The 288,358-nt window shown below is 37.4% G+C and overlaps 1 protein-coding gene across 1 annotated transcript; it reads left to right on the forward strand.

The window, feature by feature from the left end:
• Positions 1 to 8,342: 8,342 nt before the first annotated feature.
• commd10 (COMM domain containing 10) lies at positions 8,343 to 169,886 on the forward strand. Its single transcript, XM_039758964.1, has 7 exons — positions 8,343 to 8,459; positions 9,402 to 9,492; positions 14,917 to 15,027; positions 23,814 to 23,969; positions 36,380 to 36,490; positions 169,458 to 169,517; positions 169,628 to 169,886. Exons 1-7 carry the CDS (start codon positions 8,431 to 8,433, stop codon positions 169,664 to 169,666), a joined length of 597 nt encoding a protein of 198 aa, XP_039614898.1. The 5' UTR covers positions 8,343 to 8,430; the 3' UTR covers positions 169,667 to 169,886.
• The last annotated feature ends 118,472 nt before the right edge of the window (positions 169,887 to 288,358 follow it).

Consider the following 288,358-nt stretch of genomic DNA (forward strand, 5'->3'; position numbering starts at 1 on the left):
ACATTTACATTTTTTTAAACAACGTGTTATCAACCCAAGGGACAAAATGTCTGCAATGACTTCAGACGTCATCAAAGCTCTACGATTTCCTGTCTGGTAACTGATATAATAAATGTATAAACCTTTGCAGCAGCTGGGGGGACATTTGTCGTAGGCTGACAAAAATTTACATTTTTTAACTACTGAAAACTGTGGGCACTGGAGGTTTATTTTCTCTAGACTTTGCCTCCTTTGGTTTTTGTTTTTGTGTCCTCCATTGGCATTTGGCCATATCTATTGTCTATATCTATATGAAACAAACACTTTGTGTTTGGTTTTCAGTTTGCTTAAATACAGTATGTAAATACCTTCTTGCAGTGATTTTGACTATGAGTTTTGATCAGCATTTTGGGTAATTTTAGGTTGTCCAGTTACGACCTGTTATTTTCTTGAATCTTTTTTTCTTTTGTCTCATGGTACTATCATTCTCTGTCATGCAGACCTGCCATCATTTCCCTCCTCCTTGAGGAAGAGTGCCCAGTACTGCTGGGACAAGATTTAGTTCCCTGCGACCCTGAATAAGATTAAATGGGTTTGAGAATGTATGTATGCTTGCTTGCTTTGTATATATTATCAGCCCTTACATTTTTTTGTTGGTTCTTGCCCTGCACCAAATACTGCTGGGATAATCTTTACGAATAATAAATGTTTTGTTGAAGATGAAAAGTCTACGGGCATAACTTAAGAAAACTAGTGAATGCAGCATAACAATCTGATGACTGTAAAATCAAGAATAAGTTAGATCTACCAGGAAGTGTTGATAATTTAAATTTGCAAACTTTGCCATTGCTTACAGTAAAATTTAGTGTGATGGGATGGCTATAGACAGACCCTTTTTTTTCTTAGACATTATTATTATGATTGGAAGTATTATATCTGCTTAGCAAATTTATCTGTGACTGTGTGGTGTACTGTTAAAAATACCCACCAGATATGACATATTGAACTTTCGGCATTAGTGACTAGTTGAACGGCAGTAGCACAACAAAAAACAAAAGTTGAATGTGGCAGAGGTTATGGTTGTCAAAAACTGGAAAATCCTGGTATTACCTTAGATAATTGTTTCTCTATTTGTGTGACTTTAATATTTTGAAAGCCAATTTTACAAGCATCACTTTCATATGTGTGTTTATATTTAACATCTTTGTTTGAGAAACATTTTAATTTTTTTCTATATTCTTAAGTTGTCAAGCAGCTCTTTTATAATTTCAGTGGGAATTTAATGGGGTCAGTAGGAAGCATTTCTTGATTGCCAGGGACTTCATCCCAGGAGGTTCCACGATTCACAAAGACTAGCTTATAAATTACAGGACTCTCCATATATATATAAAACAAAAAAACATCTGCCATCTGTTTGCCATCCATTTGTGGCTGATGTAATGCACTAAACCATCTGCTGTCCATCCAGGCTTAGGTGTAATATAGTAATAACAATTATAAACATTAATAGATGAAATATTCTTAAAGTACCATACAGCATAACAACTGCACAGTTATATTTCTTAAAAATATAGTAACCTTACTTGTTCTTCTATTGTGTGATTTACCTTTGTGTGGATGCATGACGTCCAGCTAATGGAGAAATAAAACAATTTACCAAAAATATTGTGTATAAGAAAATCTTTAGTCTTTAGTATCTGTACTATACAACTCAAATCCATCAATAGACAAATTATTAACAATATACATAAAATATACTATTTTTGTACTATATGCATTGTAATGTGTTCTATATAAGTAATAAGGTGGAATAAATAAAGTTACATCTTAAAATTGCATGTTTCTTTAGTGCCACTGCTGCAAAAATGTCCAATTTAATGTGAAAAACATTTTTATACATTTAAAACTGATCATGGCAAGTCAGTTTCTATTTTGGAATCAAATGCTTTTCAAGGAACAGATAGACATATTTTGTGCAGTACACCTCAAGCTCGTCATGAAAGAAAAGCTTTAAATTTTGGTGTAGGTCATTCTATCATTTGTTTGTATTAGTTACAACATTTCATCTCAGTCTGCCTTTAAATTCCGAGATGTGACAAAGACCTCCCTGTTTGGGCTCTTTTTTGATTGGGTGAATGGTGTTTAGTTTCTGTGGATTGCTTGTTTTGGGCTGAAGTCAAGTATGCTTTAGTTCAAACTTACTGTATACACCAGTAGTGTCCCACCCTTGCCTGTTAAATCATGGGTAGCTTTTGCTTCTCTGTGCATGTTAAATTATAATCATGATTCTCTACAGATGTGGCTAGTCTGCATTTTTCAGAGTTAATGGTGCATTGCAAGACTATAAAAACAATTTTAGTGAATGTAAATTTTTTCTTTGTGTTTTCTTTATCCAATCTTGGTGCCAACTGCAGGCTGTTATCCAAATGGCTATGGCTATAGTTTGAAAAGATCTTGTGTGTTACTGCAGCATTTTAGAGTATGATATAGTGTTTAAAATAAGTATTACTTAATAATAATAGTAATTATTATCATCATCATCATCATCATTATCATCATCATTCCATAAGTTAAATTGTGCACATAAACCCCAAACCAAAAAAGCATTGCTTTTGTCAGTAGTAATAATAATAGTAGTAGTAGTAGTCGTATTGTCATGATTACAGAGTTCAGTGAAATTCTTACATGTTTGACCAGCATGTAAAATGTTGCCACTCTCTGGTGCTATGGTAAACAAATATTAAAAAATATAGACCTTCAGTTCAGACAATAGAAAGTAAATCAGTGTGCAGGGGGTTTTCCAGCACCCAAAACGCCAGACGCAACTGCATACACAGAGTCCTGGGTTCAAATTTAGCACTTTTATTTTTCAATAAGGTGTGCCTTTTAAATGTTCCCTTCCTGAAGTTTCATAGCAGGTTTCACATAACAACCTCTTTGCTCCTTCTCTTTTCCTCCACTTCTCCCAGGGGAATGTTGTCCAGCTCCTTTCCCAACTCTGGCTCCCTGAGCTGAGCAGAGGGCTCTCTTTTAACTTTGGACTGGGAATACTTAATCATTTGCCTCCAGGAAGTACTTCTGGGTCCGGCAAAACTTCAATGGTCCTAGTATTGTGTGGTGGACAGCCGGGACCCATGCCTGGCCAGGACGCCCCTTTGACACTGGGTCCGGGGGAGCAGCCATGGGATGGACACTAAGTCCCCCGGAACACGTGGTGGCAGCCCTCCTGGGTTATATTGGGGCCACAGGCCTGGAACTTCAGGGCTGAGCCCTTTTGGGCTCCGTGGCCATCACCGGGAGGAGCTGCATGGTTTAACGAGCCCATGTGGGCTGGAATGCAGCCAGAATTAGGTTTATCATCACCTGAAGCACTTCCGGGTGGGCTATAAGAAGAGCCTGCAGCCACTACTTGTGTCGCCAGAGTTGGAAGGAGGAGAACGACAAAGCTACCTGGGAGGGGTGGAGGAAGAAGAGAGTGATTTTTTGGGTGTTTTCTTTTCTGTATGTTTTGGGGACTGTGTAGGGCCTGTGGAACATGGGGAAGACATGCCCCACAGCTGAAGAATACAAAAATAAATATTTTTGTTCATTTTCACCTGTGCCTCCGTTGTCAGTCTGTGTCAGGTCGGTGCCAACCAAGCACATATTCCACAATTGTTACTATCTGACAGCTCCCCCTGGTGACCCCCACAGAACCTGAAAATCTCCATGAGACCACAACTCCCATGCTTCCCTGAAGGCATCCATAATGGAACTTGCTAGATGGAATGCTGCCACTCAATTGACAGGGTGGACGCTCTGCCCATAGCAGGCAGTTTGCAGGGCCAGTGCGTTTTGTGCCCATACATTAAGATGGCCCTGGGCAGTCACCCACTGTGCTGTACTTCCCAGTTCCGAAGTTCATTCCAGGTTTCACGCAGTGGTTGTTAGGTTGCCAGCCCTGCCATAGTCGTAGTTTTAACAATTTAACTTCCTTACACATCTGGGTCCATGGAGATATTGTTAATTCCTCCCTGAACTTCCATTATCAAGTCCTTCTAGCCAGGTAAGGGAGTGGGGTCCACACTGGCTGGGGCATGGGGTGTCTCTTACATCCTTACTACAGCTTCTGTGCTCCCATTGTCTGTAGTATCAGTAAACCTCATATGCACATTATTAGTGTAAAAGAAATATAAAGTAGTGGTTGAGGTAATGGATTCACAAGATTGCAGGTTCAATTCCCTTCTAAGAGTGTAACAATATTTGCTGCTTTGTTTTCTTTCGTTTGTAGTTTATGTTCTACTTGTGATCATCCACATCCTTTTATTATTTTTTATGAATAAAACAAGAATTTTGTTACCATATACCTAATAGTTGTTTGCATGGATGTGCAGGGTGATCAAAAAGGCCCCTCTTATCATTACATAGATCAGTAGGCTGAAATGACAAAAAAAGTAATTTTCCTGTTTTAATGCTCCCACTTTTATCGTACTAATATATCCTCCAATTCTGTCTTTAAAATTATTTACTGTGACCTTCATGTCTTGCCCTTTTCAAAGTTTTCATTAGTTTTACTTGAATTTATTACATTATTGCATGTATGCACATTTATGTATATAACTCATAATGTTATACAAATCCAAGAGGATTTTTAGCAATTTATTACAATAATTTCAAACGTCCACTAACATCATGAGTCAGCAAAAACCTTCATAACTGGTCCGCACAAAGAAGTAATTCCATATGATTCAGTTATAAATTATTTTGGAATAAACTAAAACAAGAGAAACATAAAGATGATTGTGATCTTGGGTGCGAAAACCTCATTTATCTCCCTCAAGCAATACTGGTACATTTCTACATAGCCATCATCAAGACCATTCTGACCTCATCTATAACAGTCCGGTTTGGTGCTGCCTCTGTTCAGGCTAAGGCCGACCTGCAGCGCATCATCAGAGTCTGGGAAAGGATCATAGGCTGTAACTTGCCTCACATTCAAGTCTTATATGAGTCTTGGGTATGGAAGCAGGCTGCAAAGATCTTTGCTGAGCCGACTCATTCAGGGCATCACCTGTTCCAAACATTTCTCTCTGCCAAACGTCTTTGTGCAATGAAAGCTAAAACAATACATCACCTAAGGTTTATTCCACATGCAGTTATTCTTACTAAACAGGTCTGAGCTTCTACTCAGTATCTATGTATACCTGTACAGTAGACTGCCTGGACATTTTAATTCTAATCTCTCTTTATTTTTTTGAATTGCCCTTTTATGCAGCATCATATTTTATTTTTTTATATGTATCTTTTGTATTCTGTGTTGTCCTTGTATGTTGCACCAATACTATCAAGATAAATTTCTAGTACACATTAGTGTACCTGGCCAATAAAGTGAATTCTGATTCTGATTTATTAGAATGCCCGGATGAAACAGTTGAAAGTATTATATGTGTTCTTGTGCACCACCAGTAATTATTATTATATAGAGTCTTAGGCTGAATAACAGACATTCCCATCTGCTCCAGGGACAGTCCTGAAGTGTTGTGGTGGTTCCTCGTGTATGTAGGCATGTGAGCTCATAGGTGGTTCCTGGTTGGGAGTCACTGCTCTTTTTTTTTGGATTTTTGAACCATTAAAAAAAGTAATACAAAAACAGAGAGGTTGCCTTTGATGAATCTCTCACCATGCCTTGCTGAGTCTCCCATAACTTTGGTCTCTCAAGTTTAGCAGAATGGTTACATTTTCTATCCATTCTGATCTGCCTGGATCACAGGTCCTTGGCTTAGCATGCCACTGCCAGACACTCTTAATATTAATCAAAAATTCTCTTTGGAATGCAGCCTCGGCGCTTTATCCGATAAGATGATCAATTCCGGAGCAAGTAATATTGCAGAGAGGTACCTGCTGGATGCCCAAATTAAAGCAAGGAACCATAATTCAAAGAGTGGCAACCTTGATAAACAGAACGTTGCACCAATTCTCAATGAAAATAATGGGATTATGTGCACCCAAGAAACCAATGGCAAGCCATTTATCCCTTCCTTGCAAAACCCATGCAAAACCCAGACCTTCTCTCTCCTCATCAAGCTCACTACTCTCAACCTTGCTGTAACTTTGGCTGTCTATAGCCATATCCCATAGCCTATAGGATGTGGTCATAACAAAGGTTGGAAAAATTCCTTTTTCACTCTGAAGTGCAACTGTGCTGAACAGGAGGGGTGGAAGAGTTGCCTGTATTGGAGTTGGACAAGGGTGCCATTAGTCCTCACCTTCACCAAATTATAAATATACCCACTTTGATACTGGGAACTAATAATTTTAACTTGATAGTTAGGACAAAGCCACCTACAGCCTTCAAAAAATGCTGTGTGGCATGCCCAATCAGTGCACCAAAGATTAGATCTCTGCAAGTGCAATGGTATACTGTGTATTTTTTTCTTATTGCTAGCTTGTGGCCATTTGTTATATTTCATTTTTGGTTATCATTATGTCTGCATCTTTTGTTGCTTGAGGCACAGTGCTGGAGTGGTTAGCACTGACTGCCTCATAGCTCAGGACACATATTTGGCCATAGTAATTATTCCTTCATAGTTGGCAGTTCTATAGTTCATAGTTGCTTTCCTAGGGCTAAGGGACACATAAAAGAACACTGCATCATTATAATCCTTTCAAAACTACTTCAGTTCCTCCTTCCCCATTGACCTAAACACATTTTGCAGAGTTTGGCAACCTCCTGAGCATTTCCTAGTTTTGATGAACTTGCAGTGAACAGAATTCCACAGGGTTCGGGCATCACTAATTATGAATAAACATTATGACTGATGCAACACATTGGTGGACTGGCCTTGACCTTAAAGTTTCATGGAAGGATTCCTGCCTTCTACATCCATAAACTAAGTTGGATGGGTTCTAACAAATAGAAAGTGGATTCAGAAAGTATTCATACCCCACCAATTTATGGTGTTGTAGTTTTAATTTAAAATTGATAAATTTTCCATTTTTGCCCATCAATCTATACTCATCAACCCATGTTTGAAACATAATGAGCATGTTTTCAGAAAGGTTACAAATGTATTGAAAATCCAAAACTAAAACCTCTCATTCATATAAGTATCCAGACTGTAGAAGCCTTTTTAGCAGCAATTATAGCTTTGAGTTTTCCTGGATTTGGTCATTTTATCATTTTCTTTCAGGGGGTATCCTCTCAAGCTCTGTTAGATTGGATGGGAAATGTTTGTAAAATGCAATCTTCAGGTCTCTCCACATATGTTCTAATAATAGTAATATATTTTATTTATTCATAGACACCATTCTAAACACTCAAGGACACCAAACAATAGATAAAAATCACATTAAAAAAAAAAAATAACTAAAAAAATTTAGATCAACCAGAGTAATTGTAATCATCAAGAGAAAGCAGTCTTAAACAAATTAGTTTTAACTTTGGATATGAAAAGTAAAAATGAATCAATATTTCTGAGCCCAGATGGTAATGAGTTCCAAAGCTGGGAAGCAGATCAACTGATTGCTCTGCTCCTCATGGTGGTAAGCTGGACGAAGGGGACAGTCAAGTGAATGGAGGAAGAGGATCTAAGGTTGCAGGAGGGAAAGACAACATGGAGGAGTACTTCTAAAATTTTTATTTGTATATTGTATTGAGGATTTGTTCTGTTCTGTGCATTGTATTGTATTGAGCCCCTTCTTTTTGACACCCACTGTATGCCCAACCTACCTGGAAAGGGGTCTCTCTCTGAACTTCCTTTCCCAAGGTTTCTTCCATTTTTTCCCTACTGGGTTTTTTTGGGAGTTTTTCCTTGTCTTCTTAGAGAGTCAAGGCTGGGGGGCTGTCAAGAGGCGGGGCCTGTTAAAGCCCATTGCGGCACTTCTTGTGTTATTTTGGGGTATACAAAAATAAACTGTATTGTATTGTATTGTATTGTATTGTATGTGCAACAGATGCAAAAAGCCCTGTCCCCTCTGTGTAACACTTAGTATAAGTGACAACCAGAGACAAGTCACTGGGAGATCTAAACTTTCTGGATGGCTGGTGTAAAACATGCAATTTGGATAAACAGACAGGAGCATATTCATGTCCATGTATTGATTTTAAAACCAGCAACAAACTTTTAAAATCAATTCCTAAACTAACAGCCAGTGTAAAGAGGCTAAAATTGGAGATACAGAATCATAATTTCTTGTCCCAAACCAAAAAATGAGCAGCAGCTTCACTACCTCTGTATTTTTTTTTTCTTCTTCATTTTTTTTTTAACTTTTTGGTATCTGGACATTTTACACATTGTACCTTTGCTTTGAATACTCTAAAAAGCAAACCTTATCGTCGATCTCCACCTAGTGGAACACTTAGGATTTCGTATTTCTGTCCTGCTCTTGACATGCGCCGCGCGAGGCACCGTCCCAGCTGACGAAGCACGTGACAGAGTCAGGAAGTGTTGTGTTAAGACTGGCAAAAAAACGATGGCTTCGATCATTAAAGAAACACAGAGGTATTTTCTTTTTATGTTAGATTGACATTAACGTGTTGCTTATGTGAGATTAATGAAACGGTTACCTTATTTAAAGAGTGTAGTCGAGAGAAATGTTCCATTTGTTGTCTTTGAATTTCATTTAACCTTGCACAGAAGATTGTAACGGTGTTTAATTTACTTCACGAACATCAAGATAATTTAATATTGATTGTACAGTTATGCTTTGGCCATTCCATTCCATTCCATCTATTCTTTGAGACTGTTTGGGGTAGTTTTAACTTGCATATATGCAATGCCAGTGTCATTGAAATGTGATTTGTTTAATAAATTAATTACTTTAGTTAGTTTTATTTAGTTTAAGTTGAATATGTTTGAAGTATGCATTCATTGTTTCATACTGAAAGAAAACTGCTGTGGCTGTAAGACCTGAGCAGTGACCGTTATACGAATGTTACACGTACCTTCATATATGTGTTCTGTTAAATATTAATACTTGAGCCTGAATGTTTGCTTACATTATTTCTGTGATGCATTAATTGCAATACGTGTCTTAAAATCTTCAGCAGTAAAAGATACGTGTTTACTGCAGACGCCTTCTGCTTCATCTCCTTTCTTTATTTGTAGTATTCGACACTTTCTTATTGTATTGAAATATTGGCACCCCGTCCACCCTTGATTGCAGCTTTGCTCCTCACGAGCCCGAAGTTTATACGCTGGATATAACATTATTAATGGGTTCCTGTGCATGCTTTTGTTAATCAACATTACTATTTTCCACTAATTACTGGCTTTGCAATGCAAACAAAAAAATGTTTAATTTTTCAAATGGGTTTTTAGTTATACTATACACATGTTTGTTAGTAATCTATGTGACTCTCTATTCTGTTAATTACTCATGATGATATAAAATATTGCTTTGAAAAGAAGCAACGTTTATTAATTGTGCGTTTCCACCCCCAGCATAAAAGAAGCAGTTGTACTGATCAATGGCATTGACTCCGGAAAATTCCCCAGACTGTTGTCTCGAATTCTTCAAAGGCTTCACTTAAAGGTATGACAGTTCTCTTGAAATGTAACATTTTTTATTTTAAAATTCTAACCAAAGAAAACCTCATTGTCTCACTAAATACATCCATCCATCCATCCATTTCTTTAAGTTGCATAATACAGCTGTATTATCACAAGTGGCTTGAGCCACATATTTTGGAGGTTTTAACCTGATGTTCAGTTGTTCTGTAGATTTAACACATTTTCTAAGAGTGAGGTTGAGGACCAGTAGGACACCAGTTATCACCTTTCATCACACTAAGTGGCATCCAACAGTTCCAACTGGAGGAGTGAAATCATGTTGCCTTCTTACAGTTGTCCATAAGGGACCCAACTCTTTAAAGGTAACATACAATCCAAGGTGCAGGCAACACAAAGAATTTCTTGTAGACGCCCAGGATTCGTTCCTGCCTTGTGCCCTGTGTTGGCTGGGATTGGCTCCAGCAGACTCCCCATGACCCTGTGTTCGGATTCAGCGGGTTGGAAAATGGATGGATGGATGGCATTCTAGACTGAGTTCTTTGTAGCCAGAAGGGATGAGCCCCAATCATGGAAGTGATACACAGGGTTGGCAGGAAGAAGATATCTCTTTTTTTATATCTTTATTAAAAACTGTTTTTAGCTGCATGGGGTTCCAAAATCCATTCATTTAAATAAAGCTCTTCAGTTTGTTTTTAGATTTTGCAGAGGGTGTTGAGAAAGGGAGAGATTTAAAAATAAATTAACTTTGCATTATTTCCCAGTATAACTGGTGAAAGACTGAACCAAGATTTAGAAAAATGTTTGCACCGTACTGTTTATGTGATTTGGTCTAATTGGGAATCATTGACTAAAGGATGATAATGAGACAATGAAATACTAACAAGCAAGGAACTTGTTTAAGTGAAATAAATGATCAGCCATTGGCTCAGAATGTGTTATACTCGTAATTCCTCTCCACAAATGTAATCTTTTAAGTGTCAGTATAGTTTGAAAATACCTGTTTTATGGTGTAGTAAGTGTCCATCTTCTGTTCCATCTCTTTCAGAATTTTTGTCATCCCTGCAAAAAACATTTTTTTTTTGTTGGATCAAATATTTATTTAAGTTTACATATCATAATTAGAAGAAGAAAGAATAACATCAACAGAGTTCGAAAACAAATCAACAGTCAAAACAAAACAATTGTAAATGGAGTATTAACAATAAAAATACAACCCCACCCACGCACAAATTTTGCCCTGTTTAAAAGATAAAGCAAGAACAGCCTAGTAGAACCAAGGAGGAAAATACAGAACATACATCGAACCCTCTGAGCCTGAATTTAAGAAGCTGGAATAGATAGATAGATACTTTATTAATCCCAAGGGGAAATTCACAGATGAGCGACATCTCCTGTAATATACAAGCAATTGTTAATGTCAAGGGACATCTATTAAAATCTTCTAAATATAGGAAGAGATGCTGCCCTCCCAGTTTTAGAGTCGGATGGAGAGTTTGGCTCACATGTTGTGATATCCAGTTGAGGCTTCCTTCCTTTAAATTTGGTCCCTAGAATGTTGGTCTTTTCTCCATATTAAGGCAAGTGAACAAAGTCACTCACAAATTGGCACTGCTAGCTTATTTCAAGACATATTGTTCTTTTCATGGCCATCCATCCATTATCCAACCCGCTATATCCTAACTATAGGGTCACAGGGGTCTGCTGGAGCCAATCCCAGCCAACACAGGTTGCAAGGCAGAAAACAAACCCCAGACAGGGCGCCAGCCCACCGCAGGGTACACACATGCACACACACGCACCAGGCACACACTAGGGACAATTTAGGATCGCCAGTCCACCTAACCTGCATGTCTTTGGACTGTGGGAGGAAACCGGAGCACCCGGAGGAAACCCACGCAGACGCGGGGAGAACATGCAAGCTCCACGCAGGGAGGACCCAGGAAGCGAACTCAGGTTTCCTTACTGCGAGGCAGCACCGCTACCACTGTGCCGCCGGTTTCTTTCATGTGTCATCCCTTAAGCCAACCATAGCTTGTCACTTCTGTGTTACATCAACTCCTCCTCCCCAGGAACGGGTTAGTGGACATGATAAATTTGAGGTCCAAAAGAGTTTGGGGACTAGAGTGGAGTATCTGGTTGATTGGCTAGGTTATTGACCAAAGGAGCTTTCTTAAGTTTCATCTTGTGATGTGCATGCCCCTCAGTTATTGACCAGATTTCATCCCTTTTTTGCCCCTTTAAATTTAAAATTATGCAATACTTGTTCTTATACATGTGTTTTGAGCTGTTTTAAGGTTTTTGGTGAAGACAGTTTTTAAGGATTTGGAATCATTGTAATTAATTTTTACAAAGTATTTTTTTAATTTTGTTCCACCAGTTATTGTTTATGCAGTGTGTTTTTTTGGCCAGGTAATTGTGGCTATTGCTTTTGTGATGTCATTAGCATTAATAGTATAAATATAGCAGTGTTTCTGAAAGAGTAGGATATGAGAAGTGTTAAACTTCAGTAAGCATAAAACACAATTGACGTTAACAACGTTTTATATCTTGATCACAAGCACTTCCACACACACACACACACCCCCAAAAAAGCCAGCTCAGTTCTTAGACATGGCTATAATACTCCCAAATGGGGATGCAGTGCTGCAGTACTACAAATACCAGCACACGTATAAGATATATATTGTAATCTGAAGAAGTTATGAAGCATCCCACCCACTCCTAGAGGACACTTGGGGTTAATAAAGTTTATTTAATCTAATCTAGTGACATGCCCAAATTGTTGCCACTGCATAGCTGCACTTTCCTGGTGGTCAAAAAATAATACTTTACCAACAATCGTGTATAAGATTTATTATGAACATTATTCAATCTCTGTCAAATTGATATCTTTTTATGAGTTCATTGTTGTCTATCATTTCCAAAACATTCCAATTTTCTCAGAATGTTTGTGCCAGTCTCTGCCTGAATGCCATCTTCTGGAAGCCCCTTGCAAGCTGGGACAGCTAACAAGCTGTCCTAAATCCTGTTGAAGTTAAGAGTTTTCTGAATTAGACAAAATGATAAATTTATGTTTGTCCTACTCCTAAAAACAGAACAAAATTTGCATCACTCTTAAGGCTTTTTTGAGTCAGGATCATTTTTCTACTCGGAGGTGCTTGATAAATATAGTCACTGTTCATGTGGACAGGTTCCTCTACATTTAGGTTAGAAGTGCTGCATCAGAGGCTCAGTGTTGTCATGATAATAACTTGCATTGAAATGAAAATTAGAACCACAGTGTTTGTTTAGACAGAACAAGTAGATTGTTTACTGAATGCACTTCTCAGTTACCACCGTTATTACTTGTGAGTGTACTAATGTTGAAACTTTTTTTTTTCTTTTTATTACTTAGGATAGCTAAATATAATAGACTAATTTGCTAAATGCCCTTGCTACCTTTATTTTCGGGCAGAGATGCATTTTCATCCTTTACCAGATATTTATGCCAGGGACAGCAACTTGTAACCCATTAACTTATTGTTAACAGTGTTGTCTTGTTTGTTTTCTTGTTGGAGTTATTCTAGTTGTGTTTTTTTTCAAATCCTGATGTTTTCAGATTCTGCATATAACCATATTTAGTAAATATTCAAATATAGCATACATTTATGTACTTATTTGAATTATTTGGCCATTACTCAATAAAGTAGTTTATAGATTTAAGCATTTAACAGAATACAAGTTTGTGGCAGCACTGATGTTCAATGTTTATTCTCTTGGTTGACTATTCATCAGCCTGACAACTTATGGAAAGAAACTGTCCCAGAATCTATTGTTGTAAATGCCAGTGGTTCTAAATAGTAGGCAGCTCAGTGCTGGTAATATTCTGTGCTGGTTTTACTATCCACTGAATTGCTTTACGATCTTGAGCCTAACATGTGCCTACCAGGGGGCTCAATACATTACCTTATGGAGTGCCTGTGTTGAGCGTTAGCTTAGAGGATGCTGCCAATCTGCTGAGGTCTGTTTGTTAAAAAGTCCAAAGTCTAGTCAGAGAGGGTAGCATTAAGTCCTAATTTGAGGAGTTTGGTAATTAGCTTTGAAGGTATGACAATGTTACAGTGCTTTGATATAATCTATAAACTGCACATTGATGTAAGTTTTTATTATCCAAATGAGGCGATTAGCAAACTGAAGGTAATTGGGACTATCCAGAATATTCTGTATAATGTATCCTAGGGCTGCTCTCTCAAAGCACATCGTCATGATTGGAGTTCTGTAATGTAACATGTGCTTTTTTAGTCCAATTCTGTGCCACTTTTCTTTCCAGCTCCTGTCTCTGAAATCTACAGTATCTGGTACAAGGGAATTGAGACCAACATTGGAAAATAATTTCAGCAAGTGACATTTAGTAGTGATCTTGTAATATGCCATACACAATCAATTAAAAACAACAAACTTTACATTAATTAAGTTGCACTTAAACAGCTATAACATCTTATTGAATACTAATATGCTGTTAGCTTCACTGATATTTTCAATATTCAAAATACTGTAAAGCCACTTGGTTGCCAGAGATGTTTTTTGGACAAACTTTATTATTAAGCCTGACTACAAACAAAAGGTTAACTCAAGCCTTTCTCACAATGCTATTAAAAGGGTTAGAAAAAAGGGTCAAAAAATCGAAAATAGTGTAGGTAGATTTACAAATGTTCCTAGTGTCTTTTTAATGGCAACATTTGCTGAAGTTACTTTAAAAAAAAAAGAAAAAGGCAAATTATTCCAGTGTTTGTGGAATATACAGTATGTATTTCCTTTTTTGAACTAACAGATTGCAGTATAATGTTAGTAAAGTGCAGCGGTTTGGTTATAAGTGCAAATCGTAATAGGTCTAAGTTTTTGTGTTCTTGAAAACTGAAACATCTGTGTCAGTTGTTTGAGTGCCCACTCACTGAAGAATAAGCAAATGTACATATTAGTGTTGTTTTGTTCTTTCTGTGTACATTTTAGAGGACAAACAGCCTGAATCCAATCTAGTTGGGGTGAGAGCTCAAGCAGCAGAATTGCCTTTAATGCTATATTCTCATCAAGAACTATTAAGTGCTATGATTATAAAATTTTGAAATCTTTTGCAGATTGTCATAAATATAACTGACCTTTGTTCTGTATTTACAAGACATTTTGAGATTGATATATTTTTCTTTTAATGACCATATACAATAAATTGGTAAGGTGAGTGCTGTTAAATGCTGCTGTCAAACATATTTGGGTACTACTGCTTTTGATGTCTGTTGGATGTTCCTACCAGTAACGATGATCAGTGATCTCTTCAGCACAGCTTTTTTCAAATTTTAATTTTCCAATGACTGTATAGATTTGTATATTTGAAAAAACTCAAAGTCACAATACAGTAAGTTAAACTGATTAATGCAATTAAATTTGTTCCAACTATCACTTTATTTTATAGGCAGAACGGTCTTTCAGTGATGAGGAAGAGGAAAAACTACAGATGGCACTGTCACTAGAGAAGTCAAATCTTCATCTTGTAATAGAAACAGTCTCCTTCATTTTAGAACAGGTAATGCATACTCTAGTTAAAAGCCCTGATTTATACCTGTTGTTTACAAGCTTACAAAATTAGTTCCTGCTCTGAAGAACCCAAAAATTAGCTCTTTTGATAAATGCCCATTCAGTTTTAAATTTTCCTGTTCTGTCCAAAACCTTGGCAATATCTATATATATATAATTCACTAAGGCAAAACAACCATGGAACAGTAAGGCAAGACAACCATTGAAAGCACGCCGGAAGGGGCGTGGATTCACTAAGCCGCCGACAAGTGAGACACCTATGGCGCACGCAGGAAGGAGCCATGCCCACCAACTCCAAGATCATTGGATACGACGACAACTCGCAGGGCCACGCTCACCAACTCGGACGCGACGACACAGAAAAAATGGCGTCATTTACATTCGTCTGTCGTAAAGGCCACATGCAGGGCATGTCATGCACCTCCGAGCTACGTTGACTGTTCATAGAGGCATGTTTCTCGCGGAGGTGAACCGCCATATGCAGCATGTGAAACGGTTTGTGAGGGGTATCCCATGGGATCCTTAAAACAAACCTTTACAACTGAGGTTAAAGCACAATGAAGTAAGCAGTCTTTAAAAACCAAGAGTTCGGTTACGACGCACGACCGCACGCACCATAGCAAACTGTTTTACACGCTACATACAGCTATTCGCATCTGCGACAAACATGCGTCTTCTTAGATGCTCCTGCAGGAACACGGAAGACATTTCCCTGCCCACCAACACTCCTTTCTTACCGGCGGCGCCTACCCTCGCTCTCTAGGCATTCACACTGCCTGCCCATTTGCCCGGACGCAAAAACTCACCGACCACCCAGTATGCACGTCTGAGCCACGCGGCGTTTGTTATGCCGTGGGTTCACTATTGTGTTGTATTTTGCTCTCTCCAGAACTCCATCTTTTCATTCACTTACTGTTGTATTCTCACACCAACCCATTTTAGACAACCGTGTCTTTCCAGAAGTGTTTAGCATTCAATAAATAATTATGCATGCGATTGAGCGTGTGTCTACCCGGCTCAGAGAGGCGTGGGTAAGCTGTTGATCCCCATTCGGGCTGCAAACCGTGGAATTCCCACTAAGTGCGACTCATTTGCTCCCACTCATTACGTTCCTACCCTTTGTACACACCCGCCCCTCCCACCTCACTACTACCGTGCGTCGGGTGTCTTGGTGGATTATATATAGAAAGGCAGCCAAAACCGCACAGAGCAATGAAAAGTCTTATGTGAGTCACAGGTGCATCTGGACTGTGCAAAGACGACAACGACTCGAGTGATGAGTTGGAGGTGGGCACATGAGCAGGCAGTGCATACTGAATGAGAAATCGGCACACTAGCATGACGGAGGAAGCGGAATGGACATCCTTCTCTCCTCCCGTTCCATGCCATATGCAGCGTATAAAACGGTTTGCGAGGGGTATCCCATGGGATCCTTAAAACATTCCTTTACAACTAAGGTTAAAACACAATGAAGTGAGCAGTCTTTAAAAACCGAGTTTTCGGTTACGACGCACGACTGAGTGCACCATAGAAAACTGTTTTACACGCTGCATACAGCAATTCGCATCCGCGACAAACATAAGTCTTCTTGGATGCTCCTGCACTTTGTACACACCCACCTCGCTACCAAAGTGGTCGAGGTTAAAACACAATGAAGTAAGCAGTCTTTAAAAACCGATTTTTCGGTTACGACGCACAACCGCGTGAACCATACCAAACTGTTTTACACGCTACATACAACAATTCGCATCCGCGACAAATATGCGCCTTCTTCACTCACGGACAATTATATGTTGCTCTCTCCAGAGTTCCATCTTTTCATTCAGTTTCTGTTGTATCCCAAAACCCTCCCTTTTTAGGCAACTGTGTCTTTCCAGAAGTGTTCAACCATCAATAAATAATTATGCGGTGTTTGTTATGCCACGGGTTCACTATTGTGTTGTATTTTGTTCTCTCCAGAGTTCCATCTTTTCATTCACTTACTGTTGTATTCTCACACCAACCCGTTTTAGACAACCGTGTCTTTCCAGAAGTGTTTAGCATTCAAATAATTATGCAAGACATTAAGCGTGTGTCTACCCGGCGCAGAGAGGTGTAGGTAAGCCGTTGAACCCCATTCGGGCTGCAAACTGTGGAATTCCCAGTAAGTGCGACTCATATGGTCCCACTGGTTGCGTCCCTACCCTTTGTACACGCCCCCCTCCCACCTCACTACTACCGTGGTCGGGTGTCTTGGTGGATTATATATAGAAAAGCAGCCTAAACCGCACAGAGCAATAAAACGTCTACGTCAGTCACAGGTGCATCTGGACTGTGTAAAGATGACGACTCAAGTGACGAGTTGGAGGTGGGCACATGAGCGGGCAGTGCATACTGAACGAGAAATCGGCAGACTAACATGACGGACGGAGCTGAATGGATGTCCTTCTCTCCTCTCTTTCCACACTCCGTGCTGTGCACCCCCATCCCTCCGTCTGGCAGGAGAAGGCACGATGCCAGTCCGCCAGTTTTCAGTCACGGACGATTGTGTGTTGGTTCGTTCCGTGCATTGTTACAATGTTGCTTTGCTTGCAGATTTATTACATTACCGATTTTTCAAATGTTAATTTTCTCCCTCTGCTTAAAAATCATTAAAAAACTGGCCTGATTATGCGGGTTGGCTAGTTCTTTATATTCATCCAACTCAGCACCTAATGGAAACTTTTATGGTTTTTAATCTTGCTTGAGCACTACAACAGTCCTTTTACATATATTGCCATTCCAATTTCACATACTGTCAGTTCATTTCAGCTTGTGTTGATTTTAGCAAAGAATGTTCTTGTATTTTGCCTTGTTATTTTGGCTTGTACTCTGTATACAGTGGTGTGAAAAACTATTTGCCCCCTTCCTGATTTCTTATTCTTTTGCATGTTTGTCACAAAAAATGTTTCTGATCATCAAACACATTTAACCATTAGTCAAATATAACACAAGTAAACACAAAATGCAGTTTTTAAATGATGCTTTTTATTATTTAGTGAAAAAAAAAATCCAAACCTACATGGCCCTGTGTGAAAAAGTAATTGCCCCCTGAACCTAATAACTGGTTGGGCCACCCTTAGCAGCAATAACTGCAATCTAGCGCTTATGATAACTTGCAATGAGTCTTTTACAGCGCTCTGGAGGAATTTTGGCCCATTCATCTTTGCAGAATTGTTGTAATTCAGCTTTATTTGAGGGTTTTCTAGCATGAACCGCCTTTTTAAGGTCATGCCATAGCATCTCAATTGGATTCAGGTCAGGACTTTGACTAGGCCACTCCAAAGTCTTCATTTTGTTTTTCTTCAGCCATTCAGAGGTGGATTTGCTGGTGTGTTTTGGGTCATTGTCCTGTTGCAGCACCCAAGATCGCTTCAGCTTGAGTTGACAAACAGATGGCCAGACATTCTCCTTCAGGATTTTTTGGTAGACAGTAGAATTCATGGTTCCATCTATCACAGCAAGCCTTCCAGGTCCTGAAACAGCAAAACAACCCCAGACCATCACACTACCACCACCATATTTTACTGTTGGTATGATGTTCTTTTTCTGAAATGCTGTGTTCCTTTTATGCCAGATGTAACGGACATTTGCCTTCCAAAAAGTTCAACTTTTGTCTCATCAGTCCACAAGGTATTTTCCCAAAAGTCTTGGCAATCATTGAGATGTTTCTTAGCAAAATTGAGACGAGCCCTAATGTTCTTTTTTCTTAACAGTGGTTTGCGTCTTGGAAATCTGCCATGCAGGCCGTTTTGCCCAGTCTCTTTCTTATGGTTGAGTCGTGAACACTGACCTTAATTGAGGCAAGTGAGGCCTGCAGTTCTTTAGACGTTGTCCTGGGGTCTTTTGTGACCTCTCGGATGAGTCGCCTCTGCTCTTGGGGTAATTTTGGTTGGTCGGCCACTCCTGGGAAGGTTCACCACTGTTCCATGTTTTTGCCATTTGTGGATAATGGCTCTCACTGTGGTTCTCTGGAGTCCCAAAGCTTTAGAAATGGCTTTATAACCTTTACCAGACTGATAGATCTCAATTACTTCTGTTCTCATTTGTTCCTGAATTTCTTTGGATCTTGGCATGATGTCTAGCTTTTGAGGTGCTTTTGGTCTACTTCTCTGTGTCAGGCAGCTCCTATTTAAGTGATTTCTTGATTGAAACAGGTGTGGCAGTAATCAGGCCTGGGGGTGGCTACGGAAATTGAACTCAGGTGTGATACACCACAGTTAGGTTATTTTTAACAAGGGGCAATTACTTTTTCACACAGGGCCATGTAGGTTTGGATTTTTTCTCCTAAATAATAAAACCATCATTTAAAAACTGCATTTTGTGTTTACTTGTGTTATATTTGACTAATGGTTAAATGTGTTTGATGATCAGAAACATTTTGTGTGACAAACATGCAAAAGAATAAGAAATCAGGAAGGGGGCAAATAGTTTTTCACACCACTGTACTTTTAAAGCACCTTATTTTTTATTTTGCTTTCTGAAAGGTACTATTAAAAATGAACATTGAATTTGATTAACTGCAGATAGTACAGTTTTAAAGAGATAATGGTCTGACTGTAGATCTCTGAGACACTATATATTAGGTGGTCATTGAAAATGATTATATGGCTAGGATAATAAATCATTTCATGATGAATTGGAATGAAACACAATTTGATAATTCTCAGTTACTTCCAGTTTAGTTCCAGATATTGAATTATAGTTGAATCCACTTCTGCAAAATATTGATCACAGGCAAAATGTATCATGGTACTAGATAGTAGCGATGTGTTGCATGTAGTTTGACATACTGTGCATCCATGAATTTCACTGTACTCTGCACCTTTGATAAAACTACTACTAATGAGAGGAAGCTGTCGTGTATACATGAGTAATTCAGAAACAACAGTTCTACTGTGGCTTCTACTATGTACATCATTGTCAGGAGTGAGCTCTTTAAAAATTCTAAATAATTCCAGATAACTAAGAATGGCAATAATGGTGTCGAAAGAGACACATTTGAAGGCAAAATTCACTTAAGGGTGAAGTTCCAGAAGGCTAAGAAGCAATGACATCAGACACTGAATTATTTGAAAAATATTGACTTGGAACAGCTAGAATATAATGAAAACCCATTGAGGAAAATGGATATGTCTGTTTCAAGAATTATTTTATAGTGTTAGTATAGTGGTAGTTGGTATGTTTTCTTGGGTCTCATCTGTTCCCTTTACAGGGAATACATTTGGTTTTTGTAATGTATCTGAGCTTCACTGCTAATAAGTTGTATTTTTTGTAGCAGTTAATCTGTTTGCATATTTGTTTTAATAGCAAAGTACTTCCTACCTTTTTAACAAAAAGAAAGTCCTTGAATGCTTCCTAGGATTTTTGATCATGATTTCAACCTAAGGCACTGACCTTGCTAGTCACCAGGTGTCAGTCCAGTCAAGCAGCTGTTAAATGAGTTAGATAAACTATTCAGAGGTGACACTCCCTTACTGACAATTTTCAAAAACTAAGAATCTCATTGGTATCAACATGGGCTCACGTCATTGTGTTATACTTTAGCCTCATTGCATCCATACTGTGAGTTCATGTTATTCAGAATGTAAATGTGTAAACATCTTGTTATTAGTTAAATTAATCTGTTTATATTACTCTTAAAGCTTATGTTTTATTATATGGTTGCCATCTACTGGATAATTCTGCCACATTACTCTTCGCCTTTAGTAGTAGCAACATGAGACCTTTTTCTGGGTTTATTTCCTATTATATGAATATTAAGGTTTAAGGTTATATCTTAGAAGAGAGTTGTTCTATAAATATGTGATAACTGTTAGTTTATCCACAGTAGTCTTCAGAATAGCATCCCCAGGGCTCTAGAGTGCGACCAATTTGGTCGCACGTGCGACCTAATTTCTTAATGGTGCGACTAAAAAAAATCAAAGGTTGCACCGGTGCGACCAGCCGTTCGAGGGGGGAAAAAAAACGAAACTCCGTGACTCTTAAAGTCTCCCTGTTGTTCAACAACAGACACACATTAGGCCCATATCGTGGTCTAAACCAATCAGAGATAGTGAAGGGCGGATCCCGCCCCCCCTCTGATTGGCCGTGGTCCAGATATTCCTGTACGTGTGTGTACGTTTGAAAATGCATGTGATGCAGTCAGACAAAGAGGTGAGTAGCCCATCAGGTAAACAGTGGATATAGCCGCGGATTATGAGAGAAGATGAAAAGAACGATTGACAGCTTTTTCGTTAAGAATGTTAAATTAGGGCCTGATCCGTCCGAAAATCATAACCAATGCTCTGACACGGAGCCATCAACCTCCCAAGTTATAGCAAGCCCTGATCCGGAGACGGCATTAGATAATGAGCCACATACGATCGAGTCCGAGCCTACTGAAATTAAAAGGGGAAAGTGTATACATTTCGAAAAGAGTGGCTTGACCAGTTTCCCTGGCTAAGATACAGTAAAACCGATAATATAATGCACTGTATTTACTGTAAAGAGTGTGGGAAGACCATGGCCGGCAGTAGTGCATTTGTGACTGGTTCTAATACATTTAGAATTGAAACGCTGAAAAAGCACAATGCATCTATAAAACACATTACATGCCGCGATAAATGCACTGCTCAAGTGTCCCTCTCCCCACTGCCTTTCAGCGCAAGGCAGCAGCAAACAGATCATCAGACAAGGCCGAGATGATAATTAAGCTTAACGTTGCCTACAATATTGCAAAAGAAGAACTTCCCTTCACTAAATTCAAGTCCGAAATAATTCTTATGAAGAAAAATGGCTTGAAAATAAACCCGACGTACAGCAATGATGTCGCGTGCGCCCAATTTATAGGAGTCATCGCAGATACATTGAAAAAAAAGACGTCTGTGCAAATTGCGAACAGTGCGTACATGGCATTCCTGATCGACGGAGACACAGATATCGCCACAAAGGAATGCGTCATTGTGTGTCGGTCAGATCTTGGAGAGGAAGACCGGTGAATATACTTATTGGACACATTGAGGTCGAGCATGCTCATGCCCAAGTCTGGAAGATTTTGATGCTAGAGAGTGTGGCCAGCTGGTTTAGTCAAGGCCAAAGATCAAGAAGGCCAAACTACAGGAGTTGGCCATCCGAGGGGCATGTGACTGCAATGGAGGATAGTCCATAAGACATTGAGCCATGAGATGTTCAGTTTAAAGCCCTTAAAACACTTAATTTTGATTTTCTTTTTAGTTAATTTATCTTGAGATTTTTTAAGTTTAAATTTCAGCTCAGTAAAGCACTTTAAGCACCAACACTTTTTCAGTCAGTTACCTTTCTTGTAGAATTGTGCTTGCCTTCAAATAAAGAACTTTATATTGACCAGATTGTTAGTTAATCATTTACAAGTCAATATTGCCAATATGGACAGCGATTTAAAAAAAAAAAAAAACAAATAAATAAATAAAGTGAACTTGTAAAACTGTGGTGTTAAATGTGATGCGGTTGAAAATTTGGGTGCACCTAACTTTTGTGCTGGTGCACCTAAGAAAAAAAGTTAGGCGCACCAGTGCAAAAAGTTAGTCTAGAGCCCTGCAGATGTTAACATTTTGAGTTTTTCAAATTTACATTTTTTATTGGTTTATAATTGTCTTTCTTTCTTGGGAAGTGCTGTTGATTTGCATGATTTATTCAAAAATTAAAATTACCCGTCAAATTGATCAAAATCTATGGTAAAGAAAATCATTCGATCATTTATGTGAACAAAAGTAGCCACTGTATGTACAGTATATGAAAGTACTGTACATTAACAGGTTAAATATTAATGTACATTTAATCTATCAAATTCTGTACTGTAGCAGTGGAGTATGTTAAGAGTATTTACTAAAGAGAAATTCAGTAGATTGGTTTATTTTGCTTTTGCATTTTAAGGCAGTTTTGATGTTTTTTGCATGTAATTACTATGCATTCTTGTCTAAATAAGTTTCATCCCACTGCAAACATGAATTTGGTTAAGAAGGTAAATTGAATGTATTGATAAATAGAACAGTATACCTTATAACTTGCATTTACAGTCATGTCCTATCTTTCTGCAGTGTAAGGTTTTATATTATATTATATATATATTATATTATTTTGATCAAAAATGTTGCACATAGTGTAACCTGTTGGCAAAAAACAATTGACCAGTTCCAGACCCTGCCTTGTACATGCTCACTTTGTAAGCCTGTACTCCAGTGATGTATACAATAAGTGTAATTTATTAATTGAACTCTGTTCATTTGAAGTAATATACGTTAATAAAAGATGCCATAAAAAAATAAAAATAATTTTGTATGGTCTTCTGTGGTATTATGTGAGAAGGTGTCTTCTGCAGGAATGTAAAATCCGGTTTTATTTTTCTAGCATCATGACTACTTTTTTTTTGTTTCAGGTTGTCTGGGGCAAGAATGATAACCATATACTGTACTTCAAAGTATCTTTATGTTAAAATGTTAAAATTCATTTAAGTCCCATGGACAATCAAACTATATCATTGATATGCAAATTTTAAATCCATTCAAACGTGTATCATAGGTTGAAAATTCAAAATCACTATCATTGAAATCTCCTGTCACAGATTATGCAGAGATAGTTCTTGAAGGCTAACTGGTATATGGTGTATACTGCATAGAGAACAAACACAGAAATAATATTTAGATTCTCACTGAAGCTCCTGAGTTATGGGTAATAACAGTATATATAACCTCAAGTGTTGGTCATTTTGTTATTTCTATTACATTTGTTTGTTTCCAGGCTGTCTATCACAATATAAAACCTGCATCACTTCAGCAGCAGCTAGAAAATATACATCTCTCTCCTGAGAAAGCAGAGGCCTTTACGCAGATATGGGCAAGTTCTGGTCAAGAAAGCATAGAGAAATTCAGGCAAAGAATGTTTGCACCTAAAAAGGTAATAATTTTTTCTTGTTATTATCAAAATTGTGGACACATGGTACATGGGTATTTGTGGACTGATAACCATTCTGAAAAGCCAGCCATAAAAGGAGTTCATGCAGAGGGTATGAGTGGGAGGGTGAGAGAGAGAAGCAGGGGGATCAGTAATTTGTAGCAAATATGAGATCTGCTTCTTTGCTTAAATCTATTGGCCTGGGTACGTGTCCACCTGGATCAACTCACAAAGTTGGGGAAAGTAAGTTCAAATGGTGTTGCCTGTGACCAAAAGTATGAGGTGGAGCCAATAGTGTAAATGTGCATGCAGGGGAAAGATCATTGGAGATACCTCAAAGGAAGATCGAAGCAAGGGCTGTGGGTTTGGAGAGCAGTCAAGAAATATGACTAGCTACAGTAAACTTTGGGTGTGAGAGTGAGGAAGTGACACTCTATATCACAATTTATTAGACTAATGCCAAAAAAATGCACACAAATTGAAGACGTATCAATATATTATTTTGTCATAATAATGCAACCACTAGAAAACAGTATTAATAGATAATCTCATAATCAACATCAAGTACCCTACCCCAGAAGCATAAATGTAAAAGAATATTTAAAAATATAGTCAGTCAGTCAGTCATTGTCCAACCCGCTATATCCTAGGATAATATATAAATGATGTTGTATAGTAGTAATGACAACACAGACAAAATAGTAAGATGTGCCATTTAAATTACACCAGAATAAAGTAGTGGATCGCCTGATAGGGCTGTAGTCAGCAAGCCCCAAGGCGAAACTGAAAAGTTCAGTCTGCACATGAACACATGTACAAAATTATGCTTAATTTTTCAGGGCCTCCCCCAGCATCTTGGAAACAGGTTGGTGGCTCCAGGTGCAAAAGGAAATATTTTACTTGATAAGTAAATATATTAAGCATATTATGAAAAATTATGTAAAATTAGATTATGACAACTAAGTTGATGTTGCTATAAACAGCTGAAATACGTTAAATTCAATATGTTAAATTACTGAGGCTTCTACTTAGTTAATTTTTGCAGAAAAACGCTGTCTATTCTAGGATTGGGGACACTGTCCCACTGCCCTTAAGGCAGAGGTGCCACTGGTAGTTTCAGTAAAGCAGCAAATTTACCATTTTAGGATGAACATTTCCTCTATTTATTTTATACTGCAGTTTGCAATACTTAAAGTGCAACAATTATGTGAATTTTTTTACATTTTCTCCAACACAACCTTTTCTCAAATACAGTGGGATGCAAAAGTTTGGGCAACCTTGTTAATAGTCATTATTTTCCTGTGTAAATCGTTGTTATGTTATGGTTATGGGGAAAGATTTTGATGTAACACACCATTTCATACAAATTAGACTGGAGGAGCTCTCAACGGACAATTACTGATGTCACAGCCTATCTTACATCTTCTGCTCCTTCCCTTTTATCTTCCTCACCTCAAGATAGCATTACCATAGGATGTTCAATGTCAGTCATAAATCGTTGGTTGTTACGATAAAAAATGTCAGTTAAATATATCATATAGGAGACACACACAGTGATATTTGAAAAGTGAAATGAAGTTTATTGGATTCACAGAAAGTGTGCAATAATTGTTCAAACAAAATCAGGCAGGTGCATAAATTTGGGCACCGTTGTCATTTTATTGGTTCTAAAACTTTTAGAACTAATTATTGGAACTCAAATTGGCTTGGTAAGCTCAGTGACCCCTGAGCTACATACACAGGTGAATCCTATAATGAGAAAGAGTATTTAAGGGGGTCAATTGTAAGTTTCCCTCCTCCTTTAATTTTCTCTGAAGAGTAGCAACATGGGGGTCACAAAACAACTCTTGACCTGAAGACAAAGATTGTTCACCATCATGGTTTAGGGGAAGGATACAGAAAGCTGTCCCAGAGATTTAAGCTGTTTGTTTCCACAGTTAGGAACATGTTGAGGAAATGGAAGACCACAGGCTCAGTTCAAGTTAAGGCTCGAAGTGGCAGACCAAGAAAGATTTTGTATAGACAGAAGCGACGAATGGTGAGAACAGTCAGAGTCAACCCACAGACCAGCACCAAAGACCTACAACATCATCTTGCAGCAGATGGAGTCACTGTGCATCATTCAACCATTCGACGCACTTTACACAAGGAGATGCTGTATGCAAGAGTGATGCAGAGGAAGCCTTTTCTCCGCCCACAGCACAAACAGAGCTTCTTGAGGTATGCTCAAGCACATTTGGACAAGCCAGCTTCATTTTGGAATAAGGTGCTGTGGACTGATGAAACTAAAATTGAGTTATTTGGGCATAACAAGGGGCGTTATGCATGGAGGAAAAAGAACACAGCATTCCAAGAAAAACACCTGCTACCTACAGTAAAATATGGTGGTGGTTCCATCATGCTGTGGGGCTGTGTGGCCAGTGCAGGGACTGGGAATCTTGTCAAAGTTGAGGCACGCATGGATTCCACTCAGTATCAGCAGATTCTGGAGACCAATGTCCAGGAATCAGTGACAAAGCTGAAGCTGCGCCGGGGCTGGATCTTTCAACAAGACAACGACCCGAAACACTACTCAAAATCCACTAAGGCATTCATGCAGAGGAAAAAGTACAACGTTCTGGAATGGCCATCTCAGTCCCCAGACCTGAATATAATTGAAAATCTGTGGTGTGAGTTAAAGAGAGCTGTCCATGCTCGGAAGCCATCAAACCTGAATGAACTAGAGATGTTTTGTAAAGAGGAATGGTCCAAAATACCTTCAACCACAATCCAGACTCTCATTGGAACCTACAGGAAGCGTTTAGAGGCTGTAATTTCTGCAAAAGCCGGATCTACTAAATATTGATTTCATTTCTTTTTTGTGGTGCCCAAATTTATGCACCTGCCTGATTTTGTTTGAACAATTATTTCACACTTTCTGTAAATCCAATAAACTTCATTTCACTTCTCAAATATCACTGTGTGTGTGTCTCCTGTATGTTATATTTAACTGACATTTTTTATCGTAACAACCAACGATTTATACAGGAAAATAATGACTATTAACAAGGTTGCCCAAACTTTTGCATCCCACTGTATGATGGCCTTTTCATTTAAAATCACAAATTATTTCGTTTTCTACTAAAATGTGTATCCTTAATTCTGTGCCCTAAAAATTATTTATGTAAGTTCTTGGTCTTTTAAAAGGAATACTCTTCCAAAAGTAATATTATTTTTTTAATGTGTTACTTACCCTATGTAGTTTTGGAGTGGTGGCTGAGAAAAAATTTTAATATCATGTTTTCATGAAGAAAGTAAATAACAAAGAGTGTAAATTGAACTGGATCTAATAGTGAGCTGCAGTGGACCAAGACAAACAATGTCAAAGATATCCATGTAAAAAACAATTTTCACGTAACTCGTGTCACATAACTGATATCTCTTTTACACATTTGTGTGCTAAAAATGTGCAAAATGCATGTATTTTTTTGCTAAAATATTAATACTTCTAGAAAACTCATCATACACTCAAATTGAAGACAAGAGTCTTGCCTACTTAATAAGGGGGAGAGTCAGACCTTTCAAAATAAATTTCCCTCAGAAAAAGGATGTTTTTGAATACCCTTCATGTATCATATGTGAATATGTTCATAAAGTGTCCTTTCTCAGTATGTACACTTTACAAACTAATGGTACAAAATTAATATATCAATTCTATTCCTACCAGGCTCATATAGTCTTAACAAATAATCGTATTAATACTAGGGCTTTGAAACGTAAACACAGATAAACAAATAAAGGGTTGGGAAACCATTGGTAATCCCATATGATTTCCAGTGTTGAAAACAGCTTGAAAACTCCTCCTTGGAGAGCTCTGCTTCAGTTACATATTTCATCATGACTGACATTGAACATCCTATGGTAATGCTATCTTGAGGTGAGGAAGATAAAAGGGAAGGAGCAGAAGATGCAAGATAGGCTGTGACGTCAGTAATTGTCCGTTGAGAGCTCCTCCAGTCTAATTTGTATGAAATGGTGTGTTACATCAAAATCTTTCCCCATAACCATTAGACACTATGTAACATGCTCCAGCTTTCTGTGTCTGACACCATGTAGGCAATGTTTTATTATTAAAAACAGTAACATAGATAATGAGGGTCACTTTTCTGAATTGATTCAAACTCTCACTTTCAGATGAGCTTATCATGTACAATGGAAGGCGTGATGACCATGGAATGCGTCCTGTTCAAGAGCTGTGTTCAAATGGTGGTAGATTTCTGTCATTGCTGCAGTTTAAATATCTGTTGCTGGAGAGATGGAGTTGAAAAGCTCCATCAGAAGCTCAGAAATTTAACAAGTAGCAGAAGTGGTCAAAGAAAGAACACGCATATGGGAGGAGTTTAGTGAACTATGGAGAATAGCGCTAAGATTGCATCATAATAGTCAATTTAGAGTAAGTGTAAGGAGTTCTTTGAAGAATCCCTAGATCTACTGTATACACTCTCTTAGAGTAAGAAGTGCTAGAATTATTAGTAAGATTGAGTCTGTTTTTGTGTCTTAACTTCAATGCATTGATTAAAACTGAACAGCAGAAAGACTACCATGGCAGATTAGATCTCGCTGGATGTTGAAGGGGAGAGATGGGGATGATGGTACCTTTTGGTTTTTTTTTGGAATTGGGGGGGAGGTGGGGGGTAATGGTAGATGTGTTCCAGTTAGTAAGATATCAAACTCCTCATCCTTCCTGGGAAAGAGTGTGCTAACCAGGTTATTAGAATCAAGATTCCCTCTGATAGTAGAATGTCAGATTCAGGAAAAAGATTCAGTTAATTAGAACAGTTAATTTTGTCCTTCACAAATATTAGGGAGATTATGTGAATTTTTCCAATCCTGCCTCGGTGTATTTTTTTCTTTGAACTTGACAGACAGTGGATCTTGATCATAAATCCTATGGTATCTTGCAGAAGATACTACAGGAATATAGAATTCCCAGCTAGCGTTCTGTTTAGTCTCTTCCGATGCGAGAGATGGACGTCTGAAGTGGAGCTCCGCTAGCAGTGGTGTTATTTTTCATATTATTTGCTTATTATCCTGAGATATCCTGTATTTATTCAACCCGAGAGGGACTGCTACAGTAGATGTAAGCACAAGTAAACATGGCCAACAAGAAGGGGGGTTCGAAAGAATCGAAAACTAAAGCTACACCCAAGCTGCGATCAGCAAGCCCCAGTTCTAGATACAGCCTTTCAGAGACAGACCTGGATCAGATGGGTGAAAGCACAGACTCTTCGGGACCACGGTCCGCTACATTGTCGCCGGCTGAGAGCAAAAAGGGGAGCGAAGGTGCGATTGTGAGTGCAAATCTGGATAGCTCGCTGATTGGAGAAGATCACATAAAACTGGAAAGGGCCTTGAAGTCCGCGGCTTCAATTACGCAATTACGCGAGCCTGAAGCAGCGTGAACACCGGCTACAGCAAAGTCTGCTGCTTCATCTATGGTACAAGAAATCACAATTGAACTATCTGAATTGAAGGTGTTGCTCGCTGAGCTCACGCAAGATATAAAGAAAAGCGAGAAGGCTAATGAGAAAGCAAGGGCAAAGGCACATGAGAGACTGAAACAGGAGATGAAACAGGCCAATGAATGGCTGCGACAGGAATTCCAACAGGCAAATGAGAGGCTGCGACAGGAATTCCAACAGGCAAATGAAAGGCTGCGTCAATAGGTGCAACTTGAGCTTCGACAGGTGCTGAGTAAAATTGAAGTGAGCATTCAGGAAAACTCGGTTAAACTGAGCACGCTTACTGATCAATTGGAGTATTTCAAGGAGACATTCACGAATCGGATTGAAATGGCCGAACATTTAGCTGCCAGTGCCGAGGAAAGAGCAGTAAACGTCAGTTCCGAATGCAAAAAACTCGGAGAAAAACTTGGAGACAGACTGGCTGCTTTAGAAGATGGGAGTAGAAGGTATAATGTCAGAATTGAAGATCTGCCGGAAAATCGAGAAAGTTCAAACCCTGTGAAATTTGCAGCTGAACTTTTTTCTAAAATAATCGGGGACGACTTTAAAGCAGAATCTGAGATAGCAATGGCTTACCGCGTACGCGGATCAAACACCGTCAGACCCCGACCAAGATCTTTTATAGTTCGTTTTGAACGATTATCATTTAAGCTAGAGGTGATGGCACTCCTCAGAAACAAGGAAGATATTATATATGAAAATAACCACATTCTTATCTTCCCTGACTTCTCTCCAGCAACAGCTACTAAACGCGCAGCCTTCTATAATATTAAACAGCGGCTACGGCAAGCCAGTGTCAAATACAGCCTCCTGTATCTGGCAAAACTTAAAGTAGAATGGCAGGGTCAATTCTATGTCTTCGCTAGCAAGGAAGCAGCAGAAAAGGAATTAAGAAAGCTGATCCCGGGACTATTCTGATACATAATAGTGAGTCATGTCGGTTAATGATAAAGCAAAGATTAATAATCTTTTGTCTGATCTATTCATTTTAAAATACGGGTTTTTATCAGCATATATTCTAATATGTTCTCATTATTACTTAGTATTATTAGGGCGCTATCTGTTTATGTTTTATTATGCTTAATTATTCTTTTTTTTTTCTCTTTTTCTTTTCTAATTATTTCATCTCTACCCTAAACAAGACTGTTCAATATCATACCCTTGGTGTACTGTTATAGCTATTACTGCATTAAGACTTGTTATGCTTCTTCTGGACACATTTTTAACACCATCCCGGGTTTATTATCTGGGTGTATCATCTTAATGCTCTAAAATTGCTGAAGACTATATATATATATATATATATATATATATATATATATATATATATATATATATATATATATATTAAGTGCAAAACTTATTTCTTTATAAAAAAAAAAAATAAATAAATCTCTATATCTCTATCTTTTAACCCTAAAGCGCGCTGCATTGGAGCTTGTTTTGCTTTGGGCGTACTCTGTCTCTGGGTATGTCAGAGGACTGGGACTGTGTGAAGTGGGTTTTAGCCTCACTTGGGGAGGCAAATTAAGGGGGGGGGAGAGAAAGAGAGCAGGCCTGATCTATACCTAATCTATCCTCTCAGTCTTTATAATTATAATAAGACTATAAAATGACATCAAAAACTCAGAATCAGTGTCTCCATGATGGGACAGTTAACTTCGTAAGCTGGAATGTTAAAGGCCTGAATCACGAATTAAAGAGAAAGAAAGTACTCTCTCACCTAACAGGTCTAAATGCTAAAATAGTATTTTTACAGGAAACCCACTTACTAAGCAAGGATCAGTTCCGGCTGCAAAAAGACTGGACTGGCCAAATGTTCCATTCTAGTTTTACAAAGAAAACTAGAGGTGTGGGAATTCTCATACATAGAACAGTACCATTTGTAGCATCAGATGTAGTATTGGATCCTGAAGGGAGATATGTAATGGTCATGGGAGACTTATCTAACTGTAAAATGATTTTGATAAATGTTTATGCACCTAATGTTGATGATAAGGAATTTATACAAAATTTATTTGCATCCATTCCCAATCTGAACACTCATAAAGTTATAATGGCTGGGGACTTTAATTGTGTTCTAAATCCACTTTTAGATAGGACTTCCTCCACAGGGGAACAGCATCTAACACTGCAAAAATAATTACAAAGTTTATAACTGATCACAACTTATCAGACCCCTGGAGGTTTTTAAACCCAAATTCAAGAACATATTCTTTCTACTCACCAGTACATCATTGCTACTCAAGGATTGATTACTTCTTTATAGACAATAACTTCTTGCCTAAGATTAAATCTTGCAAATACGATGCTATTGTTATTTCTGACCATGCACCTATGATCTTGGAGCTAAAATTACTAAGCCCCATACACTCACCCCAGATGCGCCTCAACCCGCTTCTATTAGCTGACGAGAATTGTACTGAATTTATATCCAAACAAATCAAATTCTTTCTAGAGACAAATACATCTCCCGAGATCTCTGCAGGAATACTCTGGGAAACTCTTAAGGCCTTCTTAAGAGGACAGATTATCTCATATCTTTCCCACAGAAATAAATCCGAGCCAAGAAAGTAGCAGAGATAAAAAGCGAAATTACTAAAATAGATGAAGAACATGCCAGACTACCAAGCGAGACTCTACATAGGAGGAGGCAGGCTCTACATTCAGAATTAAACCTCTTGACAACTAAAGAAACTGAACAACTAATTTACAAATCCAGACATCATTACTATGAACATGGGAGAAAGCTAATAAGCTTTTAGCTCAACAAATTCACAAGCAAGAAGTGCATAACGCAATCTCGTAATCACTAACACGAATGGAGATAAAATCATCGAACACAAAAATATAATGCACACTTTCAGAGACTACTATAAATCCCTATATACTACTGAGTTTAAAGAAGACAATACACAATCTAATGCATTTCTGGATACATTACAGATACCACAAATAGACGCTTTAGTGTGGAGGAACTTGATAAACCTCTGCATTATCAGAATTACTAGATGCTATAAAGTCACTCCAAGGTGGAAAGCAGCAGGCCCTGATGGCTACCCTGCAGAATTTTACAAGAAATTCTCCGCTCAGCTAGCTCCCCTCCAATTAGCAACATTTACAGAAGCCAGAGATAACCAATCTCTTCCACAAACCTTTCGCCAAGCACTAATCACTGTCTTTCCAAAACAAAATAAGGACTTATTACAATGTGCATCATACAGACCAATTTCACTTCTGAATAACGACGTTAAAATACTCTCTAAAATCATAGCCAGAAGGATGGAGAAAGTGCTCCCTCGGTAATATCACAAGACCAAACTGGATTTATTAGGGGGCACTTATCTTCAAATCTTCGACGCCTGTTTAATGTAATATACTCACCAACTAAATCAAACACCCCAGAAATAATAATATCATTGGATGCAGAAAAAGCATTCACATGATTGAATGGAAATACCTTTTTACTATATTGGAGAAGTTTGGGTTTGGCCCAAACATTTGTGCATGGATTAAATTACTGTATACTAACCCAGAAGCTTCAGTTTGCATCAACAACATTTGCTCAGACTACTTTAAACTAAAACGTGGCACTAGACAAGGATGCCCTTGTCACCGCTGCTGTTTGCGATTGCCATTGAACCACTGGCAATACATTGTCGAAATACTGATCAGATAAAGGGGATTAGCAGAGAAGGACTGGAACAGAAAATCTCATTATATGCAGATGACATGGTACTGTATATTTCAGACCCAGAAAATTCTGTGCCTGCAGTCTTAGCAGCACTCACAAAATTTCAAAAGGGGTAAACATTACAAGTAAACATAAAGCTCTATATCAACAAAATTTCGCCGTCTGCATGGAAAAAATTAAACAAGACTTGCATAGATGGGCAACCCTTCATCTCACACTAGCTGGAAGAATTAACACTGTTAAGATGAATATTCTTCCTAAACTCCTTTTTTTATTTCAAAACATCCCAATATACATTAATAAATCATTTTTTAGGCAATTAGATTCGACAATAACCTCATTTATTTGGAATTCAAAACATCCACGCATCAAAAGAGCGACCTTACAAAGACAAAAGGCAGAAGGCGGCATGGCTCTACCTAACTTCCAGTTTTATTACTGGGCAGCAAATATACAGGCAATAAGAACCTGGACACAAATAGAAGAACATACACAGGCTTGGTCTGCAATAGAAGTAAAATTCTGCAGTACTTCTTTGTATTCCTTGCTCTGCGCTCCAATAAACACAAGTTATCAGCAATACACTAATAACCCAATTGTGCTCCACTCACTTAGAATCTGGAACCAATGTAGAAAGCATTTTAAGACGGAGAAGCTTCTATCTGTGGCACCCCTGCAAGAGAACCACCTCTTTCAACCTTCACAAACATATGCAGTTTTAATATCTGGAAATAATTTGGAATTAACTTGCTTAGAGATCTTTATATAGACAACGTCTTTGCATCCTATGAACAGTTAAATTCCAAATTTAACATTCCAGCTACACATTTCTTTCACTATCTACAAATCAGAAACTTTGTTAAACAAAACCTTCCAGATTTTCCTCATCTTGCACCCTCATCCATGCTGGAAAAAATATTGCTCAATCTCAAGGACTTAGACTCCTTCTCTACAATACATAAAATCATTTTACAATCCCTCCCTTTCAAAGATCCAAGAGGACACTGGGAAAAAGATCTTTCAATTAATATATCAGAAAAGGAGTGGAAAGTAGCAATGCAGAGAATTCACTCAAACTCCATATGCGCAAAGCATACAATTATACAACTCAAAATTATATATCGAGCACATCTGTCTTGACTAAAACTCTCCAAAATGTTTCCAGGGCATGATCCAACCTGCGAACGTTGCAACCAAGTCCCAGCCTCACTAGGTCACATGTTCTGCTCCTACACCAAATTAACATTATTCTGGACAAACATTTTTAATTAACTTTCAGATAGCCTTGGACTCACAATCCCTCCTAACCCATTAACAGCTGTGTTTGGTGTTCTTCCAGATGGGTTTAAAGCGGAGAAAGACAAACAAATTGTGATTGCATTCACTACACTTTTGGCACGCAGACTTATTCTCATAAACTGGAAGAACCCAAACTCTACTCTTTAAGTCAGTGGGAAACCGATGTGTTATATTATTTGAAGTTGGAAAAAATCAAATACTCAGTTAGAGGATCCGTACAGTCTTTTTTCAAAACATGGCAGGATCTAATCAGTAATATTGTAAAATAAGTTCATAAAGCACAGAGAATTTATTAATTTAGGTATGTTTACAAGCCTTAAATTTAACGCTGTTTGGCTTGCTCTCTCTCTCAGGGGTGGGGATCGATCTGTTCTTAATTTTTCTCTTTGTAAAAACTTGTAATTAAATTAATAAAAAATAAATAAAAAAAAAAAAAGGAAAAAAAAAATTTTGTCCTTCACAAATATTGGGGAGATTAAGTGAATTTTTCCAATCCTGCCGCAGTGTATTTTTTTCTTTGAACTTGTCAGTGGATCTTGATCATAAATCCTATGGTATCTTGCAGAAGATACTACAGGAATATGGAATTCCCAGCTAGCGTTCTGTTCGGTCTCTGTGTTTGTTCATAGTCAACAAAGATTTGCCATCTCTCCTACTCACGATTTTCTTAAACAGTATATAAAAGTATGGTCAACATCTCTAGTGTTTCTGGCATATGCTGTCCTCTTGTTCTCATTAGACTATGGTCTCAAATGTGCAAGTGACTGTGATACGGTTCAGTTGGAAAATGGCACCTTGAACCCTGAGGTCGTGGGCCTATCCCGGGAAAGAATGGGAGTGCACCAAGTGTAGAAATTAAAGCATATTCAGGTCTCATACGTGAATGAAGATAGGGGTGATCGTGAGATTGACCAATAAACTGGTACAGTCGCTGCAGTTTCTGAACAAAACTTTTAATGTTTAATATTTGGTCCTAATCTCTGTCCTTTGATAGATATGGTCATCAACTCTCTGTAGTTGGAAAATAAACTATAGGGTAAGGAACACAGCAATACAGAAAGACATTAAAATAGATCTACTATTTCTGTGCATCAAAAAGATACCGTTACGGTGATTTAAGCATGTGGTGAAGATATCCAGTTAGCACCTCTCTCCAGTGTATGTACCAGAAAAATGAAAACATTTATATTGCACATTTCCCATAAATCCTTTCTCAAATACAGGTTCTTGCTCAATATTTAGTATCTTATGATTGTTTATGTGTTAAGTTTACATTTTAGCTAAGTCTTCGCTAAAATCTTAACATTTGCTAAACACAATGAAAGTCAAAATACGTTTAAACTTAGACATATCTAATTTTCAGTTTCTCTTGCAAACATATGCACTTACTTTATGTTTATAAGATAAAGATTGCAAGTTTGATCTAGTAGCAGTGGAAAGCATGCAGAGCTAAACCTTCAATATTGAATCTCAACTTTTCTGTTTTATTGAAATTTATTAAAATATTAATACAGTTGCTGGTTATAAACGAAACCATCAATTTTGCTAACCCACTTATCCAGGGTGTTTTGCCTACAACTTGTCAGTTGTTCATGGTTTTTTTTTTATATTTTAAATTAAGAGAACCAGTAGGTACTAAAAATACATAAGCAAAATATCAACCAGTTTTTTTTTTTTTTATTCACTTTGTATTATTAGGAGAAAAGCAGTGTGATTTATGTTTTTTTATGCATAATTGTTTTGATATTAGTTGGTTATAAAAACTTGCATGTTTATAACAAGGACAAATTATAGTAAGAACAGTTGTTTCATTTGTGGGAATTCATATGAAAGTGAATATTTTAATAACTATATGAGAATTAATTATATTTCAAATATTATTTAAGAGTTTGTCTTGTTATTTATATGGTTTTCAGCTTGAAAACATTGGATGGCAACTCAGTCTTCAAATGTCTCAGTCCTCTCAAGCTAAAGTTAAGTCACCTTGTGCTGTTTTAGAACTTGGGATCAACAGTGAAGATTCTGAGGTATGTTAAGTATAATATCATGCTATTTGCTTCAGATCCTTATAAAATAGTTGATGTGCTTTCTCAATTTTTTTATTTTTAATAAATTTGCAAAAATCTCAAGTAAACTTCTTTCACGTTGTCATTATGGTATGTTGTGTGTAGAATTCTGAGGAAAAAATGAATTTAATCCATTTTGGAATAAGGCTGTAACATAACAAAATGTGGAAAAAGTTATGCGCTGTGAATACTTTCTGGATGTACTGTAAGTATGACATGACTTGACTGTCTCCTGGGACTTGAAAGTGTCTCTCTGTCTCTTTTCAAAAGATCACGTCTCATCGCTGGAAAAAAAAGTCTTTTTTTTTTTATAATAGAGAGATGTTTTAATCATCATGTAAACATAACAAGTACTTTTTAAATACTACCATACCTAGACTTGTGTTTTTAATTAAACAAATAGAGTACTTTCTTTCATGCATGCCATTAATAAAGATTTCATACACTGATTTGGTTTATTATAATTTATTTAGTTGAACTTTTCTTAACTTATATTTTATTTTTTCTTTGAACAGTTTGAACGCATGTTCTGTTGTGTACAATGTTTTAAGAACATGATTTTTATGGTAACTAATAGTAATGTACCTGTACATGTTCACATTGTGTGGCGGTAGCTATAATCTATCCATCTTAACTTATTGTAAAATTTGCTGCGTAAAGCCTTATGTACTGTTGTCTGCATTTTGATGCATAAATGAGACCCAAACTAGCTGAAGACAGTTATAAGGAGGCCTGCAAATTGCAGATTTGTTAGCCGTGGTCTTGAAATTTTCAGTACTAACTTATAACCCTTTCTTATACTTCTTTATTGCATATGAGTAAAATGTTCTTTCGTAATACATGTGAAATAAAATCTGTAAATCTGGATGTATTATTTCACATTCCCCTGCTTCATCAGTAACATACTAAATACGTTAATTTTGTAATTTTATACATAAAAAGCTCTTGTTTAATTCTTGAAATGTATGTTTTTATTTTTTGTTTTTAAATTTCATTAAATGGTTAATTAAGTTACACAAAAGCAGGTAGGTTATCTGCATTACAGTAGAGTAGTTTGTATGTCTTTAATTTTTTTAATTCATATTTATACTGTGCTTATTAAATCTCATCTATTTGAAAGTCAAGTGCCTGTCAACCCAGAGCTGGAAAAAAATACCTTTTTTTTTTTTTTTTATAATATACATGAGACTGTATCATATTAAAAGTCAGCCTACACTGAAGAAAGGACAGATTTATGAGAAATGTTATTCCAAGTATGGTAATAAAATTAGAGGCATAGGAATAATGATTATAAAGAATTTTCCTCAGCCCAGCAGGCCACTATGCAATCAGTAAAATTGAATAAAGCTGGCTATGTTTATGTACCTAATTGAGGTAATAATGAATTTACAGATAACAGTTTCTTACAAGTTCGCAATTTGTAAACTCGTAAACTTAGATTGATTAGAGAATTTCAATGGATATTAATTCTGCTTCAGAGTACTTGTCTTTAAACCACAATTTTGTTATCTAAAACTGCCTTAAGAATTTTACATTTCTTGAAAAACTACAGCTTGTCAGACCCATGTTTTTCTGTGTACACTGAAGACTTTTTTTATTGGACTTCTTGAGTTATTTAAGGGCAAACTCTTTCTTCATTGCTAAGAGCTTGTCATCCTCTTTCAAACATTGTAGTTATGATGTGACAGTTACTTTGACTCTGTTTTATGTATCTTGGAACTCAATTTTGCAGTGTTTATTAGTGCAATAAGTAATTATTACTAGCTGTGTAAGCCCGGGCTTTTTATCCTAGAAAGTATTGAAATTGTCAGGAAAAAAAATGAAATGTAGAGATGTCAGGTAATTGAAAGGAACTACTCTGGGTATCTCTCTCCTAGGAGGATTTGTTTTGCCGATGTGCTTGCATCACTTGTGCATTAGGGGCTAAGCAAGTGACTCTTTCTTCTGTGGTTTCGTTTTGCTGACATGCTGACCTTGCTTGTATGTTAGTGGCTAAGCAAGTTTCCATTTTCTTAGAGTTGGAGCCCGACTCCACCTCTCACTTCCAGGCCAGACAGACAGACACAATTCCACACGTAGACGTTTATATAGAAAATAACTTAATTAAATGTATTTCTACATATCTCAATATTTTTGTCAAAATTAGTTTGATTACTGATGGTGCATGTAATTTCCAATGTCTTGTACAAAAAAATGTGTTTGTGTGTGTACGTATATATAATACTAGCAAAATACCAAGGCCAGAAATGAGAAGTAGTGTGTTAAAGAAGCAATGAAAAAGAAAAGGAAACATTTTGAAAATAACGTAACATGATTGTCAATGTAATTGTTTTGTCACTGTTGTGAGTGATGAGTGTTGTTGTCATATATATATATATATATATACATATATATACATATATATATATTTATACATACACATATATATATCTACATATATACACATACATATGCATACACACATACATACATACACACACACATATACATACAAATACATATATATATACATATACATACATATCTACATATATACACACACAGCTATTTCGTATCAGTGCAATACGCTGCTTGTTAAACGGATAACTCCGCTCTTACGTGCAAGTCTGCGTGGATATTATGAACTATCGTATTTGTTCAAGTTCTATTTAAATTTTAAATGGAAGGAATTTTTATTTAGTCGACAGAAATATCTTTGGTAGGAATGGTAAAAACAGACAGGAATATTATTCCTGAATAAATCAACTCAAAACTTAAACAACTTATAATATTTTGCTCTCCATAAAAATATATCCTGTCTAAATTATACAAGTTAGAAATAAAGTAAACGTTAAAAGAACAAACATTCAAATTTCTTTACTCTTATGTAATTTAATATAAAAAATAAAGTTAGATTTTAAATATCCCAAAAGATTTTGCTCTCCATAAAAATATATCCTGTCAAAATTATACAAATTCAAATATGAACATGCTGCATAACAAAACCTGGAAATATAAATAAAATGTGTTCCTTTCAGCAATAACAAATCAAATCATTAAGTTGTCTTTGCTCATATGTCATTTTAGAGCTGGACGCCTGGCATCTATTTTTGGCCACAGGTTCGTTTCTGTTTGGTGTGAGGTTCTGTGTTGTGGAGATTCTCAGGATGGACTGCAGGTGCTCATCAGTGAGGCGACTCCTGTGTGCTGTTTTGTTAGTCTTTATCACTGAGAAGAGCTTCTCACACAGATATGTGCTACCAAACATGCACAAAGTTTGAGCCGCATGTAGACGGACTTTTTTTGTTCTTCAAAGTCACCAAAGCGGCGTGCAAACTCAGTGCGCAGTGCGCTCAGTTTATCAGCAAAGTGCGTATTTGGGAACACCATAGTGACGACTTGGTTTAACATTACTTGGCAACAGGGTTGCACTGGTGCATTTGTGTCTCCCATAAAAGCAGCTTCACTTGAAATCACTTTGTGATTGTGCACGGTAAAAACGTCCGCTGAAGTGTCAGATTCTTATTTAATTCTTCTGCTTTCTGTATCTTCTGCATTGCATTCAGGTTACCCTGTATTTTGTCTCATAGTGCCGTCTTAGATTAAATTCTGTAATTACAGCCACATTAGCTCCACAAATGAGACTCACGGGTTCAGTAAACATATACTCAGCCTCCCATCGGTTTTTAAAGGCTCTATTTTCAGAATCAACTTTTCTCTTCAGCATCGTGTGAGCTAGCTTCGCAATAACTTGCAGCATCATAAGCTAGACTTGATTAACGTGGTAAGTGTTCGGCAAGGCAGCTGAAGCGTTGCATTGCATTATGGGATCTGTAGTTTATTGTGTTACCAGCGCTTCATATACCCGGGCCATTAATAACAATAATACAGTATATAAAATGATCCCTTGAGTTTGACACATATGGAGTAAATAGAACTTAAAAAGATATATTTTTTCAAATGTGATCGCACAATTCAGATAGAGTTGACGCGAACTACAGCCTGCATGCCTCAATAAGTCATCCTCCCCTCGCTCTTACTTTTTTACCGTTCATCTAATGAATACACTGAGTATGGCTTTACCAAAACAATCATTGATGGCGAATAAAGTATCCATTATTCGAGTATGTAGTTCGGGATATATATATAAATATATATATACCCGCGTATCGCAGAGAAGTAGTGTGTTAAAAAGCTAGAAAAGAAAAGGGAACATTTTAAAAATAACGTAACATGACTGTCAATATACAGTATTTGTTTTGTGAGTGTTACTGAGTGTTGCTGTCATCAAGGATTTGATTATCATTATTTCTTTCAATCAGGTTCGTATTTGTAGGATGTGTTGTGTTCAAGTTACATTCCATGTTTGTCAATCGTTGTAAAGATAACAGGTTTCTTTCATTGATTCGTTTCTTACTGCATCAATAAACAGCTCGTCTTCTTCTTTATCTGAGACCTGACACACTGCATGCACGGGTTTTTTTTACACTGTCTTCCTTTAGCGGGACATTAACTTTTTCCACCGTGTGCTTTGTTTCCGCAGTAGCTGGATTTATGAATATGCTTGTATCAGATGCTTCATATTTTTTGCTGCCTTTTCAATTGTGTAATTCGGTTTTTGTTCAGCTCTTTGGAACTGTTGCTTTTATCTGTGCACTGCGCCAGTTCACGTGAGCCTCGGTGTACATGCATCGAAGGTTCCCACCTGTGCTGGTGCCATCTCGTGCGATGTCCATGGCTGTATTTAATGTTACCTTAGTCCTTTCTCTCGCAGTTTCGCTGAGTTTGTGTCAAACACCCCCCTGACCATCTCATCTTCCTCTCCATAAGCACAGTCCTTCGCCCGTGAATATTTAGTGGGAGTTTGCTATTGGATTGCCGCTGACGGACGGCCTTATATGGGCAGGCACTAAATTACAAACGCCAGCGGAAGCCTGTCTATGAACTTAATTTAAAGTGTAGGTTTACATCGTGCTTTGTTTCCGAAGTAGCAGAAATCATGAATATGGTTGTATATGTCACTCGCTCGCTTCTTATTGTTTCGCTGCCTTCTCAATTATATAATGCATGTCTTCCTGGTTTTCTATGTACTGTGTGATTACGTGGAAGGCGTGATGATGTCACACGAAACTCCGCCCCCACGGCGTTCAAGATCATCTCCATTACAGTAAATGGAGAAAAACAGCTTCCAGTTATGACCATTACGCGTAGAATTTCGATATAAAACCTGCCCAACTTTTGTAAGGAAGCTGTAAGGAATGAACCTGCCAAATTTCAGCCTTCTACCTACACGGGAAGTTTGAGAATTAGTGATGAGTCAGTGAGCGAGTGAGTGAGTGAGTGAGTGAGTGAGGGCTTTGCCTTTTATTAGTATAGATGTATATGCATGTATGTGTGTATATGTATACGTGTGTGTGTGTGTGTGTATATATATATATATATATATATAGTGGAGGACTGCTGGCTTCCCATGCCGGTCCTCACCCCCAGGCTGCCAGGAGGAGCTCTCCCGACAGCAGGATCGTGCCCCGAGGTCCAGCAGGGACTTATGGACTTTGTAGTGTTTATACACAGCCCTGCTGGATACCATGGGGACCACCAGGAGTCGCTGTGGGGGGGCTTATGGGCTCTGTGGTGCCGTACGACCCGGGAGTGCGTCACGGTCACGTGATGGGAAGAAATGTCGTGCTCCCGGGTTGAAGTGGTGGATTAATTGCCCTGACCCGGAAGGAATAAGGAACTGTGGACTGCTGGGACAGGAACACCTCCGGGTCTGGGACTATAAAAGGACAATGCCTCAGTCCTGACACTGAGCTGTGCTGGGAGGTGGAGGAGCAAAGTGTCTGGGCGAGGAGGAGAGTTTATTAGTAGTGGATTGTTTAAAGGAGTTTATTGTATGCGTAGTGTGGAGGGTGCTTGGTGCACATTTGTGTTAAAAGAAAATAAAAGGTCTTGGACTTTTACCTGGTGTTTGGAGTCATCCCTGAGGGTTCAAGGAGCACTAGTGCCCCTACTGCCACTATATATATATATATATATATATATATATATATATATATATATATATATATATATATATATATATATATATACTGTGTCCACGTATACACACTGTATTTAAGCATGTGTTCAGCCCCTCCCTGTTCATTGTTCTCAGTCAGACATGTGTGCTTTACCCGTGAACTCTTTGTGCTCTACAGTATTTCGTGTGCTTTTGCAGTTAACCATGGCTTCTAAGCTCTGTAACCTCCTCTCCACCCAGTTCCTCCTCACTTCATGCCAAAACTCGACTCATGCAAGGTTAGTTTTCTTGGTGGTTTATGGTTAGTTTTTGTATTATGGATTTTTCAAATGTTCATTTTTCGGTTCGAGCGTGAATTGTTACAATGTTACTTTTCTTGGTTGTTTATTAAGTTACGGATTTTTCAAATGTTCATTTTTTTCCCTGTGCTTAAAACTCATTTAAAAAAAAAAAAAAAGTGTTTACAGTGGTCAGGTTGTAAGGCTATTAACGTGAACTCCTGCAATGTTACTTTCTTGGTTGCTTGTGGTTGGTTTTTATAGTTCGGATTTGTTGTAATGTTTTTTTTTCCCCTGTGCTAAAAACCTATGGGGGAAATTTCTTCGGTTTACGACCAGAATTTTGGAACGAACTAGACGGCCAGCTCTAGGAAGGGTTCATGTGCTCTTGGGAACCTTAAGTGCAGCAGAAATTTTTTTTAACCTTGGCCAGATCTGTGCCTTGCCACAATTTTGTCTCTGAGCTCTTCAGGCAGTTCCTTTGACCTCATGATTCTCATTTGCTCTGACATGCATTGTGAGCTGTAAGGTCTTATATAGACAGGTGTGTGGCTTTCCTAATCAAGTCCAATCAGTATAATCAAACACAGCTGGACTCAAATGAAGGTGATCTCAAGGATGATCAGAAGAAATGGAAAGCACCCGAGTTAAATATATGAGTGTCACAGCAAAGGGTCTGAATACTTAGGACCATGTGATATTTCAGTTTTTCTTTTTTAATAAATCTATAACAATTTCAAAAATTCTTTTTTTTTGTCTGTCAATATGGGGTGCTGTGTGTACATTAATGAGGAAAAAATTTATTTAAATGATTTTAGCAAATGGCTGCAATATAACAAAGAGTGAAAAATTGAAGGGGGTCTGAATACTTTACGTACCCACTGTATATGTATGTGTGTATATATATATATATATATATATATATATATATATATATATAAACTGCTCAAAAAAATTAAAGGAACACTTTGAAAACACATCAGATCTCAATGGGAAAAAGAAATCCTCCTGGATATCTATACTGATATAGACTGGTAATGTGTTAGGAACGAAAGGATGCCACATCGTTTGATGGAAATGAAAATGATCAACCGACAGAGCCCTGAATTCTAAGACGCCCCAAAAATCAGAGTGAAAAAATTATGTGGCAGGCTAGTCCATTTTGACAAAATTTAATTGCAGCAACTCAAAATTGTATGCAGCACTTTGTATGGCCCCTGTGTTCTTGTATATATGCCTGACAACATCGGTGCATGCTTCTAATGAGATGACAGATGGTGTTGTGGGGATCTCCTCCCAGATCTGGACCAGGGCATCACTGAGCTCCTGGACAGTCTGAGGTGCAACCTGGTGGCATTGGATGGACCAAAACATAATGTCCCAGAGGTGTTCTATTGGATTTAGGTCAGGAAAGTGTGATGGCCAGTCAATGGTATCAATTCCTTCATTCTCCAGGAACTGCCTGCATACTCTCACCACATGAGGCCAGGAATTGTCATGCACCAGGAGCCGCTGTACCAGCATAGGGTCTGACAATTGGTCCAAGGATTTCATCCTGATACCTAATGGCAGCCAAGGTGCTTTTATCAAGCCTGTAGCGGTCTGTGTGACCCTCCATGGATATGCCTCCCCAGACAATCATTAACCCACCACCAAACTGCTCATGCTGAATGATGTTACAGGCAGCATCATGTTCTCCATGGCTTCTCCAGACCCTTTCACTTCTGTCACGTGCTCAGGGTGAACCTGCTCTCATCTGCAAAAAGCATAGGGCACCAGTGGTGCATCTGCCAATTCTGGTATTCTATGGCGAATGCCAATCGAGCTGCATGCTGCTGGGCTGTGAGCTCAGGGCCCATTAGAGGACATGGGGCCCTTGGGTCACCCTCATGAAGTCTTTCTGGTTGTTTGGTCAGAGACATTCACACCAGTGGCCTGCTGGAGGTCATTTTGTAGGGCTCTGGCAGTGCTCATCCTGCTCCTCCTTGCCCAAAGGAGCAGATACTGGTCCTGCTGATGGGTTATGGACCTTCTATGGCCCTCTCCAGCTCTCCTAGAGTAAGTGCTTGTCTCCTAGAATCTCCTCCATGCCCTTGAGATTGTGCAGGGAGACACAGCAAACCTTCTGGCAATGACACGTATTGATGTCCTGGAGAAGTTGGACTACCTGTGCAACCTCTGTAGGGTCCAGGTATCGCCTCATGCTACCAGTAGTGACACTGACTGTAGCCAAATGCAAAACTAGTGAAGAAACAGTCAGAAAAGATGAGGAGGGAAAAATGTTAGTGGCCTCCACCTGTTAAACCATTCCTGTTTTGGGGGTCATCTCATTGTTGCCCCCCTAGTGCATCTGTTATTAATTTCATTAACACCACAGCAGCTGAAACTGATTAACAACCCCCTCTCGTACTTAACTGACCAGATTAATATCCCATAAGTTTCATTGACTTTATGCTATACTCTGATTAAAAAGTGTTCCTTTAATTCTTTTGAGCAGTATATATATGTATGTATGTATGTATATATATGTATATATATGTATGTATGTGTATGTATGTTTGTATATATATGTATATATATGTATGTATGTATATGTATGTATGTATATATATGTATATATGTATGTATGTATGTATATATATGTGTATATATATGTATGTATGTGTGTATATATATGTATGTATGTGTATATATGTGTATATCTATACTAATAAAAGGCAAAGCCCTCACTCACTCACTCACTCACTCATCACTAATTCTCCAACTTCCCGTGTGGGTGGAAGGCTGAAATTTGGCAGGTTCATTCCTTACAGCTTCCTTACAAAAGTTGGGCAGGTTTTATATCGAAATTCTACGCGTAATGGTCATAACTGGAAGCAGTTTTTCTCCATTTACTGTAATGGAGATGAGCTTCAACGCCGTGGGCGGAGTTTCGTGACATCATCACGCCTCCCACGTAATCACGCAGTACATAGAAAACCAGGAAGACCTCAAAAAAGCGCCGAAGAAAACATGCATTATATAATTGAGAAGGCAGCGAAACAATAAGAAGCGAGCGAGTGACATATACAACCATATTCATGAGTTCTGCTACTTCGGAAACAAAGCACGATGTAAACCTACACTTTAAATTAAGTTCATAGACAGGCTGCTGCTGGCGTATGTAATTTAGTGCCTGCCCATATAAGGCCGTCCGTCAGCGGCAATCCAATAGCAAACTGCCACGGGTAAATATTCACGGGTGAAGGACTGTGCTTATGGAGAGGAAGATGAGATGGTCAGGGTGGTGTTTGACACAAACTCAGCGAAACTGCGAGAGAAAGTTTTAAGTGCCAGTACTAAGGTAACATTAAATACAGCCACGGACATAGCACGAGATGGCACCAGCACAGCTGGGAACCTTCGATGCATGTACACCGAGCGCTCACGGAACTGACGGCGCACAGATAAAAAGCAACAGTTCCAAAGAGCTGAACAAAAATCGAATTACACAATTGAAAAGGCAGCAAAAAATATGAAGCGTCTGATAAGCATATTCATAAATCCAGCTACTGCGGAAGACAGTGTTAAAAAAAAAACCCGTGCATGCAGTGTGTCAGGTCTCAGATAAAGAAGAAGACGAGCTGTTTATTGATGCAGTAAGAAACGAATCGATGAAAGAAACCTGTCATCTTTACAACGATTGACAAACACGGAATGTAACTTGAACACAACACATCCTACAAATACGAACCTGATTGAAAGAAATAATGATAATCAAATCCTTGATGACAGCAACACTCAGTAACACTCACAAAACAAATACTGTATATTGACAGTCATGTTACGTTATTTTTAAAATTTTTCCTTTTCATTTTCGTACCTTCTTTAACACACTACTTCTCCGCTGCGAAGCGCGGGTATTCAGCTAGTATACAATATAATAATAACAATAATCAAACACTCCTCCTCGCCCAGACACTTGCTCCTCTACGTCCCAGCTCAACTCATTGTCTGGAGCAAGGCACCGCCCTTTTTTAGCCCCAGACCCAGAGGTGTTCCTGTCCCAACAGACCACAGTTCCTTATTCCTTCTGGGTCAGGGCAAACAGTCCTTTTCTTCACCCCGGGAGCACGCCGCTCCTTCCTGTCACGTGACCATGTCGTACTCCGGGTCATAAGGCACGACAGAGCCCATAAGTCCCCCCACAGCGACTCCTGGTGGCCCCCAAGGTATCCAGCAGGGCTGTGTAAAAATACTACAAAGTCCATGAGGCCCTGCTGGACCTCGGGGCATGATCCTGCTGTCGGGAGAGCTCCTCCTAGCGGCTTTGGGTGAGGACCGGCATGGAAAGCCGGTAGTCCTCCACAATATATATATATATATTTATATATATATACACTCACCTAAAGGATTATTAGGAACACCTGTTCAATTTCTCATTAATGCAATTATCTAATCAACCAATCACATGGCAGTTGCTTCAATGCATTTAGGGGTGTGGTCCTGGTCAAGACAATCTCCTGAATTCCAAACTGAATGTCAGAATGGGAAAGAAAGGTGATTTAAGCAATTTTGAGCGTGGCGTGGTTGTTGGTGCTAGACGGGCCGGTCTGAGTATTTCACAATCTGCTCAGTTACTGGGATTTTCACGCACAACCATTTCTAGAGTTTACAAAGAATGGTGTGAAAAAGGAAAAACATCCAGTATGCGGCAGTCCTTGGGCGAAAATGCCTTGTTGATGCTAGAGGTCAGAGGAGAATGGGCCGACTGATTCAAGCTGATAGAAGAGCAACTTTGACTGAAATAACCAATTGTTACAACCGAGGTATGCAGCAATGCATTTGTGAAGCCACAACACGCACAACCTTGAGGCGGATGGGCTACAACAGCAGAAGACCCCACCGGGTACCATTCATCTCCACTACAAATAGGAAAAGAGGCTACAATTTGCATGAGCTCACCAAAATTGGACAGTTGAAGACTGGAAAAATGTTGCCTGGTCTGATGAGTCTCGATTTCGGTTGAGACATTCAAATGGTAGAGTCAGAATTTGGCGTAAACCGAAGGAGAACATGGATCCATCATGCCTTGTTACCACTGTGCAGGCTGGTGGTGGTGGTGTAATGGTGTGGGGGATGTTTTCTTGGCACACTTTAGGCCCCTTAGTGCCAATTGGCCATCGTTTAAATGCCACGGGCTACCTGAGCATTGTTTCTGACCATGTCCATCCCTTCATGACCACCATGTACCCATCCTCTGATGGCTACTTCCAGCAGGATAATGCACCATGTCACAAAGCTCGAATCATTTCAAATTGGTTTCTTGAACATGACAATGAGTTCAGTGTACTAAAATGGCCCCACAGTCACCAGATCTCAACCCAATAGAGCATCTTTGGGATGTGATGGAACGGAACCGTGCCCTGGATGTGCATCCCACAAATCTCCATCAACTGCAAGATGCTATCCTATCAATATGGGCCAACATTTCTAAAGAATGCTTTCAGCACCTTGTTGAATCAATGCCACGAGAATTAAGGCAGTTCTGAAGACGAAAGGGGGTCAAACACCGTATTAGTATGGTGTTCCTAATAATCCTTTAGGTGAGTGTATATATGTGTGTGTGTATATATATATATATATATATATATATATATATCAAATGAGAAGGATAACCAAATATACTCATCATCTTGCTAAACTTGATGATGAGCATGCCACATTGTGTTCTGCTCATCTTTATATCTAATCAAAATTATTATTTAAATCACACAATTCTTGTTATGAATATGAAGGAAAGGCTACTAAGATTTTAGCACACTACATACATAAGAAAGAATTTGTTGTTGTACTGACTGTAAAAAGGGCAGTCTGAATAATTAAAGAGTAAACCCCAAAACAAAATGCACTGGAAAAAGATGTATAACTCCTCAACAAAATTCTGATTTCAGAAGTGGGTTCCTTAGATATTAAATCTCCTGAAACAACACCAAGATTAATATTTCAGCATCAGGGAAATCTAAGAAAACATAAAAAGCAGCTGCATACATAACAGGCAATTGTACCACAAATGCTATGGTCAGCATTAGAACAATTGAAGACATTAGCTGCAATTCTTCAGGGTAAAATATTCTTCCAAATTCATAAAGTTAGACAGGGTACAGTATAGCGTAAAATATAGTAGTTTTTTTTCCCTGAATGGTGTCCCATCTGATATTTCTAGGAACAAAATGTTGAGCTCAAACTCTGATTTGTGTAGCATTGTGAACAGATATCTTCATACAACTCTGTCAAGACATTTTTCTACATCCAGCACCAGCAAACCCTTGTGATGTTCAGATACTGCAGAAGTGTATCTAATCTATACTAATAAAAGGCAAAGCCCTCACTCACTCACTCACTCATTCACTCACTCACTCACTCATCACTAATTCTCCAACTTCCCGTGTAGGTAGAAGGCTGAAATTTGGCAGGCTCATTCCTTACAGCTTACTTACAAAAGTTGGACAGGTTTCATTTCGAAATTCTACGCCTAATGGTCATAACTGGAAGGTATTTTTCTCCATTAACTGTAATGGAGTAGAGCTGCAAAGACTTAGGGGGCGGAGTTTCGTGTGACATCATCACGCCTCCCACGTAATCACGTGAACTGACTGTCAACGCAGTACGTAGAAAACCAGGAAGACCTCCAAAAAGCGCTTAAGAAAACATGCATTATATAATTGAGAAGGCAGCGAAACAATAAGAAGCGAGCGAAAGTGGCATATACTACCATATTCATGAGTGCTGCTACCTCGGAAAGAAAGCAAGGTGTAAACCTAAACTTTAAATTAAGTTCATAGACAGGCTACCGCTGGCGTTTCACATGCCCACAGGTAATGCGGGATACAAGTTTAATGAGAGGACGAGGATATAAACGAGTTTTGGTCACTTTGTAACTAAGTTAAAATTGTAGGTGAAGGGGTGTGCTTATGCAAATTCCGAGAGACTGTGTTTGTGGGGGATTGACAGTTAAGGCGGGGGGGGGAGTCACGTCATCATCTCCCCTCCCATTTACCTCAAGTTAATACACACGCTATCTCTCGAGTTTCTCCACACTGAATCCTCCAGGCACTACTTACAAAAGGTCACATTGACAAGCGTGTTACGCTATTTTTAAAATCTTTCCTTTTCTTAGCACAAGCACAGCTGAGAAGCTTCGATGCATGTGCTCCATAACGCGTTGAAAAATAATGCATTTAATCACACTTTGCATTACAAGCAAAGGGGAGCTTTTGTCAATGCATGATTTCCTGGTACACCGATTACATTGATCAGCGCATCCCGATTCATTTTACCCTCTCACCACCTTAGTTTGAGAAGAAGTATGACAAAATATGAGGTTAACACAGAAAAACAGATCACCAATTCAAGCTTTATGAATAATCGATTCGCCATCAATAATTGTTTTGGTAAAGCCATCCTCCTTCCATTTTATAATTTTTCCGCCACTAGCCATGATTAAATGAGCGGTAAAAAGTAAGAGCGTAAAGCGAGGTGACTTATTTAGGCAGGAATATATATGATAGCAACACTCATGACAATGTCAATCATGTTACGTTATTATTAAAATGTTTCCTTTTCTTTTTCATTACTTCTTTAACACACTACTTCTCCGCTGTGAGGCGCGGGTATTTTGCTATATATATAATATATGAATTACCTCCAAAGAGCGCTGAGACTTTTGATATCATGAACGTGTGTACAAAAGGGGTCTCCTGCCCAGCAAAAGTCGAGCAGCCAGCGCGTGCATAGTTGTGCCGGCCTTTGAGACGCTGACTGCGCTTCTGCCTTAAGTCAAAGTGAGCACTTTTAATTTTTTTCATCCTCCCCCTGCGCTATAGCCCAGACAAGTGCAAACACGGACCCCTTTTCTACACCACGGCAAAATAATATTAAGGCGATTCACACTTTCTTTTGCACGTATCGATTATCAGGTCCTCAGCTCGGATTATGAACACACGCATACGAGTGGAGGACTCACAGTGCCATCACAGCCGATTAATGGCGGGGACGTCTCACCAGTCTACACAAGACCCACCGCGACTGTCGCCAAAAGGCGATCATAACGTCAGCGAACACATCTCTCTATACTATATAAAAGAAAAAGGCAACTTTCCTTTCTTTACACCTTTTTCCTTTTATCCCAAACCAAAGCCTTTCTCTCTTAACACGCAGAGGACACAAAAATAATTTTCTTTAATTGCCGGTAAGGCACATTACCAGAGGCACAAATTTGAACGTTCACATAGAAAATGTAATTTCTATACCACAGCCGTCGTGTAGCGCCTTTCAAAAGGGATCTACTACCGAGAGATGATCCATATACATTTTAGCTGCTGTTAGTTACTTACCTGTTTTGTTACACAGTCTTTAAAATGTAGTTTACCCAACCACTCCAGTAGTGCTCAATGTACCTGTACTTCTTAAAAGCGTTAATGTTTTACTGTTTAATAACTTATAGACTATATTTCATTATTTTTCCCTTGCACTCAGTGACCAAAGCTATACACACACATATAGACACATACAAACATACACACAAGTATATGTATGTGTATATATATGTGTATATATATATATATATATATATATATATATATATATATATATATATATATATATATATATATATATATATATATATATATATATATATATATATATATATATATATATATATACACACACACACCTATCTACATTATATATATATATATACACACACACACACACACACACACACACACATACATACATACATACATACATACACACATATATATAATTTGTGTGTGTAGATATGTATATAGATATGTAGATATGAAGATATGTATGTGTATATATATATATATGTATATTATATATATATATGTATGTATGTGTGTGTGTGTATATATATATGACAGCAGCAATCCAAGCTGTGAGAAAACAGTAAAAAGGAGGTGTGTCAGACGTCGTGGTACATTTTCTGATGCAGCTACCGAAAACAACTTTGTGACGCTGCCACCAAATACACAAAACAATTACTTTGACAATCATGTTACATTATTTTTAAAATGTTTCCTTTTCTTTCTCTTTCCTTCTTTAACACACTACTTCTCCGCTGCCAAGCGCGGGTATTTTGATATATATACACTGCTCACAAAAATTAAAGGAACACTTTAAAGAAACACATTAGATACTTCAGATCTCAATATGAAGTTGGATATCTATACAAATAACGACAGGGCAGTGTCTTAGGAACAAAAGGATGCCAAGTCTTTTAATGAAATAAAAGTTTTCTGCCTACAGAGGGCTCAATTGTGTAGACACCCTAAAATCAGAGTGAAATGAAGATGTGGCAGGCTAGTCCATTTTTTCAAATACTTAATTTCTGCTACTTAAAATGCTTTTCAGTATCTTGTGTGGCCCCCATGAGCTTGTATGCATGCTTGACAACGTCGGGGCATGCTCCTAATGAGACGACGGATGGTGTCTTGTGGCATTTCCTCCCAGATCTGTATGAGGGCATCCCTGAGCTGTTGTACAGTCTGAGGAGCAACCTGGCGGCGCCTAATGGACCGAAACATAATGTCCCACAGATGTTCTATTGGGTTTAAGTCAGGGGATCGTGAAGGCCATTCAGTTGTTTCAATTCCTTCATCCTCCAGGTACTGCCTGCATACTCTTGCCACATGAGGCCGGGCATTGTCGTGCATTAGGAGGAAACCAGGAAATACTGCACCAGCGTAGGGTCTGACAATGGGTCCAAGGATTTCATCCTGATACCTAATGGCAGTCAAGATGCCGTTGTCTAGCCTGTAGAGGTCTGTGAGTCGCTCCATGGATATGCCTCCAAGATCATCACTGACCCACCACCAAACCAGTCATGCTAAGCGATGTTACAGGCAGCATAATATTCTCCACGGCTTCTCCTGACCCTTTCACGCCTTTCACATATACTCAGGGTGAACCTGCTCTCATCTGTGAAAAGCACAGGACGCCAGTGGTGGACCTGCCAATTCTGGTATTCTATGGCAAATGCCAATTGAGCTCCCGGTGCTGTGCAGTGAGCACAGGGCAGTAGACATTTGGGCCCTCAGGCAACCCTCATTAAGTCTGTTTCTGATTGTTTGGTCAGAGACATTCACACCAGTGGCCTGCTGGAGGTCATTTTGTAGGGCTCTGGCAGTGCTCATCCTGTTCCTCCTTGCCCAAAGGAGCAGATACTGGTCCTGCTGATGGGTTATGGACCTTCTATGGCCCTCTCCAGCTCTCCTAGAGTAACTGCTTGTCTCCTAGAATCTCCTCCATGCCCTTGAGACTGTGCAGGAGACACAGCAAACCTTCTGGCAATGACACGTATTGATGTGCCATCCTGGAGAAGTTGGACTACCTGTGCAACCTCTGTAGGGTCCAGGTATCACCTCGTGCTACCAGTAGTGACACTGACTGTAGCCAAATGCAAAACTAGTGAAGAAACAGTCAGAAAAGATGAGGAGGGAAAAATGTCAGTGGCCTCCACCTGTTAAACCATTCCTGTTTTGGGGTCATCTCATTGTTGCCCCTCTAGTGCATCTGTTGTTAATTTCATTAACACCACAGCAGCTGAAACTGATTAACAACCCCTCTGCTACTTAACTGACCAGATTAATATCCCATAAGTTTCATTGACTTTATGCTATACTCTGATTAAAAGTGTTCCTTTAATTCTTTTGAGCAGTATATATATATATATATATATATATATATAGAGATATATAGATATATATATATAGATATATATATATATATATATATATATATATATATAGATATATAGATATAGATAGATAGATAGATATGAGAACAACATAGATAGATAGATATGAGAACAACACTCCTATCAATGACAAAACAATTACATTAACAATCATGTTACGTTATTTTTAAAATTTTTTCTTTTCTTTTTCGTACCTTCTTTAAAACACTACTTCTCCGCTGCGAAGCGCGGGTATTCTGCTAGTCTAATATCTATACTAATAAAAGGCAAAGCCCTCACTCACTCACTCACTCACTGACTCACTCATCACTAATTCTCCAACTTCCCGTGTAGGTAGAAGGCTGAAATTTGGCAGGCTTATTCCTTACAGCTTACTTACAAAAGTTTGGCAGGTTTCATTTCGAAATTCTACGCGTAATGGTCATAACTGGAAGCTATTTTTCTCCATATAATGTAATGGAGTTGAGCGCGATGGCCGTGGGGGGCGGATTTTCTTGTGACATCATCACGCCTCCCACGTAATCACGTGAACTGACTGTCAACACAGTACGTAGAAAACAAGGAAGAGCTCCAAAAAGCGCTGAAGAAAACATGCTTTAAATAATTGAGAAGGCAGCGAAACAATAAGAAGCGAGCAAGTGACATATACAACCATATTCATGAGTGCAGCCACGGAAACAAAGCACGGTGTAAACCTAAAGTTCAAATTAAGTTCATAGACAAGCTGCCGCTAGCGTTTGTAATGCCCACGGCTAATGCGGGATACAAGTTTAATGAGAGGACGCAGGATATAAATGAGAGTTTTGATTACTTTGTAACTAAGTTAAAATTGCAGGTGAAAGGCTGTGCTTATGCAAATTCCGAGAGACTGTGTTTGTGGGGGGATTGACAGTTAAGGTGGGGGGGGAGTCACGTCATCATCTCCCCTCCCATTCACCTCATTTCACTCAGAGCTGAGCTCCGCAGCAAACGCAGTCTTGCGGAACCAACTTTGTGACGCTGCCACCAAATACTCATAGAAAAATCCACAAGTTAATACACACGCTGTCTCTACAATTTCTCCACACTCTGAATGCTCCAGGCACTACTTACAAAAGATTACATTGACAATCGTGTTACGTTATTTTTAAAATGTTTCCTTTTCTTAGCACAAGCACAGCTGAGAAGCTTCGATGCATGTGCTCCATAACGCATTAAAAAATAACGCATTTAATCACACTTTGCATTCCCAGCAAAGGGGAACTTCTGTCAATGCATGATTTCCTAGTGTACCGATTACATTGATGCACACATCAGAGCTACAAAAATGTAACAGTCAGAAGAAAGCGCGTTACTACAACTGATTGGAGGAAAATTTCATTTCAAAAGTCTACCCGACGGAAGCCTTGATAAATTTTTTTTTTCTGCACATATATATATATGTATACTAGCAAAATACCCGCGCTTCGCAGCGGCAAACTACTGCCTTAAAATTTTTATTAAGAAGAAAATTAAACCTTTTTAAACTGAGGGTAAATATACCAATAATTATTTGTTATGGATCTCTTTGTATACCACATTGTGAGTTCGGCCCACCGGTTGTAATATGACCAAGCTGTGCGCTGAGCTTACTCTTGAGCATGCAACGTACAGTTGGCCATGTGAACAGTAATCTTGTTTCAAATCTCACAGCTTGGATTGCTGCTCTCAGAATCGGTTTGAGTTTCATGGTTTGTTTCAATTACGACAGTATTTGTAGGACTTGTGTTGAAGAGACATTCGGCATCTGTCAAGCGTTTTAAGTATACAACCGGTTTCATCGATAACTTCACATCCAGCTTTTGAGAGTTTAAACATTCATAAACATCAAAGTGTCCACTACTGAAATCGTCACCTGTGAATCTAAGATGTTTAAGAGTCATAGGCGGTTGTCGAAAGGTGTAAAATATTTGGCCATTTCGGTACACTTGAAAGCGACAACCGAACAATTCAGCGGCAGCCATCAACTCACATGCAGATCCATAGGTGAAGGGCTTAAGCATTTCACTCTTATAGTGCTCCTGTGTAGTATAATTATCTCCTGTACCGTCATCAGTCCACACCTTGAACCTGTCCCAGTCATTCACACAATGTTCCTCTGGATATCAAGAGTGAGCCTGATATGGCCGTGCAATATGTAACAAAGAGAATGGAAAAGGTAGGTGCCATCTCCGGGCATGGAAACCACTCGGTAAGTGACAGTTCTTTGATCGATGGTGATCACCTCGATAGACATGTTAATGGGGGTACGGTTGGAATGATTAAGGAAATGGGTACCTGAACAATGTAAAGTAAGTCTAAAATACCTACACAATAACTATAATCTTAATAAACGAACAATGAAACAGCGGAGAAGCCATGGATTAAATAAAAAGGCTATAGTTGTCAGCTGGGAGACGTGAATCCCGTGGCGAAGCAAGGAAGGGAATGTAGAGATCGGAGCGACGGACGGCTTTATATAGGCAGGCAGCCAGCCAACAATGTGGGAGGCGTTGGGATGGGGGCCCAACGCCGCCTCATACTGTGACCGAGCTGCAGGCTATGGACGTACATATGTACGTAAGTAGGATTCAGTTAGCATTGCGAACCCGCCTACCAAATTTCTTGAAGCTGGGCCCATAAGTAACAAAGACCATTGAAAGGTTCAATATGGCGCCGACAGTGGCATCATACCACCGAAATAAGTACGTACATTGGTCTCGGTTAGCGCAGGGAAGCCGCCTACCAAATTTCGTGAAGATGGGGCCATAAATAAGAAAGTTCATCATGGCGGACTTTGTCGACCGTTATGACCGTCACACGTAGGATTTCGAAATGAAACCTGCTCAACTTTTGTAAGAAAGCTGTAAGGAATGAGCCTGCCAAATTTCAGCCTTCTACCAACACGGGAAGTTGGAGAATTAGTGACATTGGAAACTTCAATATGCAGGCTGACAGTGGCATCATACCACCGAAATAAGTACGTACATCGGTTTCGGTTAGCGCAGGGAAGCCGCCTACCAAATTTCGTAAAGATGGGGCCATAAATAAGAGAGTTCAACATGGCGGATGTTGTTGACTGTTATCGACCGTTACGTGTATAATGTCGAAATGATACCTGCTTAACTTTTGTAAGTAAGCTGTAAGGAATAAGCCTGCCAAATTTCAGCTTTCTACCTACATGGGAAGTTGGAGAATTAGTGATGAGTCAGTGAGTGAGTGAATCAGTCAGTGAGGGCTTTGCCTTTTATTAATATAGACTAGCAGAATACCCGCGCTTCGCAACGGAGAAGTAGTGTGTTAAAGAAGGTACGAAAAAGAAAAGGAAAAATTTTTAAAGTAACGTAACATGATTGTTAATGTAATTGTTTTGTCATTGATATGAGCGTTGTTCTCATTTCTATCTATATATATATATATATATATCTATCTATCTATCTATCTATCTATCTATATATATATATATATATATATATATATATATATATATATATATATATATACCCGCGCTTGGCAGCGGAGAAGTAATGTGTTAAAGAAGGAAAGAGAAAGAAAAGGAAACATTTTGAAAATAACGTAACATGATTGTCAATGTAATTGTTTTGTCACTGTTATGAGTGTCGCTGTGATATATATATATATATATATATATATATATATATATATATATATATAGCAAAATACCGGCAAGAGTGATGTCATGTGTTAAAGAAGTTATGAAAAGAAAAGGAAACATTTTAAAAATAATGTAACATGATTGTCAAAGTAATTGTTTTGTGTATTTTGGCAGCGCCACAAAGTTTTTTCGTCTAGCTGCATCAGAAAATGTACCACGACATCTGACACGCCTCCTTTTTACTGTTTTCTCACAGCTTGGATTGCTGCTGTCATATACACACACACACACACACACACACACACACACACACACACACACACATACATATATACATATATATACACATACATATCTTCATATCTATATACATATCTACATATCTACATATACACATATATATATATACCTATCTACATCATATATACACACACACAAATTATATATATATGTGTGTGTGTGTGTATATATATATATATATATATATATATATACATATATACACACATATATACATATATATACACACATACATATACTTGTGTGTATGTTTGTATGTGTCTATATGTGTGTGTATAGCTTTGGTCACTGAGTGCAAGGGAAAAATAATAAAATATAGTCTATAAGTTATTAAACAGTAAAACATTAAGGTTTTAAGAAGTACAGGTACATTGAGCACTGCTGGAATGGTTGCCGGTAAACTACATTTTAAAGATGGTGTAACACAACAGGTAAGTAACTAACAGCAGCTAAAATGTATATGGATCATCTCTCGGTAGTAGATCCCTTTTGAAAGGCGCTACACGACGGCTGTGGTATAGAAATTTTTCTATGTGAACGTTCAAATTTGTGCCTCTGGAAAATTAGTTTTGTGTCCTCTGCAGTGTTAAGAGAGAAAGGCTTTGGTTTGGGATAAAAGGAAAAAAGGTGTAAAGAAAGGAAAGTTGCCTTTTTCTTTTATATAGTATAGAGAGATGTGTTTGCTGACATTATGATCGCCTTTTGGGGACAGTCGCGGTGGGTCTTGTGTAGACTGGTGAGACGTCCCCGCCATTAATCGGCTGTGATGGCACTATCAGTCCTCCACTCATGTGCGTGTCTTCATAATCCGAGGTGAGGACCTCATAATCGTATACGTGCAAAAGAAAGTGTGAATCGCCTTAATATTATTTTGCCGTGGTGTAGAAAAGGGGTCCCGTGTTTGCACTTGTCTGGGCTATAGCGCAGGGGGAGGATGAAAAAAATTAAAAGTGCTCACTTTGACTTAAGGCAGAAGCGCAGTCAGCGTCTCAAAGGCCGGCACAGCTATGCACGCAGCGCTGGCTGCTCGACTTTTGCTGGGCAGGAGACCCCGTTTTGCAGACACGCTCATGATATCAAAAGTCTCAGCGCTCTTTGCAGGTCATTCATATATTATATGATATATATATATATATATATATATATATATATATATATATATCAAAATACCCGTGCCTCGAGCGGAGAAGTAGTGTGTTAAAGAAGTAATGAAAAAGAAAAGGAAACATTTTAATAATAACGTAACATGATTGACATTATCATGAGTGTTGCTGTCGTATATATGCCTGCCTAAATAAGTCACCCTCGCTTTGCTCTTACTTTATTTACCGTTCATTTAATCATGGCTAATGGCGAAAAAATTATAAAATGGAAGGAGGATGGCTTTACCAAAACAATTATTGATGGCTGAATCGATTATTCATAAAGCTTGAATTGGTGATCTGTTTTTTGTGTTAACCTCATATTTTTCATACTTCTTCTCAAACTAAGGTGGTGCGAGGGTAAAATGAATCGGGATGCGCTGATCAATGTAATCGGTGTACCAGGAAATCATGCATTGACAAAAGCTCCCCTTTGCTTGTAATGCAAAGTGTGATTAAATGCATTATTTTTTAACGCGTTATAGAGCACATGCATCGAAGCTTCTCAGCTGTGCTTGTGCTAAGAAAAGGAAAGATTTTAAAAATAACGTAACACGATTGTCAATGTAACCTTTTGTAAGTAGTGCCTGGAGGATTCAGTGTGGAGAAACTCTAGAGACAGCGTGTGTATTAACTTGTAGATTTTTCTGTGAGTATTTGGTGGCAGTCTGACGGTTGCTTCGAAGACGGCGTACTGCTGAGCTCAGCTCAGAGTGAAATGAGATGAATGGGAGGGGAGATGATGACGTGACTCCCCCACCCGCCTTAACTGTCAATCCCCCACAAACACAGTCTCGGAATTTGCATAAGCACACCCCTTCACCTACAATTTTAACTTAGTTACAAAGTGATCAAAACTCTCGCTTATATCCTGTGTCCTCTCATTAAACTTGTATCCCGCATTACCTGTGGGCATGTGAAACGCCAGCGGTAGCCTGTCTATGAACTTAATTTAAAGTTTAGGTTTACACCTTGCTTTGTTTCCGAAGTAGCAGCACTCATGAATATGGTAGTATATGTCACTCGCTCGCTTCTTATTGTTTCGCTGCCTTCTCAATTATATAATGCATGTTTTCTTAAGCGCTTTTTGGAGGTCTTCCTGGTTTTCTATGCACTGCGTTGACAGTCAGTTCACGTGATTACGTGGGAGGCGTGATGATGTCACACGAAACTCCGCCCTCACGTCATTCCAGCTCAACTCCATTACAGTTAATGGAGAAAAATACCTTCCAGTTATGACCATTAGGCGTAGAATTTCGAAATGAAACCTGCCCAACTTTTGTAAGTAAGCTGTAAGGAATGAGCCTGCCAAATTTCAGCCTTCTACCTATACATGGGAAGTTGGAGAATTAGTGATGAGTGAGTGAATGAGGGCTTTGCCTTTTATTAGTATAGATATAAGTGGATGAATATGTATATATACTGTATATATGTGTGTATATGTATATATATGTTTATGTGTGTGTGTGTGTATATATATATATATATATATATATAAATATATATATATATTTATATATGACAGAAACACTCATGACAATGACAATGTCAATCATGTTACGTTATTATTAAAATGTTTCGTTTTCTTTTTCATTACTTCTTTAACACACTACTTCTCCATTGCGAAGCGCGGGTATTTTGCTAGTTAATATATAAAGCAGAGTCTATGTGTGTGTGTATGTTTGTTTGTCTGCCATACAAATCTGCACCGGGTGTCCGATCGCCACCAAACTGGGCATGGGGCTCCTTTGTGACCAGGAGAAGGTCATGGGGTATGTTTGGTTCGGAAAAATGTTCGTGGTGAACTGCAGGGCACCTTTTCAACGACACAACATTCAGTACATTTTCCCAGTACTTAAGATGGTCGCACATTGTAACAGAACTTCACCTTGGCGCCATCTAGCGTCAGCTTTGGTCTGTATGCGTCGCTCTTTACCCTTGTTTCTTTAAATTGCCAAGAGATGGCGGAATTGTCCGAGTATGAGAAGGCCGACTACTTTGATCGGGTGAAGAGGAACTGCCGAATAGATGTAAAACATGAACGACCCAGTGTGCGTGGCCGGCTGACACCCCCGTGTTTTCGCACGTCACACTCCCACACGCACTGATAGTGCTGTATTTCATTCGCCAACGTCTGTTCTATAAAAAAGCACTTTTGAACAGAGACTCGCCTTAAAAAGACAGCATCCTTCCCCCACCATTTTCCCCAAATGCAGCACCGATTGTATGTCACTTCTCTCTGTACTTACCATCGCCAACGTCCATTAGATAGCATCATGGTTCAACACAGACGCTCCTTACAAACAGACCACCCTCCCCGCCATTTTTCCCAGTACAGTTTCAGTGCTGCTCTTCCTCACTGGCTTTCCGTATTTGTGGTTCTATTTCCTCGCTTTCCGACTGACAATACGATTTCAGTGTTGCTCTATCTCACTGACTGGTGCTATTTGTTCACTTTCCGATGTATTCTAAATAACATAAATTCATCTCACTGTAGTGCTTCTTCCGTACGTGATACCATGGAACACATTATAATTGTCCTGTTTTTCACTAAATACCCATATTTTACCCATGCCACCGAAAAAAAGACGTAGAATTGGAAGGTCCACTTCAGATGCCACAAGGAAGTCTATTTCAAGGGTGTCTGAAATGCCACAGCATACAGAATCCACAGTAAAGGAACTTGCAATACAATGTCAATCAGAAAGCTGTTTCTTCTATTTCTATGTTCTGTTTCTTTCATTTGGAAATTCACCAGTTATAGATTGCCTTAAAAAGACAGCATCCTTCCCCCGCCATTTTCCACACATGCAGCAGCGGTTTTATGTCACTTCTCTTTGTGTTTACCATCACCAACGTCTGTTACATAGCAGCACGGTTCAACACAGACGCTCCTTACTGTATAATACCACTCCCCTTTGTGTCAAGACTTTCTTTCCAAATATTATTGAAGCAATTACCATGACAAGTTGCGCAAGACGTACAGATGTTTTCACACCAAGAATACCTCTAATTCCGAATGATTTACCCTTTGATTTCAAACTGCTCCAAATTACTGTTCATTTGGCTTTTGCTATGTCAATTAATGAGCTCAAGAGCAATCACTACAACTTGCAGGCATCAATTTCGAAAATCCATGCTTTTCACACTGACAACTCTACGTTGCATGTTCTAGAGTGTGCAATCCTCAGAATTTGTTCCTTTTCTCACCACAAGGGAAAACAAAAAATATAGTGTATCCAAAGGCTCTGGAATGAGCACTTATATTACCTATTACAATAAAATGTGAATCAGAAAACTGTTTGTTTTATTTCTATATTCTGTTTCTCTCATTTCGGAAATTCACCGGTCATAGATTCCTGGGCAATGCCAGGTGCTCCTGCTAGTATCTAATAATAAGCAGTTGTTGACGGTTTAATAGTAGATGTTTCTATTTAATAACAAATCTGTTTTATTCTTGTCATATTGTAGTTTTAAGTTTTTGTAAAATCTTTCACCAGAATCTGACATCATTATTTAGTATGTACACTGGTCTAAAAGATGCACAACATACAGAGGTTTTTACCCTTATTTGGAAAAACGATAGCTGATGCCTGGCATAATGATTTTGGTAATGTCCTAGAGCCAGACTTATAGTATATACATCAGGAGACAGCCATGAATGACTTGTTTGGCAGAGAGCAAGCTTCTGAATACAATAAACTATCTGATTGAAAAGTCACCTAAAAATCCTTTAAACATATAAATGTGTTTCGTGTGTGTGTTAAAGCTAAACATAACCTGTAGCAAGGGAAAATCTTTCTTTAAAATGAGATTATATGCTAGTATTTGAAGAAATTCATGGACTTCTGTTAAACGTGATACATTTTTTCAGGTGCTGCGCATTCTCTCTGTTGTTCACAGATATGATGATAGTGTCAAGAGTTTATGAAATGTTGAAAGAATTGAAAGTACGTTTGTGAAAATGTGAATTGCAAAGTGTTTATTCATAGTAAATGGTGTGTCACACCCAGTCAAAAGGATGAGAAAAGAACTGTGGTTAAGAACGTGGATAATGAAGAACCACAGGAGATGCAGATTTCAGTACTAAAAGCACCCAAAGCAATAAATGTACCTAATGAAACACATACCATTCTAGCAGTACAGATGGACAAGTCTGTAAACTGGAAATGCAAACGTGCCATGCCAGTATATAGCTGCAGTGTTTTAACACACAGTATATGCATTGACCACAACGCTTATTTAAGCTCTATTTGCTGTTAACAGTGCCATATAGTGTTGCAAAAGTCAAAATGGCAAAAAATATTGCAACAGACAGATGCACTTCTCAAACTAGTGGGGTCAAGTGCATGCAGAGGTCTACATACATGTGAGTGTGTTTGTGTGTCTGTCACTTTTGTCAGTGTGGTCATTACAATACACAAATTAACCATTAAGCTTCGGTTACTGAGATTCTGAATTGATTACTTGAATTTTTGCTTTTTATTTTCTCTGAAAGTCAAGTCTTTTGTTCAGGTTGTTTTTCTTTCCCCCTGTTTTTATATTGCTGTTTTATTTATTTGTCTAATACATGAGTAGAAATGGGACACTGTAACCTTTAATGTTTAAAGTGCACCCTTTGAGCATAGCCTTTTCAGTGGCAATACTCACTGCATATTTTTAGTGAGTTGTCCCCAGAAGTTTATTCTTGTTTGAGAATCATGTCTTGCCCAGCGAGACTGTTCTTGGTAATATGTTTTCTCCTCTAGCTTCCTTAAACAGAGCTCTATTAACAGATTGCTTTTTATAAATTGCAATGCAATGAACATAATAGATGGAGTTTTCTGAATGCAGGAAAAGAGCTCAGAGAAATATTTCTGGGTCGTCATAACTGGAGAGGACAAAGAAAGATGGCTAGTATTTGGGGCTAGTATCTGGAGTTCACCAGACATCATCTTCTGCTGTTCACTTGAAAATTGGCCCCTGTTAAGCTCATGACATTATTTTGTAATTAATAAGTGTAGCACTCTGCCACCTTGCATATACTCATTTTTAGGGAATGGAGTAATTAATTCTGAAAAAAACTGTCATATAATTGCAATATTATTTCTGTTACTGATTTGTAATGCCTGAATTTTCATAAAACTTTGAATGTAGTTTTAAAAAAAATTAAAAATGAGAACAAATATTACATTGTTCATGCCATTTATGCATTTAATGCATATTTTGTTTTGTTAAACTTAAATTAATTATATATATTATTTTGGTCAAATTGTTTACTCAAATATTGTATTAACACAATTGACTTTAACTTGCAGTGAATGCAGTTCTGCTTGATGGTGATGTGAAGCGTGTTGTTCCTAAGAAGTACACGTGATGGCAGTGCTGCAACATTTGAGCAGCAATACTACAGCTGTCACTTTATATTTTCCATGCTCTTAGGCTGACAACAAAAAATGCTGTTAAAGCTTCCCTATTTAAATTATTAAGCCAGGTGTAGACAGTCTTTACTCAGTAAAAATGAAAATTTTAATAGCAAACATATTTAATAAAGCATTTTTCTGAAAAAGAAAAAATTAAAATATGTAATTACATACCAATTTATGATTTATTTAGTCAGTTTTGAGAAGCAGTCACACTATAAATTAAACCTTTACTCACTGAGACTGTATTTCAGGCACATCATTTTAAGTAAACAGTAATTGATTTGTGTTTTTTTTCCCATTCTGTTGATTACTGGTAGTGACTGATTTTAAAAAAGGAATCATGAAAAATTTTTCTATTCAATTCCTTCTAAATTTGTATCATATTTTCCTTATATCTCTTCTTAATTAAATTTGTGTTAAATAAGGTTTGTATTATGTTTTATAAAATTAAAAGATGTTTCAGCATTGCAATTAAATTCATGAGAGTACATATCATTTGGCAGGGGTCCTCAGACATGTTAACCATAGGGCTAATTTACTGCCATTCAAACTTTCAGGGAGCTAGACTATGTGTTAAGAGAAAACTGTATTGTACGATATATATTACATTTCTCATACTATGTACAAAAGGCCTATATTTTTCTGTTAGTTAATGATTATGATACCTTTATTTGTCGGATATCCTGAGGTACCTGATCAAAAGAATGTTGAGCATGGAACTGTCAAGCAAGAGGAAAAGAGAAAGGTTAAAGAGGTGATTTATGGATTTGGTGAGAGAAGGACATGAAGGCAGTCGACGTGGCAGAAAATAATGTAAAAGACAGGGATAGATGGAGACCGATAATCCACCGTGGAGACCCCTAAATGGAAATAGCCATAAGAACTTAATGACTATAATGCATAATATACACATTTATTATTTTAATCAAATAATACAAAACTAAGTAAAGTCTTATTTAAAATAAATATTTTCACCAATATTAACATGAACTCATCTGCCATTATTTCAGTGTGAAATATGGGCTTACTTTTGGTTGACAAGATGTTCAATGTCAGGTTCCAAGTTTGTCACTGCCTATAGTTATAAGGGATATATATATATATATATATATAAGTGTGCATCAGTGAATGTGGATTTGGTTCGAGATTTTAGATGTTTCAGTCTTGAAAAGGTTTTCTCACAGGTATCAGTTGTTTAGAAAATACTTGTAATTTTTCAGTGCACGTTGTTTGAGATTCGGGTAAGCCTTAGAGGGGAGAGAAGCATAAAAATCGATCGTGGGCTAAATTTGAATGCATCTTCCAGAGCATTACAGTTTTATATTTCAGCCAGTTCCATCTGGTAAATTGGGTCAGCACTTTTAATGTCGGCATCAAAGGGTTCTGAAAAAGCTGAATGCTTATGAAGCTCTTGAAATCTCACTTAAAACCTTTGCACCATTTCCAGTGCCTGCATACAATTTTTGTCTGGGAATGCAACTATTGGTTTCCCCTGCTGATAGCTTCTGAGTAATGGGAAGATGACAAACGTTTTCCTTCTTCACTTTTTTAATTAGGATGTTCAGTTTTACTTTAAATGATTTCATGTGTGAATGCATATCATAGATGAGCTTCATCATCCCTTGAAGTCACACATTGAGCTTATTGAGTAGCTCTGTTACATCCATTAGGAAGACAAAGAACCATTACATTTTGAGTAGCTGTGGTACTTCTTTGTTTTTTCAAGAGCAGAAATTTATTGATTTCAGGAAGTAAATCATAAAATCTCTTCAAAACTTACCTCCAACTCAGCCAGAGGATGTCAGTGTGGTACAAAACATCTCTGTATGCAGCATTCAGCTCAGACAAATACTTCTGGAACTGTGATAAAGTGTGTTCGCTCTTTTAAAGAACACAATACATCACAGCATTCAGGATATTGTCCCACTTATTTACAACACAGTGCTTGCTGGTGAATAAGAGTGTTCGCATTCGTCCATCTTTCTGTTGATGCGTGCAGCCGCTCTTTTCCCGCTATGCTCAGAGCCCCATTGGTTGTCACAATGATTAGCTTAGCCTAGTCAAGCACCAAATCATTCACAGTATGGCAACTTTTTCGTTGAACTCCTCCTCTGTTCACTTCATTTGAGGCTTTGTAGTGCAGCAAGCTCTTCTGTGATTTCAAACTCATCATTTGTTTCCCTGAATAAAAATCATAAGTTGTGTTGTGTCACAAACGTTGCTTTTGTCAAGTGCCAACAAAAATGAGCAAAGGTGTTTTAACTTATTCTGCAAATGCAAATTGTCCCCATTTCCTAAATCTTTTGCTGGTCCTGAAAGACTGACAGCAGTAAAGATTCTGCCTTCTCTGGGCAATGCAGATGAGGCATTCTTTAACATCTTTTCCCTCTGTAAATTGCTTACCTCTTCTTCTTCTTTCAGCTGCTCCCGTTAGGGGTTGCCACAGCGGATCATCTTCTTCCATATCTTTCTGTCCTCTGCATCTTGTTCTGTTACACCCATCACCTGCATGTCCTCTCTCGCCACATCGATAAACCTTTGCTTAGGTCTTTCTCTTTTCCTCTTCCCTGGCAGCTCTATCCTTAGCATCCTTCTCCCAATATACCCAGCATCTCTCCTCTGCACATGTTCAAACCAACGCAATCTCGCCTCTCTGACTTTGTCTCCCAACTGTCCAACTTGAGCTGACCCTCTAATGTACTCATTTCTAATCCTATCCATCCTCGTCACACCCAGTGCAAATCTTAGCATCTTTCACTCTGCTACCTCCAGCTCTGTCTCCTGCTTTCTGGTCAGTGCCACTGTCTCTAACCCATATAACATAGCTGGTCTCACTACCGTCCTGTAGACCTTCCCTTTCACTCTTGTTGATAACCGTCTGTCACAAATTACTCCTGACACTCTTCTCCACCCATTCCACCCTGCATGCACTCTCTTTTTCACCTCTCTTGCATGATCCCCATTACTCTGTACTGTTGATCCCAAGTATTTAAACTCATCCCCCTTCGCCAAGTCTACTCCCTGCATCCTCACCATTCCACTGACCTCCCTTTCATTTACACACATGTATTCTGTCTTGTTTCTACTAACCTTCATTCCTCTCCTCTCTAGAGCATATCTCCACCTCTTCAGGGTCTCCTCAGCCTGCTCCCTACTATCGCTAAAATTGCTTACCACTTACCACTACTCACAAATAATTTGACAATTTGAAAACTGGCTCAAGCTGAAAAAATGTTTAGCTGTTTCTGCTATAAAAAAAACAATTTGCTGAATTGACAATAAATTTTGATGTTTTGTCTAACCTCTCCAGCCCTACTAGACAAATCCTATTTATCCTTTATGTCTAGATATGTAGTGTTGACTGAAATTGTATTCCTTAAAGAAAGCCACAGATTCATGGCATGTAAGACAAGCAGCTATCTCCTTCCACTGCAGAGAAAAGTAATAGGTCCAGTTTTGATCGAGTATGCATTTTAAATTTGTTTTCTCTTCTTTTACATGTTTAGTGAAACTAAGCTAAGCAGTATGGTGCAATTAATGGGATTTGTGTAGCGCTTGTGGCAGGAGGCAGACACTGGGCATGCATTTTGTTGGGTGGCACTCAGTGGGATGCGAGTAGTTGCTTGCAGGCTTTCGGTACAGATACATACATATATGCTCCCTGCTTAGGGCCAAAGTGTCACAAACCTAATGTTATTAACTGGAGGCTTACCTACATTGTTACAATTTGCTGTGCACTGGAAGGAGCTGGATATACTGAATAAAAACTTTGACCTGGAATCTGTTCTTGCGTGAATGTGTCACCCACATTGATATGGAGGTAGCACACAACAGTATGGCAATGAGATCTGTGAAGTAATACACAACCAAGTGTATGCATTTACGTGGTTATATAGTGATTAAAGCTTTTTTTCTTTTCTTTTCTTTGAATGTTACAACTGAGATTGGCACTGGCCACATTTGCTTTGCTATGTTTTCCATAACTTTCCTGTGGCTGTTATTTACAAAGACTAGTAGGCTCTGCTGCCTGCTCTGGGCACACACTACCTCGTGGCTGAGCCACTCGAAGGGAAGCAGGGCACTCCTCCATTAGAGAAAGCAATTGCGTTTAAAGTGATGGTGTATACAGTATATAAGAATGGGTGGGGTGCCAGAGGAAGACAGTTTGGTCCTTGGTTATTATAGATAGAAAATAAGTTACTTGAGTATTTCACAACTGTCTATGTTAAATACCAATTACTAATAAAACATAGTAAAAACTAAAAGAAGTAAAAAATTAAAATGTAATAAAAAGTAAATAAAAAATTAAATTACATTAATGCCTCATCAGAAACAATATAATGAATTACTTTACCCTCTAACTTACATTCTATAAACATTTGTTTTTTTTGTTCTTGATTTTTATTATATGTAGCTCTTTTTATTCACTTTATTTTTCTTGACGTTCATTATCTGCTCTTGCTGCTCTTCTTTGATTTGCGATGTAAAATTCGACATTTTTGAATAGATAATTTGCTTTTATTCCATGCCATTATAACCGACTATGTTGAAGAACAAGTTACCACCGAGAGTGTCACAGTGTGGTATGGAGAGAGAATGTGTGCATTCAGAGTAATAATTTGGTGAGGCTGAATAACGTGGACACAACAAAAACTTTTTTAATATTATAGGGAGAGTTAATGCAGGCTGTGCTACATGCACTGCTGATACTAGTAAAAGTTCCCATCAAATGAAACAGCTGTAGTTTGAGGAACTCTGCCATATGGTATATGCTAACTTTTACTTTCTGTGGCACTCTTGTTAGCAATAAAAGTATATATAATTTGTGTAAGTTAAAATACAGCGATACAGATGTACAGTAAAGGCCAAAATTATTGGCACCCCTGGAATTTTCCCAGAAAATGCACCATTTCTCCCAGAAAATTGTTGCAGGTATACATATGTTTAGGTATACACATGTTTATTTCCTTTTATGTGCTTTGGAACAACACATAAAACAGAGAAAAAAGCCAAATCTGACGACATTTGACACAAAACTCACAAACCAGGCTGGACAAAATTATTGGCACCCTCAACTTAATATTTGGTTGCACGCCCTTTGGAAAAAATCACTAAAATCAAGAGCTTCCTATAACCATCAACAAGTTTGTTATACCTTTCAACTGGAATTTCCGACCACTCTTCTTTTGCAAACTGCTCAAGGTCTCTCAGATTTGAAGGGCACCTTCTCCCAACAGCAATTTTGAGATCTCTCCGTAAGTGTTTAATGAGATTTAGATCCGGACTCATTGCCGGCCACTTCAGAACTCTCCAGCCCTTTGTCTTCAACCATTTCTGGGTGCTTTTAGAGGTATGTATGGGGTCATTGTCCTGCTGGAACACCCATGACCTCTGACGCAGACCCAGCTTTCTGACACTGGGCCCTACATTGCGCCCCAGTATCTTTTGGTAGTCTTCAGATTTCATGATGCCTTACAGTCAAGGTATCCAGTGCCAAAGGCAGCAAAACATCCCCAAAACATCTTAGAACCTCCACCATGTTTGACTGTAGGTACTGTATTCTTTTTTTCGTAGGCCTCATTTCATTTTTCTATAAACAGTAGAATGAGGAGCTTTATCAAAAAGCTCTATCTTGGTCTCATCTGTCCACAAGATGTTCGCCCAGAAGGATTTTGGCTTCCTCAAGTACATTTTGGCAAACTCCAGTCTGGCTTTTTTATGTTTCTGTGTCAGCAGTGGGGTCCTCCTGGCTCTCCTGCCATAGCGTTTCATTTTGTTCAGATGTCGACGGATAGTTCGAGCTGACACCGTTGCACCCTGAGTCTGCAGAACAGCTTGAATATGTTTTGAAGTTGATTGAGGCTGTTTATCCACCATTCGGACTATCCTTTTTTGCAGTCTTTTATCAATTTTTCTCTTCCGTCCACGTCCGGGGAGATTAGCTATAGTGCCATGTGTTGTGAACTTCTTGATTATGTTGCGCACAGTTAACAAAGGAACATGAAGATCTCTGGAGATGGACTTGTAGCCTTGAGATTGTTTATATTTTTACACAATTTTTGTTCTCAAGTCCTCAGACAATTCTCTGCTCTTCTTTCTGTTCTCTATGCTTAGTGTGGCACACTCAGACACACAACAGAAAAGCTGAGTCAACTTTTCTCCATTTTAACTGGCTTCAGATGTGATTGCTATACTGCCAGTACCTGTTTCTTGCCACAGGTGAGTTCAAACGAGCATCATATGCTTGAAATAAAATGATTTACCCACAATTTTGAAAAGGTGCCAATAATTTTGTCCGGCCCATTTTTGGAGTTCTGTGTGACATGATGCCAGATTTGTTTTTTTTTTCTCTTTTTTTTTGTGTTGTTCCAATGCACATAAAGGAAATAAACATGTGTATAACAAAACATCTGTAATTGCAACAATTTTCTGGGAGAAATTGTGAATTTTCTGGGAAAATTCCATGGGTGGCGATAATTTCGGCCATGACTGTATTTTTATATAATCTACTTGATCTTCAGTATGATGCAATTAAAAGACACCATATATGTAAATATGCAAAATGTTAGTGGTTCTAACTTTCCATGTCATGTGCAACAGGACTTTTTGTTTAAACTTTGGGGAAAAACTGTCCCATAATACACCATGTCTTGTATAGGTGTCACATTTAAAGTCACAGGTTCTCAATCTGCAGATTTCGCTTCTTCCTCTGTGCATTTTGAGCCCTGATAGATGTTATCGATGATCTGTTGTCGGGATGCTTAGATCTCATGAATGTGTGCATAATCATGGATCACCAAAGCGCATCTTGAGTCAATGTGAAATATTTTGTGATTGTGGAACTGATAAAGCCTCATTTGCAAAATGAGGTTTATTCTAGCAAATTACTGAGCCAAGTCTCAATTTCATAAGTGGTCTTGTGGAATACCCTTCAGTACTGAAAATAAAACAATGTTTTAGAGACATTGCTATGTGCATAGGTGGCCCAAACTATACTTGGTATTTTTCAACCTCCTGAATAAGCTTCACCTAATTTCTCATCTGGTAAGTTACTTCACACTTTACCCAGAACCAGTTTCCATTGGCAAAATCTAGTATGTCTGGGTTTTTTCCACATTTGCCTGTCACGGGACTTGGTTTGGACGCAACCCTCATCCTTCAAATTGTGTGCTGGCTGATGTGTAGTTAATGTCTGTACTAGTGGGCGTTTTATTTGATTTGGAGTTTTAAAACATAAAAGCATTTTGTATACTAACAAATTTTTTGAGTATTTAGTTGTTTTACAGAAACTGGATTTGGTTATTTGAAGAATATTATGTAGAAACACTGTAGTTCTGCTTGGTACCTTTAAACTCTAATGTGGGGAATAAGAGACACCTTGTAGGATGAGTTTAATAAGCAGCATAACTGAACACCAGCAACATATTGTCACTGGTTTTCAGCACTAGTCATGGCAAATACAAGGTGGTTCATCAGTGTGCCAGATGTTAGTGTACTTTAGGTTGAAGGCTGATAATAAACTTTGTTGTCATCTGATCTGAGGTTGTATGTTCTGGACAATAATTTGAAGGGAGATGTGGAACTGTGAACTAATTGCCTCCTGATGGTCAGCTGACTTAGACAAAGAGAGCATCCAGTGGATAGACCTAGAAGTGCTGAAGAGGTGGTGAAGGTCCCTTGGTAGAGTTTAGGCACATGGAATCTATGTAGACACTTTTAAAAACTTCATTAACGAAATAACAGAAGGACCCTGTGGCCACAGTTTTCTTATTGTCTGTCATAGTGGCATGCCTCAAGCAAATTGTTGGATAACAACAATAAAGGAAGTAATTGAATTGAATAAAGAGGGTAAGCAGGCTGCTGCCCAGTTTGTTCAAAACAAGAATGGAGAAATGTTAACCTCCTCCAGCAAAATCACTGAAATCTAGAATAATCACTTTTAGCAAATCTTAAGCTCACTGTATACACTTTGTAAGAAGATGTAGCACTAGGTAGTCATTCCCATGACCAGCATAACTATTGTTGAAAAACTTTGTAGAAGGTTGATCCACTTCAAACCAGTCAGGGAAACTTTGCATGCACCTTGCACTGTTATGCATATAGGGCTGTGTGTGATGACTGTTTGAATAGCTGTAGCAAGTAAAGGTTGAGGAAAGTTTCAGATGAACAGGCTATTTCGCATGCCTAAGCTGGTGATAAAATGAACTACTCTATTTGTTAATGCAAAAGAAAATTTATTCAGTGCTTTGAAGCACAAACTACTGTGATTATGACTGTCAGCAGGATGGGCAAAACAGCACACTTCATTACTAAACATGGATATGCAAACACTTAATTTGTGTCATTCATTTGCTTTTTTTGAAGCCAAACTAATGTTGTTTTGTATAATCTCTAGAATGTGACAAATGTAGTGAAAACACACATGTCCTATACTTGAAAGTTACACTGGTGAGTTTAATGCAGTTTACCAGTTAAACTTCAGGTTCAGTTAGTGTTCTAGACTAGTACACAGGCTAAGAAATAACAAAATCTGATCAGTCATATAAGATAATTTGAAAACGGCTCAACAAAGAGTGTTTTACATGAGTTCTGAAATAATGGATTAATGTAAAGTTGACAAGTTGATTCCAAACAAAAAATTAAAAGTTCAGACAAATACTGGGAGGAAAAAAGGAGGAACACATTTGGAAAATAAAAGCTCCAAGATTTTGTGACATTTGAAAATTGAATCAGTTTGAGTCATCCATTACTGTTTAGTAAGTTTTTAACTAGCTAATGATGTTAAAATAAATCTTATAATAACAAATATTACAAACCTAACAGATTGCTTCTCTGACAAAACCAATTTTAAAAGCATGTTACAAAAAAATATTTAAAGAGTTTAAAGTGAAATATCCACAATGATATTGGAATTCACTCATTTGACAATACAGATACTGTATAACGTTTACATTTTTATTTTTAGTATTGATTTTAAGCTGTATTTTTCAGTTTTTGAAGAGAAAATGTCAGAATAAATTTAGAATGTTTACATGGTAAGATAAATCATGGAGTCCATGATAGTATCATCCTTTATAAACATTTTGCTGAAATCCCCTCAAGATTACATTTCCTTAATTTGTTGTTACACTGAGGGATCCCCATGTCCATCACACATTAAAGTTCAAGCCCTGCATTGTAATTTGATATTTATGAGTGCCTGTACTCATTTATTTAAATGATAGTTGCATAGATTCTTGGTGGGTATATCAGTATTTTAAAGCTGGTGTTACTAGTGTGGTTCAGTGGTTAAGACTTTGGAATTCAAACTCTGTGGTTGTGGGTTCAAATCCCACTACTATCACTGAGTGACCATGAGCAAGAAACTTCACCTGTCTGTGATACAGTTGGAAGAATGAAAATAATGTTGTTAGTCACATATAATAAAGGCATCATCCAAGCAAATAATTCTATTAGTATTTATGTATTTTATATTCTGAATTATATTTATGTATTTTATATACAGAAACATGTACAATATAACTTTAATAACAGAGGTTCTCTTTTTTTTTAAAAAAAGCAGTTAAATGAGATTTCTGATTTTTTTCATGGTAATGAATAGGTGTTGTGTATTGTGAAATTTCATTGGTATTGGTATTGAATGCTAAAATTCTGGTATTATGACATCCCTAATGACTGAAAGTGAGACAAAAGTAATTTAAAGTCAGTGTGTTACTTCACAATGTTTATTTTTTGTTTTGTATGTTTTTGTAGATATTATATGTTGCTTTGCTTGCTAATGTTCTAAAATATACTGTATTTATTAAGGGTAAGAGATTTTATGTAGTTGATTGAATAACAAGTATTAACTGTGCTATCTTTATTTTTTAAAAAGTACCGAGATCCAGGAGGGAGCGGTACGCCAGTTTTCTTTTTCTAAGCTAACAGCAATCAGTTACCACTGGTACTCACCCATGGGTAGTAACTCTACTTACACAACTATTGGCTACTCTGAGTGAGTGAGAATATAACCAAGGTGAATTCAAATTCCATTTTTCCAATTTCTTAAATTAATTTCATCTGGAATACAGATGGAACTTATTTGGAAACGGGAGTTAAAGGTTTCTTGCATGTCATCCACTAAAAACTTACAGCTTTACCTTCCTATGTGTTTGACCTAGGTTTGCTCTGCTTCATTCCCTGACATTAGCAGTGAACATTCTGAACCACTTCACCCAAGTGTGTAAAAGACAGAGCCTTAAATCTTAAGACACGAAGTTGATAATTTAACTTACCCTGATACCAGATATTCTGATACCTCATTTGTTTCTTTCAGTTTACACATGATGTTTATAGTGATTCAGCTGAGACTGTGAATTATTATTGGAATTGTGTACTATTTGTTTAATTCAATTCAGTTACATTTATTTTTATTATGCACACTTCCACTTTTGAATTAAGCACAGTACAGTGTGTAGAACATATAGTAATTACAAATATACAGGTACTATGCATAAAGAAGGATATATACAAAAAGTAAGGTTGGAACATCATGCACTGTATTACAAAAACACATATTGGGACATCACAATACCAGGATTTTTGTATTCAGTACCAATACCAGTGAAATTTTATGATACTTGATCCCATTTAATACCATGGCAAAAGCAGAAGTCCCATCTCACTGTTTTTTTTTTTCTTATTAAAAATACCTCCATTATTCAAGTGAACAATATTAGGTATTTTTCTGAATAAAAATATGTAAGTGGTATCATCCATCCATTTTCCAACCCGCTATTTCCGAACACAGGGTCACGGGGGTCTGCTGGAGCCAATCCCAGCCAACACAGGGCAGGAACCAATCCTGGGCAGGGTGCCAACCCCCATCGCAGGACACACACAAACATCAAGCACACACTAGGGCCAATTTAGAAGTGCCAATCCACCTAACCTGCATGTCTTTGGACTGTGGGAGGAAACCGGAGCACCCCGAGGAAACCCACGCAGACACGGGGAGAACATGCAAACTCCACGCAGGAAGGACCCGGGTCTCCTAACTGCGAGGCAGCAGCGCTACCACTGCGCCACCGTGCTGCGTAAATATTATCATTAGTACATAAATACTAACAGTAACAACAGCTTTAACATGCTAGTGTATCCGTCACACACTTACCTAACTATCATTTAGGTAAATTAGTATTAGCTTTTGTGGCAGATGGCCGGTGCCCTTACCCGGCCAGGATGACCTGATTATGGAAGGACCGAGGGAGAGAGTATTTTCAAGACCGTTTCTCCTCCAGACCAACAGAGAGCAGCCCCATAGAAGCCCATGGCTGTTTTCAGGGCCCTATATGGCTGCACTTCCACTACACCCGAAGTGCTCCTGGAAGAAGCTTGTTGGACACCTGGAGCCCTTCCGGGTGCCTTATAAAAAGGGGTCAGTTACCAGCATCCAATGGCTCGAGTCAGGATAAAGAGGACAAAGCCTGTGTGGAGGATTGAAGGCAGAGACAAAGGGAATGTGTTGGTGATATGTGCACTGCATAAATAAACAAGGTGTTGTGTGCTTAAGCTGTGTCCTGCCTTTCTGTTTTGGCATTAGGGCAGCTGTTTGTGCCTGGGCATCACACTTTCATAAATTTTAAAATACAATTCATGGCTTTAATTTTAATGTGTGATGAACATAAGAATCCCCAAATGTAGCATGAAGAGCTTGGGGCAGTTATAAAGAATGATATCATCATGAACTACCTGATGTTAATGTATTCATCATTAGCTGGTGCAAACTTACTAATCTATACTAATAAAAGGCAAAGCCCTCACTGACTGACTGACTCACTGACTCATCACTAATTCTCCAACTTCCCGTGTAGGTAGAAGGCTGAAATTTGGCAGGCTCAATCCTTACAGCTTACTTACAAAAGTTAAGCAGGTTTCATTTCGAAATTCTACACGTAACGGTCATAACTGAATCCTACTTGCGTACATATATACGGCCATAGCCTGCAGCTCGGTCGCCGTGTGAGGCGGAGTTGCGTCACCCATCACCACGCCTCCCACGTAGTTGGCTGTCTGCCTATATTGCGTCCACCATACCCACACTTCCCACGTAATTGAGTGCCTGCCCATATAAGGCCGTCCATCAGCAGCAATCCAATAGACACGCTGCTGCTACGAGACGTTTGTCATGCCTAAGATGAATACGATTTTCGCGAGATACAAGTTTAGTGAGAAGACGCAAGGTATAAACGAGACTTTTTGATCACTTTGTAACAGAGTTAAAATTGCTGGTAAAGGACTGTGCTTATGCAAACGCAGATGAGATGGTCAGGGATAGAATAGTGTTTGGCACAAACTCAGCAAAAGTGCGAGAGAAACTTTTAAGTGCCGGGTCTGAGCTAACATTAAATAAAGCTGTGGACATCGCAAGATCGCACGAGATAGCAAACCTTAGATGCATGTACTCTGAGCAGCTCATGTGAACTGACTGTGAATGCAGTACGCAGACAACAAGCAAAAGCTCCAAAGAGCGCTGAACAAAAAACGCATTACACGATTGAGAAGGCAGCAAAACAATATGAAGCGAGTGACTCATACAAGCATATTCATAATTACAGCTACTGCGGAAACAAAGCACATGGTGGAAAAAGTCAATGCCCAGCTAAAGGAAGACAGTGTAAAAAATATAAATTGAACCACTTCGCTAAAGTTTGCAGGACTGGGAAAGGTAAACCTGTGCATGCAGTGTGTAATGTCTCAGATAAAGAGGAAGACAAGCTGTTTATTGATGCAGTAAGAAAGGAACAACCCCCTGAATCTGAACAAGCCTTTGTAGACATATCAATAGGAAAGCGGGTGTAAAGCTTAAGTTTAAATTAAGTTCATAGACACACTGCCACTATATATTCACAGGCAAATCCACAACTTAATACCGGGAATGCCTGTTAAACATCTTAGATTCACGAGTACCGATTTGGGTAGTGAACACTTCGATGAATGAAACCTGTTATCTTTACAACGGTTGACAAACACGGAATATAACTTGAACACAACACATCCTCCAAATACGAACCTGATTGAAAGAAATAATGATAATCAAATCCTTGATGACAGCAACACTCATAACAGTCAAAAAACAATTACATTAACAATTATGTTACGTTATTTTTAAAATGTTTCCTTTTCTTTTTCATAACTTCTTTAACACAATACTTCTCCGCTGCAAAGTGCGGGTATTTTGCTAGTGAGTAATATTTATCAAATATGTCAAATCAATTCAAATTTGAAATGTCACAAACTCCTGGTGCATCAATTGTTCAGATATGTACCTCTTTTTTTACACTAGTCTAAACTTGAAGGCTTCCTGTGTGAAATCATGCTTGTCATTACTACATTAATCCATATTTCATAACTTTTGTAAAACAGTTTTTGTTGTACTGTTTTCCGTGTATGCATTAACATGTTGTATTAATAGGGAAATGTGCTTTGAAGCATTAAAATACTAAATGTTTATTTTGTTTTGGTATTAACAAATGGAGAGGCTTATTTCATCGCTTGTGTAGACAAGCCAAATTGTCACTTCAGTTGAAACTTAACTGGATTTTTACTTGCTAGAGCTGTTGTCAGCATTGCCAGAGTACAATCCCACAGTGCTATAATATATGTAATTGTGGATGTTTGTGAGGTTTCCTTCATGACTTCGAACTGTGTTCGCCCGTTTAAAAAATGAATGAATACTTGGACATCTGTAGATGGGCTATCAGAGAATGAATGCAAAGTCTCTTTTCGTTTAGTGCACTCTTTTAAAAAGTGATTTCTCTAACTATCATTTCATCTCCTTTTACAAGTTCATGACAATACAAGTTGCACTCTCAAGCATGCATTCATAAATTTCTTAACTAACTCATAGGATATACAGTGGTGTGAAAAACTATTTGCCCCCTTCCTGATTTCTTATTCTTTTGCATGTTTGTCACACAAAATGTTTCTGATCATCAAACACATTTAACCATTAGTCAAATATAACACAAGTAAACACAAAATGCAGTTTTTAAATGATGGTTTTATTATTTAGGAGAAAAAATCCAAACCTACATGGCCCTGTGTGAAAAAGTAATTGCCCCCTTGTTAAAAAAATAACCTAACTGTGGTGTATCACACCTGAGTTCAATTTCCGTAGCCACCCCCAGGCCTGATTACTGCCACACCTGTTTCAATCAAGAAATCACTTAAATAGGAGCTGCCTGACACAGAGAAGTAGACCAAAAGCACCTCAAAAGCTAGACATCATGCCAAGATCCAAAGAAATTCAGGAACAAATGAGAACAGAAGTAATTGAGATCTATCAGTCTGGTAAAGGTTATAAAGCCATTTCTAAAGCTTTGGGACTCCAGCGAACCACAGCGAGAGCCATTATCCACAAATGGCAAAAACATGGAACAGTGGTGAACCTTCCCAGGAGTGGCCGGCCGACCAAAATTACCCCAAGAACACAGAGACGACTCATCCGAGAAGTCACAAAAGACCCCAGGACAACGTCTAAAGAACTGCAGGCCTCACTTGCCTCAATTAAGGTCAGTGTTCACGACTCCACCATAAGAAAGAGACTGGGCAAAAACGGCCTGCATGGCAAATTCCAAGACGCAAACCACTGTTAAGCAAAAAGAACATTAGGGCTCGTCTCAATTTTGCTAAGAAACATCTCAAGGATTCCCAAGACTTTTGGGAAAATACCTTGTGGACTGATGAGACAAAAGTTGAACTTTTTGGAAGGCAAATGTCCCGTTACATCTGTCGTAAAAGGAACACAGCATTTCAGAAAAAGAACATCATACCAACAGTAAAATATGGTGGTGGTAGTGTGATGGTCTGGGGTTGTTTTGCTGCTTCAGGACCTGGAAGGCTTGCTGTGATAGATGGAACCATGAATTCTACTGTCTACCAAAAAATCCTGAAGGAGAATGTCCGGCCATCTGTTCGTCAACTCAAAGTGAAGCGATCTTGGGTGCTGCAACAGGACAATGACCCAAAACACACCAGCAAATCCACCTCTGAATGGCTGAAGAAAAACAAAATGAAGACTTTGGAGTGGCCTAGTCAAAGTCCTGACTTGAATCCAATTGAGATGCTATGGCATGACCTTAAAAAGGCGGTTCATGCTAGAAAGCCCTCAAATAAAGCTGAATTACAACAATTCTGCAAAGATGAGTGGGCCAAAATTCCTCCAGAGCGCTGTAAAAGACTCATTGCAAGTTATCGCAAATGCTTGATTGCACTTATTGCTGCTAAGGGTGGCCCAACCAGTTATTAGGTTCAGGGGGCAATTACTTTTTCACACAGGGCCATGTAGGTTTGGGTTTTTTTTCTCCCTAAATAATAATAAACCATCATTTAAAAACTGCATTTTGTGTTTACTTGTGTTATATTTGACTAATGGTTAAATGTGTTTGATGATCAGAAACATTTTGTGTGACAAACATGCAAAAGAATAAGAAATCAGGAAGGGGGCAAATAGTTTTTCACACCACTGTAAGTAGCAATAACAAAAAGCCTATGTGGGTGTGTGTTTTAGCATTTTTTGTACACCTTCCTTCAATCGCACACTTGAATTCTCCTGCCTTAAATAAAAATCATTTTCAGACATGACTTCTGCTGTTTTTCTTTTTGTCATTCATTGACGTGGGGTGATTTTATATGTAGTTTTTACTCATGTTTTTCTGAGGTATTATTGTGCCTCTCAAAGTATTTGTCTACTTGCAGTCACGCCTGAGTGAAGTACCGACTTTCACTCAGTACTAATAATACCTTAAAAAGCTAGTATCCTTGTGTTTTTGGAATTGTGGTCATCAATTATCTGAAGAATCAGTTCTTGTAAAGTCCCTATGTATGTATGTGTGTGTGTGTGTGTGTGTGTGTGTGTGTGTGTGTGTGTATACACACACACACACGCATGCAGTACTGTGCCAAAGTCATATGCAAATGTACAGAAGTTCAGTAAAACAGATGCTTTAAAAAAAAAAAAAAAAATGAAAGCTTTCAATTTATCAAAAACCATCCTTTGTCTTTAAAACTAATCCCAGACATGTAGAGATCAAAGGTCCATGAATGCTGTATCATTGGTTGCAGAACTCTGATTCACTGCTGGTTGCAGCCACTCTTCCATGTACCATTCTCCAGTCCTTTGGACAAACTATGTCCTGTTGGAGCCAAAAATTCCAGAGTTTGACTTGTCAGTCCAGAGCACTTGTTGCCATTTTTTAACATATCATCATTGTGTTTTTGTGTATAGGTGAGTCTCTTTTTCTTGTTTCCTGTTTGTGGGAATTGCTACTTCACAGCAACATTTCCAGAAAGGCCAAATCTGACAAGTCTTCTCCAGACTGATTAGTGTTCTTGGGTTCCTAAGGTTTCTGCGAATTCAGAGCTGATAGAAGTGCGGGGTGTCTTCGATTTTGAAGGAATTTTCAAATTGATGTACTGTATTTCATGTCTGATTCACCCAGATTCTGTAGCCAATCATTGCATTTGTGGACCTCCGTCTTGTGTGTCTTTAGAAGAGCTTCGACAGCACATATTGAAACTCCTACTGAAAAATATCTGCATGGGAGAGGCCTGAATATAGTATGACCACTTGTGTCTTGTTAATTTGCTCCCTCTTGCCTGTAAAAAATTATTTGAAAGTTAAGCTTCCACACCCTCATCTTTTAATTTGCTGTCCTTTACCTAGTTTGATTCCTTCTACACCTGATTCTTTTTAAATCGGTTACTTTGGTTCAATTGGCTTGTGTCATTCATCATTAGCATCTATTGCTTATCTTTGTTTAATCTTGCACTAGGCAATAACCTATTATGTAATACAGATTTTGTCTGAAAAGTAGTCTGTTACTTATTATGGTACCTTATTTAACTTAATATCAAAATTTGTAACATTTAATTTATTGAAAAATAAATGCTTGGAAATTTGTAATTTTCTAAAACATACTGTTTTTTTAAACTTTAGCCCAGTACTCTGTACACATTCCCACACACACACACCCACACACACATATGGTATGTACAGTATATATGCACAATATATATTCAATCCATAAATGCTCAACACTGCTTATGTCCTTGAATGAAACAAGATCCAAACCTTTAACTATCACTGTTTATTGCAAAATGGATCACATCAGACTGCAGACCTCTAAAACTAACTGAAGATACAGGGCTGAGAGACATCATTTAGCAAGGTCTGACAATTCTTTCACGATACCTTCACATGGGAAAATTGTGTCACGTATCAAGGATTTATATGAAAGACACAAATCTTTGCAGTTTGAGCAGCTCAGAAGTTTTACAGCAGTCACATTGCTGAACTACCTTAAATATGTGTTTAATTGAGATGAAGGATGAATCAAGTAACTATTTTAATTGTGAATTATTTTAGAGCATATATATATATATATATATATATATATATATATATATATATATATATATATATATATGTGTGTGTGTGTGTGTGTGTATTCCATTTTTTTTTTTTTTGTACTTAGTAATCCGCAAAGGGATCATCAGAGGAACCAACACCCTCTGAACCCCACCTTATTGATACACCCCAACCCACCCATTTGCAATATATTGCATTTGATTTCTGTAAAAGGCAAAGCCCTCACTGACTCATCACTAATTCTCCAACTTCCCGTGTAGGTAGAAGGCTGAAATTTGGCAGGCTTATTCCTTACAGCTTACTTACAAAATTTAAGAAGGTTTCATTTCGAAATTCTACACGTAACGGTCAAAGCAGGTTTTATTTTGAAATTCTACACGTAAGGCCGGAGTTATACTTCACGCGACGCGACGCATGCTGCAGCGGACGCTCCTGCTACGCAAGCGTTGTAGTGTTTATACTTGCACACGTACTTTACGTAAATCTGGAGGAGTCCACCAGGTGGCAGTGCGAGATATTATCGCGGTGAGAACATGTTCGGCTTCTCTGTGTTGTGAATTGCCTAAAACACCTATTAAATTCCGATAACACCTTACCGCAATATCTCTGAAAAGGATGTTTATTGATTAAATCCATAAATCCAGGGATGTATGTGTCCATTCCAGGAAGCATTGGGCACGAGTGAGAAACAGTCCCTTGACGAGGCCTCAGCTCATCGCAAGGTGAATACAAGCACACACATACACTAGCGTCATTTTAGCGACACCAAATCCCCAAATCTGCATATCTTTGGAAGGAAATCGGAGCACAGTGTGGAATACCAGCAACATAACTCCCTGCGAGACAGCAGTGCTATCGCTCCGCCACCGTGACACACCCATGTGTGTAATTATTCCCCCATGTGTGTATTTATTAACAGTATTCATTATTTAAACGAAATTATATGTAAAATGTAACATACACATTTTAATGCATTTCATCATGAAAGTGATATCAAGTATAAATCTAAAGATTCTAAATGTGCAGAGAGTTGGAATATCATACATTTAATTTGTTCTGTTTGGCGATCTATTGCTGCTTTCCGCTGCTGAAGCAAAATGCCGACATACAGATGCATTCATGGTGCTTTTATATTCAAGCATCACATATTCCCGATCGTAAGACACGATACATTTTAAAAGTCTCACATACCATCTTTTGTGCCATCTATTTTTATTGTTTTACTTTACCTGCTGTCAGGTCCAAGAAGCTCGTAGCGATTAAAAACTGGGTTGATGTTTACGACCGTCTGCTTTAATGATAAAGTAAATAAACTACGAGGTTAAAGTGGACATTTCGAGATTAAAGCCGAAATTTCCACTTTAATCACAAAATACACGTTTTCACCGTGTCCTTTATTTTTTTTCTCAGTGGCTCAAATATAACGCTATACATTATGTTGATGTTGTTAAGTTGCAAAAATTAAAACATAAAAAAGACATATATAAATGACACGATACATTTTAAAAGTCTCACATACCATCTTTTGTGCAGACTATTTTTTTTTTTGCAACTTCACATCGGCTACATAATGTATAGCGCTGTATTTGAGCCATTCCTCAAACAGCAAAGTGCGCACATCAATCCCCGAAGGATCTCCATAGAGGCTTGCTGTCACGTAGATAGTAAACAGAGACTCTGACGTCACGTCCCGACTTTTAGCACACTGCGGCCCCCGACTTTTTGCTGGTACTGCAACTCGCGCATGCGTCGCGTTAATTTCTGAGGACCTGCTCAGAGGACGCGTGAAATGAACGCTGGGAACGCGTGGCAGCCATGATGCGGGCGCGTATGCGTTCTGAACGTGAAGTATAAATGAGCCCTAACAGTCATAACGGTCGACAACATTCGCCATGTTGAACTTTCTTATTTATGGCCCCATCTTTACGAAATTTGGTAGGCAGCTTCCCTGCGCTAACTGAAACCGATGTTCGTACTTATTTCGTTGGTATGACGCCACTGTCAACCGCCATATTGAACTTTCCAATGGTCTTTGTTACTTATGGGCCCATCTTCAAGAAATTTGGTACGCAGGTTCCCAACGCTAACTGAATCCTACTTATGTACATATATACGTCCATAGCCTGCAGCTCGGTCACCGTGTAAGGCGGCGTTGGCTCCCCCATCCCAACGCCTCTCACGTTGTTGGCTTCCTGCCTATATAAGGCCGTCCGTCGCTCCGGTCTCTACATTCCCTTCCTTGCTTCACTACGGGATTCACGTCTCCCTGCTGATAACTACAGCCTTTTTATTTTTATTTATATTTGCGATTTTATAGTTATTGTGTGGGCATTTTAGACTTGTTCAGGTACTCATTTCCTTTATCGTTCCAACCGTACCCCCATTAACATGTCTATCGAGGTGATCACCATCGATCAAAGAACTGTCACTTAACGAGTGGTTTCCATGCCTGGAGATGGCAGCTGCCTTTTCCATTCTGTTTGTTACATATTGCACAGCCATATCAGGCTCACTCTTGATATCCGGAGGAACATTGCGTCTTATGTATTGAATGACTGGGACAGGTTCAAGGTGTGGACTGATGATGGTACAGGAGATAATTATACTACACAGGAGTACTATAAGAGTGAAATGCTTAAGCTCTTCACCTATGGTTCTGCATGTGAGGTGATGGCTGCCGCTGAATTGTTCGGTTGTCGCTTTCATGTTTCCCGAAATGGCCAAATATTTTACACCTTTCAACAACCACCAATGCCTCTTAAACATCTTAGATTTACAGGTGACAATTCCAGTAGTGGACACTTTGATGTTTATGAAAGTTTAAACTCTCAAAAGCTGGATGCGAAGTTATCGATGAAACCGGTTGTATGCTTACAACGCTTGACAGATGCCGAATGTCACTTCAGCACAAGTCCTGCAAATACTGTCGTAATTGAAACAAACCATAAAACTCAAGCCAGTTTAAAAAGGTTTAATTTTCTTCTTAATAAAAATCTTAAGGCAGTACTTTGCTGCTGCTGCGAAGTGCGGGTATTTTGCTAGTGTCTTATAATTTTTCCACAGATTCATTTTTGGATTACTAGCTACAAATTATATATATGCACATGAGAGGGAGTCAAGCTAAAGTTAGAAAATGGGATTTATCAGAAAATGGAACGAACCTTAACAAAGCTGATACTGTAATTTCTCAATGTAGTCTCCACCCTTTTCAATGCATTTTTGCCACCTGTCTGAAAGTGCTTGGATTCCAGCAGTATAAATGTGGTTGTGACGACAAGACAAAACCTTTTATTCTGTTGAAATTTTGAGATGCCAACCAGGTCGTCTTGTTTATTTGCTGCCAAATGAACTTAAAGTTTAAAAAAAAAAAATGAGAAGAAAATGCGTGGCGTTGCACTGTTCCCCATACTAGGATTTCTAATTAAACAAAAAAAAAATATTTTATTTGTGCTTTGCTAAGGCAGTGCTCCGTCCTGCGGTAGGCTCTGGTCTTCATCTGATACCTTCCCCTAGGACTTGTGGATTTTATGACAATTGGACCAGAAGGGGCAGGAACTTGGTGCACTTACTGGGTGGCTTCTCAACACTGTAAAGGAAGAAGAATAAGAAAATATGGTTAATATTTCTTGTTATGGTTTACTGTTCAGCAGCCTTATTATCTGTGGGTAGAAATTGTACCTGAATCTAAAGGTTTGAGTTGTACAGGATGGATGAAGTCTTTAAAAATACTGTTTTTCTTTTTAAGGCAGTGAGTGTTATACTTTATATTTTCAGAATAGAAGGCAGCTCGGTGCCAATAATATTCTGTACAACTTTCATCATCCACTGCAGTGCTTTATATTCCTGAACAAAGTATAAGCTGTACCAGGATATGATGCAGCCTGTGAGGACGAACTTCACTGCCCATGGAAGTTCATGAAAGCAAATAGAGAAATGCAAGCTGCCCTAAGACATCTGTGGAAGTAGAGACACTGGGGAGCCTTTTTGACAGGAGATGAACTGTGTAATGCCCACTTCAGTTTTTCATTAATGGTCATTCCAGGAAATTTAAAGCTGCTTATTCTTTAAACAGCATCCCCTCTGATGTAGATGTCAGTGTGGTCTACCTCTTTTCTGAAGTCTATGACCTAATCCTTGGTTTTACTGACGTTAATTGTGAGATTGTAGAACTGGGACCACTGAGTCAGCTGACAGGCCTCTTCTCTGTATGTTCTCCTATGATTTTTGATTATAAGGCCTATGATAGTTGTGTCATCAGCAATTTAATTGGTTACTTGGAGTTGTGTCTGACCAAGCAATCATATGAGAAGACAGAGAACAGAAGTGGGCTCAGCACACTTACCTGTCTAGTATCTGTGTTAAGGGTCAGCATGGAGGATGTGATGCTGCTAGTGTGCACATGCACTTATCAACAGAAAGAAAACACTTTAATATCCAAGTGAAAACAGATCTCTGCAAAGTGGTGTAAATTATTTACAAATATAAAACACAAAAATGGTGTGATGCCATAAAACCATATGATATTCCACTCTTCCGAAAAAACCTTATATCTATACATAAATAAAAGTATATCTGGTCACTTAAAAACTGCAATGAATATATATTCGACATGAGTCATCAAAAGTTATACAATTGATGTATATCTTAAAGAATCTTGTATTATGGATAATAGAGGCACAATTTAGATGATCTTTGCTGTTCTTTTTTTGGTATTTGGTACACTGCATTAATCCCCAATGGGAAACTGTAACATGCTGTAATTTCTAGCCTATCTATTTGGAAGATTCTGTGGTTATTTTCCAGTTTGTTTTTGCACTTACAGGTCTGTACTTTGAATGCAGTTTTGTTGCATTCAGTTGTAATTCATTTTTCGCTAAATGTTTAGAATTCACAGGTTTATTGTGGAAATGGAAAGTTTACACTTATACTGTAAGTAATGTGCAGATATAGAATCATGTCACTTTACACACAAAAGAACAATCACAATCATTTTCATAGTGAATTTAACAGATTTTAAATTAAAGAAGAAAAATAAATGGAACTAGGTATTATACTCCGAGTTCAGGAAAAGGGTTTGAGGATGGAAGAGAAGAGAAAAAGCAAGCTATAATTTCTGTATTTCTTTTACGCCACAGTTATAATTGTAAATTTATGTGCTTGATTATTAACTACCACATCTGGCAGTAAACATTGGAATTAGTAAATCTCAAATCTGAAATGACTCACAGCTCATAGTTTAGATCACAAAATGTCCCATAACTCCCAAAAGCATTATATTGAATTTTGTAAGCTGGAATGACCAAGGTTTCAATCACGACCTAAAGAGAAAAAAAATATATCCCATCTGACAGGCTTAAAAGCCAAGATTGTGTTTTCATAGGAGACTTGCTTAACAAGTAGGGATGATTTTTGCCCAAACATTTCATTCCAGCTATTATTAGAAGGTGTTCATTTTAATTCATTAAATAATCCCACTTTTTGCAGCAGGTGTAGTATCTGATCTGGAATGGTTCTATGTCATAGCTGTGTGTAATTTATTCAACACTAAAGAAATTCTGGTAAATAAATATGCTCTTAATGATGATAACAGAGAATTTATGCAAAATGTATTTATACCGGTTCTTAATATAAGCACTCATAAAATTATATCGGCTGGAGATTTTAATTGTATTTTAAATCCAGCTGTGGATAGGTCCTTAACAACTGAAACTATAGATCTAAAACTGCAAAGATAATTTCACAATTCTTTGCGGATTACAGTCTGTGAAAACCATGAAGGTTTTTATATCCAAATTGATGAGAATATTTATCCTCCTTGCCTATACACATAGTTACTCAAGAATTAATTTTTTCTTTATTGATAATAATTTCTTGCCCACTACCCATTCTTGTAAATACAGCACTGTTTTCATCTCTGGCCACCCTCTTATTTTGGAGTTTTCATCCCTATTCCCTGTTTACTCATCTTAGCCTCCTGTGATTAGCAGAAAAAAGCTTCAATCAAATTAATTTATTTTAGAGACCAATTCATCCTCAGAGGTGTCTGCAGGAACATTCTTGGAAACAATGAAGGCTGTTTTAAGAGGACAAATTATTTCATATCTCTCTAAAGACTATAACTATGAGATTTCCAGAATAGATTATGAATATGCCAGATTTCTCTTCATAGTCCGAATTTAATCTGACAGCAAGAGGAAATTAACATCTTATTTTTAAATTGCGGTATTATGTACATGGAGGGAAGGCTAATAAGCTTCTACAAGCAGGAAGTGTACAATGCAATGATAGAAATTGCCAGCGAAACTGGAAATAAAATCTGGTAGAATAAAGGGATACCTGATATATTTAAGCAATGCTATTAAACCTTTATATTCCTCTCAGCGTTAAGCAGATGAAATACAAGCTAAGGAATTTTTCGATAAAATACAAATGTAACATCATGATATTCTTGAGTGCAGATGAAAAAATCCACTGACAATTTTAGAAATACAGGATGTAAACTCTGTTCCAAAGTGAGAAACCTACAGGCCCAGATGAGATTTATTTAAAAAAAAAAAATCAACTAAATTGGCTTTATTACTATTAAAAAGTAAATTTTTTAAAGAAACTAAAGAATACAAAACTCCAAAATATTCTGCCAAGCATTATTAACTATATTTGCAAAGAAAAATAAAGACTTACTACAATGTGCATTATATAAGCCAATTTCAATCTAGAATAATAAAGTTAAGATGCTAGTCTTAAGTAGAAGGATTGAGAACGAGCTTCCCTCAGTTAAATAACAAGACCAAACTAGATATATTAAAGCCAGATACTTAAACTCAAACCTTCGGCACCTGTTTAATGTAGTATACTCGCCCACAAATTCTGATTCACCAGAAGTCTTACTGGTATTGGATGTAGAAAAAGCCTTTGATAGAGTCACATGGGTTTTCCGATAACTGCACTGCATAGATTTGGATTTGGCCCCAATGTATCTCTGTATGGATTAAATTACTTTATACTAGTCCAGAAGCCTCTGTCCATATTAATTAATAATACAAACTCAGATTAAGTAAGAACAAGGTACTCAACAAGTGTGCACAATATTACCAGTGCTTTTTTCATTGTAAGATTTCTGGATTCAAAAATAGTCAGAATGAAAGTGTTCGTTTTCCAGTGAATTCTCTAGCACATCATGCTAGATTGGGTGGCTATTTGGTCATAAAATCAACACAGTTTAAATATCTGGGAATAGCCATTACAAGTGAATACAAAGATCTTTTCCTAGGCAATTTTGGAAGTACTATAGATAAAATCAACATGTTAATAAATGGTCCAACCTCCATATCACATTAGCTGGAAGACTTAATACCGTCAAAATGGACATCCTCCCTAAGCTGCTATATCTATTCTAGTTTAAGAAACAAAACTCAGTTATAACATCATTCATCTGAAATTTGAAAGGGCCATGCATTAAAAAGTTAATTCTACAAATATGTAAAGAATAAGGTGGAATGGTACTACCTAACTTTCAGTTTACTTCTAGGCATCAAGTATAAGCACAATAAAATCTTGGAAATCAGCAGAAATTCATGAATTCACACTGGCCTGGCTTACAATAGAAAACAAATCCTGTTCTAAGTCTTCCTTGCAAGCCCTGCTATTTGCTCCATTCAATACTAACTACCATCCTTTACTGGAAATCCAGTTGTCTGACTGTTTTATTGAAATATGGAACTAATGCAGAATACATTTTAAAGTGTAAAAGCTTTTATTTGTTGCTTCTTTAAACATTAGTCACAACCTACCCCGAGTAGTTCAACCTACTCGGACCTACTCAGTGTGAAAAATGCTAGAGATTAAAACACATACAGGTCTTTATATTTTTATATATATATATATATATATATATATATATATATATATATATATACATACACATACAGTGGGGGTGCAAAAGTTTGGGCAACCTTGTTAATAGTCATTTTCCTGTATAAATCATTGATTGTTATGATAAAAAATGTCAGTTAAATATAACATATAGGAGACACACACACGCAGTGATATTTGAGAAGTGAAATGAAATTTATTGGATTTACAGAAAGTGTGAAATAATTGTTCAAACAAAATCAGGCAGGTGCATAAATTTGGGCACCACAAAAAAGAAATGAAATCAATATTTAGTAGATCCGCCTTTTGCAGAAATTACAGCCTCTAAACGCTTCCTGTAGGTTCCAATGAGAGTCTGGATTGTGGTTGAAGGTATTTTGGACCATTCCTCTTTACAAAACATCTCTAGTTCATTCAGGTTTGATGGCTTCTGAGCATGGACAGCTCTCTTTAACTCACACCACAGATTTTCAATTATATTCAGGTCTGGGGACTGAGATGGCCATTCCAGAACGTTGTACTCGTTCCTCTGCATGAATGCCTTAGTGGATTTTGAACAGTGTTTCGGGTCATTGTCTTGTTGAAAGATCCAGCCCCGGCGCAGCTTCAGCTTTGTCACTGATACCTGGACATTGGTCTCCAGAATCTGCTGATACTGAGTGGAATCCATGCGTCCCTCAACTTTGACAAGATTCCCAGTCCCTGCACTGGCCACACAGCCCCACAGCATGATGGAACCACCACCATATTTTACTGTAGGTAGCAGGTGTTTTTCTTGGAATGATGTGTTCTTTTTCCTCCATGCATAACACCCTTTGTCATCAGTCCACAGCACCTTATTCCAAAATGAAGTTGGCTTGTCCAAATGTGCTTGAGCATACCTCAAGCGGCTCTATTTGCGCTGTGGGCGGAGAAAAGGCTTCCTCTGCATCACTCTCGCATACAGCATCTCCTTGTGTAAAGTACGCAGAATGGTTGAACGATGCACAGTGACTCCATCTACTGCAAGATGATGTTGTAGGTCTTTGGTGCTGGTCTGTGGGTTGACTCTGACTGTTCTCACCATTCGTCGCTTCTGTCTGTCCAAAATCTTTCTTGGACTGCCACTTCGAGCCTTAACTTGAACTGAGCCTGTGGTCTTCCATTACCTCAATATGTTCCTAACTGTAGAAACAAACAGCTTAAATCTCTGGGACAGCTTTCTGTATCCTTCCCCTAAACCATGATGGTGAACAATCTTTGTCTTCAGGTCATTTGAGAGTTGTTTTGTGACCCCCATGTTGCTACTCTTCAGAGAAAATTAAAGGAGGAGGGAAACTTACAATTGACCCCCTTAAATACTCTTTCTCATTATAGGATTCACCTGGGTATGTAGGTCAGGGGTCACTGAGCTTACCAAGCCAATTTGAGTTCCAATAATTAGTTCTAAAAGTTTTGGAATCAATAAAATGACAACGGTGCCCAAATTTATGCACCTGCCTGATTTTGTTTGAACAATTATTGCACACTGTCTGTAAATCCAATAAACTTCATTTCACTTCTCAAATATCACTGTGTGTGTCTCCTATATGATATATTTAACTGACATTTTTTATCGTAACAACCAATCATTTATACAGGAAAATAATGACTATTAATAAGGTTGCCCAAACTTTTGTATCCCACTGTGTATGTGTGTGTATATATATATATATATATATATATATATATATATATATATATATATATACAGTGGTGTGAAAACTATTTGCCCCTTCCTGATTTCTTATTCTTTTGCATGTTTGTCACACAAAATGTTTCTGATCATCAAACACCTTTAACCATTAGTGAAATATAACACAAGTAAACACAAAATACAGTTTTTAAATGATGGTTTTATTATTTAGGAGAAAAAATCCAAACCAACATGGCCCTGTGTGAAAAACTAATTGCCCCTTGTTAAAAATAACCTAACTGTGGTGTATCACACCTGAGTTCAATTTCGTAGCCACCCCAGGCCTGATTACTGCCACACCTGTTTCAATCAAGAAATCACTTAAATAGGAGCTGCCTGACACAGAGAAGTAGACCAAAAGCACCTCAAAAGCTAGACATCATGCCAAGATCCAAAGAAATTCAGGAACAAATGAGAAGAGAAGTAATTGAGATCTATCAGTCTGGTAAAGGTTATAAAGCCATTTCTAAAGCTTTGGGACTCCAGCGAACCACAGTGAGAGCCATTATCCACAAATGGCAAAAACATGGAACAGTGGTGAACCTTCCCAGGAGTGGCGGCCGACCAAAATTACCCCAAGAGCGCAGCGACGACTCATCCGAGAGGTCACAAAAGACCCCAGGACAACGTCTAAAGAACTGCAGGCCTCACTTGCCTCAATTAAGGTCAGTGTTCACGACTCCACCATAAGAAAGAGACTGGGCAAAAATGGCCTGCATGGCAGATTTCCAAGACGCAAACCACTGTTAAGCAAAAAGAACATTAGGGCTCGTCTCAATTTTGCTAAGAAACATCTCAATGATTGCCAAGACTTTTGGGAAAATACCTTGTAGACTGATGAGACAAAAGTTGAACTTTTGGAAGGCAAATGTCCCGTTACATCTGGCGAAAAGGAACACAGCATTTCAGAAAAGAACATCATACCAACAGTAAAATATGGTGGTGGTAGTGTGATGGTCTGGGGTTGTTTTGCTGCATCAGGACCTAGAAGGCTTGCTGTAATAGATGGAACCATGCATTCTACTGTCTACCAAAAAATCCTGAAGGAGAATGTCCGGCCATCTGTTCGTCAACTCAAGCTGAAGCGATCTTGGGTGCTGCAACACGATAATGACCCAAAACACACGAGCAAATCCACCTGTGAATGGCTGAAGAAAAACAAAATGAAGACTTTGGAGTGGCCTAGTCAAAGTCCTGACCTGAATCCAATTAAGATGCTATGGCATGACCTTAAAAAGGCGGTTCATGCTAGAAAACCCTCAAATAAAGCTGAATTACAACAACTCTGCAAAGATGAGTGGGCCAAAATTTCTCCAGAGCTGTAAAAGACTCATTGCAAGTTATCGCAAACGCTTGATTGCAGTTATTGCTGCTAAGGGTGGCCCAACCAGTTATTAGGTTCAGGGGGCAATTACTTTTCACACAGGGCCATGTAGGTTTGGATTTTTTCTCCCTAAATAATAAAAACCATCATTTAAAAACTGCATTTTGTGTTTACTTGTGTTATATTTGACTAATGGTTAAATGTGTTTGATGATCAGAAACATTTTGTGTGACAAACATGCAAAAGAATAAGAAATCAGGAAGGGGGCCAATAGTTTTTCACACCACTAATATATATATATATATATATATATATATATACATATATAAACATATTTGCATTTTATTAACAATTATCCCTGAAATGTAACTTTCTAGCTAAACACTTTTTCCCTATATCCAAATTATTGCAGGAGGCTAGTGCTGGATGGTATGACCAAAATTGTATATCACTATTTTTCCAAATGAAACCCGTTACACAGTATTTGACGGTAGTTTTTTTCCCCATGCATGAGTGGATGTTAACCACATTTTCCACTACAGTAGACTTACTGCGGTAGACTGGCTAAGAATAACCGATCCAACTGTCTTTAGAATTGTACATTGTACAAAAAACATTTTAATGTGCACACAAGTATTAATACAGGTTTGCATGGCCCCATAAAGTCATCGTTTTCCAGGGGGTGGCACTAATGAAGAGAAGGAATCACATTGCCTGACAGTTGCAGTCAAAATATAGAACCTTTTTATTGAACACATTTTGCAAACAACTTAAACTATAATTTTAACAATATACTGTATTTTCAACCATCCAAAGAGGCATTTAGACTTAGTAAAATATCCAGAGGTGGTCGTCAAGTTGTATTGCACTGAACATGTCTTAGGAAAGGAATAAATAATAAAGATTTTTTGTAAACCAACTACATTTTCTGTTAATGTTAACAATCTCTGCCCACTGAGACATTAGCTATATGAATTGTAATGGCATTGGTTATCTCAATCCACTGCTTGCTTTTTTTGTCGTAGGCAGTACCTCCAGCAAACGCATCTACAAGTGACCTCTAGCTTGTTTGCGGCTAAGGTGGTGCAGCAAATTGCTCGTGTTGCTGCCTCTGGCGACAACTTTAGCTCAACAGCATTTGCAGTAAATAGTTGTTTGGTCTACATCTGACCTTTTAAAACCAAAGTATCTCTAGACAACAGACAAAGCTCCTCTTTTAAGCAAACGTTCTTCAGTGTCATCTTGTTCAACTTTATCGTCTGCTACAGTTTTGGAACGTTCTCTGTCCATTTTCACCGCTCACTACCTCCACTAACGCATGTACTCCGTTGCATGCGTGTTTAACAGTGTAGCAGTGAAAAAGGTCCCCCCCTTAAACAATTTCCCGCTGCGCCACGTTCTGAATGTTGTTTAGGCTATTTAAACCGGTGTTGTGGTATAAGAAAAATCGCTATAACAAAAATAAAAAACGGTTTTCGGTATGAACTGGTATACCTCCCAGCTCTACAAGAAGCCATACTGCTTAATCTTGATGAATAGTCAGAGAGCACTTTAATACTTTTCAAAGATCTCAGAAAAGGAGTGGAACTCAGACATGCATAAAATACTGTACACTCTACTTCCATGTGTTCCATAATTCAACTAAACGTCTTTCATCAATTGAATTAATCTAAAATTGTCTAAAATGTACTCAGGGCAAGATCCAACCTGTGAGTGCTGCAGTCTATCTCCAGCACACTGGGGCATTTGTTTTGGAATACACTAAATTAACATCATTTTGGACAAAAAGCCTTTATATATTTCACAAATAACCTTGGTGCTACGGTCACTCGTAATCGAAACAGTGTTTGGTGCACTCCTGGACAGCTTTAAAGTGCCAAGAAGTAAGTTGATTGTAGTAGCCTATACCACACAACTAGCACATAAACCTATTGGGAAGAATCCCAGCCCACATTCTAATCAAAAAGGATATCTCCAAAACCTTTCCAAAACATGGCAAGAATTATATGTTTGATTGAGTAGCATGCCATTATAATGTTCTGTTTTTCAAAAAATAAAATAGCTTGTAGATATGTTAAAAATATTTTAAGTTCAGTATGTTGGGAGAGAAAGTATGGTGTCAGTGTATCCTGAATGTCTAGGGTTTGTTCATGCCTTGCAACCAGTGCTGGCAGGATAGGCTGTGGTTCCCCCCATAATCATTAAGTTAATTAAACTTTTTTTTTAACTTTTATTTTGTTAGATTTTGAGTTTATCCACTGAGAAAATGCAAATGTAACAATTAAGGTCCTATTTGGCAATATGAATACTATTTAGGAACATGGTATCCCCTAGCAAGCAAAAGATGAATTATTGCTTGTTGTATTGATTTAAAACAAGTCTACATATTGACTGATTGTTACTATTCTCCCACCTTTATAAACATTTCTACTTCTGGTGTACTTCTACCAGCATAGTAGTTCTATTTATAGAAATAATGAATCAGTTCCTGTTTCTGTGACAGTTTGCCAGCTTTGCATCACAGTAATACAGCTAAAGTTGTACTAAATGTGCTAGACTGTCTAGTTTTATTTTTTCTAGTGATAATAAAATTCATATATTTTGTGATAAAAGCCTAATTAGGTATTAAGTTTAATTTTATATCATCCTTTTAAATTTTTGTGAATAATTAATGAAACACTGTATATATAAGGCTTGGAATTAAGTACATTATTACTGAGTTTTTCTTAAATTATATTGAACATTAAACATATTGCAGATGAAAAAATCACTGCTCATCCACCATTATGTCATATAATAAAGACAGAGTATTGTACTGTTATTTCTGTATTTAAGAAACAAATGTAGAGCAAATAACCAAGCAGTCTTAAATTAGCAAATTCTTGTGTGTGTCAGGTACTCTGCAACAATTTCACTTCCTGTGTAGATTTGTTTCTTGCTTTTTTCCCCCAATTGCTTCTGGAGTAGCTTTAAGTGCCATGTAACCCTGTAAAACGTACATACATAAACTGTCTAAAAAAAGAGAATATTTACACAAGAACATGACTGATCATTCTCTCTTTAGTATTGTCCAAAATATGGCCAAAGGAGGAGGTTACAAAATGAGTGGATGTATGGATCCAAGTTGTTACTTTCAACGTCACTACATAGTAAGTTTGATTGACAATTGCAAAAATAGACTCAGAAATTGAATGAGTAGATGGAAGTATACTATATTAACCAACCGAAACATGTTTGGAAATCTTTTTATTTTGAAATATTTGAAAACTTTTAATTAGCTAGAATATATTTGTAGGCACTGTATCTGTGTAATTTGCGTCTTTGTAGGTTCTACAGAAAAGCTAGACAGCTTAACTCAAAGCTTGTTGAAACCTCAGATATGGGAATATATTCCACCATGGTAGAAAAGATGTTGAAAGTACCTTAACTTTTTTCCTTTATGGTAACTTACTTGCTGAATGAGGATGTCTTGTTTATATTTTTAGTTAAAATTTGTATTTTAAGCAACTTAACAAAAGTTTAATTTTACTATTTATTTCTATCTTGTAAATTACTTGATTGCAATCATTTAATTAGTCAAAGCTGAGTAGTAGAATGGCAGCTTTGTTGTTTGTAGTTCAACACCTTTTCCACTTAGCTACATCTCCAATACAGATCACTCAGGGTATCAAAATATGCACTGCCCTGACTTTCAGAGCCTTTCATTTTTCTTGCAATTCAGTGCAAGCAATCGCACTAAATACTTTTTGTTGCCAATGATTTGTTATCAGTTGTTACTGTTATAAAATATATCTCCAACAGTTGTTGCAGTAAATAATGTAATGTACAAAAACAGTAATAAAAAATTGTCATTGATTTGTCAACAGTACTGTACTTGTCTACCACATTTTAAAATAAAAGACTGCACACCTTACAGGTAAAGATGTGGAATTGTGCTTTAAAATGTAGTCCTGTCCTTGTGCAGTCCATGTTGAGACTTCATTCTTGGTAGGTCCATGTTTGCCAAGCTCTTCTCACCAAGGAAATTAGTTCAATAACAAGTAGAATCCCAACAAAATGCTATCGCCATATGATCTAAAACAACTTGACTACATGAACCTGGATTAAATGCTTGTCTGTATACAAACCTATTTTGTGTTCCAATTCTGAAAATTTTTATAGGTGTTTTTGTTTACGATATAATCGCACCGACTTGTACTTTCCTTTCTGCCCTCAGTTCCGTGACATGTGTCTTTAACTTCATACTGTATATGCATATAATTCATTTTAAATTCATTATCTATTATGTGCTCTGTTTTAATGATAAATGTTTTGGAGGCCACTACTTAATCAAATGTTTTTTGTTAATTTTCTTTTAAGCCTTGTTTTACCTGTAAATCAAATATTATTAAACAATGTAGTTTCTAAGGTAAAATAAACATTTAACACACATTATTACAGTAGAATGTAAATCAATTTAAATAAGCTGACATATTATAGCTGCATTTAATTTTGAAAAGTCTATGTTTGTATTTGAGAAGGCAATTATGTAATGCATGACTGCAAAGAAGGGTAAGGACACATGAAAATCTGTATAACTGTGATGGGCTACAAATGCATGCATCAGCAAAAGAAAAGAAGTAAAGGTATTTCAAATAGTGGGCATTTCGGTGGTGTAGACTTAATCAGACTTGTGTCCCTTACCTTTTATTCTGTTCAGCTAGGAATAAAGTTTCATTTGTTTCTACTCCAACCAATATTTTATCCAGTTTATATTACAGCTTTCCAGAGTGTGCATCTTGATTATATGTTAAATTTATTATCAAATAAAAAACCTCATTATAGAATTTTGCTGATATTATAGTTATCGACAGTTACTAAGAGCTGTAAACCCTGGATTAATTGCTGATCTCCAAAAATAACAAATGAGTTTCTCAAATGTAAGAAACCAAATGGATTTCTTGAAATATTTAGACATGATTTTTTTTTGTTGTGAATAGATTTGAAATTTTTTAGCAAAGCTCTGGCAATTGATTAGGGGAGATGTCATTTTAATTACTGTTTGATTAAACTAAAATATTAATCTTTAGTCAGTCAAGTGCACTTGCAAAATACCATTAAAAGGTATATTTCAGTTATTTAAACAAAGTTTACAATATATAGCACATTTAATTTAGAGGATAGCACGATGGCACAATGGTAGCACTACTCTTTTTCAAGAAGGTGTTTAGGATTCCATGTGTAGGTGTGATACCTCTCACAGTCTAAAATATCCAGGTTGGGTGGTTGGTGATGCTGTGTGTTTACCTTGCAAATAGCTGGTGTTTATCAAGGTACTGTTCCTGCTTTGTGCCTAATGCTTACTGGAAAAGGCTCCAGCTTTCAGGCAAGCCTGCTCTGGATAACTGGTGTTAGAAAATGTATGGATGGATTTAACTTGGGGTATTGCTGCCATCTTACCAAAGAGTCATCCAACACCAAGCTGGCTGGCCTGTGGTGCGAAAATTAGTAGGTTCCCTGAGGTTTCTCATCATCTTTATCTTTATGACCTCCCCTGTCATAAAAATAGTCAGGGCACCCTACACTGTATCCCTACTGATTGTAGTTATAACCTGCAGCCACAAATAATGTCGCCAGCAAGTAACTCCCTACCAGGGTGCCTTTCAGCTAATCTTTTCTTTGTAATTGTATTATTATTTTTAGTTCCCATCCTGATTGATTGATTGATTGATTGATTGATTGATACTTTATTAATCCCAAGGGGAAATTCACATACTTCAGCAGCAGCATACTGATAAAACACAATATTAAATTAAAGAGTGATACAAATGCAGGTAAAACAGGCAATAACTTTGTATAATGTTAACGTTTACCCCCCGGGTGAAATTGAAGAGTCACATAGTGTGGGGGAGGAATGATTTCCTCAGTCTGTCAGTGGAGCAGGACAGTGACAGCAGTCTGTCACTGAAGCTGCTCCTCTTGTCTGGAGATGATACTGTTCAGTGGATGCAGTGGATTCTCCATGATTGACAGGAGCCTGCTCAGCGCCTGTTGCTCTGCCACAGATGTCAAACTATCCAGCTCCCCGCCTACAATAGAGCCTGCCTTCCTCACTAGTTTGTCCAGGCGTGAGGTGTCCTTCTTCTTTATGCTGCCTCCCCAGCACACCACCGTGTAGAAGAGGGCACTCGCCACAACCGTCTGATAGAACATCTGCAGCATCTTATTCCGATGTTGGACGCCAGTCTTCTAAGGAAGTATAGTCGGTTCTGTCCTCTCTTGCACAGAGCATCAGTATTGGCAGTCCAGTCCAATTTATCATCCAGCTGCACTCCCAGGTATTTATAGGTCTGCACCCTCTGCACACAGTCACCTCTGATGATCACGGGGTCCAGGAGGGGCCTGGGTCTCCTAAAATCCACCACTAAAGCCTTGGTTTTGCTGGTGTTCAGGTGTAAGTGGTTTGAGTCGCACCATTTAACAAAGTCCTTGATTAGGTTCCTATAATCCTCCTCCTGCCCACTGATGCAGCCCATGATAGCAGTGTCGTCAGCAAACTTTTACATGTGGCAGGAGTTGTATTGGAAGTCCGATGTATATAGGCTGAACAGAACCGGAGAAAGTAGAGTCCCTTGCGGCGCTCCTGTGTTCCTGACTACAATGTCAAACCTGCAGTTCCCGAGACGCGCATGCTGAGGTCTGTCTGTAAGATAGTCCACGATCCATGCCACCAGGTATGAATCTACTGCCATTTCTGTCAGCTTGTCCCTAAGGAGCAGAGGTTGGATGGTGTTGAAGGTGCTAGAGAAGTCCAGAAACATAATTCTTACAACACCACTGACCCTGTCCAAGTGGGAGAGGGATCGGTGTAGCATATAGATGATGACATCCTCCGCTCCCACCTTCTCCTGGTATGCGAACTGCAGAGGGTCAAGGGCATGGTGGACCTATGGCCTCAGGTGGTGAAGCAGCAGCCGCTCCATGGTCTTCATCACATGTGACGTCAGGGCAACAGGCCGGAATGTCATTCAGCTCACTAGGACGTGATACCTTTGGGACTGGGGTGATGCAAGATGTTTTCCAAAGCCTCGGGACACTCCCCTGTTCCAGACTCAGGTTGAAGATGCACGTTGTAGAGGACTCCCCAACTCCAGCGCACAGGCCTTCAGCAGTCGTGGTGATACTCCATCTGGACCCACTGCTTTGCTGGCACAAAGTCTTCTCAGCGCTCTGCTTACTTGGGCTGCTGTAATTGTGGTTGGGGATGTCTCTCCTATGCTGGTATCAGCAGAAGGTTGGGTGGAGGGTGCAGTACTCCAAGGTGAGAGTAGGTTAGGGTGGTCAGACCTCTCGATTGTGGCACCCCGCTTCAAGCTGCAGCCAGTGATGATCTTCATCCCATCCCACACTTCCTTCATGCTGTTTTTCTGCAACTTCTGCTCCAGCTTTCTCCTGTACTGCTTTTTCACCGCCCTGAGCTGGACTCAGAGTTTCTTCTGCATGCGCTTGAGGTCATGCTGATCACCGGCTTTAAAAGCCCTTTTCTTCTGGTTCAAAAGGCCCTTGATGTCACTAGTAATCCATGGCTTGTTGTTAGCAAAGCAGCGTACTGTTCTTACTGGAACTACAATGTCCATACAGAGGTTGATGTAGGCAATAGTGCAGTTAACAACCTCCTCAATGTTCTCACTATGTGACCCCTGCAGGATTTCCCAGTCCGTAGTTCCAAAGCAGTCTCTCGGATATATGTAAAATATATATTTAATTCTATATATACAGTACAGTGCCCTTCATAATGTTTGGGACAAAGGCACATTTTTCTTTGCTTTACCCCTTTACTCCAAAATTTAATAACATGGGATATGTAATTCTAAAGTTCATTGTCGCTTAAGGGTATTTACATATATTACGGTCACACCATGTAGAAATGACAACACTTTTTATACATGGTCTTTTTTATTTCAGGGCACCATAATGTTTGGGACACAGCAATGGTGGGTATATTAAAGCAGTCACATTCAGTACTTTGTTACATATCCCTTGCATGCAATCATGACTGTTTGAAGTCTGTGATGCATAAACATCACTAAGTATCTTCCACTACTACTTGTTTTAGGACTTGTCCCCTTAAGTTTTCTCTTCAGCATATAGAATACATACTCAAACTTAGCCATTCAAGAATTTTCTATTTTTTATCTTTGAAGAACTGTGTTGCTTTAACAGTATATTTGGGATTATTGTCCAGTTGTAGGACGAAACGCCATCTGATGAGTTTGGAGGCGTTTACTGGAACTTGAGCAGATAAGATGTTTCTGCATACCTCAGAATTCATTGTTCAGTTGCCATCAGCAGTTACATAATCCATGAAGATAAGTGTGCCAGTACTTGCGGCAGCCATACATATCCATGCCATAAGACCTCCCACTACTATGATAAGCAGATAAAGTTGTGTGCTTTGGATCTTGGGCAGTTCCTTTTTGTCTGTACACTTTGCTCTTGCCATCACTCTGATACAGGTTCATCTTTGTCTCGTCTGTCCACAAAACCTTTTTCCAGCATTCTGCAGGCTCTTTTATGTATTTTTTTTGCAAGCCATAATCCAGACATCCTAGTTTTATGGCTAACTAGTGGTTTGCATCTTGCAGTTAGGCCTCTATAGTAGTCTCTGTCTCATGTACAGTACATCTGCCTCCTGAGGAGTGTTTCTGATCTGTTGGACAGGCATTTGGGGCTTCTTCTTTACCATGGTAAGAATTCTTCTGTCATCAGCATTGGAGGTCTTCCCTGGCCTACCAGTTTCTTTAGGAACTCACCAGTGTATTCTGAATGATATTCCAGACAGTTGATTTTGGTAATGGTTTTATTCTTGTTTTTCTGCCTCATAATGGTATATATGGTATCATTGGGATAGCTCTTGTCTTCTTGTTGAACAATGGCAACTACAATCTCCAGAGGAAGTCTGTAGGTAGACGCAAGCCCAGGTATCTTATGCCTGATCTAATGAAACAGTAAAACACACCTGAGTAATCACAAACACCTGTGATGCCAGTTGTCCGAAACATTATGGTGCCCTAAAGCAGGGAGAACAATGTAGAAAACGTGTTGTAATTTCTAGATGGGTTGACCAAAATGTATGCAAAAGCCTTTAAATAAAAGTCTACAATGTGCACTTAAATTACAAATCAAACAATTCAGATATGATTAATTTTAAATGTGTCTTGGTCCCAAATATTACAGATGGTACTATCTATTTGTCTGTCTTTGATGCAACTCTGCTTTTCCTTCTACTTTGTCTCTTAAATATCAGCGTGTATGTATGCATGGGAGTAAATGGGAGAATAAGCAAATCTAATACTTTGTATTATAATCACAAGAAAAAGATAATGATGGCAGCTCCCAGGTCTCCATGTAAAGAATAACAAAACACTACAAGTGAGATTTATCATACTATATCACTATATTCTTTAGTACCTTCAGCAGTGATCTGCTCAGGCTAATATCTTAAATAAAATTCCATACCTTCAAGTGTAAAATAGTCATTAACAAGATAATTGGGTATTGAATTGGCTTTTTACTGGCAATATATTAACAACAAAAGTGATAAAAATCAAGAGTGAAAAACTGGTATAATTTGCCAATGCACCCCTTAAAATGTTGTTTATTAATTGTGCATTATAAGTAAAAAATACTACGGGTATTCATGACTTTTTAAGGCATATGAGAAAAAAAGTCTAAAACATGCTCTAGTCTTGTGGTAATATACTGTTTTATAGATAAAAATTCCAGATTTAGTTTGGATTTAAGGTATGGCTCCGTTAATGGACCCTAATTTGGATGTGTTTTCTTTACAGAAGATAGAAATCTGTAAAATGTTGCATTTTAACAACACTTCTGAAATAAAACAAATAAAATGTAACACAGTGCCAAAAGTCATGACAGGCCCTATTATTATTTGAAAAACTTAATAATGAAGGCATTATACTGTATACTGTATGAACCTACAAACGTGAACAATTTAACAAAACATTAAAAAACAATTTTAATTTTAGAGTTTAAAAAAATGAATTAATAAAAACATTAGTAAGCAAAATTAAATTCCAAACTGAATCTGGTGATCTAAGCAGGTGGGCTCTCTTTCCTAAGAGGACAATGACTTCCATGACACAGTGTTACGACAGTCTTGGATCTTTGGCACAATGAATAATTGCCAGTCAATCAAAGCACATGAAAAATAATGAAAACAAGCAATAAAATGCACCAGTCAGTATGAAAATGTGCTTAGCAAAAAAATTTTTGTAAAATGTAGAGCAGGCCTGAGTCATCTAAACTATAGCAGTTACAGTATTCTGTTCCTCTGACAAACACTACTCTTTTGTGTTTTAGTAGGATAACGCCTGGGTCAGATTATGTACAAATATCTTATACAGATACTTTTTAATTAAAAGTTGTCAAGTTTTGTGTGTCCCCTACCAAATTCAGTAGTTTATTACAGAGTGTTACAATCCTATTTTGGATGAAGGTCTTTTGGCTTCAGTCTTAAAAACACTTTTTCTTAATTTCCAGTGTCCTCAGTTATGTGATTTGCTGTTCAATGCAGCAATTCAAATTGATTGATGTTATCAATGCCTTTGGGAATTTTGAAGATATGGATTAAGTCCCTATGCTGTCTTCTGTATTCAAGATTAAACAGTTTTAATTCCCATAGCCTGTCAGAGTAAGACAAAACTTTTAATTCTGAGTTGTACTTGACTGTGCTTCTTTTCACAGCTTCTAGAGCTATTGCATATTTTTTGTTGAGTTGTGACCAGAAGTGCAGATGCAGTCTCAGTAGTACATTATAGACTCTGAATAACATTTTTATTGTTATGCAAAAGCCTTTACAGTATATTCTAACATTTTATTTACCTTTTTATGCACTTGTGCACATGGCCTCAGGGGTGGGCAGTGTCGGTCCTGGAGAGCCTCAGTGGCTACAGGTTTTCATTCCAACCCACTTGCTCAATTAGAAACCAATCCTTGCCAATCTCAGCCCATATTTAATTTTATGGCTTGTTAGCTTGCAATGTTAGGTTCTTATATCGTCGATTTTTTTTTTCCTTTCCAAGGATATCCTTCAAATGATTTGAAGCCTAAAACGGATAATCTTCAGTCTGTTACATTTTTCTTTTAAGTTTTTTATTAAATGAAACAGTGCATGATGAACACACATGGATGTAAATGGGGAAAAAAAGAAAGGATAACTGCTGGCTGCTTTGTCATTTACATCTTATTGCTAACAAGGAGCCATGAAAAACAGTGAATGCAGTGGTTTAAGATTGAAATAAGCACTTAAGGGTCGGGAACCTTAACAAGCGAGACCACTAAAATGAAGCATCAAAATGTCACTTGAGTAGTAAGTGCTTCTTCATCAGCAATAATTGACTTCTCATTAAGAAACTGGGTTGGAACAAATACCTGCAGCCACTGCGGCTCTCCAGGACCGATATTGCCCACCCCTGGCCTAGACAATGAAACCTTTGTGTCAGTCTGTACTCCAAAATCCTTACCAGAAGTGACTTCCAGGAAGCTAGCATTATCTATGTTGTATTCATAATTAGTGCTGCTTTTATCTTTTCTCCTTTTCCTCCTTTGTACATTTTTTCACAGTTTGGAGATTGTCCAAGTTTTTTTAAATTGCTTTTGGTGCTTGTGCTGAATTTTGACTTTTCTTAATATTCTTGTGTTTTATCTTTTTTAGCAAATGTCTTGTTTGTGTTTTAATTTTTAAATTTAAAATTTTAATTCTATTTTTAATTTATTACGAGGTATTTGCACATCATGTTGTTACACTGTGGACCCTGAACTTCGCAATTCCGTCTATCTGTATAGTTGTATATAGTTGAGATGACAATAAAGTTCACTTTGACTTTGAATTATTCTGTGTTACATTTCTTTAGCATTATTTACATACAATAAAGCTTTTCTGCTGATTGAACAGTTAGGCAACCCTTAACTATATCTAATATGCTTACCTCTAATAAATTTACCTGAAATACTGTAAATCTAGTAATACAGGCTTACTTTGAAATCAGGGGCATAGCACCTTATGTTTTGCACTGATGTCAGCTTTGTGTCTAACACATAATGTCAGTGTAAGGGAATATTCTTGTGTCTGAGCAAACAACTCCTCTGCCATTTTTGTTTATTTCTAATTGCCAGCTATTTGGGATGCTAAAATAAAAATGTAATCATGCTTAAGTTTTAAGTGGTATAGAAAACCTTGCAGTCACCCACATATGCATTATATTGTAACAGCCCTATCATTGGTATTATTTTTCAATTTTAGCTACATACTACAGTTGTAGTGTTTACAAAAAATATAAATTGTTGCTTTGTTAGTTTCTGTTGCTGTTTGTTTGAAAAAGATGTTTTCATTATGCAAACAGCAGTTGCTTAAATCAATTTGGAATTACTTTTGAATCTAATTCATGTCCTTGTAAAATTATATTTAAATATAATTATATTTAAATCATGGGAACCTCTGTTTTCTCCTGTTCATCTTCCCTCATTTGAATAACAAATTAATTTTTTTCAATTAAAACAATTGAAGTGATTTTCATGTGTGCTTGAAAGGTTTATTAATTTACTACATATACAAGTAATAATCTTTACTGTTCATTTTAGAAAAAGTAATATTTTGTTATCAAGCAAGGGATTTTTCTAATACAGTTATTTTTCTGTTTCATAGTGTATGAAAATATACATTAATGTATGTATAGACAGTCAGATACAATCACTGTTGTTTTTGATTTACCCACAAATGGCTCTCAAATATTGTTGTCTTTACACAGTGCAGTAAATAACAACACTGTACAAAAATGTAAGAGAAAAAAAACTTAATTAAAAAATATTGAAATACTGACTTAACAAATGTACTGTAAGTGAAAAAGCATGTATGAAGTGTTTTTTTTTTCTTCTTGCTTCTTCTCTGTTTTTGATACAGCTGACTTTAGGTGCAACCATAACTATATACTATTCTGATATGTGGGTATATACCTTATACTTGCTAGTGATGTACCAGTGAGCTGACCTGTGATCAGAAGCAACTGTTCTTTTGCTTTTCATATGCAATAGGCAATTGAATTCACAAGTTATACTTTTCAGATTCTATTAGAAAAGGATGCAAATCTTTTGCAAGCACAGGAGTGCACTGTTTAGATTTGGTAGTATTGTACTTGTACATCTGGATTGGCTCCACCCTCCCTGTGATACTACTAGGAGCCTTTCCCTGTCGCCATTCTGTCTGCTTCTGATGGAGACACCGCCTGATGGGCCGCTTCTACTTCCCTATAGCTATAGTCAGCTATAGCACCCTTCTTCTCTTCTTCTTTTATTGTTCCTCCTGGTATCTTGGCTTTTTTTAAACTACCATTGGATGCAGGTGCAACAATCATGCCTCTGGCGCTAACAAGGGAAGAGTTCAGTCCCACACGTGCGCACTTGGATGTGGGATTGTCTGCTCCCACATTTGCTTCCAGAGCTTTTTTGTCATGCTACCTATGACACATCCAAACACTTGAGTGTACTATTTATTCATTTAAAATGGACCTGCCACAAACTTGCTACAAACATTTTTTTTTTAAATACTTTTTTATTAACTTTACAAATGTAAATTAAAAAGCATGTATGTATCTCAATTGTTCTTTTGCTGTTGCAGTGGGCAATTGAATCCACAAGTTATACTTGTCAGGTTATATTAGACAATAATGCATGTTTCCTGCATGCACGGGAGTGCTCTGTTTAGATTTGGTGGTTTGCATCTTTAGGGAAGTGGTTCAGCATTATTTCCTTGGCCAAATGGAATAATGCTGCTCATAATCATCAAGCAAATTTGGACATAATTTACATGAAAAAATTGCATGTGACTGATAAGCATAGTAAATTCAATGATGAGTAAAGTTTCTGATATATCAACTATATTCCATTTTCATTTACACATTTTAAAATGATATCTGTAACTGTTTAAACATGAAAAGCAGGAAATGGATTTTCAAACCATGCCTCAAGATTTATAAAATAAATTAATCAAAATAAGTGCCCTTTTCAGAATAATCAGGTTATTACCCGTTTCTTCATAAACCCAGAACCTAATCTGGGATCCTGAGGAGGTTTCCCCGTGTGGTGGGTGTGGCAGCATGCTGCATCAGCGCATGCTCCCAACCTCCTCCTCCTCCATAAATCTCTCAGCAATAGACTGTGAGATAAATGGCAATATTACAAATGTTATTCAAGGAATTTTTAGTCATTTTTTAAAGTGCATCTGTAATGTCACTTGGCTGTCAAAATAAATTCATCTTAGTGTTAACGTGAACCATATGATTTTAAATAAACCCTGTCTTTGAACAATTTAATTTAAAGAAGTTGTGTTGCATCCATGATCTTAGTTTTCAGAATCAGGTGGTAGGGGTTTTAGTGATAGAAATACAGTATTTACAGTTTTATACATATGTAAATTTGAGGATCATCTGAATAACAATAGTAACCCAAAACTATATTTTGTTATAATATGCGCTATGGGCAACATGTAAATACTAAACCAAGTAGGTCCCAGAACTAATCCTTGAGGAATGCCATAGAGTATTGGAACAGAGTGAGATTTATTATTAATTTTGTATTGTCATGAAGTTTAGTAAACAAAACTATTTGGATTGAAATCAGGGAACTGTGCAGTAAGGTTTTTATAGTATCATTCTGTCATTGCTCAGTAGCTCAGTATTTTGCCTGCTGTGCTTGCAGTACTATACAGGTTACTTGTGCTAAATTAAAAAATTCACCAGTTAAAATCTAGGATATAGCCATCCATTGCCAATTGCAATACTGCAAAACGAAAGATGTACTTTTGTTCTGAAAGTCTACCAAGTCTGCATTCTAGAATGATGAAGTAGGGTGTCTAGGCAGTAATTAAAGTTACTATACTAAAACCATTTTACCCAGCTATAAAATGAGCAAACTGTAAGATATTCTATGGGTCAAATTCTAAGTGTCAGTAATGAGTGGTGTTTAAAAATAGTTTCTTTGGAAATTATAATCATCCGGGACTGTGAAACCATACTGAAAGTTGTTATTCACCAAGCTGATTTTGCCTTTATTTTATGGATGATTTGCAGAATTTTAAGTTGGTTGGTTTGTTAAGTGTAGATTGGACAAAGAAGTGAAATCACCAAAATATTGCACTGAACTTCATTTACTTAAAAAAAACAAATTAAAGACTTTCAGTTCAGTTTACAGTTTGTTTAACTTACTTTATACATGAAAGCAATCTTTTTCATTCAGAGAAAGCAGTTAACCTGTATCTACAAGTTTTACCTCACTCATACTTAACAAGGTTAAAAATTTATCTCAGAAGTGTTGTAATTGTTTTTAAGCTCACACACCATGTTCCTTCTTTTTCTCCACTGCTTTTTCATATTCTTTCATTTATCAAAAAAACATTTCCACTTGTGACTGTTGTGGAAAATTAGAGATGCACTTAACTTTGTAGGAATGGTTTCCAGGTGTCTTCAGTCTTTGTATGAAGCAGATCAACCTGAAAGCTTGTTCACCAAAAATATTCTTGTCATATTTAAGTTACATACATGTATAGAATGTTCCCTATACTGTTGCTTTATGTTTGCAGAGGACTCGAAAGCTTTATATATTTGGTGTTTTTCTTCTCAAACAAGGTGTATATTAACTTCACAAATGAAAATTGTGTTCTAAAGTGAAGCATTTTAATAATAAAAAATATACAGTATGTACGATATAATATATATCTTTGTGTGTGCATATATATCCTCTTTAATAAAACCCCTGTGTGCGTCCAGGTGTCCGTGTGTGTGTCTTCTGGTGAAGTGCGCATGCATGGGGCCACACGGCACGTGTTCAGTCTCTTCCTGTGCATTCCCTGTGTGTGCAGAGAGAGAGAGACACACACAGATGCGTGCGCACGAGAGACAGACAGACACGCAGGCCCGCCCGAGAGACAAACACGCACACACACACACACACACACACACACACACACACACGCACGCACGCAGGCAGGCGCGAGAGACAGTCACGCAAGCACGCACGCAGGCAGGCAGGCGCAAGAGACTCACACACACACACACACACAGAGACAGGTCCGCATGGGGGACAAACATGCATGCACACACACGCACGCAGGCATGCCCGCAACAGAGACAGACAAGCTCACACACACACACACACCTGCCACAGAGACAGACATGCACGCACGCACACCTGCCCACACACACACGGGATAGAGTCAGACACACCGGCGCACACGTGCATTGTTGCAATGTTACTTTTCTTGGTTGTTTATTAGATTACGGATTTTTCAAATGTTCATTTTTTTCCCTGTGCTTAAAACTCATTAAAAAAGGTGTTTTTAGCGAGTGGGTCGTAAGGCTATAGCGCGAACTCTTGCAGTGTTAGTTTTCTTAGTGTTATTCAATGTTTTTACATTTAGTTTACTATTACTATGTGCATTCAATGGTATAATTAACTATATTTGTGCTTAAAATCTTAAAAAATATATATATATTTATATATATATATATATATATATATATATATATATATATATATACGTGTGTAGCCCACTCTTGTGTTCTATAATAGAGGTGAGGGGTACCAGGATCCCATTGTGAAAACAAAAGCATTAAAACTGAAAACATAAGTGTTATCATTTATTAATTCATGTCTTTAAATTGCACACATATTGCTAAACAGTGTGTCCATGTTGTTTTAGGAAGGGGAAAAAGCAAACCATTGTTTTGAGGTTCCATTTTTGTGAGATTCAGCCATTTTAAAAAGTGAACGGCTATGAACTTAATTTCACAGCATCTCTCCTTTGCACATGTCCAAACCAACACAATCTCGCCTCTCTGATTTTTGTTTCCCAACTGTCCAACTTGAGCTGACCCTCTAATGTACTCCTTTCTAATCCTGTCCATCCTTGTCACACCCAATGCAAATCTTATCTTTAACTCTGCTACGTCCAGTTCTGTCTCCTGCTTTCTGGTCAGTGCCACCGTCTCCAACCCAAGTAGCATAGCTGGTCTCACTACCGTCCTGTAGACCTTTCCTTTCACTCTTGCTGATATCCGTCTGTCACAAATCACTCTTCTCCACCCATTCCACCCTGCCTGCACAATCCCCATTACTCTGTACTGTTGATCCCAAGTATTTAAACTCCTCTACCTTCACCAACTCTACTCCTTGCATCCTCGCCATTCCACTGACCTCCCTCTCATTTGCACACATGCATTCTGTCTTGTTCCTACTGACCTTCATTCCCCTCCTCTCTAGAGCATATCTCCACCTCTCCAGGGTCTCCTCAACCTGCTCCCTACTATCGCTACATATCACAATGTCATCAGCAAACATCATAGTCCACGGGGACTCCTGCCTAATCTCTTTTGTCAACTAGACAATAATCCATGAAAAAAGTCACACAATCACTCATGCTTTCACTATGAGGAAGCTTATTTTGTTATATCGTGAAGGAATTGCCTGCTTTATTATCATCATGGACATTTGGACTTTGGTGGAAAAGCAAGAGAAAGACCGAATGCATGTGTAGTGTAAAACCAAGTGACAAGAACTGAGCAGACATCATAGGCATACATTTGGTTTTAATCACCTTGATGTTTATTAAGTTTAGTACAAATATTTTAACATAGGCAGAGTGGTGGCACTGGGCTGTCATTACAGTCCAACAGTGCTAGAGTATGCATGGCATTTGCATGTTCTTCCCATGTATTTATGAATTGACTTATATCAGTGAATTTATTCAATCAAAACCATTGTCCCCAGTTATTACTTTTAAGTGTATAATGAGCAATGCACCATACACTATAAAATTTGATAATTGGTCTGTGGAGCTTCCATATGTATCATATGTAACCTTCTGCCTTTTTCATGTTCAGTATTTTTTTAATCACATGTGTGCATGACATGCTGCACTAATTGCATAATGGTGAGTGTTGATTGGCCCTATGATCTTAATATTGATGTGCACGTTACTTGGCTAATTCAACAGTCTAAGGGTTTTATAAAAATGCAATGTAATGTAATCATTTCAGTTCAGATTTATTGTTACAATGTACAAAGAGGCAAAAAGTAGGCGCCATATTGAAGAAAATAATCATGTGATTTGAGCAGACGTCTGTCTGATGCTACATGCCGTGGCAGAATACATCTGTTTAAAAAACAGAAATACAGAGACAAAGTTTTGGAAATTTGCTGAGTGGAGATGGATGTGTTTGTCAAAATTCCATCCATGACACCTGTGTCAGACTTACAAGCGAACAGGAAATGTATCCTTACCTCAAGAAAATAGAACCTAGAATATGTAATTTCCAGTTTACTGTATTGTCACAATAACAACTCAGTTAGGCAGAAGGCACATTTTCTTAAATTAAATCCAGTGTTTCTTCCAAGATGGTTCTGTTTTAAGTACGTTTTCAGGCTTTTTTTTTTGCTTTGAGACGTTGGTACCCTTGACCTCTTTTATAACCGGCTAGAGAAGGCAAGGAATTGATAAAATTGTAAAAAAAAAAATGCTTCACTTTATACCACAATTTCATGTGGCAAATACCATGATTATGAAGAAATAACTTTTACTTGAAAAACACCAAACTTATCTTTTAAGTAATTTCTTAAAAATTACTGAAATTTTCAGTGTTATAGCAGTAGTAAAGCAAGACAAACACACATTATTGTGACTGGCAATTCTGGTTGTTAATAAAACAAAATTAAATATGAATTGGCTGTTGTTATTATAGACTAGTAAATACTATATGTATTTGAATTTCTTTGATTTCCACTGCTAACACAATCTTTTACAATTTATTTAAAGTCAATTCCACAATTATTAAGTAACAGTGTTAACTGCATATAGTGATATTATTTTTTCAAATATATATATTTTAAGAATGTGATTTCAGTCTAGACATGATTATTAATTGGTTATTAGTATTTTGATGTACAGTATTAAAACAAAATAAATTGTAGGTGTGATATCTTTAGCAAAATTAATGATATCTACATTGTAGTCGATCTATTTTCTTGACCCCATTTCTATTTCAGTTGCTATTTAATTAATGGTGTACTACGGGAATCTTTTAATATGATTCATTTTTTTGTCACAAACATGTTCCTATTTTTGTTTTAGGTGCATCTCAATACTTGTTTACACTAGTTTCTGATAACTATCATTTCATTGTGATCTTTAAATTATCAGTTCTATTACTCGAAATTCTAAAGACTGTATGGTGTCATTTTTGTATTTTGTATTAATTAGGTTTTAAGTACATTGTGAAAAGACTACAGATAAGCATGTATACACATAGATATATCTCAGCCATGCTGATACAGTATTTTGTGATAGTGACAGGTGGATAAAGTACCTTGTGTTTCAGATTTCCAGAGTACCACAATAGAGTTTTTGCAGAGCAATTCTAGATTATCTTAGTTCATTACTACTGCATTTAAAAACCTTTTCTGGTTGTCTTCTGCTCTGTAGTTTGTGTAACTAGCATTATTTCTATCTGTATAACAGACATACAAAAGTAATTTCTTTGTGTACAAGTGGTTCAGGTTACTGACAGCCTTGTAATGGAATAAGCCTGTTAGAAATGAATAGTTCTTTTATTTGTCTTTTCTCACTTTGAATATTCAGATGTTTCTCCATTGAAAATTAAATGTTAGCAATACCTCAGACAACTGTCCTTGCACGTAATTATTATATGCCAGTCTTATGTTAGGATTAGGGGTCATACTTTTTTTTAGTCTGTTCCAAATCCCTCAGCCCATGCTTTTTCATAAATAACCTTATTGTAGTATTTATTTAAATATGTTTTGTGCTGGCAGTTAAGTGCATAAAAGTATGAGGAAAATACAATATATAGTATATACCTCTAACTCAAATATTCATTATGCCACGGAGATAGTTTACATCATCAATTTGCAAGTATGTATTAATGTCAATATACTTTTATACATTTTAGAGTAAAGTTATCTAGTTAAAGTGATAATCAATGTTCATATTTCCTTAAATCTAAAAATAATAAACTGGATAAATCACTCTGAGAAAATGTGCCCAGGTTCCCCAACTCCATACTGCCTCTGCCACATAACACCTCAGTATCCCTAACATTGAGCTCATCTTGCATTAATAGCCCTAAAATGCATTACTTTCTTTTTGAAAACAGAAAGATCAATTAACTTTTTATATGCCAGTGTGTTTATTGTGTATGGCATATCCATAAAGTTTTTAATTTAGTTTTTATGATTTATTTGTTGTTTTTTGAATGTATCCTATTGCTGTTATACTTATCAAATAGTTCATATGCCTTCTTTTTTTAATAAATTAAGTTTGCTTTGGTTAGCTTTGTATCCTGCATCTCCTGATTTCCAGGGTTAAATCATGGTCCGATCGCTGTCTTTAAAACCAAAACAATCACAGAAAAGCAAAACAGTGCTGTTAAGTACTCAACTAGAATGTAGGCTCTTTCTGCTGACATGTCTGTGTGATGCCTCTGATCCACAGCCTTCGCATGTTCCTTCAGTTCCAGGACATGGATAGTCATGACTGAGATGGACGGTGGAGAATGAGGCAGACAAGCAAGACTTTATGATCAGAAGATTGATAGTTTATTTCACAATAGATAAAACAGTGTTCCCAGACATGTACAAAACAGTGCATTCAAATAAATAAGTTCAATAAACAAGTCTATAAAATCATGCCTTAAAACAAACTAAAGTCTTTGGGTGTTTAAAAAAGAAGAGAATACAAATAAATATGTTAACATTTCAAAATAGTGAAGTGTAATTTTTTTTTTTTTCCATCTTGTGCTCTCTCTCTCTGTCTTTTCTCTTCAGCACCGCGGATCTGAACTGCTACCTCCTCCGCTGCTCTCAGTTCAAGTTTTGTCAGTTACTACAGCTACCAGGGTGCCAAGCCCTTACCCAGATTCTGCTGCATTTGAACTTTTCTCTCTTCCCTCAGCTCCTTTAACCCCTCCTTCCCTTGCCAGCTCCACGTTTCAGTTTATCTGCTTTTGAGAGCACATCCACCTAGTGTAGTTAACTCAGCTGTCTGTCTTGCTCTCCACAAACTAGTCAGCCTGACAGATGCTTTCCGACTCATCCTAAAAAGGTAACAGAACCTTTTTAAAGCTAGAGATCACTTTCACTACCCCAAACAACACAATGTCTCAACAGAAACTTTATCCTTTTCATGCCTGTGGTAACCAACACCCTTTTATCCAAGTTGACCCACAGCCAGTGCCTGCTGATTAGCACACTTTGCAGCAATCATAGCATTATGCTAGTGCATACTTTGACGTGTCATCTGCACTCTGGCACAAGCCAAATGTGTTACACTAAAATCATTACATACATTAATCAATTAAAACACACCTACCTTCATCTCACAACTTTCTGCTGTGGCTTATTTCCACAGGCCAAAAAGTTTGTTTTATTAGCCATTTTAAATTGTCCCAGTAAGTCTGAGGAGTGTATGTGTCAGTGTTTTTAGAAATAAATCAGCATTCTAACTAGGCTATCATATCCATCCATCTACTGAAGAAAAACATCCAATCAAGTTGTTTCTTAATTAAAGTCTTACCATATAGTCTATTCATGTTAAGGTATTTTTGAATAATATACAGAAGCAGTGCCACTTACAGTATATCTTTTTACTATTTGGTGATGCTCCTAATTTTCATAAGAAGTTTCAATATTTATCATTTATTTTTCCTGAAAGTCACTATCATATATTCCATTCCTTACCTTCATTCAAGTTTTAGCCAAGCATGCAAAACATCTGTCAATGCTGCTATTCAGTGCCTTGAAATGTAACGTGACATTTCATTTAAGCTAAATAATTGGAGCACCATACCTATAGAGTTATAGATTATATTTATTTGACATTACCTTTCATCATACACATTATTATTTCGTAACATATTTGTATAAAAGTGCTTGGTGCTCCAAATTTAACGATTCTTTTTATCATGTTTCTAAAAATACATAGAAATAAAGTTTGTCTGGATATTCCTCATAAATGGTACAAAGTAAAGCAATCCAGTGAAAAATTCATTGGCCCTAGACAACTCACAAACTGCCCTAGTTTAATCACACTTAAATGTGCTAACTTGCTGCAAATAAATATTAACTTCACAAAATTTCACCTTAAACTAACTGAAACATGGTACATCTTGCTTAATTCTGATTTGTTGAATTTTAACTCTTGCTTATCACATTATCCTGTGTCACTAGCGCTGAAGCATATATTTTTAATCGCACGTATTTATTATCTTTCATACCTAATTGACATCCAGTCCTTTTTTCTGCATGCAAGGTGCAAAATTATAGCATTACACCTTTATTACTTCAAGGTTCAAATAGCGCATTTCTTATAATGGCTTCTCGAGCACAATACATCATAGGTTTCAGAATATTGCTGCCTATGTCTTACCTCTAAGATGAAAGGCTGCTTTAACTCAAGGTTAATTATACTACACTGGCTTTTACGGCATTACAAAATTACAAAAAGTGTATCAAATCATGCTGTTCATTGCACCATTTTGTTCTTTTGGACAAATGTAAAGCTATTTTACAGGTTTTCATTTGTTTTTCTCCATTTTTTTTTATTTTGTCATGTTTAAAGATTAACAATATCAGAATGCAAGAATCTTTTTTTTTTGTTGTAGCATAACATTTTCAAATATGCTAAATCTAATTTAGGATCACATGAGGCAGGGACCTATCCTAACAAAATCAGGTATAAGACTGGAAACAACTCTTGAGAGCACACCAGTCCATTTTAGAGTGCACTCATGCACAAATCCCTACTCTTACTTACTTTATCTTCTCCCACTATGCCCTACAGTGTTGGGGGCTTGGGCCATTGATTGTATTTCTTCCTGCCTTCTGCCAGGATTTACACTTGTTCTATGGTCATCACTATTGTTCTGGCTACTTCTTTTACATTTTCTACCTATGCCACCCATATTCAAATAGAGCTAAATTGAAATTGTCTGTAATACAAACTGAATATGCTTGTCCAATGGGAGAAAAACCAGGATACCTAAAGAAAATATCGTGCAGACAGGGCAAGAACATTCACATTCTACACAAACAACAAATACCATACATTGCATCAATGTTCATATTGCTAACTACACGTCAATATTGATGCTACTTCTTTGTCTTGTCTCTTCACAATGTCTTGTCTTGTTTGTGTTTTAATTTTAAATTTACATTTAAATTCTTTTTTTAATTTATTATTTGCACGTCATGTTGTTACTCTGTGGACCCTGAGCTTCGTAATTTTGTCTATCTGTATACTTGCATATGGTTGAAATGACAATAAAGTTCACTTTGACTTGACTTTGATTTAAAAAACAATATTCTGGATTTATGGTTCTGTATTTTATTTTCATCTTCTGTGATACCTATACTAAATTATTCACCAGACAATAAACAATTAAAATCTGTCTACTGGGATTACCAGAGGCCTGAATTGCCTGGAAAGCTTGCATATTGTAATCTTTTTAGTTATTCAATAAAAGGTGTCATTTTGCTTAACTTTATTAAAATCTGTAAGTCAACTTTTAAACCGCTCTGTTTAAACAAGTTTCTTAATTTCATGATGTACAATCTGTATCCCTTACTCAGAGCTAAAAAGTTGATGACTCTGAATGAAAAACATTTTTTAAAAGTTGCAAAAAGCAACTTGGGAATTAAGCAATAGGGTAGCTTATTATGATGACTGTAGATGGTGCTTTCTTTTTATCTGTCACTTATAATACTGTTTGCTTCAGTATTTGCAGTTAAAAGAATCAAAAAGCTGAAGAAAGTGAACAAAATAGGGGACAGTATATGTACTGTAAGTGCACCAGACCAATATTGGAAATAAAATTGTATCCAATTCATAGATAATCTACTTTTTAATTAAATGGATGATGCTGTAACAAATATTCTAATTTTTCTTGGCTGATCCACTTTGAATCCAGAGACACTAACATATGTATAATTTAAAAAAAATGTAATACAATTAGCAAATGCCATTTATAATTTTATTAGTTCATAAAAATTGCTTTTTAAACAGTGTATTTGAAGCTGTTCTTAAACATGGTGCAGTACTTGTTTAGAGCAATATACCATTTAGATATTGATCTTGGTGTTGTAATCTTAATTTTTCAAAATTAATTTCAAATAAAATAAAGATAAATTGTAATTAAAATGTGATATTTGTAATGTCTAATATACTCCACTGGTTTCTATTAAATGTAGAATATTTTTCTGCTTCCTTTGCTTTTTCTACCACCTTGAAGAGCTTGAATTAGAACCTTTGTTAGTTTGCTTTTGTTTCAGGGTATGGGATTTTAACTTATATAATATTTAGACGTTGTAATGATGTCTTCTTGAGTCAGATATTAATCATCAAGAATAGCTGGAAGTTCATGTTACATTTTAAGCTTTATTAGAGAATGGTCATTATCTGCACTGGCAATCAGAAGGTTGCCGGTTCGAATCCCATAAATGCCAAAAGGGACTCTGCTCTGTTGGGCCATTGAGCAAGGCCCTTAACCTGCAATTGCTGAGCACTTTGAGTAGTGAGAAAAGTGCTATATAAATGCAAAGACTTATTAAAGACTTTGTTGTTGAATTCTACCTGATTATAAACAGTAAGATATATAAAATAAATTACTAGGAATACTCTGAAAAGCCATCTGGCATCTAAAAAATTAATTACACCCACATGAAAGCTTGGTGGAATTTTCTTTTCTTTAAGTTTTATTGTTTCTAACTATTCCCAGAGTTTATTTTTGAAAGAAAGAACTCAATGGTATTCCTTGTCAGAAACTCTTTCTTTGAAGTTATTTTAATTTAAAATTTCAGATCCAGGTTTCAAACTCCCCTTCTGTCATTGGTCTGTTAAATGTTATATTTTTCTCCTATTTTACCTGCCTTTTTGATCATATCTCCTATTGACTTTTCTTTATTTTTGTAATAATTTTAATCAAGTTTTAATATTATTTTATTAAATGGACATTATAAACTATTATTCCACAGGTCTAGGTTTTTACTTCATTATTATGTTGTGGATTTACACAAAATCTAGGGTCCATCTCAAAAAAATTAGCATCAAGTAGAAACCTTTTCTGGACAGTATACCAGTCCTTGTATGACACACTTGTGTATAAACCCACAGTCACAAATATCAGACCTTTTAAGAGTTACCATTGAGCCTAATGTGCACTTCTATGGGATTTGGATGTACCCAGAGGCACCCTTCAGGGCATATGGATAGGGGTGCAAATTGAGTAATACGGTGAATTGAGAATTAAACCTTCTGTTCACTTCTGTACAAAACTGTTTAACACTTAGCTACTGCTTTGCTTTCTATAATATTTTACTCTTTTTTCACTTTCTTGCACAAATGTCACCTCCTACACTCTGATTATATTCCACTGTTAATGTGTGCTTTGCTTTTGATCCTTTCTTAACACAAACACTCACCAGCTGGAGCATGATGTAACTGATTTAATCAAGCATTCTATTTTTTTTCTGCTGTCTTTTTTTCTTTTTCTGGATTCTGTGGATTTTCGTTTTACAGTAAATGAAGCAGAGAGGATATTGGTAGATTAAGTAACTTTTTCCTGTTTTAAGTTCTTTCTCCATCACCTTCTACACATGCTGTTACATGAATGCAAACCCCTTAATTGTAGTCCTAGGGCACCACTTTCACTTTACCAGTGAGTCGACATCTCCATCCCTATCCATGGTCACAATTGCCGGGTATTGACTAAAAAAGAAACTGTGTAGCAGAAATGAGCTTCCATCTGTAAAATGAACCAGGAAATTATTTAATACTAATCAAACCACTGACTGATTAAATGAATTGATAAAAATGTGTTATTTGCATTAAATGCTAGCACTGAAAATAAGTAAACTATAGAGGCAGTCAATAAACACCATGCCACCAGGAAACCAATATTCATCATATGTGATTACATTCAATTTTTAAAAAATTGCCTGTCAATTTTACTAAAATCTTTTGAAGGAAAAAAGAAGAGTACACAATTGCAGTTTCTGAAAACAGTACTATATGTACGATTTAAACATTCAGAAAGTGTATCCTTATTCACTATATATTTCTGAGTCAGTCTGTTTTCATGTGACACATTTATGAATTTATCTATTTGTGTTCACTCATGCAACATACAGTTAGGTCCATAAATATTTGGACAGAGATAACTTTTACTTTTTTCTAATTTAGGTTCTGTACATTACCACAATGAATTTTAAATGAACTCGGATGCAGTTGAAGTGCAGACTTTCAGCTTTAATTCAGTGGGTTGAACAAAAAGATTGCATAAAAATGTGAGGCAACTAAAGCATTTTTAACACAATCCCTTTATTTCAGGGGCTCAAAAGTAATTGGACAATTGACTCAAAGGCTATTTCATGGGCAGGTATTGGCAAGTCCATCGTTAAGTCATTATCAATTAAGCAGATAAAAGGCCTGGAGTTGATTTGAGGTGTGGTGCTTGCATGTGAAAGATTTTGCTGTGAACAGACAACATGCGGTCAAAGGAGCTCTCCATGCAGGTGAAAGAAGCCATCCTTAAGCTGCGAAAACAGAAAAAACTCATCCGACAAATTGCTACAATATTACGAGTGGCAAAATCTACAGTTTGGTACATCCTGAGAAAGAAAGCAAGCACTGATGAATTCAGCAACGCAAAAAGACCTGGACATCCACGGAAGACTACAGTGGTGGATGATCGCAGAATCATTTCCATGGTGAAGAGAAACCCCTTCACAACAGCCAACCACGTGAACAACACTCTCCAGGGGATAGGCCTATTGTTATCCAAGTCTACCATAAAGAGAAGACTGCATGAAAGTAAATACAGAGGGTGCACTGCAAGGTGCAAGCCACTCGTAAGCCTCAAGAATAGAAAGGCTAGATTGGACTTTGCTAAAAAACATCTAAAAAAGCCAGCACAGTTCTGGAAAAACATTCTTTGGACAGATGAAACCAAGATCAACCTCTACTAGAATGATGGCAAGAAAAAAGTATGAAGAAGGCGTGGAACAGCTCATTATCCAAAGCATACCCATCATCTGTAAAACACGGTGGAGGCAGTGTGATGGCTTGGGCGTGCATGGCTGCCAGTGGCACTGGGACACTAGTGTTTATTGATGATGTGACACAGGACAGAAGCAGCCGAATGAATTCTGAGGTGTTCAGAGACATACTGTCTGCTCAAATCCAGCTAAATGCAGTCAAATTGATTGGGCGGCGTTTCATGATACAGGTGGACAGTGACCCAAAACATACAGCCAAAGCAACCCAGGAGTTTATTAAAGCAAGGAAGTGGAAAATTCTTGAATGGCCAAGTCCATCACCTGATCTTAACCCAAAAGAGCATGCATTTCACTTGTTGAAGACTAAACTTCGGCAGAAAGACCCACAAACAAACAGCAATTCAAAGCCGGTGCAGTAAAGGCCAGACAGAGCATTGAAAAGGAAGAAACCCAGCATCTGGTGATGTCCATGAGTTCAAGACTTCAGGTTGTCATTGCCAGCAAAGGGTTTTCAACCAAGTATTAAAAATGAACATTTTATTTCCAGTTATTTAATTTGTCCAATTACTTTTGAGCCCCTGAAATATAGGGATTGTGTTAAAAAAATGCTTTAGTTGCCTCACATTTTTATGCAATCTTTTTGTTCAACCCACTTAATTAAAGCTGAAAGGCTGCACTTCAACTGCATCTGAGTTATTTCATTTAAAATTCATTGTGGTAATGTACAGAACAAAAATTAGAAAAAAGTTGGACCTAACTGTATTATTCTTTATATTTGAACATTTTTTTCTTCTCTTCCAGAAGCAAGGCAGAAGCCCTTCCCATACTCAAACATACCCACACTCACTTACACAGGGCCAAATTATAGAGTCACCAATTAGTAACACACATGCCATTAGGATAAAGTAGGAAAACCCACATAAGATGTAAAATATAGTTGGGCTGAATTTGAACCCATGACTCTGAAGGTGGGATTTAGAAGTGGTGATCACTCACATAGCATTCACTATAATTATTTAATAAAACAGGTATAACAATTAAATAAGATAATTATAAATGTCAGTTTCAATATTATTGTTTCAGTGATATTCATGGGCAATTTGACTCTCAGGGTTGTGCAGTTGCCTATCTCAAAGTGTATTTAGCAAAGATAGCTTTTACATTTTTGTTAATCTGTTAGTACTTTCATATATCGATCAACCGAAAAAGAAAAAAGCAATTTCATGAGGTTTACTGTCATTAATGCTTGCCTTCTTCTTTATGTGTATTGTTTATAAAATCATTAAACCACTGAACATATAAAAATTAATGATAAAATGCAAATTATTGCACTCCAATAATGCATTTTCAGTAAGGCTAGATTCACACATTTTTGTGTTTTCACAATGTGTTTTTAATGCACATGAACAAGACATATGTTTATGCATATTCAGACATCATTCGATATGTTTTAGCCATTAGTTTTCTGTAAGTAATCTGTTCACAAATAAAAACAATAAAAAGCACTCAAATCATTTCCTATCATGTGCAGACTTTTTTTGAGTTATGTGAAGTATTTTATGGCATTCTGGTATGATGATGCCTGCTTTGCCAGTTATGATCGCAGATACCACTAAAACTGACACACAGACATTTAATGATAATAACATGAACAGTCCCTTTAGTGTAACTGTATATATTAATGGCATTGTTTGCATGCTCTGTCTTCTGTTAGTTTTTTAAATCCTGCCTGTGGCAATGGAGCAAACAGGGCTTCAGTTTGGCTTTTAATTCATTGAAGGTTTCCCAGCAGTGTAGTTATGCAAAAGTACGGTATACTACATGTAAAATATACATCATCAGAGAACTTGTGACCATATATGTTTAAATAAGTAATTTTCCATTGCTGGTTTACAAAAGCCTTGCTTTTTCATTTAGGGGAAAAGACTCAGAGTAGAGAACTAGAATCTCAGCAGAAAGCACAAATTCACAGCATACAGAACTGGAACATCCCTCAGGTGGTTAGGATTGGGCATGGGTTGCTAGGGAATGTCAAGGGTCTAGCTGCTCTTGATGTGTGGTTTAATGCTGAAAAAAGGTGTTAAAACATAGTGTGCCCCTTCTGTGTGTAGGTGTGCTGCATTAAATCTGCAGCATGTTTTTTTTTTAAACACACTGAACTTCTCCACAGTGATATGATCAAGACAACAGAATACAACTCATTTTATTGGTGTGCTGCAGATTACCTGTGGCATGCAGGTGCTGACAGTAATGCTTGAAACTGCAAAACTCGTAATATAGCCTAACACAGTAAACGCAATTATTGATTTTCACTAGTGTAAGACAAACATATTTGCCCAGAACTTTGGAAGAATTTAGATTGTCATATTATAAATTGTTTTGTCTTTTTTTTTTCATCAGTACGTTGTGTTATTGATCAGAGAAAAATGTTTATTTTGTCACATACCCATTTAGTAACTTTTAAAGCAGGTAGTCCATGACAGTCTAAATATGCAGTTTTTGAAGGCCCATAGGACAAGTTGATACTCTAAAGGTCACTTTGTGTCTTGTTTTTTTATCATAATACATATGACAATAAAAGGAACTTCATATAACATTATTTATAATAATAATTTTGATACTTCCACTAGTTATAACTGTCAGTATATCCCAGAAGTAATGGTTAAACCAGGTAGCTTGTGTAAAGCAATGTTAGTAAAATCAAAAAGACCACGGTATACATTTTCATAATCTTCAGATGTTTCTCCCTGACAGCCTAGAGGTCCTATGTGCTGTTGAAGCCATTTCAGACCTCGGAGGTGGCACATGGCCATAGCTGACTAGGAATGGTTTGTTATGCCCACTTTACCCTTTGACATGATCGTACTTTAATAATTCCATAAGAATCTAACATGCATAAATCATATTTTAATAAATATTTTGGACAAAAGTAGTTCTTGAAAAGCACAGTAAAATAGCCTGGCTTTATAATTTTTTGTTTAACTTCGAAGTTTTCCAAAAGGAAATGTACATGGTTTTGTGGCTTAAATTGTGTTTAATATTCTCCTTCCTGCTTTGTCAAAACCACTAAGTGCTAACAGTTGTCCCCATGAGGAATGGCAAACTGATCACTAGCTAACACTAAGCTAGGTTTTTTAGGGGTAAAATTTACAACAGCTTGTAAGCCTGCAGTATATTTTAGCTGGTCTCGAGGTTTCTCAGTCATACTCCTTTGGCAGAAACTTCTTAAAATGACTCAGTGTGTTATAAATAGAAATAAAGAAGAACACATTATGAAACACTTAAAAGAGCCCTACCATATGGTTCATTTTGAGATTCATGATCTCAAATGTCAATAAAAGGCATTCATGATAGCTCAACTTTGAACTTTTTCAGTAAATGATTGAAGTGGGCATAGAGCAGAGATTTAAAAAAAAATTAATAAGAAAACCCCCATTATTATGAAATTTATACAATTGTCCAGTATGCTTTGCTTTTGCTGCTGTTATTACTATGCTTTTGAATACTTTTAAACATTTAAATTACAGAAACTGTAAATCATGTCTGGTTTTACATTTGTTAAAACAGTTTCAAATGCGTTTCTTATCAGTAAATAATTTGTGTGACTTCAACATATGTTAAACCATCAGCAGGCTTTTCTTTGTTGACTTCTTGCTTGTTGATTTATTTTTGCTTCACTTTGTGCTTACTTATGTGTAGTATCACAGATACAGAAATGTTCCGGGTTATTCATCCATCCATCCATATTCAATGATACATAATTTTTTCTAGAAAAGAGTTAAACATATTTTGTTTTTTAAATACTCCTAAGGTTTTATAACAGCATAGTGGAAAACTGGATATGGATGTTGGTTCCATGGTTCATGTTTAATTCTTGGCCTAAAAATTACACTATTCTAAAACCCATGTTCTTTCAACTGCAAAATATAGTAGTCCGTATTTGCTATTGTTAACCATGAAGTTGTGAAAAATGTTAGGGGAAAAAAAAAGAAAACAACACGGTTGTTTTCTAACAACATTCACTGATCTTTGTCCTACCCAACACTTGCCTTTTATGCAGTTTTATTCCAAATTTGATGACCCCTCTCTATATTCTACCAGATGCAGTAGTGTGCTATGAACAGACCGGAGTTAATTTAGTCATCAGACTATAAAAAGAAGTTAATATTTTACAATCATACTGGGCACCCTTGTATTTCTATGCAACCTGAAGTATTTTTACAAAATCTTCTCCTATCTGTCAAAGCTATGCACTACTTCATGTTTCATCAGCAGTAGTTCATTCCTGCAATTGTTTCATATTGGTTATGTTTTTTAAGTTGATACTCAACACTTGTTTCAATGTTTTTACACTAATTAATCTTATGGCTTGTAGTGCTTTTTCCTCAACATTCTTTGAAATACAGCCATTAATGTTTAATGTTCTTTGTCTTGGAGGAGCCATAATGTCTCCACTTAATCAGACTGCAACCCAAGAGAGATTTAAAGAACTGAACTTTTTAAGACATTTTTATTTAGTATTCTTTAAACTTTCAGTCTTACAGGACATTTTACTTTTTTAACACTATGTTAGTCTAAAAGCAGTTTTAATAAATAAAATAGTTTGGTTTTGCTGATATAGTTGTGCAGATTATTTCAGTTGTTCAAAAACTATTTTTTAGTAGTTTAGTAACCAATCTAAAGGCATTTGTTTAATGCTAATTTCCCACTTCAATCAAACCTTTTTACAATGTGAAAAATGTTTGTCTATGGAGGCTTTTTAAAGGCAGTGTGCACCATTTAACAAAGAGGCTAGTATATTACTTGACTTAAAAATGAATGTTTATTGTGGTTTAAAGGAACTTTGTAGTTTGTATTGTATTTGTTTGGTATTTGTATATTCAGTTATTCAGACAGTGTTAAAGTCTGCTATGTTTCAATTTCATAATGTATATATCATAAACCACCTACTAAAGCAATAAGAGTAACAATTCTTGTTATTGCGTCTTTAAAAATCTGTAAAAGCCTAATCTAAGGCAGGTTCTTAACAAAAGAATTATTAACTTCTTTACAGCTTCTTTAATCCACTGCACTTAAAGATTGACTATGTTTTTTCTCAGGATAATATAAAGACTATTTTCTTAATATTTTTGAATTTCTTTTTCATGAATGCAATTTCACCCTTCAGATATTTAACACTTGATAATTCCTTAAAAGAAAATATATTTTTATGTCCCTAAGACATCCCTTATGTATTTACCATGAAAGTACGGTAATTCTTTTTAGGTTTCTGAAACAAAAGCATATATCAGTGTCTGTTCAGAAACAATAAAATTGCATGTATAATGAATAGTTGGAATCTGGAAAAAGAACAAATACAGAATTTCCTTAAAATAATAACAACATATAGTATGAACTGGGATTCTTTTCTGAAGTAGTTTGTAATCTGCAAATCTTTTTATAGTAATTTCCATTTTATACTTAAGTATGTATCAAAGTCATTTTTTGTTAACAACAGCTTGGCTCTTTGTTCAGTCTAAATGGCCAGTCTTAGAGTACAACTCAATTTGGTTAATTTCCATTCCCATTTTAATAGTCATCTTTGCTTCCAGCTGAGTACCAATACATTAGCCTTCCTGTCTTTGCAAATCGTGATCCTTATGTTAATCATGATCTTCAAAGTGGAGTGGCAACAATTTAAGTAGCAAGTAATGAGTTTAAAGTGGAATATTGATTATTTCTCAGCCAACATTTAAGAATTTTTTTCATAGTATTTAAAGGAGAAATATAATTATTTTAATGTAACACTGCTTATCATGAAATTCCAGTTTTTAAAAAAATGCAGTATTTGTTTGAGCTTCTCCGTCATCATGGAATTTTTTTCCCCCTCATATTCACAGAGGGATGCTCAGATGATAGTAATTGCTAGACAGAGCTTCCCACAGTGCATTTGCCTTTCATCATCAAATAAAGGTCTGGTTGATTACTCAAAGTATAAAAAAGAAAGATACAACTAATTTACTGCATCAGTTGTTTATTTCAAAGTAATTTGAATATCATACAGCAGAATATGGAAGCCATTATCTCTGTAGTGGAGCCTAAATTTTTCTGTAACTCAACACTAACTGTGTTTTTTGAATTAAGCAGTTTAGATATTAAAACAGTGTAGTCTAAAAAGCATTGCAATATTTACTTGATTTTCAGTGTTGTTTTCAATCTTTTAGTGGTACTTTCTTCATTATTATGGTAAAAGCATAATGTATTTAGTCCTAACACTAAATCTGTTCAATGAGCAAATACTTATGAGATATAGTAATGATGATGTTTATTACAGTTCAGTCTGTGTTATTTTATTCCAGTAAATCAAAAATGCAATTTCAGTCACTGTCTTCATTCAAGTGTACTGAATCATGCCAATTACACAAGGTTGTAATTGTCAGATAGTGGTCTTCACTTCTGATTTTTATATGATGAACATGTTTTGCTTTAGCTAAAAAGAAGATTTACGACAATTTTATGATATTCACACTTTTGCTGTTACCTTTAACTTTTACAACTGTTTCTTTCTGATGATCATTGAGACCTATGAAAATAAATCTGCTTTTTGACAATCCTTCATGTCTGTTTGCAAAGAAGTTTTTTTTTCTTTTCTTGCTTTTTAAATAAGGAGTTGTATTTCTCTGTTTACTGTTGCGTTAACATTTACTGAGTCACAGAACTGTTCTTCATGTGAGCTGAACTAAATTAAAACTCAGTTTATTTATGTTACTTTCAGTACAGTTTACCCTTTCTTAATTAAGTAAATTCAATCATGGCACCAGTTTTTTCACCACTAAGTGTAAGAAAATGGTTAGTTGCAGAGTAAATTGTGAGAGAGGTTGTGTTTTGAGTGGAGGAACTATTGTGAGGTGTGATATGAGTGAGATTTCTCCTAGAGTTGAAGATCAAAAACGTTATGAGAGACAAATTAAGAAAGCTAGTGCTGTTTGTAAATTACTTTGTCAAGGAACATCACAGTAGCTGTGGAAAGTTATTTGCAATGGAATGTCTTGTTTACTGTCACTATACTCCTCTAAAAGTATGGAACACAGAATAGGTTCTGCAGGATCATCCTTTTTTTTTTTTTTTTAAAGTATAAATCTTTTAAACAGTATTTTGTAAAATTAGTTTCTGACATTTAGTTGAAATACAACTACTGTACATACTGTACAATTTTTTTTAATCTTAGATGTGCCATTTAAATACTATTTCATATCCTACATGATGATTCCCAGTTTTCTCTTAAGTCCACAATAAACAAACAGTGAAATGATCTTATTCCTGCAATTATAAAGTAGAAGCACGAGACTCAAGCCCTGTCAGACTTACATAAGCATGTAGCTCCCATATTATGTATAATTGAAAAATTATCATTACATCATCAACGTTTTTAGGGTTGTGATGGAAACAAACTGAACTAAAGTAACAAGGTATTCCTATTCCCAGCAACATTCTCTAGACCTTCCTGAGAAATACCAAAACACTACTAGGGCAACAGAGAGAAATATTATATTTGCCACATATCGTGGATCTTGGTTACATTGTTTTTATTTCTCCAACTAGAGCACAGGCACGTGAAGTGAACTTGCTCATGGTTTCATAGTATTAATAGTGGAATGGTTACAGTATCACTGTTGTTGCTTCTGCCATTTTTTTCCTCATCCATGTGTTTCGTCACTTTATTTCTGGAATCTACTGCATTGTCATCATTGACTCTGCTGATCTGAAATGCAAATGATGGTGGAGACACTCTTCTGTATACAGTATGTATAGAATTGTTAATTTTGAAACAAGTATTGCCTTTTGGTTATAGTTCCTACTGGAGTCTTCTAACTGTTGAACATTAAAATTGATAAATTTTGATTCTTCATACTGTGATTGGGTTTCCCACACTGAGCACATGACAGAAACCAAAAGACTGAGTTTGCAGTTCCAAGACAAAAGCTACACTGTGGTGTTAACTGTTGCTTAATGGCCACAGGAGTCTGAGAGGGAGCTCTGCCCCATGAAGTGATTGTAGGATTAGAATGGCCATCTATGCTATAATTTTCTTATCTAGTAGGTGATGAGGGTAATAAGTATTTATTATTTTTAATTCCAGTTCTAGTTTCAGCCAGTGGTTAATGTTTAAGATTGGTTAACAGATATATCAGGGCTCAGTTTTGTGGTTTCATGCAGGATGTTTGATAATAACGAGAAAAACAAAAACAAAAAAAATTGTTCTTATAGCACAGAATAAAGTTTCCAGAGACAGAAAGCCAGGAAACCAATGACAGCAATATTAGCACCACTTTTTTAAATTATGTCCTGGGTTTGATGTTAAACTGCATCCGGCCCGGCAAGCAGTCCTCCAACTAGCAGGGAAATCAAAGGGGTTGGTGGCAGGATTGGCACTCCAGCCACCGTAAAAAAAAACTTCACAAAGCTCTGAGACTACAGAAAGGACTCCTTTTTGCTCTCCACAGGATTAGCTCTGCTGCAGCCGCCCATAAGAAGGCTGCTCGCATCTTGAAGGGGATGGGGGAAAGCCCTCAGGAGCCCCATCCCCGGAAGAGTTGAAACCGTTGGAGAGCCAATAGGTTGTTTTGCCATGTAGTGGGTTCGGCAACGCACTGTACCAGTGCATGCTCCCTAACTTAACTTGACTTTTTTAATTGTTACAGTACATACCTTTTTATAGCAAACAAGAACACATCCATAGGTAAAGCATTTTTTTTGCAGATTTGTAGCACACACTACCTCGTTACGATACCTGCTCAGAGAACATCTTCTGTTATCGCTACGTATATTATATAATTTACTGTGTGCTTTATTAATAGTAATATACAATCATATTGTCATCCACATTTTCTCAAGTATCTGTAAGTTTTAATAAACACAATAACATCGAGTGAACCAGTTTAAGATTAGCAAACACAGTAACACTGACTGAACCAGTAAACTTTCAGCTCCAGGATGATGCTTAGCATATACTAAGGTTTATTAGGTTGAAATATTTAAAAAGCCAAATTTGCCCCTGGGGACAAATAAAGGTCTATCTGTCTATCAATATCAATTATATTATCATTATTTAAAAAAGGGGGAGGACATACATGTCCAGTTTGGAGATACTGTGGCCTCTAGCCCACAGTTACATTTCCAGACTTCAAAATGTCCTCACTTAACATACAAGTTGGATTATTTGGCCATAGCTACTCTGGCCCCTTACATTCTCTAGAAATATTCTAGCGTTTCTCATCCAGTTAAAATGTAGGAACTTAATACCTTTATTACTTGTAGAGAATGGAAAATGCTGTTATCTTTTTATTCTGTATACACTAATTTATCCAACCTATGGTTTTATGGCCCGATTTTATATATTGTAAGGGAATTTCATGTAAGAATTGAAAATGTTGCTGTTGTGTTCAACATGCATACTCTTCTGTAAATGAAAAGCAAAGTTTAGCTTTATTCTGTTCATTTAGCTTTCTAGTGAAATAACATTTACATGAGATACAGTGATGCTTGTGAAGTTAAAATAAAATACTGTTTTCCATTTTATGGTCTTTATTCTCTTCAGTCACTATAGTGTAATCAGAATGGTAGCTGCAGTTCTTCATTTTATTAAAATGAAAATATTAAATGCAATAGACATGTAAATATCATCCTAGTTTAAATTAAATATTTGTTAGTATAATTTATACATGATTATGCACTTTGGCCACAGGCTTTGTTTAGTGTAGATTTTCCCTTTTGTAAGCTGTATATGGGTTGGAGCAAGTAACTGAAGATGTCTACTTGCTTTCCGGATTATCGCATTAGAAATACAGACCTCTGTAGATTGGTTTACATATTTTGGAAACTTTGCGGTGGCAGGTGTTATAATTTAGAATTATTTACCTTGAAGTTCACTGTTAACAAACTTTGTGCAACTTTGTGTTACATTATTAAAATGGAATGTTAAAGCATGAATGAATGCATATGTACTTAATTAAAGTGTGTCACTTTTTTCTAACTAGAATTATATCCTATGGTGGGTAATGTATTGGTAATTATTTTTACATTAAAATTGTTCTCTCTTTGATTTATAATACCTATAAATTACCTTTAATATTTAAAATAAAGGTTGTTTACCAGAATAATATAACTATATTTTTGCTAAGCAATAAGTAAACACAATTTCATATATGTGTAACATGACATTCTAATGTCCATTTAATCCAAATTCAGGTCACCAGGCTGGTAAAAGCCCTAAACAAAGCAGCAATCCTTCGTAGAGCCCATCCACACACATTCCATATATGACCTTAACCCAGCATCATTTAGGAATCACTGGGAAATCAATCCATCATGTCTTTGGGGATTTGAGGGGAAAAAAACAGAATACCCAGATGAAAATCCACATAGATATGGGGGATAATGCAGACTAATATTTTTTATTAAAAATAGCAGTTAGGTTTGTCTTCCAAAGATGTATTGTTTCTCTGTATTTATTGTATCTTACTAGCATATAGATAGCATATAGATTAATTCTGTTGGCTTCCCATCCAGGAAAGGTACCGCCAACCACCCCAGCAAGGTTGTCTATCCATCAGTACATTCCTTTATAACAAACACTATGTGGCCAAATGTATGTGGACATCCCTCAAAATTATTGACTATAGAAATAAGCTGTGCCCATTTTTATCTGGTGCCATCAAGTACATAGCCATACAGTCTCCATTGACAAACATTAGCAGTAAAATATTTTGTGTTAAAGAGGTCAGTTATTTTAAAAATGGCACTGTCATAGGATGCCACCTTTGTCACAAGTTAGTTTGTTAAACTTCTGCTCTGCTAGATCTATTCTAGTCAACTACAAGTGCTATTATTGTGAAATGGCAGGCTTTAGGAGTAACAACAGCTCAGCCATGAGGTGATAGACCTGCAAAGTCACAAAGTGCGGCCACCATTTCCTGAAGCACATGGTGCATGAAAATCATTTATCTTCTTTTTCATCACTTACAGTAGAGTTCCAAACTGTTTATGGAAACTTCATCAGCACAAGAACTGTGCATCTGAATCTTCATGAGTTTTCCTAGCCAAACAGCTGCGCACAAGTGAAAGATCACTATGCACAATGCCAAACTTTGACTGGAATTGTGTAAAGCACACCACCATTTGATTCTGAAACAAAGGATATATCTTCTCATTATTAATGAATCCTTCTTCATTATCTAGCAGTCCGATGGACAAATATGGGTTTGGCCACCTTCTGTTTGACCTCAAACATATTGAATTCTTTTAGAGTGAATTGGAAAATTGATTGAAGGCCAAGTCAAGTCAATTTTATTTATAGAGCATATTTAGAACAAACCTATTCCAATAAATACACCAAATATGTAAATAATTTAAAAAACAGTACTCTCATGCAAGTTTATAGGGCTAAGGCAAAAAGATTTTAGACTAGATTAAAAGGGAGTGAGTCACTTTATAAAACTTTATGAAACGGTAGACAGTTACAAAGCATAGGGACATCTACTGCAAAGCCACAGTCACTCTAAACTTACAGTAAGTCTAGATCTTGGCATGTGCAGTAACTTATCATCAGAGGACTTAAGTGATTGTGTTGGAGAGTAAGGATGTAAGAGGTCAGAAAAGTAAGAGGGGACTAAACCATTAATAAACTTAAAAAACAAACAAAACATTTTAAACTCAATCATGTAGTGAGCTGGAATCCACTGAAGAAAAGCTAAAATTGGTGTGATGTGATTATGTTTCTTTGTGCCTGTTAGTAACCTGACCACAGCATTCTGGACTAGTTGAAGACAAACAAGGGATGACTGGTCAACTCCAGTGTACTGTATAATGTGTTGCAGTAGTCATGCTGAGAAAAGAAAATAGCATGACTTAGTTTTTGAAAATCATGTGCCGAAAGAAAAGGCTTGAATTTAGCTAACAACATCAGTACCTCACAAATGTTTATTTTTCTGAATGTCCAATAACTTCCACAAACATGCTCCAGAATCTTAAGGAAAGCTTTAGCGAAAGAATGGATGCTGTTTCAGCTATAAAGGGGGATGTAGGCAGCTCCACAATAATACCCATGGTTTTGGGATGGAATGTCAGACAAGCTCATATAGGTGTGATGGCCAAGTGTCCACAAACGTTTACCAATATAATGTCTGTCTGTCTGTGTATGTGTACACACACAAAGTATTTGAATGGTGAACCACCTGTCAGTTCATAAAGGCTATTTGTTAATTAGGTTTTTGTTTTGTTTAAAACTTTGTTTTTATATTGTTTTATGTACCAATTTCTCTGTATTTCTCTATTAGATAACATTTTTCTCTATTTAGTTACACTTCAAGTGCTCTGGTAATTTTGCTGAGACAGATATTAACACAGATGTTTAAGTGCTCTTGGTTTTTGTGTTGAAAAGCCTTTTCAGGAAACATTTTATTGATTTTCATTGTCCAAAGGAACTACTTATAGTTATGTTGTATGGTAAAGGAAGTGGTGAATGATAATATTTATAAGATTTGTGTGTGTTTGCAAGTTATTTCCATCAACGTTTTCAGGGTCAGGAAGTTCAAGAAAGATACATCCTGCAGGTGTGTTGGTTGTTCCTTTTTCCACAGTTGATGTAATTTGTGGTTTACTTTTGCAGTATTTAAGTCTCACAAATGAAATTAAGCAGATGATTTGTTTGTGGGTTTCCGAATACCTATACAAAATGTTTGAATATGGCAACCTCAAAATTAAAACTTTGGTTCCTTTTACAAATAAGTATGCAAAGAGTTTATGGCTTGACTGTTTATTTTTTGTGTGTTTGCTCAAGCGCTTTTAGTAGTGAAAAAATGCTATAAATGTAAAGATTATTATTATTAATGATAATATATGTATAATATAGCTTGTAACAGATACAGATCTTGAAGTTAAATCATTATTTCTAATGCTCGTCCATTATTTTTTCTTTTTTATTTATTCCACCATTTATTCCACTTTCTCTTTCACAGTAAGGGTGGAAGAGTATGTGTGATAGTTGTTTGAAACAATATATCACTGATGATTTTTTTTCTTCTTTTTTCTGTGAGCTCTTTGGGTAAAAACATCTAGTTAATGAGAGACCAGGAATCCTCAAATATTATGTTTCTTCATCATTGTTGCACAGAAAGGCACCATATCAGACCCTGAACCAGAATGGCTAAGGCACTAAGTGGCCACTCTGATTTTCACTCAAGAACAGGAACATAAGGGGACAGAATATGTGATTAACAAAACCAAAAAATCTTAACTGATTCAATGAACCTCAATTACTGCAATGACATTCAGATGATAGGATCAGAATTTGCTATAAACAGCAACATTTCATGGGTCCATTAAAACCTTTGCATGTAGTATAGGATGATGGTGATAAGGTTAAGGCATGGGAATGTTTCCTTGTCAAATTGTAGACCATGTAATGTCAATTGCCATAGAATATCTATTTTTTGTTCCGTAAAATGTGTATCCCTTTCAAAGAATACTCCACTCAAAAATGTTATATTTTTTCATATGTTACCTACTCCATATGGTTTGTAGTGATTGCTGATAAAAAAATCTCATGTTTTCATGCAGGTCGCAGATAACGAAGTTTCTGATATAATAGGTGTCTGTAACCATCTACTCATATATTCTCAAGTCCCAAACACATTTATTTTTACTACAATGTTGTTAAAATTATTTGACTTCAATCTGTAAATCTGTAGAGGTGAATTGATCTTCTGCTTGTTGCAGCATCTCAGATATTTGCTGTTGTCCAGCCTTGGTCATCATAGATTACTTTGTATCTCTGTTTTACGTGAAAGCATGAGATTAACATTGTTTTTTACCCATCACTACAAACACCATGCAATAATTGACATTCAGTATAAAAAAATACCTTTTGAGTGTAGTATTCCTTAAAGGATACAATGTACCCATTTTCAAATGGATACATACAGCTAGATAATGAGTCCTGTTACAAAGTTTATATTACATCATGCCAGTTCAACAAACACAACAGCTACCTTAGTCCCCACTTTTTAATCAAATGTGCATCTGTATGAATAAGTGTAACATAATAGTGCATTCAGTAAATCTGCAGGAGGTGGATGAAGCTGTTTTGGGCAACCAGTTGAATATGTGCATTGAAAAATCAAGGCTGTTCCTTAGGAAAAAGGGTTTACTACCTGATACTGATGAGGAAAAAGGGTTTACTACCTGATACTGAATTGGTGTGACTAATAAAATGGCCATTTAGTATGAATGATAATCAGAAGACTTTCCTTGCTGCTCGAACTCTCGCATGTGCAATACATATCAAGCATTGTGATGCTAAATCAGGAAACCTGCAATGGTAGTTTTGTTTGGTTTGGATTTGATTTGTAAGTTTGACAAGTGGGGTTAAATGGAATATAAGGAAACATAGAGGGAAATGCAAGTTAGAGAGAATGGCACAATTCTTGATATGCACCTACTCAATATGCTGGATTGCATCCTGTGATCTACAGGAATATTGGCATTGGTGAGCCTGCAATGCTTTATTATTGTTCTTATGGAGTGACCCATTAGAAGCTGGTAATCATACCCCTAACAGAGCACATTTCTAGTCTAGAGGAGGAAGGGGATGCGCAGAAGGGTAGACAAAGAAAAATTATGTAATTTTTTGCAATAATAATAGAACATAACACTGATGAAAAATGCAGTTCAGATATATGCATACAATTAACTGAAAGTGCATAATTGTATCCATCCATCCATCCATTTTCCAACCCACCTATCCCTGTCAGAGTCGTAGGAGGCCATTGCCTATCTTGGAAGCATCAGATAGTATGTAAGAACAACTGATGGAAAGAGCGCAAATCTGGCACAGAGCATGCTTACCCAAATACTGACATTCAGTTATTTAGAGCCAAGCAGAGGGTTAATCATAGCACTGGCTTTAATTCCATCCAGAGCACACCTTCCTGTATTAAAATACCCAGATATGGCTATACTATAGTTATTAGTGCATACATACTTTTCTTTTAGCATTTAAACACATCAAAACTTTTTTTTTTTTAATTCTCTGCATTTAAAAAAAATCTTTACTGAAAAGCCACACGTACAGTAGCTGATTGATTTTTTTCATTGTATCTATCTTAGCTTTATCTTGGAAATAGTGTTCGTTTGCTGTAAATTAAAAGTACACATAAATTATAATTCTAGACATTTGGTATATTTTTTACATGTATATTTATAGTGGATAATCATTTTCACTTGGAGATCACACACAGTGCAGATTATGTTATCTACAGTAAATATCTCATCCAAAAGTTTTCACATTTGTCAGACTTCATTCCAGTAACATGGTGCTTCATCTCCACAAGGTCTGTTTATACAATGAATTGGGTATTATCTTCTCACTTTGCTTGTTTAAATAAATAAAAATCAGTTAATTGGAAAGATCTTATTTTTGCTGTTTTTAAAACCATCTTTCCTGTTTCTTTTAAGTGTGGCATAAAACTGAATTTATGAATCCTAAATTATATATATATATATATATATATATATATATATATATATATATATATATATATATATATATATATATATATATATATATATATATATATTTATGGATTGACAAGAAAGAGAACTGGGTATAATATTTTTTTAGATGGCCAGTCATCTGAGACAATCTTCTTATCATGACCTGTCTGCCAGTGTAGTTTTTTTTTTTTTTAGCTTACAAAACCAATATCCCAGCATTGGTTCGGTGACTGAGATATTTTCACATTGCCTTTTCATTTGCTTGTTTATCTTCTGAATTTGACAGGACTATCAGCCCAGTGTATACCATTCTGAAAATTAGTTCTCACCTCACACATCTATAAATGACATATATCTTGCCCTATTTTTTGACGACATAAATTCATACCTTACTGGCCTGTCCTTGTTACATAGAGAGATATAGAGAATGTAAGCTTGTCAGTGTTTTTTCAGGCATTAACAAAAAAGTTTGTGACAGGCAGAAAGGAAACAAGTCATCTTAATGTAAAAATGACAACTACTGTTATGGACCACTAAAAAGAAATCCCATTAATTTGTCAACATAATTTGTTTACACAGTTTTTTGAGATATATAGAGCCAGTCAATTGATTTGTGGTTGAGATGTTTTAAATGCATCTTAAATAGTTTAAGTAATTGAAATTGTCTGCATTAATAAGAATTGTTATTCCAAGATTTGTTTAGTTCTAGCTGTAATTTTGTCAACAGTTTTCAGTTATTTCCCAGGGAAAAAGCATCCATTTGTTTTATCTTTACATATTTTTAAGTATTTCATATCCAGACTTAAAAGATGACTTCCTTGGCTGATTTCTTTTAAAGATCATATTTGTCACCCTTTGATATTTACAAAATTAGCTGTGCTTAATTTATAGTTTCCTAACCATTTACACCGATTTACATTTAATAATTATTTACTGTGTGCAGTACAAGCATTGTTGGAATAATCAGTTTTTACTATTTTTGTAAAGCTTTCCAAAAAGCATTTTATTAAATGAAGATAGAGAAAACAATTTGATTAGTTTTATACAATTTGGAACTAGAAATTAACAGTTGCAGAAGAAAGTATCTTCATGAATATAGCAGCTCATTTAATATGATATGTGCATTATAGGAGCAAACCCTTCTGAACTGCCATGCTATAGTTGGTACTAACCCAGATCAGATATATTTTAGAAAAGTGGCTACCCCTATTTCACACTACTAAGAACACTCTGTGTTGATTGTAAAAATATGTAGTGTTTCCATCATAATTTTGAGCAGTAACACATGGAAGCCACTATTTCCACTCATGGAGCCACTGTCAATCACAAGAGAATTTTCCAGAATCATATTCCTCTGTTAGTATGAAAGAATGAAAAGCACAGTTGCCTATTTACTTGCTAGAAATGAAAAAAACTGTCCAGAACCGTAATTCTGTTTAAAATAATTATATTATCTATCTGTCCATTAACAAATCTGCTTAATTGACTTTAGAATCACATCAAGTATACCACTAATCATTGCAAAATAACAACAGTTTTACAGAAAGATGAAGCCTTAATAGCAGTGATAAAAATGCATTTAGCCACCTTGGCAGAAGCTATGCAAAGCTTAAGGACTAATACAGCATGACTTTCTGCAAACCAGTAGGGTGATAACACCTGTATGTTTATTGTCTACCAATTTTATGTTCAATTTATTAAATTCAGAGTTTGTGGAGGAATGAGCTTCACATATCTGGGCATTCACATCACAGAGGATTTGACATGGACTGAATATATTCAAGCCCAGTTCAAAAAGGCAAGCCAGCATCTTTTCTATCTGAGACAGTTAAGAAACATCACCACCTGGTTTGGGAACAGCTGTGCATGAGACATTAAGGAACTACAGAGAGTGGACCAGGTAGCAGAACGCTGCACCAGATCTGAACTATCGTCTTTGCAGGATATCTGTCCCAGGAGATGTAGGACCAGAACAATTAGGATTATCAAAAACTGTTCTCACCCCAGCAACTATTTGTTCAACCTGCTGAAACCAGGCAAATGCTTTAAGATTATTATGGTCAAAATAGAGAGGCTCAGGAGGAGCTTATATCCACATGCCAAATGACTTTATAACCTGGACATCCCACCAAAAATATTTTCCACTGTTCATTATAAAATAAACTGAAATCTTTGCTTCACTGCATCTCAGCTGCTATTAAGTCTGTTTACATTATCCAGCAGACTACCACACGGCACTTTACAGTACATAAATATTTTATTCTATTACATTTGCACATTGTTCAGATCTTGTTTATAATTGTAATGCTTATTTAGAATATATATTTTTCCTTTTTTATATTGTATTGTAGAACCTGTTGCACAAGGAGGCACCAATTCTTTGCAAGGCGCACACACATATGAGGGGGAGGCAGGTCTTCAATTCAAAAGCTCAGTCTCATTTGAGTATGCACCACTGTCATGAGTTACAGGATTTAACAAAATATTAGCAAAAGCATCATTGTTTGGGGCGTTGTGAGCATATGTTTAGATACCTGACTTTTAGATTATGCAACACAAATAATTTGAGATAGTTTCATGAATGTTTTGGTTTTGTTTGCTTTTGTACAATTTGGGTGCCTATTAAAGCCAATTGTATCAGGAATTATGTTACATCTCCATGAAAATATAAAATTAAGTAATCTTTTCAGCTTTCATTGCAAACCATGTGGTGTGAGTAACAAACACGAAACTGCTTATTTTTGTGTGGAATATTCAACCTGTATCAATGCAATGGTTAGACACAGAGGGGAAATCAAGTTGCAAGCACTATATGTGGCCAGTGGCCTGGTCACTGCCATTATGGACATAAATGCGAATATTTGTCAAATGTTAGGATCATTTGTTGCAAGTGATAATAGTCTCTCCATTGATAAATGTTTTTCTTTAATTTTGTATTTATACATACAGACTAATTTCTTGTCAATCTATACATTACAGCTGGAATGCCCTGAATTTTGTGGATGGCCCTAAAATGAAGTCAATACAGAGTACAAGTACTTACATTGAGATATCAGCTAATTATGAGTACCCACAAGTATTATCACTGCTATCTAAATTGCTAAAATATGCTAGATGTTCATAGGTCTTCAAATGGATAGTTTGTTTTTGTTGAAAAAATATATAATAGTTTAATATTTTTGCAAAAAAAAGATATTTTAAAATACCACTGCAATTTTACACAACACATTTCATATTACTTATTATTAATTTAATGTGATTTATTAATATAGTTTAAACCATCTTGCCTTGTTTTTAGTTCAAGTTGATTATGTAAAACTGAAGGTGCAGAATTGTCATTTAAATAGTGTATTATCTCAGCAGCTCAAACAATGTATTTTACATGATATTTGTGTCATTATTATAATTTGAATGCTATATGGAGAACTGGATTTGAAAGCTGATATAATTAATGTATATTATTATTAAAGGAATTCTGCACTGTCGAGATGGATAATAAAATGAGCCACTGTTTGACCATGGGATTTATTTTAAACAGGTGTTTGCCCTTAAGCTTGAAATATTAATTTAAATGATAAGGTGACTTGCATACTGTAATAAGAATCATTTCTTTCATTTCTCATACAATACTGGTAGTTATATCCTCTTCTTTTTGTTTTAAAATATGCAAAAAAGTATTAAATGTTTTCCGTAGTTCAAGATAATGTTTCTCCACAATAGTGAGTAATTTAAAAAATGATAAAATTCTGTTTAGTAGTTGCTAAGATAAACAATGGAAATAACTAATTATAAACCTATTTTGATTATTCGTGTTGTAATTTTGGCAAAATAAATTGCTAAGAAAAAGTTAAAATGTTATTTATTAGCAGAAATAATTATAATATGAATTTTCCTTTTGTCAGCAGCACCAACCTTGATTCTAATGCAGTTTAGATGTTATCAGTGTTCTGGTTTAGATGATAGGTGCCTTACTACTACACACATGCTGAAACCTTTCTCTATGTATCCCCACAGGGTAGAGGTACACATATACACACTGATGCCACTGGTAAATATGCAGAGATTATATCTGCAGCATTGGGTCAAGAGCAGGAATCAGACATGATAGGTTCACCAATTCCTCACTAGGCACAGCCATACACAGTCACTCAAAGCAATCAAACATGCAAACTGTTAATACTACAAATTACATCTATCTCTGTGTCAAATTATTATCTGCATAAATAAAGTGATAATTTATATGTCGATTTCTGTCTTTATATTGGCTATAGTTGCTTTGGCGATGTTAGTGGTTGAAATGTAGTAATACATTTGCAAAGTAATGCAATCATAAGTGCCTGTTCCATAAAGGAAAAAACATCAATCTCTTTAAAAGTAGAAAGGTAAGATTTTTCACACTTAGCCCATGAAAGTTACCATGCTGGTTTTTTGCAGAAAATTTTCACCAACTGATGGTTGTTTTTGGAACTGCAAGGACTATGAAAAATAACATTTAACCAAAGAAAACTTTGATGGCACTGAGTTGGCATGTGGCATGGGGCAGTCAAATTGTTGCAAGGATGTGAAGTCCTTTCAATCATGCATGCATAGTTCAACTTATGATTTAAAAGTAGTATGCTTATTCTGTTTTTATGTGCTGACAAAAAAGTAATATTAAAAAAGCAGTGACATATAAATAATTCTCAGAGCATTATTTGAATTGTTAAATTGTCATATGGCTTTTAGTTTTGTTTATTATAATCAGTTTTTGTTTTTTATGAAGTAAATGAGTACACATGATGAAGTAAAGCATATACGGTAGATACTGTATCAATAATATCAGAATCAAATGTTGCAAAAATAATTTCATACTGTCAGGTAACAAGCAAAGAAATAAAAAAAAGAGACGCTGACATACCTGAACTTGAACTGATCAATAGAAGCACTGTAGATTTCAGATGTGGCAACAAAACAAGCTATAATGTGTTAGGCTATTTTGGGTCACATCTTTGATGTTGATATTATTAGCTCTGTGCAATCATGCTGAGACACAGGCTGAAAACTGGAGATCTAATACTTGCAGTAAATGTCTGGTTACATAAACAGGTACATTGATCATATGCTTTAAGTCTTAAGTAGATCAGCTCCTTGGCTATTGTGTAATGTCTTCTTCAATTAATATTTATGTATTTTAGAAATTTTTTTTATCCCATTATTTTCAGAAGTTGGCCATTTTTCTGCATTATAACATAAGTTTTAAAAATCTGGTATGCCATAGTTTTAATATCCGAAGATGATTTGTAAACATAATTGTTCTCTGTTATTTAATATTTATTTTTCTGTGAATTTCTTTGTTTTACTATGATAGTAAAGATTTTATTTTTTATGTGTAGGTCAGATAACACATTAGAAAATGGACAAAGTTAAAATTCTTTAGTCATTGTCATAATCTGATAATATATCCTTAAGTACAGTAGGTAAAAGTGCCCTACCCTTTTTTAGTGTGTTGAGTTGGCCCCCATTGATGTGCATTTCATGGAAGTTTTGATTTAGTTTTCCTACTGTAGCATGTAGGTAGTTATATATCTCTGTGTTTCATGGTCATAGTTTTTTTTGTTCTGATAAGAAGTGCACCATCTTGACACTTTGTTTTCACTTATAAACTGATGCTGCATTGAAGTATTAAAATTAATATAACTGTACTATTAGAACTTGTATGAAAATATAACATTCAGTGTCAGAAATTATGAATATGTTTTAGAAGGATTTTATTTTTACTTAAATGTATAAGTATTACAAAAACAAATAATGTAGTTTTTGTTTCTAACTTACCACATTTCTAAGTGTCCTATAATTTGAACCCTAATTATTTTCTAGTTTCATCTCATAAGGCCATAAGTGAGACTGAGAAGTGAAGTGCAACCCAGATATTTTGTATAGTATATAAAAGTTACGGTCATATTTTTCTCACAAGAAAATAATTTCATTTTTATTTTTAATTTTGAAACATTTTTTCAACAGAGTTGTGTATCTTAGTTATATTTTACTGTTTTTAATATGCAAGGTAGTCTTTTTCCTAGGTTTATTCTCTTGTATAGACTCTTGTTAAGTACAGTGTTGTGAAAAACTATTTGCCCCCTTCCTGATTTCTTATTCTTTTGCATGTTTGTCATACAAAATGTTTCTGATCATCAAACACATTTAACCATTAGTCAAAGATAACACAAGTAAACACAAAATGCAGTTTTTAAATGATGGTTTTTATTATTTAGGGAGAAAAAAAATCCAAACCTACATGGCCCTGTGTGAAAAAGTAATTGCCCCCTGAACCTAATAACTGGTTGGGCCACCCTTAGCAGCAATAACTGCAATCAAGCGTTTGTGATAACTTGTAATGAGTCTTTTACAGCGCTCTGGGGGAATTTTGGCCCACTCATCTTTGCAGAATTGTTGTAATTCAGCTTTATTTGAGGGTTTTCTAGCATGAACCGCCTTTTTAAGGTCATGCCATAGCATCTCAATTGGATTCAGGTCAGGACTTTGACTAGGTCACTCCAAAGTCTTCATTTTGTTTTTCTTCAGCCATTCAGAGGTGGATTTGCTGGTGTGTTTTGGGTCATTGTCCTGTTGCAGCACCCAAGATTACTTTAGCTTGAGTTGACGAACAGATGGCCGGACATTCTCCTTCAGGATTTTTTGGTAGACAGTAGAATTCATGGTTCCATCTATCACAGCAAGCCTTCCAGGTCCTGAAGCAGCAAAACAACCCCAGACCATCACACTACCACCACCATATTTTACTGTTGGTATGATGTTCTTTTTCTGAAATACTGTGTTCCCTTTACAACAGATTTAATGGGACATTTGCCTTCCAAAAAGTTCAACTTTTGTCTCATCAGTCCACAAGGTATTTTCCCAAAAGTCTTGGCAATCATTGAGATGTTTCTTAGCAAAATTGAGACGAGCCCTAATGTTCTTTTTGCTTAACAGTGGTTTGTGTCTTGTAAATCTGCCATGCAGGCCGTTTTTGCCCAGTCTCTTTCTTATGGTGGAGTCGTGAACACTGACCTTAATTGAGGCAAGTGAGGCCTGCAGTTCTTTAGACGTTGTCCTGGGGTCTTTTGTGACCTCTCGGATGAGTCGTCTCTGCGCTCTTGGGGTAATTTTGGTCGGCCGGCCACTCCTGGGAAGGTTCACCACTGTTCCATGTTTTTGCCATTTGTGGATAATGGCTCTCACTGTGGTTCGCTGGAGTCCCAAAGCTTTAGAAATGGCTTTATAACCTTTACCAGACTGATAGATCTCAATTACTTCTGTTCTCATTTGTTCCTGAATTTCTTTAGATCTTGGCATGATGTCTAGCTTTTGAGATGTTTTTGGTCTACTTCTCTGGGTCAGGCAGCTCCTATTTAAGTGATTTCTTGATTGAAACAGGTGTGGCAGTAATCAGGCCTGGGGGTGGCTACGGAAATTGAACTCAGGTGTGATACACCACAGTTAGGTTATTTTTTAACAAGGGGGCAATTACTTTTTCACACAGGGCCATGTAGGTTTGGATTTTTTTTTCTCCCTCCATTTTATAATTTTTCCGCCACTAGCCATGATTAAATGAACGGTAAAAAAGTAAGAGCAAAGCGAGGGTGACTTATTTAGGCAGGCATATATATGACAGCAACACTCATGACAATGTCAATCATGTTACATTATTATTAAAATGTTTCCTTTTCTTTTTCATTACTTCTTTAACACACTACTTCTCCGCTGCGAGGCGGGTATTTTGCTATATATATATATATGAATGACCTCCAAAGAGTGCTGAGACTTCTGATATATCGTGAACGTGTCTGCAAAAACTGGGGTCTCCTGCCCAGCAAAAGTCGAGCAGCCAGCGCGCGTGCATAGCTGTGCCAGGCTTTTAGATGCTGACTGCGCTTCTGCCTTAAGTCAAAGTGAGCACTTTTAATTTTTTTCATCCTCCCCCTGCGCTATAGCCCAGACAAGTGCAAACACGGGACCCCTTTTCTACACCACGGCAAAATAATATTAAGGCGATTCACACTTTCTTTTGCACGTATACGATTATGAGGTCCTCAGCTCGGATTATGAAGACACGCACAAGAGTGGAGGACTGACAGTGCCATCACAGCCGATTAATGGCAGGGACGTCTCACCAGTCTACACAAGACCCACCGCGACTGTCCCCAAAAGGCGATCATAACGTCAGCGAACACATCTCTCATACTATATAAAAGAAAAGGCAACTTTCCTTTCTTTACACCTTTTTCCTTTTATCCCAAACCAAAGCCTTTCTCTCTTAACACTGCAGAGGACACAAAACTAATTTTCTTTAAATGCCGGTAAGGCACATTACCAGAGGCACAAATTTGAACATTCACATAGAAAATGTAATTTCAATGTACCTGTACTTCTTAAAACGTTAATGTTTTACTGTTTAATAACTTATAGACTATAATTTATTATTTTTCCCTTGCACTCAGTGACCAAACCTATACACACACATATAGACACATACAAACATACACACAAGTATATGTATGTGTATATATATACACACACACACATACATTACATACATTCACACATATATATAATTTGTGTGTGTGTATGTATGTATGTGTGTGTATATATGATGTAGATAGGTATGTATATATATATATATATATATATATATGTGTGTGTGTGTGTGTGTGTGTGTGTGTGTATATATATATATATATATGTGTGTATATTTGTGTGTGTATATATACAGTATATACAGTGGAACCTCAGTTCACGACCATAATTCGTTCCAGAACTTTGGTCGTGAACCGAAGCAGTTTCCCCCATAGGATTGTATGTAAATACAATTAATCCGTTCCAGACCATACAAACTGTATGTAAATATGTAAAAATATGTACAGATTAAGCCCAAATATAGTTAATTACACCATAGAATCCACAGTGTAATAGTAAACTAATGTAAAAACATTGAATAACACTGACACAAAACACCCAGGCTCCCTGATCAGCTACAGGAGCTGGCTCGCTCACGAGCTCTCTTCTCTGTGTAGCGCGAGCGCACAAACACACACACCTATCTGTCCCCCCAATCCCTTCCCTGTCAGCTGCCCGGCTCTCTAATCTTTCTGTAGCACGTGCTCGCAGCATTTTTTAAAATGACTTTTAAGCACAGCAGAAAAAATTCCAAAGCGCTTGCAAAACCAACTCACAAGCAAACAAAAAGTGAGATTGCAGGAGATCACGCTATTAAACCTAAAGCCTGATCGCTGTAAACAATGTTTTTAAAATGAGTTTTAAGCACAGCAGAAAAAAACATCGCACAAATCCGAACTTCATTTAAAACCCAACTCGCAAGCAACCAAAAAGTAACATTGCAACAAATCACACGATGAAGTCCTCCATGTAAACAATTTTAATGAGTTTTAAGCACAAGGAAAAAGCGAACATTTGAAAAAGAGAAATGTAACATCGCACCTAATCGCGCTATGAAAAACTTCATCTGTAAACCTTTCATGAGTTTTAAGCACAAGGAAAAAAGCGAACATTTGAAAAAAGAGAAAAATAACATTGCAACAAATCGCATTATGAACTTCTTTAACACATGACATCGCTGCGAAGCGCGGGTATTTTGCTATATATATATATCACAGCGACACTCATAACAGTGACAAAACAATTACATTGACAATCATGTTACGTTATTTTCAAAATGTTTCCTTTTCTTTCTCTTTCCTTCTTTAACACACTACTTCTCCGCTGCCAAGCGTGGGTATATATATATATAGATAGATAGATATATATATATATGGATAGATATGAGAACAACATATATATATAGATAGATAGATCATATATATATGATTTTGTAAGTTTGTCCAATGACAAAGAAATGAAAAGTCTCAGAACAGTATCATTTCAATTGTAGGTTTATTTCAACAGTGGCAGATTGCACATCAAAAGGAAAATCGAAAAAATAACTTTAAATAAAAGATAGAAATTGATTTGCATTTCATTGAGGGAAATAAGTTTTGAACCCCTACCAACCATTAAGAGTTCTGGCTCCCACAGAGTGGTTAGACACTTCTACTCAATTAGTCACCCTCATTAAGGACACCTGTCTTAACTAGTCACCTGTATAAAAGACACCTGTCCACAGAATCAATCAATCAAGCAGACTCCACACTCTACAACATGGGAAAGACCAAAGAGCTGTCCAAGGATGTCAGAGACAAAATTGTAGACCTGCACAAGGCTGGAATGGGCTACAAAACCATTAGCAAGAAGCTGGGAGAGAAGGTGACAACTGTTGGTGCGATTGTTCGAAAATGGAAGGAGCACAAAATGACCATCAATCGACCTCGCTCTGGGGCTCCACGCAAGATCTCACCTCGTGGGGTGTCAATGGTTCTGAGAAAGGTGAAAAAGAATCCTAGAACTACACGGGAGGAGTTAGTTAATGACCTCAAATTAGCAGGGACCACAGTCACCAAGAAAACCATTGGAAACACATTACACCGCAATGGATTAAAATCCTGCAGGGCTGCAAGGTCCCCTGCTCAAGAAGGCACATGTGCAGGCCCGTCTGAAGTTTGCCAATGAACACCTGAATGATTCAGAGAGTAACTGGGAGAAGGTGCTGTGGTCTGATGAGACCAAAATAGAGCTCTTTGGCATTAACTCAACTAGCTGTGTTTGGAGGAAGAAAAATGCTGCCTATGACCCCCAAAACACCGTCCCCACCGTCAAGCATGGGGGTGGAAACATTTTGCTTTGGGGTGTTTTTCTGCTAAGGGCACAGGACAACTTAATCGCATTAACGGAAAATGGACAGAGCCATGTATCGTGAAATCCTGAGCGACAATCTCCTTCCCTCTGCCAGGAAACTGAAAATGGGTCGTGGATGGGTGTTCCAGCACGACAATGACCCAAAACATACAGCAAAGGCAACAAAGGAGTGGCTCAAGAAGAAGCACATTAAGGTCATGGAGTGGCCTAGTCAGTCTCCGGACCTTAATCCAATAGAAAACCTATGGAGGGAGCTCAAGCTCAGAGTAGCACAGAGACAGCCTTGAAACCTTAGGGATTTAGAGATGATCTGCAAAGAGGAGTGGACCAACATTCCTCCTAAAATGTGCAAACTTGGTCATCAATTACAAGAAGCGTTTGACCTCTGTGCTTGCAAACAAGGGTTTTTCCACTAAGTATTAAGTCTTTTTGTTAGAGGGTTCAAAACTTATTTCCCTCAATGAAATGCAAATCAATTTCTATCTTTTATTTAAAGTTATTTTTCGATTTTCCTTTTGATGTGCAATCTGCCACTGTTGAAATAAACCTACCATTGAAATGATACTGTTCTGAGACTTTTCATTTCTTTGTCATTGGACAAACTTACAAAATCAGTGAGGGGTCAAATAATTATTTCCTCCACTGTATATATATATATATATATATATATATATATATATATATATATATATATATATATATATATAGATATATATATATATATATATATATAGATATATATATATGTATATATATAGATATATATATATGTATATATATAGATATATATATATATAGAGAGATAGAGATATATATATATAGATATATAGATAGATAGATATGAGAACAACACTCATATCAATGACAAAACAATTACATTAACAACTATGTTACGTTACTTTTAAAATTTTTCTTTTTCGTACCTTCTTTAACACACTACTTCTCCGCTGCGAAGCGCGGGTATTCTGCTAGTAGTAGTATAAATTTAAGTAAATTTGTGTATTCATTCATTTGTACACTATATTGTAATCATTTATATGTGCAATATGTGCATGAAAAACACCCTTCTTGAGTTTTACTATGTGAGTTTATGAGACATTAGTGCTTTTTTGCAACAATTGCCTTTACGTTTTTTTGTGTTGTAAACTGAGTGACAATAGAACTGAAGCAGAAGTAACATAATTCAACATAATTGGAGCTCAAATGTGGAAATAGTTTTTACTTTTATCATTAAAGTGACAATGTGCACTGTAGATTTATTAGAAAATTGTATTACTAGGTGTTTTAATTGGGAAAATGGTTCGAGGGGTTAAAGAGTAAGTAGGCAAGAATCAGAGAGAGAAGGTCCGATATTTTAGTAAAATTTACTTATTCAATTATAGCAACATTTAAATACATATAATGCAGTGACAATAGACATACAGAAACAAGATTATGCTTGCAGTAATATCAAAAGACCCAGAGCCATCATCCTAGACCAGTAGACTGAGGGAGCCCACTTGTCAGTCTCGTCAGAGGATCAACTCGTGAGCCTGGTCCAATACCGGGTGGTGTGCACGTTCCCCACGGTTGAGCTTCCAGAGAAACTGAGAGCGAAACCTTCCCTTATATACTAATTGAGTGTCCTTGCCCAAAGCGGCTTACTTGCAAGCAGTGTATACAGAAGTGATCAGTTTCAGCACACACCCTTCCACGGGACGCGGTGTTGTTTTTCCCTTACTTGGTCCTGACTGAGACGGCGCCTAGTACCAGAAGACACACAATAATAAGAGTTGCGTACAATGAAGCCCCTTGAAGTGAAAAACAAGTTCTTGTATAACCCTTTGGCCATCTTCCCAGTACATTCCTTCTTGAAGCTGGTTTTGCACTGAAGCGACCAACACCCATCTGCACTCTTTACTCCCTCCTCCAATCATAGAGAAAATTACCTTTCATTACACTAGGAGAAGCAAGCCATTTCACCATTTAAAAATCTCCATATGTATTATTCATACTATGTGAATATCTTGGGCAAGATAAAGTTGATTAATGAGTATAGATAAATCACCACAAAATGTCTATCTTCCTTACCTGAAAACTCCATCCATCATTTCAGATCTGCTTATCCTGAGCAGAGTCACGGGGAAGATGGTGACTATCCCAGCAAGCTTTGGGTACAAGGCAAAAACAGTCCCACGAGACATTCACACACACACACACACACACACACACACCCCAAATGCACCAGGGCCAATTTAGCTGCACCAATTCACCTAACTGGCATGTCTTTGAAAACTCCAAATAAAAAACAGTTGTCAGTAACAGACAGAATAGGAATGTTAATATTATAGTTCTAGTACTTCTAGTACAGCCCTTCCTGGTAAGGTTGGAACCTGACAAAGTGGGTCCGCTAGTCCCTTCTGAGCTCCATGGCAGCACCCATGGACCCCAGTGCTGAGCCTATGAACTCAAAATTACCAATTCGTGGTAATAACCACAACCTAATGTTCCGGCAGAGACAATTCCCTGTGTAAACTGTCTACCCTGTCCTTTCACATACCATTTTTCATATAGAATACAAAATGACCATGTACAAAAAGGACAATTTTGCAATGACTTAAAATATAACATTACCTAATTTCCAATTTTATTGCAGGGTCAAAAATATACTTACTTTAAGACATTGGAAGGAAACAAAAATCTGATAAACTGTACCTCCTTGGTTAGATAAGGAAATTAATTTAAATTCAAACTCCACTATTGTAAATAAGCAAGATAAACATATTTTAAAAAAATTAAAAGGAAGCAAAAGGCTGTAGATACAGCATTAGCTGACATCTGTTTGATATGTTCTAAAACACTGTCATGGAACAGTTATTTCAGTAAAAAGTATTTGGCTTTTCAACATAATGCTATGGTGAGCTAACAAGTGTTTTACTGATAAGCTCAATTTCTTCAGAGATCTTGAATACATACATTTTATACTGGAGAGTAAGCTTTAGTCAAGAAAAGGTACATTATTGGATTCTGGATATTAAAGCTCTGCAGTTATTTCTTTAGACAAATAATGAAAAGGTACCTGGAATCTGAAATCAGCATTAGAGTTCTATTGTTATCATATGCTGTTGTCAAAGTAAAGAACTTTCTCTGTATCATATGAGCAAAGGACCTAATTAGCCCCAACCAGAATTTTTCAGAAAGAATACAGACACAAATACAGTTATTTTGTTTGGAACTACTTTTGTGTAATTTGGCTGGTTTGGACCATAAGGTTTGCAATACAGAAATCTTGTAATCACCATCCAAAAAAAATAATTTAAGTTGTGTGGTATGCTATTTTATTGTTTCTCTCAAGAATGAATTTTGCCTTCAATTTCCTATTTGAATTTTCATGAGAATTTATTTTTGATAAACAACCAATCATTCACATACAACACGCCTCATTCTTCTCATACTCTCCAAGATAGTCATTGCTGACAGATGCCTAATCACTGCAAATAAAACATATCTCACTGTGGGCAGGTAAGAAATTTCATACTTTCATCTATGTAATGGGTCTCCTTGACTTGATTTTAAAGGCTTCCTTTTGTTGCTTTATGTCATGTTATGTGTCCTTCATTTGCCTTTCCACTACACTGAAATTAGTCTTTACTGAACTTTAGGACTGACCTTGTAGTTTTTGAGTCTGGACTTGGAAAAAAATGCCAGTGTCTAAATCATTTATAATCACCTGTGTCAACCTGATTGATATTTTCAATAGTCAAGGAAGAAAGGTTGATATTTTTTTTGGACATATTACTCAATGCCACCTAAACTCGAAACCAGGATAGTGAGCTTTTATGACCAAGCAGTTTCCTTGTGAGTATATGTATTCACTGGTATTGTGCAGGGACCACACACTGCGCCTGACAGAGATCATCTGTAGGTAACAATTTCAGTAGCACAATAAACAAACTCCAAAATAAATAATAACAAATTATAAAATGAATATAAACACACATATTCAAAAGGAACTAGTTCCCAATAGTGGTTTAGAATTTACAAGGCTGAAAACTAGTTTAGAGTGAAAATTTATTAATGAAGAGAACAACAAAAACGTTAACAGTATGCACCAAATCTTTATTTTTATTTGCTCAGTATGCTGTAAATTCCCATTTCTCCCACAGTTGCAGTTTCTAATTAAACCGCTCAAAATAAATAGCTCTACATGACCCTGTGGTACAGCTCAGATCAAAGGCCAATTTTTAAATAAATAATCGCCGTACTCACGGCTTAGAGAGGGGGCATGGTAGGTTGGCCGGAGTGGTTCCCGGGTGAATACATGATGCAGACTGTCCTCGCTTAAGTGCATAGGCGAGGAGTTGTCCGCATCTGTAATTGTTGCTGCTGATTGCCACATCTGATCCAAGTTCCCGGAGCATATAATAGAAGTGTAAGGCGGTCAGGTGGAGGAGAAAAAAAGGAAGGAAAGAAGAGAGATAAAAGGGAAGGTAAAGAAAAAAGAGGGAGAAACAACTGAGGTTAATAGAGAAGAAGGCGTCAGGTAGGAGAAAGCTGTTGCAGGAGAGCGAGAGCAAGAACAGGCTCTATTAAGGTGGAAGGCAGCTGGTAGGAGGACTCCAGAGGATTGTTTGGCCAACTCTCGCAGGGCAAAGATTGTAGCGGTCACACCAGCTGAGCAATTTTGAGGAGCTGGAGTGACTGGGAGAGGGGTCAACTGGCCGTTGAAAGAAGCAGAGTCGAAGAGGCTTTGGGTGTGTTGAGCCCCAGCGTGAGCACCCTGGCCGTGGGGAAGGAACCCAAGTCTCGGTCTGGCTGGAGCCCGATGTAGCCGGGGATCGGAGGGCTACCAAACCAGAAATGAAGGAGCTGCATTTGCTGGTAGGGTGACTAACCTGTTGCGGGGCCCATTAGGGGAGAAGCAAGGGAGCCGCCAGTAAGGAATAAGTAAGCACCGGATGTTTAAAGAATGACTGCTTCCAGCCGTTATTTTAACCTCGGTTTTTAAAGGTTTTTTTTTTCTATTTTTATTGGATTATTTATTTATTACCTTTGAGAGTTACTGCACTTATTTATTTGAACACTTTGATTTTGTTGATTTTAATAAAAGCACTTTTTGCACCATCCCCTTGCTTCATGGTTGATGTCTTCACTGCCTAGCTCATCTGTGACATTAGTGACGGTGCCAGGTTCTACGGCTTCCAGAAGTAAAATGGGAGCATGAAGCAGAACCTGCATCGTCACAGACCCTTTTTACTTTATCTGCAAATATTCTGTCTCTGACATTTTTTGTTCTTTTCTCTTTTTTAATTGTCCTAAATCATCTTTTTTTAAGCCCTCAGTCAAAATGAGTGGTTCTTTTGTAGGGCTCACATGTAGTCACACAGGGGCAACTTACAATTGCCATGTTACTGTCATAGGGAAACAAAGTCCCCACTGCGAACCTCCCAAAACAAGTGGGAAACATGTAAAATGAACACAGATGGTAGACTAACTCAGAAGTGAGCCTGTGAAGTGGAATTGATAGCCTTTCTGCCTCATTGAAGCTTTTAACAAAAAGTATTTTTTAAATCATCAGGTCTCTTATCACATGTTTATCTGATGTATAAATGATTAAAGAGCCAAAGTTGGAAATCAATTAATAATAGATATTGTTATAGTAAGAATATAACATGCTTAGACATTAATACTTTTGGCAAACTGCATGTATTCAAATTTTATGTATTTCAAGAAAATTGATTTTTATGTGGTTTGCCACTTCAAATATCTATCATTTTACACCACAAAAAACAATACAGGTCTTTATTGAAACTCAAGCATATCATGCTTGAGCTGAGTTCTTCAGACACTGAACTATAGTCAATCATTTACGGAAATCAGTAAGATGTAAACAACAGGTTTCTTATCTTACAAGCTAGTAGGAACTAAACCTCACATGTATAAGTATGTCTTATACTGTAGATGAAGTGGTACCGTTCACTAGTCAAACTAGGAGAAACAAGAAGCTGCAAAAATAGATGAAAATGGAGGCCAGAATTACACTTATATATTATTAAAATTATATCATTTTTAATTTTATCATAAAATCATAATGTATATATACATCACTAAATAAAACAATAGAAGTGTATCATTAAACCAATAGACAATGCTTATTTAGAGAATTGTATAGACTTTTATGTATTAAACACCATTCCACAGAATTTTTTAGGCACAGAGATGGAATTACAATGGTGGGTGCTGAAAATAAACACAAACAGATAAGTCAGTCTTTTAAACTGTATCCTATGCAAATATGTCCACTTTAAGGCTTTATAAAATTGCATTTTAATATCTGTCATTTTCATATTTTTATGTTAAGATCTGTAGCTAACTACATTGCAAAAGCATAAGAGCGACAATTGCACAGAAAGGCATATTTTGCAGACAGAACAGAATAATCTGACAATACTTTGAAAATACAACAGGAAATGAGAAAAGTTGGTTTGAAATTAAACTTTGAAAGCAAATATGTGTCACAAGTAACAAATTTAACTATTCTGTGACAGTTTCAGAGTCTAGTAGTTTATAATAGTCTAGTATAGTCTAAATGTCTGGAGGAATTACAACCCTTTTTTTTGCTTTGTTAGAAAAATGAGTATGTTTAATATAATGTGCTTGGAGAATTTCTGTAGTAAGCCATTAACTGGTTACAAACCACAGAAATAAAAAGTCATTTAGTCTGATGACACATGTGTAGAGTACTTTTAAAAAGTAATTTCATTAAGCTAGTTTACTCACAGAAGAACAGACAAGAAGAAGGGATGACTCATGGTAAGCCTAGATGTTCTGTTCAGTGTGACGTTCTTTGCTCGTATTACATGGTACGTTCATTGTTTTCCTTTTTAATTGGAGTTTCTGTACTTAAATTACAGAGCTTGCCTTGCTCATCCTTTCTACAATATTGATGATGTTTACTCAATACCTTATTAAAGCCTATGAGTTTGTTTTATTTAAGATTCATAGTCCCTGAGTGCTGATTGTGTTTCTGAGAGGAGCACCCGTAATAACAGTAATGGTCTGTTTAAATTGCTATCCAGAAAGTTTTTATTTTTTTCAAATTTTTTTTTAAATATCAAAGAGTACTTTCGGCTCTCTTCTTTGAATCATTTCATTAGGTTTTTATAAAAAAAAATTTTAAGCGGAAGAGTTCGAGCAGATTTTCATATACTGCATTGAATTCTGTATTAAGAATAAAGACTGAAGAATACTAGGCCAGCACCAGCTAAGATTTGATTTCTGAATTCTCATTACCCATTGAAAATTCTTTGTCTTGTTGATGATAGCTTTATTGAACTGCAAAATCTAAATGCATAACCTTTTCAACAGCCCTGCACAGTGTCAAATTTTATATTACTATTCAACAAAAGTATAATTTTTTTTTGTATAATTTTTTATAATGTATAAGCTTGTAATATTGAGTTAATTTTGTAAGTCTAGACATTGGTTCAAAAATGTATAAATAAAATGTGTGTGTTAGACAATAATATTTTTTCTGTTAAATGTAGGCATTAGATCACAGTTTTTTGTTTTTTTTTTTTAAATGTTTTGCTGTCTGACATTTTCTACTAGCCTGTAAGTGTCTGTCTATGATAGGGTGCTCCATACTGAGTCCTAGAATACCATTTTTCCTTCTGATTTTAATTCCAGCCTGCGTTATTAGTCAAAGGCCATTTTGCACTTTTAATTCAGTTCTAATTTTAAATGAACATGTTGTTATTTTCTTGGTAGTATATTTAATGTTTCAACACAGAAATGCCCAAATTGAATTGAATTTGGCAAACATCTTTGTCGTAAAAAGCAATTCAGCAGGAAATTCTGCCATGGCATAAATATTTCTATTAAGTGTTAATTATTTTTCTGGTAGTGTATTATAAATTCATTTTTTGTTGACACGTTTTAACTGATTTGAAATACTCCCCATTATAAATCAAAATTTATAGACAACTAGCTGAAATACCCACCATTGCCCAGGAGGAAAATAAAATGTTTTTTTTTAATTGTTTGAGAAAAATATATTTAAAAAAAACCCACAACTTTAAAAATAAAAAAACAAACAATGAAGACTCATTAATGTGACTGTCTTACGGCCTTGTGTGTATGTTATTATCCAGTTGATGTTCATAACCAGCCAACTCTTATTAATTTCAAAAGCAACAGCGGCACAGTGGTGCTCAAACATAAACAATGCTGCCAGTCACCTCCAGTTCGCCATCTGGTGGTCGTTCCGAGTGTCAACTGGATGATAACATGCATATAAGATTGCAGGATCAGGCCCCACCATACCCAGAAGGGGAGGGTTAGGGTTGATTTCACCCAAGTATTTTTAGTCTTCCAATGAGAAATGTGTACAAAGTTTCATGAAAATTGCTCTAGCCATTAGGAGGTGATGCTGATACTTACATACATACGTACATACACACATTGACTATAACATTTTCAGTTGAACTAGGTATACGATTGTAGGGTGTCCCCCCTATTTATAAATTTGTTGCAAGAAAAAACAGAAAATATAGTGGTACTGAAACAGTGATCTATGGTTTGAAAATGTTGGTTACAATTGCTTTCAGAATAGGTTTTAGGGTATCATATCTACAAGCAACATAAGTAATGTGCAGTCCCGTTGCATTTGGTTATAGGAAGGTAAAAAATGTTTTGCATTAAACTGGTACTAGCTGAAGACTGCCGTAGCATACAGAGGTGTAAGAATAGGAACGGAAAACAGTGAGAAAGGAATTCAGAAATCAAGAAGAAATAAATACTTCTTGAAAGACGCAGTTGTGAATAAGTGTTTTGGTGGTGACGACAGATAATGAGTTGAAAGATCTAACCCTAGAAAAAGCCACGTACAACTGACTGTGGCTGAAGACTGGTTATTAGAATTATTGTGAAGAGTAAACAACATGTGGGTATGAGGAAGGCCACGCTTCTGAAATTGACACGTAAATATAATCAATAACAACCTCAAAAAGATGTTGTTGTAGAATGTCTCCAAGTAATTCCTGCAGCTTAATCCAAAAGACTCGTACTACAATATCAGGTCTGTACTCCGGTCTTTGGGTATCTAACAGTGCATGTAGAATTTCCGGCCAAGCAGGATTACATGTGAAAGTGATAAATAAATGAGGCTGTCCAAATTTACGTACTATGGCCATGGCATCCTGAATGTTTTGTTGCCTGTATCTTGGACTTCCTGGAAATGTGGACGATAATATGATCATTTTGTCTACACGTACGTTGTTATTTTCAGCGTTTGCTTGCAGTGCGTCTGACCATCCTTTGTATTGTTCCACGCGCAAATCTTGTTGATGTAATCTGAGATAGCTGAGACGCGCGCCCTCTGTTTTAACATACGCATCTACGATGTACTGTTGGAACACTTCACCGCTGGAGTGCAAAATACTACATGTATTCCTCATTGCTAATCTGTACTCGTAAAATTGGCATTGAGTAAGCCTTCTTCGCTTGGCGGTTCTTTTATTGGGAACATGTTGTAAATCTTTGTGCCAGCCAATGTCTCCGTAAGGGAATAAAAGTGGGTAAACCATAGGATCGCAATTCATATTGAGCGTGGAAATCTGTTTACAGGAGTTGCCTATGGGACAGATGCAAATGTCCCTTTCGGTATGCGGTTCGCCATCTTCTCCGATGAAAATCTTTGCAACATCAGTGTGACATGTCGGGGCATTGTATCTTCATAAATCCTGCCTAGGGTTTTCCTCGAAAAGCATTCGTACAGATGCTGTTGGATTGGACTGAGCGATTTCATGCATGTGTTTGTATGATTTAGCGAAGGGTTTGATGGTTCTGAGTGTGGAATCTAGCTGGAGAAGTACATTTTCGCTGCATGTAGAGTTTGCTTTATTTTGTAAGCATACTTGATAAGATTGGCGAGAAATGCCGTGTCGGCTGCGTCTGGGCGGGACCGGTTTTGAGGTGGAAGCAGGACGATGGTCCTAGCTTCCTAGCTCTGATGGTATGAATCAGGGTTTTGTAGACAAAGGTTTTCCCTGTTCCTGCAGGACCATCTAAGAAGAAGCATGTTTGTCGCGGATGGGAATCGCTGTATGCAGCGTGTAAACATGTGTTTGGTGAGGTGTTGGGGGCAGGCACATGAGCAGGCATGCCTGGAGAGCGAAGGTGGACGCGGGAGGAGGGTTAGAGTTGGTGGGCGAGGCTCTGTCGTGCGTACACAATGACGCGGGAGGAGGGTTAGAGTTGGCAGGCGGGGCTCTGTCGTACGCACGTACCCCATGGTCGGGCAACTTGGTCGATTATATATATATATATATATATATATATATATATATATATATATATATATATATATATATATAGAAAAGCAGCCGGAACCGAAAAGATCAATGAAATGTCAACGTGGCTCAGAGGTGCATGTGGACTGTAGCAGAGACGAAAGCGACTTAGTCAATTATATATATATATAGATTATTTGGCAATTATTTATTATAATAAAGCAACATTTTAGAGTAGTGGAGATTTGGTTAAACTAGAGACTGGTGGATTTCTTTTTGACAATGGCATTAAACTGGTACTAGCTGAAGACCGCCGTAGCATACAGCGGTGTAAGAATAGGAACGGAAAACAGTGAGAAAGGAATTCAGAAATCAAGAAGAAATAAATACTTCTTGAAAGACGCAGTTGTGAATAAGTGTTTTGGTGGTGACGACAGATAATGAGTTGAAAGATCTAACCCTAGAAAAAGCCACGTACAACTGACTGTGGCTGAAGACTGGTTATTAGAATTATTGTGATTTCTGACAATGGCAAAAATAAAAATATGCCATAGAGTACAGTCTGCTCATTTTGAAAAACAATTAAAAGCCTAACTTGCTCTGCCAATAGGGAGAATACAACTCTGTCTATCAGTCTTTTTGTACTGTCATAAATCATAATGTTTTGTTGGTTCCTGCCTTTCACCTAAAGCAGCAAGAATAGGCTCTGGCACTGGCTAAGCCTGAAATTTATTAAATAAGTTTGAGAATCCTATGTTATATAAAAGTATTAAGAAAAAAAAAAAAGCCAACCTGCTATTAAGTTGTATGTTTGCATGCTTTTAACATATAATCAGAAATAGGTTGTAAATCAAGATTTCAATTAAAGATTAATAATTTTGTACATGAAAATTATCAAAGTGTTCATATAAAGGATTCCTGATTAAAGAAAACATATATAGTATAGATTTGTGTTGGATAAAAATAATTACAAGTAGATTTATTTTGTGGTAAGTGACAAAAAAGTTTGTTTTAAAAGGGCAGATGAAAAAGATGAACCAAATATAGTATCAAGATTTTGTCTTTAATATTTGCATACTTTTTATGATAGGATACAAATACAGTCATATGAAAAGTTTGGGAACCCCTCTTAATTCTTTGGATTTTTGTTTATCATTGGCTGAGTTTTCAAAGTAGCAACTTCCTTTTAATATATGACATGCCTTATGGAAACAGTAGTATTTCAGCAGTGACATTATGTTTATTGGACAGAACAGAAAGCAAAAAATATGCAATATGCATCATAACAAAATTAGACAGGTGCATAAATTCGGGCACCCCAACAGAGATATTACAGCAATACTTAGTTGAGCTTCCTTTTGCAAATATAACAACCTCTAGACGCCTCCTATAGCCTTTGATGAGTGTCTGGATTTTTGGATTTTGGATGGAGGTATTTTTGACCATTCTTCTATACAAAATCTCTCCAGTTCAGTTAAATTTGATCGCTGCTAAGCATGGACAGCCTGCTTCAAATCATCGCATAGATTTTAGATGATATTCAAGTCGGGACAGTGACGGCAATGTTCTAGAACATTGTACTTCTCCCTCAGCATGAATGTCTTTGTAGATTTTGAACTGTGTTTTGGGCCATTGTCTTGTTGGAATATCGAACCCCTGCATAACTTCAACTTTGTGAATGATGCTTGAACATTATCCTGAAGAATTTGTTGATATTGGTTTGAATTCATCCAACCCTTGACTTTAACAAGAGCCCCAGTCCCTGAACTAGCCATACAGCCCTACAGCATGATGGAACCTCCAGCAAATTTGACAGTAGGTAGCAGGTGTTTTTCTTGGAATGCAGTGTTCTTCTTCCACCATGGAAGCGCTTTTTGTTATGACCAAATAACTCAATTTTTGTCTTGTCAGTCCAAAGCACTTTGTTCCAAAATTAATCTGGCTTATCTAAATGAAAACTTGCATATAACAAGTGACTCTGTTTGTGGCGTGAGTGCACAAAGGGCTTCTTTCTCATCACCCTGCCATACAGATGTTCTTTGTGCAAATTGCACTGAATTATAGAACGATGTACAGATACACCATCTGCAGCAAGATGTTCTTCCAGGTCTTTGGAGGTGATCTGTGGGTTGTCAGTAACCATTCTCACAATCCTGAGCATATGCCACTCCTGTATTTTTCTTGGCCTGCCAGATCTGGGTTTAACAGCAACTGTGCCTGTGGCCTTCCATTTCCTGATTACATTCCTTACAGTTGAAACTGACCGTTTGAACCTCTGAGATAGCTTTTTGTAGCCTTCCCCTAAACCATGATACTGAACAGTCTTTGTTTTCAGATCTTTTGAGAGTTGCTTTGAGGATCCCATGCTGTCACTCTTCAGAGGAGAGTCAAAGGGAAGCACAACTTGCAATTGACCACCTTAAATACCTTTTCTCATGATTGGACACGCCTGTCAATTGACCACCTTAAATACCTTTTCTCATGATTGGACACACCTGTCAAAGAAGTTCAAGGCTTAACGAGCTAATCCAACTAATTTGGTGTTGCAAGTAATCAGTATTGAGCAGTTACATGCATTCAGATCAGCAAAATTACAAGGGTACCCAAATTTTTGCACGGCCAGTTTTTCACTTTTGATTTAATTTCATACTCCTACATACTGCTTCACTAAAAGTCTTTGTTCAGAAAACACCCCAGTACTCAGATGTTCCTAGGAAATTAAAGACATACCACTGTTATCTTTTATGTTGAAAGTAGAGTAAATTATTATGCAGGCTGAGGGGGGCTCCCAAACTTTTTCATATGTCTCCAATACCCAGGCTAACAATAAAGAGAAAGGAGATTATAAATGTAGTGAAAGACAATTTGAACTGTGAAACTATCTGGAAGCCAGCAAAGATAAAGTCTAAGACAAAAGAACTGAAGTTAATCCCTAGTAAAATTACAACCTCCTTGGTCTTGCTGTACACAAAGCTGTCCTAATTTATTAATTGAAATTTTGACAACACAAAATATGATAACAGTAATGTCAACTGGGACTGCACTGTACCGTCAAAAGAGAAGAAGTTAATCTTGTTAGGTAATATATACAGCACCTGTATACGGTAATGAATTTATCTTATCAGTGGCATAAAAAAGTATTAATAGAAATATCACATCCAGAAATCCATCAATTCATCCAATTATTTAATAAACCTGTTTTATGTAATGTTATGATGTTATAGGGACCAAAGTGTGTTTCAGGACAATTGGGTGCTAAGACAAGATGGCAGTCCATTGCAGGACACACTCAAGTACGCAGCCAGTCTTCTTCACATCTTGCTAATTTGGAGCTGCCATGTAACTGTAATCTCCTCCATGATATTTTATAATGGCTTACTTTGCTTACTAGCTTGTTCAGATCTTCTCAGCCATGTTAGACAGCAGTCAATTCATTGCTTTAGCAACACAAGGCAAAAGCTTTAGTCTGAAAGTTTCCAATCTTAATCCTGAGGGAAAACTTGGACCACAGGGTTTTTTGTTTCAAGATTGATTTCTGAGAAAATTGCTTGTTTAATCAAATAGCCTTTTTTCTGCTCCCATTTTACTTAACAGTCAGAGAAGCACTTAATTTTGTTGTTTTCATATTCATGTTATATTTATTTAGCTGCCTAACATTTTAATTTAATTGATCAGCTATTTGTGTATTTTATGTTTAAACACTGGCAGGTTAAACACACTTCCGTAGGGTCACAAAGTGTGTCAGATTCAGTGGTGAGCTGAATGTGCAGTATTGTGTTTTACAATCACCAATATGTTAGCAACTAGGGGCACAGTGTGTGTGATTAACTTTTAGTAAGCTGTTTAGAAAGATGTTTACTTTTTTCTTAGTTGTAATATCTATTTTCTTACTTTACTCATTTTTTATCCACATTTTACACAAGTTTTTGTTATCTGGGATGTTTATAGTTTTCTTTAAAATTAACAAATAACCATGTAGAAAATAGGTGCAAATGATAAGAAACATAAACATATCCTTTGGTGCATTATCTTCCTTAGCAACAGATTTATAATAATAATAATAGTAACAACAACAAATAATAATTATAAAAAAATTGAACTGAACTCTTACATGAAAATTGAAGAAAATATTTAGTTTAATTAGTCATTTTCAAATTCCCTTTGAAAAGCTATAAACTTTGTTGAACATTTGTGGATGATCACTATAGATTTTAAAACAGACAAACAAGAAGACATTTTATCAATATTAATGTCCTGTTAAAAGCAGGGTTGGCCTCAAATTATTTTAAATGCATATAAAAATGTGCAACATGCTTTCCAAGGAGTACGAGTGTTAACCAGTACTCTAGTATGTATATACAATCAATAGATTAGTAACAGTAATACAGTATGTTCAGCTTTGTTAGTGATCTGTTTTCTAGGTGTAAATGGCATACAAAGTGTACATTCTCACTTGTTTCACTGAAATAGTAATATTTTTGAAATGTAAGTAGTTTCCTTCATGTCTAAGCTGTATGAGAATAACACTTTGAAATGTTGGCTTTGTTTTACATTAAAATGCTTGATAGAGCACCAGAGTTTCATACCAAATGTGAAAATGTACTAAGACAAAGGACAGCAACAAATGATTAGTTTGCCAGTTCATCTCTCTGTGCGCCATTATTCCAGAAGGTACATTTGCAGACAAACAAATTAAATGCTTCCAGGAGATTTAAAAATATGCATTTCCAGAAGTAGTCCATACTCAGTTATGAGCAGATCCTATGAAGTTTGCTTCACTGTGAGTTCTGCAAAATTGCGGAAATGTTCAGAAGCTTTGCCGAAGTCTATAAAAAGCATTGGAAGACAAGTGAGAAGGAGGAATGGAACTTGTTCCCAACCATACTAGACTTATTAATGTGGTCAAAGATGTGATCAGAGCTGTGAGACAGCAGTTCTCATCACTGTGCCACCGTGCCTTAAGCAGCAACAGATGCTGATGTAATGATAACCAGAAAAAAAATACAACAAATGGCCATAAAATAGCAATAAGTACTATATATATATATATATATATGATTGCGCTCGATAGAGTGCACAGGGATCAGTTTTATATATCTGCTGGCATTGCTCATAATAATCTCATTATGTTCAGTGAATGTTCCCCTCAAATGAAAATACTGCAGGTTTTTTGTTGTTTTCTTTAATGTATAGAAGGTAAAAAAACCGACTCGATCAAATTAAGCATGTACAGTCAGATCAGGCAGCAACCTTGCTGTAGGCATGCTTGAAAATTCAGTGTATAGCTGCTACAGTTCTGTGATGTCATGCTGGCCTCAGAAAGCATCATTGGGTGCTGCAAAAAATGTTTGTTTAAGCCGGCTGCAAGGTGAATTTCTAGGAGGATGTTCAGCAGACAAGGTCAGTGGTGAACACAACATATTTCCTGCGAAAAATGCTTTGGAAAATTTCACAGATCAACAGTAGTCCTTATTTTTGAGTTGTCTATAACAAATGGGTAGCAAATGTTATTTTATAAAAATACCTAGTTTACCTTTTTCGGTCAATTCATTTTTTTATTTTTTTCTCTGATTTTCTATTAGAAGTTTTACAAGAGTAGAAACATGCAATCTTGTTAACTTTATTTTGGATCCCAAGTACAACTCTCAGAATGTCTTGTTTAATACTGATGAAAGAGGTATTGCTCAGTTTTACTCACTGCTTATGTTGCTTAAGAGAAATAGTCCCCATATAAAATTTTAGCTGAGGTCAAGAAGCAAAAACTACTGTACTGCACAAGGATTAACAATCTTTAGTATGATTCTTTTTATTTATTTGGAATAATGTTATGCAGTAAGCGGCAAGAGTAATTTAAGTAAAAAAAAATAAAAAATTGGATGATTTTTTACCAAATCTATAGCCATAAAAGTTTTCTTGTAACGGAAGTATAACATCAGTCATCAGGTAACACATGGTGATGCAATATTTTTTCTCCATTAAAATGGAGGAAGGCAATAAGTGACCAGTTAAGTCAGACAAATTGTTGTTGATCATTACAATATATGTAATATGTGCAAAAATGCTTTAAAAAAATGGGATCTTTTCGGATCCTTAAATAATAAGTAAGTAAGTAGGGAGAAGGTTGAGGAGACCCTGGATAGGTGGAGATATGTCCTAGAGAGGAGAGGAATGAAGGTCAGTAGGAACAAGACAGAATACATGTGTGTGAATGAGAGGGAGTTCAGTGAAAGGGTGAGGATGCAGGGAGTAGAGTTGGCGAAGGTGGATGAGTTTAAATACTTGGGATCAACAGTACAGAGTAATGGAGATTGTGGAACAGCGGTGAAAAAGAGAGTGCAGGCAGGATGGAATGGATGGACAAGAGTGTCGGGAGTAATTTGTGACAGACGGTTATCGGCAAGAGTGAAAGGGAAGGTTTATAGAATGGTAGTGAGGCCAGCTATGTTATATGGGTTAGAGATGGTGGCACTGACCAGAAAGCAGGAGACAGAGCTGGAGGTGTAGTTAAAGATGCTAAGATTTGCATTATGTGTGACGAGGATGTATAGGATTAGAAACGAGTACATTAGATGGTCAGCTCAGGTGACAAAGTCAGAGAGGCGGGATTACATTGGTTTGGACATGTGCAGAGGAGAGATGCTGGGTATATTGGGAAAAAAATGCTAAGGATAGAGCTGCCAGGCAAGAAGAAAAGAGGAAGGCCTAAGCAAAGGTTTATGGATGTGGTGAAATACATGCATGTGATGAGTGTAACAGAGCAACATGCAGAGAATAGGAAAATATGGAAACAGATGATTCGCTGTGGCAACCCCTAACGAGAGCAGCCGAAAGAATAAGAACGCAATAAGTAAGAACGTGTGAATCCCTAAGTGCTAGTGTATCTTCACCTCACACGAAATAAGTAAGTTGTTGAGGGATTTATGAACAAATCCAAGAGTCAGAGCTGGGAAGCTGCTGTGTCAGTTTGCATCTTGAGATCATCGCATCTCTGACAGGCTGTTTGGAAGGTTTGCCAGAAATAAGTGCTTACTGGCATCAAGAAACAAATTGAGCCAACTGAAGTTTACACGATCCAACTGACACATTGAGTATAACCTTATCTTTTGGTCAAATAAGAGCAAAATCGATCATACTTGCTCTTGGTACATTTCATGTCACAAGGAGAATGCACACAAACAGTGGCTTTAGGGGCCCTTTTTAGTCTGTGATCCTAATTAAATCAGAGACCTAAGGATATGAAAAGTGTAGAAAATACCTGTAAAGAGCAATGGTCTTGCTTTTATCAATCATAAGTAAAAAGCTTTGTGTCACTGTCTACTCAAGAAGAGGGCGCACCAGGTCCTGCGCAAAGGGATCCAATGTTGTATCTTTACAAAAAAAATGTATTACACATTGTTTTTAAATAATACTGTACAAGATTTAAAGCGCTTGGTTTTCTCATTATTGAGTCACCCTTGGTTCATTGTTTGTACTATTTAATTTATATGATGTTTTGTATCTTCACTAAAAATACAACAGTGATACCAATAAAAGTTGAGCCCATCCTATTTAACAACAAAGGTTCCCAAGATTCTTGTATAAATGTACTGTAAAAGTGTCAGTAGCCCCTAAGTACTGTAAATACTAGTTTACTTTACATATAGTACTATATTAATATTTGTCTCCAAGGAAACAATTCTTTGTGCTTTCCCCTCTTATAAGTAAACACACATATATATAATAGTTTCATTGACTTACATTTCACAATAAAAATACAACTTTAATGACTAAGCAAAGCAATTCACAAAATATATGTAATCCTTTTAGAATCGACTAGGATCTTATTCTTAGGCTAGATTGTGAAACTGAAGGAAGGCTCACATGTGACAGCTCAGTTTGCACAACTCATCTAATAAAGAGTCTAAAAGCAGTCAACTGTGTCTGCAGGTAAAGACTGTCACATTATTCAAAAGTATCTGAGAGAAATTATGCAGCTGCCAAAATGAGGTGGCCTGTAGGGCAATAAAAGCAGGCAAAGCCAGGCAGGCGCTGCAGCTGGGGCAATTCACAGGAAAACTGCTGCATGTCACTATTATATGTCATTCATCCCAACAGCAGGCAGCAGCAAAAACTAAGTGGCCAAAGAAAATCTTATCTGACCCATCCAAGTGTTTCAGTAAATGCCTGGAAATCCAAAGAAACATGTCCTTACCTGTTTTATATTGTGGGGCATCTGTCTCTTCTAGTGTTTAAAAGGAGCTCTTTATCTCATGATGTCTAGGTAAGTGGTAGACAGAAACTCTCAATTAGGTAAAGCACAAGCAAGCCTGCTTTCTTTCTCATTACCCATAAGCATTGCTAGGCGATCATCACCTGCTGCTGCTGAGTAGAATATGTTTTAGTCACCAAAAATTAAACCTAGCATTAAGAACAATGAACATTGCTGAGGAAGCAAAATGTTAAGTTTTATTATCATAGATTATTTATATGTAACATATTTTCTTGACTATTCTAATGAGTACACTTGGATCAAAAGCCATAAATATGACATCCACATATATAAAATATATTATTTTTGACATTCACTTAAGCTGTAGTGCCTAATAATCTTCTAATAGCACTGAATATAAGCACACACACTTAAAATGTCAGATTGTTATATTTGTGTTGTGTCTGGACATCTGTAACTTAATATATCTTTTCAGTTTTATTCATATTTTTAAAAATAAGTAAAATAAAAGTACAAATGAAAAGGCATAAACATTTGTGCGTCTCTCTCTACATTTTGAAATAACTGGCTTAAAGATTTCAAATGCAAATTTTCTAAACAGTGTAAAGAAAATTATATATAAAATGAATTATTTTTTATTCAAAGTCTATTTCTATTTCATGACAGCCAAAAATCTGTTATGCTTTGTATGCACTTTGTCTGTTTATTTTCTGATACAGGCATGTGGGCAGAGAATTAATCTGCCTGAAATGAATTCTCTGTACTATAAAGAATAAGAAATGAAAATCAATTCTCTTGGTACACATGCAATTGCGTGATATAATTAAGATTTATTCATGCTGTAATTGTTGTGTTTCCTTGGTTGACTTTGCTTTTAAGTGTCTCTTTTTAACAAAATCAAGTTAATCCTTGCTGCATTTAGAAAACAATGATTCCAGAACCTTGCCTACCTAGTCTCCAAAGCTATTGATTTACTTAGCAGCACGCTTTTGATTTTGCTTGAAGATTTTATTGCTGATTATTGAACTGGGGTTTAAGACACATCACAACGCATCTGTTTGACCATGACATATTCAATGACAGAGAAAAGGAAAAAGGAACTCTGAAACTCACATAATCAGATTTTGTGCATGGATTTAAAACAAAATATGTGACAACTTTATAAGTTTCATATGACCTTTTTGAAGTTTCTGTTTTATTGACTTTAACACAATAACTATAATGAGATTTAGATATTCAGGCTTATTGAATTAAATATTGTAAATATTATATTGTAAGTAGCTAGTATATAAACACATTTTTTTGGATCATGTGACATATTAACATTCTTTTTCTGTATGAATACTATGTTGACAGACAAACATGTCACTCTTCTCTGATATCTGTGAAAGACAGTGCATTATAGTTTAATAGTAGATGTTCTTAAATCATAGTTAACTGTTTTTAAACAGCTGGGTGATCTAACTCAGTGGTCAAGGTTGAGTTTAGATGGGAAGAGAAGAATGTTGGATAAGTTTGTCAAGTTCAGCTGGTCGCACACACACAGCTTTCCTTTGTCATCTTACAGATCTAGTCTTTATCGAGAGCTTGAAGATTTGACTTGGCAAATTTATTGCCTTACTGTAAAATTCTACAGTCTGTTCACTCTTGAAACATGCTTCATACATGAAAGTAGATCAGAGTGCTTTACAATAGTAAGTAGGTAAACAGTATTAATTGAGAAAGTAATAACTAGTTATTTCAAACAGTAAAGAATCATAATATCCAGCTTAACTACAGACTTTGTTCAGTTGGTCAAGGAGAACAGGCAATTAAAAACTCTGGCTGGTGGAATGTTGGATAAATGAAACCTGTGTGGTGCCAAGGCCAAACAACCACCCAGCCCTCTCTGGGCATTCTACAGTCCATTAACATCATTGGTTTTAACCCTAAGCGTAACCAGGTGTTTTTTGGAAAACTGGTAAATATTGATAGTCTTTGATGAAAATCGCTGTTGTAATGCAGTATAGCAGATTAATCTGGAAAAATCAAGTGGTCTGTGTGGTCTGATGTAAATAAATATCTGAGTCCAAATAATTAACTTATATGCATTGATTTTTTTGATTTTTTTCTCATTCAGTTTTATTTTATTTTATTTTATTTTATTTGGTTTGGTTTTAGGAATTAATATTGGTCAGAATTCAGGTTCAGAATAATTACAGTTAACCTAGAGTCAGACTCAGGGTGATGTGTAGTGATCTGCTTTACAATGTTAAACCCGAATAACTCTCCAGACAGAATTCTTTTGCCATCTACTGGATTAAATAACATTATGCTCCTAAAAATCATAAATATGTATGTGTTTTTGCCACTGTAAGGTGAACCTGTCAGTATTCATGAGTGAGGCAGAGCCTTCAACCTAAACACAATGACTTGTAAACGAGAAGTTGTAAAGCCAGTTTTATTACAAATTAAAATTGAATCATTAGTTCAATCAAGCAATAGTGATGACAATGTGAAATGGTCATCAAAAGTTGATACAATAGTGAAACTGAGGCATATAGCACTGTACAACTGATCCACCATGATATGCCTGGTGAATTTGGTTGCCTGAAGGTTCACTGTGGTACAAGTAGTTGCATGGCAAAAAGGTAAAATGATTGCGTTCAAGTAGACAGACAAGAAAGATGTTGGCCCTCTAAACAGTGTTCACGTCAAAAAAAATATACAGTAGACCACTGCGAAGTTGTGATTCAGAGTTTGTGGCCTCAGTCATTTGCGGATTTTTCCTTAGAACCTATCTAATAATTGTTACCGGAAACCGCAAATATCTTCCGCAATTTGTATGGCTTTTATCGTGGCAATACTGCACTGTAGAGAGAACAGGAAGCAACTTTAATGGAAAACACGGCTTGAGATGGTGAAAGTAGCCAATAGAAGTTGAGATTGCAACTCCCAGCAGTCCTTGCAGTGGATCTGATTGGTCTTCTGCAGAGGATGCTGGGGTTGCTTGAGTCAATGGATGTCAGCGCGGCTTTTAAAAAAGGGGCCGGTGACCAAAAGCAAAAAAAAAGTTTTGGTAATTTGTGTTAGAAGTTCCTGTCTGTCTTCCTTCTGTTGGGTTACCTGTACTTATTCATTTTGTCCTGGATCGTTTTGTGCGTCTGGATTGTCTGCCGTGTGGGCTTTACCAGATATACAGCTCAGACTTCCATCCCTCTCTGTGAATTTGAATCTCGTCTGCAAAACTTTAGTGTTGCGAGACAGATTTTTCAGTTTTTGCATCTTCTTTTGTGTTAATGTGGACAATTTTCCAGAAGTCTTTTAGCTGTAAGTTTTTGAGGCTTAGTGCAATAGTGTTCTTAATAAGTTTATAAAAGTTTCTTCACGTGATTTATACAAATTGCACATTACTCAGGAGTTGTTTGTAAGGCTTTACAAATATGATGTACATGTGGCATCATTATGTGGAGGACATACAGTTGGAAGCACATATTTTCACAAATTAAAATTACTAAAATCAAGTACCATATGAATTAACAGATACATCTTTGTAGTGCATAGCTTTTAAAGCTTTTAATAAGATGTTTTATAATTTAACCATTTTTGTGGCACAAATATTTTTAAAGTTAGTGCTTGTGTTCATAGGTTTATCAAGATTTTATATGGCCCATTGTATAAGTTATTGTTGAAAATTCGGCAGTCTGTCTTAAACTTTCACATAAAATATTTTTGTTAGTTGAATATTTTTATCTTTGTTATGTTATTTCAAAAGTATTAGACTGCAATCAGAAGTGTTTGTTGTTGAAGCACAGTCAATTAAAAGCATTAAATAAAATTCAAAATCTTAATTATTTGTCTAAATGAACTATAGTAAGGAGGGACAAATGTCCATAAAAAGGAAATGCGTACAAAATGCTTCAGGATTTGAACCTTAATTAGGGTGTACCCTTTTCAGGCGATTTATGGTGCAGCAGGGTTTAAGAGAAGGAAGGCCTTGCTTTAACAAACCCATTTTTCATAAATCAGTGCTGGAAAAGAAGCCATTTTGTTTTTCAATCAGGAGTGAGAACAATGCAATTTTTTAGGTCAGGTGTTTTGTAAAATAAGGTACTGCAAAAATATATAGTAATGTGGAGAATTATCATTTACTGTATTTTAACTGTCACAATTGACTACGTATTTTTTACTATTTTGTTTTTCATTCATGATTAACACATCATTTTTATTTTTGATTCAACATAATAATAATAATAATAATAATAGATTTTATTTATAACGCACTTTTCATTGATAAGATCTCAAAGTGCTACAACAAAAGCAATAACCACAAAATTTTAAAGTTTAAAAGACTAGATTAAATCAACAATCACAGCAATTATATGCTTTCCTAAATGATGATCTTATTATTTTCCTGATTCAGTTCAGTTTTACATTTTGTGGTTGTTGCTGTGTGATTTGTAACCATGATTTAACACATCAAAAGATTAAAAGTTAAATAAAAAGCCCTTAAATGAAACATGAAAAATGCCATAAATTAACATATTCAAGATATCCCTATATCCTTCTATCAAAAATATCCTGGGCACTTTTTTTTTTTTACTTGCATATGTATTTTTTAAATACATCATAACAATAAGTAACACAACAGCTTCCCTTAGCTTTCCTTATATATATTGTGCAGTACGAGCTGCAGAGTATTCAGTTTTAATTAGATTGTGGTCTATCTAGATGTCATATATGGATAGGAAAATGTTAGTTGTACTTGGACTTCTTTCAGAACTCACTGGTAACTTAAACAGGTCAGAAGGATTTTTTCTTCATCAATTTAATAGATGGATGTTTTTTGGAAACTGACAAATATTGTTAGTCTTTGATGAAAATCACTGCTGTAATGTAGTTTAGCAGATTCAGCTGGAAAAATCAAGTGGTCTCTGAGGTCTAATGTAAATAAATATCTGAGTCCTAATAATTAACCTCTGTGTATTTATGTTTTGATTTTTTTTTTCTTATTCAGTATTCAGCAGGTTTGGTTTTAGGACTTAATATTGGTTGGTAATACTCTATTTTTGGAATGTTTTTCTTTAATGATGTATTTGCATCATTGAAGATTATTTTGCTCCAGAATGTAGAAATGTAATGGCCCTACTATTTCTGGAGCTGTTATGATATTTTTTTAAACCTAATGATTTCCCTTTCTTCTTTTTCTTTGCAGGACTCTGAAAAGATGTTCTTAGAGTTTAATCACAACAACCTTCTTCATTTTTACAATAAGGTTGGATTATAATTTTTCAGTTTTATTTTTACATCAGTCAGTATCATGTACTGACATTTTCTAATGTAAATGGTTAATTACAAAATATGTTATTTGATTTTATCTTCCAGCTTGAAACTATTCAATCACAGCTAGACTCCCTAACATGATGTCATTAAACTTGATATCAGCAGGCTGTGTGATGTTATTAACTGAAGACTCCATGGATCTAGAAGAACAGATGCTGAATGTAACCTTCTAATATCTAATTAATGTAGTAACCTTCCTGATGTTGAGCATTAAAATATTCTTTTCCTTTTCAAAGAGGGTTGTGTAAAACTAATTCACATTGTTATCATTTTTTACATAAATTAATTTTTTTTTAATAAATATTGTGTCTCTTATTTATTTTATCTGCATTTCTGCTTTACATGTTTTGAAAACAGGCAACAAAAAAAAAGTTGGTCATGATACAGAATGACTTTTTTTTTTTAGTGGCAAAGTGAGAGAGAGTAATATGGGACAGAAAGAGGGTCTTGAAGATGAGTTCACTCAAACGAAATAATACATTCTTCACTGAACTAAACCTTAATATTTCTTTAATATACAATATTTTATTTTAGATTATGACTATTGCATTTTTTATTTAGCATGTCACCATGTTTTATAATGATAATTTCCTAATTATGACTTAGACATCTTGTGTCACATTTGCCTTGACTCACAGGATCAACAACAGATATTACATACAATGACTGTGCCCGCTGAAAAAATTTAAATAAAGGGCAGTACAATGAAGTTATGAAAATTGCAAAAACATTTATAACATCTAATAAATGTTAGATAAATGTTAAATAAATAATAATAGAAAAGTAAATAAAATGATACAATACAAAATATTAAAGCACTCCTGAACATTTGGTAGTACATTTCTAGCTGAAAAGCAGTTCTTAGATAATATATGTTTTTCATGAAGCTTGTGCATTGTTTATGCTGTCCAGTGTGGTGGAATAATATGTTACATATAAGTTGATAAATATTTTTATGTCTTTATTTGTATAATTAACATTTTACTTGTTGTAATTTTTAAATAGTAAGGAAAATGGATAAACCTTTTTTTCTCTACCTCCAATATTTATCAATGCTTTTTTTATGACTGTATTGCTGGCATGTGTAACAGAGAGGGCTAGATTTATTGCTTACTGACATCTAATTTTCTTTCTTGGATATTTGTTTGAAGAAATGTGGTACAGGAAAGTGTGTTTGTCAGGAGCTACACAGGGACAATAAAGAGAGAGGCCAGTAAAGGCATGCTATCTCCGCAGTGTTGCATCCTCACAAAAGCAGACCAGAGGATGACCTGAAGAAAGCAGGCTGCCATGGCCTGTGCAGGTGATGAGTTGACCAGGAAGAATTGAATGCTACTATAGTTATTGTGTAACCTGAAATTGCACATCTAGCATTATCAGGTTGTATGGTCTTGGTTTAAAAGCTATATTCTATTTGTTTGTATGGAACTAGTTATAATAATATGTATTACCTGTAATCCATGGTTAAACGTGTAGCTCTTTCTCCTGCCTTTTTTTCATTCTGCCTAATTGCAGGAGGTTATAGATAAAGCAGGGAGAGGGGGAGTAAGAGCTGACCTGAAGTGGTGTGTCTAGCAACATAGTAGAAGGTATTTGGGATTTGATTTATTTTGGTTGTCTACACAATAAAGAGTATAAAATGGAAAACAGGGTTACTATCAGACCCTTCGGGACAAAACATACAGAATTCAATAGTGCAGCGATAACAAAGGCCCACTGAATATGTAAACTTAAGTAACATACATAGAATACTGTAAGACACTCAACACTTCAAAAATTCATAAATAGACTAAAGGTGACAACTTTTTATCTAAAACTTCTGTTCTCCAAATAAAAATAATGTAAAACAAATTACAATGCCTATGTTACAGGTCAGTTTCTTTTTTTTTTTTTTTTTGTATACTGATATCAATATCCCGGCCAAAGCACTAGTGAATAGAACAGAGAAAGCCCTTTCTTCTGTAATTTTTCAATGATCATTCTAGGTTTTTGAAAAATATGTTTACTGTCTTTCAGTGTAATATACAGTATACTGCAGCTGCAAACAGAACTCCTTTTGTTCTTGTTATCAATTAGACAATTAATGGAGTCGAACAGGATTATTTTTTCAGAGCATTAAACTGATTTGAGTTTATACGCAGTGTATGTGCAAGGATTAAATTATCTCACCTAGAAGTTTCAGTTCATGTAAAATAAAATTCTGATTATTTCTCCTTTAAAAATGGGGGGTTGTTCTTCATCAGTAATTTTAATTGCCATCACCATCTACTGTATTCCCAAAGGTTCAAGGAATTCTAAGTGAAGTACTAGACCAAAAAGTATCTTGGCAAATGATGTGATACTTTAAATTAGTTATCCACACCCATCACTTCTTCAGGATGCAGTGTGTATTTAAAGACAACTTCAGGTTTAAAGATTAATTTGAGTTCAAGTATATTATTTCCTGTAAATGTCCTTGCACAAAATCTTTCATTCAGTCTGATCACTTTAACTGCACCTCAACTGTTAACATACATAGAAATCACAATTACACAATGACTACAAACCATATTCAAATTTTAATTTAGCAACCCAAGGAAAAGAATTAAATGAGACATTATCAGATAGCCCAGTCTTCATTTCACATTAGTTATGTTTAGTTTATTGAGTACCCATATGTACAGTATATTAACAAATTCTTATAAAAATAGACACCTGTGTGACTTTGCTTATTTGTAACATAAGTTTTAAAAAAAATCTTCAGAAATCAAAAGCAGAGAAGTTTATGGCACTAGTTAACTTTTGACTGCAACGTTTTGTGCTGTTTTGTACCCACTGGGTTTTTTTTAACACAAGGAATCTCAATTTAGCATTAGTTTTTGAATTCAGTATGTATTTTAAGTGTTGAAAATTATTTTGTATCATTATAAAAGCCATTTTGTTTTTTCTAAGACATAGCAATTTTTGTGAGTCCTGTCATTAGGATGTGACTCTCGGTTGCCAGGTTTGTGGCCTTAGACGTTTTGACTTATGAGGTTGTTTATGCAACAGGCTAAAAGGTCATCTGTGCTTCCATTTCCTATCTGAAAATTGTGGATAGAAACTACTCTTTGTTAGCAGCTCTCTTTTTAAAAGTTTCCATGGTTGCTGATCTTTTGACTCCAGAATTATGACAATGACAGTATCTTTCATCTTTCTTGTCACAACTTTGTTTTTCAACTATATTTAAACTTCTTTTCCAGCACGTTTCTAAACCTGCTAGCTCTCCAACTTTAGCAGAACAGGTATTTATGTACTGTGTGACTACGGAAGGAATCAAAAAGACGAGACCAAATAGTGTAATTCTGGCTAGTCACAGAGAGCAAAATACTGCATAACTCATCTCTGTATACTTTTCTGTCTATCTAGTCACCAATAATTACCATTTTTATTATGCTGAAACCCAGAGGTTCAGCAATTATTCATTACCTGGTACCAATGAAGGAGACATTTTAAGGGTGAATGCTATTATCAGCACATGAAAGACACCTTTCATTAAGGTCTTTATAGATTTTTATACTGATAATATGCTTATGTGTACAATTGTGCCTCCAACATAGTCTTTAATCAAAAATATTTCTTTTACCATATGTAAATTTGAGACTTTTCTAAAAGAAATTTGTCTGGAGTGATTAAGATAAACATATCTAAACCTTATCTGCATTTATGCACCCCTAGATAATAAGTCAGCAATGGGAACAGGAGCTTTCAATCAGGATGTCGCATGATAAATGGGAGTCACCAGTGAATGGGGGACAAATCATCAATAAAATACATTTCTCATCAATATTTCATATGAAATCCTGCAATTTAGTGATCTCTAGGTGGTATAGTAGAAGGAATGTTGGATTTGATTTGAGTAAGATGTAGTATTGAACTGTATATCTGACAGACTCGTATTTCATTCCTTGTAATGTAATTTGAAAAAACTACTACATAAATAAACTGACCCCAGTGTGAATGATTGGAATTGTGTGTCCAAGAGTGGGCTGGTGCTCCTGCCCAAGGTTTGGCTGCAGCCCTCTCTGACCCTGTATTGGATTAAGTGACAGAACTGAAGTATATATGTATGTATGTATGTATATACAGTTAGGTTCATAAATATTTGGACAGAGACAACTTTTTTCTAATTTTGGTTCTGTACATTACCAAAATGAATTTTATATGAAACAACTCAGATACAGTTGAAGTGCAGACTTTCAGCTTTAATTCAGTGGGTTGAACAAAAAGATTGCATAAAAATGTGAGGCAACTAAAACATTTTTTAACACAATCCCTTTATTTCAGAGGCTGAAAAGTAATTGGACAAATTAAATAACTGGAAATAAAATGTTCATTTCTAATACTTTGTTAAAAACCCTTTGCTGGCAATGACAGCCTGAAGTCTTGAACTCATGGACATCACCAGATGCTGGGTTTCCTCCTTTTTAATGCTCTGCTAGGCCTTTAATGTAGCGGCTTTCAGTTGCTGTTTTTTTGTGGGCCTTTCTGTCCGAAGTTTAGTCTTCAACAAGTGAAATTCATGCTCAATTGGGTTAAGATCAGGTGACTGACTTGGCCATTCAAGAATTTTCCACTTCTTTGCTTTCATAAACTCCTGGGTTGCTTTGGCTGTATGTTTTGGGTCATTGTCCAACTGTATCATGAAACGACGCCCAATCAATTTGACTGCATTTAGCCAGATTTGAGCAGACAGTATGTCTCTGAACACCTCAGAATTCATTCGGCTGCTTCTGTTCTGTGTCACATCATCAATAAGCACTAGTGTCCCAGTGCCACTGGCAGCCATGCACACCCAAGCCATCACACTGCCTACACCGTGTTTTACAGATGATGCGATATGCTTTGGATAATGAGCTGTTCCACGCCTTCTCCATACTTTTTTCTTGCCATCATTCTGGTAGAGGTTGATCTTGGTTTCATCTGTCCAAAGAATGTTTTTCCAGAACTGTGCTGGCTTTTTTAGATGTTCTTTAGCAAAGTCCAATCTAGCCTTTCTATTCTTGAGGCTTATGAGTGGCTTGCACCTTGCAGTGCACCCTCTGTATTTACTTTCATGCAGTTTTTCTCTTTATGGTAGACTTGGATATCGATACGCCTACCCCCTGGAGAGTGTTTTTCACTTGGTTGGCTGTTGTGAAGGTGTTTCTCTTCACCATGGAAGGGATTCTGTGATCATCCACCACTGTTGTCTTCCGTGGACGTCCAGGTCTTTTTGTGTTGATGAGTTCACCAATGCTTTCTTTCTTTCTCAGGATGTACCAAACTGTAGATTTTGCTACTCGTAATATTGTAGCAATTTCTCGGATGGGTTTTTCTGTTTTTGCAGCTTAAGGATGGCTTCTTTCACCTGCATGGAGAGCTCCTTTGACCGCATGTTGTCTGTTCACAGCAAAATCTTCCACATGCAAACACCACACCTCAAATCAACTCCAGGCCTTTTATCTGCTTAATTGATAATGACATAACGACGGACTTGCAAATACCTGCTCATGAAATACCTTTGAGTCAATTTTCCAATTACTTTTGAGCCCCTGAAATGAAGGGATTGTGTTAAAAAAATGCTTTAGTTGCCTCACATTTTTATGCAATCTTTTTGTTCATCCCAATGAATTAAAGCTGAAAGTCTGCACTTTAACTGCACCTACGTTGTTTCATTTAAAATTCATTGTGGTAATGTACAGAACCAAAATTAGAAAAAAAGTTGTCTCTGTCCAAATATTTATGGACCTAACTGTATGTATAATATACTGGACAAATACCAAGAAATTTGGGTTGGAATGTCTTCTGTGCAGAGTTTACGTGTCTTTCCCATTTTCAGGACTCCAGACTTGCAAACTGTTTGTCTGGTAGTACATGATTAAAACAGTGGACGTGTTTTTTTATATGCTTTGTACCTTTTATTTCTAGTATGAACTCCTGCCATTCTTGTTAACCAGAGAGAACAATAATTAAGGAAGAACAGAAGATAGATTGAACAGATGTGTAAGTGCCGCTTTTTAAAACAGAGGTGGCCCAGCTGTTATGCCAGCCCTAGTATCATTTCAGCTGAGCACACTTATGAGTAGATGTTTATTTTATGCAGCTGTGCTATTATTCCAATATACTTAATAGAGATAAAAGGTAATCTGTTTGTTTAGCTATATTTTGGAAAATGAATATATATGTAAGCTACTTCAATATGACACATAGTGGGAAATTGTTTGAAAGTTACATTTATACAATACCACAGTAAATTGGATTATCACTCTGACCTCTGGAGTTGTTTAACCAGAAAGTTCAAGATTCTTTGGCTTCACATTCTGCCATAAAACTACTCAAAGATGAATGAGAATAATCTGCTCCCCTTTGAAAGATCAGTGAAAGAGTTCCAAAACACATAAAAGTCAAGTTGAGGGATACGGAACTTCATGTCAATCAATGGGTCTAGTCAGAGGGATACATAAACCAAGTCAAACATTTGTGTCATGACTTTAGAGATTTCTGTTAACCAGTACTCCCCAAGCAACTTGAATCAGTGTAAAAAGTCTTACAAATTGCAGTATTTGAATATTGCCATATCTTAGTATTCTCAGTTCACAAAAACCTAGCCATGAAAATTTGAGGCTGAGAACAAATGTAAATAAGAATGCCAATGTACTAGTGACACTTGCCAAAAAACCGTAAACCTTTGTTATGATTTTTTTTGTATGTCTGCCAATAAGTAGCAACTGCTTTATTGTTAACAGTTGCTGTGCCTGTTACTGGTCATGTGACTCAGAGGTAAAATGACATATTTCCTCATCAGACATGCCAGTGAAAGATAGCAGCATTGCAAGTTCAAAATCCTCACTTTAGGAAAATTTTCAAATACCTCTCACTCGTTGTTTAAAAAAAAAAAAAAAATTCAGCTACAGCACTCAGATTTTTGGCAATATTTAAGGTTGGTTGCAGTCTACCTGAGAGAATATCTATGGTAGCAATGGATCAAGACTACACTACATAGTATGGTACTAAGAAGAGACAATCTTCACGTCTAAGTGCTGTCTCAGCAGAATAAGATTAGTACCAAGCTTAACTAATCTACAGCAAGTCTTCTTTTGGCTTCATGTTTCTCCTTGGTTTGCTCAACTGGCCATTTTATTTTCCATTAACGGCAGATCGCTGGCAATTAACATCTTGTATTCACTCAATAGGTGTCAGTTAAAGACATTTAAAGAGAGGCAAGCAAAAAGTACATCCTTATGTAAACTTGATAAAAATTGTTAAAGCTACATTATATCGAAATGAGTGTTATTGTGTTATTTGCTTTAAGCATATGAAGAGGCCCAGAAATGCCTATACGAATCGCAATACAGTAATCCCTCGCTATATCGCACTTCGACTTTTGCGGTTTCACTCTATCGCGGATTTTAAATGTAAGCATATCTAAATATATATCACAGATTTTTCGCTGGTTCGCGGATTTCTGCGGACAATGGGTCTTTTAATTTATGGTACATGCTTCCTCAGTTTGTTTGCCCAGTTGATTTCATACAAGGGACGCTATTGACGGATGGCTTAGAAGCTACCCAATCAGAGCATGTATTACATATTAACTAAAACTCCTCAACGATATGCTTCCTGCGCGGTGCTCGATTGTTTGCTTTTCTCTCTCTCACCCTCTCTGACATTCTCTGTACCTGACGGAGGGGGTGTGAGCAGAGTGGCTGTTTGCACAGAGGCTGTTTGCCTAGAGGATACCGACGCTCCTCTACAAAATGCCGCTTTATCGCGGTGCTTTGGCATACTTAAAAGCATGTATTGATTTTTTGATTGTTTGCTTTTCTTAGCGAGCTCTCTCTCTCTCTCTGACATTCTCTGCTCCTGACGGTGCTCCTTTGAAGAGAAGATATGTTTGCATTCTTTTAATTGTGAGAAAGAACTGCCATCTCTGTCATCATGGAGCACAGTTTAAACTTTTGACTAAAGGGTGTTATTTCATGTCTAGAGGGCTCTAATAATGTTAACAGTGTGGGAGAGTTTATAAGGGCTTAAAATATATAAAAATAACCATACAAATATATGGTTTCTACTTCGTGGATTTTCACCTTTCACAGGGGGGTCTGGAACGCAACCCCCTCGCTCGAGGAGGGATTACTGTAATGATAAGTGGTACACATTAGAATTCTATCTAAAGAATAGTTGTTAATCTGACCTTGTTAGATTTAATTTCCAAATTACATAGATAATATAGAAGAGTTGATATTCGCTGTTGATTATGCGCCCAGCTTTTCCTAATAGCCAAATAATCCAACAGTCACCAAAATGTATAAAATACCTAGTCAGAGGCAGTCGAGCATAAGCCTTATTTAATACATATTGCAAGAGATCTCCTATCATATCTGGAGAACACCCGCAAAGTTATCTTCACAGTACTCTATATAGAAGAAACTGGCAACATCTTTCAAGGTGCACTTTATAAACCAGCAGCCGAGCAAGATCTTAATCTGTATCTTTGTACTGAAGATGAATGGTTAAATGTATGTTAACTTGTTTTTTTGTGTTTCCTATATTATGTAATATAAATACTTCCATGCATCCCTTGTCTTTTTCAATGCATTGAGCTAAGTATATTTCATTCAATATCATGATTATACACCAGTCAAAATGTAATTATTAAATATGATTTCCATATTTTTAATGGTATATTTTTACATTCTCGTGTTCATAACAGCTGTGGACAGTTTTGATGCATTTGGAATTCATTTTCTAACATTACCCTGTGTACTTAGTCTGTTAAACCAGCTCACAAGATGGTTCATGGTAGCATGCAACTTTGTTCCCCATCTTAGACTCCAAGAAATACACTGCAACTGCACTTATTTTTTTGCTCACATCTAGTTTGCAGCTCAGGGGCACACTGCAACAACACTAAATCTAAGACCAAACCAGCACAGGATCATCCTGGGCTGATAGCAGATTGCATCTGGCCCTTTGTGACTACCCTTTGTGGTTTTGTTTCGGTTCTGACACTGGTCTTTCTATTTTCATGTTCATTTTCTCTCTCTCTCTCTCTTTCCATCTTGTTTCTTTTTCAGTGTTTCAGAGTAGTGATCTCCTCTTAAACACTTTTCTTATAAGGGAAATGTCTGGAAGAATCCTTGCACTGCTCATCACCTTTGTAGTACCATTTGAACAGTGAAACATGTTGGTGTCAGCATCGTGCTTGGGGAAGTATTTCAGTGGCAGGGGGCTGGGTGACTAGACTGGTTTGATGGAAAGTTGAATGTAGCAAAGTACAGAGATATTACAAAATTTTAATCATATTTTAAACAACGCATGATCATTTTTGCAATTTAATGCAAGCATATACTTGACTAAAGTTGTATCAATGTATTATTAAAAGGATAAGGAAAATGACTGAAGGTAACTAAAGGGTTAACTAAATGCAGCTTAAAGCTTGGGCATGTCAGGTTTTTTACTTCTGTAGAGGAGCCACCAAGATGCTTGCTAAGGTTAAAATGAAGAAGATGTGTGATGAACACCTCTTTAAAAAGCGAGGACATACTAATCAGAAAGCCCAAACACCCTTATTATTAAGGAGTGATAAGATCAACGGGAAGACCCTTAGGACGCCAGTATTAATGAAGTGATGTTTAGATTATTGAAAGAACATGTATATGAAGTTACTGGTGGCTGTAGTCGATTGGCTAAGATGGTGGAATTTGGCATATTATGAATCAGATGACATGATGTATTAGATAAATTAATAGCAATAGGAAAGTATAAAAGGGAATTTATTGTTTTCTTAATTGCTCACTGTATGGACTGAAAAACTTGTGCATATCTATTTGCAAATAAAAAATTGTTCTGCATTTTCATCTGGTCTCCAAAAATGATTTATTTGGACATTGAGGATAAATTTTATCCACAACAATATGCCTTAATGAAAATCTCCAAATCACTCTGGACATAAAATTGAGCTAAAGTCACCTTCCAACAGGACAATAACCATAAGCGCAAAGCAAAGACAATACAGGAGTGGCTTAAGGGACAACTTTCACAATGTCCATGAGCTGCCCAGCCAGAAGTCAGACTTGAACCCAGTTGAATATCACTGGAGACACCTGAAAATAGCTGTCCAGTCATGTCCTCCATTCAACATGACAGAGCTGTCATGTCCTCCATTCAACATGACAGAGTTTGAGTGAATCTGCAGAGAAGAATGGATGAAAATCCCCAAATCCAGGTGTGCAAAGCTTATAACGTCATACCCGCGAAGTCTACAGACTTTAATTTCTTCCCCAAGGGACTTCAAGTACTGGGTGAACGATATGAACACTTGTCTCAATTGGATTTTTTTTTTTTTTTTCATTTTTAATAAATTTTCAAACATTTCTAAAATTCATTTTCTAAAATTCTAGGATATTGAGTGCTGCTTGATGTGGGAAATAAATTCATTTGAAATATTTAAGCACTCAGATTCATTATAGCAAAATTTGAAAAAAGTGAAGGGGTCTGAATACTTTCGAAATCCACTGTAGGTTTGCCTTTTGTCTTCTTTTCCAAGTTAGTGTTAAGTTTGGTTAGAGCATTACACCTTGTTGCTTTTAGTAAATTGCTCTGTCACAAATTAATTCAAGCAACTTTGTGGCATGTGTCGTGTGACTCGCCATAGTCTACACCCACAGAGACGTGAGTCTGGTAGCATTTGCAGTAACTATTGTAACCTCAGGTCTTACCCTTGTTCTAATTTGCCTATTAATTTCAAGTATAAATCCCATCACATATACTACAGATTTGTTTAAAATGATTTGTATTCGCCTGTGTGCCATTTGTGGGCTCAGTTTTGAATTAGACTCCCATTTATTCCCTTCTGAAATTGCACCCTCTTATAAATAACAATGCTGGAGTGTTTATAAGTCCCTTTAACATTGAGTGAGATTATACCAGTTTAGGAATTACAAGTGGAGTCCATTGGTTTAGTCCACTGTGTGTGTGTGTGTGAGTGTTTTAATACTCCTATTTCCTTCTTTCCTTGAAAAACACCATGTAAACCATGTCATTAAAGAAAACAGCCCCTTTTGTGAAAATAAGCCTGTTTCTATAGGCAAAAAATCATTCTGCCCATTTTTAACATATGATCAAGCAGACCATTGTTAGAAAGCAGGTGGTGTATGGCTGGAGGTACAGAAATGGTTTCTCCTAATAATTTAAGAAGCCTGACTGAAGCCATTACTAAATGGCCTGTAGCTCACATTTCACATCTTATAACTACCTGATGTACTAAGCCAGCAGTTACCGAACTAATAAACTGCAGCTCGGTGTAATTCCTGAAATGGGATACTTAGGAAATGAGTCATTACCCTTTAATACTCTTATTACGTTAATAACTCTCGACCAAACTGCAGTGGTCTTCTGTTGTTCAGTGACTGAAATAATGTTAACGTTTTTTCAAGGTTTGTGGCCTGGATGACGATAAGCATGGCTCTTCCATCTAAAAATAATTGATTGGTTTTCAGGAAAAAAATCCCACACAAGTGTAAAGATGATGAATAAAGTGAATGTATGTGGTATTACAAGTTTTTCAGTCCTTTAGCAATGAAAAGCTACCTAACAGGTCCCAGAGATGACTCAGGAGTAGGTAAGATGGCCATTTGCACAAGCACCTCTTCATTCATTCGCTCACATTATTTTGTTAGTGGGCTGCTTGTGCCAAAATCCAAAATCAAGATCCTTCTTTAACGTCCTGAGGTTGTCACCATCTAACAAAGCCTACCCCAGTCTTGCCTAAACTTATACTTCACTCTGCATCAACAGTAAAATAACTAGCAGTACAAGTGGGTAACACTGTGCCCTACCAAGGTTAAAAACTGTTATTTATTTTAATTGCTTTTATAAATGGCTCAAGGAGAACCAACTCATCATATACAGTGTGACTCCAGATCAAAATGTTTTTTTCTTTAGTCAGAGCAGCAAAAAATGCAGCAAAAATGAAAACATTTGTTTTAAAGTAAATGTAGTATAATGTAAATGGAAGCCAGACAATAGTTGGTGCTACTGCCACTTCATTTTGTGATTAATGATAATTGTCTTGTCTATTATGACAGTGGAGAGTGGGAACATGTTGCATGTTATTTGGAAATGCACTGTACACTATGTAAACCTGTATATCTGGGCAGTCCAAAATTCACAAAACCACCAAAAGGTGACAGCAGTTATTCATTTTTGTCAGGTTTACATACCATGTCCCCAAATTCCATCTAACTATTCACTCACCCGGACATTAACTTCATGCTAATTGATTCATAATAAAAATGTTCTGAGTTATTGTGCATACATTAACAAACTCCAGAAAGATATTCAAACATACAAGAGCCACAGTGCCCCAACTAGATACATACAGAATTAAACATATAATGCAGACACTAACAAAAAGCAAAGATACTTTGCAGTCCAGATTTAAAACAGCTTGGATGATGTATTTCGGAAGAAAAGTATGAATGTTCTGAGAGATATAGAAACTGAGCCAACTTGAAATGCCCTTTAGGCCAAAAATCCATGTCACAATATAAATAACATACTGGTATAATGTATTTATACTTTTTAGAGTGTAGCATGTTTTTTATATTTTATATGCTACTAATAAATTGTGTACACTGTGCATCTCATCCTTCAGAACACTTGTTAATACCATAGATAGATAGATACTAAAGCACTCTATACAAATTGATACATACATACATAGATAGATATTTATCCCCTTGGGAGAAATTTGGCTTTTTGCAGAAGCTCTTTAAATATATAAATACATACATAATAAATAAATAAATGTGTGTGTGTGTATATATATATATATATATATATATATATATATATATATATATATACATATACACAGTGACAGATTTAGGGTTTGCTCGCACCCTTGTACCCTCAGACCACACGTCAGACTCCAGGTAAAAGTCCAAATAATTATTATTTATTATAATAATAAGTGCACAAAGCACACTCCTCTCCACAATTCCCAATAACAATAAACAATCACAAATAACAATCCTCCTCTCCCAGATGCTTAGCCACCCTGCCTCCCAACTCAGCTCGCCGTCTGGGAGCTCCCACAGTCTTTTTATATCTCCTGACCCGGAAGTGTTCCTAATCCCCAGTCCATTTGGCTCTCAATCACTTCCGGGTCAGGTACAAGTTTTTTTCTTCACCCCGGAAGCACATCATTCCTCTTGTCCACGTGTGCTTCCGTGGCGTAGGGAAAATATCCATTACTCCTCCCTTCAGCGTCCCCTAGTGGCCCCCATGGCATCCCGCAGGGCTGTGCATAAAAACTCCATTGTCCATGATGCCCTGCTGGTCTTCTGGAAACCTCCATGCTGCTCCACCTGGCGGCTTGGGGGTATTGGCCTGGATAAACAGCTGGCCATTCTCCACAATATATATATATCTATACTAATAAAAGGCAAAGCCCTCACTCACTCACTCACTCACTCACTCACTCACTGACTCATCACTAATTCTCCAACTTCCCGTGTAGGTAGAAGGCTGAAATTTGGCAGGCTCATTCCTTACAGCTTACTTACAAAAGTTGGGCAGGTTTCATTTCGAAATTCTACGCCTAATGGTCATAACTGGAAGGTATTTTTCTCCATTAACTGTAATGGAGTTGAGCTGGAAAGACATGGGGGGGCGGAGTTTTGTGTGACATCATCACGCCTCCCACATAATCACGTGAACTGACTGTCAACGCAGTACGTAGAAAACCAGGAAGACCTCCAAAAAGCACTTAAGAAAACATGCATTATATAATTGAGAAGGCAGCGAAACAATAAGAAGCGAGCGAGTGACATATACTACCATATTCATGAGTGCTGCTACCTCGGAAAAAAAGCAAGGTGTAAACCTAAACTTTAAATTAAGTTCATAGACAGGCTACCGCTGGCGTTTCACATGCCCACGGGAATGCGGGATACAAGTTTAATGAGAGGACGCAGGATATAAACGAGAGCTTTGATCACTTTGTAACTAAGTTAAAATTGTAGGTGAAGGGGTGTGCTTATGCAAATTCCGAGACTGTGTTTGTGGGGGATTGACGGTTAAGGCGGGTGGGGGAGTCACGTCATCATCTCCCCTCCCATTCCTCTCATTTCCTTCTGAGCTGAGCTCCGCGGCTAACGCCGTCTTCCGAAGCAACTTCGTCAGACTGCCACCAAATACTCACAGAAAAATCCACAACTTAATACACACACTGTCTCTAAACTTTCTCCACACTGAATCCTCCAGGCACTACTTACAAAAGGTTACATTGACAATCATGTTACGTTATTTTTAAAATCTTTCCTTTTCTTAGCACAAGCACAGCTGAGAAGCTTCGATGCATGTGCTCCATAATGCGTTAAAAATAATGCATTTAATCACACTTTGCATTACAAGCAAAGGGAGCTTTTGTCAATGCATGATTTCCTGGTACACCGATTACATTGATCAGCGCATCCCGATTCATTTTACCCTCGCACCACCTTAGTTTGAGAAGAAGTATGAAAAAATATGAGGTTAACACAGAAAAACAGATCACCTATCAAGCTTTATGAATAATCGATTCGCCATCAATAATTGTTTTGGTAAAGCCATCCTCCTTCCATTTTATAATTTTTCCGCCACTAGCCATGATTAAATGAACGGTAACAAAGTAAGAGCAAAGCAAGGGTGACTTATTTAGGCAGGAATATATATGACAGCAACACTCATGACAATGTCAATCATGTTACGTTATTATTAAAATGTTTCCTTTTCTTTTTCATTACTTCTTTAACACACTACTTCTCCGCTCGTAGCGGTATTTTGCTATATATATAATATATGAATTACCTCCAAAGAGCGCTGAGACTTTTGATATCATGAACGTGTGTACACCTTTTTTCCTTTTATGCCAAATCAAAGCCTTTCTCTCTTAACACTGCAGAGGACACAAAACTAATTTTCTTTAAATACCGGTAAGGCACATTACCAGAGGCACAAATTTGAACGTTCACATAGAAAATGTAATTTCTATACCACAGCTGTCGTGTAGCGCCTTTCAAAAGGGATCTACTACCGAGAGATGATCCATATACATTTTAGCTGCTGTTAGTTACGTACCTGTTGTGTTACACAGTCTTATATATATATATATATATATACACACACACACCCCTATCTAGATTATATACATACATATATATATATATATATATATATATATACACACACACACACACACACACACACACACACATACATACATACATACATACACACATATATATAATTTGTGTCTGTGTGTATGTATGTATGTGTGTGTATATATGATGTAGATACGTATGTATATAATGTATGTATATGTAGATATGTATATAGATATGTAGATATGAAGATATATATGTGTATATATATATGTATGTAATTATGTATGTATGTATGTATGTATGTATGTATGTATGTGTGTGTGTATATATATGACAGCAGCAATCCAAGCGGTGAGAAAACAGTAAAAAGGAGGTGTGTCAGACGTTGTGGTACATTTTCTGATGCAGCTAGACGAAAATAACAGTCACGCTGCCACCAAATACACAAAACAATTACTTTGACAATCATGTTACATTATTTTTAAAATGTTTCCTTTTCTTTTTCATAACTTCTTTAACACATGACATCGCTAAGCCGGGTATTTTGCTATATATATATATATCACAGCGACACTCATAACAGTGACAAAACAATTACATTGACAATCATGTTATGTTATTTTCAAAATGTTTCCTTTTCTTTCTCTTTCCTTCTTTAACACACTACTTCTCCGCTGTCAAGCCGGGTATTTTTATATATATATATATATATATATATATATATATATATATATAAATATATATATATATAGATATATAGATATGAGAACAACACTCATATCAATGACAAAACAATTACATTAACAATCATGTTACGTTATTTTTATAATTTTTCCTTTTCTTTTTCGTACCTTCTTTAACACACTACTTCTCCGCTGCGAAGCGCGGGTATTCTGCTATTCTATACTAATAAAAGGCAAAGCCTTCACTCACTCACTCATTATATATATATATATATATACATACAGTGTATGATCTGAACTCACACCAGAAGAAAATGGGAAGAAAATTAAAAAAAAATTAAAACTGTCACAGTCCAAGTGAGACATTATGCAGACATAGAGGGTGCACAGCATTATTTTTAATGGCATTCAGTTTTGTTTTAATTCTCTCCTTCTCTGTGACCTACAGGTGGCCCAGAATTCATTCCATAACTGAGCTTGACTCTTTTATTTAGCTTGTTCACTCAGTGTTGATACTTTGTTGCATAAAATACTCAGTTAATAAAGAAGAGTTATCATTATAAATGATCTTCTACATGGACACCCTTTATTTTACACCATCAGGTGGAGTCCCACATTGCTTTATTCAATGCAACACAACAGACTGAAGAAATCTAACAGAGCAGTGTCTTTACATTTACATATTTTAATCTGAACCAATCAGCAGATACAATATATACATAGTATATTCTAGTAACTTATTTCACTTATTTCATTAAGTATTATGTAAAGTCCAGACTTAGTCAATCATATTAAAAGTCCTAAGTAAATACAGTACCTGGTTTGAAGATATAAGACTTCTTATATGTTAACTGTTTTTTGAGAAGAAAATATAGAGTTAAAAGTTATAGATGACCTCATTTTCTAATTTAAATGTGCTGATAGAAATCAAGTCAGGATGTCTAAGTTAAGCAGACAGGCATTTTCCAGTAGTTTTTTTTTTTTATTTTCTCTTTTCCCTGACTTATCAAATAATTTCAATAGCAGATATTCACCTCTCTTGAACCAATAAAAGTTTTATTGTAGTTTATTCTAGCTTGCTCATGTTGCTGCCATCAATCAAACACAGCACAAGACTTGCTTCTTCCTTTCCTCCCTTCCTGTGTGCATCGATCCACCAATTAGGTTCAACCATGCAGAATTCTGGGTAATATTCTTAAAGGGAATAGGCTCACTTATTGCATACAGCTTGTATACAAGTCCATACAAAAAGACATTACCTTAAAGACACCAATAGTAAAGTCATATCTCCTGTTTCCTTTTGCACGTACAGATTTGTATATTTTTGTTGGACATTTAAATTAATCTGCAAGTTTTTCAGTATTTTTTATCATACCAGTAAAACATTTTTTATTGAATCTTTACCAGAAGAAGAGTTTTACCTGTAATATCAGATCAACCCATATATTACCCATTCCTAATGCCACTGACAGTTCAGAATTCAAAAGTAAATAATTTAGTCTTTTTAGGTATTCCAGATTAAGCAACAATTGAAGAAAAGGGCTTCTGAATAAGATTTACTGTATATGTGGTGAAAAACAGTTGTTCCATCCCAGTGACCAGAGCAGGTGTTCACTTTCTGGATTAATTGAGTATAAATATAGAATATATTGAATATAGTGACGACATGCCAGTTTCACACTCATGGTGAAAAGGCTTCTCAAGACAAGACACAACTTTTCCTGCTGCCAGCTTCTGTTCCCAATGTAAGCAACCACCTACCCTTCACAATTAATTTAAGACCTGCAAGGAGGAAGGTCCTCTTCTTCATTGCAGTCAACCTGCACATCTGTTTACAGAGGAGTCACTTTTAAGGTAGTAGTTCATCAATAAAAACTCATACACAATATAATGAGACCATTGCATCTGTACCCAGGATAATACTACTAACCATTATTTCTGCTTTTCTAGGGATCCATGTTTGATTGCAGGTCTAATATGTCCTCCCACTTCAAAAAGATGTGTTGTTAGGTTAAATGGTGGATCTAAATTGTCTTAGTATAAATATGTGCTGGTAGCCTGCAATGAACTGGTGTGCCATTATGGGAGGTCCCTGCCTTGCATCTGATTCTTCTACTAAAGGCTTCACCTCCTTGACATTCTACATTACAATACATGAATGTGGTGCGGTGTATTTCTATAAGAATGTCCTGCGATCTGCTCTAGCTCCACATGACTTAACCTACCTGTATTCCCATCATTTATAACATCATAAAATTGATTTCTCCATGTATTTGTTTCTCCATACCTGCCTGAATTGTATCCATTTCCAGTATTTCTGGGGCTCCCATCCCTTTTCACTGGTCTTTTCAGTGTGGGTAAGGGGCTCCCACTCTTTGTGGACCCCAAGCAGTTATTCAGTATAGTTTGCTTATACCAGTAAACACCTGTGATGGCATTTAAAGAGCTTTTGCATTGTCTTCAACATTAGATCATATCAAATAAAATAAATGAGGGATTGATCAGCACCTCCCTACCTTTAACATCCAAGCTTAATAAGGCCTAATTACTACAATGTCTCCTGTATGTAAAACACCTATAGTAAAAATAGAGACCTGTAGAGACAATATTTGAAATTTAAAATAATGAGGAGAAGATTTTTACCGTTGGTACCTTACAGCATTTCCATTAATTCTAGTAATAGGTGAGCAGATGGTAATCTGTAAATTGACAAGGCATGCGGGTGATATCCTTATAGCACAGAGTACCTGAAATATTCATTATCTTGCCTGCAAAAAGAAAAAACATCTCTAATTGCCTGGCATACCTGTTTTATTGTGCCAACTGGGTCACATGTGGTTGAATTTAATTTATTAAGTGACATATCCATAGAGCCTGACACATTCACTCGTTACGCCGGCTTCAAGCATGTTAGGTCTGACTCTGGGCCAGACTGTTAAGTGCTTAAGAAGTAAAGTGTAATATGTCTGGACCATGCAGTTCAACTCTGAAATAAACATTATGATGGTATTGATGAGTCGGCAAGCTCCGAGGCGGTCCAGCAATTTATTCTAAAAGCCAGCAAGAGCACCTCTCCAGTAATTCAGATGACTTTTACCACCAAGAAAATGCAGTAGAAAAAGTCTCCTTCTGCTATCCTTGGGGAATACATCTTGCATCATTAGCTGCTTATCAGCAGTAAATTGCCAGGCAGCTATGAAGAAATAAATTGTCCAGGAAGCACCTGAGTATGGAAAAGAAATCTGAGACACAGATTCAACAATGATGCTCTGTGCTGTGGGCATCAGTGACTGACTGGCACTACAGAAGAACCTCTATTTAAGAAGTGACCTATGTTTTCCGAAAATAATGATGCAAAGTCAACAGATTAGCTCTGCTTGTAAGGCTTCTGAATGCAGGTAAAACCAGCCCCAAATTGTGTAACTAATTTTACCTAATTATCGATTGGTGGAAATCAAAACTAAGGTGTCATGTTCAAGAAATAAGAAAAAGCATCAGTCTATCATAGGACACTTTCTCTCACAAACTCCCATGCATCGTCACAAGGCCATTTTACCACCTCCGATTAGCTACCATAAGAGCATGAAGACCATAGAGAGTTGGCCCAGTTTCCTGGAGATGTGAAACAGCATTACTTTTCACCCCACCCTCCGTAAATAGTCAAACCTGGTGGGATTGATTGAGCATCTTCAGAACTGTCTTGTTTGCCATAGTTTTGACTCGATGGATTGAAAATTATGAAGTGGACTCTTCTCTTAGTTTTAAATGGTTTGAGGAACAGTACATTTGCTAAAGGATGGTGATTGATATTTTACGTGAAGCATTCTAAAAGGTGGACTTCATATTTTAACATGGGGGGGGGTGCAAAGAAATGACACTGGTATGCAGGTTGAAAGTTCATTTTTTTATTTCCAGCTCATATAAGAGGCTTTTTCCTTCATGTTCACTGAAACATTTTATTAAGTTATCTCCATTCATCTTCCCAGCTTACTCTTTATCATTACAGGAATACATGGAGGCAGTGGCATCACTTGGGGGGTGCGGGAGATGTTAGCAAAACCAGGTGACACCATCAGAAAGGTTGACACCCAAACTGACTATATATATAAGTTCTGCAAAAATGCATTTAATATCAATTTATTATTATGCAATGAGAACTTAACATACACTTTTTTGGGTCTTCATAACATTTACAAAGCAGTGTTTAGTCGTCTCTGCAATGTGACCTACTAACAAAACTTCACTTTAGGGTGGTCTGAGGTGGCTTAACTGAGACACATTTCTCTTGATATTACATATTTAGTATAAGGCCTGTGAATCCTTCATATTAACAAGTCATTTAACCATAATGACAATACACCACACTGCACAGAGATGAATAACCAATCTACTGATGTTTTATAAGTGTTATGAAGACCAAAAGAAGACTTTGTTAAGGTCTTGTTACATAAGAGTAAATGAGTAATAGATACATTTTTGCAGTACCAGAACTAAAGTGTTACCAATTTTTGCATTATTTCAGGCTGAAATCACCAAAGGGGACCATTCAATGAAATGATCGTGTGCCCTTGCGCCATTAATAGTGTGAATTACCATGCTGCATTAAATGGCCAGGTATCTGCATGCTGCATTATTAGTATAATCAACTCTCAGTAAAGGAGCTCTATTCAAGGCACCCGGGGGCATGTGGGGATCCACCTCTGTGGTTAACACAATGAGTGACACCAACAGTAATTACCAACTGCGTGGTGGCAGAATCTAACCCAGCATTGGAAGAAAACCCAGGATAGAACACCAGCCCACTCATGCACACATTTGCTACATCATTCTAAAATTAGAGTACCAGGGAACAAAAAAAAAATTAAGCTCATGTCATATTACATACCTGTTTCAGTGATGTTTTATTCATAGCCTTAATTTATACAATCTTAGCAAGTCAGAGGCAGTTGGCAATGCATTCCCGTGAAGACAGTCTAATGTGACATACCCAGTGACTTACTCCAATTAGTTTGCAACTTGCTCTGATGAAATATAACAGGTTTGGGTTTGCCTTTAGTTGTAGAGGTGGGATCTGTGTGCATGACCACCAAAAACCAATGAATGCTCATCCAGATGTACAGTTTATATAATGCGGCCATGGCAAATAAGAAATTTTGAACCTCAAAAACAGAAGACGAGCCTGTCTGTCTGATGTCTCATGTTTTACATAACGTAACAGAATGGAAAAACAAAAAAAGGCTATGAGTGCGGCTGAATTCACTGTACCTGTCAACCCTTTCCATGCTCCATCTGGCAGCATGCTATTGACTGTCACAAAAAGGGGAGAGCATGACTGTGCTGGAAGGTAAATTAAACATGTCCAGTGATTTTCAATCGTTTAAATTGATATGGTCCAGACATGAGATCAGCAACTGCAAGTCTGACATGCCTTATGACGAGAAGTCCCGTAATGTGACATCAGCTTTAAGGGATAAAGCGAGAATGGGCAAACTCTACAAAAAATGTGAGTAGACTAGAAACTGAACAGTAATTTACTGAATTGATATAATTTACAAAACAAAGGATTACAAGTAGAGTTGTCAAAATGTAGATATATCTTGAATTACAGTGGTGCCTCGGTTTGTGAGCATAATTCGTTTCAGAAATGTGCTTTTAGCCCAAAGCACTCGTATATCAAAGCAAATTTCCCCATAAGAAATAATTGACACTCAGATGATTTGTTTCACAACCCAAAAATATTCACATAAAAATGATTAATAAAAAATATAATGTGAAAATAAATAAAACAAATTAACCTTTACCTATGAAAAGAATCATTACCCACACATACATGGTCACAATGCTTCAGTATACAGTACACACTCGTACGGATGTTGACTATTTGAGTGAGGCACGCCGACTGAGACAGAGCATGGGAGACAATTACTGTACCCACAATCCCGCAGCGAGAAAGAGAGAAGAAACATTCAGGTGTGATCACATAACACTCGGCAGACAAAGTGCATACTGTCAGGCTTGGGTCACAAAGTTGCACAGGTTCACTCAGGGTTTTCAAGAGACAGAAACTTTATTCGAATACAGGCGGAACAAACACAAGTCCCTTTCATGAGTGATCCGGGTGCACTGTCAAAACCGGTTGGTGCAGCTCCACCTCTTGATCAAAAGAACACAATATCTTCCTCCTCAAAGGGGTGTGGCACTTCAGGAGCCCCAACCGGAGCAGAAGATGTCTGGGGGAAAAAGAGAGACAAGGCAGTGAGACACTAGGACAGGCACAGTACAGTCTTTTAAATGTTCGAAGCCCCGCGTGAGATGCAGATCATGCGGCACGGTGATCCCGCAAAGAGGAGATGAAAAGCTGTGTTTGTTTCTCATTGTATCACTGTTTAAGAGGGGGTTACGAGGAGCGGCCACGTCCCCTTGGGGCCGCGTTCACGATATGTACTACTCGTATTGCAAGACCTCGCTCGTTTATCAAGGTAAAATTTATTAAAAACTTTTCCTCTTCTTGCAAAACACTTGTAGACCAAGTTACTCACAATCTAAGGTTTTACTGTAATTTTTTGCAAGTGAAGTAGCAAACATACTAAAATAACAAGTAACTAATTTCGCACTGTAAAAAATGTATGTCTTGCTTATTTCATGAGTCAGGAAATATAAAACGTTGGCTAATATAAAAATCTCTGTTTCAAAGGTCTTTATGCTACCTGCCCTTTAATGATATTTCTTAACCAATGCATATCTTCTAAATAATTCATTCTTTTTGCAGTTTTGAGCAAATCAATGGCATGTCCTTGCAGCATGTAGATGTTACGACATTCCCAATAGCCTAGCTTTGCATTATTTATCAATGTCCAGTGTTCTGGATTTTTTTTTTTTTATTGTAGGCATCTTCATTTCTATCATTCAGAGTTTCCCCTTGGTGACCACCCAGAGACAAGACATCAGATTAAACTTGCATGTGTGCATTTTGAAAAGATGTTTACCTTTGGTTGTTTTCCCAGCAAAGTTTGTATTTACAGATATCCATTGGGAAAACGTTCTGTCGATAAATAAGGATCTGTTTAAGTAGACAATATCAGTCAGTCGTCAATATCAGATTTTTCATTTTACCGAATAAAGACATCAATCAAAGTGATGAGCTCCTCCATTGCCTCGGAGTCTTTTTTAAAGCCTATGAAGGAGAGAACTTCCTTTGGGAAGGAACACCCAATTTGTCGTCCATTGGTGTCTAATGTTTGGGATGCAATAAGGTGGGAGAATCATAGCAACTACAGTAATTGTTATTTGTTTCAGTTAATTTTAGTACTATTACTACTATTAGGCCATAGGATCCTAGGATTCGTTGAAAGAAGACTTTGAGCAAAAAAGCTGTATGAAGTTTATGCAGTCTCCTTGTGTCTACATGACTATTCTTTTGTGTTTCACTGTTCTGCTGCATCCCAAAGGCATGTGTGTGTGCATGCGTTAGGTTAAAATGCCCAGCGAGTGCAGTTTGATGGATTGACATCCTGACAAGAGCTGCCTCTTGACTTGTGCCTGACCCCAACAACCCTGTAATTGCATTTAACGGGTTCAGGATGAAGGCAGGTGGATTTTATTTTTGATCGGACCCTCAGTAGCCAACACTGTGCTCTGGCTAAACAGTTAAACAGCTTCAACCATGCACTTCTTAATCACATTCAATAGACCAGACACCGCTTTTCCACCTACTTTATAACACGTTAAAAACAAAAAATGCATTGTATGCCCCATCCACCCCCAATGTGATATACAGCAGTGGAAACTATTCTCATTTACTAACTGAATGGTTTCTTTTTACCTCCATTTCCACATTTAAAGACAGGTCAAATCCTCATAATGCAGACCAGATGGTGACCTCCTTTCGTGGTTTTATTTTCTAAGAAAACAGGAACACAACATTCATTGCAGACCTGCCTTTCTACATTTTTTTTTTCTGAGCTTGAAATGGCATCTATGTTTAAGGTCTATTCACACCAAGGTCAGTCAAGTTGCTTTTGGTTCCCACCTCTTGTCACTAAAACATTTCAGTTTGACAATTGTTAAACAACAACAGGCTCCCAAGATCAGCTTTCCCCTCTCAAGAGGAATATGAGAAAGAACAAATAAAATAAAGACATTGCTAAAAGCATACTCCTGATTCTGTGCAGGATAACAGCACGGCCACTTTCTCTCTCAACTAGTGCTGTTTTCATTGTAATGATTCACAGAATCGGCAGTCATAAATCAGCCAGGGATACCTTGCCATCATTTAAGAAACTATTACTAAATGTTCTGCTCCTTTACAGATGGCTACAATGGTCACCCGTCCTTTATAAAATTTCTTCATCTAGGTTGTAGCCTGCTTAGTTCCTTTTTGGGTCTTGAGGTCCGGTAACTTCATTGCTGTGCTAGAAACCAGTTTCCCAGGATGGGCTGCAAGGCCAGTGCAAAACACACTCACATTAAGCCGATTTTCAGGACGCAGGATTAAATCATAGAGGAAAACCTCTCATGACATGTGGACAACAGGCAAACTCTATGCAGGCAGTGTCCCAGTCTATTGATGCACTGTGCTAACCTAGTGAAATTCTTTATGTTTTTATTACAGTGAGTAGTACAACTGTCAAATCAGTAATTCCCACTAAATAATCCAAAAAGAAACTGATTACAATTAGGGGATGTATAAACTGCATTCATTATGTTTGTTAAGGAAAGCCAATTGAAAAAGGAAAATAGTAACCGAAGCATCCAATAAATAAATGCAACCATGAAACCTTAGTGTGTGAGTTTCAGTCGGTTGGGATGATACGGTACTGATCTGGTCTTAGTATGTGACAAGACTAACTTTTGGGTTTCAAAACTAACTAGTAACGGATCAAGAGTAACTGTTGTTGCAGTGGGCTTCATGGAGTTGCAGAAGAGAAACAAAATAGAATACCTCATGAGCAGGTTTAACTGGCTTAGTACAATGGATAATGTTATAAAATTAATTTCGCCCACATCAAGACAGACTGTTATGGACATGGAACAGCACTAATTCACCATGAAAAACCATATTTTATAATTAAACATCTACGCGTGGAAGTGTGTGTGTCTGTCTGTCCTACCTGGAATTGAGAGGTGGAGTAGGGGTAAGGGCTCCACCTTTGAGGAAACAGAAAACTCGCTTAGCCGCTAATAACACAAGTGAGGCCAGCACCTCAGCAAAATGAAACCTCAGAAGAAAGACAAAGTCACTTAGCCGCTAATACACAATGGATGCAAGCACGTCGGCAAAATGATACCTACAAAAAAAGAGACACTCGCTTAGCCGCTAATGCACAAGCGAGGCCAATACATCGGTAAAACAAAACTTCCGGAGAAAGAGACACTTGCTTAGCTGCTAATGCACAAGCGAGTCCAGTACATCGGTAAAACGAAACTTCTGGAGAAAGAGACACTTGCTTAGCCGCTAATGCACAAGCGATGTGAGCACATTGGCAAAACAAATCCTCCTAGGAGAGAGATGCCCAGAGTAGTTCCTTTCAATAACCTGACATGTCTACATTTCATTTTTTTTCTGCCGATTTCAATAGTTTCTAGGACCCCAGGCTTTTTACAGCACGGGTTTACACAGCTAGTATTTTATAATTATATTTGGACTGGAGTATAGAGTGGTGTTGATTCAAATATATTTAACTCAATGCCACAGAAAAAATCAATCAAATCAATTTAATTTTGTCACTTACAATTATTCACATATTGCAAATTATTGTGAAATGCTTAATTACAGAATCTTAAGAAAATATGAACATAATTAAAAACAGCAACCTCCCTGCTGGCTTTGCAGTTGTCCCCCATATCTGATATAAAATCTCTCACAATATGTGTTTTATAGAGCTTGTGCTTTGCTGTGAATGTTTGTGTTACAATGCGACATTCTCTACGAATATTGGCCCACTTCTGATCTGACTAGGTATTTTATGCTCTTTGATGACTGTTGTAATTAGTTTAGTTATTAGGAAAAAGTGGGTGCATAAGAATGGCAAGTATCAACTCTTCTGTCACTGTGTTATCTATTGTGATGGATGGCTGGGGCCCTTCCCCGGTTGAGAGGCCATCTTAATGGAAGGACTAGGGGAGCAGATGTACACTGGTTACTGCCTCCACCAGAGCACTAGATGACAACCCCCTTGGGTTGGAGTGGCACCTTCTGCAGGGCTCCATTGGAGTTGGGGTCTGGCATAGCCCTGTTGGGTTCAACAGAGCTGCCAGGGGGAGCTACAGAGGCCTAACCTTTGTGCTCTCACCACACCTCTGTAACAAGCCACCTGAGGTACTACCAGGTGCAGCATAAAAAGAGCAGCCTTCCTTCATTTGGGAAGCCAGAGTTGGTTGGAAGAGGGACAAAGCTTGCTGAAGGAGGAGTGGAGGCAGAGAAGGAAGAAAGACAAAGACAGAGGGAGAAAAGCAAGAAGTGCTGTTTTGTTGCTCTGCTTTGTACTGTGCTTGGTGCTGGTGGGAAATGAATGGAAAAGCATTTCCCACTGAAATAAAGACGTGTGTGTTGCTGGACTTGTGCCTGGTGTCTGCCTGTGTTGGTTTTGGGGAGCTGGTATGCCCCATGCTGGCTCCACTACGTTACTAGGAAATAATTTACAGAGAGACCATTATGCTTCAGATATTATGCTCCTAATGTGCAATTGCCGTTACATGTCTGTATCTATATATCTGTATACTTTCTATATAGATTTCATGGCCTTTTCACACGCTCAAAGTGAATAATATTTATAATAACAACAGTAACAGTCATTTTGATCTAATGTAGCTGAACAACTGAAATGTTTATAAAGTTTATGTGAGGATTTACATTTTCCCTGTGCTGTGTCCCTTTTTATCGAAAAGAATGTGGAGCTCTTCATTGCTAATTAAGAGAGGACAAGACATTAATTGAAGCCGAGCTGCTGTTAATAATGGGCGACCAAATGGCCAACTGAATAAACTGAGGAGAAACACAAAGTCAAAACAAGTCTGTGAATTATTTAAGGCTAGTATTGATCTTGTTCCACTGTTCACTGAAACTGAACTTACATCCAAGGATCATCTCCTCTTACTACCGTACTATGCAATCTGATCTTGAACCCTCTGCTAGTATACTCCTATCTGAGGCACATTATTACTAAACCAAAGGTCCACCAAAATATTAGTTTAACAAATCAATTTGAATGCAAAAAAGCAGATAAAAGGTTCAATCAACCAATCTGGGACAGAAGGCAATAAACACTGATGACGGGATGTAATTGAATAACCAGGGGCCTCATGTATAAACTGTTCATACACACAAAACTGTTGCGTAAGAACGTTTCCACGTTAAAATCGTGATGTATAAAACCTAAACTTGGCGTAAAGCCACACGCATTTCCACGGTAGCTCATACCCTGTCATACGCAACTTCTGCACTTGGCTTTGCAGACTGGCGGCACCCAGCATCAAAGCAGTGCTACTGTTCCTGTGTGGTTTATCGTTCTTTTACAGATCCACATCCCTGACGCGGCTTTATAAATACACTGAAATTGCTTATTAGTTTAATGCATCTGATTGTAATTAAACTGTAGCAATATAATGGTCCAAAGAATAGTCAAACTATTCCAAATACCATAACTGCTTTAGTGTTGTTACTCTCATTGCACCTTCTTCTTCTTCTTTCAGCTGCTCCCGTTAGGGGTTGCCACATCGGATCATCTTTTTCCATATTACTCTCACTGTACCACTCAGAGTATTTATATCACTGTATCTGAGTGTGAATCACAGCTGTACAGCAGCTGATTGGAAAGAGAATTATCGGTATACAGCGTCAAGCACATGCTGTCTCAGCCATTCGCTATTTGAATTGCTCTTATCCGACAAACGAGTCTTTCCTGTACGGACCTCGCGGTTCAGAAACAGTTTCATCACAAGAACTCTAAATGCACTCCATCAGTCCATCAAGTGCTCCTTGTAGAACTGTCTGTACTTATAAATACAATCACCTCACTGTAAACTTGCGATACAGTTATAATATTGCACAACCTGAGCCACTTTATAAAGCACGTATTTACTTATGATGACGATATCATTTTTAAGATGAAATGCAGCAAAATATGTTTATTATATTATACAGATAAAACTTTAACTTTAACTACAAGGTGCCGCAACACTAGCCGGGAGTTGGAACTTCATTCACAGATTGTTTCTGTCTCGTGCAATACTCTTGCTGTGGCTGGCGCAATACTGGAAGGATAGATGGATAGAATAATTAAATATTACGAAGATATTTCAATGTTCCTTAAAACTTTTGGAGAATTGGTGTTTTAAGCTTACAAATAGCATAACATCTATTACAGAGCTGATTGTGTGGCAATTGGGTATTTGGAGAAAGAAAAGTAAGGACAGGAATTGGGGGTTAGTACGTTTGAAAGAGACAGTACTTCTGTAATAAATTATTTAACCGAAGGTCGCGCATGGCGCAGCAAGCATCTTGCGTGAGACATTAAAAATCACTGTGCCACTATGTTCCTATGTTTAATAACATGCTTTACCTCTTATCATCATGAAAATATCACGTATACTTCTCAGTATTTTAATTATTCAGAGAGTTGTAATATTACGGATGTAATGGATTCTGTGTCCTGTCGGAGGAAGAGAAAGCCCGGAAGCACGTAGTGATTCACACACATAGAGCACATAAAAGATCAAATACAAAACAAAGCATTTAACATGCTACTTTAGTTACGATGGGATTTGAGAAACTAGTAAATTAAACGATTTTAAGATGAAGTTTATGATATTCTACTTTAATGACAAAATAAACTATGTGATTAAAGTGGAAATTTCGAGATTAAAGTTGACATTTTGTGCTTTTTCCCCCACTGTCTACCTTTGTTTTTCTCTGTACCTTTATAAGCTTTCATATAACACTCAGACAGTGGGCTACGACTCGCATTTTCACGGCGACTTTGATATGTGACAATTTCTTTTTTTATTTCAGGCACTGTGCAACTTTGTGAACTTGAGCTTTCGAGTTTCTCTGACACACTATGTCACTCGATCAACTTCCTTTTGTTGTTTGTACCACTGTTTAAACCAACAAATAGTAAGTTTTTCCTTGCTTCCACTTGGTGGAATTCTTCTATTTTCCCTCGTACTTTTGCCATTGTCTTTTCACAGAAGGCTGATCTAAAGAGCTATTTATATTAACTTGCACAGTCAATGAGGCGTAATTCTGGGAGGAGACGGGGCAGGACAGCAGGTGTGTGCACGTGCATTACTTTTCACGCTGACCGGGATTTATGTAGCGGAAGAACGTGGAAGTTGGCGAACGCACACATTTATGCATCTGGATTTTTTTGTGCATGAGCATATTTTACGTTTTTGTGCTTACATCATGTTATAGTGCGAATTCTTTGCACGCCGTTATGCATGAGGCCTCAGAGCACAGTCACTGGTCTCTGTTTTGTTTTTTATTGCTATTTTTGCATTTCAATGTTAGCATTGAGTTCTGTTATTTAAAATTGATTTTCTTATTGTATTTTCTGTTTTTGATTTGTTATTTGTCTTGTTTTATCTTTGTTCTTTATACAGTATGTTGAACTCAAAGCTTTAGGGACTGCCTTTGGCTTATGTAAAGGCCTGAAATATCTCAGCCTAGTGGTGAGAAATCAGCATCTGCTTGTGATGTTCAACTCCCTGTCTGTGCTCCCAGTTCCAGGTTTGTGATTTGGAGATTTTAACATTTGCCTTCATATTTTAGAATTTTGAAATGATTTTGTTTAAAATATATACATTCTTTTGATATTTTTGCTTCTGTAGTTTAGCAAATTAAATTTAGAATTCAGTTTTTTTGGGGAAGCCTTGGTATTTTTAATGGTTCCTACTTCCCATTGTTACTGAATTTATAGGTCTGCGCCACTTTGTGAGTTTCAGAACCAAACTTACTTTGAGTTTTCATACTTGGTTTGTGCTTTCAGGAACTTTTGAAATTTATGGAGCCAAAAATGTGAACACGAGAAACCTTCAATCCTGAAGAGCCTCCAAGCCTCTAAAAGGAAGCAATCAAGATACTGTAAGACGAAGAGTTTAATTTGATTTAGTTTCAGTTGATTTAATTTCAGTGAGGTCTTGGTTGTCACCTCTGCACTTCACAAACATTCACTCATCTAGACAAGCTTGAGATGACAGTGAGAACTTTTATCAATTCACCGAATCAGTAGAGATAATGTTAACTAATGTCTGTATTCCTCCTCCTCCTTCTCCTCCTATTAAGAATTCTGACATGTCTTTTTATTAGGGAAAGTCTAATTAGTAAAAATATATCAGAATTCTTAACTGTAAAGAGATAAAATCCATGTCATGTTCCTGATTGCGATTGTCAGCAGCACAGTGGTTAATGCCGCTGCCTCACAGCTCCAAGAACTTGGGTTTGATTTCTCGCAGGGTCACTGCTTGTGTGGATTATGCACATTTTGCCCATGTTTTTGTGGTTTTTCACCAGGCACTGTCTTTCTCTGACACTCCAAATATATTGCTTTATATTGACTGAAAAATCTAAATTGTTCTGCTGTAAATAGGTATGGGTCTGTGCAGGAGTGTGCCTGGTGACAGAGGGGTATTACACTCAGTGAGATTTAACATATCTCCATACAATCCTTCATTAGATTGAGCAAATTTGGACAATGGCTACAGGAGGTATGGCAGACTCATTTGCATATGGGGGCTGCACTGTTTATATCGAGGGGCCTGATCAACACCTTGCAAAACGTCTATTGTCTTACTTAATATATGTCTATATCTCTATTATAATAAAAAAATCTTGGGATGAGACAAAACTAATCCTGCGAGGAGACATGACTTTTTAAAGGAAGGAAGGAAGGAAGTTCCACGAGACGGAGACTTTTAACATGAGATTCTTTCAAGTCAAGCCCTACTTACAACTATTTTCAAACAAGACCACGGTCATCAGGTATATTCTGGCACTTAACCTGGACAGACACCAATCCATTAAAGGGCTTACTTATGAACACACTCACACACTCTTATGAAGATCCAGTTTAGAATCACCCATTCATCTATATATGGCAGCGAGAAATGATGAAGTCAAACGAATTAAAGCGAAAATTGTCGATTGGTTACATGGCAAATTAATTAAATGCGTATCAATAGACTATGCTGAAGCAGTTGGTGCAGAAGATGAAAATATTAATTTACAATATCCCATATAATATCTACAAGCGTTAACACCATTTGGTCTTCCACCGGCCGAATTACTGTTGAAAGAAGGATGTATCGTAATGTTATTGCATAATTTATATATGAGTGATGGACTATGCAATGGAACAAGATAAGTCGTATTAAAAATTGGTCAAACAATTCTAACATGTAAAATTTTAACAGACAACAAGAAAGGTAATGTAGTAGTACATATTCTGCGAATAACATTAGACAAAAAGGAGATTTTGATATGCCATTCGTATTAAAACGTTTAAAGTTTCCTGTAAAAATATCTTTTCTTATGACAATTAACAAATCACAGGGATAAACATTCAAAAAAAGTCAGTTTATTTATTAGAGAGAAAGAAACGATATTTACTCACAGACAGAGATATATGTTGCGTTGTCACAATGTACATCCAAACACTGCATCAAAATTCAATGCAATCTTGAAGAAAAGTGAATTCCATATATTGTTTTAAATGAAGTTTTAAAGTAAAAGTGAAAATAATGCATATATAACAATTCCCATGAAAATAACAATCTCTTTAAATTGTATATCTGGTTAACCAAACCTGGGGGTTTGGCCCCCTAGTATAAATTAATTATGATGTTTATTTAAATCACCTTTGTTGGACCAGTAGTAAGAATATATTAAATGATGTAATTATCACTTTAATTTGCTAAACTTTACTATTTCTCTAAGCATTGTGTAAATACACATATTGCTAAGGCCCATTCCGTGGCTGTGCTCGTCATTAATGGGCTACTAACTGAATAACAGTATTTTATAGGTTACCATATATTCACTCCTAGAGGACAAAAGAAATGTTAAGTTCAGTAAAACACAAATAAATCAGTGAAAGCTACTTATTAGAACCCCCACGATATATCTGGGCTCTTTTAGGTTTAAACCAAATCATTTAAATTTGGAGTGAGCATCTGAGCAACAGCAATATTCATTATTTTGTTCAAGAGTCATGTGAGACCGCAGCTTTGATTTATTTATGTCCATAACAGAAAATGCCTGCTCACATATGTAGGTGCTCTTGAATATCAAAGAGCTCAAAATCTTTAGGTTTTGGATATTTTAGTTCAAGATAATTATAAAATCTGTCCAGACATGGTTAATTTGTCTTTCAACACAGTTCTGGCACACCAGTTGGGTTGATTATGATCATAAAGGTAAACACGCTAATTTTCAGCTCCAGTTGGTTCAGGACTTGAAAATGTTGTTGAAACTTGGCCTTTAGTAGTGTTATTTAAATTTAGTATCAATCTGTGTTTCAACCCTTAATGTCTCAAATAAGGGAATGCGTAGGAATGTTTTTGCTTGTCGCACCTACTGTACCACTGCTTTAATTTCCACTGAAGCACACAGATGCTATCATAGTAGCATTTCTTTTTCATTATATATACTACAGTTAGCCAATATTATCAATTATTTTAAGGGTATTTCTGATCATTTCTATGCCGATGACATCGTTATTTTATGAGCCAACAACTATATAAGTTTGCTTTTCTAGTTGATTGTCTCACAGAGATTAATGAATGGCTTTTAGCCAATAACTTAAAGCTAAACTCTCGGAAAACAGAGCTTTTAATTTTTGCTCCTCCTGGTCTATATATGGCAATTAGCCAAAACTTTTCATCATTTTCTAGCTTCTCTCTGGTCTATCTATGCAACTTAGGTTTTTCTTTTGATCAATCCCTGAGTTTTGATGCTCATATGAGGTCTCTTAGTTGCTTCTACTTTTTTCATATGAGAATCTTATCCAAATTACGGACTGCTGTTTTTAAGGCCGAGATGGAAATGCTTATTCATTCTTTTATCTCATCACACATTGATTTTTGGAACTCTCTTTCAATCTGTCACAGCAAATCTGGTTTAACTCACCTTCATACCATTCAAAACGCAGCTGCCAGACCTTTACCGTGCTCCTTAAGTGGACTCATATTACTCCTATCATATTCTCTTTGCATTGGCTTCCAGTAGAATTCAGGATACGAAATAAAATCCTCATATTCCCTTATAGAGCCCTGCATGGTCAGGATCCTAAATACATCATGGATCTCCTGCTCCATTAGATCACTAGTCGAGCCCTGTGATCCAACCAACGGGGCCTTTTTTCTGTCCCCCGCTCCAGGCTGAAGATGTGTGGGGATCGAGAATTTCAATCTCTTGCTCCCAGACTGTGGAATAGTCTTCTCTTTCTGTGAGATCGGTGCAATCAGCTGAACAGTTTCAAGTCCAGCTTAAGTTTTTTAGGTTTTGTTATATTTTTACTTTATTTTATTTTTATTACAACGTCTCTGTTTTTTTATTTTATTGTACAGCACATTGTGATGTCTGTCTAAGAGAAGCACTTAAATACATTTTACTTACTAGTTTTCTATTAAAAGTTAATTTCCGTCGTTGCAGATTTGTATAGAGAACAGTCAAGTGCTCAGAGATATCCACTTTTAATGTAAGATCGCAGATTCATTTGCAATCAATCAGTTCCATCCCCATTTTCTACTTTTTATCCATGAAAAGTCACATTTTATAAAAACGCTCGAGTACAACTCTCAGGCTTAACCATCTTGCCGCTGTGGGGTATGGAAGGCAATGGCTAACATTGTGCTCCCTTAGCAAAGCATCAAACTGGTGGTGGTGGCTGAGTCTTTTTGTATACATGGAATTCACTGTTTTGATACTGTAACAGCACTCATGCCATGGTTCATTTTAAGTGACTCTTGATGTACAATCAGTGGCATAGAACTGTGCGGAATGGGTAGGAAATCTCACAGGCCCTTAAATTCCCACCATTTCATGTCTACCAATCCATCCATGTAATTAGAATTACACCCAGCAAGTTCTAACAGCAGCTGTCATTGGTCATACAGTTTGAAATTTTTTGCTTCCGAGTCAAAGATCACAATCCTGTCCTAGAAATGATGGAAGGTAGCTGGGTAACAAGTAGAAGTGGCTGAGCAGTGAGCCGAATAGCAACACACTGTGATATAATGTGAAAAATCAATTAGCAATTCTGACATTTGCCTAAAGTAATGCAATGGTGAACTTTCTCTTGTACTGAGAGCAATCTTCTGCTAAATTGTATGACTATTATTGTATTTGATAGCTACTACACACAAAAAAAGTGTAATCGGGAGTGCTTTCATGGAGCAAAAGAGTAGTGATGAACAGTAGAAAGTAATGTCCTGAGCAAGGTGAATCCATGTGTGTTGTTCATGGAAGGCAGTGAAGCTTCGAACAAGGTGGATCTATGGGTAAGTCTGTATGTATCCCTTCTACTAACTGAAACTTTGTGTACAAGGTACAACAAATTCTGTTCAGGCATCTGTGTCAGCTTTAAGCTTGTCTGATATTTGCACTGCATGCATTTTGTTTTTGATAATTCCTGTAACAGTAGCAACAGCTGAAAAATCTTTCAGCAAACTGAGCTTGAAGAACAATTTGAGATGTCACAAATGAGACTATCAAGTCTGGCAATTCTCTCTGCTGAAAAACAGAGAATGAAAAAAATAAACATAGGAAGTATCATAAAGGAATTTACCGAAAAGAAATCTAGAAAGGAAAAGCTTATCTAATGTCATTGTATAATTAGTTTTCCTATATTTATAAGAACGCTTTTCTAGTTTTGACTGTGAAATTCGAATGATCAGTTGTGAACATTTACATGAGCTTATGATCAACGCCGAATTTCAACAAGTACTACATTTGTGTGATATTTCAGTATCATTTTTATAAATTGCGACTCATACCAGGTGAAACAGAAAATAATAAATTGACATTATATAATGCAATTCAATGAATGCTTTCTGTCATTAATAATACCATACACATTAATGAAAATAGCCTATAAAGCAAAGTGTCCACTTCTCCCGAGCTGCCCACTCAATAAAAAATCCATGCAGGAGTAATAGTTTTAAATTACTTTGCATTAAATATGTATTCAAATAATTAAATAAATAACCTACAAATATTTTACCCAATATTTAAATTTTAAGTGGCCTATTCGTGTTTCTGAAATGCTGTATTTTCAGGGTCATCCTCTTACAGAAAAAAACTAATAATTGACATTTATTACTCGATTTTAAAGACATTTCACTGCTCTATAGATTTAATTGATTATTTGTTAAGATTTTGAACTGTACTTTTGGACACTTTACTGTTTTTAATAAATTGCTACAATGCACTGTTTGTACTACTCTTGCTGTGATAGTGGTCCTCCTTACCGAGTCCATCATAGTTTAGGAGGTAATGCCAGCTGCAGGTAACCCGGGCACCACAGATACAACCAAACAATTGAAAATGTCACTAACTGCAGTTGTGTCCTTCATAGGAATCAGTTCAAACAAACTCTTCCGTGACATTCAAAGACTCAGAAACACCTCTGATGAAAACAGCAAGTCGAGGCACATCAGTAACATCGTTGCTCTCATCTACTGAAATGGAAAAGAAAAACAAAACGCCTTTACTTTTTCTTTAAATTGCGTTAAGTCCATAGTTCTGTCAGCTACCATTTGTCTCAACAAATTTATATTAGTAAAAGCCTGTTGCTTGTCAGAACACACCAGTTCATCTGTCCTGAACATATATGTTTTAATGAAGCCCCCTTCAGAATATCGCTTTGATGCTGATGCAGTTTAATTGGCAATAATATAACTTGCCTTCACAGTTGCATTATTCATCTCACAACCATCAGAGAAAGCAGACTGTTGCTTTTTAAGATCTGCAAACAACTGATTTAACTTGTCTGTTCATAGCTGTCATGTATACTTGTCATGTTTGTTTTTTTTACCATGATTTGTTTGTTTGTGCCTTGAAATATTGAATTCTTTGTGAACAGCCACCTGCTGTGTGAAAATTAAGCAAATAGGTTTGTGGTATATTCCCCAAAAAATATGCTGTTATCAATTTCTCCTGGAACACTTGACATTCAGAATGCACCTTATATTTCTTTGATAAAGACATTTTTTCTAGTAAATTTCACGTAACAGTGTTATTGAAGCCCCCTAACACTGTTGCTATGAGCTACTAGAAATAGGCGCCAAATAAGACTGGAAAGGACATCTACTGGATAAACAGAAACTCCATCTTACAAGTTGATTTTCTTTTTCAATCATCAGACTCTCTCTCATTTTCTTTGGTCAATATGTTAGAGGATTTCCTCATCCTTGCCTCATAATAGCAGCTGTGAAGAGAGTATCATGGCAGGTCGGACTGTTTTGTGTCAAATTCTGGAGGTAGCTGAGAACACCTTCTTCTGGACTGGATGGCAAACAAATAAATGAGTACTGCAAAAAAAGTTGGGTAGAAGCTCAGTCTTCTGGCTTTAGAGTTGGCAGCAGCATGAGACTGCATCTGTGTTCCAGGTACCTTCCAATGGTGGCTGCTTATATATTAGGAGAGCGTCTAGTATATAGCCATACTTCTCATATAGTAACCTTAATTTGGAATAAAGAGACCAGGAGAGATTATAAATGAAGGAAACATTGTTATGACCCAAGTCTCCAAAGACTGATTAAGATGGTATTGCTTGTGGTGTTAAAGGTCCTGGGCAGGAAGAGGCAGGTCCAGGCAGGTGGAAACCGGAAGTGATGTCAGAGGTGTCATGGTTGTCAGGAAGAGAAAAGGCATTAGTTGACAGCACCCTCTGGCTTTGCAGAGGAATATTACAATTATAAGAAACCCTTAAACTGTCCCCTAAGCACACACGTGTGACACCAGATTCATGTAACCTCCTTTACTGAGGCAAGCAATGCTTTATTGTATTGAAGTTACTTTCAAAAATCCAAAGTCAAGCCCTCTTCAACCTTTCAAATTCCACTCACCCACAACTTTAGCGCTCTTTACTGAGTGCAGGTGTGAAGCGTGGTGAACAATTCTCAGTAAAAATACAAGTATAGACCATACTAATTACTAAATACAGGACTAGTACACACATAAAAAAAGATTTGTTAAAACACATGGACACCAAGATCTGATTAAACATAAATGGAAATCAACAATATCTGTCCATTAATTAATTAATTGATGCACTAAGGCCAGTTGACAGTGGAGGAGATCTATCTATCTATCTATCTAGAGGAGTCTGTGCTGACTGTCCAATCTGATGAGAGAATCTTTCCATCTTATGATTCCAACTCTCCTTTATCTGGGGTGACTTTTCCCATATGTAGGAGAGCAGCCTGGCAGTAGAGCAATGGCACCCAAGTGCCACATCCATTCACCCGTATACTACAATGTATACTACTATGCTACAACAACAACATTTATTTATATAGCACATTTTCATACAAAAAGTAGCTCAAAGTGCTTTACATAATGAAGAATAGAAAAATAAAAGACACAGTAAGAAAATAAAATAAGTCAACATTAATTAACATAGAATAAGAGTAAGGTCCAATGACCAGGGTGGACAGAAAAAAAAAACTCCAGACGGCTGGAGAAAAAAATAAAATCTGTTGGGATTCTAGACCATTAGACTGCCCAGTCCCCTCTGGGCATTCTACTTAACATAAATGAAACAGTCCTATTTGGATTTAGGGTTCTCACTTGATGGACTTGATGATGATGGTCACGTAGACTTCTGGCTTTTAATCCATCCATCATTGTTGGAGCATCATGATGCTTTGAGTAGACCACCACAAAGAAACTGGAAAAAGAAACAGAAGAGAGAGTAGGGGTCAGTACGGAATACTGCTAGTAGAGAAGTGTACAGGTTTGAGTCCAAAACAGAACTGAGGAATGCAGGAGGTTGACTGGCTTTTACGGTAGGTTGGCCGAAGTGATGTCATGGGGTGCAGAACCAGAAGTGGCATCTTCAGAACTGCAACCGGATGTGCTGTCTTCAGGACCGGAGCCTGAAGTGACATCTTCGGGCACAGAACCGGAAGTGATATCATCAGATCCAGGCATAATTTCTCGTGTTTGATCTGTAGAGATTACAGAGAAAGGGTTAGTGCACCCTGTCACCCCCTGGCCTGATGTGGAATTATCTTTTTTTGGTCCTTTTAGTTGCCTCCCATGCACATGTGTGTGACAATAAGTACAAAAGCCATTAAAGTGACCCTGATCATTTACATGACCAATCACCAAAATTCATAAAAAACATTACAAGTACTGCATCAGGTTTGGGCTGACCCTAATACTTCTCACTAGGGAAGATATGACACTAGAATTACTCCTGGGTCAGCCCCTTGTAATAACGAGACAAAACAAAGGAAAAGGTTTGGGGTAGCCACCCCATATACTTTAAGAATATGTGTAAGAAAACAAGACAACAAGTAGTCTTAATATACAACTAGACTGAATTGTATTACACAGTGTGCCAATTGTATAGAGGAATGACAGGAAGGGCGTGTTTTTAGTTTAGGAGATGGAAGTGAGGTCATCTTCTGGGCTGGAAGTAGGGTCAGTACTGGAGGCTGGAGTGAGGGTATCACAGGCATTAATGCTCATCGTCAACCCCCATTCTGGCTTATCATTCTCTTTAGTTAAGCCCATTGACTGCCACCCATACACACGTATGCGACACTCTCTACAAAAACAGCCCAATGTCAGGAGAAGAGTAAAGTCAAGGGCTCATCTGGCAAACAGAAGAAGGACAAGAAAGAAAGGTCAGAGAAATGGAGTAAGGATCTAATTAGGAAGTAGAGGAATGACTGTGCTTAGCTAGACCTGTTGAAGGGGACAATTTTTGTTTATTCTCATCCTAGGGACCTTACCTTCTCCAACAAATCCCTATTTCTTGAACTATGGAAGAGTTTGAGTTTTATTCAGTCTAAGAGACCTGCTCCAAAGCAGTCACACAATATATTAATGATTATCATTACATTTAATTACTATCCCAGTTCCTTTCTATTTTCCTGTAATAAAGAAACTGTCAATTCTGGCATCTCTGGTGGTGACTTCACAGTCTATGTTACAGTAAACTGTTTGATGGAATAGCCTAGTGAAGCAGAGATCACATTTAATAGGGAGATAGTTATAATCACATTTGGACTTGATATTGACTTGGTTTGTTAATTGACAAGTGCTAAGGCCCCATGAGTAGACAAGTTCAATGAGGTTCTTAATGACCAAAAACTGGACAAACTACTCCGGGACTGGAAGAAAGAGTCAAGTCAACTTAAGAGATACATAAGACGAGTTCAACAAAATGAAACAACAGCACTTAGCTGGTTGGATACACCAGTAGGCTTTGCTCTGCTTAGAACTCCAGTTAACCAAAAAGAGCCCATTCCAAATAGGGTGGGATGGAACAATTAGAATAGACATCTGTCGTATGTGTGGTTTGATTTTCTTTTTGTAAAATCCCCCTTGGCTGGCTAAATAAAATGTGCAAGTTGGACTCTGACCTATTAATGTCCTCTTCTAGCTTTCAAATTGTTGAAATGATGACTGACGTTTCAGTTACCTCAGTTTCACCTCTAACCCATTATCTCCGGCAAATCTCGTAATGCAAAAAGCTGTCTTCTGTTTCTCGTTAAGGTGTCGGCTCATTGCATTAAAGAAACAGTAAGGTTACTCCCAACTCTGTTTTACCAAGGTCAAAACCACAGTCAATAACCACCATTACTGTCAGTTGCTCAGGGGGAAATAAAAACATCAGACTTTGGGCTATGCCACCACTAATAAAGCTGAAAAGCAGAGAGCTAAATGACTTCTCATCATTCTTGTTGTTTTTGACTAGACTCCAGTCAAGCATACCTGCGAAAATTAAGGAAACAAAGCCAGGTGGCAGAGATTTTTTTAACTTTGTAATTTAAGAACAAGTGGCATAGTGGTGTAATGGTAGGCATGGCTAACTTACAGCTTCCAGTCATATAGCCTCCTGTGTGCAGTTTGCATATTCTCCCCTTGTTTGCCTAAGTTCTTCTTCGGGTTTTCTTCTACTTGCTAAAGGCAAACGTATTAGGGCAGTTAGTAACATTTGCCCAAGTGTGTCTTTCAATGGTGTACTATCTAAGGGCAGTTGTGGATGAGATGTTAGCTCCATGTGATCATAGAGTGAAACAGGCAAGCTTAGAAAACTGGAGTTTTCTTTTAAGTTGTAATGAATGACTTATGATGGACATGCTATAAAAAGGCAGGCTTGCGGCTTATTTAAACACCAGTCATTTCCATCACTGTTAAAATAAGAGAGTGTTTAGTGTGAAATTTTGAACTCACTGCACTAGAAACATTGTGGCCTTTCGTTGAAGAACACCAAAAGAAGCTGAATGTTAAAAAGAAGCATTTATGATAGAGACAGACACATAAAGCTGAATTTCATTGTTTATAACTAGGAATGCCTATTTAATGTAAGGACCAGGGAAGAGTACACATACAGATTATTATCTCCTCCAAAGCACTAGATGGCAGCCCCCTGGGCTGCAGCAGTGCCACGATTTCCCACAGTGCATCATGCAAACTGGAGTTCTGTAAGTCATTCATGTTGGGTTCTGTGGGTGCCACCAGGGGGTGCTGAAGTAACAGTGGAACTCTACTTTGTTGGGCTTCTGCCTCACCTGGAAGTGCTTCCCGATCACTCTAATGGGCCACTCCTGGGTGCTGGATAAAATGAGCCCACTGGCACTACTCCAGGAGCCAAAGTTGGGAGGGAGGGGGCAACGCTGGCTGGAGGAGGAGTGGAGGCAGAAGAAGATGAAGAGAGAGAGAGAGAGAGAGAGAAAAGAAGAAAAGACAAAGTGCTTTATTGTAAATAGTGTGCTTTGCAACCCTGCTGAGAAGGTAGGAAATAAGGGAAGTGTTTCCCACAGCCAAAATAAAAAAGGGTGTTGTGCTGAACTTGTGTCCTGCATCTGTCTGTGTTGGCTTTGGGGAGCTGAAAGCCATACTATTTTGCCTCTTTCTTGTCAAGTTGCTTTGGTGACAATACTAAAAAATATTTTAATCTAAGTAATCAATATAAATGTTTTCAGTTCACCATCTACTAGAATGTATTTTGTAATGCATGTAGTCATAAAATGCCTTGCATTTGTCATTTCAACACAAGGAGCATCACAAACAATTTTGGTAATAAAATGCATTACTACAAATTATTGTGATGCGCCATCTGATGGAATGATAGGTGCAATGTATATGTCTGTGTTATAAGCCATTTGGCATGAGATTCGTAAAAGCAAAGTTGATTTTTGTGATGCTGCATCTGTTGGAATGACAAATGCAATGCATTTTATTACTACAAATGTTTGTGATGTGCCATCTGTTGGAATGACAGAGACATTGCAATCAAATTACCTTTTCCATTCCAACAAATGGTGCATCACAAACATTAACTGCTTTTACGAGTCCCATACGAATATGGCATACAGCATATCACAGAAACATAAGCATTGCAATTGTCATTGGTGTATTACAAACTTTTATAGTAATGTATATTATTATTATAAATGCTTGTGATGTACCATCTTTTGGAATAACAGAGACATAGCAACCAGACACACACACAGCCACCTATCCTTTTATTAAGGAGGATTGTTATACATATTACAATATATTGTGATGAGCAGCATGATACAGTGGTGTGAAAAACTATTTGCCCCCTTCCTGATTTCTTATTCTTTTGCATGTTTGTCACACAAAATGTTTCTGATCATCAAACACATTTAACCATTAGTCAAATATAACACAAGTAAACACAAAATGCAGTTTTTAAATGATGGTTTTATTATTTAGGGAGAAAAAATCCAAACCTACATGGCCCTGTGTGAAAATGTAATTGCCCCCTGAACCTAATAACTGGTTGGGCCACCCTTAGCAGCAATAACTGCAATCAAGCGTTTGATAACTTGCAATGAGTCTTTTACAGCTCTGGAGGAATTTTGGCCCACTCATCTTTGCAGAATTGTTGTAATTCAGCTTTATTTGAGGGTTTTCTAGCATGAACCGCCTTTTTAAGGTCATGCCATAGCATCTCAATTGGATTCAGGTCAGGACTTTGACTAGGCCACTCCAAAGTCTTCATTTTGTTTTTCTTCAGCCATTCAGAGGTGGATTTGCTGGTGTGTTTTGGGTCATTGTCCTGTTGCAGCACCCAAGATCGCTTCAGCTTGAGTTGACGAACAGATGGCCGGACATTCTCCTTCAGGATTTTTTGGTAGACAGTAGAATTCATGGTTCCATCTATCACAGCAAGCCTTCCAGGTCCTGAAGCAGCAAAACAACCCCAGACCATCACACTACCACCACCATATTTTACTGTTGGTATGATGTTCTTTTTCTGAAATGCTGTGTTCCTTTTACGCCAGATGTAACGGGACATTTGCCTTCCAAAAAGTTCAACTTTTGTCTCATCAGTCCACAAGGTATTTTCCCAAAAGTCTTGGCAATCATTGAGATGTTTCTTAGCAAAATTGAGACGAGCCCTAATGTTCTTTTGCTTAACAGTGGTTTGCGTCTTGAAATCTGCCATGCAGGCCGTTTTGCCCAGTCTCTTTCTTATGGTGGAGTCGTGAACACTGACCTTAATTGAGGCAAGTGAGGCCTGCAGTTCTTTAGACGTTGTCCTGGGGTCTTTGTGACCTCTCGGATGAGTCGCCTCTGCGCCTTGGGGTAATTTTGGTCGGCCGCCACTCCTGGGAAGGTTCACCACTGTTCCATGTTTTTGCCATTTGTGGATAATGGCTCTCACTGTGGTTCGCTGGAGTCCCAAAGCTTTAGAAATTGCTTTATAACCTTTACCAGACTGATAGATCTCAATTGCTTCTGTTCTCATTTGCTCCTGAATTTCTTTGGATCTTGGCATGATGTCTAGCTTTTGAGGTGCTTTTCGTCTATTTCTCTGTGTCAGGCAGCTCCTATTTAAGTGATTTCTTGATTGAAACAGGTGTGGCAGTAATCAGGCCTGGGGGGTGGCTACGGAAATTGAACTCAGGTGTGATACACCACAGTTAGGTTATTTTTAACAAGGGGCAATTACTTTTTCACACAGGGCCATGTAGGTTTGGATTTTTTTCTCCCTAAATAATAAAAACCATCATTTAAAAACTGCATTTTGTGTTTACTTGTGTTATATTTGACTAATGGTTAAATGTGTTTGATGATCAGAAACATTTTGTGTGACAAACATGCAAAAGAATAAGAAATCAGGAAGGGGGCAAATAGTTTTTCACACCACTGTATGTTTAAAGAAACAGTACCATAATGCAGCTGGCACACTTTGATGATCTGGACAATGACTCTAATCACATACTCATACAAAGTTACACTAGAAAACAATACCTTAATATCACAACAGCACGATTTGAACTCTGTGCCGACAACAGTAATAATAGGATCTTCATCATGATCATAAGTCACATTGCTATTCATGGAGTATGGGCAATGAGCATGATAGTAGGAAGAGGAGGAGGAGTGAAGTACGGGGATGATAGGCATACATTTGACTACAACTTTTCCTTGTAAAAGTTGGGGCATTTATTGACTTTCTTCACCATGTGTACATCTTACATGGTGGTGCTGTGCCACATTTCAAGTAGCACCCAACATTTCCATAGTTCAACAATGAATTAATGGACAGATATTCCTGGACTCCATTTTTGTTAGTCACTTTCACACTATGTCTGTTTAGGCAAATCTGTGTTTTTATGTGTGCTCATTGTGTAATTAGTAATTTGTAAAATAAGAATGTTTCTATTTTACTAAGAACTTTGTTACAGTGCTCTGAACCTGAGCTCAGTGAAGAGTGCTAAACAAAAGTAAACTTAAATTGAACTGAATTCCACCTTCACTGAGTTACAGCATAAGGAAAGGTATGGCTTGTCAAGGTAAATAGATGATATAAGAAGAAATGATAGTATTGTATTAAATTAAAGGTACTGTGTGATATTCATCCTATTGATATTCTAAAGAGTATTTAAAATTATTATTTTGTTCAGTATTTCAAAAGATTTAAAATCATTTAAGTGTTTTCAGTTGCACTGTATAGGCACATTTTTACTCTCCCTGTTATACCATAGGCGGGTGTGTGTATCACATTCTGGGCTCTGCATTGCACATATAATCTGGAGATTCAATTTCCTTCCAAAACATTCTTTATTCCACGTTTGTGAGAAGAACTGCAGAGTTCTCTAAAATAACTTAAAAGTATAAAAGAAAGCTTTGTAAATCTTCTGGGACAAGTTTGACTCCACACTTGTTTTATAAGATTTCGTAAAATTCAAAGACATCAGAGCTGCTGATCTGTGATCTGAAAGACCAAAAAAAAAAATATGTGGAGAAACACATCTTATACTAGAGAAAAAGGCTTATATTAAAAATAAGATTATAAGACTTTATGTTTCTGGAGCTGAACTATTACTTTGGTTTAAGTTCATGACAAAATGAGAAAGTGTGTTTTCTTAAAGTAAACGTATCCTGTGAAAGTGAAATTGCTGCCCATCCTGGCACTGTATATATAATGACACATAGTTTAAGAAGTGGCCACACCACCTCCCAGCCAGGCTCAGCCCTTGCCACTGATGTACCTCTAAACACCAGGGATTTATAAAAGAAAACTTGACAGGAGATCTTGTATAAATGTACTGTGTTACGCATGTGCATCAGAGTGTCACCTTTCAGGCCTGTCACAGGTAAGCAATGCCATCCTAGGACATCAGGACGAATGATCATTGATTCTTCTTTCTGTCTTTCACACCCTCAGCTCCAAGAGGACACCCACTGAGGGAAAATTAGTCTGCCCCTTCTGGTTCATGAGTTATAAAAGCAGGGCACCCCTATAAAGATGCATCTCATTTGGGAAATGAACCACCTCCTTGAAAAAGCTCTGACCGTGAAGCTCGACCATTCTCTTGAGCTTCTTAAACTGTAGCCAGTGGCTGAGCATAGCTTCTTGTTCTTTATTTGTGCCATCATGCACCTGTCATGTTGTCTCATCTTATTAATTCAAGTAAACAGGGTGGCCTGGCTGGCACCTCAACATTTCATTTGGATTCCTTCATTTATCACAGTCAACGGAAACAGCAAGTTTGACCCATGTGTAAGCAACATTTCGGAGAAAATAGGAGATGATAACACCTTTGATAAAGTAGAGAAACCACCTAAATGGCAAATCACATGTCTAATAATTAATATCACTGAGCCATTATTATATTGTGGGTTGAAATGACAAATATACCTCAAAAGTGATGACACTGACAAATGAACTGTAGTGCAGATGCAATTTAAGAAGGCCAAGGCTGCATATTTGCACTGAAGAACTTCTTGTTTTTTTGTAAATGCATTTGGCTAATTGTTATCACTTCTCAGTACTAGAAACCATTGCACTCAGTTATGGTGAATAATTGCGTTAAGTAAAAACACAGATGTGATTCGCTCCCTGGATACAGAAAAGCTTGCATGCCTTCAGCTTATTGGAAGCTTAAAGGTGTGACACAACATGGCTTATCTGGCGCTTCTTGAAGCTTCCAGGAACCAATAGGATATTTCTGCCTATAATGATGACTGGCTTATGAGTCGATTTAGGCTCCCAAGAGCCATTCTCTTGGAATATGTACTGAGTTGCCCCCAGCATTAGAAATAAATACTGCCTGAAATCAGGCTATACCTATTCATATTCAAGTTTTAAGAACGGTTGACTTTCTCATAACACGTACATGCCAGATGGAACTTGTTGACAGGTCAGGAATATCTTTGCCAGGCTTCAGCTCTATCATAACCACTGTGCTGAAAGTTATAAACTGACCCATTAGGCATTACATTCAGTTTCCATATGGTGTGGCCAACATAAAGTGGCATTTTGATGCCATGATGAGACTGACAAATGCCAGGACTATTGTGCCATAATGCTGCATAATAGGGCATCTCCAATTAGAGATGCCATTCACAGATCGAAATCAGTGAGCGTAGATGTGCTTTCTCCTCAAACCATTGCACTCACACTCTGCCGGTAATGAGTGATCTGCTCCTTTAACTGAGATTGGACTTTTATTTGTGACATTTCAGGCATGGTGCGGCTGGTAGAGCTCACTGCATTCACAGCAGCAGTAACAGTGTGCCATTCAACATATTTGCGCTTGTCAGTAACATCCACAACTAGGCCACCTAATAAATGTTTTTTGCGTGCCTCTTCTTTAGAGATGAGAACTTCTATCATGCACTCTTCACAGTTTTTGCTTTCTGCCTTTCCTCTCTGTTGTCACTATAGTCTCACCTTACCAGTAAATCTATTCATTACTTATTTATGAGTCTGATAAGCATGGTCCATGTATTGTTTTTTCAGGTCGGCAACCGAGTGGGGTTCGAAGTCACTCACATATGAACATTTCTAAGATGATTGTGAGTTAAGGGTAAATTGCATACAAATAACCATACACCAGGTTTTATAAATAATTTTTTTGGCTTACATATTTTCACACTCAAAACCATTCAACATTTTATAAATGAGACCCCTGGTGTTTTTAAGGGCCCAATTCTTTAAGGGATTTTCCCAGTCTTGCCACCCTGCCAGTCCTCTCTAACTTTCCTAATGAACTAATGTCCATCCATCCAGTGGCCTAGCTAGAGTTTGTGCCGCTTGGGGCAGGGCAGTGCTTCAATTTGCTGCCCTCCAATGTATCTGAATATGTAAATTTAAATTTATTTAATTTGTTTAAATAGAAAATTAAAATAACGTATAGAGAAAAATAAAGATACATTTTGCATGGATTTATTCATATATAGAGGTACAGCAATAATTTTTCACATATAATTATTTATAAGCATCAACTAGACAAGAATATAGTATAGACTGTAAGCCACTAGGGGGCGCACCGCCCCATTAACCCAGACGCAGGCAGGCAGCAGACAAGTTTGCCACACAACACACGTTTATTTACAGTTTCTCCGACTATCCATAGACATAGGCACAATGCAGCACCACTAACACCCTTTTGCTGCCAGTCCTTCTCCCTCCACTCCTCTTCAGGCTTTGTCCTCTCCTCCCCACTCTCGCCTTCATGGAGTGAGGCAGCTCCTTTTTATATGGCACCTGGATCGATCCCAGGTGCCTAACGAGCTTCTTCTGACCACACTTCTGGGTGTGGTGGAAGCGTGACCAAATAAGGCCCTGGGAAAGTCCATGCGCCACCTGGCGGTGGCCATGGATTCCATCAGGGTTAAGCCTCCACGCTCATAACACGTGGCCACACTGAAAACCAAGAGGGCTGCTCTTTATCGGCCAGGAGACGGAACTGTCCCGGCAATTCTCTTTCCCCAGGTCCTTCCACAGTTTGGGCGTTCTGGCCAGGCAAGGGCCTCGGCCATACGCAATAAGACGCACTGATAAGCCGTGTTCTAATTATTAGTTTAAGTGTAGTGTACAAGTGATAGGTGGGGATGTTTTCTGCACAGAGTAAGAACACATTCTGATTGATAACAAAACAAAATTATAAATTGTAAATTAGTTGTTTATCTTCCTAGAAATTATCAATGTATTGTGTGGCAGGCGGCTGGGGCCTGTGCCCAGCCAGGATGCCCAGAAGGACAGAGAGAGTGACTATGCCTCCCCTGGACTACGAGAGGGCAGCCGTCCTGGTTTGTATGGCGGCCACGGAAAAGGAGCATGGAAGCTCAACCCTATAGAGGCCCGTGGTCACCACCAGGGGGCGCCCGGATGGGTAAGGAGCCCTGGACATCAGCACAGCCGCCACAACCGGAGGTGCTGGCAGAAGAAATACCAGGGACACCTGGAGCACTTCCATGTCCAGGTGGAAATAAAAGGGGCCGCCTTCTTCCAGTCGTCAGCTGGAGTCTAGTGGAAGTGGACAAAGCTCATTCATGATTGATATTTTTCCAAACCCTGCTGCTTACACATAAATTGTACTGAGTCTTTAGGCCAATAATGCTGCCCTAAAAAAATGTGACGCCAAGGGAGGACCACCCCTAGCTAGAGTAGTCATTTCTGGGGCACTTAAGAAGTATGGTGTCATCTAATGGGTGCCATATACTTTAACATGTATAACACGTGTTAGCTCTGACACCTCGTCTTCAAATTTGGGCAATACTCTAACAGGATCCTGTGGTCTTGGTGTGGTGCTTAATGTCCAGCTACCTTTGAAGTGAAAACAACTGAAACGTTTGGTCACATCAAGGTGTCTCATTTTTTCCAATGGTTAAAGTAAGAGTGAATTTTTGTGCCAAGGTGTTAATAAATATAGGAAACCAGAAGAAGCAGAGAGGAAAGCAGGACTTGAGGTAATGTCTTCTGAGGACTTGGCTCTTCCAAGCTGTGGATGGTGTAAGCTGGGGCGGTTGGGTTGTTTTTGTTCGCAGCCCAAGATTATGAGTTCCTGAAAGAAAAAGTTGTGTTACGTAATGCTGTGACTTTTTAGGCTAAAGGTTTCGCACTAAATGAGTGGAAACTAAACATGGATGGCCCAATCCGTGAGCAAATTCAAGATTTGATACATAAAGTACACTGCTGGTTTGAAGGAGACGTGATGGAATGAGTTGTAGAAAAGGTTGTCATGAATATATTACTGGCTGGGATACCTGCAGCTCTTCGAGATAAATTTCTGCATCATGACATTGAATTATTAACGATTATGACCAGACGATTGGAGGGTTCACAGTCAACTTGGAGAAAGAGCGGTGGATCTGGTACTGCTTCGCAACCAGTGAATGAACGTCCAGGACATTCTCGTCACTTCGATCGACGGCTACAACATCGACAAGTTTGCTGGACCTGAAAATTGAATGGGTTCAGGTAGGCCTCCGGGGAATCCATTCGTAGATGAGTTGCCTATTTCTGGGGAGGCAGCAGCAGGCCGAGGAAGCTATGGACGTCGCAGAGGATATTTTGGCAGCGGAGCTGACCGTAGATGTTTCCAGTGTCATCAACCCGGCCATTTGGCAAGAGAATGTCACTTGTCTCCAGCTCAATCCATGGAAATTGGAGTGGCCGAGGTTTGTTGCTCAAATATTACATATTCTTCAGATGGAAAAGATTGCTTGTTGATCCCGGTAAAATTGAGGGGCCGAGAAATCTCAGCATTGTTGGACTCGGGAAGTGACCTTTGTGTTGTCAGACAAGACTGTCTTGAAGAAAATTGCCTTAGTGACTTAGTGACTGTGAGACTGCAAAAATACGCTGTGTACATGGTGATGTTAAAGATTATCAGACATTACTTCTTCCTTTAACTTATAAGGGTCGCCACTTTAAAGTTTGGTCTGCCATTTCAGACTCCTGCCCCTGGCCATTACTTATAGGACAGAGAAATGCCTTTTTTCCTAAACTAATTAATAAATGTCGGGCACCAGTTGGTCCAATCGACTATTGAACTTAGTGGGGGTTTGAGAAGAAAACCAGGACGAAGAACTGGTAGTAGCTGGGGAAAATCTAAAGCCCCAAATAGATATTGAACCCGATCTTTCCAGTGAGACGGAGGACACCCCCGATAATTTTCCAGAGTGGCAGGCTGGTCCTTCTACATCTTCTCAGATTGCAAACGCCTCCGAACACAAACCGAGCATAAATGAACAATCAGATTTTGTGCGTTGGCAGGATATACTGATGGCTCATTAGAATATGCATTTAAACAAGCCCACTCTGCCAATGACTCTTATTACCAAAAGTGTGATTCTGGGGGCTTGAAAACCCTGCACTTTATAGAAAAAGCCGGTTTCCTTTTCAGAGTGATCATTTAATGGGGGAATTTATTGAACAACTGGTTGTATCTGAAGTACATAGGGAAACTCTTTTGCATCTGACCCACTCTCACATCTTGGGAGGGCACCTGGGTGCTGACAAAACCAGACAGCGGTTATCAAAACGATTTTATTGGTTGAATATGGGAAAAGATGCTGAACGATTTTGTACTTCATGTCCTGACTGCCATATCGTTTCCACTTATAAGCCTCCTTGTGCTCCTCTTTGTCCTATGCCCATTTTAGAAGTTCCTTTTTAGTGGGTGGGATTAGATATCGTAGGCCCTTTACCTAAGACTAAGAATGGGTACCAATATTTACTGGTGTTGGTTGACTATGCAACACAATATCCGGAGATGATTGCCCTGAAAAAGGCCAACTAATCTGCTGTAGCCAAAACTCTGTGTGATATTTTTACTCACGTTGCAATCCCTAGAGTAATTTTAACTGATCAAGGCACACCTTGTACTTCTCGCATGATGAAACAATTGTGCGACAGCTTTGCTATTAAGAAATTGAGTACCACTGTTTACCATCCACAAATGAATGGTTTGACTGAGCGATTTCACAAAACTTTAAAACAGATTATCAGACGAGTCGCTCATAATGATCCCACAACCTGGGACTCTGTCCTTCCTTTTGTTATGTACGCGGTGCGAGAATCACCACAGGTGTCCACTGGCTTGAGTCCATTCGAGCTGTTATTCGGCAGACGGCTGCGGGGCATCCTGGATGTGGTACGAGAGGTATGGATAGGAAACGAAATATCAGCCCAAGGACCAAGCTTTGCAGATCAGGTAATTTCATTGCAAGACAGAATTTCTATGCTTTCCTCTATTGCTGTGGAGCATCAACAATGAGAACAGGAAACTCAGAAGCGTCTATACGATAGATGCAGTAAGCTCTGTGAATTCAAACTTGGCAATCGTGTTTTGGTTTTGGTTCCGTCCGACCCACACAAATTCTTAGCTAAATGGCAGGGCCCTGCCATTATTGAAGAGCGTATTAGTCCTGTAAATTACAAGGTTAGAATACCAGGCTGGCGCAAACCATTCCAGATTTTACACATTAATCTCTTGAAGGAATGGCAAGAGATTAACACTTCATTGGCTGGTGTTTCTGAGACCGATGTTGCCATTGGCAACAATTTTACTTTTACTCGCAAAAGACAGAACTGTTATCTTTGATCGAACAGAACACTGATGTCTTTTCAGACTTACCAGGCAAGTCTAACATTACAAAACATAAAATCACTACTGAACCTGATGTTTGCGTTCAGATGCGGCCGTTCTGGATTCCGGAAGCATAACGAAATATGGTGTGTGAAGAGTTAAAGAAGATGCAGACATTACGTGTAATTTGTGAAAGTAAAAGTGACTGGTGCAGCCCGGTCGTATTAGTCCCAAAGCAAGATGGTTCGGTTCGCTTTTGTATCGATTTCAGACGATTGAATAAATTCCCTAAATTCGATGCTTATCCAATGCCCCGTGTCGACGAACTGTTGGAAAAACTGGGTCAGGCAAGCTATATCTCCACAAAATGATCTCACAAAAGGTTATTGGCAGGTACCTTTAGAGCCTAGCAGTTGTGAGAAAACAACATTTGCGACTCCTGACAGACTTTATGAATTTACAAGACTCCTGTTTGGTCTTCATTGGGCACCTCTAACTTTTCAGCGTATGATGGACCAAATCCTGCGTCCTCATTCTGAATATTCCGTGGCATACCTTGACGATGTTGTGATTTTCAGCAATGATTGGCAAACACATTTAGAGTGACTTCAAGCTGTTCTCGAAAGCTTTAGACAAGCTGGCCACACTGCTAACCCTAAGAAATGTAAACTGGGCATGTCCGAGACTCATTACTTAGGTTATTCTATGGGCAAGGGATTGCTTAGGCCACAATTAAGGAAAGTAGAAGAAATGCTTGCTTATCCGAGGGCAAAAACACAAAACCAGGTACGCACTTTTCTGGGGCTTGCAGGTTACTACAGAAGGTTCATCCCAAACTTTTCACACAGAGCTGCTCCTCTTACAGAACTTACTAGAGGTAGGAGAAACCGACCTATATTATGGTCAGAAATGTGCGAATGTTCCTTCAGCGATTTGAAAACTGCTTTATCTTCCCTATCCAGTTCTAAGGAACCCGGATTCAACAAAGGATTTCGTCCTACAAACAGACGCAAGCGCATTTGGTGTAGGCACAGTCCTGTCACAGATTTTTGATGGAGAAGAACATCCAATCACATATTTGAGTAGGAAATTACTTCCTAGGGAAGGTAATTATTCTACAATTGAGAAAGAATGTTTCGCGATTAGGTGGGCTGTGGAAGCACTTCGTTATTACTTGTGGGGTCGAAATTTCACTTTGGTAACTGATCATGCTCCACTTCAATGGTTATACAAAGATACAAACTCTTGCCTAATGAGATGGTTTCTAGGCTTACAACCTTACAGTTTTACGGTAGAACATCGGCCAGGCTCTGAACACGTCAATGCAGACACATTTTCACGGCTGCATGAACCTGAACCTGGTACAGAGAGTCGCTTGATTCACGAGAATGTGAATAAAGCTGAGGGGGTGTTCGCAGCCCAAGAAGACACAGACACCCCAGGGAAAACCCCTGAAACACAGTCTACCTTCACATTGCTCCTTACCCTTCTCACTTGCGCTATAACCCCTCGTGCAGTACTCTGCTTACTTAAATGCCTTGTGCAGTGCCTGTTTTGGAATTGATTTGTTTTGCTTTCTCTCTCTCTCCCAGACTGTCCCTGCTCCTGACGCATACTCCTTTGAAGAAGAAGATGCGTACGCTTACCTTTAATTGATAGACAGAACTGTCATCTCTGTCAAGGAGCAAGTTTTAAAAATCTTTTGAAGAGACAAATTTTTGTTTGCAGTGTTTAAATAAAATTCTTCTTGTTTCTATGACCTCCTGTGTCTCTGTGCAAATCTGTGACCCAAGCATGACAATGGTAAAAGAGAAGATGTAAGCTGCTGTGCAACTTCAAAATCCTTTCTCCTTGCACCTTTCAAATTGGACCCCATAAGAGACACAAGTACAATACTGTGGTCAAAATTTCAACTTTAATTTTTCAATGGACTTTTATTCATCTCCAAAATGATTTGACCACTTTTGAAATGACAACTGTATATCTGTCACGTGTTTATAAAATGCAAAATTGATTTTGAGCAAAATTGTTCAAGTAGATTTTGATCTGCATAGGCGATTTTGCATGTTTGTGCATATTTGTGCCTCAGCTGCAGCTAAATTGTGGAACATAATATTTTTAACAACAAGATATGATTCTTCCACATTATAAATGATGCCCTGCAATATTTCATTGTAAAAAAAAAATTAGAGATTTGTTAGGAAAAGTTGTGCAGTACTAGCTGTTGTAATAATAGGATTATCATGTGTAAAGAGTACAATGTACTAGACACTTTTGCTACATTCTTACAGTATTTGTAATATTATTCTTTCCATCACAATCACGAGACAAAGAAAATAATAATATAATATAATTGTTCAGTAAACATGAAAAGAAATCAGAAACACTGAATTAAGGCCAACATGGACTTACAATACATGCACTACCATTACTAGTCTGCAAAGAGGAAATGTCAAAATCATCGCTTCCACTAGACTGTCAGTCAAAGCGGAGTATCGTTAAGTCGAGCAAGGAAGCTGCAGCCTGATGTGTCATGTCAGCCAAGTGTCTGATTGTCAGGCATGCTGCTGGCACGTTACCCCTAAGGCCACAATGGCAACACTTCACTAATTCATGTCTGTCAGGCCACATTCTCTTTAGCTTTCCAATTTAGCCCCAAGTAAATGAGCCACTATGTTATTCTTTTTAAAATTTGAATCGCTTCCTAGTTCTAAAATAGGTTTAAGCCTAAAGAGCTAGTGTGATTTATGTGTCTCTGTGCAATCAGCAAAGAAACACTAAAATGTCATTATTCTTCGGAAAGCAGGGTCTTTAATCATTTGGGTTAACATTTCAGTAATGCATTTATTTATTTATTTTCTGTCAAAGGATCAGAGAATAAAAGTGTCAAGTATTTTTATCTGACATGTATGTCACATTATGGTATAACTTGTATTCTTACGCAAGCGTGCAGTCAACACATTTTCTGTTTCCCCATCTGTGCATTTTGTTTTGTAGTAAAATTTTAAACCTTACATTAACGATTTAAATCTTCTGGCTGACCTGGCATGTAACTCTAAGAAAGCTTCTTAACCTCCTCTGAATTCTCTGCATTGGCATTGGTGTCTTCACATGCACAGGAATTCCTGCCTGATGGTATCTGTCATAAAATGTGCTTCATTGATTACAAACCTTTCTGTAGACGGATACCCTCAGGAAATTCAACAAGGACATCAAGGCAAAATATTTGTAAGCAGCAGCCTGTCCATTTTCTGACCCTGCTAGTTTCAGGTTGGAGGAGTAAGAGCAATGGGTGTGGGTAAAGAATTAAGGTTGGTTGAGCACCAATTCTTCATTGCTGACCAAAGGAGAGGCTCCAATCCACAGAATGTCTAGAGGAGACTAAGAGCCGGGTTATACATGATGTTCAGAATGCTTACTCACATGCATCATGGCTGCCACGTGTCCCTACTGCCCTGTTGATGTGTCTTCTAAGCACGTTGTCAGAAATGAATGCAACGTGTGTATGAGTTGCAGTACCAGCAAAAATGTGGGTGGCATGTCTGTTCAGGTTTAGGTACGTGATGTCAGCATCTTTGTTTACTATCAACATCTCTATAGTGACAAACATGCCTGTCAGAACAACTGGCATCAAATCGCCAGCTCTTTGAAAGTGGACAAAATGGAAGCACATTAGAGACAGATACGCCTGTGCAAAGCAGAAAACGTCAGAGAAAAGAAATGGGAATTTGACTGTTGCAAGATAACATAGTGTGTCAGCAAGCCAGATTGCAGCTCAAACAGGATCAATGTGTGTGCTTCTATGTTTGAAAATTTTGATGGGGTGAAGCAAATCATCAAACTTAAATGCTGACATAGAAAAGTATTCATGTTGTTTTTCTTCATCCATTTCTCACATATTACATTTAAAGGTCTCACATACCATCTTCTGTATCACTGTTTTGCACCTTCGCAACAGCATTTCGCACTGCCACCCGGTGGAATCCTCCAGATTTACATAAAGTACGGACGATAGTATAGTCAGTACACTCTTCCGGAACAGCACCATCCAGAAGCGTACATGTCATGTAGCATTAAGTATATCCTGGCCCTTACGCACCTGTAGCAAGTCCACATAGAATGGGAAAGAGCATGCAAACCACCCACAGAGGGCACAGTAGCTAGCAATGAAACCGGCATCTAAGGGCAACACAATCATGCATGTACATAAGAATGACTAGCCTGACCCATTCCAATGCTGGACTGTGGGACTCAAATGCTACTGCGTTTGCACTTCTGGGAAATCTCAGCCAATAAGGTATTGATAATAGGTTGATCATTACTAATTATAGTACATACAGGTCAGGTGCAAGCACAGATGTTTTGTGAAAAACGTATATAACAGGAACAGCAAAAGTTTTAAATTTGAGGAAAAAGAACTACCCAAACTTTTCCCATACCATCCCTCAAGACATGTCTGTTAGTATATTTGGCAAATGGAAAGTAAAACTATATGAGTATTTATGCAAAGTTGGACTGGCACCCTGCTGTTACCTGGCTTGTGGCCAATGCTGCTGAGATAGTTCTCCCCTGCAACCAGGAATTTGATAAATTGGATTTGAAAATGTTATACTATTCTCAAAGGATTCCTATTTTTCTTGAACATATGTAGCTAAATAGCACCATTGCATGTTTCATACTGTAGTGAGTGCCAAATATATAATCGACACTGTCAGATTTTGCACTCCCTAATGTATACAATATAATATAGGTTTGTGTGGTTTTGACTTTTAGTGGGAAAAAAAATGGATCTACAAATTTAAGAAGAAGATGCAGCACAGAAAAGACAGGTTACAAAAGCGGATTTAACCTGGAAATATAAAAACTGAGGAGGGAGAGTGAGAGAGAGAGACATCTGATGGAGAAGCAGAGAGCAACCAAAAAGTGTAGGAAATACAAAACAGAAGCTGAGCTTGGATGTGCGAGGTGGCCGTGTCTCTAAAGAAGGATTCTTTCTTTTGTATTGGCTTGTAGTGCCAAAGCATTTACAGGTTGAATAGGACATTTTTCTTATGTTTATAACAGCTCGCTGGTGATATATTCATGGTACCTTTTGTACTTACTTTGTACTATCAGACTTTAAATGTAGGCTGATTTTTTCAAATTTTACATCTGGCTGATATTGAGTCTTTAATTTTTGTTATTTCTTCATATAATATAATTTCTCATTTTTGCGCTTTATTTTGGGAATGCATCTGTTGTTTGGTGGTGTGATTCATTCATTCATTCTTTCTCCACCGCTTATCTGAAATCAGGTCATGGGGGCAACAGTGTTAGCAGTGTGGCAGTAGGGGGCGCTAGAGCTCCCTTGAACCCTCAGGGATGACTCCAAACACCAGGTAAAAGTCCAAGACCTTTTATTTTTCTTTAACACAAATGTGCACCAAGCACCCTCCACACTACTCATACAATAAACTAACACAAAAACCACTACTAATAAACTCTCCTCCTCGCCCAGACACTTTGCTCCTCCACCTCCCAGCACAGCTCAGTGTCTGGACTGAGGCACCGTCCTTTTATAGCCCCTGACCCGGAGGTGTTCCTTTCCCAACAGTCCACAGTTCCTTATTCCTTCCGGGTCAGGGCAAACAGTCCTTTTCTTCAACCCGGGAGCACGTCGTTCCTTCCTGTCACATGACCGTGACGTACTCCCGGGTTATAGGGCACACAAGAGCCCATGAGCCCCCCTACAGCGACTCCCGGTGGTCCCCAAGGTATCCAGCAGGGCTGTGTAAAAGGGCACGATCCTGCTGTCGGGAGAGCTCCTCCTGGCGGCCTGGGGGTGCGGACCGGCATGGGAAGCTGGCAGTCCTCCACAGCAGTGAGACCCATACATCCCTTTCCCCAGCCACACTTGCCCAATCATAGTGTGGGATCCCAAGGTGTTCCCTGGCCATCTGGGAGATATAATCCTCCCAGAGAGCTTTGGATCTTTTCTATCATCTCCTCCTAGCTAGTCATGTAAGGAACATAGAGACAGGCATTCTGAGTTGAACAACAAACCTTTGATCCTACTTTGTTTTGTGTCACTCTTTCACTCTTGATCAACCTTCACCCAACAGCCTCCTGCAAAAGCACATGATACTCCTTTTTATATTACAGTAGACAGGAGCCGCACCTGGTGTTGCCTGGGTAAGGAATGTTAGGCTCTGTTCATTTTGTCTGCTTTTCTGTCTTCAATCTGTCCAGAGGTTTCACTTGTTCTGAGACAGCAGGTGGCACTGGTGTGAAAACTGTGGCACACAGGGGAAAAAACCCACAGGGACCTCCAGGGTCAAAATTGCTGGTTCCAAACTAATCTATCTTATCCATATGGTCCTAGAGCCAGGGGTGGGCAACGTCAACGTATTTGTAGGTTTTCATTCTAACCCAGTTACTTAATTTGAAACCAATCCTTGCTAATCTCAGAAGTTATTTAATTTTATCGCTTCTTAGTTTGCAGATTGAAGATTTTTTTGCTTTCCAAGAATATCATCTAAATGATTTGAAGCCTAAAATGGATAATTTTCAGTCTGTCACATTTTTCTCTTAAGTGTTTTATTAAACCAAATAATGCATGATGGATCCACACAGGTGTAAATGGAAACAAGTTAGATAGAGAACTGCTGGCTCATTTGACATTTGCATCTTATTGCTAATAAGGAGCCATTAAAAACAGTGAATGCAGCTGTTTAAGACTGAAATAAGCAATTATGGGTGGAGAACCTTAACAATCAAGACCACTAAAATGAAGCTTCAGAATGTCACTTGAGTATTAAGTACTTCCTCAGCAATAATTAACTTCTCATTAAGAAACAGTGCTGGAACAAAAACCTGCAACCACTGTGTTCCTCCAGGACTGACATTGCCCACCCCGTCCTACTTAGTAACATTTGGTCCAGAACGGTCAAAGGGTATAGGATTGTATAGGGAACATATCGATAGATAGACAGACATTCTATTTTATACAGAGGGATTTTTAAAAGTAATTTAGACTTATATACATTACAAATATAATTGTTTTAAATATAATTATCAGTTACAAAAAGTAGTCACTTGCTAATAATTTTCTCTTGGTGTCCTCTGCAGGTTTTTCATGGTGGAATGACTAGCAGATATCTGCTAACGTAGACTCACTCCACTTTCCACTGTAGCGTATCTCCATCTGAGTGATGTCCTGTTGGAAACTCTCCTCGTGTTCATCAGAGACTGCTAATGTTCTCAGGGAAAAAAAATCTAAATGACTGGGTAGGAAATGGATTTTTAAAGACCTGTTACACATAAGTGCATTTAAATAACTTTTTTTCGTCTGGACAAAAAAAAGCATTTTTCTAACTTTCCAAATATAAATTACTGGCTATTTTGAAAGAATAAAAAGAGAAAAACATACTGATTTAGTACAAAAAAATGTGTAGAAATAATTTATTTTAGTTTGTTTCCATCTAAATTTATGTTAAAAATTGTAAATTTTCAGCTCAAACTATACTTCAGATAATATTCTGGGTTTAAAAATACTAATGTTATTAAACAAATGTAACTTGTTTCTTAAAAAAAACTTTTTTTTTCCACTGAATCCTATACCTTATAGAAACAGCTTGTAGTGGAGAAAGTCCTAATTCAGAATTGGATTCAGCTTACCTCCATTTTCGTATAAACTGCAGCCATTTTTTGCTAAGAGGGAATTTGGTGCAGGCCAATGTTGTTAGCACGATAAAATGACTTTTGATTTCTAGCAAAACAGATTTTGTTCTAACAACTTAATGATTTTTAATTTTTTGCAACGGGTTGATTGAATTATTTTAGTGCTAAAATCACATCTTCATGCATAGTGTGGAGATTTCAGATCTGGACAGAGATAAGCAGACACATCCATCCATCCATCCATCCATTATCCAACCCGCTACATCTTAACTACAGGGTCACAGGGGTCTGCTGGAGCCAATCCCAGCCAACACAGGGCGCAAGGCAGGAAACAAACCCTGGGTAGGGCGCCAGCCCACTGCAGGGCACACATACACACACACACACCAAGCACAAACAAAGGGACAATTAAGGATTGCCAATGCACCTAACCTGCATGTCTTTGGACTGAGGGAGGAAACCGGAGCACCCGGAGGAAACCCACACAGACACAGGGAGAACATGCAAACTCCACACAGGTAGGACCCAGGAAGTGAACTCGAGTCTCCCACCGCGCTACCGCGCTGCCCTAGGCAGACACAGAATGTCCCAAAACACACATGTTTAATCTCTGATCTTCTGCACAACACAAACCCAGTGTATCAATCCTCAATAACACAGTCCTTTAGACTTACTTCTCTCTGCTGCCTCCAACTCGCAAGCTCCGTCCTCTTCTGCCCGACTCTGGCTCCCGATTGGAGTGGGGCGGCCTCTTTTATACGTCACCAGGATATGCTCCAGGTGCTTCCTGATCTTCCTCTGGCAGCACTTCCTGGTGTGGCGGAAGTGCTGCCTTCCAGGGCTCCATAATTGTCTGGGCGCCCCCCAGGGCAGCTGCCCTCTCGTGGCCCAGGGAAGGTATTGCTTATCTCCCGATTCCTGCAGGCATTCCGGCTGAACAGGACCCCCAGCCGTCCGCCACAATAGTAAGTTACTGTATGTACTATGACAAACATTCAAAAACTTTCCACACTTTTGGATATTTGTTAAAAACAGTTAAGGCGAGAGGAGCAGTAATTAGGCATTAAAAAGTTGGTATGACACTGGGAAAATTGCATCACAAAAGAAGGTGACTATATAGGAAAGTGATGTCATTTGTTTTTGAAATTCTTAATAAACAGAGTTACAAAAAGTGTGGAATCTTTTTGAATGACCCTCGTAGTAGAAGTACCCTCTGCTCTTGCCCCTCAATCCTTCCACATGTTCATCTTGCTATGACATTTATTTCATCTATAGTCAACCTTAGTCTTCTTCTAAGCACTCCACCAGAGGCTGAGAGCATCAGGAGTAAAGCCAATCCAAGGACCTCATCAATCGGTAGTAGCGACAGGAAGTGTGTGCAAATGGCAGGGACTTAATTATTGCGTGCTTTTGATCCACATTTACCTGGAATTTCTAGTTCATGGGGAAAAATTGTAAGCCAGCACGAATGGGGCTCAATGGCTTACCCATGCCTCTTGGCACCAGATATATGTCAATCTGTTGAGTGTAGGATGCGTGCAGCATCAGACATCTAAGGGCATGTTATTGCTCAATTTCATGTGTCGCTCATGTGAGACAGGCCTCTCAAAATATTTTTTCTGTGATACATGGGTGCAAATGTGACCCCCTGATGTCTATCCCAGCCCATCTCATGGCCCACAGCAAGGCACGTATCCACAAATAGGCACAATTAGACCATGACTGACGCAAAATGAATTATACTTTTATAATAGCGGAGAAGCAAATCTGCAGGAATGAGATCGGCGGATAGCAAGGATTTATTGTATTGTGACATGCATGAAATGTATTGAAACTGTGCCGAACACGTCCAATATTTATTTTTACAAAATCTGCTTAATATCCATCCATTGTCTAACCCGCTGAATCCGAATACAGGGTCACGGGGGTCCGCTGGAGCCAATCCCAGCCAACACAGGGCACAAGGCAGGAACCGATCCTGGGCAGGGTGCCAACCCACCACAGGACACACACAAACACACCCACACACCAAACACACACTAGGGCCAATTTAGAATCGCCAATCCACCTAACCTGCATGTCTTTGGATTGTGGGAGGAAACCGGAGCGCCCGGAGGAAACCCACGCAGACACACGGAGAACATGCAAACTCCACGCAGGGAGGACCCGGGATGCGAACCCGGGTCTCCTAACTGCGAGGCAGCAGTGCTACCACTGCGCCACCGTGCTGCCCAATCTGCTTAATATATGTTGCAATTACCAAACCCACTTATTCTAATCAGGGTTATTGAAAGCCCAGGTCAGCGATGCTGGACATCCAACAGGAACGTTCAGTTCATCACAGGGCACCATTACAGATAAACTCTCAATCACTCTCTCCAGAGTAGTTTATAGTTGCAAATCCACCTGACCAAGAGATGTGGGAAATAAAAATGGACTGGAAAAAACAGAAGAATATACTAAACTCAACACATTTTGTCTTTCCATCAGGATTTGAACCCAGTTAACTAGACCTTTTATGCAGTACTGTGCCTTCTTAAAATGTTACAATTACAGATTTCTTTGTAACATAATATAACATTCCTAAACCTGCTTAATATAATTCAGAGGTTTTAGGAAGCTGGAACCCGTTACCTGATAATTTCTGTAATGCCTTAAAGGAGGCACTTTGCATTGATTCCTCCATGATCAAAATGGCCTCAAGACGATATCGCAAATAAAACAGAGACAATTTGTCACATACTAAAGAATCGTCACTTTATTCCTACAATAATTTTGTGGCTTTTTTAGGTTTTCCCAGCTAAATTTCATTCAATTCAATGATCACCAATATAATACACTGTAAAAATGAAAGCAAGAGAACAGAATTATGAATTATTTATTATTGATAAGGGTGCAAAAATAATGAAACAGAAGAGGACACAATCACAATCTGCAGAGTGCAAGTAATATTTATACCTACTGTATAATGTAACAATGCTGGAGAAAGGAAGGCTGGCATAGTGGTGTAGAGTCTGAAGGATTTTCATGCCCAGTTGTTGTCTGTGTGGAATTTGCATGTTGTTTTCCTTTGGGTAGTCTCATTTTCATCCAACGTCCCCAAAGACTTGTGTGTTAGGATAGTTTTAGGCACTGAACCTGCCGCAGTGTGCATGAGAGGACCCTGCGATGGAGTGACACCCTCTCTTGAGCTGTTCTCTACTCTGCACTCAGTCTTGCTTTGCTGGGACAGCCATCACAAAAGCCTGAACTGGATTGTAAATTTGATAGTGTCATAAATAAAAGGAGAAAGTTATAATAAAAAGTAGCTTTTATTAGAGCAAATTCAGGGTACTACTGAATCATCTGTTTTATCGTCCCTATGTAACACTAAAATCTCTTTTCTGTCTACTACTTACTATACAGCACTGCAGGTAATATAGTCCCAAAGCTGCCACCGTTCTTGACATGTGAAGATGAAATGAATGGGCTAAAGTGGTAAATGCCTCTGTGAAATAGTTCAGCGGACAGAGCTGGGAGATGACGACAAAACGGCGTGTAAGCATATCCATCTGTGTAAGCAAAAAAATATGCCAGTGAATTGATTCTCAGAAGTAACGTCTTTCATCTCACTTATGATTTATGATTTAAAAGTGTTACAAAGTGTCTTGGTGTCAAAGGTCAGCGTGGCTTTGTACTCCGTGGTGGCCAGAACAGGGGCTCATTGTCACCTATATAGTAAGCTATTATAACAGCTCTGTTTGAGAATACTGATGCTATTATGTCCTACTTTTATCTTCAAAATGTAAAGAAATTAAACCATCTGGTGGTGTTTATATATATATTTTTTCTTACCACAGATTTTACTTTGAGTTAAGGTGAAAAATGCAGACAGCCTACCACACCTTTGCATAAAAGGAAGCAATTCAAATATTTCCAGCTTTTTGCTTCTGGTATTTTAGCTCATGGGAAACAGCTACAGATGGCAGCAATAAGAGTCAAATTCAGAGTAAACAGAAGGTGCAGCTTTTTTGTTCATCTTGAACATATTGCACCAGATTTTTAGATCATGATCCTGAAGGTGTTTAGCTAATAATATTCTAAAAAAAGCAAGAAATTGAAATCAGCTTCCTTACAGCCCCAGGGCTCAGAGTTCAGCTCCCAGCCCAGCTACTGCTTGTCTGGAATTTGCACATTTTCTGTATGTTCACAAGGTGGCTAAGGACTACAAAGAGACACTGTCATAGAATGGTTAGTCACAGAGAAGATATAGGGGTGTAACCCTTCCAGATATCGCTTTTTTTAGATGATATCCTCTACCTCAGACACAGTCTGTGTGTAAATTGCATGTTCTCCTTGGGTCTCCTCCACATTGCACTCCAAAAGACCTCCCTTCTCATCAAAAACTTTTGATTTTCTTATGGATTGAACTGAGAGATCCTGATTACACCATCTTGCTATGTCATGCTATACTGGCCTCAATGAATACAAACCAGTTTGCCAGTCGACTAAATACTCATTCAAACAAATCTCTAGAAGCAATGGAGTTATTTCATTAAGAACATTTGCTTAAACAGAAAGTGTGAAACCTTGGAATTAATTATATGAAGAGATATTTAATATAAATTTGATACAGCTATTTCCACAGATTCTATAAAAGTAAACATACTGTATATAATGTCAATGTGGTATTTCTCTTGGTCAAAAAAATGTTCATGAGAAAAATATAACACTATACAAAATTAAAACAGAAACAAAGCTGGATTAAGACCTCCACGGTGACCTTGGACATCAAAGCTCAAAAGGCAACCTTCATTTTACCTCACCTCATTATCCTCACCAGGCACTCGCATTTACTCACATATTATGAACATCACACATGTAAAAAATAAAGTAGGTACTTATTGAAGAAGAAAAACAAATCCACAACTTAATATCGGATTAACTTCACTTTTTCCTTTTGTGCATCACATTGTGGTAGTAGAGTGAGGTGCCATGTTTGTGAAAGTGAAACGAATTGATGAGTGCAACATCTCATCTACAGGAAATCAACTTTCTTCTGAAGGTGCAGTTAATGTAATATGTCATTTTTAAAACACAGTTCTTTCAGGTTTGGCACTGTTTGGTGCATGTTATTTCTAATAGTGGCCTCATTGTTCTCCACATAGTTGGGCAAGTCTATGTCAATGTAGGATACCGCAGAATCGGACTGAACATTGCTGCCAGAAGCAGTGATTTCAGCCTTTTTACTACCTGTCTTGTAAAGTCTTTCTCATTAGTCTTAACTGCAGTATTTAGGGCTTATAATTACTTTGGTTTATTTTAGGAAAATGTCTGGTATAGTTTTCCCCAGGGTATTTTGCTTCTATTTCTTAATTTAATTTAAATTTACTTTTTTTCTGCACCACAGGGCTGTTGTTTTGAATGACCATTCATGTGGACATTTTCTCTTTTGTAGCATGGTAAAACATCAAATGTACGAGTATGATCATATAAAACTGACCTATGAGACACCTGCTCTGATCGTGCCCCAACAATATCAACAATCCAGGACTCATATTTTTAAAAAAGCCTTTTCCTAAGGTGCGATTACAAAGGGTTTATGACCATGTGGATTGAAATATGGGTGTATACTGAATAGTGGATTACTCCTGCATTTGTACTGTCAATGAAAAACCTTAACTTTTCCTGTTATTAGGCTTTTTTTTTGGTAATGCTAAGGCCCTCTGCGAGCAGGACTCTTTGGTGTGCACTCAATTCACCCTGATGGTTATTATAAGTAATGATTTGTTAAGTGCTAGAAAGGAACATCATCTTGGATTACCTGGAGTACTTTCACTTGCAATGAAAACATCACATTCAACTATCTCCTGTAGAGGAGGTGTAAGGTCATGTTCAGAATTGTTATGTTATTCTTGGTTGACTGTGCCACACGGATGCACATTAGGGTAGCTTAAAGGCTCTAATAGCAATTTCCCACAAGATTGAACCGTTGACTAACACTTTAAATCTTCCTCCCTCTGCAGACCAGGGGCCTCATGTATAAACGGTGCGTACACACAGAAATGTTGCGTAAGAACGTTTCCACGTTCAAATCACGATGTATAAAACCTAAACTTGGTGTAAAGCCACGCACATTTCTACGGTACCTCATACTCTGTCGTACGCAAGTTCTCTGCTTGGTTTTGCAGACTGCTGGGACCCAGCGTCAAAGCAGTGCTACTGTTCCTGTGAGGTTATCCTTTCTTTTCCTGACGCAGCTTCATAAATACACTGAAATTAACCGCATATTGTTTATTAATTTAATGCATCTGATTGTAATTAACCTGTAACAATATAATGGTCCACAGAATGGTCAAACTATTCTAAATACCATAGCTGCTTTAACGTTATTACTCTCACTGCACCTTCTTCTTCTTTCAGCTGCTCCTGTTAGGGTTTGCCACATCGGATCATCTTTTTCCATAGTAATCTCACTACACCACTCGGAGCAACTGATCGGAAAGAGAATTATCGGTATACAACATCAAGCACAAGCTGCCTCAGCCATGCTTCCTATTTGAACTGCTTCTCATATGACAAATGCTTCCAACCTTTCCTGTACGGACCTCGCGGTTCAGAAACAGTTTCATCCAAAGAACTCTAAACACACTCAATCAGTCCATCAACTGCTCCTTGTAGAACTGTTAGTACTTATTAGTACAGTTACCTCACTGTAAACTTGCAGTACAGTTATAATATTGCACAACCTGAGCCACTTTATAAAAAGTATATTTACATATGACGACGATATCATTTTTAAGATGAAATGCAGCAAAATATGTTTATTATATTATACAGATAAAACTTTAACTTCATTTAAATAATCTATATTGTTAATTAAAGGACACGGTGTCGCTACGCTAACAAGGATCTGGCGCTCCGCTCGCACTGTATGCTTCACTGGGACTGGCGTGAAGGATAGAATAATTAAACATGTACTATGAAGATATTTCAATGTTCCTTAAAAGTTTTGAAGAATTGACGTTATAAGCTTACAGATGGCTTAACGTCTATTACAGAGCTGATTGTGTGGTGATCGGTTACTTGGAGAAAGAAAAGGAAGGACATGAATTGGAGGTTAGTACGTTTGAAAGAGACAGTACTGCAGGGGCGGCCTTTGGCATGTGCAAACTGTGCACCTGCACAGGGCCACCAACTCCCAGGGGCCGCCACACCAATATACAGTAATCCCCTGCTATATCGCGCTTCGACTTTCGCGGCTTCACTCTATCGCGGATTTTAAATGTAAGCATATCTAAATATATATCACGGATCTTTTAATTGATGGTACCTGCTTCCTCAGTTTGTTTACCCAGTTGATTTCATACAAGGGACGCTATTGGCGGATGGCTTAGAAGCTACCCAATCAGAGCATGTATTACATATTAACTAAAACTCCTCAATGCTAAAAGATATGCTTCCCGCGCGGTGCTTGATTGTTTGCTTGTCTCTGCCTCTCTCTCACCCTCTCTGACATTCTCTCGCCTGACGGAGGGGGTGTGAGCAGAGGTGCTGTTTGCACAGAGGCTGTTTGCTTAGAAGATACTGACGCTCCTCTGAAAAATGCGGCTTTATTGCTGTGCTTCGGCAAACTTAAAAGCACACGTATTGATTTTTTGATTGTTTGCTTTTCTTTGCGAGCGCTCGCTCTCTCTCTTAAATTCTCTACTCCTGATGCAGACACTCCTTTGAAGAAAAGATATATTTGCATTCTTTTAATTGTGAGAAAGTACTATCATCTCTGTCTTGTAATGAAGCACAGTTTAAACTTTTGACTAAAGGGTGTTATTTCATGTCTAGAGGGCTCTAATAATGTTAACAGTGTGGGAGAGTTTCTAAGGGCTTAAAATATATAAAAATAACCATACAAATATATGGTTTCTACTTCGCGGATTTTCATCTATCGCGGGGGGTCCTGGAACGCAAGCCCCGTGATCGAGGAGGGATTACTGTATATTGAATATAAAACAGAAAGAGAAAATAACAACACAGCTGAAAACGCAGCAGCAAATTTCAGCAAAAGTTAAATGCTTGTGTCATGAGCACGAGGTGGCTATGCAGTGTCCACAATTGACGTGGCCATCCGTCATGCATAAGATACCATATTAACATTGGCAGGTGAAGGAGCCACTGATTCTTCCTCTGCCCAGGGCCGCCACGAGCCTAGAGCCGCCCCTGAGTACTGCTGCAATAAATGATTTCATTGAAGGTCGCGCACAATCACTGCACCACCATGTTCCAATGTTTAATAACATGCTTTAACTCCTATCATCATGAAAATTATATCGCATATACATCTCAGTATTTTAGTTATTCAGAGAGCTGTAATACCACAAATATAATGGATTCAGAGTCCTGTCGGAGGTAAAAAAAGTTTAAGGAGCACTAGTGATTCACACACATAAAGCACATAGAAGAACACATACAAAACAAAGCATTTAACGTGCCACTTTACTTACGATGTGATTTGAGAAACTAGTTAATTAAAAGATTTTAAGATGAAGTTTATGATGTTCTACTTTAATGACAAAATAAACTACGTGATTAAAGTGGACATTTCGAGATTGAAGTTGACATTTTGTGCTTTTTTCCCACTGTGTGCCTTTTTTTTTTCTCTGTGCCCTAATAAGCTTTCATATGATACTCAGATGGTGGACTACGACTCACCTTTTCACAGTGACTTTGATATCTGACAACTTCTTTTTTATTTAGGGCACTGTGTGACTTTGTGAACTTGAGCTTTCGAGTTTCTCCGACAGGCTATGTCAGTCAATCAACTTCCTTTTGTTTTACCACTGTTTAAACCAACAAATAGTATGTTTTTCCTTGCCTCCACTTAGTATTCACTGAAATTCTTCCATTTTCCCTATTGCTTTTCCCATTGTCTTTTCACAGAACGCTGAGCTTAAGGGCTATTTATATTAATTTGCATATTCAAAGAGGCGTAATTCTGGCCTTGGTATTGGCCTTGGTCTCTGTGATATTGTAGATTGTGATGGTGGAGAGCAGAAAGTGGCAAAGACTGCCGATAGTGACATCAGCCATGTTCATGTTTCAGTGGAACAATGCTGTACATCTCAAAATGGTGTTTTTCAGTGCTCTTTTCTAACTAAAGCTGCACAGCTTGTCTGTAGCAGGGTGCTACATTGGTTTACAACTCCCTTAATCTATAAGATACAATAGCCATTTAGCATTGCACACATGCAGTGTCTAAGAGTATATAAGAGAAGTGGCTCTTCTGCTTGAGGTTGTTCAGAAGTGTAAGGTTTGATAATTGTATAACAGCATTCTTCATTGCTAATTATTGTATATTCAATAGTACCAGAACAAGATTGTAGCGTTCAGCAGCTACAGGACACTCAGTTACGAAGATGTATTTTTCACAATGGTTGGATGTTAGTGGCCTGTAGGAAAGATGTGTGGTTCATCCGTTTCTCTTGTTATTTCAGCTACATCTCTGGGAGAGAGTGGTTCAAAATTATATCACCTTCACGTTTGGGTATTCTTCAGGATGCAGTACAATCTTACCTGAGGTAGTTGGTTAATAAACAAAATTATGGCAAAATGCTTAGCAGTGCAGACCCTGAATCATGCTTGACTGAACAAGCATGAGCAAGTGGAGCTGTGTCCTGTGACACGCTGGCATCCCATCTAGGATTGGTTTGTCTCCTGCAACTAAGGCCACTAGGATAAACTCCAGGTGGCAATTGAAAAAGCAGTTTCAGAAAATAATTGAACAAAAAGATGAAAGTTCTTTGAACATCAGCTGGTTATTTGATGTCTGCACAGCACAACTACAGTATAATTGACATGAAACACATAGAATTTGTTTTGTTTGTATTTTAAGCTCTTGCCTATATTTTGTTGGGTTTTTTTTTTATGTCACATGCTTCTTCAAATGCTGACAAGTTTTGATTCGTATATTATGTTGGGCAGAAAAAATGAAAAATTCAAAGGGGCATGTAATCATTTTTCTGCAATTCAAAGAAAATTGCACTCCAGTATTAAACTCTTATTAAACTCATTATGATCAAAGCTCAGCCTTATTCTTTACAGAGATAAAAAATAATGATCTTTGTGCACGTGATATCTTTTTCTTTTGAGAAAAATGTGACTCGGTTTACACCTATAAAGAATAAAATGTCCTTACCTTATTAGAAGCAGACGTCTAACAATGCTGAAATTATATATTTGTAAAGTAGTAGGAAGTGGCTGCAGGATTAAATTTACAAACGTAAGAGAACAATGCTTTTTATAATCTATTACACTGAGGTGCTCAGAGAAGTTCAGGCTCTTTTGGTTCAAAGCCCATCTGACAGTGTTTCCTCCAAACATCCTACAACTCCTATGTGGTTTATGTCTACATCTGAGAAATTTGAAAAATCCTGACATCATCGATATGTAGAACACAATTAATCCCACACATCTGCTCTAATATCGTCCTTTCAGACCAGCAATCACAAAGCGCAAAGAAAAAGAAATAAGCCTGCAAGACTCATTCTCCTTCAAATTCTACTTGCAAGGTTATGCAGATCTCACACCAATATTGAATTGAAAGACTTGGCAAAAACTAGCTGAATTAATTTAAGCAACTGATAAATACCTGTTTCTAGACAGCTGAGATGTTTTCCTGAAGTAAGATTATTCTAAGCATATAAAAGATTTTCCTTTTTAAGGCTGTATTGGAGAATAAATGCATTATGTAGTTGATATTCATTGTCACAAATTTAGAACTAGGTGGCTATAAAAAAAAAACTTACCAACCAATTACTTCTGTCTTTTTTGATGAGGCTTTTAATTCATAAGCTGCCAAGGCTGGAAACGTGGTTTTAAGCAATTAATTTAGCAATCGTCTCAGTTTCAGGCAAGCTTCCTTATAAAGTTTTGAACGGGTTTTCTGCGGGTGCTCAGATTTCCTCCTTTACTCAAAAAGCATTCTAATAGGATTATCCATTATCTAATAGGATTAAATTGCCCCAGTGTATTTGTGTGGGAACGCGCTTTTGTGCAAGTAACCAGTGACTGACTGGCATCTCATTCAAGAGTGTAACCCAGTTTTGTGCCCACTCCCACTGCGGGAGACTCTGGAGTCCTATGACCCTTAGTATTTACAGGCCAGTTTGAAGATTGCTATCATCTCATTTTCTCATTTTTTTCTATGTTTGAATGGCCAAAACATCAAAGATGGAGTCAAAAATGTGTACAGCATGAATTCCGATACAAACAGTGAATTCAGCTGTGAATTGGAATGTGTTCTCAAAGAACTACGCCAACATGTTGCATTTTCCTGACTAAAGAAGAGTTGTGCTCCAATAAAGTGGTTTTCAGTCTGTCTGAACAATGACCACGCCAGTTCTGAGTAAGTCGTTAATGGTTTATAAAGACAAAGTTACTATTGTTATTTAAGTGTTGACGTTAGTACTGGGGCGCAAACACAAAGATGCTAAGTCTGTCTGCACCCTGCTACTGACTCACATTTACTGAGCGACCTTGATCTAAACCGCAATATAGTCACTCGACTGTGCGCAACTGACTCACTCTGAGATATCGATCTAAGTCATGAAGTAGCTGCTCCACTGCCCGTTACTGTGTGACCTCGATTTAAACCGTGCGGTAGCCACTTTGCTCGCTCTACTGAGGTACACATTCTGTGTGTGACCATGGCCTAAACCACAAGGTAGCCATTCAGCTGATGTGCGATTGACTCACTATTTGACCCTGACCTACACCATGAGGGATCCGGCCCAATCCCCCCCACTGACTCATAAATATGAACAAAATTAACCATCCAATTATCCAAATATAGAAATTTATCATTGAAATGTGTAATTTCTTATATAATGTGAATGTATTTCTTAAAAACACAGATTATTTAAAAAATTTTGTTGATGATATACTGCAATTCTCTGTGCTGCGTAGTGAGTGAGTACTTGGGGAACGTCTAAACGGCTCAACTGAGATAAGAACAAAAACAGCAGGGCGGTGGCAAAAGTGATTGTCCACCAATTCTTCGTTCATCCCCACAGAACAGTAACATCACTTACAGAGTACATCTGGAAGACCAATTCCATTCATCTCAGGAGTTAGTTAAACAACCACTGTACCGAAAGTCAGCCCCTATTTAGAGATGAGAACTCTGCAAATAGAGAAGCCTCTTACAAAACAGACTATTAGATCCCGAGGCATTCTGCTATTTTGTTTCCCTTTCAATCTTACTTTCATTATTAAATGAGTTACCCGGCTGGTCCTCAACTGTATATGGTATTCTGACTGTTTAATTTTCAATTTCACATATTATTGCTGCATTTGAGATCTTGAGCTTAGGGCTGTTAGTGCTGAGTTGCCACTAAGCTTGTCTCTTTCTTCTTTCATTAAAACATCTGGTTTTGCTAAGAGTGACCTTTGACTCTGAATCAATAATAACAGCCATGAAGGAATCACATAGGACATCGAGTAAGCATTTCAAGGATGCTGGAGCGGCTTATTTTATTAATGCAACGCAGTCCCTATTACGGTTTCCCTCTTGCCAGCCAGATGTTAATGTCCCAGCCATACCATCAACACAAGAAAATGATAAACGCGGATGGCCTTGCTCACAGCACTAGCTAGCACTGTTTTCCTCTCTGTCTCTCACTATTCTGCCTCTGCTATTCTCCTAAATCTCCCATGTTCCTCAGCTACTCGTTCTTTTTGTTCCTCAGGGTTTGCCTCTTGTTTTGTCCTGTCTGTCTCTGACACACTGCAGTTCAGATGCTTCTTTTCTGCTCCTGCTGTGGGTGTGCAGGGTGGGGTTACAATATCAAGAACACAAAATAGACCCTACAGGTATTTAGGAGAACAATTGTGCTCACTGAATAAACAAGGAAAACAAATTCTCAGGTGAGGGAGTGTCTAAAACTCACTGGATATGTAGCGCTGGGTTAAGAAGGTTTCTGTTTATTGGAGGAATCATTTTAGCAATATTTTAGCAAAAAAAATGCATGCATTTTGCACATTTTGAGCATACAACTGGAGGGCTTGACATGGATTATGCGACACGAGTAATGTGAGATTTTTTTCTTCAACATTTTAATGTTGTTTGCTGTTGTGCAGCATTGGTCACCACTCACTTCCATTAAAGCATAAACTTTTTTAGCTTTGTAATGCATGAAAACATTAAGATTAATTTTTTTTCTCGTCCATCACTACACACCCATGGGGCGAGAAGCATTTAAAAAAATATACATTTTTTAGATTGCATATTCTAAGTCCTGTTTTGTTTTCTGCTCCTAACATGTTTAATTATAAACTTATGGAGCGCCCCAATTATTAAATTGCATTCTTAACTCTGCCATAGATCACATATCCACAGCTTTAGTAATTCAAGACTTTTTTGAAAGCTTATAAGGTGTCTCATACATTGTGATTTTTGTGTGAACTGTATCTTCAAGGGCAGCATACATTGCCTCACAATTAGTCATTCGAAGCAGTCGACTGCTTCTTTTTTGATATGAATATGCTTTCTACTGTATGCTTATGCAATAATGAATCTAAGGCAACTACAGCTCATACAGCACTTGCTATATAAAGTAGGGAGTTAAAAGCCCTTGATGTTTTAATCTATTCCAGATCCCTGGCCATAACTTTTGTGTCCATATATACTACTTCAAAATGACTAACGTTACTCCAAATATTTCAAGTGCATCACTGTCAGAATCTTCCTCTGCATCCTGGAGAAGTCAAATAATATTCTACTCCACATATAAGAGGAAGGAACACAAAGAGAGAACATTTCAAGACTTACCAAGTCCAATTTGCAGTTACACATCTCAGATTTTTATAAGAAGTGACTTGATCTCCAGTGTGAATTTGGATTTTAGTCTACAAAAAGTATTGAGCAATAAATTGCATCATTAGCATTGTAAATATGTTGATAAGAAAGACACTGTTTTAGCATATCAACTTTATAAGAGGAGGATATCTAACATTAATATTGAAACAAATAAAATGGATTCATCAAAAAGTGTTAAAAGAAATTCAACAAAAAAAACTATGTAAGGATAATTATCTAACATGACATTCATCAATATCAAATAATAATTAAGTGTATATTAGCATTTTCTTCAAAAGACCCCCAAGACTAAATTAAAGCTGCACCAGGCCATCCACTTCATTTTCTGAAACTGTTCTGAAATTGTGATGCCCAAACTGATAACTAACTCAGCAGTATAAAAAAATCTTTAATGTTATTAATCTTTCCATAATCTATGAGGAACACAACATTTTGGAAACTATTGCACTATAGCTTGCTTTTGATGATAATATAGTCTAAAAAAATACAAATTAAGTTAAAATTTGATAAAAGTACACAAAATAAAAATAGCATATAGTGGTCACCCATTACTAGTTAACATACTCATTAAATGCAAACACATTTGCCAATTTCTGCCTCAAAACATTTTACTATAGTCTATCACATTCTTGTGAAGGACATTTTGAATATCACTGATGGTGGATCACTTAATATAAATAAAAAAATCTAAAATAAATAATTTGTGACTGGGATTTATGGCATGGAGAAAAAATGAGTATTCTCTAGCAGATGGATTAAAAAGATAAAAGCTATCTGTCAGACTGAAGTATTCACAGAATTTACAAATGGACCAACTTGAGTGAGGCTAGGCTGGAGAAGGGGACTTAAAAAGTGGCTCCATAACCGTCTTTACCAAGACAAAGTCCTGAAAACCGAGCAGCTGGAAGCATAGACTAGGCAGAAAAGGCACTTGATGTGGAGTGGGTGTCTAAATGCTTATAAACATAATTTTCTGCCCTCAGAGCTCTATGCATAAATAACAAAGACAACCCTTATCCTTACTACCCACAGCATTTTTTCGTAGAAGCTGATGGGGAGGCAGTGATCCGGTAAAACCTATTTTAACAGTGTCTAACATCAGTCACCCTTAAGTGAGTTTCCAGCAATAATGAAATGTAAGTATGGCAATTGTGTAAAAGATCAAGGCAGCACCAATAGTGATTTGGGCAATTCAGGCCACGAGTAATCCATGAGGTGATAGAAAAATTATTCATATTTGAAGAAGAAAATCTAGAGTTGTAAACTGGCTGCAACAGAGCAACAGCGTGTTGGTCAGTAATCACTTAGCAGGACCTGGAAACACGGCACAGGACTCACTATCCCTCACACCCCTCTCATATACCCCATAAATCCTGTGGAGGAAAAAAGTCAAAGAGAGAGTAATCAGCAAAGAGAACAATCAAAATATAACCCATCCCTCCCCTGCATTCGACTGATTAATAAAAGTTAGACGCATCTAGAAAGTACTGCAGAGATATAAAAAGCAGACCACAGAGGAGGAACCTGACGTTGACACTTGACGCCATGAATGCAAAGGAAATCATAGCGCTCAAGATGAAGTTTATTCCACTGATGCTGCCCCACTGACCAAAACTACGATAAATATGCGTTGCAAGCGCCTATCAAGTAAACAACAGGTAACCAAAAAAGAACATATCATAAAAAAAATGATGGTTTACAGTGCATAAAAATACATAAAAAAGGTCCACCACCAGACCAATACCATTATACTATTAAGTTAAAAACAAAAAGCAAGATTTCATCAAAAGACAGTCAGTGTTAAAATTTTTAATGATCAATGTAATCTTTGGATATTAAACTAAAAGGTTCTTACATTGGAAAGCAGCCTGTGAACGCATCAATGGCCTGTACAGCATCTTTGAGAGAATCAAAAAGTCGATGAGAATTGCCCAAGCTGAGCTTTAGTGATGCTGAGTATATAAGGAAAGACTGAAGACCAAGTTCCTTTGCTTATCTCATTACCAAGTTTATCACTCACCACTTCTGAGAGGTTACCAAGAAGAAATCAGAGACCCACTTAATGGAGGCTCCTTGTGGACAATCTGTGGCACTTAATGGGATTTTAAAAATCTCACATGGTAGTATCCGATCATTTAGAGTAGATCCTATAAGCCATTTCAGTCGCTATATAAGTGACTCTTAAAACTGGAAACCACTGAGGCCAGGTTTTGGAGAGAAAAGTAAGCATGTTGTCCTTTTCCAAGTTTTCAATGAGGCTCACAATTCGTACATTTTGTCTCCAGTCATGGTCTTCTTGGTCTGTCATTATTAATTTGGGAGCTGCAATTTCTCTGCGTAAGTATCCCATTTCCTTGCCATGTTGTGAGATGATGGAGTGTACAGCTTGCATTTTTTTTAATGTGGCATTGCTCAGACGAGTGCGATTGCATTTTAGCATTTAAGGCACTTGTTTGTTCCTAGGAAAGACTTTTCATAACCTCCCAAAAAGACAAGTCAGATTCTGCCACATCCACCACAGGCCTAGATGACATCTTTAGTGATTCAAAGGCTCCAAATGAGTTTTCCAGGTAGAATAATTCATCTTGTAACTCAGTCAGGTAAGCAAACTCTTTTTATTTTTAAGAAGCCTATTTAAGAGAATAGGGGTATGAATCAAGACAGGTCAAAAGGTGTGGGGCGGCTGGACCGCAGGCATTAAGCTGCCATTATGAACTGGATACCATGTGACTTCTATTAAATATATTTTTAATGAAATTCTTTTAAAGTGGCAAATATTTAGCCTGATAATTTCCCACTAGGTTTTGGTATTTTGGTGGGAAAACATAACAAGTCCACATTTTCATGTTGGTAGCACAATCCACAACAGAAAAAAGCAGATCAAAAATGTGGCAGGATTGAGCGGAATTGTTGTATCAAAAGTTTGATACCAATTATATAAAAAAAACTATATAAATAAACAAAACTCTCTTAAACTAATAATGTTAAATCCCCATTTCTCTTTTAAATATTGACGCCTAAGTCTTATTAAAAACACTCACTATCTAACTGCACTTCCTTTACCTTGTCAATTGCATTTATTTAATATACCAAAATATATACTCCTACATTGTCATCTGCAGGTACTAATACCTATGGACATAGAAAAGACATTCAGAAGAATTGTTCACTACATAGTACAGGTTTAGGTTTGTCCTAGCAGTCATGACTTGAATAAAACACAAAAAAGTCGGACATTTTTGCTTTTTATCATTGTTGACTCACATTAAATTTATTTTGATCTTTTTATCATTGTTGACTCACATGAAATTTATTTTTATCTTTTTATCATTGCTGACTCACATTAAATCTATTTTTATAACAGTGCAGAATTTCAGGTAATTTAGAGGGGTAGTTCAGGACAAATTAATTTCTTACTGGTAATATCTACATTTTTGTTTATTCACTTTTACATTTACTTTTATCCAAAATGACTTTTCAAAGAGGTTAACTCTATCAAGTGAGCATCAGGGTTGCGGACTGTTTTGAAACAAGAATATTGAACATTACAAGGGAACAGCTTTAAACCAAACAAAATAATGCAAGCATTTTTTATCTTTACTGTGTTACAAGAGTCTATTGTGGAGCCAACCTGGACACAGACAGGCGGACATGTTGTTTCTCAACCACCACACGTATATTTACAATATTTACAAGTATTATTTATAAATATAATGTCACTACGACACAGTCCAATGGTCACTAAGACCTCAGTCACGTGCACAAACCCCAAAACACACAGTCCTGGCCACAATGCCTTTTCTTCGGGCCGCCTCCACAGCTCTCCTGAGCTTTGTCCTTCCGCCTCGCGACTCCAGCCTCGAATGATGGGAGACGGCCCCTTTTATAGAGTCCCTGGATGAGCCCCAGGTGTTCCCGGCATTCCTCCTCTAGCCACGTCCCAGCGTGGCGGAAGTGCTGGCTGTCCTCCCGGAAGCTCTCCGGGCGCCGTCCTAATTCTTCCCCCCAAGGCATTGGGGCACCTCCTGGCGGTGACCACGGGCCCCTACAGGGTGGAGCTTCCATGCCCTGTACCCGTGGCCCCCAAAGCAACCAGGAAGGCGACCCCCACGTGATCCAGGGTGGGCACAGACCCACATCCGGTCCCTCATGGCGTCCCGGCCAGGTTATGGCCCCTGGCATCCCTGACACTATCAATTCCTTTATCAATTAGATATTCACAGAAGAGAACTGAAAGAGCATCTGACCCCAATGAATTTTAGTAAATATCTGTTATTTCCAAAGAAAACCCCATGCTCATTGCTGTAAATGTACTCATTTAAATATTTAAATTGCACAAACCTTTAAACAATTCTTCAAATAATGTACTTAACCTAAACTTCTAATTATTAAATGGTTTACAAACATGTTAATTCATCTTTGTCTTTACAGCCTGCAGAACCTTCTCATGCTTATCCAACCACTACATAGAGCAGGACCTGGTTGTTTTCCATCCTTTTGTCTTCTCAGCCGGCAATCTCATTCTGAGTATCGGCTTCCCTGTGTCTTTCCAGCCAGTCATACAGAAAATAAAGAGTGTCTTTATTGTAAATTGTCAGTCTAGTGGGCCAAATGAAGAAACAGATGTCTTGCTTCCATCTACCCAACTAACTCATAACCTACTTGATGTCTATCCTGGTGACGTTCTAATAACAAGGACCTTCTGTCTTGTCTTTTTCAAGTTGCCTGTCTAGCAAATGTCAGTTACTTCTGTAATCTTTACAGCCAGCTCTCCTGTGAAGTTAGCAGCTCTTTGTGTTTTGATTCTGTCTAGTTTTCAGTTCTTCTAAGGCAGCAGTTGTCTGCTTTCATTCTTTGTTCAGTTCACCTGCTGACCCTCATATTCCACAAACTTTTAGAGCAGCTAGAAAACAACTGCACCGAAACTTTCCAGAATGATTGATTCTAACATTGGTTGTAAGATTCTGCTGTAAATTATATATTTCTCAGCTTCTGCTAGCATGAGTTACTATGGCAATGAGACCTGGTGTTTATCAGTTGGTATGGTCTTGTCTGTATCCACTAACTAAAATTACCGTACAGCAAAAATTTTGTAGCTCAAAAGAGAATTGTGTATAAACTTCAGTCTCATTATTGTCTTTTGCATCCTTAAGAGTTAATTCTATGTTTCCCTCTTCCTGGATTACATCACACTTAATTTCTAACACAAGCATAGTATTCAGATGATTTGGTACTTATATAGAAGATGCTTTTTCATCTTTTAAAAATCTCCTTGACAAATTTTACTAGTTTATCACATGAGGATAAAACATTTTGGTCAGTGTAATGTGCTGTCGGTTCCCTAAAGTATCTCCTATGCCTAGGGTGGAGATATTCTCACAAAGCTAAAGAATGAATTTTAGTATTGCAGAACAGGCGCTTTCATGATTTTTTATTGTTAATCTACTGTATTAGTTACTTCATTGCTACAGTTTATAAAACAAAGCCTTTGTTCTGGTGTTTTGTTTTCATTGGATGAAATGATCTGAAGATAATCTATATGTACCCCCTATTCTGAAGTGTTACCATTGGTGATTTATAAGCTTTATTAAGAAAATTTCATATTACTTGTTTGTCAGGCATGGGTGCTTTTGTGGGATTTGCATTTTAATAACTTTGGAAAACATACCCATGGTATAGAGTAAATGTTGTCTCCTAAAACATCTCCACTGCAATAGACACAAAAAGAACCAAAATCCAAAAAGAGCGATACCCTACAGCCTGTCATATGCAGACGTGGAGATCTGGGATGCCGATACAGACCCTGGAGGTACTTGGGGCAACTAGTCCTGCCAAACATGAGAACTGTACATGTTCACTATCCTCAAAAAAACTGTTTTTATAATATATGTTCCCCTTCTCCTTCTCCAGTAATATTAAGCAGTTGAAGCACACCACTGAAGCTTAGTTGAAATATTTGAAAGATTTGACTACTAGACTGGAAGTGTCTAATAGTCAAATACATATTATTATTATTATAGGATTTATAATAGATAAATGATTTGAAGAGCCTAAGTACACACAGAAGGTGCAAAATAACCATGATAGGAGTCTAACACTAAGTCTAAATTGAACATCATCACCACCTATCTCAATGATGTTGATTCATAGTGACATCCCACATTTAACAACAGGAACAAACAACAGAGTTACTTCTCCAGAAACCAAATTCAAAATGTTGTGGGAATAACTAACCAATACACAAGTTTGGATTAGGTTAAAAACTTTGAGAATTTTTAGGGTCCCTGAGAGGGCCAAGTTTGAAAACCCCACTAAATTCCTGGCAGAGTTTTTCACTCAGGTTTTAGTAGGTGCCTTTAAGAAAAAATAAATAAATTTAAAGAGTTCATCCCTAACCTGATAAAATTCTGAGAAATATCAGGACATCATCCTGAAATATTAGGATATCATGTAGCGCCAAGCAGAACAGAGAAATTACGTATGAGAATAATGAGATCCAGTTAGACTGAAAATGGTAGTCTGAGGTTCCTTATACACATATGACGTGCCTGACGATGTACTAAAGGCCTTGAAAGAATATCTTCCAGTTGTGACAGGCGCCTGGCGTCCATGCCCAGCCGAGACGCCCCTGCACACTGTATTTAGGGGGAGCAGCCCTGGACAGTGCAATACTTCCCCCTGGACTTATGCTTATGGTTTATAAAGCCTTAAATAATCTCGCTCCATCTTATATATCGGAATGTCTGACACCCTATATCCCAAATCGTAACCTTAGATCCTCAAATGAGTGTCTCCTTCGAATTCCAAAAGCTAAACTTAAAAGAAGTGGTGAGGCGGCCTTCTGCTGCTATGCACCCAAAGTCTGGAATAGACTGCCTATAAGAATTTGGCAGGCTAATACAGTGGAGCACTTTAAAACACTGCTGAAAACACATTACTTTAACAATGGCTTCTCCTAACTTCACTTTAACTTAATCCGGATACTCTGCATGTTCAATTCATGATAATGACTATTCATAGTGGTTCTAAAAACTGTACTAACCCCTACTCTCTCTTCTGTTTCTTTTTCCGGTTTTTCTGTGGTGGCCTGCGCCACCACCACCTACTCAAAGCATCATGATGCTCCAACATTGATGGACTGAAGCCAGAAGTCTACGTGACCATCATCATCAAATCCATCCAGCCATCCATCCATTTGCCAACCCGCTGAATCCGAACACAGGGTCACGGGAGTCTGCCGGAGCCAATCCCAGCCAACACAGGGCACAAGGCAGGAACCAATCCCGGGCAGGGCGCCAACCCACCGCAGGACACACACAAACACACACTAGGGCCAATGTAGAATCGCCAATCCACCTAACCGGCATGTCTGTGGGCGGTCTAATGGTCTGGAATCCCTGCAGATTTAATTTTTTTTCTCCAGCCGTCTGGAGTTTTTTTTTTGTTTTTTCTTTCCACCCTGGCCATTGGACCTTACTTTTTCTATGTTAATTAATGTTGACTTATTTTATTTCTTTACTGTGTCTTTTATTTTTTTATTTTTCATTATATAAAGCACTTTGAGCTACATTTTTTGTATAAAAATGTGCTATATAAATAAATGTTGTTGTTGTTGGACGCCAGATGGCCGCCCCCCTGGGCTGGTGTAGTACCTCGGTTTTCCATAGGGCTCTCTGGGAATTGGAGTTGGGGGGCAGCCCTGTTGGGTCCCGCAGGTACCGCCAGGGGGTTCTGTGTTTGGGACTCCTGAGTCCGTGTGGGCAACGGCTTCATCACACCTGGAAGTGCCGTCGGATCTTGGTGATCAAACACCTGGGGCACTTCCAGGTGACCTATAAAAGGGAGCCAGCAACCACCACTCATCGGCCAGAGTCGGGTGGAGGAGGACAAGGTTGCGAGGGAGGAGTGGCAGTGCCAAGGAAGAGAAGATTAGAGTGCTTGTGCTGTACTGGTGTTTGGGACTGTGTTGTGACTGGTGGGAGTACGGGGAAGACATGCCCCCCAGCTGAAGAGTAATAAAAATCTTTTTATTTTACACATGCCTCCCGTGTCCAATCTGTGTTGGTTCAGGCGCTATATAGTGCCTTTCACACAGTTTTATTTTAACCTGAATACCTTGAGACAAGAAAAATTCATATGTAAAAAAGCCTGAACAGACATGTATTAGTAAATAGGTGACATAGTACTTTAAATTCGAAGGGAAAGGGCAAAAAAGGAAGTGGGTCGGAGTTTACATTTTAATATTATTAATTATTTGCATTGATTAGTAAAGGTTTCCTTTACTTTTCCTTTAAATATTTTATTCATTTTATTTTTGATATCTTAATTAGTAACTGGTAATGGTACTTATTAGTATTTAATATCTAGTATATTTTAATAATCTGATTATGTCAGCATTTCTTAACTGTTGAAAAATTGTGATTACATTATTTATATTTTGTTTTATTCTACACCAAGGCTGTGACATTAAAGCATAACGGAATATTAGGCTTGGCATCTGAAATTTCTCATCATTTGAAAAATAAAAGGATCTTAAAAAGATGACATTCCTTTCTTCTGTCAAGGAATATGAATTCTAAAATACAAAAACTTTATAACATGACTTGACATAGTTTCATATCTTAGAATACTAAAGTCAAAAACAGTCTTTCTGCAGGGAACCAATTTAAAAATTATTAAAGATCAGGAGCCTCATGCATAACACCATGCGTAGAATTTACACTAAAACATTGCGTATGGACAAAAGCGGAAATGTGCATACGCACAAAAAAATCCAAATGCATAAATCTGTGTGTATGCCAACTTCCACGTTTTTCATAAATCACAGCTAGCGTGAAAAGTAATGCACGTCCACGTGCCTGCTGCCCCACCCCAGACTCCTCCCACAATTACTCCTCTTTGAATATGCAAATCAATATAAATAGCCAAGCTTAGTGTTCTGTGAAAAGACAATGGCAAAAGCACGGGGGAAAATAGAAGAATTTCAGCAAATACCAAGTGGAGGCAAGGAAAAAAGTACTTTGTTCAGTTTAAACAGTGATATAAACAACAAAAGGAAGATGATCGAGTGACATAGAGTGGAGAAACTCGAAAGCTCAGGTTCACAAAGTCGCACAGTGCCCAAAATAAAAAAGAAGTTGTCAGATATCAAAGTCACCGTGAAAAGGCAAGTCGTGGCCCACTGTCTGAGTGTCATATGGAAGCTTATTAGTGTACAGAGAAAAAAAAAAAAACAGGGACACAGTGGGGAAAAAAGCTCGAAATGGCAATTTTAATCTCGAAATTTCCACTTTAATCACATAGTTTATTTTGTCATTAAAGTAGAACACCATAAACTTAATCTTAAAATCATTTAATTTACTAGTTTCTCAATCCCATCGTAACTAAAGTAGCATGTTAAATGCTTTGTATGGTATGTGTTCTTCTATGTGCTCTATGTGTGTGAATCACTACGTTCTTCTTACACAGACTTTCTCTGCCTCCGACAGGACACAGAATCCATTACATTCATGATATTACAGCTCTCTGAATAATTTAAATACCAAGATGTATACTTGATATTTTCATGATGAGAGGAGTTAAAACATGTTATTAAACATGGGAACACAGTGGCGCAGTCCAGAGATTGTTCCAGCCTCACGCAAGATGATTGCTGTGCCGTGCGCGACCCTCTCTAAAACTCCAATTCCTGTCCTTCCTTTTCTTTCTCTAAGTACCCAATCGCCACACATTCAGCTCTGTAATAGATGTTAAGCCATCTGTAAGCTTAGAACGCCGATTCTCCAAAACTTTTAAGGAACATTGAAATATCTTCGTAGTACATGTTTAATTATTCTATCCATCTATCCTTCCAGGGTTGCGCCAGCCCCAGCAAGAATACAGCGCGAGGCAGGAACAATCCCTGAATGGGACGCCAGCTCGTTGTTGGCGACACCGTGTCCTCACATGTTTAATCATTAAAAATATAGATTACTAGCAGAATACTCGCGTTTCGCAGCGGAGAAGTAGTGTGTTAAAGAAGGTATGAAAAAGAAAAGGAAAAATTTTAAAAATAACATAACATGATTGTTAATGTAATTGTTTTGTCATTGATATGATTGTTGTTCTCATATCTATATATATATCTATCTATCTATATCTATACATATATATACACATACATATCTTCATATCTATATACATATCTACATATACACATATATATATATACATACCTATCTACATCATATATTCACACACATACATACATACATACATACACACACACACACAAATTATATATATGTGTGTGTATGTATGTATGTATGTGTGTGTGTGTGGGTGTGTGTGTGTGTGTTTGTGTGTGTATATATATAATGTAGATAGGGGTGTGTGTGTCTATATATATATATACACATACATAAAAACATACACACAGATATATATATGTGTCTATATGTGTGTGTATAGCTTTGGTCACTGAGTGCAAGGGAAAAATAATAAAATATAGTTTATAAGTTATTAAACAGTAAAACATTAACGTTTTAAGAAGTACAGGTACATTGAGCACTACTGGAGTGGTTGTGGGTAAACTACATTTTAGACTGTGTAACACAACAGGTAAGTAGAACTAACAGCAGCTAAAATGTATATGGATCATCTCTCGGTAGTAGATCTCTTTTGAAAGGCGCTACACGACGGCTGTGGTATAGAAATTACATTTTCTATGTGAACGTTCAAATTTCTGCCTCTGGTAATGTGCCTTACCGGCATTAGCAGCAATTAAAGAAAATTAGTTTTGTGTCCTCTGCATTGTTAAGAGAGAAAGGCTTTGGTTTGGGATAAAAGGAAAAAAGGTCTACAAAAAGGAAAGTTGCCTTTTTCTTTTATATAGTATAGAGAGATGTGTTTGCTGACGATATGATCGCCTTTTGGGGACAGTCGCGGTGGGTCTTGTGTAGACTGGTGAGACATCCCTGCCATTAATCTGCTGTGATGGCACTGTCAGTCCTCCACTCCTGTGCGTGTCTTCATAATCCGAGCTGACAACCTCATAATTGTATACGTGCAAAAGAAAGTGTGAATCGCCTTAATATTACTTTGCCGCGGTATAGAAAAGGGGTCCCGTGTTTGCACTTGTCTGGGCTGTAGCGCAGGGGGAGGATGAAAAAAATTAAAAGTGCTCACTTTGACTAAAGCAGAAGCGCAGTCAGCGTCTCAAAGGCCGGCACAGCTATGCGAGCGTGCCGGCTGCTCGACTTTTGCTGGGCAGGAGACCCCAGTTTTTGCAGACACGTTTACAATATCAAAAGTCTCAGCGCTTTTTGGAGGTCATTCATATATATATATATATTTATATAAATATATAGCAAAATACCCGCGCCTCGCAGCGGAGAAGTAGTGTGTTAAAGAAGTAATGAAAAAGAAAAGGAAACATTTTAATAATAACGTAACATGATTGACATTGTCATGAGTGTTGCTGCCATATATATGCCTGCCTAAATAAGTCACCCTCGCTTCGCTCCTACTTTTTTACCGTTCATTTAATCATGGATAGTGGCGGAAAAATTATTAAATGGAAGGAGGATTACACTGAGTATGGCTTTACCAAAACAATTATTGATGGCGAATCGATTATTCATAAAGCTTGAATTGGTGATCTGTTTTTCTGTGTTAACCTCATATTTTTTCAGACTTCTTCTCAAACCAAGGTGGTGAGAGGGTAAAATGAATCGGGATGCGCTGATCAATGTAATCTGTGTACCAGGAAATCATGCATTGACAAAAGTTCCCCTTTGCTTGTAATGCAAAGTGTGATTAAATGCATTATTTTTTAACGCGTTATAGAGCACATGCATCGAAGCTTCTCAGCTGTGCTTGTGCTAAGAAAAGGAAAGATTTTAAAAATAACGTAACACGATTGTCAATGTAACCTTTTGTAAGTAGTGCCTGGAGGATTCAGTGTGGAGAAACTCTAGAGACAGCGTGTGTATTAACTTGTGGATTTTTCTGGGAGTATTTGGTGGCAGTGTGACGAAGTTGCTTCGAAAGACGGCGTTAGCTGCGGAGCTCAGCTCAGACCGAAATGAGGTAAATGGTAGGGGAGATGATGACGTGACTCCCCCACCTGTCTTAAGTGTCAATCCCCCCACAAACACAGTCTCTCGGAATTTGCATAAGCACACCCCTTCATCTGCAATTTTAACTTAGTTACAAAGTGATCAAGACTCTCGTTTATATCCTGTGTCCTCTCATTAAACTTGTATCCTGCATTACCCGTGGGCATGAGAAATGCCAGCGGCAGCCTGTCTATGAACTTAATTTAAAGTTTAGGTTTACACCTTGCTTTGTTTCCGAAGTAGCAGCACTCATGAATATGGTAGTATATGTCACTCGCTCGCTTCTTATTGTTTTGCTGCCTTCTCAATTATATAATGCATGTTTTCTTCAGCGCTTTTTGGAGGTCTTCCTGGTTTTCTACGCACTGCGTTGACTGTTAGTTCACGTGATTACGTGGAGGTTTGATGATGTCACACGAAACTCCGCCCCCCACGGCTTTCGAGCTCAACTCCATTACAGTAAATGGAGAAAAATACCTTCCAGTTATGACCGTTACGCGTAGAATTTCGAAATGAAAACTGCCCAACTTTTGTAAGTAAGCTGTAAGGAATGAGCCTGCCAAATTTCAGCCTTCTATCTACACGGGAAGTTGGATAATTAGTGATGAGTCAGTGAGTGAGTGAGTGAGTGAGTCAGTGAGGGCTTTGCCTTTTATTAGTATAGATTTAAATGATGCTAACATTTTATCTGTATAATGTAATAAACATACTGTATTTTGTTGCATTTCATCTTATAAATGACATCGTCATCATATGTAAATACACACTTTATAAAGTCGCTCAGGTTGTGCAATATTATAACTATCGCATATTTTCAGTGTGGTAATTGTATTTATAAGTACAAACAGTTCTACAAGGAGCACTTGAACTGATATGAGTACGTTTATAGTTCTTGGGATGGAACTATTTCTGAACCTTGAGGTTCGTACAAGAAAGGCTCTGAAGCGTTTGTCGTATGAGAACAGTTCAATAGCCTGTGTGCATGGCTAAGGCAGTGTGTGCTTGATGCTGTATACCGATAATTCTCTTTCCAATCAGTTGCTGTGGAGCTGTGATTCAACACTCAGATACAGTGATATAAATACTCCAAGTGGTGCAGGGAGAGTAACAGCACTAAAGCACCTATGATATTTGGAATATTTTGGCCATTCTGTGGACCATTATATTGTTAAAGGTTAATTACAATCAGATGCTTTAAACTAATAAACAATATGCAGTTAATTTCAGTGTATATGATAAAGCCACGTCAGGGATGTGGATCTAAAAAAGAAAGGGAAACCACACTGGAACAAAAGCACTGCTTTGATGCTGGGTGTCGCTAGTTTGCAAAACTGAGCAGAGAACTTGCATATGCCAGAGATTCAGCTGACATGAAAATGTACGTGGCTTTATGCCAAGTTTAGTTTTTATACATCGCAATGTGAGCATGGAAACGGGCATACTCAACATTTTTGTGCGTATGCACTGTTTATACATGAGGCCCCAGATATTTTATCTGAATTATGACTAGAAGACTAGAGGACTGGAAATATTGATCCATAAAGCAACTATGTTTTCAACTGTTGAGGTAATGCTTGATTCAAATGGAAAATAAAGTAAACCAAATTTAGCTTTGTATGCTGTATATGCACTTACTTAGCATGATACAGAATTTAGAGTGTAATTTCTCTCTTTTTAGTGAAAGCAAGCAAAACTTTATAATGAAATGAGTGTTTTTAATGGTGTATTTAAACCTATTTTAGTTCATCCCCAACTGCAACTCTAATGTCTAAGACATTTTATCAAGGTCCATAACTTCTTTGGCCCATAGAGGTTTTTCTACCCATATCTTAGACAATATTCTTTTTTTTCTTCAGGGCACCACGCATATTCATGAATTGACTATTTTCTTATACATAACTGCCTTGTTCAGTCTATTTAAGCTTGCCATTATGATTGCATTGTTATTTCTGAACACTCGCCTTTATACCTGGTACTTAAAATATTAAATATCCCTAATCCAACTTTCAACTGGTGATTCACTCCATTATTAATAGCAGCTGAAGAATTCATTAAATTTATTTTTATACATATTGATTTTTTTTTTGTTAGAAAATTCCTTCTGCTGAGACATGCAAACACTGTGGGGAACCCCCAAAGCATATTTAAGGTGAAGAAAATTATCATATGCTTCAAAGAAATTAATAAGAACAATGTATTGCACAAAAGTCTAATGCAAAGTGGGCATGGCACAACCTACCTTCTTGTTTTATTGTTGTTGTTAGTACAGTGATCCCTCGCTATATCGCGCTTCGACTTTCGCTGCTTCACTCCATCACGGATTTTATATGTAAGCATATCTAAATATATATCACAGATTTTTTGCTGGTTCGTGGATTTCTGCGGGCAATGGGTCTTTTAATTTATGGTACATGCTTCCTCAGTTGGTTTGCCCACTTGATTTCATACAAGAGACGCTATTGGCGGATGGCTGAGAAGCTACCCAATCAGAGCACGTATTATGTATTAAATAAAACTCCTCAATGATATACGATATGGTTCCCGTGCGGTGCTTCACGTACTTGAAAGCCTGAACAGCTCTATTGATTTTTGATTGTTTGCTTTTCTCTCTCTTTGTCTCTCTCTCTCTCTGACATTCTCTGCTCCTGACGGAGGGTGTGTGAGCAGAGGGTCTATTTGCACAGAGGCTGTTTGCCTAGAGGATACGGCGGCTCCTCTAAAAAATGCTGAAAGACTACTTTCACATTGCTCTCTTCCTTGTGGCCGCTTTATCGCGGTGCTTCGCATGCTTAAAAGCCCAGCAGCACGTATTGATTTTTTATTGTTTGCTTTTCTCTTTCTCGGTCTCTCTCTCTCTCTGACATTCTCTGCTCCTGACGCGCACTCCTTTGAAGAGGAAGATATGTTTGCATTCTTTTAATTGTGAGACAGAACTGTCATCTCTGTCTTGTCATGGAGCACAGTTTAAACTTTTGAAAAAGAGACAAATGTTTGTTTGCAGTGTTTTAAAGTCCCTGTCTCTACGACCTCCTATGTTTCTGTGCAAATCTGTGACCCAAGCATGACAATATAAAAATAACAATATATACGTATGCTTTTTACTTCGTGGATTTTCACCTTTCACGGGGGGTTCTGGAACGCAACCCCTGCAATCAAGGAGGGATTACTGTATACATATTCTGAAACGTTGGAAGAATGCAGAAATAAAATAAGCTGCATTGACTTGGTTAGCTATAGAAAGAAAATTCTGTTCAAATTTGTCTTTATGTGCCTTGCTCTGCCCCCCCACCCCCTGCTACTACTAATTACTGTCAATTAAGTGAGAATCTGATGGTTCAATGCTTCCTAAGAATATTATATCAGTATAGAATATGCTTTAAGTATAAGATGGTATGGCTAGTTGCAGATAATCACCACTGTCAACCATTCTTAACTTAACAAAGCATTTAACATGTGGAAGATTCTTGGCATTTGGAGTTTTTGGACTTTGTAAACTGATGATATGTTTGCATCCTTAGAACACTTACATCTCAATTTAAGCCATCCAGTTAGCCAATTTTGCTACAGTAGTTAGAAATTTTGTTAAAAACTACCTGACAGATTTTCTTTAGATTTCTCCAATGTCAGTTGTAGAAACTGTACTATCTTTCAATATTGAAACTATGGGAAGTATTAATACGTTTTATCATTTTATTTAAAAAAATAACCCCAGTGATTCAACAGAGAATTGGAAATGGGACCTTTCCATCAAAATATCAAATAAAGAATGTAATTTGGCCATTGACAAGATATCAGTTTGTGAATTGCATAGCACCATTCCACCAAAAATGATATGCCGCTCCCACTTATCTTGACCAAAAACAAATTTGCTCCTGATAGTAAGTGTAAGCAATGTCGCCAGGAACCATTCAATGTTCTTTGGCATTGCCTTATACTTAGACCATACTGGAAAAATTCTTTGCTTACCTGTCAGACAACATTGGACCCAAAATAACTCCTAATCTTCTTATGGCAGTATACAAAGTGGGATTATCACTGTAATAAAAATCTGTTGTGATATCTTAAACCACATTGCTCACTTGTCACCTAACCTTATTAAACTGAAAGAACTGTAATCTTCCCACTATAACAAAGAAGCAAAATCATACCCCTTTCTATTAAAATTAGAGAAAAAAAAAACAATTTTTCATGCAAGGAATTCTCCAAAGCTTGTATAGAGTTTGCCAAGAATTGAATAATGTTGTCTTCAAGTAACCATGCTGGGTTTCTGCCAACCTTTTAGATGCTTCAATATGTTTCAAAGACAACTGCATAATGGGTTATCTGAATTCGCAGCTCTCCAGATGGACTGGGAATGGCCCTGTAGTTTAATATGAAACATGGAATTACTCACTGGAAACTGAATTATTCTGTATCATAATTTTGGAAATGTAATTCTATAACATAAATAAATAAAAAAGTGTTTGTTACGGTCTTGTTACACAGCAGTAGCTGAATAATGGACACCCTTAAATTGTCTGTATTCTAGAGAATGACCAAAGTAACCTCTGGGTTAACCTAACTTACCCAATGCACTTTGTAAAGTAACTTTAGAAGGAAGTCCTAACATTTTCCTTTGCAAACTTTAATTCAAAGTTAAAATTATCAGTGGAAGGATTTGTTGACACCACTTTATAACAGGCACACATGCTGAACGCTCTTATAATAGCATTTAGTTTATTCTTAAGTTCAAGAGCTCAATGATGTGCAGCTTTCAAAGAACCATTCTAGTATCCAAGATAAAATTAAAGGCAAGTGAAGGATGTTAAACCAGGTAATTCTCAAAAAAGAAGTTTAACTAAATTAAATATTAAAGTGACAGACGATCCAGGTGGTGCAGAGTTATAATCTGATGAGACCAAATCTAATTATACTGACAAACCACCCCAGTCTATTGTAGCATACCCCTCAGGACCTCCTGCATGACCACTACTGATCCATGAGATGTATTGGCTCTAATCATTATTATCGGGCAGAAAAGGACATTTTCATGTTATGGAAATTTCACATTACAGCATGCAGGATGCCACATACCTGAAGAACACCTTCTCAAGCAAAAATAAGTAAAGAGGAAAAATATATTGGTGTGGCAAAGAAATAGGACATCTATTAGATTCAATTAGAAATAACCCTACCCCTAACCCTAAGTGAAATTAATATTAATATCATCATCATAAGCATAAGAATTATGACAGTGTAATAAATAAGTAGGTATAAGTGTTTTTTTTTACAAAGTGGAAAGAAGTTGATATGTTAAATATACTTTTGCTTCTTTGAGTATTTCATACTTGCTCCCTTAGTAGAGGTCAAGGTCCAAAAAATCTATGCATAATTTATGATCAGTACGTTAATAGCCTAAAAAACAGGAGATTAGCTTAAAATATATGAGTTTAGCGATATTATTAAAGAGCTTAGAAAGAAAGAATGATACAAAGTTACAAGAATAGACACAAATGACAGTCAACTATACAATAAGCTATTGACCCTTTTTTTTTTAAGCAGGGTGGCTGGCGTATCTTAAAATGTACTAAAATTCCACACAAAAGCACTCTGTCTTTTGTCTTTGGTTTATTCTCTCCAAATATCTGGCCCTACTAGCTCACTAATTCAAAGTGTTGCTTCAGCTGTCCTAGCAAGAAGAGGTCATTTATCCTCTAGTCTGAAGTCCATTTCTGGGATGAATTTGCAGTCAGCTTTTGAATTATTGGCTTTATTTGCAAGCCTTCAAATTCCTTGGAGCAAAAACAGTAGGGCCGCTCATGTTAGGAATTAACTCCAAACTGGATGGTCAAAACAGTGAAAACCACCCCTACAAGACAAAAAAAGAAATCACTTAGGTGATGTTTTGTCATTAGTTTTTTGTCTAGTAAATTTAGCAACTGTTTAAACTAAATAATTGGGAAGCTTAACTCTGAAATTAAAGAAAATAATAACCATAGCAAAAAAAAAAAAATCTTCAGAAATACAACATATAAATCTAAGAATTTAATTAAACTCAAAATTAATTAACTCTTTAAAAAATATGTAAGAAATTAAAATAATAATAATAATAATAATAAAGCACAGTTAAAAAAACAGATAAGCCATCCAGAAGAGGAAGGAAATAATATGGAGGGTTCAAAACAAGTTTCCAAAGACATAGGCTAAACTTCCACAAAAACACCTGAAATAATGTACTGCCGGTGAAGGAAAAATGACAGGCCAGATGAAGACAGTCTTGAGGCTGAAAGAGGAGATGAGAGTGAAAAACAAATCTAAAATGTGCTGCCAAAATTACAGAAAAGCTAAAACAAATAAAAAAAGGTAAAAAAAACAGAACTGAGCTAAAAATCAAAGTCAAAATAATAAGCAAAAATCCAAACTCCCAAATAAGATTTATACCAAGTAATCACTGTTCAAAGATTTGAGATTTATCCAGAATCTTGGGCACTACTGGTAGCATCAAAACCAGTCAATCCATTTGGGCACCATTTATGAAAATTATGGGGTGTGCACTCCAGCGACAGAGGAGCACCATTTATGGAACTACAGAAGTGTATACTCTTGAACTAACTGTGCTATAGACACCAAGGGACGCTGTTTTGTGTGCTCGGGATACCATGGAAGGCCCTTACCGTCTTCAAAGTTTAATAATACTGAACACACGCTATGGACCCCGTGGGGCTTCGTTTGTGTGACTCAAGCGGCTCACACTTTGGACCTTGTTGCACTCCCACAGCCCACCACATTGAGGAGCACCATTTTGGTAACTCAAGGGGCATGTACTCCAGACACCAAGGGTGACCATCCACCTAGGACTTCATATGGGCTTCGACTGATACTGGGTAGCATGCCACTGTGTTAAATCTGGAGATCATATGGTAGCAACCAGATGTCATTGTTAACGATAAAATGGTCACAGCCAAAATAGTGATGCAGTGATGTCATGGAAATGATGATTAAAATATATCACCACCATTAAAAACAATATTAATAACACAAACAACAGCAGAAATGAAAACAAGACAGTAGAAGTAGTATTTACAACAAATACCAATGGAAGTTACCAAGACAACCAAAAATGCAAGCCAAAAAGTACAAAACAGTGCAAAAACTTTAAAGTGATGTGCTAAACTAAGCAGAACAAAAATATTAGTGAAGGCTAGCCAGGAACAGAGAGAGCAAAAAGGAGCTGAAAACTCAGCTGCCAACGCCTGGTAATGGCACTGCAATACGTCTGTGGCCAATGCAGTCTTTTATAATCCTGTCAGATGATGACAGGGCTAATTCTGGTGGCGGCCTTTACCATATAAACTCAGAATAATGTTGAACATAAGGGATCAGGGTGAAAATACAGATACACAACAAAACATAAACAGAACAACATTGAGGGATCAGGGAAAAATTGTTCACAAGTGAGGGAAGAATGGAGCGTGAGATCGACAGGCGGATCGGTGTGGCATCTGAAGTGATGCGGGCTCTGCACCGGTCTCTCATGGTGAAAAAGGAGCTGAGCCGTAAGGCAAAGCTCTCAATTTACCAGTCAATCTACGTTCCTACCCTCACCTATGGTCATGAGCTGTGGGTAGTGACCGAAAGAATGAGATTGCGAATACAAGCGGCTGAAATGAGTTTCCTCCGCAGGGTGTCTGGGCTTTCCCTTAAAGATAGGGTGAGAAGCTCAGTCATCCGGGAGGGGCTCAGAGTAGAGCCGCTGCTCCTCCGCATCGAGAGGAGTCAGATGAGGTGGCTCGGGCACCTGATCAGGATGCCTCCTGGATGCCTCCCTGGTGAGGTGTTCCGGGCATGTCTAACCGGAAGGAGGCCCCGGGGAAGACCCAGGACACGCTGGGGGGACTATGTCTCCCGGCTGGCCTGGGAACGCCTTGGGATTCTCCCGGAAGAGCTAGAAGAAGTGGCCGGGGAGAGGGAAGTCTGGGCATCTCTGCTCAAGCTGCTGCCCGAGCCCGGATAAGTGTAAGAGGATGGATGAATGTAAAAATGAAAAATTCTAAGGAAAAACATGAACAGGGATGGAATGCTAATGCAGTCCTGACAGCTGACTATAAAAAACATGTTTTACAAAACAAATACATGGATTCTGTCATACACAACAATGTATGGCTGTAGGGGTGACCTTTGTTGAACTGCCGGCCAGGTTATTCCAGTTTATATGGGCTTGGCATATTCTCACCATGTTTGTGTTTATTTTCCCAGCTATACTTTACAATAAGGGCTTTAAAGCTTTACTATGTTGTACATATTATACACTTATTACTATGGAGCACAAACATCCATCCATCCATCCACCTTCTAAACCCATATCATCCCGAGAAGGTTCGTGGGGTAGTCTTAACCAATCCCAGCAAGGAAAATACTCCTTTTTTATGAACAAAATATTCAGATAGAATACAGATGAGTCAAACAAATAAGAGCATTGACTTTAAATTAATTCAAAGAAGATAGTTTTAGATTTAGCCTTTGTTGTGGTCTTGTTATGTAGCAACAAATGCCTAACAGATGCACTGTAGGTAGCCCCTGTTTTGATGTTGTCTTTTTTTGTTCAGACAGAATAAAAACCCACATGATTTATTTGATAACTGACTGGGAGAGGTGGATTAGCTTTTTGGGAAAATATCTAAAGAGTAGTCTTCCACAAAGCCACAAATCAGCACACAAGAAGAGACATCAGTTGTTAGCATTGAAAGGATCTAAAAAAGGCAAAGTGAGATTGAAGCCAAGATCAGAACCAGTAACTCTCCCCTTAATTTTTTGTAGCAAACCATTTTAGTGTTTTTTTTACCTTTAAATATGTAAGTTTAAATTTCAGAAACATTCCACTGCATTCACCCATCTTTCACATCATGACCCAAATGACATCATGGGTGCATCATTTGTGTAGTAATCATGCAGCATCATAATATCCAAAAAATCCCAAATAGTGATGCCGATGAAAGCAGTCATAAAAAACAAAGCCACAAAATGACAATGCCATGATATCACCAAAGCAACATCAACACAAAATATATAAATAATGAATAATAATATTAATAAAGTAAAAATAAAATGCAAATAACAAGCATACATTAGAAACACAGTCCTGACAGATGTGTTGCAAGTCTTCTTAATACCAAACAATCACTTTGTCATGGCCTTCTTATATATTGCAGTAATCAGCTAATAAATGTACGCCTACATAGCCCCTAATTGAAAGTGTTATGATTTTGTCTGTGTTGTGTCGTGCAACATTCTACCATATATAAAACTGAGAAACTCTGTACGATAACCACTTTCCATGTTTTTCTTTTTATTCACTTGTTGTATTACCCAGAAAACTTATATCAATGTGCATACGCACACATAATGGTTAACAGTATACATACACACAAAAGGTAGATCCACTAACACAATATACATAACAGTCTGGATATTCTGAATTTCTCCCTCATAGCAAACACATAGAAGATTAATTGCCCATATATGGTCAAAAACTAAACATTTTCTTTATATACAGTAGCTTATACAGTAGAAAAACAAATCACAAAAAACAAGGGTTTGGATACTACAAGGATATTCACTGTATGATAAGGATGAAAAAAAATCCCAACAGGTTATTTTCAAAGCAACAAACAATAACCATATAGGTCGCTGTGATCACAGATCTGTAAACAGACGTGGGTGAAGTGTTGAAACACACACTCACATGCAGGTTCCGTAAATGAATGCAAAACTTAGAGCTTCGTCCTTCTTTATATCCCATTTGATTTGGAGGGGACCTGACTTTTTAGCAGTAGAAGATGTGACATCAGAACTCCTTAAGCTGGTCTGTCAGGGAAGCAGAACAGGTGAAGGTGTTATCAACAGCACCCTCTTGAGTTTGGCGGTGGTTTTACCTTGTGGTTACCCCAACTTGCGTGTGTCTGACAAGCTTTATACACTAAAATCAGCCCGGTGGTAATATGGGCTTTACTAAGAGAGTGGCCTTCAATGGACTGGTGTCGTGTACCTGTGTTGTGAGAACAAACCTACAAAAATATTAGAAAAAAAAAAATAAGTATGAAAAACAGGTGGATGGCAAGCTCTTTATATTATTCCAGACAATTTGCTTTCCTGTTCAGGTTTTATTGTAGAAGCCAAACTTCATGAATGAAGGCTGGAACGGAAGTAGTGAGCACATTTACTGAAAAAGTAAATTGGAAAATCATTCATTCAGATGTCAGTCCTGCAATTACTCATTTAACATTTTCTTTATATCCATTAGAGTGATTAAATGCTTTTAAGAACAAGTGTTTAATTTTAGATTATGTTAAGAGCCCTGACCTCACATAAGGAAGGTAAGAGCTAATGAGCTCAGTGATATTTCATGCTTCACAGTTGCCTTGAGTTGGAGTCTTTCATAGGTACAGAATCTGCGGTTAAACACTCCGACATTTCTTCATGGTAGGATAATAACAGCTGTAATCAGCAATTAAAGATTGTACCTGCATTACGCTTGCTGGTCATTGATTACTGTGAAGGGTTTCAGAAATTCTTATATTTCATTATGGAAATGTATCTTCCATATTTTATTTAATTCTTCAAGCTTTTTGTGTCTCACTTTATTACAATCACACATTATGCTATAAATGACTTAACACTGTGACACCTACACAAATGACTTGTAATGACTTAACTATTGTTCTAATTTATGCTCTCTTTAATTTTTTGTCAGCTATTATGACAAGACCCCTTCCTGTTTTTTCTCTTTTTTTTTTCTTCTTTCACTTTTCCTTGCCAGAATGCAGACGGCAGTGTTTTGATTCCAATGCCGCCCACCACCTGGCCTCTTTTCTTCAGGTTACAGCCAAATCACAGTCTGCGCTATTGTCACTAATCTGCTGCTCAGGCAAAGTGATTGGAAAAAACTGACATCTTTGGAAGGGTTCGGGAAATTAGTCTTGATGGGGAGAAAAAAGAAGAAAGAAGGAAAATTAGTTGCACCTGAAATCTTCTATTATGTCAAGAAAATGTGTTCTTTTTTGGCCAAACACCTGCTATTTGAGAAACTCTATTTTTTAGATAATTATCGTGTTGTTGCAGCCCAGGATACTTTAAAAGCCTCCAGAACTTTGCAACTCCACTTGGCTCTGCTTTAGTCTGCAACTTTATACACACATTTTCAACAATCAAATGAGATCAATGAGAACTATTTTAAGAGATCATGACAACATAAAGAAGGTATGAAGTGGATTGTTTGTTCTATGAAATTACTTATTTGCCCCTTTTTACGCATATTGGCTATTCCAGGAATTCACAAGTAAAATAACATGTTGAGTGCACACAAGAACCAAACCCATAGTCAATATACTGGGCAATTGAGCTCAGCAATTTCAAGACTTTGCTTAGACTTATGTGAGAACAGAGCTATGAAATTATCATTGTAAGAAAACAAGCCGCAAGAATCTACTTTGAGGTATTTCACAAACAAAACCTGGACTTATTCTTTGCTGTTTGATTTGTAAGCTTTAGAGTGAACATAAAAGTATAAGGAGCAAAGAATCCTAGGATACAGCATACATTATTCAGGTTGGTTGAACTGAACACCCTACCATTGATAAAGCCTATTGCTTGAGTTTGGAGTTTGGATTCGTCTTTGGTATCAAAAGATCTTAGTATTGCTTTCATTTAAAAAGTAAGGCACATTTGAACAGACTGCATAATATTATTCTAAGTGCCCTGTTGAAATCAAGACTTAGTAGGTTAAGTTTCTCATGAATTAGCCTAATCTTATAATCGAGTCTCGATCGGTTCCACTAACATGCAGTGTTTTTCATTATCTCAGGAAGGGTTTAGGTAGTCCACGATTTTGTGTGCACTCATGATAGAAACGATCATGAAGAGCATCCATCATGGCTGAAAGTGACACTTGGGAGAGTGTAACGTCTACAGGTTGAGTGACTGTGAATTTATGTCTGAAACTGATAGAATGTATAGAGCGTTACAGAATAGCTTGTAAAAGTGCACAACATGAGTTAAAGACCATACTTTCTGGAGTTGTTTTGTTGTTTTTTATGTAAAAATGAAGAATATATAACAGAGAGAGTGGTGGCCTTTTCAGCTGCTTAACAGGTCATACTTGAGTTATACAAATCATACAAATCTGTAATTACACAAAAAGAAAATGCATCTGCTATTAAGAAAGTAAGAGGAGGATATGTGGTAATCTACAGTAGAGCAGAAAAAATGTCTTAAGTGCAATATGATTCTGAATTTGTGCATTAAATATTTAAGTGCTAATGGCATTATTCAAATTATGACATTTGTTTCAAATTGCCCAGTTTGATTGTAAACGTACTAGTTTGTGAATGTCATACTTAATGCAGTGCTGAAATTATGTATTTAGTAGCCATATGGGTAATGTGAGGTGTACTTCGGAGCAAGTGAAAATTCATTGCAAGAGTTTACTTTGGAATTACTAGAATATACATTTATATGCGAGCCTACATTGGCTTTAAGAGAACAAGAAGAAACCTACAGCTTCTGCCACTAGTGGAACAACCCCAACTTCATGCCTCGGTCTTGTTTTGGAATTTTCCCTGACCAGAATGACTAATGAAACAATTAAACTGGACTTTCATATTACTGTTGTTTCAAAAAGGGCTTAACTGTGCATTAAAGCAATAAATGATGAGTGGTTTACATAGACAGCCTCTAATTCCGTTATTCATATGTATGTACTCTATTGCATCAATGATGTTTGGAGATTGAGATACTTATCAGAAAATGTCAAGAATCTTGACCTGTCCTTTACCAGTCTTGGTACTTGTGATGTAAAAGCCCAATGTGCCCAACGTGCAATATGAGGTTCTTCAATTGTCTCTTTTCTTACTGTATTTGTACCTTACTTTACAATGAAAATCTAGGTGCTAATAACTATAAGAAGTATGCAAAAATGAAATAATATTAGTAATGCTAAAGAAGATGAAACCTTTCTTTGATGTTTCCTCTTATCAAACTGGAGTTCCATAACCTCTCAACCCACAAGACTGGGCTAAGCATCATCTTTGTCCTGGTATCTAGTGTCATGGACACCAAGAATGAGCTGATATTCCGGGCTGGATGGATCACATATGTTTACTCGGCCAGGAGGCCAGTATAAAGGAGAGACAAGGAGACCAACCACATGGGATATTTGCTCCACCAATATAATAGGTGGTAGGCTCCCTGGGCTGTGGTGCCTGCATGGATCCACACAGGGCAGGTTGTGAGACAGCCCTGCTGGAAGCCATGGTGCCACCAGAGGGAGCTGCAGCGACAAACCACCCTTACATTAAAGTACTTCCGCCTGACCAGGAAGTGCTTCCGACATGCAGCGCTATAACACAGTAAGCAATGTTGGGTCTGGCTTAAAAGTAATCTGACACCTCACATCAAGGAGTCAGAGTCAGAAGATGGAGGACGAAGCTCACCTGGAAGAGTGGAAGGTGATGAAGAAAGAGAGAGAAAGAAGTTAATTGTGTTTGGGTGCTTCTGTAAGATATACAAAAAAGTCTCTGGTGAAGGTATTTGCTAAAATAAATTATTATTATTTAAACCAGGGACTTGTGTTGGTATGCTTGGGTCTCAGTAGTGTCCTCTTCTGGTCACACCAGACAGAGAGGTTGCACTTAGTTACCTTGGTTACCAACTGCGACTTGCCCTAATCCTCTTTGGTGGAACCAAAAATGGCTTGGATAAGCCTGATTGATCAAATTAAGTGAGGCTTTCTTGCTTAGCTTGCTTTATTGAATAATCTCATGGCCTTTGAAACACAATGGAGTGGATATTTTGAGTAGCTGAAGAAAAGGTATTGTATGCTTCTTTAGAGTTTTTCCCCCATTTTTGATTTATAAGAAGTATTCATGTCATTTGGGATAACAAGATTCTTTGCTTGAAATGTGTATTTGTTGTGGGTACACTATTCACTCGACTCAAGACCCCCACTTAGGATGCCTACTCAGTCAGCGCCGTTGATTAGAACACACAGATGTATCAGGAAAGTTTGCTTTGCACCATCACAAAGGGAATGAGGGCCAGCAGGCGTGTAATCTTCTATATTAAAGGATCATGCTGCATTCAAATAACAACTTCAACAGTGTAGTAATTAGCGTCTTGCCTTTATCCTTTCAGTTATATGTATAAAACCAGGAACAAGTGTAACTTTGACATGAACAAACATAGCTTTTATATTTCTTCTTTAAATATAATGTTGAATAGCAAGCTCTGCCTCAATGGAATCGCAAGTAACTCTGCCTTAATGTGTTGCAGCATGCTGCCCACTGCACACCAGCCATATTTTTTTAATCATCATTACTCCTGCTGCATCCGCTTTTGCTGTATTCAAATTTGAATGGCTCTGCATTTCTTATATTTGTAGTGAATCATTATCAACAATAATAATAATAAAAAGATAATAATATCAGTATTAATAATCCTCCATCTTGAATGTCATAGGTGACCCAGGCAAAGCAAAATAAACAAGATGGTAAACATTACGCCATGACTGTAACTCTAGGCTTTGCATGTACTGATGTACAATTTAAAAGTCTCACCAATGGGCTTGTGTTAAAAGTTGGAAAATGTCATCCTGCCTTTTCACTATTCTTTGTGAACTGGTTACTTGGACTCCTCAAAACGTTCTCTGTAGTCGAGTTCTTGTTTGTCAAACTTCCTGACACCATTCTTTAAGCAGGTGATGATATCTGCTTTCTTTGCAGTTGTGCATACACAGTAAACAGGAGTCATGTGTCAGTGTTTAAAATATATTCTCATTTCATCTAACTTTGCGACTATTTTGAGCTAGTCATTTTGTTTCAGTGACCTAAATTAAATATTTTTGTAGACTTTCTGACACCTTGTGACTTGCCCTAATCCTATTTGGTGGAAACAAAAGTGGCTGGAATAAGCCTGGCCCTCATGGCCTGAGTGACAGTGACCTATTTTGCAGAGTTTGAAGTGCTGCATTGCACAAGTTTCTGGAAAGTTTGTCCTACATTCTACAAACCCAGGAAGATTCAAGATTGCAGATGGTAACTTTCATAGGAGGGAACAAATGAGAACCTAGTGCAGAAAATTGAAAATGATTTGGAGTTCCAAACATGGTACAAACATGTATGCCACCTCCAAAAGACCCATATGGTTGGCCAGGACCTTCACTTGTCTCTCCATCAGGGTCTTATCCTGGCCTACCAAGGGCCCAAATACTATGTTTTGGCTTCAGTCAGAGCAGGCCCAAAAATTGGGAAATGACAAAATAACCATAAATATAAGGTGGTCCAGATCTAATTATGCAACTTTTAATGCAATGCAGGAAATCAATACAAGACAAAAGAATTGCTGTTCGACTGACAACCATCTCCCCGCCATTTTGGAATGCAGGGCAGGAGCTGCCATCTATTGGCAACAAAAATCATTTTTTGTGAATTCTCTATGTAATAAACTTAATAAGTTATAGCGTAATGAAAACTGCATATTTAGACCTGGACCACCCTGTATAACAACACACAATAAAAGTCCTATAAGAGGAGGAGTATCCATAAACCCCCGCCTTGTTTAAGAAAAGGGCAAAGAGGAATCTTTGTAAATAGAAAATGGTAAAATACAAGGAAAAGCGCTACAAATCAAAAAAGATGCACACACAGTTGTCATTCCTAACTAAGCAAGTCACAAAACTGCGGAGCCTCTGACGTGACTTAAGTAAAAAAAAAATCACAGTCTCATGAGATATTTTTTCTTGCGAATGGAAAACTTTACTTTGCTCACCAAATTTTACACTATTTGTTACACAAGAAAGATTTTTTTTGGCTCATTTCCCTTTACTGGCTCCATATAGAACAATATCCTATCAATACAATACCTGCCACAGAGTGTAAATAATTAGAAAACCAGAAATTCCAATAATAAATAGCAATATTCACAGACTCCACAATTAATGAAATTCTCAACTGCAAAACCCTGCTTCTGGCTGGAATATAAAGCTAGAGGGAGGAGCCAACAGCTGTGATGTCAGAGCCACCGCCCAGGGCTCCACCCACAAAGTACAACGAACATGGGTACATTTAAAAGGACGGTGCATAATAATAGACATAATAAAAAAATACATAAAAATATAACACGTAATAAAAACAAAAAAATAAAAATAACATACATAAATTTAGTCTGACACATAACAATGATAGTACCTGGTCTTTGGTGGATTACACAAAGAGAGCACTTGACACTGGGAAGTCAGACACACTGGCTGTGTTATATGATTGGGGAACAGTTCAGTAGTAGCCATGTCTATTTTCCTGTAACAACATAAACACTCAAACACATTTGATATGGACTTTTCAACTCAATTTTACAAGTGTGGCAGTTCTGTAGCATTGCTTCAAGATTGGAGTTGCATAAAAGGTTATTTAGCACAACAGAAAATAAAAAGATCCTGAATACACTTGACATAATAAGGCACACATCTCAGGCTATAAAACTCTTTGACTGTCTGCCTCTACATACCTTTTTCACAACTATTCATGACACATTGCCCTTAAAACCAGTCCCAGTATGGAAATGTCTCTTATGAACACTATCAAGCAGAGAAAATAAAACGTCATGTTTGTAGAACAAAGCAAGCAAACCTCAGCAAATGTTTCAAATTATTAAGTCAATTACAGCAGTACATTAAGTTTTAATTTAACACTTTAGATCTGCTGTGATGTGTTGTTTTCTTCAGATCAGCTAAGTGTTCAAAGCAGCAAAAGAAATAAATCAGTAAAAACAGTCTCTGTTTGTCTTTGTGACAGAGAAGCATTAAGCTAATGGATCAATGAAGTGCTTGACTGGAACCCCAAAGATTTAGTAAACAGGGAAGTTGGAGGTCAAGAGACACCTGGTGACAAACCACTGATAGAGATGTACAAAAAATAAACCTGAAGGAAGTGAAGACTTGTCCAGAGAACAGAGTGCAGTGGAGAGGCTTTGTAGCTATGCTCCACAATAGGAAGTAAGTCGAGACATGTCACATGACATGATTTTTCCAGAGATTTTCAGTTGCAAACTTTATTCACACAATCTTAGTAAGTTAGGATCAGTCACAGTGCACTACCGTGACCAACAGTCATGTGTTATACACCCCTACAAAATCAAACAGGGAGTCGCAGTGATGGGCTTATGTGCATGTGAGAGCTGACAATCAGTAAGCACTCAGCATAAAGTACAATACTTATAAGGCAACCACAATGAACAATTAACACAGATTGTCACTGCATCTTTTCCAGTATCCCAAAATCGAGCAGCTGTGGAGTTTGCCAGGTAGATTCCTGCATGAGTCAAAAGCATAACAAAAGAAATTTCACAGTCTTTTTAAAAAGAACAAATCACAAAAATTGAGAAAATTAAACATTTAGAGTTAAAGGACAAACAGGGAAAAAATGTTTCTCCTCTGTTTCAATAGGCGGAGTGGTGGCTCTGAAGCTAGGGATCTGCACTGGCAATCAGAAGGTTGCCGGTTTGAATCCCATAAACACGAAAAGTGACTTTACTTCTGTCACACATGTCATACCTACTCCTGGGTATGACGTTAATCTGCATCCAGCTCTGCATGCAGGCCCTCCAACCTGCAGGGGAAAACCTGGGGGTTGGTGGCAGAATTGGTACTCCAGCCACCATAAAAAAAACTCACACTTGTTTCATTCCATCTGAACTAGTGTGGTGCTGAGGTGTCACCCGTTGCAAGGCTGCATTTGGGTCCTAATGTGGGGGTCCTGAGTTGGTTTGTCATGTGGTGGGTGCAGCAGTACATTGTTTTAGTGCGTGCTCCTAACCTATCTCTCTGTTTCAATACAATCTTAGATTTCTCATGTTACATTCTGTATGTTTAGTACAGTTTGAAACTGTTTGCCTTCCATGCCTTACTAACTGCAAAGCAGATCATAGATTGAACTAGTCTTTGTTATAATGAGATGAAATAATTAGAATATGCAATTTACAAGTAAGCCCTCAAGGGTTATCATAGAACCTTGCATTAACTGTGCACTAATATATAGGCAAACATTTTGACATAACTAGGAAAATACGTACATGAATTTAACCTAACCGAAATAACTGACAAAAGGCTCTTCAACAGATGTTATGGATCTCACAAACAGAAGAGAGGTTTGTCTGTTTGATGTCTATTTTACATATGATGACAGAATGAACGAAAGACAGAGATTACTGCTGAACACACTGTACCTATAAAGCATTCGTACAAAACCAGCTCCAACAGGCTGTCAAAAAAAGGAGCGTGCTGGTGATAAGAAACGTGCAACTGTACTGGAAAGTCATCACAGAGTCATCTGATTTGTCTTCTGCAACTTCTAGTCATGTAATGTGATACAGTACAGGCCAAAAGTTTGGACACACCTCCTCATTCAATGTGTTTTCTTTATTTTCATGACCATTTACATTGGTAGATTCTCACTGAAGGCATCAAAACTATGAATGAACACATGTGGAGTTTTGTACTTAACAAAAAAAGGTGAAATAACTGAAAACATGTTTTATATTCTAGTTTCTTCAAAATAGCCACCCTTTGCTCTGATTACTGCCATTTCAGGTGACTACCTGTTGAAGCTCATCGAGAGAATGCCAAGAGTGTGCAAAGCAGTAATCAGAGCAAAGGGTGGCTATTTTGAAGAAACTAGAATATAAAACATGTTTTCAGTTATTTCACCTTTTTTTGTTAAGTACAAAACTCCACATGTGTTCATTCATAGTTTTGATGCCTTCAGTGAGAATCTACCAATGTAAATGGTCATGAAAATAAAGAAAACACATTGAATGAGGAGGTGTGTCCAAACTTTTGCCCTGTACTGCATACTCAGGAAACAAGATCTGCAACTGCAATTGTCATGTTTGACATTCCCACTACCTAGAAGACGTGTAATATGGCTCTGGCATAAGTCAATTGGCTATTTAGTAAGTTCATAGTTCAGTTTTGAAGATGTGTTTACATGAAGACTGAAGCTAACAGATAACCAGCTGAACCCAAGAAGTTGCTGTTTGTGATGAGATAACCTTTTCATATGTCATAAGATACGAGTGGCACTCATAAAGTTTATGGTTTGGGCGCACTCCTGACTGATTTTAGGCCGTTCTCCATCTAAAATCAACCTTAATCGAGTTCCAGTTATTAACAAGCAGAAACCAGCAACAAACTGAATAACAACATCTGGTGTATGTAGTTGTACACCTCTAAGTAAATTAAATAATACCAGTTCACACTAGGTTATGCGCATATTTTAATTGATGTGTATTGTCTGTAATTGTGTCATGGTGATGCAGTGGTCAGCACTTCTACATCAAATATCCAGGGAACTGGGTTTGAATCCTGCACTTGCACTATTTTTTGTGGAAGTTTGATATTCTCATCGGGTCCATTAGAGTTTTCGCTGGTTATTCCTGTGTAAAAGGGTGTCCATCAGGAATAGAAGCTGCAATGGTGTTTCTGTAGTGCAGGAAAGAGTTGGGTTGTAGGGGCCCAGTGAAATTTGGTCACTGTTGATAAAGAACAATATGCCCCAATATTAAGTATGGCACCACAGAGTAAGTGACCCCTGGGGCACCAATGTAAGTACAAGGCACTGGCGAACAATGGGTGGTGTTTGTAAATACACAGCAAGACTTGTTATCTAATACTTGTCTGTCTCCCTGCTCCACAGTATGGTTGACAAATGTCCACAGGATGCCTCATTTATTAAAATGGTTTACCTCTCCCCATAATAAAAAAACAGGTTTGTAGTGTCCTGGATTTTAAAATTGTATAGTTTATTTTATTTTTTGCCCACACAAACAAAAATTAACTTAATCTTATAAGGACAGTTAAAATCAAAGTGCCTTCTCTTCCTGAATTGTATCACAAATATTTTACTCAAGATGGACAGTATGAACTTAACACTTATGGAGGTAATTAACATCAAAGCATCTCCTCTTCCTGATGTGTACCTCGGTTTTAAAACATCTGTGCAAACAAATTAGAAGACTAGGATGATGTCGCAGGCTGTATTGATTACTTTATAACCTGTGAATAGATGAGCACCCCTATGACTAGGATTCTCCAAATTGGATAACAACTTAGGATAAAAAGAATTTGGACATACTTAAAAGATCAAAGACTGTAAGCGAAGTCATTTATCATATGCAGAGCCAGCTAATCAAATGTGTGTAACATCACATGTAACGGAATCCCACATGGAATTTTTAAATAAATATGCCTTGTCTGAGAGTAATGTCAGAAGAAGAAACAGCGACGACGAAAAGGTGAAAGAAGAGACCAAGACATGTGTGACCATTTTATCTTAACATCGGAAGACGTAACACATGCATTTTTCCAATTGCTGAATCAAAAGAGCTGCCCTGGAATATTCAATTTTGACGTCTCTAGTTTCTGTCAGTAAGCTTTTAAAGACTATATCTATCCAGACTTTACTATCTGTATTTTCTTTTATACTATATCCTACTGGTATTATTGTTCTTTATTAAAAACCACATTGGTTTTTAAATTTCTATAATTTGTCTTTATATCTAGAGTGACTGAATTAATAAGGTAAGTATTTAGAGAACCTGGAGCAGAAAGGAAGTGCCATGTGATCTATGATTTTACTGTTTAGTGAACAGTACATAAAGTAAGACATTCATTGGTTGATAAATAGCCTGTAGCCAAAGGCGTTGAGCCTTTGTATTTTTTAATATTTTCTTGGAGACCAAAAATAATATTTAGATCTGAGATATATCTGACATTCAATGTTGTTCATGCTGAAGATAAGTAAGTCTTTTTAAGTGCTAGAGAGTGGCATGTCATTCACACGGTACTTATGTGTTTAAAGTACTAAGAGCAGTGTATATGTCTTTTTTACAGCCCTCTTGTGGTTAGGAATCTATGTGTGTGTGTATTAATCTTAAGGTGTCAGAGTAGACCAATCTGTTAACAAACCTGGTAAGTTCACGTATAACCGAAAAAAGTAAGTAAGGGTAATTCAAGTCGAATACCATGATAATAAATTTCTTGGTAAAGTTCTATGTTACTCTGGTTTCCCCTTTTGTACTCTTCATTGTGTAGACTTTATCAGAATACTTCAAATCCCATAGACTTACCACTGTTTTTAAGGTTTTGTACTTTATAACTTCACCCCACCTTCTAAATTAGTAACCTCAGGCAATTACATAGAATAGAAGCACAAGCAGGAGTAAAGTTACAACTTTAAATAATGTATCATTGATCATTTTCATAAAATAATAGCAATAAACAAAGTATGTGTGAATATTGGCAACAATACATCCTGATAAATGGCAGATATGTAGTTTAAGGTGGCACACAGCCTTCTATTTACTTAAATGTCTCTGGTCAAGTCATCATTTCTAGTCTTCTTTCTTCAGGGTAGGCCACATGTCTGTCTCAATATGGCTGCCAATATGGTTGTGCTCCTCAGTGTGTGCTCTTTATGGCCATGGAGTGAGAGAGAGAGGGGGGATTGGTAAAGTGTCCACATTTATAGATCCTCTGAAAACCAGTCCCAAACAACCATACTTCATACCAAAGGGTGCACACACTGCATTTTCACACCTGCCCCAAGCCCATTTGTTGAGCTGAAGCTTGCCAGTGACTGTAGGTTTATGGCCTTCATGCGTTTGGGTGGCTGTCGGTTGTCTTTGTAAAAATGTCCTGCAGAGAATCCCCCTTGCCAAACTGGTTTTTAGGCACCTACCCCAACCCTGCCTGAGCCAGTCCTAAAGTCTTGGGAGTTTGGTTAGACACAAAAGCATTGCTGTTCTCATCAATGAAATACAACTTGCCTTTTGAAACACTAATATCATTATATTTTCTTACAAACAAAGACATACAAAATATTTATCAACTTATATACAAAATATCACTCCACAACAAGGTTAGTCTACTCAGTAGCAAAAAAAAATAAAGTTTTTTTTTTATTTTAATTGTAATGATCCAGCCAACATACACAAAACGTGCGTAGTCCTTGCAGAAAGCTTCTTCATCTTTCTCAAAGCTTTCTTCCTTCTTGTGAAAGATTGCCAAAAAAACAGCATATGAAGCGAGATATTTATTGCTCAAATGAAAGGCGAATTAGCAAATCAATATGTAATTTAATTAAAAGCCAAAAGAAAATCAGACATCGGAACATTCTACTTTGTTTAGGCGAAGTTCTAAATTAATCGTATTATTACAGGTCTACCTGACACATCCATGAACTTAAAGAGTAGGCGGTCTTGTTATTGACTTTGTGTGCATGGGGGACAGATTGAACTCAGAGATTTCTAGAGTGAGCATGCTGCTAATTTGTAGTGTTCTGCTAGTGCGCTGGGAGCTACATGTCAGTGTAGTTGAGTGTACTGGCAGCAGAAGAGCCACGTATTCACTTAAATCATCTGTATTCAAGTTCTTTCCTCAGATCAGTCTTGGACACATCGTTACCGCTTCTTGTTTCACATTTATGTATGGATATGTGAATGGAAACATTGAGTTTACATTGCTGTCATGTTGTTGCAAGTGATAGTTTTTAAAATGTTATACATAGTATGGGCTTCTTGAAATTATACTATAAAGCAGTTGATCTAATATTGTAATGGCATTCAGCTACACAGCTATCCCCAGAACTATGACTTGCCGTTTTCATCTAATTTAAAGTCTGAATCATCTACGATGACTAAAAATATATCTAACTCTATAATATACAATAATATTAAATGCTGATTAATCAAATTCAGGATAAGAAGGGCAAGAGTCTACCTCACATAACTGGGTTCAGGACCATCTCCGCATAGAAACATAGTCTTGTAAAATATAGTCATGTGAAGTTTATCATTTATACTAAAAATTACTTTATTTTGCTACTAAAGACATTTAAAGTGAGAATTAAAAATTTAAGTATTTTGTAAATAGTCAATGTCTTTGAAAATTCATTTCTTTCAAGTCTTGTTAATCTCCCAGCTGCTTTTGTACATGATAAAGCATGCATATTGTGTCTGAAGATAAAAAAAAAAAAATGGCATTTTTTTCTTTTTTTGCTTTTATTTTGTTCTATTTACGCTTTCGTCTTCCTGAGAGACATCTTGCTAATTGAGCTGTATAAAAACTCTTTCATCACAACCATGCAAGAAATGTTTTCAAAATCAAATATCAAAAGTAACCAACTTGGCAAAGAGAGAAAGATTATCGAGCGCTCTTTGCTGTGGCTTGTTTTGACTATATCATTTGTTTAAATGTCAAAATAATTAAAGTGCTAAAACTGATTTCATGTGCATTTTGTTTTATTATTTCTAAGAAACTACTCTGTTTTATGTAAGGAATGCACATAGTGGGCTCCACGATTATGGAGCTGGAAAAAGTTAAGGTTTGTAACAGCAATTAGCAAATGAACAATGAATGCTGCCAATATTTCAATAGCACAAAGATCATTTTCTAACAATTAGAGCAAAAAGGAGAAATGGAAGAGAGCATAAATTCACGAGGCACTGCGGCACAGTAATTAGTGTTGTTGCCTCAAAGATTCATTTTTCCTGCCCTTACAATTTTCTCCAATTACTTTGCTTATTCTCCCGGTAATACGCATGTTAGTTTAGTTGGCTTTCCTGATAATAATAAGTGTGTGAGTGGCTGCTATGATAGACCGATTCCTGCCTTGCCTTGTTCTCGATGCTGCTGGAATAAACTCTGATCTCTTGCAACCCTAAATTGGATTAAGTAGGTTTGAGATTGTTTGAGATCTATATATTCAATGAACCTGTATAATTTACAGTAAGGGTTTATGGAGAAGACCACATTAAAATTTGTAATAGTTCATGCCGCATTGTTGCAAGAAAAGATCATTTTCTACTTTCTCCAGACTGAACATTTGTTGCCATACCAATACCAGCAGCATCTTTCCAAGATGGGGAACCCCAATATATGACAGAGCACTTAGAAAGAAAGACTTACAGCCATTAATACATTTAATTGAATTTGGAGTTTAAAAGATAGCTGGAGGTCTCCAAAATGGCATTTCTGTTAAAAAAGAGATATGATGCAAAACTTCACGCAGACCAAATAAACAGCAACTAGATTTTTAAAGGCTGTGAAGAGACCTGTAGTTCCACACTGCCCAGTACCATTGATAGTCGTATCCAGATATTCTTAAGGTAAAAATAAAATAAAAGCATTTGCTTAATAGCATATGAAGTGGTTTGCCATCTTGTTTTAGTGTTAGTGTTAACGTGATCTGTACAGTGCAGCCTATATCAGTGGTTATCAAAGAGTTTTCCATGGACCAACTGCAGTCCGCAGTCATTTGCTTCAATAGGTTGTACTTCTACAAGGTAACGATAATTAAATTGCATGGATGTGTTATCCCATTATGGATTTAAACTCTAGCACTGACACATAATGTATTTTTTGAGTTTTGTTGTTCTGTTGTGTCATCCTAAATGTAAACTCTGTCTCCGTAAATCGAAATTTTTTGGAAGTCAGCAATAGTGAGGACCTTGGTGCACTGCAGTCTGTTTCAATGATTTCTGGGAAGTTGTCATGACAATAGACACCAACCTGCAGTCAAAAGAGGAAGCATGAATAGTAAGAAAGAAAACGAGCAATACAAAGCCCAAAGGTTTATGGTGGATTTAACAGCTGCAGACTATTTAATGCCAGAAAGAAGAATACTTTGCTTAGATACTGAAGGCCTTTTCAATTTGGAGGCAGCCACCTCAAACAGTTTTCCTGGCATGGTTATTCTTGGGCTGTGTACAGCAAGAATCAAATGGGGACAGTTTGGATGAGGTGTATAAACGCTTTTTTTTCCGGGATAGTGTGTCTAGAGATTGGGGAAAAGACTATAATTTCAGATTAAGCAGTAGCAATACCTTGTGGACATTTTGTGTCATCAGTTGTCTTAATGTTTTTCTTATGTGTTGTGATGGATGGGGGTAGGCAGCAACTTTTGGACACTGCCTCCCCCAAGACGCTAGATGGCAGCCCCTAAAGTATAGCGGTGCCCCAGATTCCCGCAGAGCATCCTGGGTATTGGACTGCTGTTTCACAGCCCTGTTGGGTGCCATGGACCGGGGGAGTCATATTTTTCCTACAGCCTGGAAGTACTAATGGATCATGTAGACAGGAATCCCGAAGTACTTCCGGGCTGACTAAAGAATTGCTCTTCTCCATCTGACCCGGGAGTGCTAGCAAGTCACATGGAAGGAAGAACAGAAACACTTCCGGGTCGGGCACTACAGTATATAAAGGACTGCTGAAGACCCAGCAGGTGAGCTGGGTGCTTTAGGCACGATTGTTAAGAAGAAAAATATTAAAATACTTCTTGTTGCTTTTACCTTGTGTCCTGAGCATCTGTCTGTTGGGGTTAAAGGGACAACAACGACCCCTAGCGTTCACAGTATTATTTCTATACTGTATCTGTTGGGGATGTGGGGTTATTAATCTAGTTGTTGCAATTTCTTTTTTGTGACTTGAATATACTTACATATTAATTAATACATTATATTTAATCTGCTATTATCATAGGAAGAGGTCCATGGGTAGTTTACGGCTGACTTGCAATCTGAATTGAATACACCTTCTAAAGCGTGGTGAATTATAGCAGTGTTGTCCTTTTAAAGCTTAAACATATCTATTGTGCTTCCTCACACTAAGCACTTGCTTGCCAACCTGTGTCATAGCATGAACATAGTATCATTGAATTACATCAGGCCTTCAAAAGGACAGCAATTTCTGCTTGCTTTATTTTTAATGTATGACTTTTATGTTTCATTCTATTGAGGTTGCCATGAAATACTGTAGCAAACACTCAGGAAAAACAGGGGCAGCACGTAGGATTTACAGTTCAGTCCTGATTTTATTTGGGTGTATTTATTGTTTTATTAAAATCAAGCTTCTCTCCAGCCTCCAAATTTCTATGTAGATTTCACAACTGTTAGGGCTATACAAAACATTTTTCAAAAACAAATTATAAGCATTTCATTTGCAACTAAAGATAATGGTTCATCCACTTACTCCACTGCACTCATATTCACTCATAGTAATCACACTTGCTCTCTTTCCCTGGCCCTTGCAATGCTTTGTCTATTCACAGTACTTGCTCATTCATTTCTGTCATCCTCGACAGTACTCTATCTTTCCAATGTCACATTAATAACATCACCCGATCTGCTTACTTCCACTTACGTAATATTAATCGCATTCACCCCTCCCTCACTCCTCATACTACTGCCATTCTTGTTCATAGTCTTGTCACCTCTCGGCTGGACTACTGCAATTCACTCCTCTTTGGTCTCCCTAATAAATCTCTTCATAAGCTTCAGTTAGTCCAGAATTCTGCAGCACGTATCATCACTGGAATCCCATCTTTTCACCATATTACTCTGGTCTTGCAGCAGCTTCATTGGCTCCCGATCAAGTTTCGTATTGATTTTAAGATTCTGCTACTAACATTTAAGGCCATCCATAACCTCGCACCTCCATATCTGTCTGACCTTCTACATGTTGCCATTCCATCCCGTAACCTTAGATCCTCTTCTTCCACCCATCTGACCGTTCCTCCCGCCCGTCTAACCACCATGGGGAGCAGAGCTTTCAGCCATTCTGCTCCCAAGCACTGGAACTCATTACCTGCGGATCTCCGAAATATCAAATCATATTCATTCTTCAAATGTAAACTTAAAACACCTTTGTTTAAAATGACTTTTTCTTCTTCCTCCTGATTATAGTGGTTTTGTTTGGTTTTAATTTTGAGATTTTCTGATGTTTTAAGTTGTTTATAATTGTGTCTTTTATTTATTTATTGTTTGTTCGGTGTCCTTGAGTTCTCTGAAAGGCGCCTTGTATAAATAAAATGTATTATTATTATTATTATTATTATTATTTCTGTCTGGGAGTCTGAGCTGTTTTGGTAGCACATGGAGTGGCACCAACATATTAGGCAGGAGGTCATAATGTTTTGGTTCATCAGTGTATAGTAAAATAGTGTAGAAGTTGTAGTATCGACACCTGTAGGGATCACATTAAAATTCTTACTTGATTTCAAACTTATTGGAACAAAACCCAACAGACATTGTGGTAGTCCAAACTAAATTGCAACTGTGACACAGGATTTACTGTATGCTAAGAAGTGATTGTTGACCATAGATAGTTCCCCATATATGTGACTTTGGCAAAATGTCATCGGTCTGAAACACTTTGAGAAGATGAATCTGTATAATGACTGTGGCCATGCAGAGCCTTGTTCTAGTTCTTCAGAATTGACATGTGATCGGTTTTAACAGTGCATGAAAGATTAAGGTGTCAAGTGGCTTTATTGTTATACCATCCATACACTGTATTGCAGCATACAGTGACACAAAATAATGTTCCCAAGGACTACACTGCAACTTATAAATAAAAACAGGACAAGTGCAAGACAGGTAAAGAAATATACTATACTATACTATACTATACTATACTATACTATACTATACTATACTATACTATACTATACTATAAATAGAAAAATATAGATTGTAATAATTTTAAATACATAGTAATACATAAATAATAACAACTAATAATAAAAAACAACAGCAGTAACAAGGGTTACAAATGAACTGCATACCAACAATCTACTAGAAGCAGGGGGCAGCCCAATGTTCAGAGTCCAGACAGCAAAGGGGTTGAAGCTGTTGCAGAACCTAGCCGAAATGCGTTGGATGCTACGTTATCTTCTGCCACATGGAAGTGGAACAAAGACACTATGGCAGGGATGGGATGGGAACAGCCCTTCACAATGCTATAGTGTTTGTGGAAACAACACTTTATAGAGATGTCTTTCATGGAAAGCAGAGTGGTCCCAATGACCTTTTCTCCTGTGTGAACTATCCATTGAAGTACCTTATTATCAGAGACACTCTAGGTCCCAAAGCAGACAGTGATACAGCTGGTCAGAACATTCTCAATGGTGCAACTGTAGAATGTGGTAAACATGTAGGAGGGAGACTTGCCCTCTTCAGTCGATGATGGAAGTGAAGATGTTGCTGTACCTTTTTGGCTATGGAGATGGTGTTATTTGACCAAGTAAGGTCAGCTTCCAGGTGAACACCAAGAAATTTGGTATTCCAGACCAATTCCACCATTGAGCCCTGAAAAATTATATCTTTCATCTTTTCCACATTAAGACACAGATTGTTGCCCAGTCTGCATCGTATCTCCCATTCTGGAATCTGACTCCCTGTTGCTGATGAGACCCACCACTGTTGTGTCATCCACCAGTTTAATGATGGTGTTAGAGCTGTACACAATCATACAATTGTGAGTCAAATGAGTGAACAGAAATAGGTTGAGTTCTCCATACATACAGGCATTCTATACCAAGATTATAGCAGAAATCAAAATATAAAAAATGTAAAACCATTATAAGAGGTACATCTAGATATCAGTACCTAGATACCTTTGTTAATAAGGTTATTTGAATTTGCTTTTTTTTAACCAATTCTTTGTTAAATGAAATTGTTTTGATAAGCTGCACTCATATTCTCAAATTTCAAATTCTCAAGTTCTGTTTTAGGCAATCAGCTGAAATCATCTTCTATCCTATGCTACTGGCATATTAATAAACTCAACAAACACAGCTGTCTGTAGATTTTCTTAACCCATCTTTTCCGTTACTGGTTTATGAAAAGCTAAGCCATTGTGCACAAAGCCTGACCAAGACCCATAGAACTGGTTACCATAAATTTGCCCACAATGAGTTTTGTGATTATCTGACATTCCAATATTGGGTTGGCTTCTGCCTTTTCAATCACTAATTAGTGAAGTTTAAGAAACTATGGGGCTCTGCTCCCTGCCTGCATCGCTCACCCACCCCTGGGATTGGTTAACTGGATATACAATTTAAAGAGATTGTTATTCTCATTTCATTCATTTTTTATTTCTTGATATTTGCCAGTAATAAAGATGTACTGAATGAGTTATTCCCCCTTCTCCCCCACCGGTGCGTGCTTCACATCTCTGCTTCTTGCATTGTGAAGAAGGGGCTGAATGTACACTAAGGAGATGCGGTCGCTCCTCCGAAACCCCCTCTTAAACGGTGATACAATGGGAAACAATTGCAGTTTTTTTTACCTCATCTATGCTCGATCAGCTGGCTTGCTGTTGTTGCTTGTGCCATGCTGCGTGATCTACATGTCGTGAAGCGCATCAAACATTTAAAAGCCTGTGCAGCAACTGTCCTATTGTCTCACTTCCTTGTCTCGCAGGACGTTAAAGTGTCTCCGAGAAAATCATGTCTCGACCCAAGATTTTTTTATTATAATAGAGAGATGATCCTGAATTATAGAGGCAGTGAAGCTGAAATTTCTATTTTTGTCTCCTCCTAACACAATTCTGTTTTGAGATGAACAAGAGGCAAAAAGACAGGATGGCACTTTTTATTTTTGGATATACCTGTTCAAATCTTTTATGCTTTAACTAGCTGTGTAAGCCTATGCTGTAAAAAGCCTGGGCTCCTAGAAACAATTGAAATCATCAGAAAAGAATTGAAATGCAGAGTCGGCAAGTTTCTCTCTCCTCGAAGGTTTTGTTTTGCTGATGTGCTCACCTCGCTTGTGTATTAGTGGCTAAGCGAGTTTTTCTTTCATTGGCGGTTTCAATTTGACAACGGAGTCACTTTCTTTCAGCTTCATGCTGTAGCCTCGCACTTCTTTCTTCTTCTGACTCGTTAACTTGGGGCCACCTTGCCGGCACTTTGAGCTTCATGCACATCTGGCCTGGACAGACAGACAGACACTCACACTTCCACACGTAGACATTTACATATAAGATACTTTTAAATTAAAGTCGCATTTGATTTCTGTGATTAAAATGATCAGTTTGAATGTCGGTATTCTATAACTTTATTTTGCTGCAAAGAAAAAAAATCTTTGCCAGTGTTTTGAAGGATTGGCTGACGGAATTCATTAATTTATGACTATCATGAATAAAAAAAATACAAAGGTGTGTTGAACAAAACCAGTGTTCTCATTATGTAATCAATGATTTACTCTTTATCCAACCTGAAAGGTACTGAAAAAATACATAAAGTGTTTTACTTCTGCCCCATTCAGAAGAGAAAGCTGTTTTGACAAAAAGAAAACTGGCCTTTATAATTATACAAATTGCTCAAATCATAGCATGACTTTGCTCCAAGGCGGGAGCTTGGGTCTAATTGTGTGACTATTTTACCTGGAACTAATGGTATTATCCTTTTTTTTTACCAGTGTATAACACAGCAAGAAAGCACAGCATCAATCAAAGATAATTAAAAGGTGCGAACAACCTATTGAAGCGAATTACTTCACGCCTTTCCAATGAGCGTCCTTTGTATGTCTTGAGAAATGACAGTCAAGGAGACAAAAAAATTGTACGTTTACACAGTTGCAAATTGTTGAGGAACAATATTTTTCAGTTACCTTTGAAAAGGTAGAGAAAGCTGTTATTCTGAATGGCTCAAATTTCAAAATAGTTCAATCACAAGTTACACCTCCAGCCTGTATTGTATATTGGAATAGAGAGCAATATAAAATTATTGATTTCATACTCTACTCACTGCTATGTAATTATAGCACTTTATTACCCTTTTTATTTGGTTTGCAGCATTGTCTTAGAGGACGACATAAATTTTCAAATCCTTTGCAGCATCCGCTTCATATTGCCCAGCTCCTTCTATCATGCATTTATATTTCATGGTCTTGTTACCTTGCATTTGAAATGTGTGCCTGTGCAGCTCTGCTTGGCACATCTCTTTCAGGCAGAGATGTATTCGGAAATTAATTAGGCAGAAGGAAAGTCAAAATTTGGCTTGAGAGTTAGACGTGAATGGGCCTGGCGAGCACTGAAAATATAAAAGCCTTTAAAGAATATATACAGCATGAAATATAGATTGAAAGTAGAAGGTAACGGATGATGGGGTCCACAGGGATTTGTGAATTTTCCTTTTCTTTCAAAAGAGAGCCCGCACCAGGCAGAAGAAACTGTCAGGAGATGGGCATATTTCTTTTTTTTTCTTATTAATATTGTAACATGCATGTATACACAAGTGTCTCACAAGTCGTTGAGATCAATTGTGTGCAAAAAAATGAAAGGGAGAAGAAAATCCAAGTCAATCTGATCCAAGGGCAAAATTCACCAACCTTCAGTAACAAAAAAATGATTACATCATTTATTACATTAATTGAAATCAACTTTGAAGCTGGCAAATATGGTATGTGGCCAAAAAACTAATTAATTAAAAGGTCTGTTCACACATTCATTATTTATTGTGTCTCACTTTTGTTAGTGTGACAGCACTGACAAGTTGGATCAGCCTGGGGGTGAATCTCCAACAGAATGAACTGATATTCCATTATGCAAATATGTATCTTCAGAGCCAGCTGCAGGGTAATCAATAAAAATGGTAAGCCAGCCAGAATCGCAGATGAGTTCCAAATAGTGTGGCAACGCTGAACCATCCTTCTAACAGCAGTGAGCTACCTAAAAAAGCCAGAATCCATTAGCACTTACTATATTGGTGTTAGCAGTGGGATAAAAAAAAGAAGTATGGTCCAACTTAACAAAGCATTAAGTACTTCAGAGGCCCAAAATGGACTGCTGGGCTCTTCCGAGGAATTGTCGGAGATTTCAGAGGTTGAGATCTGGGATCTGAAATGCCATTTACAGCTTCGGTGCAAGGAAGAAGACAGCTGTGAGACTGCTACCTCTGTATCTCCTTCAGCACTTCTTCATCTGTTAAGTTCAATTGACCTGGGTAAGCTGTTACTGGCAGAGCTTCAATCTGATGGAGCTGTGGAGAAAGTGTGGCAGATCATGTTGCCACTGACGGCAGGTGAGCAGTGTGATGCAAGTGGTAAAACTATGCTGTCAAAGGACCAGGCAGACAATAGAGGTCTTAAAGAACAGCCTTTGAGGGGGAGTCTCAAAGTGTAGTTCTGCACCTGGAATGCCATTTGCAGCAACAGTGCTGTGAAGAACAGCCAAGAGACCTTTACATCTTCAGATCCACACAAAGTGGTTCGCCTATCGACATATAATGAACAGAAGTGCGGCATTTAATATCCCTGCTATGCCATCTGACAGCATAACACTCAATATCCCCCTGCCTATCATATCATATCAGCACAGTAGTCAAGACTCCACTGATGTGTCTTTGTCACCAGCCACACAACCGCCGTGGAAGCGAAGACCACCCTGACATTTCGAGGAGTGTGTGCGCCATTTAAGGAACAGGAAGTGCTTGCTGGAAACAGAATCTTCAAAGTAAGGGATATATAAGGGTGCAGACAAGTTTCATTAGCCTGGGGATGAGTTACTGAAAGTAAGAGCAGGCATTCTGTCATTCAAATGAGCAGCTTCAAAGACAGCTGTAGGGAATCGTATTAATAAAAAGGCAAGCCTGCCAAAGTCGTCGAGGATTTCTAACTCAAGTGGCAACAGTGAGCCATCCTTTAAAGGCAGCGAGCTACTCAAAAAGAACAATGTGAAGAGCAAGAAACCATTACTACTCTGTATTAGGATAGTTAGGAAGGATAAAGAAATTATTTTTAATGCTAAAGTGATAAAGCTACACTTACAAAATAACAATCATCATATATCTACTCAACAAGCTAAGGCTCTTTGAAACGAGTAGAAAGAAGGAAATACATTGCTTGTTTTTTAACTTGTTATGCCTTTAATGTGTGTAAATATGAGCTGCCACAAAAAGCACATTTACCTTCATGATATTACAACCCTGGTTTTTTGTCTTGTTATTTGCTAATTAGTGTAAACTAGCTTGTCTTCAAAATTACCATCAATGTTTAGTAGTCTTTTTTTGTTTCTCTATAGAATTACAAACCAAATTCCAAATATCTGCATAAAGAGTCTAGCATAAATATTTTAGAATCTGATTTAGGTTTTATTATTACCATTTGACTTTTCAAAGCAAATATCCTCACTTTTTTATATAAGCAACAGACTATCCATTTATGAGACCTACATTTTTAAGGGTCATTGATAGGGACAGGAGGCACAGCAGTAAGTGCTGACCAGTCCAAAGTCCTGGAGTTATTTCTGTTACAGCCAAGATGGAAACAGCAGGTCTATAAAGACGTTAATTTTAAAGGGAAGAAATGAACTGGGAAATGTTGAGAAATCAAAGTGTAGTTTTTCATGTAGCAAACGCATAATGTGTCTGATGAAAAGTTGAGGAGATTTTGACTAGGAAATGAGAAGAATAAGAATAAAATGGTAGTTGAATTTAAACAGCAGGTGATGGTCAGAGCTGTAAAACAAAAGATTGTGAAAAGTTGAAACAAAACAGCCAAACTAGTACAGATTTCCCTTACAATGCTTTGCTTTGCAAAGAAGGTTTGTTTTTAGGGAATTATCTAACATCTAGGACACTTGCCATCTTTTTTAACCGCAATGAAGTTGCAGTGTAACATCAGCCGTATTAATGATGGCAGTGTATATCACAACCACATGGCTGCCACCTCTGGAAATTGAATCAAATGGTGTTGCAGCAGTGATAATGATTAAAAATGAAAATTCCTAAATGGAACATTGAAGAACATGATGCAAATAATGAAATATTCATGTCAATTAGTGAAGTTAAAACTGTCCTGCCATTGAAAAAGGAGCAGACAGAGAAAAGGGTTAACTGGGAAGGGAAATCAAAAGGCAGGCAAGGAATGTAACCAGACAGACAAGACATCTAGAGTAATACATTACTCTACCTTCCCCTTTTGTATTATTAATGTGTAGCCTTTGTCAGAATGCTTCAAATCTTACCACTGTTTATAAGGTATTGTAGTATATAATTTCTCCCGACCTTCCTTTCTACATTTATAACCTCAGGCAATTAGGTGTCGTAAAAGCAGGAGTTAAGTTACACTTTAAATGATGTATTATTGATAATATTCATAAACAATAACAATAAGCAAAGTACAAGTAAATATTGGCAACCATACAACCTGATAAATGGTGATGTGTAGTTTCAGTCGGCACCCAGACTTGTTAGTTACTTAAAATGTCTCCAGTTATGTTGTGTCACACATAACTGCGCATGGGAGGCAGCTAAAGGGCTTGAGTGAAGGCAGTTCGGAGGCATGCCGGGGTGTGGCAGAGTGCACTGACTCTTTTTCTCCCTTGCCTGTAGACCATTCCCCGGGGATTCCACCTGGCTCTCCTGACATCACTTCTGGGACCGAGCCAATGGAAGTCAACCACACCAGCTCCAGTCCCTCTGATGTCA

This window comes from Polypterus senegalus, chromosome 7 (assembly GCF_016835505.1).
Source record: "Polypterus senegalus isolate Bchr_013 chromosome 7, ASM1683550v1, whole genome shotgun sequence".
NCBI classification, from domain to species: domain Eukaryota; kingdom Metazoa; phylum Chordata; class Cladistia; order Polypteriformes; family Polypteridae; genus Polypterus; species Polypterus senegalus.

Bases quoted from the DNA above. Each gene is read 5' to 3' on its own strand.
- commd10 (XM_039758964.1), top strand. From the start codon at position 8,431: ATGGCTTCGATCATTAAAGAAACACAGAG. The intron at 8,460-9,401 runs GTATTTTCTTTT...TTCCACCCCCAG, and splicing joins ATCATTAAAGAAACACAGAG to CATAAAAGAAGCAGTTGTAC. The intron at 23,970-36,379 runs GTAATAATTTTT...TATGGTTTTCAG, and splicing joins GAATGTTTGCACCTAAAAAG to CTTGAAAACATTGGATGGCA.